Raw genomic sequence first — 268,033 nt, forward strand, 5'->3', positions numbered from 1 at the left:
GGGCAGGCGGTCACCTGCGGCAGGCGGAGCCCGGCCGCTCCCCGCTCCCAGGGGCCGTGTGAGGGTCTGGGGCCGTGTGAAGGCCGGTCCGCGCTCCCAGGGGCCGTGTGAGGGTCTGGGGCCGTGTGAAGGCCTGGGGCCGTGTGAGGGCCTGGGGCCGTGTGAGGGCCGCTCCGCGCTCCCAGGGGCCGTGTGGGGGCGGCGCGTGCCCGCCGGCCGTGCCCGGTTACCGTTGCCGGGGCCCGGCGGCGGCGGCGGCGGCGATGGTGAAAGAAACGATCCGGGTGTACGCGCGGGTGAAGCCGCTGGGCAGGCGGCAGCAGGCAGGGGTAGGATGGGCGCTGTGCCCCGGGGGTGCGCTGGGGATGCCGGGGAGAGCCGAGGGCTGCCTAGGGACCCTCGTTCCCCACTCAGGTGGGGGCAGAGGAGCGGAGCCCATCCCCTTCAGGAGGCTCGGGCGGCTGGCGGGGGCGGAGAGGCTGGTATGCGGGTGGGTGTGCGGCGGGAAGTTCCTGCTGTCCGAAATCCTAGGAAGTTCATAAAATCGCGAAGCAGATTATGAAACTGTTGGCGGAGTGGCTGAGGAACTTTCTCAGCCGCTATTACAGAAAGGCTCGGCAGGAAAGCTCTTGACACGCGTCCCTGGATTTGTGCAGTTCCGCCGTGCTCTGAGAAAGGGTGGGGAACGTGTTGCTCCTAGTGTACAGCTGCCCTCCCAAGGGATAATAAAGATAATGAAAGTGTTCCTCAGAAACCGTGCATTTAGGTCTCTTAATTGCCTTCTTGTTTTAAACCAACTCTTCTCGTCGCAGCCTGTTTCTTGTCATAGCCTTTCCTAATGTAGTCTTTCAGAATTTTTGTAGAGGTTTGCTGTGGGGGGCGTGCTTTGATATCTGTGATGTTATAAAAAAACAAAGTGGTTTAGTAAGCAAATTATGTCAAAAAGGCTGCACTTTGGTTTCAAGTGTTATTGTGGTGTTTACATGGTGACAGAATAATGCTGTTGTGTGCTGGTTTTGTTGTGTAGTAGTTAAGGGAGATCTGCTCAGGTATTCAGTGCAATTTGTAACAAGTTTGTCTCCAGACAATTACCCCTGCTAAGCTTAGATGAGTGTTGTGTTATATCTAAGGGTAATGCAGTTCTGTTGATGACGTTATTCTGTGAATTCGTATCCATTATTTATTAGAATTATTCTGTTGATAATGAGGAACTTCTGCCCAGTCTGGAGATTACTGTGCCACGTGACTTAGCAGACGGGTTCATCAATAATAAACGAGAAAGCTACAAGTTCAAGTGAGTAGAAGCCTTGTCTTTGTGCCCTCTGCCTTTAGTGACTGACAATGCTATGTGTAGTTATACAGATCTATAGAATCAGGAAAAGTCTAAAATTAAATTATTGTATAGATGGATTTATTTTTATATAACTCCCGTAACAAGAGGAATACAGGCTCTTCACCAATGGGTCTGATAGCATTGGATAAAATTGTCATACTATTGTCTGTCCATTGCAAGTCATTATGTATTTCTAAATCTCATCTCAAAGATTCATTTATCAGTTCTTCTATTTTTGTTCTTTGTTTTGAATTTGTCTATGAAGACTGAATCAGGACTGTATGTAATCTTCTGATCTAATGAGTTGTCCTAGACTGGCTAAAGTCTTGATGTAAAACATTCTGTTTAGAAACTGTATTTCAGACATAGCCAGAGTAACAAAAAATAGAAACTGTTGACAGAAATAAATTCTTGGTTTGAGAGTGTAAGTATTTTTTAGGAACTTACAATATCAAACATTTTTATTAATTCAACAGAAAAGTGAGACAACACTTTAAAATTCAGTGATGAATAAAGCTAGATATATCATCTCTTATGATGAGGTCAAGACTGTCTTTTTCTAATTCAGTTATGCTTCATTGTTTTATGGTAAACAACAAGTAATTTGTTTCTCTATGCTAATAAAAAAGAGAGCTCCACATAAACAACTGCAGCTCAGACTGATGTAGTTTTACATCAGTTAAGGTAACCTGCTTGGAAAGAGAGGAACTGCCCTCTCCAAATAGATTCATAGGCAACACTGCCTTAGTCTGTAGATGCCTAAACCTGACTTAATGAATGCAGATATTTTTGTTTGACTTTATAATACATTAAAACCGCTGAGATGCATCTTCAGAAACCTTATGCCTTATTATCCTTAAGAGAATGCGAGAATAATTGTTTGAGTTACTTGACTGATTAGCAGGATAGAATAAATGCTTTTGTGTTTTGTGTATTGCATTTGTCTGTGATACTGCAACCACTGCAAGGTGCTTTTCTACACACCCAGTGTTCCTAAGGCCTTCCTACGCAACCTGGGAAGTTCTGTGTAAGAATAGAGTTCCAAATAGGGGGGGCAACACAGCAGGGCACCAGCTCTATGGGGGAGCTGCTGGAATGGGTGGATGGCTTCCTAACATACAGTTAAGCCAATCAGGATATTTGTAAACGTGGACAAACTCTTGAGGGATATTAAGCCTGGAGGTAGCTTTGACTGCAGTGGCCATGAGATAATCAAATTCAGGATACTGAGAGAATGGAGTAAGGCAAAAAGCAGGATCACAACCCTGGATTTCTTAAGTGCAGACTTTGGCTTGTTCGTGGATCTGCTTATAAGAATTCTCTGAGACACATTCCTGGAGAGATGACCAGGAAAACTGGCTGATTTTCAAGGATCACCTTCTCCAAGCTCAAGAACAGTCCATCCACATGAACAGTAATGATGCAGAGGCAGCAGGAGGATTGGAACCAATGATCCCTTCCAACCTCAAGAATTCTGATTCTGTAAAATAACTGCAGATATTTTATATAGAAAGTGACAAAACATACTTAATTAAATATCTCATTGTGACCTATAGTAATTGTGCAGCAGAATGAAGGAGATGGCTTGAAAAAATGTGAGCTTGGCTGTACTGGTGGGATGCTGTATTTGGTTATAATGTAATCTATTTATCCAGGATTCAGTGTGGTGCCAGTTACAAACACTAATTCTCTTGATAGATTTAAACTACGGTTTATTTTTTTTCTAAGCCACATCATTTTATCAGAGGATTTTATTGTACAGATCTTGTCAAAGCAGCTCTGTGTACAGCCTATTTATGTACAATAGCACAACAGCAAGCTGTGGTTAAGACTACAGGGAAAACATTGTACTAAGTTATGTAAGCCTAATGATGTAAACATTGACTATTACAAACACAAAAAAAAATGTATGAATCAAGTACTGTTTTAACATTCTAAGCAATTATTATTTGCTTATTATTTTCAGATTTCAGAAAATTTTTGATCAAGAGGCAAAACAAGATGTGATTTTTGACAGCATTGCCAAACCAGTAGCAGAATGGTATGTTGTGATCCTGCATGTAACCAGGGAAATGCTATTTCTGCTTTTGTTGTATTACTTGAAGGAGAGCTGTCAAGTCTTTGTCTTGTTGTTGTACAAGTGAATTGATGTTCTAATTTACTAAATCGTGACGTGTCTGAATCCAGGAAGTATACAATCCCCTGAGAATGTTATGCATACTAAGGTTCCTTTTTTGACTCTTCAAATATCAATGCTACTGTTGCCTCTTTTGTTGCAAGCAATAGAAATCTATGCCAATTTTTTTTTTTTTGTCTGTAATATAAGCTGACTTCATTGCCTTAGAATAGTATTTTCTATATAGTTTAATGCACAGGTAAACCTAATGAAAATTGTATCCCCCCCATATAATTTTAATTAAGCTAGGGACTCTTACTAATGTTTGTGGCAATATTCCTAAGTCTTGTCATTACTTCTGTTTTGACATGTAAGGCAGTGCTTTTGGCACTGGGTTATTTTTTTTCCTCCTCCATTTTCATAATAAAACAATGCTCATAGCTGACAGTTTGCAGAGGCAAATACTTAAGGCTGATGAAGACTTCTGCATTCATTGAGTGGATTGAATGCCACTCTGAAACAGATGGATTTTTCAATGGAAAATAGATTTTATGCCATTCTCTCTACTCAGTTTACTGTCTGTGCTCCTGAAGTTTGTACTGGTGTGGGACAAAATCCCGTGCAGGAGGAAGCTGAATTTCTGCGTAGCGTTTGCTTGCTGCTCAAAATCCAGACTGGTAGTGAGTTGGGAAGTATTACTTCAAGTGCCAACTTCTTTCTCATTCATTGTCTGACCCATCTGTTGGTTTAAGCCATGATTCTGCAAGTTATTCCTCAATCTATTGCACAGTCATGTGTTTAGCTCTGTAGGAAAACAAACAACTTCAGGTGGACACTGAGCCTTTCTCAAGTTGTTACAAGGAAGAAAAATATATCAATCTCTTTATAATGTTAGTTTTTTCCCCCCACTCCTCCTGTTTTCTTCTCTAAAGTCCCACAAAGTAGAAAGGTAATTGCCAGTGAATTTGAAATTTCATTAGAATAAGCTAAATAGACTAAAAAGAATGCTTTTTATTTTCTCATCCAAAAGATATTTCTTTGCTTATATGACATTATCACATATAGCTTCACATTACTCATACACTTAATTTTAACTATTTCTGGGTTTAATGTTGAATGCAGAAAAAAATCTTTACCAAATTTGAGTGTGTTTGGAAAGAGAAGCGTTAAAAGTCTCATTGCTATGTACTATGGACTTAATTTTGATATGCTGAGCTTTTGTTGCAGATAACTAACTAGTAAGAAACTGGCTACTTTTTTCCCTTTGGAATGTTTTGCTAGAATATGGAAATGTTTTCCCGTTGATGAGTTCACCTATGCAGTGCCCTAATAATCAGGAAGGGGTATTCTTCTCCTTTATTTCAGTGTTAGCTGATAAAAGACTTGTTTTATATATTAATTTGCTCCACTATATAGGCTTTAGTTTCAGGGTTTAGATATTTTTAGAGTACCTGAAAGTACTTTAATGCTATTAAAATCAATGGTGTTTAGGCAGAAAACTATCTCTAAATATTTCTAAGTCTTGTCTTTAATGCTGAAATTGACTTATAAAACCATTCTTAATGAAATCAAAATTGCCTCTGAGCATTATGAGGTTAAGCTTGTATTCTAAATTATGCTTGTGTTGTTACAGGTAATTTTACTTGTGCTTTTATAATAGAGTATGTTCATGTTTTTTATCCATTCCCTCAATTTTTTACTTCTTTGTAGACAAAAATATAAATTTCAAAAAATATATTGAGAGTCATGAAGTTCCTTGGATAATGGAGTCCTGAACTGGGCCTGAAATTTGTTTCACTCTGTGGTTAATGATACCATTTTCTTTTCCATCATGGAAAGAAAAAGAATTGCCCTGTTTCTCTTAGAGACCGCAGTTTTTCACATTTGTTTCTTTCACAATCAATATTCTCTTGTATGAAAAAGCTGTTGCAAGTACACATTTCTGTTGTTGGACTTGCTTTAGTAAGGGAACAGTTTTTGTGTGTGTATTGCCAGTGAAAATAAAGTAGCAGGAAAATATCAATGGAATAGTTCAGTAACATTTTGAGGTTCTTTGTCATGCATTCTTACAGTCCTGAGAAAATTCAGTTAGAGACTTGAATGCTTAGGGAAAAAAACATCTTGGGCATTGTTTAAACTAAAACCAGAAAGGCAATGCTCAGGATTCTAAAATCTTTCTATTTTGTTCTTGGATGGATAGAAAATTGGATGTAACTTTTTTCTCCTTTTTTTTTTTTTTCCTTTTTAAGTAGGTTTTCTTTGATGTTGGGCCACTACTTCTCTTTCTCTAAGTCCAGTTACATTGTCATCTTGCCTGTGGTTTCAGAGGCACCAGACATTAGTTTGTTTAATTTGCTTCTTCAGTTCAAAGTGCCAGCCTCTGCAAACCATTATAAGCATATGACTTGCTTGAACTTTATTAGTTTTTTCTATCCTTGAGTCATCTCTTACATTGTTTCTTTTTCTTCTAATTTTAAATATATATTTTGATAATGTTTTTGTTCAGAGTTTAAGAAGCAGCACTAATTCTGTTACTGAATCAAAACCAGAGTAAATAAATAACAACCTACTTTAAAAGTTTGCTAATGGCTAAGCATTGCTTTAACGTCGCAACTAAACAGGCTACTCTCAAAATATTTCAAATATTAGTATTATGATTATGTATGCACCAGAAATTAAGCAGAAAATGTTAACTGTTTTGAATTAGTTGATTTTTCAGTTCTAGTATGAACTGAAAACTCAATCAGTGTTTTGGTATTAGATTTCTTGGGTTTTTTTGCAGAATAACATTGAAAATATTTTCTCTTCAGTTTTCTCATGCAAATAGGAAGAAGCTTAGCTGTTTATAAACCTAATGTCAATCATCTGTGATCCTTGGAAAAATCTGATGGCCGTGGGAATGATGGTCCTACTTCTGCATGTTCTGGTTTCTTCTAATGTGCTATATTTACCCTAGGAATTAGCATCTGTATTATATAAACTACTTCAGTTTACTCTGAACTGGTTTTGTGTGGGGTTTTTTTCTGCTGTGTATTCTTACAGAAAATGTAGTAAAAACATTTTTATTAACAGTTATTCATTATATATTACTTAATATATTTCTCACACAATGTTGAATGTAGTGGTCTGCCTCACCTGCCTCATAAAGACCTGTAGACTATATATGGAGCAAAAGGACACATTGTTTCAGATGTCATCTTGAAAGAAATATAGCCTAAATTTTCCCCTAAATTGAGAAATTAGCAATGCTTGCTGTTCTTTCTCAAAGTGAGTACAATTATGAGGCAATAAAAAGTGAAACATGTCATTGATGTTTCTTCTCAAATGACTACTAGTTGCTTGTTTGTTTTAATGTAAATTGTGCAATTTAGAATTGTTCAAGAAGGTTGCTTAATTTAAGTTCTTGTTTGACAGCTTTGATTCAGAATGTCTTTGTGTCACACTATAGTGTTCATGGTGGAGTTCTAAATATGTTTAGAGATCTTGGTCAAAACACGAAAATATATTACTTTTCTGTAGGAAAACTTCTGAAATTTCTAAGGAAACCTGCCTGCACTAATTTCTCAAAAACACGCGCCTTTGGAAATCAGTTTTGTTTTTTAAAGAAGAGTTATTACCAATTTGGATTTGTTCCACAAATCTGGCAAAGATATGAAGAAAAAGAAAATCATACTGAGATAGTTTGTTTATTTTAATTAAAAAAACCTTTAATCTGAACCTCCAAGTGTTAGAAGATAGTTGAAAGCTGAGTCTCTGTGAAGGCAAATTGTCCTGAAAACTTATTTTCTAGATCCTTGAAATTAAGTTCTTCCTTCTTTCTATCTTCAATATAGTTTAGAAGGGGTGGAGGGGGCTGGTTTTGCCAGGATTTGGTTAATTTATTTTTTAATATCGGTGAATTGAGGTTTCATGAGATAGAAGGAAAGAAAATGAGGGACACTGATAAAAAATACTTTTCAGATCTGCAAGAACTGAGGTGAACAGGGGGCCAACAGAATCCAAATATCAGAGATACTGGTGTCTTCTGCGTTTTTCATTAGTCATTACTGAATATTTGTTTTGACCACATGTCCTTATGTTACTACTCATTTAAAATGAAGATGGCAGAACTCAGGTAAAAATTATAATATGAAGCCAAAATAAACTAAGAAAATTAAATAAGTTTTTAAGACCAAAGTTGTTTCTTGTTCTCAGGATTTTCTCCTACCTACTTAAAAACACTTGCAGAATTTAGTCTTACTTAATAAGGGGTTTTCCTTGTTGTATTTATTCATATTATAAACTTTGTACAAAACTTCACTTTGAACTTTTTCATCCTATTAGAATAATTAAGTAAGAAGGGATCTCAGTAGGTCCTCTGGACCAATCTTCTGAGGAAAGCAAGTCTGGCTTCTAGGTCACATTTCTCAGGCCCTTGTCCAATAGAGATGCAAAAATGTCCAAAGATGGGAATCCCACAATTCATCTGGGAACCTGTTCCAAGGCTTAACTACTCTCACTGTGAAGAATATTTTCCTTATACCCACTTGGAGTTTCTTCACTTGCCACTTATGACCCCTGCTTTGTGTTCTACCAGTGTAAACCTCTGGGAGGAGTTTGAGTCCGTCTCTAATGATCCATTGCAGAAGGTGGTAATTAGGTACATGTAAGACTTGCTCTTTGCTGGGGTGATAGGAAACAGTTCACTTGGCTTCTTGTGCATTATATTCTGCACCCTGAATTCAATTGGTTCTGGCAGGCTCATTCCAGTTTCTTTAGTGCATTTTTCATCTGCTGGGGAGCCCAAAAGTGGGGACAGAACTCAAGGAAGGGACAGAACTCAAGGAAGAAGAGAGTTTCTTTTCCTTTTTTTTTTTTTTTTTTTTTTTTTTGCTAATTTTGAAGGTAACTTTTCTGTTTGATTCAGCAAAAATGGTGCAGCAGCAGAGGAAGCAGAGTTCTTGGTTATACTTAGGCAAAAGCCTCCCTAAAGTCTCATTAACAATGAGCACAGAAACAAATGAAAAGTTCTGTGTCCATAAGCTTTAAATAGAACAAATGATCTTCACTGGAAATTAAAACAAAATGTCGTCAGAAAACCCAACCACAATAGAACAACCTCAGTCTGCTTTCAACCTCTGCCTACTGTCACTGGGCTTTTACCACTATTTATATTGTCTCAGATACTCAAGGACAAAGTACTGAATGATATTTTAGACTGTAGTAACTACCCATAAATTGTCTAGCTCTCACTTGAGGAATTTCTCACTTGAGGAATGTTAGGTGGTTGTAAACATAGCATATCTATCAATTTAATTGGAATTGCTTCCATGAGTTATACTTCTGTATCACACTATATTTAGGAATTAGACAGCTTTCAGGAATGAGACAAGGCAGTGGAGTGACTGGAAATGGCAGCTGATAGCTCTGTAACAGCATTCATTTAAATAGGATTCTGAACTGAATTTTCAAATTAAAAGTTCCTATCTCACTGTGCATGTTTTGAAATCACCACTAATTATACAAGTAACTTAGAACATGCAAGTTACTTGATAAGTGAGTGATAAACTTGAGGGGGGAAAAAAACCCACATAGTATTGCTCTCCTTTACATTCATGTAAAAAATTGTCCTATGCTTGATAATGGGTAGTTTCTCAAAGTCCAAAGTGCAGAAGGAGGAGAATTATGTCATAATTAATGACATAATTAATTTTTCATGAAGCCAAAACTGATTTTCTTGAGCAATCATCATTGCATAAGCTTTTATGTAACAGCACTTGGCTTATTAATTGGTATTAATGTTTTACTGAAAGTGGAATATATGAGGAATATTTCCTTCAGCCTTCTGTTTTTCTATTATGTCTCTTTCAAAACAACAGCCATATTAAATTAAGAGTTTTCCATGTTAACTGGGAAAAAATATTTGTAGCATGTATGTTGGGATTTTCTAAGGTATTTGATGTACTTTAGATGCATGCAGATAAGTGTAAAACCTGTAGTATGTTCAAGCATTTACAGTAGCAAAAATTTGCCACATCAAATTTTTTTTTAAAACTGATTGACCTATTGGAAAGGTGGTCATTGAATTCAATAAGCTGTGGATCGTGTTCTAAATACTTTCCAGGTAGAGAATTCTTTCTCAGTTGAGGGAAAGTATCCCTTAGTTTTCTGGTTAGAAAAAATACCAAAAGTATTGAAATTCCTGTCTCAAACACTGTTGTTGGGGGAGATTTTTTGATAGTCTGTGTCATAGCTGGAGGTAAAACTTGAACACTTTTAATTTATCCCATCATGTTGCTGCCATAATGTATGATTAGGTTTATTTAGTAGTGGTATCAAATCCTCCTCCTTAGTCAGCTGTGTGCACAAACCACCTTTTGCTTGGAAAGGGTGTGATTTAAATCCTAGGCAACATAGAGGATGTATTCAATGCTTTCTTTTTGTTTAAACTTGTTACTGTATAGCTCTGTAAGGTAAAGCACAAACTGTTGTGTTGCTAAAAACCAACACTAAGTTTTCAGTGCTTGATCAGAAAAGCAACATTTAATTCTTTGGGTAAAATGTAAGAACAGATATAATCCTTTTCTAAATTATAATCATCTTGAAGAGAACATATAATTTGATGATAAATTATAATGCAGAATAAAAGAATAAAGAAGATTTGGGTGTGTAGTAAACAATTATTCATACATTGGAAGTTGCTTGCCTGCAATTTATGCTGTTATTTGCTTTTTTTCCCATGCACTCTGTCTTATTCTGTTTTCCACCATGCAAAATCTTTTTGCAGTTTTGTGTTGTTCAATTATATTAACTTTGCTAAGGAGACTTTCTTATTCCATAATTACTTCTTGATTTCATAATACTTGGCAGACAATCATGATGTTTCTTCAGCAATATTTTGCTTTAAATCAACTTTTCTTACAGTAATCAAAAAGCCAGGACTTTATCATCCCACCCACCTCAAGATGCAGGAGAAGTGTGTGGATGTGGTTACATAGGTGTACACTTCCAACATATCAAACAAACATTATTTTTTTCTTACATTCGGTTTTTTAACATGTGAAACTACATATGACTTGACCACATGTATTTTCCCTGAAACACAAAAATAAATATTCAATTTTAAAATGTATATTTACCAAGTGTTGACATAAATATAATTTATGCTACAAAATCTAGAAATCCTGGAATTCTGGTATCATGAGTTAAATCTAAAATATTGATATTTATTTGTTTAGTTCTGCCCTCTTTGAATTTGCAACTGACTTTTTGGGGCCTTTCTTGCAGTCATGAAACAGACCTTCCACACATTAATAATCCAAGAAGACATATCAGGATATTAAATGAAATTGAAATTCAACTTTTTTTCAGACCTATTACATGTCCATGTTTTCCCTGAAATGTCATGTTTTTTGTGGAAATCTTATCTTAACAGAATTTGATGTCTTGGCCGGGTTTCTTAGTGATTTCCTTATATGCAGAAAGTCAGGCCATTGAGATTTGTCCCCATTCAATGGATCTTACTGTCCACAGGTAGGAACTTCAAGTCAGACTTACTGCTCATGCATGTGGCTAATTAAGTTTTCCTTGCCACATTTAAGCTGCTCCATGTTTTCCAGATAGAAACATGGAATATGCGGTTATAAGCAGTACAGGCAAAGCCAAATCAGCATATTGTTACAAACTGACTTTTTAAATATATATTATTCCTTTCTCATAGAAAGTAAGTCTATCACAAAGTGTTACAAATGTATGCCTGCATGTTTTAGTGAATAATGAAAATGAGCCCTCTGAATTTTGTAATAGAATGAAACAAATATGCAAATTTAAAGAAGATTTTGAGCATTGCATTTTAAAGGTTTTTTTTCTCTGTAGTAGTGCTTTTGGGTCTAGCTTGGTATTGATAAAAAACCAAGACCTTCCAGTAACTCTGGCAATCATAACTTTGGTAAAACATGCTGGAGACAGATTTCTCCAACAGTATTTTAGCTAATCTGTCTGGAAGTTGTCCATAAACTTCTGAACAGGATGCTATACAATGTTGTATAAGTGCATGAAAGATCTTTTCTGCAAAGCCTCTCCTTGGATTATGGGTCTTTAATGTATTTTGTTTGAAGCAGTAAAGAGACTACTTATTCAACAAAATTTTTCTTTAACCATGCCAAAATTCATCATTCAGAGAGAGAAAAAAAATCTGGGTATTCTGATAACACCAAGGGTGCATGACTGAAAATACACTTTTCATGTATGATTTTTATTTATGCATAGTTTTAAGTCCTCATGGTACATGACTACCATCACTATCCATGTGAACCTGAGTAGTTTAAAAAACTCAGTTTAACAAAAATTTGGGACTTTTGTTCAGAGACTTCAAAGAGTAAAGATGCAGACTTTGTCTGTGGGAACTGACATCTTGCAAAGTAGGTTTTGCTGAAAAGGCAGAAAAAAGGCTGCTGTCTCTCTACCAACCTTTCCCAGCAAAGAATCACTTCCTCTACTGTTTGGGACAACTTTAATTTGCAAGTGAGGATCCCTTTGGATGCTGTTTAGAAAACATGCTCTTCTCTTTTCTTGTCATAATGGGTGTTGCCAACTTCTTTGGTACCTGCTGCAGTTATATTTCAGGATGAGAGAGACAATGTGCTCACTATACTGACTTCTAGCATCTGAGGAACCCATCAGTTTGCCGAGGGTATTTATGCAGTATAGTTTGAGGATGTTTTTTTAAACAGCATTTTATGGGTGGCTAACAGTTTATGAAAGTTTTTGAGCTTTTTTATTTTCATTAAGGAATTGTGCATCTTGGGTTGAAAATACTATGTACAAATCTTAAGCTTCCTGAGTATTTAATAGATAGGTATTGATTTATTGATTAATTTGTTATTGGTCCCTCTACGTGTAGTTACCCTTTCAGTGTTAAACTCTTTGGAAAAAAATGAGCTAAAATTAGATTGATGGTTTGGTTGAGGTTTTTTTGCATTGAAGTACTTAAAAGTGAAAATGTCTCCAACAAGTATTTCCTATGGTGATAAGTTGTCCACAAGGCTCATTGCTAAAACATCCTGTATGGCCATCAATTCCAAATGAAGTTACTTAAAATAAGTGTGAATAAGACACATCAGACCTGGATTTTTATGACTTAATCCATGTTATCGCATATAGACCTTAAAAACTGACATTGACTAATACTCACACGATTATACTTAGAATGATAGTTTTATCTCTTCAGTTTTGAAATATATTCTTTCATAAGTATATATGTATGCACAAACCCTTAACTTTTGTGTAGTTCATAAGTTTAATTTTCTCTCCATAAGCTGATGTAGTAGAGGCTTTTCATTTTCACTGCATCGTCCCCTCTACTCTTCAGGAGGCAAGATGATAGTGTACAGCTTGCTTCTGAGCCAAGGAACTTTGTCAGTCCTGCCTGAACTCCAAGTCCCTCATCTCTTATTTATGAAAGAGGCCATATTTTACCTTATTTCTCAGGCTTAGAAAGGGAACTTGTTCTCCATCCTGTCCTCATGGAGATGCATGTTGCTCTTAGAAGGCTTTGCCAGCAGTTTCACTGGTATTATTGGTAGTCTTCTTTCCCTGCAGGCTTCCTTAGCACCTCAAGCAGGCTGTCCTTAAATTGACTTGGTGGTAGCTGTAATACACTCTGAATGAAAGAATGCATGCTTTAAATATGGCCAGGATGCAGTTATTTATATATATAATTATACACACACACATATAGATACTTGCACATAAATTTAGAAAAGGCTGACTTTTAGCTAAGAATTTAAAGACCATAACTGAGGAATACAAATTTTCTATGTAATGCAATATTAAGATAACCTATAATTGCATTGGATTAGAAGAATGCATTACTGACATGGATATGTTCACATTTTATGGACAGTCAGGGTTTTCCGGAAAACTTTTCAGAGCTGTGCTGATGCACTGCAGAAAATATAAGAATATATATGAATCAAACAGCAAAAATAAAATTCACTGAGTTTTGCAGCTGTTTTGACAGCATATGGTATGGGATGTTTTATCCTGTGTTTAGATGTGAGGTGATTCTAATCAACAGCTTTTTCCAAAGTGGTTAGAAATCAGAATACAAACATGTTGAATTAATAGTTTGCAGCCGCATATTTATTAGTTTTTTCACACATTGCAAGGCACACCTTTAAAGAAGAGAAGGAGTAAGAAAATTTAACAATTCCAGTTGCCAGCTCTGAAAAGCCAGAGAGCTCTTCTGTAGGAGCTGAAGAGCAACTATACAGAATCAGATCAAGGTTCCATCTGGTGCACTATGTTGTCTCTCACAGGTACTAACAGACAATGCTCAGAGGAACAAAATAGAGTAAGCATGTAGAGCTGCCTCTTGCATGTATCCTCTTAGTCTTTAGTTATTTATAGTTTAGCGACTTTCTAATTTCTCTGTGATAAGTAGCCCTGAAGAAAAATGTTTTGGTGATTTAGTCCAATCTCTGCTGAAGCCTGTTTGACATTTTAATGTCCAAAACATGGCATGGCAAAGAGTTGCACAACTTAACTACAATTTGCTTGAAGAATCATTTCCTCTTAGGTTTGAATCTGCCATGTCTGAACTGCTGTTGATACCCCCTACCTTCTGACAACTCATTACTGTTGTCAGCATTCAGATATTGTGACAGTGGGCACTAGAAATTCCTAAGATAGATGAATGAGGTGTTTTATCATAATAATTGTTTTGATTTGTAACATCTGGAATCTAATATCTATATATATTCCATCTTTGTGCATTTTGGGAGCAGATGTTCACTGTGGCTCCTTTCAACATTTTTCTGGTTTTGTCTTTGACATCCTACTCTAATGGATTAAAATAAGCAATTTGGCAACTACTCAGGCCTTTAAATAAACTTTAATAAGTTGGAGAATCATTGCCTCTCTTGTGGCGCCAGACCAGCAGCTATCTATATACATGTTTCTTTTCCTCTTACACAAGGGTTGTTTTCCCTCTTTTTATTTATTAAAATTGTAGCTTATTTATCATTTCTTCTTTAAACAAAATACACAAGAATAATTTTTACTTTTCAATTTGTTGAACAAACTTAGTAGGTCCTTAAACATAGTGAATCCAATCAAAAATTTAAGACTATTAAGCTTATCTTCTGTTTAGTGGAAATACGGTGGAAGTCAATGGTGGCAGTGTGTTGAATTAAAGAAAGATATTTGAACTGGACTTTCATTAGACACTTCTGCAAACAGAAATAAGAGGTGTGAAAAAGATGAGTCTGAATGTCATTTCATGCTATGTCATTAGTAGCTATTTTGTCTTTTCTATCAAAACTTCTTGTACAGTCTTAACAGAAAAGTTTACTGTTACTAATGTGGGTTTGTGTGTTTTCATAGAAGGTTTTATTGCACTGATTTAAGCACAGGTTCTCCTGCATTCCCTTTTCAAAGCATAGTCTGGTGTCGTTCAGTGTAGTCAGTCTCAGAATAAAAGCTGGACCCTGGTATAACAGTATCCTTACATGATTTTCTAACCATAATATATTTTTTCTGTTTACATTTAATAAAGTCCTATGTGAAATATTTCTTGATTTTTCTCGTGTATGAATGGCATAATTCCTTGCACCTACAGTCTTTAAAGGGATTAAATATCATCCTTGCAAAAAATCATCTGCCAAACTAAAAAGTATGAAAAGGTAGTGTAAATAGTAATAAGTAGGATCAGCTAATAATGGACTAAGTCAAGGCATTAAGTCAAGAAATCCTTCCATTCTAGATAGTTTAAATTTTATATAATCTAGAATATATATATTAAAGTGTACTCTTGTATTACCAAAGATAGTTACTATGGAATTTAGAATTACTGTTAACTGTATTTTGGTTCTATACGAAGTTGATCATGGACAATATGTTCTGCCTTAAATGTTAATTATCTTCCTTTTTTTAATTGTGTAGTGTTTTGGCTGGATACAATGGTACTATCTTTGCATATGGTCAGACAGGAAGTGGCAAAACTTTTACCATCACAGGAGGAGCAGAACGCTACAGTGATCGAGGCATCATTCCCAGGACTTTATCTTATATTTTTGATCAATTGCAGAAGGTATGGAACATGATTTTCTCTTTATTTCTAATGTCTGGTTTCAAATATTTAACTATTGCTAATGGTTGTTTTTATAATAGTATCAGTGGAAATCCTAAAACTAACGCTTAACAAAATATCTAACTTGCTGTGTGCAAGAATATATTTGTAGTTGTTTTGGCTACCTGGTTTATTGCAATAGTCTGAAAATTATGGGCATCATTGTGGGGGGCTTTTGTAGTTTTAAAACCCAGGCTATTTTTAGTTGGTGCAGCATACCTTCAGATCACATAGGTTATTCTCCTTGTCTAACACTTATATCAGCTCCACTCTGGTTGTGTATTGCATACATTGCATTTCATTTTGACTTTTTATGTGATGAAATGAGTCAATAAGTGAAAGGATGTGCCAGAGTAAGCACACTGATTTTTTTGTTAGGTTTATTATGTTTGTGAGAAATTTAATTTTCTTTTAGTGTCTGAAATACTTACATGAGTCAACACAGTCAATTATTCCAGTACTTTTATAATTATAGGAGAAAGTGAAGAGAGGAGTCTGGTGTAATTTATGTTTTGTCTCTTCATTTATTCCACCAGGCCTATGACTCATTAATCTTCACATTTTAGCAAAGCTATTTAATTAAGCCAATTTAAAGATGATTTGCCATTAATCATTCCACTATACATTTATACTCTTTCAGTCGTGTACTACAGAGTACCAATCTGTTTGCAGAAGGGTATATGGCTCAGTCACATGAACATGCCCTGTCTCAGTAAGGGTTAACAAGAGTGAGTAATTACTTTAGGTCTTTGCAAGTATGGCTTTTGCAGGTAAATGTACACAGCATGTGGAAGGTGCACAAAAACTTGCCATTGTGGGAATGGAAATGAAAGAAAACCCCAAGGATCATGTTATCTTAGCCCTTCTGCTGTACTTACACAACCTCCATGGAGGACTTTTGTTGTGGAAAGTGGACAGGTTTATCATGTAATTGCCAACAACAAACAGTGTTAACACACCACCATTCTTTTCTAATGTTAATTATGCAATTAAAAAATAATAGAATAAGAAATAACTAGTATGTTTGTTGAATGCTCAGCACAGAAATATGAATGTTTCCCATTTCAGACTGCATTTTGGATCAAAAGCTATACTTAGTTACCCTTATAGGGCTATTTCAATTTTCCTGCTTCCAGATCATTGTTTCATAAAATTATTTTTTTCTTAGTGCACTTTAAAGGATCTCTTCTTGGTGTTTTATCTTTCCTCTTGCCTTTCTTTTCGTATCTTTTCCCTGTTGCATTTCTTTATACCTACAACTATGGTTTGGAAGGTGCTCAATCTGGAGAAGAATCTTTTGCCTTCTGACCCTACGTAGGATGAAACAGGAGAAAGTGAAATCAGGGACATGAAATACAACACTTGTTAAGCTCTTACTTGGGCAGACAGCGCAATTTGAAACCAAAGAAACAAAATTGGAGAACTAAATGAGAAGCAAATCAAGCCTTTGTTTTTAATAGCATCTCCTTTTAATTTAGAAATTCTCCTATTTCCATGGCATCCTGTTTGAACTGCTCCTTACTACATTTTTCCATCCATCTGTAGTATATCTTTTAAATTATGTGCTTTGAAATAGTGAATACTGTCATAACAAATTAAAAAAACATGGGAAATAATTATTAAATGAAAGTGACAAGTTATATCTCAAAGTATTTTGCAAAAAAAACTGCAGTGGATTGAATTATTACATTTCAACTGTGATATGAGTGCTTTCACAGTGGTTTTGACTGCTGAAAAGAAGTGACTGATTTCTTTATTCTTTTACTTCTTTAATTTTGGAAATCATAGCCCACTATTTTGAGGTTTATGTTGTTTGGATTTGGCTTTGGGGCAGGGGAAAATTGTCGGCAAAACTCAGTTGTGTTAAATTATTTTTTGGCAATGTAGTTTACCAAAAGAATTGTGATTGCAGAGAACAGCTGACATCATATACAGTGCTATAATGTTATGATGAAGAGAATGAAAGCAGTATGTCAGTGATGTTTCTAAATGAAATAAATCTTTCTTTTGTTGCTCTTTTTACTTTTGCTTTGTTTTTTCTTTAAACACAGTCTTTCTCTCCATAATATGAACATTTACCTTTTTATAAAAACTTTCTTTTTTTTAGTGCAGAAGTGAAAAATGTCATGTTACATAGTTCTGTAAGCAGGTCACGTCTTCTAAATATATACAGACTTTTTTAAGTGTACAGAATCAATTAAAAATCCCAGACTAAACTCATGGTAATGGTGGTTTTTGTGGGGGATTTTTGTTTTAGTGAATGTTGTGTGTCTCTGTTTTGGTTGGGAGATTTTATGGGTTTGTTTTTTTTTCTCCTTTCTTCTTCTTGAGTCCTTATACAGATGATAACACAAACCATGAAAGTACCAGAAATTGAACATGTGCACCATATCCCTGAAAATAGACAACGTGAGAAAGTGACCTAGAAGCCATAGAAATAAATTTGTCTTTTGATCTACCTCTGTCTTCTGTTTATAACACTATTTTTTTTTCTTATCCAGGATAGCAGTAAAGTGTACACAACTCATGTTTCCTACTTGGAAATCTACAATGAATGTGGTTATGATCTGCTTGACCCAAGACATGAGGCCTCCAAAATGGAAGATTTGCCGTAAGTAATAAATACAGAGAATCATCAAAACCAAGAGGAATCATTTTCATATACCCTATTACATTGTTTAAGGACTTTTTGACGTTGTGCTACTGATCTCAGTGTTAATTTAATCAGAATACTTTGTGTAAACAATTTTATCAACAGTGCCTAAATATTCTGTTATTTTGTGTGTACGGAGGGTAGGGAGTAACCAAAGGTGAAAGGATTAAGAGTGTTTGTTGCTATTACACAGAAGAGATCTCTTGCAGCCACTGACAAGGAGAAGGTACACTTTTTTTTCTCATGGCAGCTTGTCTCTTTATATGGCATGTATGACTGTGTGTGGCAGAGACATGTAACGGGTGGTATTTCCTTACAGCAGTAATGAGAATCTCCCTGCTTCTATTTGGACCTTTTCCTTCAAGGTTAATTATTTTTCTAGAATATGCAATTATGGAATAAGGTAAGTTACAGCTAGAAAATAGACCTCAAGTAACTCCAAAGAATAGTGTATTTCCTTCAGAGAAGTTGGTTGTTATAATAGTAGTCATTGATCAGATGCTAGCATCTAATGATTGGAGAAGGGTAGTAAACAAAAGTTTGTAGATTATGAATGCTCCAGCTGATGAAGTTAAAGATTTCTAATGTATCAGATCTCCAATTATGAAATAATAGTTTATAGTCTGTGTTATTTTTAAATAGCTAAGCAAACACTAAATAGGCGTGAGTAAGTGAGTTGTTTACTGGATTCGCAAGTGCCCTGAAATAATGCTGGGCACCAAGAATTTTATCACTCAACACAATAGTAACAGACACTTGTAAATAGCAGTGAAATCACTGCTGATACAAGAGCAGGAAACGTGCTGAAAATTTTCAATGGGACAATAAAAGAAAATAAATAGTTTTTATTTTGAAATAACTCATTATGTAATTAGCATATTATTAAACCATTTTATTCATTAAAAAAATCTTGCAACACAATATTTTATGGTATTTGAATGGAGCTTTATTTTTCCATGCAGTGTGGGGTATCTAGGATATGTATGTTCAAAATAATTTTCAACATTGATCTTTATGAAAGAATCTAGTCTAGAGATTAGGAAGGCAGCAGGCAAATGCAAAGTGTGGGACTGGGCTGTGAATTGGTCTAATTGTTTCAGTTTCTTTACCTGAAAAATGGAAGTAGAATTTATTTCTTTATGAAACATCAGTGCTATGTAGACTGTGTGTCATCATCAGTGTCTTTCATGATGAAGTTTAGGATTCTAATTTATTTTCTGCTTCCTGTGGCATTCAGACAAAAATTTTAGTCAGAGGCTAGTTTGGATAATATAATTTAGTTCTGTGTCCATTTTTGCATGGACAAAAAATAGTAAATAGTGTGTTACACATTTTTCTACTTATTAGATTTAATGCCAGCAAGTTATTCAAGTTTATTGCATTAATAATTTCATTTATTAAGTTACTTGAAATATTCTATCTGAACTCATTCCATTTCACATTTTATAAGAATGAATTTATTCAATTCAAATAAACTGAGTTTTAATAATATAATTGCAACTTTGAAACAGATATTTGGGGTCACATGCTCTGGAAAATATCATATTTTCAAACTAGGTACTGAATATTTCCTAATAATTGTGATTTTTAGAATCCTCCAACTAAGTTTGTGTGGTGATTCAATGGAACTAAAGAAAAACTGTGTTGTGTGTAAGGTTGTTTTAAAGCTTAAAAGTTGATGGATAATTTGATTGTAAATTAGGAATAAAGCATGCTGGGATAATCATAATTACCTGTAAATGTACATTGTCAATAGAATATGTTCTGTAATCTAAAATTATATCTACATGAGTCACATTTAGTATGTGTAGAAGTATTTATTAATAAAATATGTTCTGTTTATTTTTTAATATTGTAGTCTGGGAATTCAAAACTTAAAAATTCTAGTGTCATTCTGATCTAAAAAGGCAGTAAAAGCTGCAAGAATAGGTGGTTGCATGATTAACTGTATTTCAATCACTTGATTAATTTTCTTAATAGATAAGGTAGAGGTTACTTATAAGCAAATAATCACATTTTTTAAAACTTATCTGTGTTTATCATCTAATGTATATTTTTTTGGAGAATTTTATATGCTGAAAACCTCATAATATTTTAGTAAAAGTAAGCAGAATACAAAATAATAACTTGAAGTTTGCCTGAAAGCCTGTATTTATTGTGAATATTAAAAAGAATTTGGTTTTTGTACTTTAAGGGTGTCATATTATATATAATTTTCTGATGAACTCCACAGTGGATCATCTAAGCTTTGAGCACCATAAAAAGCCAAAGGCTTTTTATGGCTTCAAACCCTATATTCTTGGGTAAATATTAGCAGTCAGTGCTGATACTTTCCTAAGTATTTAAGATGGTCAAGAAGAGTATTGAAGAAATGTGTCATTTTAGAAGAATAAGCAAAAAGATTAGTTAACCTCATATAATGTGCAGATTGTTCTGGAACAGTATTGCTGTCCATGTTCTTGCAAAAGAAGGGGATGTAATTTGAATGAAAGCATGTACTTCTGACCAGCAAACTCTTCATTCTTAGCTTTAAGGACTAAACACAGATTGCATTCAGGTGATAGAAGTTGTGAAAGGCTTGTTGATAGTATTTGAAAAAATGAGACATTAAAATTGTATTTGATGCTTGAGGCAAAGGGAATAATAAACATTTTTTAAATTGCCCATTCCATCGAAACATTTCATGATTAGACTTGGAATCACAGCTCCTGAAGAAAAGGTTAGTGTGTAGCCATGCTTTGTGTGTTCTGTAGACTATGAAATTTTCATCTTAGCACTGCTTACTCATTTCATCCAAGTCTGCCAGATGAGAAAGGAAGAGGCTCTCACAAAAACAACCACTACTTTTCTGGAAGTAAATTCCTGACAAATGCATGAATATGGGCCATACAGCTGCACATCTGTATGTATGCATATGCAGATTCCTACACAGAGCTATGAAGAAATTGAATTGAATATTGACAATCTAATTCTGTTTGTAGCTGTAGAGAATTCCATGTTCTTACAAAGAAATTATGATTGTTTTCAAATCACAAAGGTATGAAATTATTGCTGTAAAATAAAGCTGGTAGAACACTGTTTAAATACTTACTGCCACCTTATGTTTTTATAAAAGTTTTGCAGGAGCGTTCAAACTAGGAATACTTTTCTAAAGCTTTTAATTTGCTGTGCATTTGTGAAGTAGCCTTTTATCTCCAACAGGTTCTTGGTTGTAGTGTATATGTGACCAAATGTTACTGAATTTCACTTTAGTTAGAACCTATCAGTAAAGTTCTTCCTAACATATTCTTATTTATCCAGAAGTAAGAGATTTTTTGACATCATATATAGCACAAATGTAAAAACTGAAGTTATAGAACCATTAGTCAGAAATGACTAGATTAATTCATAGGTAAGCAATAAGTTACTGCTTTACCTCTCTGATGGCATGTGAAGGCTAACCACAATTAGTGGTGTTTTTCCTTAGAGTGACAATCTAAGCTGCAGTAATTGAGGAGGTACTTGTCAGGGAGCTCAGACAACCATTACTCTCCACAGTGATGTGGCCAGGGGAAAATAGAATCTAAATTTCAAGTCAACAAAAGGGATTCCCCATTTTTGTGTGAAGATTCTTTAAAGTCCTCTTTGAGAAGGAAATATTTAATTTTAAGTGTGATGTAGTCTTACTTTAAGGAAACCACACTTTAAGTTAAGAGCCGATTAACTTCAAACATCAGCAATGATGTCTATATCAATATATATTAGTAACATGCAGAACTGTTATGTTCCATGGGATCAGTGTGAAATAATTTCCCTTTAAAACAAAACCTGTTACTGCATATTGGTGAATTACCTCAAATGAGTTGGTTCTCTTCTGTTCCTCTACTGCCCTCCAAGGGCTTTAAGAGTTACCAAATTGCTGACATGGAAAGCTAAAACAACTACTAAAATAATTCTGGTTTTCCTTAACAAAGAAGGCTAAAATAAGGAATAATTTAAAACATATAAGAAATATATTTTATTCAGTCTAATTTTTTGATGAAAATAAACCTAATTCTTCCCTCCAATCTCAACAGTGTTAATGTCAGCCCCTTTTAATGGCTGTACCAACTATGTCATTTGGAAAATGGCCACCAACCATAAACCTACAAGAACTATGTTTCCAGCATTCTGAGAATTATCAGCATTTTAAAACTTCTATGGCTAATAATATTAGTAGTTCACTTTTTTATATAAAATATGTTCTTTCAAAATTAAGAGTATTCATTGTGTTACTACTGAATACAAAAGGTTAAGAGAATACAAAGTTTTGTAACGTTAGGCTTTGTTAATGAAACAGCTAAAAACTGTTTTGAATAATTTATTCAAAGATTATGATTTTTTGATTACAGTTCAAACAAATTACACTTAAAATACATACAATAACTTCAGCATACCAGGATATATTAGTTATTCACATCCATGCATTTTGTTGATTTGTTTCCTGAAAGAGTATAAAGTCTAGTAAAACTTTTTTAAGGTAACTTTTCTACAAGCATTTGAGTAGATGTCAAAATTTATTTAACAATTTTTTTTTGTGAGTGAGATTATTGAAGTTGCCTACAAATTCTAACAGATTTTCTGTGTTTGTTTGTACATGAACCACCGATCTTGCTGGTTTGGTTTTGATTCCTTGTTCTACTTGGTGGGGTGAGGGGGGAGAGAGAGAGAGTGCACAGCTTTTTCCAGATTTCAGTGAGAAAGGTTTCGCAACAAATGGCTTCATAGGGAAACTGCTTCGGTAAGACAAAATAAGAGGATGAAGATAGGTGGCAAGTAAATCTTGCATCCCATCACGGGCTGGGTGCCCTGAATCCATGCAGCATTGAACAGAGCCTGAATGATTTCCCCATGGTGCACTGCACCATGAGCAAGAGAAGTACAGGTCCTGGCCATGGAGAGGTCTCCCTTTTGCTCTTTTGAGCCTGTGTATGATTTTCTTACAAGAAAACAACTTCATTCTAGAAGGTGCTCTCTTGAGAACTCAGTGAATTTATCTGGCAGCCCAGGGATCTGTGCAGCACAACTTGGGCCTGAATACCCTGCTGTGTGCACAGCACCTCACAGGCTCTGCCTGCTCAGGTTCACTGTGACATGAATCATTAATCCCTAAATATGTAACAGTCTCCAGTCATGTCCTTAGCATCCAGAACAGCCCAACTGTGTTTCTGTTGTCTCAAAACAGAATCCATTGGAGACAGTGGGAAGGATTTCCTATCACATTATATTGTGTCAAGCAAGCAGTCTAGCCGAGCCCTTACTCATCTCATAGTTCTGCCATGTATCATAAGGGAGATGGTGTTGGATGGTGTTCTGGTTCAGGGAAAATTTGGGAGAAAACCCCCAAAGGGGTTCCTCTAGAAAGCAGGCACAATCGGCACCTCCCCCAACCAGTTTGGGAAAAATACCTCTTTGGAGAAAAGTGGAAAAAACTGATTATTAAAGAATAAAGCCTAAACAATATTAAACAATAAAACCTCTTGCTGGTCCAAAAGAGAGACAAACTCACAAAGTCCCCTCCATGGGCTGTAGCTCAATTCACTCAGTCTCTTATCAGTTCCTCTGGCACTGGAAATGCCCAGGCCTGGCCCAATGGGCCACAGGTGCGAGCTGCTGGTGCTCTTCTGGATGTTCAGTCCAGAGCAGGTTTAAACATGTCCAAAGAAAAGGAAGAAAAAGTCCGGGGAACTTCTTTGCCTCAGCTAGATGAAACTAACTAAAAGCAAAGGAGAGCTTTGTCCTGCTGTCTGTCCATCCACAGACAACAAAGTCCAGGAGGAGGAATGTGGAGGAGTGCACTATCTGGAAACAAAACTCTGCACTTCTTCTCTCCCCCTGCCCCCGCAGTCTCGGAACAAGCCTTAAAGGTGCATAAAAAAACCAGACAACTGGGGATAAAAGCATCATATAATCAACCCAGGACAGATGGAAAATCAAATCTGTGTGCCGTTGTGGTGGTGGTAGCTGAATAACTTTGTGACCTTGCCTCTTAAATAAGTGTTGACTTTGTCCTCTGTTGTGGTATTCATATACTCATGTGTATTCTTGATGTTTTGGAAGATCACCTTTATGTGATGATTTCTAAGATGATTATCCTGACAATTCTTTCCTGAAAGCTGAAGTTCCTTGCACTTTTAAGAAACATTACCTATATGTATCCATTTATTTATTCTGTTCTAAACAGACTCCAAGATGCATACTTGCTGCTTTTCTCTTTTAACATTATCCTAAAGGTAATTTTGGCTCTGTAGTCTTCTCACAATGACACAGTATCACTATATCCTGCTCATGTATTGGCATAGTATCTTCATATTTTGTTTGTTTGCATCATTATGATCAGTTTTCAAATATTTATAAAGTTTTTGAGATTATTTTAGATTTCTTCAATTCTAAGCCCAAGAGACAGATATAATAATAGGAAGCTTGATGTTTAAAATGGTCATTTGTTTTCAAAAATATATTAAGGGGATTTTTTATTATTATTTATAGTGCACAAATTAATGATGTAGTATTAATTAATCAAAGAAGCTTTAAGGTCAATGTTTACTAGCAACAAGAATTTAATAAATGAAAGCATTCAGTGTGCAAGGCTCTCCTGCATTGGTGGCAGCTAAGTTGATGCAGGAAAGTGCACAAGTTAATAAGGGTATACTGCAATCAGAACTGCTCTGGGCTTTCGTGTGTGATGCACACACAGATGCAGACAGAATACAACCTGACATTATCAAAAGTTTGATACACAAGACCAGAATTATGCTCTGGGGTTTATGCATGGGGAAGCTGAGTTTCTTGATTATATAAATGTCTTATATCACCACACAAATATAAGGCTAACAATGGGAAGCAATCATACTTGGAAGAGCAATTATTATGACTATCAAAGACACTTTGTGTATACTTTTATCTGCAATTTTTCTTGAAAAGAGGGAGTGCATTGCAATGTGTTAAAATTATTTCTCTATGTTCATTTGAATGTTTGACCATCAGAGTGTGAACTACTCCCACAAGGTCTAGGAGTAATATTATGGAATGCTGCTTTGATGCTTGTTTTCATTCTCAGTTTGGGGCAGGGTGGGGGAGAAAGGAAAGTAAAGCAAGAGTTTTTATCAGTAAGTAGTTCTTGCAGTTTAATTACTCTAAGTTGCTTCAAGCCCAGTCTCTCTGGTTTTGAAGCAACTTAAGAGTAATTAAATTGCAACTACCTACTGATAAAAACTCAAGCCCCATACTCCCTCTTGTGGTTTATCTTGAAGAACATGAAAAAATATTTATATATGTATATGTATACATATAGGTGTGTATGTAAGTATAGAAAATATTATCTATGCTTACACAGAAAATAAAGTTTAAGTTTAAATAAAAACAACTCCCAACTTTTAAAAAAGCTCTAATTTGTTTTAAATTGTTTCTGAACATGTAATTCACTCTGGACATGTTATTTATCCTCAGATTTAGTGTACTTCTGTTTTAACAGATTATTCTGAGTTTTCCAAATCCAGTGAGGCAACTACTTGGCTTCCATGTTGGATACTAAAGAATGTCCCAGCTGAGGAGACACTAATGTCTACTCAGCAATGCCAATAAAGTTTAACTCTCCTTTACCATTTCAAAAGAAAAAAAAATCTTATGTTGAAGGACTATTCAAAGGGAAAAGGATTTTCAGTAATATTTAGCAGCTCTTCTGGAGCTTTTGCCATATCCTTGTTACATGCATCCAATTCCTTTCTGACAGATTTAGTCTTATAGATGGGTAATTAAGAACATTTCTAACAGGGGGAATAAATAAAATCATTGTTAGCTTGCTTTTAATTTAAGAAAGGGATAATTTACAGTTGTAGTTACTACCATTTAAGAAAAATGAAAAGAGAAATAGTCTTGACAAATGTTTCTAAAGTTATTAGAAACATGTTGACTACAGATCTGTTGATTCTGAAATATTCCATGTGTATTTGTACGTCAAAATAATGGTATGCTTTATGTATCATCTGTACTTGGTAATAGCGAACAAACCCTTACATATTATTTGTTTGTGATGATTCATCTAATCTCTTACTCTTGAAATTTTAATATCTCAATAAATAAAAATACCAAAGCTTTCTCTAAAACATACAGTTTTCTTATATTCCTTTTCTATGTGAAGTTTTGTAATAAAGGAATAAAAAGGAGGTGACAATAAAAAAAGAAATCAACATTTCCTTTAATGTGTTTCAATTATTTTTCATGTTCTTTTGTTATGATTTGACTCGGGTTTTAGATTTCACCTTTTAGGTGCGATCAAAATTAAAGTAGGAAACAACATTGCATTAAAACTCTAGTTTTCAAGGTTGTTTTTATTTTGCATGTAGAAAAGTGACAATAATGGAAGACTCTGATCAAAACATTCATCTGAAAAACTTGTCTCTTCAGCAAGCAACAAATGAAGAGGAAGCCTTAAACCTACTTTTCTTGGGGGACACCAACAGAATGATTGCTGAGGTGAGATTTGCTGCTCTAATATTCTTAACACCACCAAAGTTAAAATGGTCAAAAACATATCTCCTCCTCTCTGAAATAAAATGTATATTTTAGAAGTTCTTGGATGTAAATTTGTATCCTCTTTTTGAGTGTTTTTCTGCAGTGAAATTAAATAAGCATTTCTCTGTTGATAGTGTTCCATAGTGGATCTGATTGGTGACCCTTGATGTCATAACTTACTGGAATTCATCTAAGTAGAATACATAAATTCTCATAAACTATAGACTTATTTTTGTATGTGGTATGTATCAACACACACAGATATGTAAAGATAAGAAAATATGTCCTTGCAAAGCATTGTCAAATATTCCCAGTGAATTTTTTCCCTGGAAGTGTTCAACACCAGGTTGGACAGGGCCCAGAGCAACCTGTTCTAGTGGAAGGTGTCTCTGCTCATGGAGTGTGAGGGGACTGGGAGGTTGGAACAAGGTGATCTTTATCGTCCCTTCCAACTCAAACCATTCTATGATTCTATGACTAAGCCCTCAATTGCCTTTGAAGTACTTAGTATAAGTTCCCTTTTTCCTTCTTACTGCATAAACATATGGTCTTATGTGGAAAAACACAAAACAAACAATTTCCCAAACCAAACAAATAAACAAAACCTACCAAAAACCCAGATGGTTGTTCAAAGGAAATTCAGAATAAATATGTGCCAAAATGCAAGCACAAGGATGTTTTTACTGATTCTGAAAAATTCAAATTAAATGTTTCCATATATGTAAAGTTCTTTTTCTTCCCCTTCATACTTGGATATGGAATGTAAATATAAAAAGTGCATTGTATAATATGAGCACTGGCAATATGTCTTTACTACAACAGAGTTAATTCCGTTTTAGAACTTTTTGGGTTTTCTTCTTCTGTATCTCCAAAAGGATATATTGTAAATCATTGACAAGAAAGACACTTAGAGTATATGAATAGTTAGGTAGTTCCGTGTTCCTGCTGGATGACCACATATACCTGGACACAGGGGAAGAAGCATTTGATTGCAAAAAATAAATAGAATAAGTGTTACCTTTCTCAAGGATGACTGTTTTAACAGTTATATTTTGAGAGGTAGGAATATATTAAGGCAAGAGATAATCCACATAAACCTGAGCATTTAAACCTTCTCATAAACCTGAGCATTTAGGCAAGGAACTGCTTCATGATATTAAAATAGAAAAATTGGTGCCATGTGGAGAAGAGTAACTTGACCAAGTGTAATAGAAGAGAAAAGGGTTAATCTAGAACTCTAAGAAAGAGGACTTAAGACATAAAACATAACTTTTCTGGAGAACCATATTTTTAAATCTTGAGTTATGATAACACTTTCTGATCTCTGAAGATTAGAACCCTCTTAAGTAAACTTTAAAGAAAAAGAAGCAAGATTAATAAACCTAAATAGAAAAGAAAGTAAAATAAATGCTGGATTCATCTTTTTTAATGAGTTTGGCTGTGGAAAAACTCAGGTGACTGTCATGGATCACATATGAGATCTGTATCCTCTAAAATTGCAATCTAGTGCTTTAACCCTGAATAACCCTTCTTTAAAGAGTTGACTATTTTGAAAATAAGAATGACAATTTAATTTCTGCATTGCCTATGCTAATGCAGTCTAACTTGTGGTTTGATGGGTGCATTTTTCCTTCATCACTGATTATGCTAAAAAAATCATCACAATATTAAAAGTTTTTTACAGGCAATATTTGTTCATTCATTCAATTTCAGAATCTAAGAGAACATTTATAACTGAATGCTTCTTTCTTGCATGTAACTATATAGTCCAAGAGAAGGGGAAAAAAAGGAAACTAATCTAGTTTGCTTAGGCTTGCTTTACTAGGCAATGTAGGACTGGTCCTTTCCTCTTGCTTTGATGTGCACTACAAGTTGTGTAAATGATAAGATGGGAGACATTTGTGCACAGACAATTCATAATGTAAAAATCCAAATAGGAATTTTTTGTCTCATATTTTGCCAGAGAGAAATAGGCAGAGATCAAAACCATAAAAAAGGAGTCTTTTATTGGCAGTTCTGCTGAATGTAAGGACTAAATTTTTGTTTGCTTTCTGATAAAGCAGTTTCTGGATACATTTGAATACATAAGAATCTGCAGCAACAGGTTATAAAATCTGAACTGTTTTCTTATATGTTCTATCTGTTAAGGCAACTTTATGATTTCAGTATCTGAAATGCATGCTGAGGATTTAAAAATCAAATTTGCAGTATAAGCAATTGGTAGCAGCAACAACTAAAAAAGCTCCTGTGTTGAAATAAGTGTTTGGCCATTTAGGTAGTGTTCTCAGAGCATTTTATCTTGGTATACTATTAATATATCTTCAGCTGAAGTGGTTTTTTCTAAGTTCTTGTGATGGGAATCCCATATGACCCCTGCCTTTTGAAATAACATGCCTAAACCTCAGTGACTTTGAGAATTCTTAGTGGTTTTTAGTATTTCTCTAAAAGCAATAGAGTAAGGTAGCCTCCCAAGGATACGCAGCAATATCAAAATTGTTAAATCCTTTTCTGAGATTAGTACATCTGAGGACTGCAATTATGTGTACAGTCAGAATTTATTTTTTTCCTCTAAGGAAAAGGTACTTTGCTCTAATGAGGAAGGAAATGTTTCAATGCATGGTTTTATACCTACAGCACTCCATTTTTTAAATTTGGCGCACAGTGTATAAGACACGGCATTTGTTCCATGATTTAAAATGTTTGAAGTACAATTGGGGCAATCAGTAAGCTTTGGGCAATGTTTAAATATATTTATTTCAAGAAAGAATGAAACTTTAAGGTTTAAGGTTAGTTGTGGGGCCTGACTTGTGACCTGTGAATTGAACTCATTCTATTTGTATTTATTGTACATTGATATTCTCTTGAATATGTTTAGAAGGCTAGTGGTAGTGTTTGACTGCATTTTTTACTGGATGAGATAGGAAAAATAGGATTTCAGTGTGTGAGCATATGAGATTAAATGCTTCTTTTGACAAAAATGCATGCTATCTGGATTAGTGCTGCAGTCTAGAAGAAATTACAACTTTCTGCATTCCTAGGTTACTCTTTGGTATCAATTATTAACTTATTTCCACTCCGACAAATCTGTAATACTGTATTATGAGCACCAAATAGCGTTGAAATTTCAGCACAGGTGCTTTCATTTCCATGTGTGGTAAAAAAATTACTGATCATGCATACTACTTTGAATAATCTTTAAAATGCTTTGGGATTTATATGGGTGAAAAGCACTATATAACATAATATTAATAATGTTTTCACTGGGGAACATTAATTACTTTAAAAGCTACCTGAATTTAAAAGTTATCATAGTCTAACTATGAAACTGCACATGTAGTAAATATGTAAAGATAAAGTATTGCTTTCAGGAAATGATTCCACCTATTCTGATCCTGATATTTTCATAGCAAAATTTTTCAATTTCAAGCTATGACAAGTGTACTTAAGTACAACTGAAGAGCCCTTTCACCTGTAACGTATTATTTAGAAAGGAAACTAAAAACATACTGAGGTCTCTCTCATCTACCAGATATAAAGACAGGCCTCTTATTCCTCAATTTGCATGCTCTTCCTTATAGCATAGTTCCATTGGATCTGAAGTTTATATTCATTAGACAGACATGTCCATCTGAACTGTGAAATGACTGTAGTTGTCAGATCATCTTCCTACAGATATCCCTCTGATTGTAGCACAAAATTGGAGAAAATTGATTTGATATCAATCTTGAATGCTATCAGTATTCTCTTTTTTCCCTTTGCCCTTCTTTGAAAAGTTCAGAAGCAAAAAAATCCTTAAGAAAAAAAAGCATTCCTTAAAAGAAAATTTTGTAAGTTTTCACTGAGACATTCTCTCAAAAATTCTGAGCACTCTGAATTGACATCTCTTTGTGCACTGGCTAGTCACTTATTCACTCATACAGGAAAATCATTCCTCTGCTGTCTAAATATTTTGATTCAAGGAAGAAAAGATTCCTCTGGAATGGTGTAACCTGCCAGGTGGAGATGGTTTGCAATATGGGCTTAACAACTGCATTTATCACCTGCAAAATTGTTTTGTCCCAGTGGTCCTGCTCTCTTTAATGTATTATCTCCGTCAGTGTTTTGGCAGCCATACTTAACACATTATTCTTCCAGATAGTAGCAGCTTCTGTTAGTCTAGTGGTGATTTTCAAACAGCTTTTTATATGTCTTTGTCCTGTTAAAGGTTCTGAATCCTTAAGAATGCTGTTTAGACCTTTAGCATCCATTTCTGGCTATTTTTTGTGAAAACATTTATAATAGCAGATGCAACAAATAAAGGATTTGGGAAATACATAAATTCCTGTATAAGGAAGAATTCCTGCGGTGCTTTGCTCACTTAAGATGGGTAAGAATTAGATTAAGATGGACAGCTTAGGTTCCAGCAAGTTTTTCGATGGTTCTTGACCTTGCATTCCTTGACAAAAATATCCAACTCAGAAGTTTCTTCCAGTATGACTGTGATGAAAATTTTTATTTAAGTAGAAGCCATCTTCTTGCAACTATTGCATAAATAGATGTAGTAGTTAAAGACACAAAGCTTCTATACAGTATATTTAATTTCAGCAAATGCAGGTATATTTTCATCCTGGAAAAAAACAAGACTGGCTTGTATGGCTTGAAATACACCTTGTACATATTTTCCATGATCAAATAAAGTGTTGATGCTTTACCAAGTCAATATTACTGAATTTGTCCTTTGCCATGCTACAAATGGGCAGCAATAGATGACCTGGCATTAAGTCCTTTGTAGTGTTCTCGTGATATGCCAAAGCATCTGAAGTCTGCTTATGTGGTTTATGATGTAACAGAGTTCCTGGAAAAAATTATTCTTTGTAAGTAACTGCTGCTCATCAGTTGTTCTATATATAACTCTCACAATAGCAACCATCTGCTGAGAACCAGGCCACTCCCCTCTTTCTTTTTTTTTTCCTTCATCACATCAAATTAGTGTTAAGATGATTTCATATACATATGGTTTGAATACTACTAACAAAGCCAAAATGAACGCTGAAAACCACCAAAGGAACATTTTAGTAGGCTCTGAGACACTGTCCAGAAACTGTTATTTGTTTTCTGTTTTCAAACTTTCTAAACAGATGAGTGGTGATACTCAGAAGTTGTATATGTAAGATAAGAACCAAATAGGAAAAGAAAAGGCTTGTTCTTGGACTAGAGATGCCAACACATCATCGTTTCTCTTCTGTGCTGTGCCTCTACTTGTGTGGTAAAAGTAGCTAAGTTTGGGGAGATAATGAAATTAACATTTCATGGTCACATCCCATTTAACAGTTGAAATTTTTATTGCTTTATGCTTTCTGCAAGAGTTCTAGTGAGCTTCCTGTGTATGGGAACTCCAAAGCAGAGGGAGAATTATACTACAGAAAGGAGCATTTGTATCGTAATTAAGCCATGGTTCTACTCTGAAGAAGGTCTTCACAAAAAGATCAGTTTGGGGTTCTAGCCAATGACTTCCAAACCAGCTTCATTATTTTTTTCCATTTACATGAGGAAAAAAAAAGCTGTGGAGAGAAAATTGATGGAGTTTCTAATGACTAGTTCAGCCAAATCTACTTGGAACACTCAACGACAGTTGTGGCTAGTGTATCAGAATAGGCAATAAAAACCTTGTAGAGCAAATATTGCATGTGCTGTCTGGAACTCAGAGTCCTGAAATTATGTTCTTTTAGGATTTGAAATTTTTTTTGCCTCTATTGGCATTAAATGAATGTGACTAAAAGCCTATTTTTAAATAGATAAGGTTTTGCTGCAGTGTGAATCTCAAGTTTGCTTAACAATACCTATTCAGAAGCATGATGATTTCTTCAGCTTCTGTCATAGCAACGTTTGCTTTGTGCTTCCACTTGTACTGATACTTGATCTGGCTTAGACTTGTCAGCAGTATTGTGTGACTGATGCCATCTCTGTAGTGCAAAATGTCCCTAAATATCAGTTCTGTCAAGGAGAATGTCCTTAAATATCAATTCTCTTGTGGATTTTTAGCTGGAAAGGAAAAAAAAATCCAGTCCTGCTTCATAGAGCTGCAAATAAAAAAGTCATAGGCATCCCAGTAAAATAAGTGAAGCTGGCTCTGATTATTCATGGAATCAGAATTGCTGAATGAAGTACATTTTCACAGCATATAACTTTTTCTTAGTATAACTGCTTTTTAAGTAAATTTGGGAGTGTTTTCTTGCTTGACACCTTTCCCTCAGCCTGTTTATTTTCATTCCAACACTACTGCTCACTTCCTCTACATTTGCCCAGCATCACCTCTGAGGACAGCATAGCATGTGACTGCAATCTGATTCTTATTTCACAGGATTATGAATTCTAAAATTCTTCATCTGTGTGAACTAATGATCAAAATTCTTTTCCCTCTCTGTCTGAGCTTGCCTGTATAGGTAAAGCAGCCCAAAAGAAAATACTGCTAAGGCTGAAATTTCCTTACAGAATTTTCCCCAACAGCCACAAGTGTATGCTATTTCTGCACACTACCTACTTATTCACATCCAGTATGCTGACATTTTCAGGTATTCTGCACAGTTGTTTTCTATAGCTGTGCTGTGGCTGAATCAAGAAACTGATCTTGGTTAAATATCTATATTTAGCTTTTTAAAATGTGCTGGCATTATTAAAACTTTTTAAAGTCTTAATAGTGCCAGCACAATCAAATGGGTTTTGGTTGTGCTGGCACTATTAAGACTTTAAAAAAAAAAGGAGAACTTGAAGTGGAGACAATTGAACCAAATGGTCCATATTATTCCTGTTAAAGGACTCTTCAGCTTGTAGTCTTTCTATTAAGAGCTGTCCTTTCTAGATCTGTAAGACAGAATCTTCAGTACCTGCAATGGGCAGGCCATTATAACATCTGCAGTGTTGCATGCTAAAGTAGATTATGTGAAAAAAGGCAATATGTTGATATATCTCATCTGAATCACAGGATAGGTCTACATAAAAAAATTACTGCAGAATAACAGAGGAATGCAGTAGAGACCAGAGATTAATATAGACAGTATACCCAGGATGTTTCTATTACATTTTCAGCAGCTATAATAAATATAGATTTAGTTGATGACTCAATAATGTTGATTTATTATTTTACTACTCTGGTTTTTTGCAGCATCAGCATTTATGTCCTGAGAACAATGCAGTCATACTTGTTATAGGTTATGAATAAATATACTATCTGTATGCTAAATCTTTAATCTCCCTATATAATCTCAAACTTTAGCTATTTATGGAATGAGGATTATGTAGAGTAATTTTACATTTAAGTTTCCAACAATACCTTGATACAACCAAACAAAAGGTGCTTTAGATGCCTAAAGATATTTTATATGTTTTTTAATAAAAATACATATGTGATTGCATATGGTAATTTAAAATCTAAAGTTAAATAACTGAGAGCTTTTAAACTGAGAGTTTAAAACTTTTGGTTCTGCATTTCAAATATATTGAGAAAACCTCTGAAGTGATGCTAAGACTGCACATTTCTAAAAAGTGACCAAGACTTTCTGTGTTTTAAATTAAGGGGAAGTGTGGCTGTAGTTATTCCCAAAAAAACATATTTAAAGCCAAACATTTTATGAAAACTTTGTCATGCCATCTAAAAATCTGATATTGATTTTGCCACGCAGAATTTTTTCATAAAAGTAATAATGCAGAAATGTAAAGCTTTATACGAAGTCCTAGTCCTTGCTACGCTGGTAGCTGCCTATGAGGAAAAAAAAAAAAAAAGTTGATGTACCAGTGGGGTAATTAATAACTTCTCAGAGATCAGCATTGAGTAACTTTTCTTCCAGTCAAGCTGCCCTTTTCTAGTATTCCTCACATAGTAAGGCCACTTGTTTTGTTGGAGTTAGAATATTTTGGATCAACCTTAATTGCTTGCAGTACAATTTGTCCAGATTAAAGTTATCCAAGTATTTTTCCAGAATATTAATGTCAGGTAAATCCTTTTGGGTTCTTTTTGCAGGTTCATTACAGGTCCAATAGCTAAAAAGTAGAATAGATTATTTCAGTTGCCAGATTACTGAGCTATAAAGCGCTGAATTTATTTATCCACTGAACATTGAGAGTTCCTTTTTTCCTGTCACTGTAGACACCAATGAATCAAGCCTCAAGCCGATCTCACTGCATTTTCACTATTCACATCTCCAGCAAGGAACCTGGATCTGCAACTATCCGACGCTCCAAGTTGCATTTAGTAGATCTTGCTGGATCAGAACGTGTTGCAAAGACTGGAATTGGAGGCCACTTACTGACAGAAGCCAAATATATCAACCTGTCCTTGCATTATTTGGAACAGGTAAAATTGAAAAAGAGTAAGACATTTCTCCCTTTACTAAATTCCTGTTTAACAATGTGCAATGTTTTGGAAAACTTTATTCCAATATTTACTTAGGATATTTATTACAGAGGTTTTTTTAATCATTGAATTGATGTGTCTTCCTTTAAAATAAAACATTTTAATTTAGGGCAAACTTAACAATTAAGCGGTAGGATTATAGTAGGTATACAGGGAAGTATTTCCAAAATAGTTTTCTTGTTTTATTTGGAATACTAAGGATATTTACAATATTTGAGCTATATTTCTCCTAAAAATGTTCTTCATAATCTTCTTCCCCTTCCACAGCTGGGATCAGGATGTATCACTGAAACGAAAGTGATTTTGGGCTTTATTTGGTTCAAGCACTGTAATATGGTAAATTATTTGGCTCTTCTCTCATGTGTTGTTTTATTCCTCTACCAATTTGATCTTTTTGAGAGAGAAGTTATCATTGGTAATGTATTTATCCATTGATTACCATAACTGGATTTATACCAATAATATTCATGGATGTAGTATAATAATAAGTAAATAAATAAAATATTATTATTGTCATTATTGTTGTTGTTTTAGATATTATTGATCTCCACAAAGCTTTGTCATTCAGCTCTTGTTACTAAAAATATTCACCCTCTTAATTTAAGGTGTACTAAAATCCCTATCCTTCTTTCACTTTTGGTTTTTGTTTTTCCTCTTTGGAAAAGGCAAATTTTGAGCAAACAGATTACTCCTAACCAATCTTATTCATTAAAAACAAAATACTTTGGACAGCAGCAGTGAAAGGAAACTTTGGAGATAAAGATCTCCAGTAAAAAGATTTGGTTAATTATGGTTATTATTATTATTACTAATAATATGCTTTACAATAATTATGTAATTATTAAGTTAATTATTGGAATAATTATTTAAATACTATATTTTAAAAAAATTAAGGCTTTAATATATATCTCTGTCTGATCTACCATGATGTATTGTATGGTTGATATTTAAGATGCTTACCAACTTAGAGTAAGAAACACTTGGCAATGAATGAAATCTCTTTTTGAATAGTGTGCTATTAAGCAATCACTGAAGATTTTCAAGTGTCCATTTCAGATCTCACACCTGTAAGAGAAATTAATTTCTTCCTAAAACTAAATATTTAATGTTGTTTACACAGCACAGCATGCACTGTTCCTTTTGCTAGAAATTAATAATTTTGTGTATTCTAATGAACAGTACAGTATTTTCTCCTGAGACTTCTTTAAAATTTTTTATGTAGAAACATAGCAGGTCAATGAGGCTGTCATTTAGGGGGACGATTAAGGAGAATACGGAGAAGAAAAAGGCTTAACTCTAAAATTCAAATCTGTACTTTTAAACTTACATTATATACATTAACTTACCTTATATATTACATTATATATGTGCTCTTTAGTAAAATATGCAGTTGGGGAGATCATCATTGAACCTGAAAATTTTGTGGGTGTGTATATGTGAAAATTCTTTAAGATAATTATTAGGAAATATAACTGTTCTACCTGCTGGGAAGAATATTTTTCAGTTTTGTGTTAAGTGTTTTTCTGTTGACAAAAACAAATCTCTTGGATTTCATTTAATTTATAATCAGAGGTATTTCATCTGTCAAAAGAAGAACCTTAAGGTACACCAGGTGGCAGTCAGTCATTTACTATCACACTAGACTTTTTTCATGCCCCTCATTTGTTTAGATTTTACCTTGAAGAATAGTGTCTGTATTTGAGTTGTACTCAAGGGAAGTGATAAAGATCAGTGACTCTAAAATGGACATCTGCAGAATCATACAAATTATACTCAGGATCCCTTCTTATTTATTGTATGATTTTTATGTATTTAGCAGGGAAAGATATTAATTTTTCATGGAAATTTTAATTCCTATTTTGGAGAAATACTGTTGGAAATATGCATGTTGGATTCTGGATTTTGGGATTGTGTATTAATAGAAGTGTTTTCTAATATTGAATAAAGGCCCACCAAAGACAGTAAAAATATATTTTTCCCCCAAATCAGTGGGAATTTAACCATTCAATTCTGAACTTGCAGTGAATAATATTAAAGTGAACAAATGCTTCAAAATTTTAATTTCTTATTAGAATTTTCAAGTCTTTAGCTATCTGCTGATGGTCTAGTGTCGATTTATGACACTTTGAAATACTTTTCACAGTAAAATAGTCATATTAAATTATTTGTATAGAGATGACAATCAGAACAGTTCTGTGTTACCAGACTTGATCTACTTGTTAAGTATTGGCAGCATTTTAAAAAAGTCTTCAAATAAATTCACTGCACTTTTACTCCAAGCAGCTTCTGCATCTAGAGAAAAATTAAGATAGTTTTGTGCATAAATGATAGCAGGAATTTGGAAGTACTTATTACTGTATCTGGGTAGCTTTTTTTTTCTGAGAGATGTACCAGCACGTTCTGGAATTACAACACCAATGTAACTGTGCATATGTAGATATCCCCTTATGGTAGAAATATAGAGGATCCTAGACCAGATTTAGAGTTGCAAATTAACAGTTATACTTCCATGTGATTTGACACTATAATGGAATTATTTCCCAAAAAAACCCAGGTTACAATGTTCTCTTTGCTTTAATGAATGTGTTTGTTAAGTATCTTTTGACATATGTTCTGTTTACAGTATGTTGAAAGATTTTATCCGTTAGTAGATGGTTGCTGCCCATATTTGCCAAAGAGGTTTTTTTATAATTTGTTTGTTTGGGGCTTTTTTGTATTGTTTTGTTGGTTGGTTGGGGTTTTTTTTCTGCAAAGACCACAGTTTAAGCTTCTAAACTCCACTAGAAAGGGGAACTATGATGGGAAACAAAAAGAAGGCCTCTGAAATAGGAATATGGCTTCAGAGCATGTGATGCACTAAACAGCAAGATAGTGGTACACCTAAAAGCTGTTTCTGCAAGTGTTGCACACCAAAATGCCCATCTCTGGAGGATTCTTTGAGAACAGGATGGTGTGAGATGCTGGTGCAAATCTGTTCCTCGCACAAAGGATGTGGACAGAAACAGGGACTCTTGGGTACACTTCAGATCATGTCATAATCACTTGCGACTCTTGCACTTTCTCTTGTGCTAACAGTGTTTCCACATGTGTCAGGGGACTTATTTGTGAATGATTGTACCTGCTCTGTTTCATAAAGGTTTCAATTTTACAAAAAGTGACAAGGGTTCTGACAGAAACTAGGGCTTAAGGTGGTTTGTTTGGCCCACTCAAAATGAAACTTTCTGGTTTAGTGACATTATTAAGCTTAAAATTACAGCTTTTTCAAAAAACCTTTTTATAGCTAAAGGATAATAACAACCTCTTAAATGAGACAATTTTCTGATTTTCGCATTTGGTGCCTCTTAGAGAATCCAGGTTCAGCTTCTGTACATGTGGTCTTTGTAACTTTGTTAAAGTATTCAGATTCTCCTCTTTCTATTCCGGATTACTTGATTGGATTGTAAAGATCTATTTAGTGATTAAGATATAGTTTTACTAATGGGACTTTAGACTAAAATAATTTGTGTTATGAGACTGTCACGTGACAGTACAATAGGTTCTGCATCATGATGGCTGGTCACAGCTTTCCAGCATTAGTGTGGGAGGGTTCAGATTCTAACTGGGCTGCAGACTTCCTGCATGGACTTCAGAAAAAATGAACTTCCCCGTAAAAATGTTCTCATTTTTAATGAAAATAACATATTTTCTCTGTGGTCTTTTCTCATCTTGTCTATTCCATTTATAGTCTCTGTGTGGCAGAGGCTGAGAATGTGCTTATTAATGTATGTGCTAGACTATTATGAGATTTCTATGCAATATTATAAACCAACAAAGCTTTAACATGTTTCTATATAACAACTTGTAACATATGAGATTTGAAAACCTTGATCCAGGAATGGGTTTTCAGATTCCTTTACAAGGAGTTTTCTTATTACGCATTTTTTTGTCTCTCCAGGCTGCCAGTGTAAGATTTATAGTTCTAACTTTCTGAAAACCATTTAGAGAAATTATTGCCACAAAAAAGTCACTACTAAATTTTCTAAAATAGCAATTTTTTTAAATGTAGCATAAACAAAATATACACTGATATGTAACATTTGTTAAAGAAAAACCAACTCCTAATCATTTAGGAGAGCTTGCACAACTTGTGTAGCGAAAGATTTTCAGTAGAGTGCTTGGCCAGATAACAGTTTTATATCACAAGACATCAAGGGGTGATCTAGATTTTTATTTAATAATTAGGTCCCATAATGTAAACAGCTGAGGAGTGAAACTGAGAATAGTAGGTGTACAATTTCCTTTCTGGCCAAGGCTTATATATTCTAAACTGAATCATTTCTTTCCAGCACTACATTGTAATCATGCACCCTTTTATTTGTGCTTTGCTTTCCAAGACATTTTCTCAGAAATAAATGTATTGGCCCATGTATGAAGTGCATGTTTTAAGAATGTGTAATTTTTAAAGCATGCTTTAGGAAATATTGAGGAAGTTTTTACTTTAATACTCTCCATATTTTGTAGTTATGACAAAAAAGTATGAGGAAGATTTTCATTAAGTTCCTGTGTCTTAGGAAAACCTGTGGGTTTGAGTTTATCAGGTTCAGTTTCCATGTTGCTGAGAGACTGTAAGGCTAGGGCATGATAAAATTTAATGTATTTGGTCTTTCAGGTCCAGCTCCTACAAGGGCGTATAAACATACTGAAATTTAGCTTGGAATTCTTTCAATAAAGCCAATGGGTTTGCAGCTAACAGTGGGGTGCATAAGCATCCCGGTTTTGTTGTGTCATAAGTTCTTGGGCAGATTGGATTTGTTCTTTATATGTTTTATATGTTGGATATGTTCTTTATATGTCAAACACTGAGACATATAAATTTAAGTATTTTATTATTGCTATTGTTTCAGGTAATAATTGCCCTTGCAGAGAAAAACCGGTCCCACATTCCATACCGAAACTCTATGATGACCTCAGTGCTAAGAGACAGCCTGGGAGGAAACTGCATGACTACCATGATAGCAATGCTTGCTATGGACAAAAGAAACATAGATGTATGTTATTTCTCTCTTGAACAAAAATCTTGTCACTTCTCTATACATCCAGCTCTTTTGATTTTTTTAGTATAGATTAAAATTCAAGTGTGTAAGCATTTGTTTTTTTCCTTTTAAAAGGACATTTTAGTTTTGGAATAGAAATAGATAATCAATGAAAATTGCTACAGGATAGAAGCAAATCCTTTAGAAAAATGTGCTTCTCTCTAATATCAAGTCAAGTAGAAGTTGGGAAATGACTTACACCTAGTGATGAACTACACTTTTTTTCAATTTACTGATTTTCTGGTGAATAAATTTTTGAGTTATAAAAATGCATTTCCACTTAAAATCTTGGCAGAACTTCTGTTAGACTTCTTTGAAGTCAAGATTTTATAGATTATGGTAGACAAATGGAGAGTTCACTAGGAAAGGAAGGGAATTGGGGGAGTAGTTTGTGATTTATGGAAATTTTTCGAATATTTTGTGTCCTATCACCAATTTGCTGCACTGAAATTATGTGTAGTGATGTTTTCTCTTTTTTTACAAATAGGTCTGTAGTTTTTATGAAAGGGCTGTAGTGAATGGGGCTACATCTGTCTGGAGACTGGTCAGCAATGGTATTCCTCAAGGTTCAATTCCAGGGCCAGTTCTGTTCAATACATTCATCAATGATCTTGATGCAGGAGTTGAATGGCCCACTAGCAAGTTTGCTGATGACACCATACTGGGAGATGCTGTTGACTCTCCTGAGGGACAGAAGGCCTTGCAGATGGATCTAGATGTATTGGAGCATTAGGCTGTGATTATTGGGATGAAATTTAACAAGAGTTCTGCATTTAAAGTGGGGTAATGCCCAACCCAAGCATAATCTGGGAGACCAGTGGATGGAAAGCAGTCCTGCAGAAATGGATCCAGGGGTGCTGGAGCAGTGAGCCCTGGTACCCAAGAGGGCACCACATCATGGGATGTGTCAAACACAGCACAACCAGCAGATCAAAAGAGGTGATTATCCTGCTGTCTGCTGTTCTCACCATGAGCACTGTGTGTAGTTCTGAGGCCCACAGGTTAAGAAGGATGTGAAGGTCCTTAAGTGCAGCCAGAGGAGGGCAAAAAAGCTGGCTAAAGTCTGGAAAAAATGTCCTGTGAGGAGCTGCTGAGGAATTTGGGCTTGTCTAGTTTGTAGCAAAGGCTGAGGGTGACCTCATTCCTCTCTGCATCTCTCTGAGGAGGGAAGGTGGAGAGGGGGGTTTTGAGCTCTTCTCCCTGGTGTTCAGTGATGGATTGTGTGGGAATGGTTCAAAGATATGCCAGGCAAGGTTCAGGCTGGACATTAGGAAGCATTTCTTTGAGAAATGTTAAACACTGGACCAGGCTGGAGAGGTGGTTAATGCCCCAAGCCTGTCACCTCTTTAAGAGGTGTTTGGACAATGCTCTTAACCATGTGCTTTAACTTGGTCAAGCAATTGGACAAGCTGCTCATTGTAGGTCCCTTCCAACTGAAATAGTCTCATCTATTTTATTCTAGAACATGTAGCAATGTGAGTACATAGGACTTCTCAAAGCCATTTATAATTGGTTTATTTCCTGATTTTCTTAACGTAAGAGCATTCTAATATGAATAAACAGGAAAGGAAAAACTAAGACTTTTTTCTGAAATACAGTGGAAAATATTGTACTCAAACCATACTTCATCTAGTTGTAGACTTCTCCTTTAGAGAAATGGACTTTGCTGTTAAATGAAAACATATTGTTCAGACTTGCAAACGTAGTTATGCAAACATATTGTCTGGTTACAAAGGCAGCTGGGTAAGTTTGTTAATTTTATTTTAAGCTCTGTGAGATCAGAAACCTTTCAATTCATCAGGTGTATCTCACATTGTGTTCTAGATTTCTATTTTGGAAATAGATCAAGAAATTATCCAATACAAGCTATGAAAATGTTTGTGCTCTTGCTTTAACATATACTATTTACACTACACATCTTATTCTTCAGTCCTCCCAAAAATAAAATAAAACAAAAACCCAAACAAACATAAAACCCCAACAACAAAATCCTTTCTTTGTTGCCCCAAATCTGAAATGTCCATCCATGGAGGATGATAAGCCAATATGTCTGAACAATATAAAAAGATAAGTTGCTAGTCATCAGAAAATGTCAGAATTAGGATAGGTGCATGAGTTGTTATCTATAGCTATGTTATGGCAGCATGTTGGTTTGTTTTTTCTGTTGGGTGTACGTTTCACTCACAAACAATGCACAAGATAAAACTACCTGCAGTATGAATTGAAGTTGTATAATAAAAGCCACTTTCTGAAGGACCTAGTGTTTCTTCTTGCAATGAAAATAATGAAGCAGAAAATTCAGAGTAAGAAGGGGCACTCATATGAAGAGGACAAATAGATTATTATCCTAGAGAACTGGATTATATTTCTTCTTTTGCCAATGAGTTTACAGAATTTCTTAAGTCACTACATCAAATCTTTTTGGAGTGCTTGGATGAGGATGTTGATTCTGAATTGTAGATACATTATTCAATACAGCTGTAACTGAATCAGAATGTAAGCTGTTTTGAACAGCAAATAATAAAATGACAACAATTGAGCATAATTTTTTGGTACTTTTGACTTCAGTTTCCATTCTGTTCAGTTTCCATTCCACACACTTGCAGAAAAGGTTAATTGATTAATCCTTGTGAAGCCCTGAGGTGTTGTGATGATAAGCATGGTGTAAAAATTATTAGGAAATTAGATGTCTGACTTGATTACCATTTTGATGGCATGGAATAAACAAATTGTAAGCTAGCATATTGAACATTGAGAACTGAATTGATTACCTGCTCATTAATTTAATATGCTGCATACTAAACAGGACAAAGAGATCAATTGGAAATGTATGTATGTGTACTGTACATATAACTGTACGTACTATCTGTATAGAACTTAATTAAAATCACTTTGGCTAATCATCATTGCAAAGGAACAGCAGAGGCAGATACAGAGCCCAACTAATACAGTGTGCAACTACATTTATTGTAAGGCCTTCCTTTCCTTTGATTCTCTGTGTATATCTTGTATCTTTAGCAAGAATCATCTTTCCTCATGTGACCCTTATTCAGGATTCCAAACCAAAACCTCCAAGCACTTAAAGAGACAGAAGTTGTGTAGAAAATGGTGTAGTTAGTTTTCTCTTTTTCTCATCATTCAAAAGTTATTGCCTTCTGAGTAGCATGGCTTTGTTACCCTATAGTTCCAGATGGGGACTTAGCTGAAAAACACAGTTGGTCAGGGGATAGACTGTATCAGTAAAATATGTCCTATAATTTAGCAGTTTTATGTGCTCCTGTCATTAACATGCTAACCTAATTTCTCTTCAGTATTGTTATTTTGGAATGGGAAATGATAGAATATTTCTGTAAAATACTCAAAAAATGGAAACATAGTTTAATAGCTTTGTTAGAAGTCTGGATACTTACCTGGTGCAAAGGTAATTGGAATTCTCTCCTCTCTCTCATTTTTTTTTAATTTTTTTTTCAGGAATCTATATCAACCTGCAGATTTGCACAGCGAGTTGCTCTTATTAAGAATGAAGCAGTTCTTAATGAAGAAATTGACCCCAGACTGGTGAGAACTCTCTGGGGGCAGAGGGAAGGAGATTGCTTGGTTTAAGTTTTATTAATCAATAGCAGTCAAATTGATGTTGGGGATTTTATACTAACATGTCCTATTAAATTGTTTTCAGATGCAAGCTCCAACTTTTTTCTTTAAAATAACTGCCAAATTAACTTTTTTCTTTTGGACACAATTATAATTAAGTGGATCTTTATCAAATCAAAAGCTTTCTCAACTCTTAAAGCATCTGAGGAGAAGAGGTCACTTTCATTATCATCTTAGTGTTGTTTTTTTAGTGTGACAATTCCTAAATCATAGTCACGGATCATTGAATGGTTCTGAAACTCTAAGAATGCACTAAGATTGCTAGTCACTTGATGAAGGTGCACAGCTGCACTGAAACAACTTGTGTATTAAAAAGCTGAGAAATATACCAAGCTCTTCATTGAAATTGATTCAAGGAATGTTTTAGATAGGAAGAAAGAACTTGGTGAAGTTACCAGTAGGAAAAAAAGAGGGAAACAAGCAAAGGAGACAGAAACAGCTAATTATGTAGGGTTAGGGTTGATGGTAATTAGCATATTTCAGTATTGTTAATAATTGTGCTTTTATTTTTTCTTGTCTCTTCTTCTTGACTTTCAAAGGGAATAGAAAATCCTTGTCAGGTTTTCAGCTGGTTTTCTTTTTTATTATTTTTTTTTTCTTGCAAGCAATTTTTAATAACAATAGTATCATGGAGTTTAAAAAAAGGCCAAAAAATAAACCAAATAAGCATTGAACAACTTCTTAATTTCTGTCTGTTTTCTTTTCTTTTCTACATACACTTTCTAGTAGCAAATCATGCAAAACATTTCTTTCATGGCCACAGAAAACTTTGATTGAGGTAAAGCATATGCAGGCTCCTGAACATTTACTACGTCCTGTGGAGCTATACTCCATGAGTTTGGTATGTCTTGCTCTGCAGGATCATTTAGCAAGTAAAGCAAAAGTGGACACATGAGAGTTAGAAAACCATCCTCTATTGTGGAAAAAGCAGGGGAACACAAGTACCTTGAATTTATATGGCCCTGTGCTCATTATGGAATTTGTTGCCCATCTTAAGTGTACTCCAGGGTGCAGCTCTATTATTCAAAGTGCTAGATTAAAGAACTTTTTCATAAAAATAAAATTTTATTGTAATAAAATAATATTAATTTTATGAAAAATCAAAACACAATTTATTGTCAGTATTTATCATCTGTGAGTTGAATGCATGCTTTATAAAGTGTGTTCACAAACCTCTAGGTGGATCTGAGCTAAGTCAGATTCTTGTGTAAACTTTATTCTTCATAATGGAGAATTCTTGACTTTCTGTCTTAATGAGAAAATGAATTTATACATGTTGTACTTTTAAGTGACTCATCTTTGAACCTCTCTCACTCATGGCTAAAGGACATAATTTAAACTGCAAATTGAGGCCTTGAATTAAACCTCATCTCTTCTGGTATTCGTGTAAAAATCAAAATGAAGTTATTTTGCTTCTGTAGATTTTTGTTTGTTTTAATACTTGAAAATGAATCTTCTGTCCATACCCTAAAATTGGGATGTCTGTTGTTGCCAGATTGAAGTTAATCATCCTAACAAATTTGAACATTGAACAGAGATTTTATTGTGATTCAGCTGTCTACTATTTTCTACTCCAGCCCCAAATTTAATTTTCTTGACTCAATAGAGGCAAAACTACATCAGAGTATGGCACCAAAATGGGACAATATAAAATTAGGGTAAAACATTCTCTAAGTGTTCTTGAAACTTCTCTAATTAACAGTCATAATTTTAATAGACTATTAAATAAAATATTGTGTTAGACTTTCATACTTTATTGTAAAATAAATCAATAATGTATTATTAAAAAAACGTATAAGCTATAGGTTTAGAGTTAAAAGTAGTAGTCATATGCATGTTTAAAATAATTGGGTTTGCAAAATAAAAACTTAGGAAGTTACTATTAAATTTAACCATTAAAAGAAATAGAAATGTTTGAAGGAGCTTTAACATCCAGCGAAAATATGTGTCATCAATTTCAACAATCTCATTACTGGAAAGTGCATGCAATCAAAAATGATTAATTTTCCTTAAAAACATTCTTGTAAACTTATTTTGCACATGGAATCAGTGTATGCAAATCCATCTAAAAATATCACTGGCCTACTGATGATATTTGAGCCATATAAAGGGAGGCTTCATTAAATGATCAACCATGAAGTGTCCAAGAATACACAGATTCGTGTCTTAGACTTAGGTATTTGCATGTAGAATTTGGCTTTGAGAGTTTAATGACTAGTTAAACTTGGTTTTATACAGACCTTTATTCTAATAACCAAGGTACAGATTCTGATGACGACTTCCTAGAATTTAAAAATCTAGTTCAGTTTTCCATGTAATATTATCACATTAATATTCATTAATACAATTTAATTTCATTAAGTTGCTTTATGCCATCAGCTTGTTGCTAGCAACTGATGCATCCTACAAGTATAGCATGCAATAATTCTAATAATAGCAAAATGTCATGTGAAAAAGAAAAAAAAGGTGAGATTAAAATTATGATATTGCTTTGAAATTTCTGTTTCTATAAGGGAAAGCAAAAAAAATCACTTTTTTTGTGTAGTTGCCCTTACTCTAACAAAGGTGTCAGTTCTTAAATATGTTTACATTGTTAAGAGGCAAAACTAATGAGTCAGAAAAACTCTTTTTATTCCTATGTCAAATAATATTTCTCTTTTGCAAAATATCTTTTGAACTCTTTCTGTACAGCCAAGTCTTCTAACACAAGAATTTACTGAATTTGGAAGACTTTTCTTGGGTTTATAAATGGAAAAAGAAAAAAAAAAAAGTGCTCGGTGTATTTAAGGCATTTTGACAGTTTTTAGAAAAGACATCTTGTTTAAAAAAAGAAAACTACAGTATATTTACCTAAACTCAACCTTCTACTGAAAAAATCATAAACTAACTATTAATTTGTAGGTGATGCTTGGTTTATATCTTCCTGTTTGTAGATGATTATCCAGCTGAAAAAGGAGATCCAGGATTTGAAGGATGAGTTGGCACTGGTGACTGGCAAGCAAAGAAAATCAGAGCTTTCCCAAGAAGAGCTACTTCAGTAATACATTGTTTTCATTTTCTTCTTTTAGTATTACACTTTTCATCAGTTTCTTTATTGGCATAAATATTTAAATTCATCTCAAAGTTTTAAACTTCCTTGTGAATAATGAAGTAGAGTTAGGTGCCAGTTTAGAATGGCAGATTTCCATGAAAAGCTCTATGAGGCTGCTGGCTGTGTTTTTGCAGCCTCAGCGTTGAGGAAGTGAAGTAAAGTAAACGCAAAGGATGGGAATGCCTGTCAAATGCCAGGCAAAAAGAAGTGTTGTATAATAGGGCAGAATAAAAAAGTCTCTCTCAAAACTGGATATGCAATCTGAATAGAGTCCAAAAAATATTCTTGTGCTAAGATGTATCATGCTGCAGCATTAGTTTGATATAAACCAAAAGAAATCTCACATTTCAGATGCACAATTTTTCAGTGTCTTGAAAGCCAAATATTCTTTTTTTTTTAACTGAACATGCTGTTGAAATATACTATTAATTCATATAAATATTGTAACATTCTGTAGCTTTTGGTAACAGATCAGTACAGCAGATAGGAGCTTGCTAAATATGATGTGTTTACTCAGGTCTGAATGTTCACAATAACTTAATTCAATTTCTAGGTTTGAAAAATTGATTCTATAGTATGGACCTATTTAATTACTGTACCTCAACGCTATAAAGAAAGAAGTAACTGCCTAATTTTGTTTGATTAGTATGTTAGCAGTAACCAAATTGAAGCTGTGGGAATATTTAGTCTTTAATTTCTCAAGGGACTGCTCCAGAAGACAACTACCAGTGCTAACAATTTCCCCTGACACACAGGAGTGTCTGGAGACATGAGGACAAGCTGCTACCTTGAACCTTGAATTTCTCATGTAGATTGTTGTCATTAGTGATCATTTATATCAGCAGTTATCAGTATATTCTCCTAACCAGAAATGTCCCTGTAGTTCCTAGGGAATTAATATATATTTATCATCTGCTCAACCATGAGTGTCAAATGCACAAATAACATTGCAGGGTAGCACTAGATGTGACCAAGACTAGCCATAGAAAGAAAAGTACCTTTCTTTTTCATTATATGCAGAATTAAATGCCCTTATTAGTTAGTTTCTTTTTACCCTGGCGGAAGGGTAAAAATAAACCTTTTTAATCTTCAGAAGATGACTGACTTTCTTAGACATTCTTAAATAATCTGTATGTCAGTTTAAATAAGTGCTTTCATAGTTTTCATTATTGTAAAAATCTGTTGCATTAATTTTAACTGTGGTCTTGTTTGCTGCTTACTTTGTATAGAGAAACTGAGATTTTGAGAATCGTTTGGGTTTTCTAAGACCACAGTAATAAATCTTATTTCCTAAGATTTTTACCTTTTTGACATGGAAATAACAGTATTATAAATAGGAATAGTTTATAAATAGTAATGGACTAATGGTTGATTAAATTTTTCATTATGATTATGCAAAGGAAAACTAGGAATGTACCACCTGAATACAATTACACTATAGCATACATCTGGGAGGTTTGATTTCAGAAATGTGACTAAAAAGTGTATTAGTTTTATGTTTTTCCTATTTGTCCATGTGGCACAATATATAGTGCATTACACTATCAGAAAAGGTTTCTTCTGAGCTAATAATAACAAGGAATTTTGCATCCCAGTAATTTTGCATTACTCCAGAAAGAAGCAGGGTGGAGACTTTTATGAGTTTCTACCTGTATTAAGTCATATAATAAGAACTTTCAAGGACCTCAGCTACACTAGGTCAATGCAAAATTTCAAGGTTTCTAAATTTATCATTTATTTATATGTATTCAGGTTCATGTAGCACATGTATTCATTGTTTCAAAATTAAGTTCTTTCTTGGAACAATGCTGTGAAATTAAAGTATAGAACAGCACTTAAGTACAGCTGACTGGGATATAATAATTTTCCTGAGGATCAATACTAAACAAGAAGGGCCGTAAACAATTAACCTCATCAGTCATCAATGCCATATAATAGCATTGTTCAGGGATTGTTTTCTTACTATATTTTAAAGTAAAAAGAAAACCTAATTAGATATAGAGAGTTTTTTCAAAGAGAAAGGCAAAGAGAGTGTTAGAGAATAACTGTCACAATACAAGAGTCAGACTGGCTTGTTGGTGCTTTGGGCTGCAGTTGAATGGAATGTTGAAAGCTAGGTCAATCTTTTCTAGAACAATTCAAGGGAAGGAAAATATCAAATGTTAGGGTTTATGAGTTTTGCATTTGTCTGTGTTAAGGCAAACAAAGTGCTCACAGATAAACAACTGATGCAGCTCAAACAACCAAATGAAAATACAGTGAAATGATAGTATAAAAAGCCACTACTTCAATGAAAGTATCTTTTTGTGGTTTTGAACATTTATACTTTTTGAACTTGCTTTCATATGGCAATAACATTTGTGACCACGCTGATTTACATGTCTGAGCTTGAGGTCCAAAAATGTTCTAAGCATTTATGACAATCAGCAGATAGCATCTAAGAGTCCTGTCTCCAGTTAGAGTCTATCAACACATAACAGCAAGTCTCCATGACAGTTCTGTTTATTGGGACTGGCCATCTGAGCTTGGAGCTACTCATTATCTGGAGAGTTTGTACACATTAAAGAATAAATATACAATTGACTAGTCCAAACAGATGTATGGACCTGAATGATGCTGATAAAATCATGATTGACTGTTACTGGAAAATGTCTATGTTGGGATTTGCCTCTGGTTTTGCATCTTTAATGAAACCGAAATAATATTATTTATCAGGAGCCATACAGATCAGTTTGTTATGACAGGGAGAAGAAGAAAAGCAGCATGGTATAGGTGATAATGCAACATACTCTGTTGTGCTTTATTTCAAGTGGCCACCCAAGAATGATTCTTAAAGCACTAGAATTGTCGGGGATTATTTTATTATTATTGTTTTTATTGTTGTTACTTTTCTTAAATGTCAGAGAGGAAATTAAGGTCATTATGGATTTCAAACCCTACTTAGACATTTTTGCTGAGTTAGGATATCTTCTGTTTAAACTTTAATAAACTATATCTCATCGTGTGTGTGTGTGTATATACGTATCTATGTAGACAATTCAAGTTTATATAGTTCTTTTCCAAACCCTTAGACTTTGACTGAAGTCTAGCTGTGGTTAATTTTATTGCAAATAATTGACTAGTAAGGAGAACTGTAACAAAGGATAGTCTTATAAAAAATTGATGTGTTTTAATTTTTTTTTTTTGATTCATCATATGTATTTTAACAGAGATCACTGCAAAATTGATCTGCTGAAAGTATTCTGATCCTGGGGGTTTTTTTCTAATTCTTTGATGCTCAGCACAGGTGGTCAAAGGTACAGCACATGTCAGTGAGAAACTCCATGCACTGGGTACACATTTTTTAGTTTTGTCCCACATAGTGCTTTATCTCAGGCACTTTTCAGAAGACAGATGCCAAAATGAAACCAAGTCCAGTGGTATGTGTGTAGATCCAATATTTTTTAGTCTAACACAATGCTTATGGTATTGCATAGGTTTTTTCACTCTCTACATATAGTGCAGGAACTATGTGTTAGTGATTGCCCAGGAAATAAGAGTAAATAATACGTGAAAATTGTATTTTGTATGTTTCTTGACTTACTAAGTCAAGAAATGCTGAACATTTCTCGTAACAATGAGCTTCATTCTATTTGTTTACATTCAGAGCATTCCAAAGGAAATTGTTTGCCTACTCAATGCAGTTGAAATTGCTAAATATTTGCAAGTAGCATACGAATAAGCTGATTTTCATTCTTTATTGTTTTTTTCCTCAAAAATCAAAATTCTTCAGGGATTTATTTTATTTTTTTTTCATTTAATGGAAGGAAAAAATCTGTCAAATAGGTTTTCCTCAGAATAACTACAATGTCTCATTAACATTCACTGAGTTTAAAACAAATTGGAAAATGCTCTTGACTTTTCTTGGGTATGGTAAATTATAGTATGATGCACCTTATCAGTTGTGTGACTAAAGCTATAGCTGTCTGGAATTCAGAATTCTATGTTAAATGGTGAGCACTTGGATTACTTTGTCATATTTTTTATTTTATTAGTTTATTCTCATAAATGTTAAACATAAATTAATTCTTCTGCTCTCATTTTGTTTATCCAAAAAGCAAAGCTTAAAAAATTCAGCTAGACTACATAAGTGGTTCAGAATGTACTTCATAAAATGCTTCCAAAATCTGAATTGCTTGCTTTGGATCTTGCCTTCTATTTCCTCTGCAGTAAAAGGCTGATCTAAATATTTCTTTGAGCTGAAGAATTAGTTTCATATTTAAGGGGAAAAAAAATTAGAAAAGGAGCTCTTTGAACTATTTTTAAATAGTAGAAAATAACATCATACATCCCAAATACAAGGAAATTTTACTCTTTTAGCTTTCAGCATTATGCTTTAGAATAGAATTAAATTACCTTCAAATGATTATTTTTTTGTGAATTGTATGCCAAAAGTAAAAGGGAAAGTCCTTTTTTTTGAATAATTTGTGATTTTTTTTTAATAATATAAATGAGCTCACTAGCAATTTTCAGTATGTGCCCAGAAAGTCAGGATTTCAAATCAACGTCCTATGTTCCAGAGCACCCACGCTTCCAGAGATTTTGCCAGCTGGAAATCTCTAAGAACAGGACTGGAAGTACTGGCTTAGCACTTTAATTTATTAATAACTTTACCTTATTTCTTTCAGATACATAAGTTATTACAGACACTTCTATTTTTTACTTCAACAGTCATATATTGTTCATCTTACTCAGTTCCTGGAGATCTCATTACTTCAGTCTTACATTTGTTCTGTTTCAACATAGTGACATCTGTATGCTATCATAGTATTAACAATATTGCGCTGTTGTACAATATAGACCTTTAACAGTTACTCAGTTAAGCTGCTGAACAAATGGCTTCTTTTACAAAGCAGAGCAAATGTTCTTATTTGCTGATGTCAGTGTTCAATTTCATTTGCAAGGTGGAAGAAATAAAGGCATATCACCTTGCCTTTTGTCAACACAGTTTTGCAGACCACAGGTCTGTGTTAGCAGATTGACAAACATGAACTGTGTAGGCAATATTCAAGAGAAAACAAGCTACCTTAGCTGTAAAGTAGTCTTAAGATGTCTCACATTAACTGCTTGCTTAGATGCCTGATTTAGAATGCTATTAAATCAATGTATTTTCTTAGAGGACGTATTTTCTCCTACAGGTTATGAAATCCATAGCAACAGCACAGAAAGTTCAGATTCCTAATGCATGCAGCTAAGCTACGTGCTTAAATTGTAAATAATTTTCTGTGATCCTGCTTTTTGTTCCCAGCCCCCTGAAAGTAGGGGAAAAAATCTTATTTAAAATGATCACCTTTTACATTGAAACTATTCAGAGATAATAAAGTGTGAAGTTCTTTTCAAAGTATAGCAAATTTTTTTCAGCATGGGTGTGGGAGGGAAGTAGATGATCTACTGTGTCCTGTTTTTCAGGGTTTAAAATTATACTGGTCATCTAATGACTGGTTATATGGTTTCACCAGTAATAGTGAAATAAACACATATTAGTGAGGTGTATGGAGAAAACATAAAATAGCTTCCATTGATTATTTATATGTTTGAAAGAATCTTGGAGCCAGTTTTCAAATATATATGATCAAATGTGATCATAGAAGCTTTTTGAATCTCACTAATATTCATTGACTATTTGGTCAGGAGCATTCTTCCAAAGGTACCACTAAATATCTGTTTGTATCTTTTGGAACTTTGAATACTTTTTGATAGTCTTTTTCTTTGAGCTTATAAGTAATAACCAGTGATACTTTACAGAGTTTTTTAAACTACTTCTGTCTTCTATACTGTAGGATTTACTTGGTGTTCATCCATATGATTACTTTTGGCTTCTTTGAATTGCTGTTATGCTTGTCCTATATAATTTCATTTTATTTCAAGTTCTTCATCCTTTGTAGATATTTTGATTTTTTTTTTAAATTTTGATAAACTAAAGGTTGGTTTTCTCTTGCTACTTTTAGATATACTCCAGTGATTAGAACATAACTACTGTTATGGCCACAAGTATTAGCTGGCAGTGAGTAGCATTCCTTTCTGTATGTGCTTTTGGATTGTTTTTATAAAGTGCTGTTGAAGAAGGAAATCATCTACTCAGCAAGCTACTTGACATGTTTCTTCTCTGAAAAAAAAAAAAATTGCATGTGTAGAATTACAGGCAGTAGGCACCTTTTTCTCTTATAAACCAGTCTTGGTCTTTTTATTGTCCAGTCCAAATCACCCCTTTTCTTACTGATACAAAGATTTAGAGCTGTGTGCATTTCATCACTGAAATGAATGCTTTTCAGCTGTGTAGAAACTCCTCTTACATCTGTTTGCCACATGGTAGCCATCTAATTCAGAATAGTCTCCTGTAATATGTAGTTGTTAGAGCACTATATAGATATTTTTCAAAACTATGTAAATCTTCCAGGCTGTAGAAATGTAAGACACTCAAGGCTTACTGCTCTTAATTACTACCCTGGTCTAAGACTGAACCAAATCAATGTCGCCTATACCAGGTCCATGCAAATAAAACTATTCTATGAAATATCTACTGAAGGGATTGGACAAAGGCTCCACTATTTAGTTACCTGAATTATTATTATTTCACCCAGGAGTTAGCACAGTTTTGTTAAATGAAGGGTTAAGCAATTATTTCTGGACACAGCATACAGCATTATCCTCTACAAGTATCAGCTATCCTGTCATATGTACTACCTGTCAGTAATGTATAACAGCTCTTCTCCGGTAAAGCTGGATGTATTCCATGTACTTTTACCTTCTGTCATTTCATTCACAACAGTGCCTGGAAATACCTTTCCTTTTCTCTCTTATCTTCCATTGCATTATTCATAAAATCTACTACTTTGAATCTCCAAGGTCTTCCCATGCTGATGCACACTTGAAGCTTACTTAGCTTCAAGTTAGCTGTTCTTAAATGCAATAATTGTTCTGCTTCCACTATCATGCATTTTTTACATCAATGGATTAATAAAACTTCTAGATATTTGGCATTCCTATTTAAACAATATAGACATCATTATTAAACTTAATGATAATTTTTGAAATGAATATATTTTGAAACTAATTGGTACCAATTACTTTACCAATAAGAATACTATTGCAAAGTCAAAGTAAACAAACTTGTTTCATTAAAACCAACTCTGTAATTATTATAAGTTCTTCATTAGCTGCCTTGCTAGCAGCCTAGTTTTCATAAAATCAGATTTTTGCTTGTGACAGAGTTCACAACTGACACACAAAATTAATTGTTATTTAAGTGGACTTAATTTTGGTACATAACACACAATGTCAGTGATCAGGGGTTAAAAGGCAAGTTCTCTCAGGAATGAATCATGGCACATAAAACAAGGTCAAAACAAGTCCTTCCAAATCTGTTTTTTGAGACTGTGCATCCTGCAAGCTGTTGAGGGCTCCAGACTTTAAAAACTTGCTCAGTTGGCTGGGAGTGCTTTTCTGATGCATTTCAGCTGTGTAATTTGCATCCTGGTTCATCCAAACAAGTGACTAATTCAGAAGCAGATTTTTAGAAAAAATATAGGTGCATGTCATTTAATGAATGGGTAAAAGTGAAGTAGTACAATGCTCAGTTAATCATCCTGAAGTTGTGCTATCAGAAAAATTGCATGGAATCTGAAGTAATGTGGATAGAAAGGTTTTGTGATTTATGTGTAGTCTAATCAGTAAGCACTCTTCATTAAAGAAGAATTTCTGAAGGGTGGAAAGTAACAGAAGAGAAATAAAGTTGATAATGTAAAAGCTGTCTCTGAGCTGCAGTACAGTGTGTGTTTACATTATCTGCAAAAGAAAAGATATAAAGAGGGAAAGGGTCCATCAAGAACTTGGGCCTGATTGACAGTAACTAATGAAAGAGCACTGTTAGTTTAACATGTTTCCATCCCAATTGTTTATGACTGTTCTACTGTGGGTTTTCTTCCAAGCATCAGCACAAGGACTTGTGCTTGACATGCTTGTGGTTTCACATTCTGGTATCATGATTCAAACCTGCCTGGATCAGCACTGTAATACTTTCCTTTTTGTACTATGTTAATATGTAAAGGACCACTATCAAAATTAGTTTTAAATTAATCTTGTAAATCACTTAATGCTGTTCCCTTGACATTGACTTAAAAACTTTTGTGCATGTGTATAATCTTTTGCTTCTATTTGGGGTTTTGTTGTTTGGTTTTGTTTTTTTTTTTTTCTGATGAGCAGTAGGAAAGAAAGGCCCATTCTTTGTTTACTGCTGTTTTTCACATAAAATGGGTTTTTGTTTCATACTTCCATGTTCTGCATCCTTCTGAGAAATTTCTGTTGGGAAAACTATTTTTTCTGATACAGCAGGGTTCTGGCAATAGTCTTCATCATACACTTGCTCTTATTGATGTAAGATAAGCCTGCTGTTCTCAGGGCAGAACATTGCAGTAGTAAAAGAACAGAAATCTATTCAAAATTACCTTGGATACTTCATTTACTTTAATAACATCAAGCCATATTTACTGCTCTGTAGTTTACCTTACAACATACAAGAGAAAAGAGAAAAAAGGGAGTCACTTTGGATGCCTGTGAGTTATAAGAGACATCTTCATATGATACTTATTTTCCTGTCATATAAAATTAACAGTGATCATCCACATTCCAGTTTTGATTAGCACAAATTCTGCATGAAAACATATTTGAGAGCCTTACTAAGCTAAAACTAATGAAGAATGCAGCATCTGGCTTGCTAATGTTATTAACTACAACAAATGAAACATTATTAGTTTAATACTTGTTTATACACAAAAATAGAGGTTTTAGGATTTCTAAATTTACTTTTAGGTTTGGGGATTTTTTTAATACTAGTTTAATACTTTCAGTGCAAGTATCTTGTGGCTAGGTACTTCTATATCAGATTAATGGAGCCTTTTCTGATACAACTCACCAGCATAACAAAATTCCTTCAAATTTAAACAAATTAAATTTACCATCTTATGTTAAAAGAGTACCAGATACATATATGTACATATGTCATATTTCTGCTGGAGCAGTTAAGTGTGACAAGCAAGCAATTCAGTAATTTTCAATTCAGTGTTTGTTCCTAGCTCCATAATTAGGTTACCACTGAATTTCAGTTAATTAAACAGCTTCCATCATAGCTTTTTCCTGTCAAACTGACTTTAAAAGCAGAGCAGTGTGAATTCATAGCTCAAAGTTTTTTTTTATAAGGGTCTCTCCAGTGTCATATAAAATTCCTAGAGTTGATCTACAGATGATATTACAGAGAGCATCTCTTTATCTGGTTTTCTGCTCCAGTGAGTGATAGATATTTGTTACAAGGTTTTTGGTGTCATTTCATTAATAGGTCTTTGGCTTGATTATCTTGAATTTTTTATTTTAGTTCAGGGATTTTTTTTTTTTTTTTTGCTACTGATTGATACCTTGCAAAGCACATTTTGTAAGTTATAACAGAGAAATAGAATGTCAAAACAGGAATTTATTTTTTCTGTAGTCCATCTTTCATATAACAGGGAGGTCCAGGACTGCTGTAGTGCTAGTCTCCAAAAATGCAGTCAAGAAAGGAAAACATAACATCATACTGTAAGCAGGAGTGTTCACATATATGCAATGTTATGGAAAGTGGTTTTGGTATGTTTGTTAGGTTTTTTTTTTTTCTTCTTGATTCTAGCTGGTTTTCATTATATGCTTGAACCAAAGCATTTAAACACCCTCTAGTTTATGAGTTACCTTGGCATTCTCAATCATTTTGTAGAACCTATGTACATGATTTTTCTAAATTATTTTCCCATTGAATTTTGCAAATTTGTGTAATGGGGAGATTAAGGTTCAGCCTGGATTGTTTTGGGGAGAAGAAAAGCTCAGTCACGTACTTAAAAAATTTTCAAACATGATATATATTCTGTGTCCAGCATGCTCTTTCCTTTAGCAATTTCATTATCAAAACACCCTTCTTTGGGCAACTTTATTTTATAATTTCTGTTTTGAGGGAACATGAAAATATTGACCATTATCCTCAGCATAAAAGCATAAGTTAATAAAAGATTAATTGTTCAGGTCTTTTTGAAAGAAACTCTAGTTCACAACTCTTACAGAAAATAGACTAGGCTAGGTTTATAGTCTCAGGGCTCAGCTGCAATAGATGACAAAAAATACTTTATTTCCTATGCCTTTTTGTTATTCTGCTATGACTGAGTTGAAAAATGGTCCTTTAGAAAAAGGACTTTTTATTTTACCTCATGATTTCATATTACCTTTGTTCTGACGCTTACCCATGCCTATGAGTAGACCAGTAAAGGAAGATTTGCTAGAAAGTTCTAAGGACTTCTTGTTCTCTATGAGTTTCTTGCTGCTCTTGAACAGCTGGACTCTACTTTGTTCAGTGTTGGGTTATTTAGTCTGTTCTGGTTCAGTTCTTGCTGACATTTTCTTGCAAAAGTCTTTGGCTTGAGAAAAACAGTTCAATGTGCATTCTCCTTGTGGAAAGCTAAAGATCAAACATAGGTGACTATTTCAGAAAATGCTACTTTTGCTAAGGAGAATGGTATTCTCCATCTCTTGAAAGTAGCAGAATGAAAAATGAAAGCTATTTTGGCTCTCCTTTATTTTCAAAAGGATTTTTCTCACTATCTCGCTATTGGAGGATGACTTCAGCCTGTGCATGATTTTGACCAGAAAAAATGTTCTAGACTTGTGACTGTAGGTGCCCTGAATGAGTTTCATAAATCTTTTACAGCCCTATTTTATATAATTCTGTGCTCTAGTTTTCATATATTCTATATATTTAATTTTATGGAATATTTAGAGAAAAATAAAAATTTGCGTGGCTGGTTTTCTTTTATTAATTTATTTTTGTTTTGTTTTTATTTATAGCATTTAGACTTGGATGGTCTTTTCTTGTTCTCATTCTTAACAATGAAATATTGGAAATTTATCTAAAAATATAGTGACAATCTAGGGTTTCCTACAACTGGGAAAGAGGCTGAATTGGTTTATAACTTCAGATTTACAGTGCACTATTTTAGATTTGACTCAGTCTTTTGGTGCTCATATCTCTTTTGGCTTTTATGTACTACTTGGAAATCAAAAAATTCATTATACTGTTGTGATTTTTCATTAATTCAGGAAAGGTAACATAAGAGAGAGGAAATAACAGTTTATATCTATAACTACAGCTTGTCTAGTTTGTTGCACTTAACAAATGAACCTTGACTCTCAACTGGAATAATAATTTCAATAATTAGAGCATAATGTTTCATGAATTTTATATTCTTTATCTTTCTCTTGATATATTTTCACATTATAGTTATTGTAATTGCAAGTTAGGGCAATTTTTTTTATTGATTCCCATAGCCTAAATCTGTTGTAATCTGAGTATGTGTAAATCCCTAGCAACCAGATAATCTTTGAAAGTTAAAACATCTCCTTCATAATTTCTAGTTCAAGATAAAGGCTCATTTTTGTAGATGACTTCATATAGTCAGTCTAGACAATCTAATTATCAAACCCCATTTTTTACTTTTTTCCTCTTACTTACTGAAACCAATAAGGTCCTTAAGATAGTGACAAATACTGATTCTGTGTCTGTGCAATCACAATCATATTCTCATTAAAAGTATAAATGCCTCTCTTTTCCCAGTGCTTACACAAATGCCTGCCTCCATGGATGAAGGATGAATTCTCCTGCTCTTTGTGCTTAGTGTGTCTGCAGAGAGTATGTGTAACTTTGGACTGTTGGCTTCTGTTCTGTTGTACTCTTAATGCTGTGAAAAATCATGTAGCAATAAGTAAAATTTTGGGTTATTTTACTGAGTAAATTTTTTTATCTCTTCAGTTGAGAAGCAAGTCGATGCCAATAATATTTCTGTGGCTAATATTTCTCTTTAGATATCCTCTCCTTCAAGCTCTCCACATGTACAGCTCACATGGACTTCAGGGAGTGTCCTATAAATTTAGAAGTTGTGAATTTTGGACATTTGATGAGTGGAATACACAACTTATATGTCTCTTGCTATTTAAGTGAAATTATGAAAATGGGAAAGCAAAGTTTGTCTGAAACTATTCCTCGTTTCCTTTTTCTTCTGTTCTGAGTGTTGCCTCTTTGCCATCTCTAGAGGAGATAAATACCAAAACTCGGTTATGTTTTCCAATTTTCATTCCAGTCCTGCAGCATTATTTTCTCCTGAAAATAATGTTGGGGTTTTTTTCAGATCATCATGCTTGTTATTGTTTCACTCTCCAGCAGGGATTTCCTATTACTGTAATGTGAAGAATTTCAGTGAGAGAAATCTTCAGAAGCGGGGAAATACCACAAAACATACTCTAGGGACAGCCTTGGATGCTGTGTTATTATAATGCCTACAATTTTTCTATGTGGTTACAACAGAGTGATTCTGATAATAAAATGGCAACGAGATTCCCAGTCCTGTAACTAAAATGACTGCAAAGTGACATTCAGAAGGCTTGCATATTTAGTGGAGAGCTGAACAAAACTAGTCCAAAAGAAACACTAGGCACAGAGATGAACTCTTGCCCTTCTTGGGCATGTGATGCAGCTGCCTTGGATTCCCTGGCTCAGGCTCAGAACTTAAGTTCATCTTCTAAGAATGATAACCTAAATAAACATTTAAAATTATAAAATTATGCTTTGCAGGGCATATGCCTGTCATTGTTGCCTGCCATTTGCCTATTAAATAGCAAAGAGCATTTTGAAGAGGAACCAGGAAGTCATAAATCTGAACCCAGTTGATGGAGTTTGAATTTACACTTGCAGTTTCCCAGAAATATACCTTAGTAAGTGGGTTAAAAGTCTAATTTGGGCTTAGAAATCCTCTTCACTTTGTTTTGAGAATGAATTGTAATACATCCTGAAATATGAGACCTAAAAAGATGGTGACAGCTAATAAGAGGAAGTCTGACTCTATCTGTAGAGATGCAACATCTGGCCTAAAACATGACATATTATGCCTGTATAGGATTCTGGTCTGATAATTTTAATTTGGTTTTGAAAAATAAAGAGGGTGCTTCTCTGTGCCAGGTTGTCTTATGAAGAGCAAATTACTGAATGGTGTCTCCCTAAGGAAGATTTGGTCAGTTGTTTTTAAATGCATTGCAAGAGGAGAATAAAATGCTAATTACATTTCATTCCTCAGAAGAGCAGTAGGTCTTTGAGAAGTGTATAAATATCTGCATTAAAGGATAGTTTGCCTTGCTTGGTGATTGGAGCAGGTAATTTATGCATGAAAGCTATGCTATCTGCTGATTATTGTAATAGAAAAAGAAGTAGATTTTTCTTTTGCACAAATAATTATATATAGTAGCAAATCCTATGCCCAAAATCTCTTAAAGTCTAGTCTTCAGAGAGAGTAGGTTTTAAGTCTTTTCAATTATAAGAGAGCAGAAAAGCAAAAGGTTACACAATAAATGAGAAAAAGAAAAGATTATTTCTAAGATGCTTTTAGTTCTAGAACTATTCTTTAGCATGTGCCAGTATGTTCAGATATGCAGTTGTAGAATCTTCATTATCAAATCCGGGTTTCATTAATCAGAACAAAAGTATCTTTCAAATGCATGGACCTTGAAGAAAAATAGCCTATTAATATCAGGCAGCTTGGTGCATTTTCTATTGTATTTGACATGCCACTTTGTAGAGTTGTCTTCTTGTTTGTGAATTTATTTTTATTTTTCTCTTTAAAAATATAATTTCCAGGTTGGATGAGTTAATTGAAACATTTCTCAAAGATAATGATCCTGATAGCTCTCTAGATGTTGGTGCTGACATGCGGAAGATCAAGTATTGCTTCGTTCATATGAAGGTATTTTTTTTAAACGGAGATGAAAATGTGGCTGGTACTCTGCAAGTAACTTGGATATTCATGGTTGAAAAGTGTTAAAAGGAATTCAATGTAGTTGAGAGGTACTGGGAAAGGGTAAAGCAATTGAACTTTAAATAGTGTGGAAGACTCACAGAAAACTTAAATTTAACTGGGAAAATTCAGCAGCATTTTGTGGAAACATCAGCAAGGATCACAGTCTGCAGTAAATTGTAAGAGAGCACTGGAAGTTATTGGAATCAAGACAAGTTGTTTTTATATGGGTAGATATTCTCATCTGTGTTTCCAGCATTACTGAGTCTTTATTTTGGACAAACTATGTTGACAGAGGTAAAAATAGGTCATAAACAGGTTATAGGTTATAAAATAGGTTATAGGTTAAAAACACTATATCCCTTTATCTGTTACACTAATTCTCATGGTGTGGAAAGACCTTCTGAATCATTGAGAAAACAAGATACACTTGATAATTGTGGAATTATAGAAAATAATACTTTTCTATATTTTGGGATATAGTTTTTCCAGTAGTGTACACATTCCTGATTTTGATTTATTGTCCAAAAAAATTATTTTTAATTCTATTTTTAATATTGAAATTCTGTGATACTAGAGAACACTGGAGGTTGTGTAGAAAGAGTAAAGTAAATTGCACCCTTGCCAATGAAGATTAGAAACCACAATTTGTTTCATACTTGATACAATCGAATAATTTGACAGTCAACTGTGGCATGATTTTTTTCTGTCAAGAGTATAGAAAGGTTTTACCTTTCTTACTATAGCTAGACTCTCTCAGAATAGAATACACAGCTGGAGGGAAAGTTAAAGGGGTGTGCTTTTTTTTGTTTCTCCTTATAGCAAATTATAAATCACCCAATGAGTTCAGGTAAAAAACTGCTGTCACAAGACATCTCTGAAGAAAAAAGCTGTAATGAAGAACTGGAAAAACTGAAAGGACTTCTGCAACAAAGAGACAATGAAATCAGTATCCTTTGTGGGGGAAAAAGTATTATTGGGTTTGAGATGATCTTACAACCATTTTTCTTTTTGTGAGAGAGGCTGTACTGTGTTAAAGGAAATATTCAATTCCCAGCTTTTATGTGACAGGACTTCTGCTTTACACCTGCTTCTCTTTCCATTTTTACCAAAATCAAAATCCTGGATCCAAGCACTACTTAGCTTTAGAATGGTCCAACCAATAACCAAATATTGTGGATCAGGCCACATCTAAAACATTCTCCTCAAACAAATTAAACTACTTTTTAGAGAGGGAAACTGATGCTATATAAAGACCAATCTATTACCTTACAAAGAATAGAATTTCCTCTATGTGTTATTTTTAGCCAAATGAAGTGTTGCTTTGGGGACTACTGGCAACTTGCCCTTAGAACTAATATAAAACTTGTACTTTTTGCATTTAAATTTAAATCTTTTTTGCACATAAAAGTGCTAAACTGCTCAGATGTGCTTTGTCTGTTTCACTGCCTCGCAGGAAAGACGAGTAGCTGCACTGCAGCGCAATGGGTGGGAGGTATTTTTAGCAGGTTGGCAGACCTGTGGGCAAACCACAGCCACTGCAGCCCCAGCTTTGTGGCTACTCGTGAGGAAAGTTTGTAATACAGAAGAAAAATTAAAATATGGAGTTGTTGAATGTAAAGGTAACAGGGGTTTTCTCACAGTTATTAGTCAAGAGCAAAGTCAGTTGCATTCTTTGTGCTCAGCAATTTCAGCTCAGTTTTATATGTCAAATGAGAATGCCTTTTTTCACTGGGTTGTAGAATGATACCTGTCTGGACTGAAGTGGCAGGAAAGCCTCCCCATTTTGTTCTTTCACAGATGATAAGATTATGTTTTTCCAAGGTGCAGTTTCAAATAAATTTAGCTAAAACACTAGCTCATTTCTTTCAAAAAATTCTTCCTTTTTTTTAAATGTAAATTTTAATATCTGAATTCCCAGAAACATTTCCTCCTGAAATGAATTACTTCATTAGTATGAGCAAAAAAAGCAAAAGATTTCTATCAAATGCACTTGTGCTCAACAGATTTATACAGCTTTGCTCACAGAAGTAAAAGCAGGAAACTTGGGCAAATCCATGTAAGAGTTAAATAGAAAGAATATAGGAAGACTTTGAAGACAAGACTGACTTAGAGAGTCTGCAGGGGCTAAGCAACAGTGCATTATCACTAGAACATTAATAACATGTCTAATGTGATGAAGTGGTGGGGAGTATGGAAGCTGTTGAATAAACTATGAGTTCCCTCTTTCCTACAGTAGCTAGAAGCTATCATAAAAACTCAATTGGAAATTGTTTTATTGTTATTATCTGGTCTAGTTAATAATATTTCCCAAAGACTACTTAGAATTTCTGCTGTTCATTAAGACTATTAATTAGGATTAAGAGTAACATATAAAAAAAACATATAGGGACTTCAGTGTTGCTAATTGAATGCATGCAGGATTTCCATTATATGTCCCTATAAGCTATCAGGCAAAATGTATTTATATCTAATATACTTCCAGTAAAATCACAGTGTTATTGCAAGAAATTTCCTAAAGACTTTTTCTGAATTTTAGTGGATCTTTTGTGAAAAGCTTACAGATAGGATATACTTGCAAGGCTACCTTTAAATTAAGAGGTTTTTTTCCTTTTGTTTACAAGCTTTTTTATTACAGAATTTAAAAAATAAAAAGGGCCTACCACAATGGCAATAAGATCCTGTTTTCTGTAAATGCTTTTATCAGGAGTTGATTGAATGGGATCAGCCATTGTGGTCAATGTGTGACTTTATTATTGTTTTAGTAAGAACTAATCTGCTGTTTGGAAAAACTGAGGTGGATGAAAATAATTGCAAAGAATATGTCCAACTTTATTTTCACATTCACACATTTGCTTCCATAATGTGATTTTTTTCACTTTGGAAAAAAAAGGGCTTATGAACAAACAATGATGATAGTTGCTTTAAAAAAAAAATCCTTAATATATTTTGCAGATATTCTGGTAACTATGCTGAAAAAAGAAAAAAAGAAAGCACGAGATACTCTTTCCCAGCTTAATGCCACCTCTGCTGGTTCTGCAGTCTTGGAGCAGTCTCCTTTTATGAGCTTCGAAGAAAGGCAGAGTCCATCTAGATGTTCTAGTCAGATAGAGGCAAAAGTTTTCAGCTCTTCCATTCCCAAACTACCTTTTCTTTCCAGAGCAACAGGTTAGTGTAATTAATGAAGTGAACAGTTATTGGATCATTCTAATATGATTTACAGTATACCCTTCAAATGTGATCCAAAACAAGGAAGCTTTATTTTCAGTACTAGTCATATTGTGCTAATTCTATATCTAAAAATGCAAGGTTTTAAATCTAAAGCCCTCTAAGGTGCTGATGGCTTTTACAAACTTTGTAAATACTGTGTTGAACAGCCCTGTGGAACCATAGTATAAATGCAGTTGCAGGCCCTCAATTCTTTCAGTAATTTAACAGAAAAAAAATTGGGGTTTGAACATAATTCATTAAGAAACATAAGGAAATAATATTTTCCCTTTGAAGGTACATTTCAATTTATCCATATAAGTGATAGTACAGGATTTAAGTGTTTAAATCATTGTAGAAGCAACTCAAACAATTGAAAAAATATTGACCAGTTAGCATGGATTGCATAGTTTGGGAAGTTTTTATAGTGGTTATTTGAAAAAGATTAAGTGTGGAGCATTTCAATTTTCTTTCCTTACATTGTTTGAGCTGTTTATTTATAAAAATAGGTAACAATATTCTTGCAAGTTAATTTCAAAATCCACATAAAAAAACATCCAATAACTGTAGATAGATTCTTCTTGCATGGTTTCATGTTTTCTTCATTTTCTAGTTGAATTGTTCAAATAAAAAGATTTTTTGGTGTCAGGTTCTAGAAGGGCTTATGTTTTTGTAACTAAAGAACATACCTCATCCTAAATTATTACATATTCACTGTATATATTTCTGTATGCTTTTTATGCATTTTGGGGGGGCAGCTAGCTGAAAGAAAAGAGTTTTCAGTGTAAAACTCAGACATGGCAGCTGGCGAGTAGAAATTTAGATTTTGCTAGAGTACTTGTGGGAATGGTGTTCTTAAACCATGTAAGGTTGCCAATTATCCTCTAAAATTGCATTGTATTGAACTAGTCAGTTTTCACACTTGTTTCAGTTGCTCAGCTACTGAGGAATTCCCTTTGCCTTCTACTGTTTATATTCACCATCCTTCTTCTCATTTTATAGGAAGAATTTATTGGATTTGGTGTCACAATAGTATAAACTAAATATAATCATGTCCTTATAACACAAAACTTTTCATTACCTCAGAAATATGCCAGCAAATAATAGCTATATTTTATCAACTAATTGCTAGTATAATTACATCTTTTACACAGTGGCACTGTGTAAAAGATGTAATTATATATTTAAAAATATATCTTTAAAAACTTTAAAGATCTTTAGAAAAACCCTCATAAGCATGAGAAAATTCTTAGTATTGATCAGAGCATTCCCTTTTTACAAACATTGTGTGGGTATGCTTATGTGAGTTTATATGTTTATATGAGTTTTCTTTGAATATAAAGTAGGAAGTTGGAGCGTGTCAGCTCAAATTGACTGGATTGTAGAACCTTATTGCCTGCACTCTACACTGGCAAGACCAGGTTGGATGGGGCCCTGAGCAGCATGCTCTAGTGGAAAATGTCCATGTTCTTGTCTGGGGGGTTGGAACTTGATCATCGTTGAGTTCCCTTGCAATCCAAACTACTTTGTGGTTTTTTGCTAAGTTTGGATGAGGCATCATTCTCACTCAAGCACAGAGCCTCGTTTTTCACCTATTGAAAGCCTGAAAATGATGTTCATCATTATGAAATTATCTACCCATTTCAAGATCCATCTGAGCTGTATGTGTGTGTGTGTGTGTATATATATATATATATATATATGCTATTTTGTCTATAGGCTTTAAGAATTCATAAAGATTGTAAAAGGGCTTGGGCCTGGGCCAGGGTCAAACTCCCAGGTAGAAGCTTTCATGTAGTATTAAAGCTATTCTTTATCATTTAAACCCTTTGCATCCTTTACATTGTTTATTAAGATTTCAATTTACAACATGAAGGCTATATGGTATGTTAACTATTTGAACAATTTAGCTGTTTTTTTAAATTAATTCTATACTCTCAAACCTGCTATCAGCCTGATTTATTGCAATTTCACATCGTATTTCTAGTGTCTCTAATGTGTTTTCCATTTTCCTATCTCATTTCCTAATCCTGAAAATAAATTATGAAATCAAAAGAAAGTATAGGAAAAAAAATACTTAGTTTAAGAATTTGGAGCATCTATCTAATAATTTGTTTTAGAAAAAAATATATTTAGATCCGTTCATTTATTTTGCAGTTGATTTATTGTGTAGCTTTACATTTGCTTGCCCAGAAACAGATCTTTACCATTCTGTGATAGAATAATACTCTTACCACTTTTTCCCATATGATTTAGGACCATATATACATTGAAAGATATGTTTAACCAGGTTTCTTGTCTACCCTATCCAGACACTTCTTGAAGTAGGAGAAAGACAGTAATACTATTTCACTGCTGAGCTTGATGTAATAATCTGTGATAACAGGAAATTTATCATGATCTCATTACTGCAGTAAAACAATTCTTGGTCCAAATTTGTCCTTCAGCAGGCTGACTTTGAAGGTAAATGAGTAGTGACTTCTACAATGGTTAATGTTCTACAGGTAGAGCTGTAATTTATCTCTTTTTAAGTCAGTCCTGCATTGAATGTGCATGGTCTTTTAAGAAGAAACTGAGTGAACATAAAAAAATCTTCAAGGATTTGACATATGGTATTATTTACTTTCCTGAACACTCTGCCTTTTCCCCACCACGTGTATTCCTGAAACTCTAAACAGAAGCCTTTAATGGCAGTACAGACCCGAGGATTAAAAAGGCCTAACACCCAGATTTGATTTCCATGAAGGCTTTTGGGCACCATTATATAATATTATCACCTGTTAGTACTAAGTTGTAAAGAGTTTATTCCATAGAGTCATAGAATTGCTTGGGTCATGTAAGGGTCCTTAAGAATCATTTAGTTTCAAATCCCCTTCCATGACCAGGAATGCCACTCACTAGACCAGGTTGCTCAGGGTCCCATCCACGCTGGCCTTGAACACTTCCAGGGATGGGGCATCCACAACCTCTTTAGGCAACCTGTTCCAGTGCCTCACCACCCCCTGAGTAAAGAATCTGTTCCTAACACGTATTCTAAACACACTGTCTTTCAGTTTGAAACCATTACCCTTTATCCTGTCACTACCTGTCCATATAAAAAGTCCCTCTCCCTCCTTTTTATAAGTCTCTTTACATAATGGAAAGACACAATGAGATCTCCCTGGATTCTTCTCTTCTCCATGCTGAGCAACCATAGCTCTCTTGGCCTGTGTCTGATTTAATGTTGAAAGGTACTTTTTCTGAACAGGAATGTCTTTAGCTGCTTGTTTGAATATCATATTTGAAATAATGTCACTAGTAAAATATTGTTGAACATGAGGTTTGATATCACTGGAGACCTAACTAAGAACAGCTGAAACTGGTCATGTGGATAATTGTTGTTTTGTATTGTGCTTTTTTCAGTTTGTGTCAGAGTCTAGATTTGGCTGTTCTTGACAGCCACAGCAGAGGAATATGCCATTGCAGTGTCCTAGTAATGCCTTAGCTTTCTCTGCTGGTTTTGGATGACAGAGCATTGAATTCTACATTAATTAAAAATGATACCAGTTTACATGCTGTCAGACTTGTTTTTCTTGGATCCCTGAAGACTTCTTTTAGGAAGGAGTGGATGGTAGGCAGGCTGACTGGAAGGAGTGGAAGGCTGCCTGCTGCTGTCATTTTGTCAGGTCAGATGGCATAAGACAGTGAACAGACCAGAACTTGTTGTCTTAGTTCAAGTGTTACACCATAAAAGGGGATAACTTGCTTTTTAATATCTATCCTCCATCACAGAGAGCTCTAAATTATAAATCTGTAACTACATGAGGGAGAGTGAGCAAAATAGTCTGACATATTAGCCCCTGTTATTATTGCATCATAATATCTTTTCTGAATTTGAAACAGACATAATTGCCTATGAATTTAAATTATGTTTCAGATGAACATACCAAAAAATACAAAGATAAGTTATTGGCATAATAACCTGAACATAACAAATGCTTCAGCAATTTCACTTTTAATATAATCATTGAGTTCACCATAAAGTATCTACTGCAGCTTTAATTGTTTTAATAATTCATGTCTTCTAGACATATAATTGTAGAACTACATATAATCCTTAGGAGTTGAGTCAATAATAAATTAGTAGTTTCAGGATAAATCAGACAATGAATGAGTCTAGCAAAACAAGAAAAAAATCAGACTTCATCAGACAGTAGAGAGATAAATATTGTGTTGTATTTTACTTTTATTGCATTATATCACTTCATCTGTACAGAGAAGTCTTATTTTGGAATCACTCTGATTTCAATGACTGCTGCTTGCCTCTTAGGATAATTCTGTCAGCATAAAAGATGGATGATATCTTTTTTTCTCCTGCTAGATTTGTTTTTCTCCTGAAATATAAACAGTTTGGTTACCAGAAAACAGTGTGACTATTGTGACATTTAAAGAATACAGTAAATCTTAGTAAGAGGTTCAAACTGTTGTATATGCTGATGGATTTGAGAGTGATTATTTTGCTTTCACCAAAGATTTTGTTAGGCTAATGTTTTGACCAGTTTGAGCCCTTTTTCTTTCATTGAGAAGTTGTGAAGTTTTTTGAGAGTTTTGTGAAGAATTTACCTAAGTATCCCATTCATGATTTAAGATCACTTTTTGCTCGACACCATGAACACACCTATATAAAAAAGTATTCCTGCTTAAGGGCTGACAAGCTGGCTTAGAAATATAAGGTGAGAGATGGTTTCTATAAACAGATAAATATCATGAGAGCATGCATAAATAGCATGAAAGTAGTGATGCTAACACACATACTACTCATTTCTCAATGCTAAATATTTTTCTCTTTTATTAAGAGATTTTAAGATATTTATCTTGTCTATCTTATATATTTATGTAATAATTTGGGGGAAATATTTCCTTTTATTGTTGAAAATCTTTCTATTTTCTGAAAACAGAAAGTTCCCTAATGGAAAGGACTAACTGAGATTTACAATCAGTGGTTTTTCATCTTATGTCTTTCAGTTCAGAGAAAAGGCAGGTCTCAAACATTCAGAAAAATTATATGCTTAGCAAACCCATATGTTTCTTGGAGCATTTTCTGTGTCCAGTAGTGCTTTGGGATATCTGGGGGCAGAGTCTTGGCCCTGTGCTCATGACAGATCTTTTGTTAACAAACACATGTAGTCATTTTATTGCTATCTGGCCAATAAAGGAGTTCACTGGTGCATTTAGGGCACTGCTCAGAATTACTGTTGATCTTTCTCATTAGTCAGAAAAGAAAGTATGTTCTACATTTTCTGTTAAAGGTCCAGGAAAAAGTATATTTCCCATTTGCTCTCCAGCTGAACTTCTACCATCTCCTAGTAACATGTAGTGCATATTTCATTGCTACTCTTATATCTTTGTAATAACTATTTAAAACAAGATGTGATTTTTTGCTAATTTCTTAAGCATTAAATATTTTCTCTAGTGCAGAGTGATTATAGTGTAAAGTGTACTATTGCCAAGTTTAAGGACCAAGCAGGAAGTATCAGACTTCACTGCTTGATTTAGTTGTTTTAAAAAGTCTTCAAAATAAATTCAGCAAATATTAACAGTCAGCATAAGCTTTTGACCAATTTTACTGAACTTTACTTCTGATAAGCTTAAAAAAGGTATTTTCTGGTGTTTCAAGTTACCAGATAAAATGTTTATTGCTAGGGCTTCAATTTATGTCATAATTATGAATGTCTGTCTATCATCAATGAGACATGTTTGCAGCATGTAGCTGTGAAAATGTTTTACTCTGTCATGTGCTGTTAGACATTTTGGTATCTCTGTTGTCTTTAAGATCACAGTTTTATTCCCTTTTTACATCTTGTGGCATGAAAAAAAGTAAAAATTAAAACTCAAAGTCATTTCTAAAACAGAATTACCCTTCTTAAATGTACACTGACTGCAATAAATACCAAGCAGACTAACTCTCTGAATTTATAGGAAACTCAACTAGCTTCTGGGGCTTGCTTTTTTGTTTGTTTGGGATTTTTTTTCCAAAATCTATTCTTCTATCTGTACTTCTTCCAAGAGCTTTATTTTGTTGGCATTCACTGTGAGTCCAGTATGACTTTTGCTTGAGTGAGAACTTTGAACTCACTGAGGTTAGTAAACAGCAAAAAAAAAAAAAACTGTCTTAAGTTTCAAACTCCAGAAACATCTCTGTAAGGAGCAACAGATGACTATTCCTTCTGACAAAGAAATACAATTACATGTTATAGGATTTAAAGGGAGCTCCTGCAATTGATATTCAGTGATAAAACCCTGTGTGTTACAATTTTCATCATCTTAACTGTTTTTATAAATATGAACTTAGGGTTATTTTTACGAGATGAAGCCAGATTTTCCTCTTTGGAGCTTGGTCCCCATTTGCAGCTTCTAAGGCAAATTTTGTAACTTGTAAGGATTTAATGAGAGTGAGGAGAAGATCATAGCGGTACTTTCACTAATTTTTCTGAACCTTACTTATATATTGAAAATGTTGTGTAAAAAAACTTACTTCATCCATCAACACTTTTACTTTCTTCACATTTATTTGGTTTTACAAAATATTTCTGTTTTTTCTAAGATTCTCATGATGTTGTTCTTTCCACTTCTCAAGTGGGAATCTCTTCTGATGTAGAACGTATGTTTGGAAACTTGTTAAAGATGCTTTTGGCAGTTTTTACTGCCTTCCTCTTGAGTCTGTTTTGATGGGGAAACTTTCCAGTATTTTTATACTAGTTTACTGTTCTCTTATCCAGATTAGTCTGCTAAATGTTACCTAGTGTTCCTTGGAAGTTCTCTGCTATTTCAAATCTTTTTGGCATTCTGTTTCGTTAGCCTATTTTGGCTGTCTAAAAATACTATTGGATCCTTCAAACTAACTCCTTAAATTTGTTTTGGGGTTTGTTTTTTTTTTTGGTGGCTGAAGCTCTTCAACTCTTGATATTATAGAGGTAAAATATGCTTCTGAAAGTTTCTGCGTGCTTGAAGGGTGATCAAATTCCTTTATATATTGACTGTCAGGTTTGGCAAATGCCTCTGTAAAACTTCTTCCATATTGTTGTTGTTATGAACACCAGTCCCAAGAGACTACAGTGCCTTTTAACAGAGCCACTACATGTACATTATGTATGCATATGGGTAATCAAAATACTAGAAAGTTCTTCTATTACCTTAAACTCTAGATATTTCTGTACAGATATTACTAATCCTGCTAAATAATATAATAGTCTTGATTTCTGTCTCTCTTTAATTTGTGAATTTAACATAAAATTTTTTTTTTCATTCTGTTTCTGGCAGAAACAGATATTTTCTTGAGACTCCAGTCTCAGCATATTTGAACATAAAACCAGAGTAGGAATTAGCAGAAATATCCCACAAATCCCTACCTTTTTTTCCTGATATTTGTACATTTAAGCAGGTCAAGTTTCATACAAATGTTTCAGGCCAATTTCATGCTTCTGTTCTTGTACAATTTTTTTTGAAGTTTTATCTGTCTGTTTGCCTCAGTGACAATTGGCTCTAAAGTTTTGCATGCTTTTGTTGAAAAAATCATTGCACAGTTCACTTACCTCTGATGCATCACCTTTTTTTCTCTTAGACTTTTAACTCTGAAATATTGATTTAGTAACTGTGCCTTTGATTCATTAATTTTCAGCCCTGCTATAAGTTCAGAAGGGTATTTTCAAAATAATAACATGTTTACAGGTTATATTTTATATTTATTATATATTGCATATTTAGGTTATTTGAGAAAAATTAGACCATTATCGACATCTGTGTGGAAGAAAAGAGTGACCACATAAAAGGAAGTAAGCTTACAGCTAAGGATGGAGTAATACTTGGTGTTCCACACTTATACAATAAGTTTGGTAGGTTTTACTTCTAGGTCAGGTAAAATCTCTTACTGATTTTCATTGCAGGGCTGGTCTTACAAATCTTTAAGTGAGGTGCTCTGCTGTAACCATCTACCAAGCTACATTGAAAACAGTCTTTGATCTTTTTGTTCACAGATTTGGGTAGCAGCTGGTCTAAGGCTTCCTTAAGTTAAGCCAATTTTGGCATTTGAAATGATTACTCAAAGTTATACAAAAAGCTGAAGTTGTTCTTTGTAAACCTGTGCATATCAAAGATCCTTCACGTCATTTTTCTGTGGCAGAAGTTATGTGACTGAAGAAATTATTTAACATTTGCAAGCATTTAGCAGTAATTCCAGCTCTTCTTCAAATCTCTTGAATCTGACTTGAATGTAGTGAATGATGGAGTTGAGCATGACAAAAGTCTATTTTTGTGTTCTATTACAGTGTGCTCATATTTAATTTTCTCTCCTTTAATAGTTTCTCTGTTTTCCATTTTCCCTGGTAATATTCTTCCTAGAGGTGAGTAATTTGGTGATGATTGAGCAAAAAATTTGCAGAAAGATTTTTTTGTCTCTTTTTTTTAATGATACTATGCTAAATACTTGTACAAATAGCCCTATCAAACTGTGAGCCCCTTCCTGATTTTCAGCATACTTTTACTAAACCCTCATACAAATAAAATTAAACTTCATCTTTTACTGTTTCCTAATCACCATACTAATGTCCAAGAATCTTCTATAACCAGTATTCTCAGTCTTTAATGTGTCTTGACTATAATTGTCTCAAGCCTTCTTATTTTGGTCATCTCATGGCCCTTGAACTGCTGCTGCATGTTCATGTTACTTTACTTGCTTATGGTTGCTATCTTAGCTATTGTAATGTTTATTGTAACCCTGTAATTCCTTAAAATAAAGATCATCTCAGAAACAGCATTCTGAAGTCCAGCTCTAGCCAAAACTAATGTAGACATATAATCTTAAAATCTGGTGCTGTTAATATCAGATGCTGTGTTTGAAGGCTTCTGCAGTTTATTTTATTATGCATATTATAATGTCACTATTGCTTTCTGCTGCCATTTTAGCCTTTCTACTACCTAGATAAAAGCCTTTCAGAACATCAGTTTATTATGCTGGAAATCACAATAAACTTTCTCAAAAATCTAAATTGAGATATTAATTTCTTTCATATTTTTTATGTATTTGAAGCACAAGTCTTATGAGGAACAGCTGAGGTATCTGAGGTTGTTAAGCCTGGAGAAAAGGAGGTTCAGGGTAGACCTTATTGCTCTCTACATCTACTTGAAAAGAGGTTGTAATGAGGTGGGGGTTAACCTATTCTCTCAGGTAAAAAGTGACAGGATAAGAGAAAATGGCCTCAAGTTGTGCCAGCAGGATATTGGATATTAGGAAAAAAATTTAGTCATAAAGGGTTGTTGAGCGTAGCAATAGGCTGGGTAGGGGAGTGGTGGAGTCTCTATCCCTGGAAGAGTCCAAAAAAAGTGTGGATACAGCAGTTGGATATGGTTTAGTTGTGAACATGGTGGTGGTGCTTGGTTGACTGTTAGACTTAGAGATCTTGATCTTGGACTTAAATGACCTTAGAGATCTTTTCCAACTATAACAATTCTATGTATCTGTGATTTACACTATATTTGAGGAAGACACTGGTGGTTTTTTCCCCTAGTCCTCAACAGAAATCAAACCACTTTCTCCATATGTGTGTCTCAATAATATAGGGAATACAAAGAGGACATGTTCCTGTGTCACTGTCAAAATGGACAGCAGCACCACCTCCTGGGCATAAAAGTGCTAGAAATACGTGCATCTCTTCCAAAGCCAGATAATTCACAAGAAGGGTAAAAACCCTGCATAAATGCTGATTGATAACTTTTGGTTCAGTTTGGTTTTTTTCTTGATATCTGTTACTTAGTTGTTTAGATTAAATGCAAAAGCACAAGATGTATTATTTCTTCCTGTTTTAACTTACTGTCATAATTCTGGATATGTATGTAGCCAATTCCCTTCTGTTTTCTGATGTGTCATGTGCATATTTAAAATGATAAGTATTTAGACATTTATAGCTCAGCCTTTTACATGTTTGTTTTCTGAGCTCAACAACTTGGCCTGATGATCAAAACATCCACATGCCCGAACAAGAATAACTTAAGGTAAATAATCTCCAACTCTTGGGAGGAATCCTGAGTTTGGGCACAAAGCCTGTAAAGCCAAGTTAATCAGAAAAAGGATAAGTGCTTAGAAAAATAGGTCCAAGGCAGTCATGAGGTCCATTGTATCATTGCATGTCCAAGCAGGAGTTATAGTTAGGGTGTCTATAAACACCCTAATGGTGTTGATCTCTGTGGGCACGTTGTTAGCTCCCTATGATGTCAGTTGGACCCAATCATATATCAAACACTCATGTAATGTTTTGATACTCTGTGAATTATAACTTTAATCTATTTATTCTTACTGTTTGAAGAACCAAGGTTAAGTCTAGAGAATTTCTTTCCCATGTCTAACTTCCCTTGTAAGTTGTTGCAGCTCTTAGGGATGACTTAGAGTGCTTTAATGGTAAATAAAACTGGATATAAAAATTAAGGTATTTTTCAAACTAAAAAAAAAGAAAGCCCTTATAGGGATTTCTGAACTTTAAGATTGCCTGGAATAGTTATATTTTGGGATGTGGCCTGTTTGATTTTGATTAAAAATTTTGACAAATGCTTCTTTGAGATTGGGATATTAACATATCCACTTCAATCCACAAAATTATGCAGCATTATGGGAAAATGGGAAGAACTACTCAGAATGTACATCACCATTCTTGAAGAGAAAGTTTACTTGAGGTTTGTAATACAACTTTGTGGTATTTTAGACTCCAATAAATAGGCGTGTTTTAATCTGTGACTGACAAGCCCTGAATGAATAGAGCTTTTTCCAAATAAATTATTTTGCTTCAGCCTTTCATGCATTTGTTGCCCTAGGTTTGATTCCTGCAGTGTACTCTGCGTAGAGCTACAAATTTAAACTGGTTTGAAATTTAATTTGGTATAAAAAGTATCTGCTTGTCTGTTAAATAGAAATGATTTCTGCATATATATATAATGGCACAGCTCTACAATATTTCTCAAATTAAGCCTTTGGCTAGAAATGTCAGTCATTTGGGACCTGCCTTTTTAGGAAACACTCTTACAAGTTGCATCTATTACAAAAGGGAAGATCTGTGGTCAGGCTATTGTTTCAGAAATGTCATCACTGTTGGCATTCTCATGAGCTGCCCTAGAGTTTTTCTTGTTTTGCACACTTAAAAGTCTGATTTTCTCCAAATTTTTAAAAAGAAGGACTAGATTGAAGGGTGCCAACCATGAGAGAAGATGTACATTTTTATATTCCTATGGCTGAACTTGTTAACTGTAGCTCTTAATACTAAATCATTGCATTTGTATTTAGGGGAAGAAAGCTTGGGTAAATTGAGTCATGTCTTGAACTTTTTGAGTAAAATAACTTTTAATACTGGGTTGAAAATTTCTATGATAATGTCTAAAACTATGGAGGGGCACTCAATGAAAAAAATGAAAAGATGATTGGTCTTTTATTCTGTCTTACACTCAGTTTCTGGACTTTTTAATTCAAATGTCACGAATCTTTTTAATCTGCTTAATGGAATAAATTAAGAGACCATGAGCTGGTTACAAATAGCAAATGTGTTTCTGAATACTACTTTTGTCTTTCTTGTGAAAATACTGTGTCTGCCAGGAAACTGTAGTAGGAGTAGACAGTGGAAGCAATTGATACTACAATAGTTATTGTACCTCACACTTGACAGTCTGAACTCTGTGAGGAATAAGATTATTTGGAAGAGGAAAAAAGGAATGGGCAGGTATGGATTGGAGTTCTCTTTTATAAATAAGGTAGAAAGGAGCAAAAATATTTGTGGCTTAGGATGTGTTCCTAATGAAGCTCTGAATGAGATCAGAAATGAGACAGACTGCAGATTCAAGGGAAGGAAAAGCTAAGGTACTAGAAATTAAAAGTGAACCCAAGAGAGTTATTGAATAGAAAACAGGCAGAGAGACAAGACAGTAATAGGTGTTTTGAAATTACACATGCATTAAAATGGAAACAATAGTTGGGATGTGGCTGCTTGTCATTCTTAATTGACCTGTAGCACCCAAAAAGAACTGAAGGTTCAAAGACACTGGCCTCAGAGGAGTCACATTTTAGATTTAACAGAGCTTCCTTAAATTAATAGTGCTGTAGGAAGAAGAGGTACAGTTTTAAACTGATGCATATATAATTGTGATCCCTTTGGTAAATTTGTTGGTCTTTAAGAGGAAGAAGATTGGTCTGGAGTCAAAGCAGCCAGATTAATAGCAGATTTTTTTGTCTTTATTGATACTTTTAAACTCTTGGTTTGGAAAAACTGTGTTGATACAGTCAAAGACCTTATTTTGTCGTAATAGACATTATGCAGAGCAAGATCTGGTAACACCCCTATTAACAAAGTCCAAAAAATTATGATTCAGTCATTGACAACCTGTTCAGCTCATCTGATGAGCATCATGTATTTCATGATTTCCTGTTGCAGCAGCCCAAGTGTTTGTTATAGAGGCTTTCTCATTAAAACTTCCTTTTTTATCTGCCTCTGAATGAGGCATTAAGAGTGTCAGTGCCAAGAATAACAATGACTATGTTATGTCATGTTCCAATGAATGGGCTCTCTGCAGGATTTCATAAGTGACTCTTTACAGTGCATCATATGTGAGGCTGTACAGAGAGAGGGGAGGAAAAAAAGCAAAATGGAAAAAAATGCAATAGTATCAGGTCATGCATGGATGAAGTAGTCAGTGTATTTTTTGTTTGGAACCTGTTTGATACTATTTCTCCTGAGAAATGTAAAAATGAATTTATTATTACTGGACTGCAATGCTTTGAGTGGTTAAATATGTACTACTGGTGTACAGTTCTGGGGCTAAATTGAGGTTTTGTGTGGCTGAATGGAATGTCCAGCTTGGTTAGATTGAAAAATGTCATAAGACTTTTTTTTCCCCAAACTTTTCTGCCAAGTGCGTACAGGAAGTGGCTTTGGCAGTTTTATCCAAACAAGTAACTTCATTTCCTGGAATCTGCTTTTTGCAAAATGTGGACTTAAGGAGAGAAAGTGTAAAGAGGGATGTTAAGTGGTAGAGGAAAGATCACCCTTAAAAGCCTCTGAGAAGAAGGCACAAATTATCAAACTCCATTTTTTCTAGAAATAGTCACAACAGTGTTATATATTTTCTTTTTTTGAAATTGATAGTTTATTTATATAGTAAAAATAATATTAAAAATGTATTGACCATAGCTGCACATAAATATGAAACCATTATATTTATTACAGTCCATTTAACCATGGACTATTTTATGTCTGTTTAGTGTTTACTAGCAAGGCAGCCACAAAGTAGTTGAGATAGAAGAGAACGTGTTGTATGACCACTCATATTAAAAGGACCTATTAGCAACCTGAGATTTTGTAAAACTTCTGCTTATTGTCATTAAAAAAAAAAAATAAAAAGAGAACAGATGTTGCAGGTATCGTTTTCAGATATAAAGGATACATGAGTTGATGTAATATTAAACATATTCTGCTAAAAATATAAACATGTTATCTGACTGGTCAGGTGCTATTTTTGCAAGCTATTCCAAGTTCATCTTTTTCTGGTCTAACTTGCTGGATTTAAACTACAGTTTTTTCCTCTGGTTCTTTTTTGGCTTGCTTTGGTTTTGGGGTTGTTTTGGTTTGGTTTTTTTTTTTTTTTTTTTTTTTTTGGTTGGTTGGTTGAGATTTTTTGTTTTGTTTTTTGGTTATTTGTGGCCTTTTTTGGGTTTTGGGTTTCTGGGGTTTTTTTGCCTACTCTCTTAAAGTTACTAACCTTAATATTTCAATAAAAATGCCTGCATTATAATGTAGTGCTGGATATCTGCCAATAATATAAACACAGCCTTCATCATCCTAAACCCTTAATCTCAGGGTCAAATCATTGATATTTTTCAGATGCTTGAAAAGCGGTAGTCAGAAGCTGGTTTGCATCAAATAATTTTTAAGGGTTGTTGCTAATGAGGAGCTATTTCAGAGTTGCTAAGAGAGAAAAAGTACATTGAGTAATGTAGTAGCAATGAGTTACAGTGTGATGTATCAAATAAAAGCCTTGGACAAAATTTTAAAATTTCCATTTTTTTATAAATAATATTACAAAATTCTAAACTTCAGAAAGCAAAGTAAATACTTAGAAAAAAATCTTAATTTCAGAAAAAAGCTGAAAATTTCACAGATAATCAAGAAATCAGAATATATATTTTAATAATAGATGTAGTTAATTACTACACAATGACAAATATAAACCAGCTTTATATAACCATTTTTCTATGTAGAGTTTTATCCAGTCATTAAAGATTCTGCTAGTGGATGAAGAGACAGGAGAAAATGCTTTGGAAGCAGTTCAAAACAATAATTAAAGCATAAGTAAAGATAAGCAAACATGTAAACCTTTCCCAAGTGGCACAGGCTGTACTTGCTATGTCATAAACAGCAGCTGCTGTAAATTTTGGGCGAGTGAAATCTTTACCTTTCCCTTTTCATATTTAGTTCATTTTATATTTTATTCTTCATACAATCATCTATTTTTTTGGTTTTGTAATGTTCACTTTATTTTGCTTAAGCAGACAAGCTTTAGACAGATGTTGTTAGCAGTTGTGCCCTTTGACTACTTGTGCCACTCCAATTATTCCAAAAGAAATTAAATTTCTTTGTAAAAATAATGTACAAACTCCTGTTAACATTTACCTTTGCATGTTTCTGATTTTTCACTGGATGCTTGTGATAAAGTGGGTTGTCTAACAGAGGTTGTTAGCTGGCTTATTCTTGTTTTTTGTCATAAAGCAACTCAGCTTTCCACTGCATTATAGAGGCAATACATTGCATTGAATAAGATCCTACACTGAGATGCAGGGCATCTGGTTTTCATTTCAATCTTTATTATTTACTAAGTTTGTGAACTTACACAAGTGACCTCATCTCTCTGAATCACTTTCTTCAACTGTGATATAAATTAAGAGTGGCTTATCTTCCTTGATCACTTTGAGATTTCATGTTCAAAGGCCATCTGTAAGAGCAAAACCTTATTTTTCTAACATTGAGGAGCAATTGAAACGATTTGTGAAAGTAAGACAGTGAATTAGATGCAGAAACAAATATGAAATCTTGGAAGTCTTGACTCTTCATTTTTAGTCAGCATAACTATCCAAACTAAGTTCTTGAAATTATTTCTTTTCATTGATAGCTTATTTGTTTGAAATGCGAAGCTTTGCTGAAACTCTAGACTGTGCTGGCTACTTAAAATTCTATACTAGCATGGGCAAATGTATGGTATGTTTGATATTTATTATAAATTCTGAGGGTGAGCTACATGCAAATCTGTCTCTACTTGCTCAGTAAAAGAGAGACAAGCACTCAGACTGGGCTGAGAAAGTTCTGTTAAAATTATTGGATATTTTATTAAGAACGTTTTCTTCTGCCATACCTCCCCACTTTGATCAGCACTCTTTATTTATGCCATTTACATCCAGCTATAATTCTGGGGAGAATTCATTCTAAATATTTCAGAAATTTCCTTTAATCTTTAAGTGTACACAGAGAGAGTGACATCAGTTTGAATAATGACCAGTGGCTGGAAACAAAAGAATGTCATAGCTTTGTATTAGAACTGCTCAAACAATTTTGCATTAAGGAATACAGAAGAAAAAGAGTTCAGGGAATATATCCTTTGGATTTTCAGCAGGTTTATTTAATTAACTAAAGCCTGATACAAGAGCTCATGGCTCTGATACAGCACATTTAATATTGTAGTAAGCTTGAATGACAAGGAATGTCCATAATTTATTGTCCCCTTTTGATCTTCAGGAAAACAAGTGGTTTAAAGCCATCAAATAAACATAGTGTACTCGGCTTTCAGGAAGAATTATGCTATTTTTCTAGTGATAGTCACTTATTTCAACAGATTTTCAAGGGGCAAAGCTGCTTTTAATTCTATGTCCTGACATAAGCAGATTTAGAGCTACAGAGGTTATTGGTTCAAAAATTATCTTTTGATCCTTTGTTGCAAGTTAATTATATAGTTCAGTTGGTTACAAATTTTGGTTAAAAAGGAATTGAAAGAACTTTCTTTTCACAGTGGGAATTGTGCCGATATGAAACAGAATTTGATTCAAATACTTTATATTACATTATTGGGTTTTTCATTTAGTTTTGTTTTTTTGGTAAGAGAAGTTCCCTCAAATAGCTTCCGAGACTATTGAATTTTCACCAGAAAAACTCTGTGGTATCATGAGCCAGAGAGACAACAGGGTATTCTTGTTTCCGTGACCAATCAATTTTGCCTTTAATATCTCTGGTACAAGAATGTCATCACTTTTGATTAAAATGAGAGTTTTTTGAATCACAGAAATAGAAGTCAATAATTATAATTCCTGAGAACCCAGATTAGTTTATTTTTAATTATGATTACTCTCAATTTTAATACAATAGACATGTTAGAGACATGTTAGGCATCGTAGCAAAGTTTTACTTTTCTCTTTTTATTTTCTGTGGAGTCTATAGGCAGAGTAAATAAAGCTGAGAAATTAGCGTGAGCAGCTCTCTGAAGAGAACATATTTAGGTTATGTCAAATGTAATTGTGCAATTGTATGTGTGCTGTATAAAAGAAAAATAATTTGTATTTTGAATAATGAAGATGTCCTAGTTTTGGGTGGGGTAGGGGGGAGTTTCACTTGTTTATTCTCAGGAGCAAGAAAGGCTTTATGTCTTTCTGCTATCCATATGTTTATTGTGTACAAATGTTGGCTGTCTCTTCAATTGCCATGAGTGTACTTGGGGGAAAAATATCTGCACCTCTTTGTTTGTAGGATCAGGAATTTAGCTTCTAAATTAATTTGCTTTCCATTATCACTGTTGAGGATGGAAAAAATGTGTAATCATGTAGTGCAAATATACATCTAATAGTAAGGGATTTGGAATCACTATAATTTTTCAAAGGCTCATGGAATTTATATATTTCTATAAATAGGCACCCACCCATGAGACAAAAAATGGTCAAGAAATTGCTTAAGATGCATGAATAGATTTCTGAAAGACAAATATTTTGTGAATTATTATAAGCAAGTAGATGTTGCCAAATTATAGGTTTATTTTACCACACTCCAGTATCACATCTGACTTTTATATCATGGGGAATGGTTGCTCCACAGGAAGACAATGAATAATTATTTTGCTGAATGTGGTAATTTGTTGTTATGGAAGCAGGACTTATTTTAAAGGGATAGGCCACACTAACCCACAACTACAGGGCAAAAGGCAGTTCCTGCCTTTAGGGACAATTTAAGATGGAAGCTTCATCCAAAATTTGAATTAACTTTAGCATGTTGAGTTTTCAGGGATTGAATTTGGAGTTAATATGTGCACTTCTGTTTCAAAACTATGTTTGTAAACCCCAACCCAGTTATTTCTAATGTTTACTCTGAAGACAAAAATTAACATGAATAGCACAGATCTTTTGGTCAACTTTGTGGCATTTATGAGGTCTTAGCTCTCTCTGGCTATTCATTCTCCCTTTGTTATGATATAAATTCACTCTCTGCAGCAGACCTGCTCTCAAAGAAGGTATCTTAATCCCTTCTTAATCCCAGTTTGGTGGGATTTTACCTTGAGGATATGGGAGAGTAGGAATTAATTGTCCACTAATTTTAAAGCACTCATAGTTTTAGGACTCTAAGCTCAAAACAGAAGTTTCTTTTCATTAAGTAGTAGTAGTTCTTCATTAAAATCCATGAAGATATATTTAACAACAACAACAAAAAAAAACTCACTCCAACTCTTTACAGCAGTAATAGCATAAATATTGTTCATGGCCAATGTGATCCCCCTAACTGTAGCAGGCCTGAGACTGTCAGGGGGCAAACTAATTTTTAATGAATGTATTCCTCCTCCATTCCCATTTATATTCCTTCTTGGTTCTCCTTGGGAGCAGTACTGTAGTTAGACATAAAAGATGTTCTTCATTCTAGAGTGCATGTATCATGCTCCAAAGATGAATGTGCAAAGAGGAAAAGGTCCAGGTGAAGCTCTGGATTGAAAGGAAGAGGCTTTGAGATCTGGCTGCAAAGAGTTAGACATATAATGTAGTAAAGAGTAATCCTTTTTTAGCTATTTGATGATTGCAGAACTGGCAGTGGGGAACTCTCACATTCAGTCTTATTAATTCAAAACCTAGAGATATTTATATATTTGAGTGGCTATTTTCACAACAACAGTGGACGTTAAGGATTGTATTTCAGGTGATAATGATAGTACTAGTTGGAGAATTTAACATTCCTGGTTTTACTTACACTTTCAATTTAAAATACAGATATTTTAAGCATTGCTTCTAGGTCAGATGGGTTATTAGAATCCTATGGCTTGGGTTTTTTCAAATGTTTCTCAGTCTTCTATGATGAGTGCCTGTGCCAAGAGGAATAAACAGAGATATTTGTTTGAATTCCAGAAATATTTCTGTAGTATTAATGAAATTTCTCAAGCTTGTTTTTATTCCTTCAAGCCATCTAAACCAAAGACAATAATTACCACTTACTACTTTTAGTCTTGATATATGAAGTGAGGTTATTGCTTTTATCATTTTGTCATACATAAGAAGTCCCAGATTTACTACATGCAAGGTTTTAGAGGCTTTTAGGTGATACATCCGATGGGGTACTGCAATACTAACTTTCACTGACCCTGATAACATTCTGGCCAACTTCCTTCCATCATCCTTCACTCAAATGTGCCTTTAGGTGGTGTTTGTTTCTTTTGAGCTGCACTCAAATGCTTCTAAATTCCTAATGTGACAACAGAGTACCTATCCTCTGATTACATCCACTGGTATTCCTCTTCAGTTACTGTAATACTTTAGGTATGACAGTACTTCTGCTCTGGCAATCTCACCACAAAGAAGGTTAAAAATGCTGAGGTATAGCATGTCTAATGCTATATTGTCATGCTATTGTTTTTTCAAGTCTGGACATTGTTACATAACAGGCTTCTGTGTTCATTCTCAGACATGATCCTCAATAAAGCTTTGACAGGGCAATAATCAAATTTTCATTTTACAGATGAATTTTACTCATTTCTTAATTGCTGATGTTCAGCTTCCAAAAGAGCTAAGTGATGGAAGTGATAAAGCTGTTCATCTTGAATATAAACAGATACTAAATTTTAAAATTAGTTTATTTAGATTGCTGCCTGGCAAAATAAATAGCTTATCAGGAAGTTTATCTCATAGTTTTTTTTCTGAACTCTCTACCACAGCATACCCCATTCAGTGCTGGTGTTCCTACTGGGAGAGAAAAAAAACCTTAATTTGTCATGAAGTGGCCCCTGGACTTCTGTAGTTTATAGCATGAAATATTAAAAGAAAAAGATAGCCCTAAGATAGTACTACTTAATGGTGTACCCACTTCAGAGGATTTTTTTCCTTTTCTACCTAAGATGTAGTATATAGAGGCTTCTACTTCAGAAAACCTCAGTATCTTAATAAAGATAAAGCTAAAATGTAATATGAAATTAAAAGTACAGTAAGATTCCAAAAACAGATTGATGTTTATAACAAGTTCTTTTCCCTCTCCTAAAGTGTTCTGAAAATGAAATGTGCCTCTTTTGTGGTTTATGGTGTTACTGGCAAGCCTGGTGGTAGAAATTATTCTCCAGACAACAAAAATACATGCAGATGTCTACAGATGTCCCTAACAAAAAACTTCACTTGCATTTGGTCCAAGCTGTCATGACTCCACTGATGTAGGTTGTCATTTTGTAGAGCTCTTAAAATATTCTTATCCACCAGTCAGAGTAGTTCTTCTAAAATTGAGAGATATATATTGAAAAGGAGAATTTAGATACCATATCTATCACTCAAAACAGCACAAAACATGTAAATTGAGCAAATGTTGAGACTATTCTATTTTTTTATAAATATGTTGATCTGGTTGGAAAAGGTAGAAAGGTTTCTGAGCCTAAAAGCCTTTTTTCAGGTCTAAAACAAGTTTCAAATGTTGCTGCTACAGCATGTCAAGTACATGAAGCATGTAAAAACTAATTTAATTTGCTATTACTCAATCTTAATTGAAATTCTCATGTTAATTTCAGTGGTCTAAATTTGATTTTAAATCAAATCTAATTTCAGTTGACACAAGTGCCTAAATATAGGCCCTTTCTTGTATTTAGTAAAACTTTTACAACCACATCAACCATTGAAGGGAAGAGATTTAGATTCTTAAAAGCAAGGGAAATGCACAGTTTCTTTGTAATATCTGGTGTTTGATGTAAACTGCACAATGCAGTATGACATATATATCCTGTTGTATGACAAGTTATCTGAAATGTGTGATTCTGTCATATGCAGAAATGAATCTCATTTATTTAGAAGTGGCAGCATCATTGGGTGGGTCTCCTAAAGTTCTTGTGGGTTTGACTTCATATTTTCCTTCATATCCACCCACTGAGATTCTGCCAAGTCTACCATGCTTTGTTTCATGCTTTCCCTTTGTACCTACTAATTAAGGACTTTCAATGTGTGTGTGTATTATACAATCAAATATGATCTCACAGGCAGCTTTAAAGAAGTAAATTATTGCAAAGAGCAGATGAATATTATGATTTTTTTTCTTTTGAAGCATACAGGGTGTCATACATGAAATGCAAAATATTTCTCCAATATTTGTGTCAGAACATGACGATTTTATTCCCCACTGCTGAGATATGTAAACATTTTGTTTCTGCCAAATAGCCTTAAACGGCTTTCTCGTTTCTATGCTCCAACTTTGGCATTGAAGACACTGGTGGCCACTGGATTTTTAAAGAGAATATACTAACATAAGTAGGCAACACAAAAGTAGGCATGTTGTAAATCATCAATGCTAATTCAGATATTCTAGAGCATCTTGATTCCATGCCATGTAATCAGAGAAATTATACTAAAAATTATATCTGAGAAATACAACAAATTATATCTGAGAAATCCGTAAGAAACAAAAAACATAATCAGACCAAAGTGATCCTGTTAACTGAGTCTGACATCTAGGAAAATATGTGCTATCAGGTGGAGGTCATGACCCTATTTAGTTGCTATTAACAGTTTCCTTTTATCCTGAAATTCTCTCTAAATGTGCTTTGCAGCATTTCACAGGGAGACAAACTGGTATACTGATTTTCCAGAAGAGGAAAATGAGGAAGCGATATTTCAATAGGTTCAATCTTTACACATAGATATCATTCTAAGATTCAACCTGATGTCAGACTCACCACATTTCAGTAAGGCCTAAAAACACATTTCTGACTTTCATTAGACATTAAAAGTCAAGCGACTTTTGTTGCAAAAATAGAGGTGTTAAAAACATACCTGCACTGCCCCTTGAGATTTCTTAAAATAATGAAACTGAAGAAATTCAGCATGATTAAATTCAGATATCATGTCCCATTAAGAGTTTTGTTGTTGTTCTGTGGTCTTAGACAATCTTAAAATAGTCAATTTAATCTTCTTTAAAATTAAGGTTATACTTTATTTAACCCTTGGTTTTGAAATACCATTCAATATTTTCCTTACTAATCCTGCAGAGGAATATTAATTAATGTAGTAGTCTACTCCTTATGAGATTCTTGTAATTAGTTAGTTGCTGCATTCTTTGGAAGCATTTCAGTTGAACTTCATAAAAATTGGCTTTTACAGAATTGACATTATATGAAATATCTAGGAGCTTTCAGTTTTATTTTAATCATCTTTAAGTAATCCCATTCTTAGTTATATTAATTGCATTAGAAATAGTGTTTGTCTTTGATTCCTGTCCATCATGCTCCTGTACAAGATTGTTCTTTGCTGTTCATAATTTTCAGGGTTTCAATAAATTGCTCATTTTACCCTCTTCTTCCCCTATAAATAAACAAAAAACCTCCAGAGCCAGACAAATTAATTTATGCCTGTTTTAGTTTTATTTAGTTCATTGCATCTGAATATTCTGGTTTCCCTTCAAGGCTTTTAACTTCCCCAGAAACTGTTTAACACTGCAGGAGCTCTGTGAGCAACCTTGTCTTATGTCTTTCCCATTTTTGAATTGTAGTTTAGTGAAGATAGACATATGTAATACACATGCTTTTCATGAGAAATTTAGCTGAGCATTGCAGTGGGGAAGTATTTGTTGTATATCCTTTTGCCATTTGCTTGCCTATTTGTAAGTATTTATTCTTTATTGATTTGTTATTGCAAGCTCAGTTACATCTTTTTCCATTCTGAACAGATGGCTATGACATCTTGATGGATCTTGGTAAAGATGTAATTAATTATGCTTACATGACCTCTAATACCTTAGTTCTATAGCAAAGACTTACCAAATAATTTTTCTTTGGTTTCATTTGCAAGTTTTTGCTGTTCCTTTGTTCCTATTTGGTAATATGTGGAAATACATACTAGCCCAAACAGGGTGACAATCTTCATAAGCATGAAGACTCACAATTCATGCTAGTTGGTATCCTGAAATTCTTCAGACTACCCTCACTTGAATGAGAGTTTTCCTTGAGCCAAGAGGACTTTTTGTTTCTATTGATTTCAGTGGAAGTGTTGCCAGCTCCTGTCTAACAGACCACTTAGTAAAATTGGAAAGAAAATGGAATGACCAAGTCTTTTACTCTGAAAATGAAGTTCTGCAAAACAGATACATGGGCAGATGCCTTTCTCATCAGAATACATTGTCTGAACAGTTATTCCCAAGAGTTTGCTTTTGTCAACAGTCCTAATGTTCCTCCTTCAGAACAGATCAACTTGCAATCTTAATACTTCTCTTCTGGAGAGTTGTTTCCAATTTTTTTGTGGGTTAAACCAGCAGCCTCTGGCATCAGGGCTGCTGAAACCTCCTCAGAGCTCTCATGCCAGGACCAAAATCTGGTTACAGGGTGGTGTTGTGAGGAGACACTGTGGTTCCGCTTTCAGACAGAAATGATGTCAATTTCATGCTATTGTTTGACAGATTTTCCCAGACCTAACTGAAGAGCAATGTAAATTTTTCCTGTAGGTTTCATGCGTTAAACTTTATGCACATCTTCTCATTTTGAAGAATAACCCTTTTACGAGAAACAAACAAAAAACCAAAAGGTGGACAGACTCAAGACTGGAAATGCCTTTTCCAGACTGAGCAGTCTTGAAATTTGTATGGGGAAAAAAAAATAGAAAACGAAAAAAAACCTAAACTAAGTACTTTAAAAATATCCGATATTTATAAATTTTGATCAGTAATACATGCTGCAATAGGATCTGTTGGTGTTAGATACATTTAAAAATCAGTATGGTCATGTAAATCAACAACTGTATATGACAGTTTTTAAAAACAAAATAAGGTCTATATTTATCCCCTTACATGCTCGTACCTACTCAGTGTAGTCCTTGAATAATTCCAGTCCATACTATTTAATTTAAAAATAGCATTCAACCAAATAATTTCTTTATTGGCAGTTGAAGACCCAGCACCACAATGGGGCATCACACACCTGCCCTCCATGTTCCTTTAAAATTAAAGTTTCTTTAAAATTGACATTTGGTATTTAGTATGGCTGTACATAGCATTTGTGTATTTAACAGCAGAGAATAAATGCTTAAAATCTCTAAATTAGTGAATGATAGAATAGTATGCACAATGTTTGCCAGGATCTTGACTGATATGCAGGCTTCTACCTCCTATAGGCATACAACTGAGTCCTTAAATCACTTTTGTCTTTTCTGACCTTAAAAAGTAATCAGCAGCATCCAAAGGCCTTATTATGTTTTTGCTAACAGTATTTTGAATAATTACTGGTTTTGAGAGTTTAGCCCATTATCAATACCACAGCAACCTTTCTATTTCTTGGTCATGTCAGATCTTGATCTAGTTCAGAGCTTGGGAGACATCACTGCCACCCTGCTGACTTAGGCAAATTCAGTGGGACAGATGTAATTTGCACATTTCAGCAGAGAAGCTTATTGATCCAAAGTTTTGTTTAATTTGAAAGTTGAGAGAGTTCACTGGGTCAGAGAACAGACTGAAATCAAACCTTCAATGAGAACATTCCTAAACACACAAATTCATGATGTGGATTGAACCTGAATTTTACCAAAAATTTCAGCTATGTGAATTTGCTATAAATGATGATGGGTTTGCTGCAAATTTCTCATTGTGTGAGTTGGGCATATTTGTGTTTTAGTATTCAAGCCAAGTTACACAGTCTAACAGGAAAGGTATCATTAAAATTAGGTTGATGCAAACTTTATCTCTTTTTTATGCAATCCTGTCAACTGGGGTTTCATGAATGTGATTGAAAGAAAATTTTATGCATTTTCCAATGTTCTGAATTATTTTTATGGTAATGACTATTCCAGGTCACATTGTAATGACTTGATGACATGTGTTTCCTGGTTCTCATCCTGCAGGATATGATAGTTCTTCCTTAGATAAGAATTTTCAAATATTTATTTTGTAACATTATGCCATGGTAATTAAGAAGGAGAGGAGGATTTTTTTGGCTCTTTGAGCAAAATAAATTGTTTTCTCTAGAAGTTTTAGCTGAACTATTCCACTGTCCTGCCAAAACTTTGTCTTTATCGTTGGTTTCTTCTCTTAATTCTGTTTTTGTTTATATAATGTAGGTATTGCTGTACATAGATTTCAATTTCAAAGCTAGAGAAAAACAAATCCAATAACACCTTGGTTTAAATTAACATAGAGCTTATTTGTTAGAATTAACCCCAGGAGAAACAGCATGCCAATAATGTTAATGCACCATGGCACTTGGAGGTCATTTTAAAGAAGGTGAGGCTATTTTATGAAATTACAGTTTATTTAAGGAAATGTAAACATCATGATTGAAGATACCACATCAACCAGGGAAAAGAAGTAAGCTTCACTACTGAGCAGAATGAAAACACAACTACTCCATCAAGCTCAGTGTCTCTTGCAGTCTTTTACTGTTATTAACATTTTTGTCTTCCCTTATTTTCTCCATAAATGTCGCTGCCATTACCCATAGACTGCAACATTATTCTGTAGCTGATGTATGCTCATATCATACTGAAATACAATTTCAATGGTCCTTTCTAAGTTTCATTCCATATATACTATTTTCAGAATGGAATGGGTTTGTTTACTGCTTCATATCTTTCTATATTTTCTTAAAATTAATGGCATAAACCAGAAAATTTCCCATTCCAAAGTGTTCTGGGGATCTATTTTTGTATGCTTTGTTTGGCTGTAAAAATTTGATGCCTTTTCAAGCTAGTGCTGGAAAATTATTATCAGGTTACCTGTAATTTAGTTTGATGCATTTCTGCCAGGCAGTAGCAATAATCACTGTAATAGTTTTGTTTTTTGAACTTACTTTACTGTTTTTTATTTTTACTGTCAAAGGCAGCACATGGCCAGAAGAGTTAAATACTTTACATTGCAGTGTTATGTATGAGTAAGAGCATGTCATTGTTTATCTTAAGCTTGATCAGGAATTTTTTCCAGGCTTTCTGCACTTAATACAAGCTTTTTCTGCAACAAAAGCAATTCTATGGGGTCAGTTCAGGCTACATGTTAAAATTAGTGCTAGAGATGGGATGAATGTACTATTAAATTTTGCTCACAAAGCTGCCTGTTTTTCTACAAGGCAAGCATGAAACATGAACATTACACTCTCAGGTCATCACCTCAGAAAAAAAATATTTTTATGAATTCTCTTGCTCTTTTGGATCACACAGCAGTAAATAGTGCACTCTATCTTTCTTTGATTTTCATATACAAAAAGGGTGGAGCATTTCTGCATGCTTTGCCATTCAGACATTCCCGTGGTTCTATTTTCAACTAAAAATTTTTGAATTAGTAACAGATGTCCTGATTCTTTTGACAGAAAAGGAGTAAAATTTTGTCTGTATTTTAAAAAAATCTTTTTACACTTTTACTGATCATTGAACCCTGAGTCCTACTTTTTGTTACCAGCCTTCTCTGTAAACAGTATCTTATATCACAGAAATTTTGCTGCAGTCAATGGGAACTTATCCTGATCTACTTATGATGAGGTGCACCAGAATATATTTCAAATTACTTTAAAATGCAGCTTATGGACCAGTAAGGGGTAACATCATAGCCTGTTTAGGCATGTTTTGCCTATTTCTTGCCTCAGCTTCACTGATGTAAATGAGTATAAGACTTAGTGATGCTGACCCTGAAAACAAGGTATTTCATGCCCATGAAATAAGAAAAATGTGTTAAAGAAAGCAGAAGAAACTGCAGAAGGAACTGTGGAGAAGGAGAAAAACCTTACACCAAAATTACAAAGCAGATGGCCTGGAAAAGAACTGGTATATGTGCATATGTTGCTGGTAATGCTGGTCCATTGGCATTAAACATAGAGAAAACTCTTGCACAGCAGAAATCCTAGGGTGTTTTACAGGTCTTGTTCAAAATGGATTTGGGGGTCTTGGATAGCTGTGAGGGAGGAAGGCAGACTTCTGGGTAGGATAAAAGAAAGACTCAAGGGGGGAAATCAAAAGAGAATCAAATTCCAATGTAAGGAATATAATTTTTGAGGTTTAAGTTGCAACCTGGAGGTTGAATTAAAGGTGGAGCTATTTTGCATTCTTTACAAAGTTTGAGTGTTAGAGTCCTCCTCCTTTCTGCTCCTGAACTGTCTTCATTCCTGTAGTTTAAGTACAAGTCTCATCCTTCCTTCTTGCTTATTTATTGATGTATACGTACTGGTGATAACATAGATGCTGGCATAAGCTCTCATTCTCCTTAAGCCTTTGAATGTTTTTGTTAATAATAATGCAGGTTCAACATATCTTACTTGGATATATAGATCATCCAGCAGTAAGAACTGAAACTAATACAGACTAATTTTAAAAGATTTGAATGCCAAATAAGTCTTGAAATTCTGGCACACAAAAGGAAGCAAGTACCATGTTGTAAATGTAAAAAGGCACCAACCATTTGTGTATGTAGAATTCCTTCTTTACCTAAAAGGATATGGAAAAGTATTTGCTAATGCATTATTAAAGAAGCCTGATTTTTTTTCTTCCAAGAATATTGAAAATATTTAATGTATACTTAGGGCCCTATGTGAAACAGATGGAAGAAATACAGAAGCAAACTGCATTGTGCTGTTGTGAAAATACCTCTGGCACGCACTTTAGAATACTTCACATATTTTAAATTTTTGAAGTGCAGTTTTATTTATGAACATTTAAAATTATCTTGAGGAATTATGTACCTCAAGAGCTGAGACTTTAGGCCAGTGATGTGAAATTTTTCAATTTTTCAAATAATGGAATCTTTTGCCAAAAATGCTTTCCGATCAGTGGAAAATCAAACTTAGTCTTCTCTTCTCTTTAAGACCCCTGGGCTGACTTGCTAGATTTATCTAAAAAGGATTTAAATAAGTGCAAAATCTCTATCTTTTGATGACTCTAAAGTTCTCTTTTTTTTACCTTGGGGCAGGAGGAAAGATGTCACTTGGATGTCAGGAAGCTTTTGAAATTTTCAAGCGGGACCATGCTGACAGTATAACCATTGAGGACAACAAACAGCTTCTGAAGCAGAGGTGGGTGTCATAGGAAAATACAGCTGGGGGAAGATATCTGAGAGTTCTTTAGCAGTCTGGGCAGGAACACATAATTTTACACCAGACATCCTGGGCTTCTCCTGAGGGAGTGTTACAGACCCTTCATCTTTTGTTACTTAAGACATTTCATATTCAGAAGGCACTGAGTGGTGATAGAAGAGTAGTCTGGATAGAAATGAAAATAGCATGAGGAATTTTAGTGCATATTTCCACTGCTTTTATTCATCTTCACAGCCATGTTGAGGCAACGTGGCAATGATATTCATGATCAAGAATTATCTAGGGGAAGTAAAATCCCTGGGACTGAATCAATTACTGCAATTTCCATTGTCAAAAATGCTTTACTGACTTCAGCACCGAATTGGATAGTAAGCTAGGAGATGTTTAACATATGCATGTCTGGTGTCCCTCACCTGTTTGCCAAGTGATTTTAGCTTCTTTCTGCCAGTTTTGCATTCACATACAGAAATAATACTTTCATCCTCCACGTTTGTTTTTATGTTGGCAAAACACTTCATACGTCTGGTGAAAATAGTGATAACAGCAAAACATTAAAAACGTGGATTTTCATACAGATTTTAAACCTCACCGGTACTTGTCTATGTTGGCTGGATAACAGTACTTCTTCACTGTCAGCTTTTCAAGTGTTAACCCTCCTAGTTATGCAAAAGAAATGCATGGCTTTGAGATTGCAGATGCCAAAAGTGAATCTCTCAATCTATATTTGTAATGAACATTTTCCCTAAGAGTTGCTTGGGGGTATTTTATTTGTTTTCTTCTGTTTGGTTCAAGGAGGTGTTTGTTTGATTGTGGGATGTTGTGGTTTGGTTTGGTTTTTGTGGAGTTTTTTTTTTTTTTTGTTCTGAGGTTTTCTCCTTTTCCACGTTTCTTCTGCTTTCTTCTGTTTTCTTTAACACAATTTTCTACTTCACAGGCATGGAAGACATTTTTTTCAGGCACACCAAGTCTTATACTCATTTATTTCAGTAAAATTGACTCAAGAAATTATCTCCACATCTTAGTGACTTACTCAGGTTCTTGCTATTTATCACTTTTCTGAACTGACCTTTTACCAGATCTATTCCTCAGCCACTGGAAAGCAAATTGCTAAGGTATTAGATATATGGAAGCATTTATCCATGTAAATTGGATATCTAGCAATGCCTTTCTTCTGATCAGTTTATCAGCTCATGCCACAGCACTGCCTCATCACTGCATAAATGATTACACTGCAGTCATTTCTGGTGTTGCTATTCAATAGAACACTTAATAGTTATAGCATGATAATAAGAGCAACATAGTTCTGAGCCATGCTCTGCCCTTCCTCTAGTCAATCACAATTCTTTCATATTTTTTCTGTATGTTATTACTACGAAGCAAACCAGTATTTCCTTCTGGTTGCAGAATATATAATAAGAGACGAGCAGAATCTACTAAGTTCTATGATAGATTTACTTTCCTTAAAGGACAAAGATTCATGCTAATGCCTTGTGTAACCCCTCTCTAATAGGCATCAGCTGATTGATGAAATCAGTGCTAATGTGAATTTTGATACTTTGAAACAGGCAGTTTCCCCTGCCATTTGCAGTCATTTTTAGCAAAGATGCTTAGCTCCAAGTTTACCGAGTTCATTAGAATGGATTTGTATCAAATCCAGTCTGTAATTTGGAATGCAGCCTTTCAACTACTAGTTACACAAAAGCTCTGTTACCCAGCCAGTGTTCAAATTGCACAGGAAGAGGAGTGTGGACACCACATGTTTAAAGGTTACCATAGCTTCCCTTTATAAGTAGGCTTCTCTTGTTAATAATTTTGTTTATAGTTGCATAACCACTTCTGTCATACCACAAACAGTTTTTGGTTCACAAATTACTTATTTTTAGCCGTCTTATTTTTTCCTTTGGGCGTTTTGGGTAGATTTTCTTGGTTTGATAATTATCATAGAGTCAGAGAATAGGCTGAGTTGGAAGCAATCTTTAACAGGCATTTAGTCAAACCCAGCTGCAATAAGCCGGGATATCTTCAACTAGATCTTTGCTCAGAGCAAAGTCAAGATTGACTTTGAATGCTTCCAGGCCTGGGGCATCCACCATTTCTCTGGACAACCTGTTCCATTGTTTTAGCACTCTCATTGTAAAATAATTCTCTCTTAGACCTAGTCTAAATCTACCCTAAAGCACTACACCTTGTCCTGTCACAACAGCCCCTGGTAAAACATTTGTCCCCATCTTTCTTATAATCTCCATTTAAATATTGAATGCTGTAGTAAGGTCATCTTGGAGCCTTCTCTTCTCCAGGCTGAACAAGTCCAGCTCTCTCAGTCTGCCTTCCTAAGAGAGGTGTTCCAGCCCTCTGATGATTTTTGGGGCCCTGCTCTGGACCCAGTTCAACGGGTCCAGTGCAGGGACCTGTGCTCCAGAACTGGACACAGCGGTGTTGAACACATTGAGTGCTGGTAGCTTGGTGTGCTGCTGCACTTTGAGCTCTGGTTGACAGGAGCCCAAGGCAAGAGGCCTTGAACTGGCACTGACCCTTCACATAACAAAGATACCAGGGACCTGGTGGTTCCAGCCAGGTGGACAGACACTGAGAGACATGTAGGAGCCCATGCCTGAGGATGAAGGAGAGAGACTTTAATGCTTTTAGACTGTGAGAGTATAAAAATCCAGGGTTTCCTTTGTTCAGAGTCTCTTCTCAGAGGCACCAGCTTAAGCTGTTATTCTGCTGTTGCATCATGATTAAATTATTTTAAGGACCCAAACATCTGAGTCTCTGCTATGGGAAACTCGGGGTTGAGCCAGTAAGGAAACATTGTCTAACTTCGTGTGATAAGTGCAGGGTAGCAGTAGTAGCAGTTCACTTGTTGGCTCACTCACTGAAAAGGGGCTTTGGTCCTAGCTCAGGTGATGAGAGTGTAACTCATTTTGACTAAGGACAGAGTTAATTTTTTGTAGTAGCCTTGGCCAGGGCCAGAAGAAAAGGATAACCTAACCCTCTCTCATTTCAGAAAAGAACATTCCTTTTCCCTTGGGAGAAGTGTGGCAGAGAGAATGGTGGGGTAACGCTGGTCCCAACTGAAGGGAGCACTTTGGGTGGCATGGCTGTGGTTGGGTCAAGTTACAAACTTTCTCTTTTGCACACTTTTGTTATGAATATTATTGCTGTTACTATTCATTTTCTTATTTCATTGCTGTTTCCAGTAAATTGTTCTTATTTCAAATGATAGCCTTTGCCTTTTGTGCTTCCAATTAGACAGGGATCAAGTGGAAGTGTGGTTTGTTTTTTTTTTTAGTGGGACTCCTAAATCAGAAAATACCATTCCTAAACCATTCTGGCCCAATCCCTACACAGGTAGCATCACTATATTCTTCCTAGGTATATTTTCTTCCTACTCTTCCATTTGTGCTTCTACTGCCTGTGCATTTCCTCCTTGCTTTACTTTAGATTGATTTGCAGATCTCAACTCAGTCATGCTGGTCTCTTGATTGATTGCTTGATTTCTTGCTCCTGGGGGTTTTGAGTTTTTGCAGTTCATGGAAAACATTCTAAAAGACCTACTAGCTTTGTTCTCTATCTTTTTCCCTGAAGGCATTTTTCCAGGGGATCTTACTGACTAACTCCTTGAAGAGCTGGCAGTTTGCTTTCCTAAAGCTCGGAGCCTAACTTTACTCTTCCCTTGACCCATATCCCTCCGGACTGTGAACTCCACCAACACATGACCACAGCAGCCCAGGCTGCCTCCAATCTTGATGTCTCCAATTATCTCATTACTTCGGTGACCAAGAGGCACAGTATCGTGTGCCTCTGGTAAGGCTGTCTATTACCTTGCTTAAGAAGTTATCCTCCATGCAGTCCAGGAGTCTCTTTGATTGCCTACTGCTTGCCATGCTACTTTTTCAGCAAATGATGACCTGTTTGAAGTCTTCCAGGTGGACAAAAGCCAGTAAACACAATGCCTTTGTCAGCTGAAGCATGAAGGCCTCATAAATAGGCTCCCCTTGATCAGGCATCCTGTAGTAGATGCCAACTCAGCTCCCTTTGTTGCCTCAGTCTCTGATTCCTACCCATCAGCTATCAGCCTGCTCAGATAACTATTGTTCAGAGACAGCTCCTCACAGTCTGCCCCTTGATTTAGAGAGCACCCTTTCTCCTTACTTGTCTCTTCAGACAATCTGTAGCCACTGGTAGGCAAACTCAAGTTATGGGATTTGCCCTACCAAGTTTCAGTAATGGCAACCAGATCACAGTTTTCTACCAGTGTGGTGCCTTCCAGCTTCTTCTGTCTGTTCCCCATGCAGCATGCATTGGCACAAAGGCACCTCAGCTGTTGGCCACTCCATCTTCTTAGATCACACCTTAATTCCTTTGAAGTACTTCCTTGGTGTTCCCCCGTTGGCTCCTACTGCCTCTGGAGCCACTGGCACATCTCAGTAAGACATCAAGTGTGCATTATATCATTCTTATAGTAATTGAATGGTGAACTGTCAGTGAGCCTTGGAAGTTTCACTGTGAAGGTCACAACTGTTGCCTGGCCTGTGAAATTATTCACATAGATGTGACTATACATAGCCATACCTATAAAATATAGATGTATTTTTTTCTGTAACTACTGGTGTAAAAATGATCAAAGGCAGTCAACTAATTAAATACTGAAAAGCATTTGTTTTGTTAAATATATATATATAAATATATAAATATATATATATATATATATATATATATATATATATATATATATATATCTATATATATATATATATATATAAGAAAAAATCTGGTTTTGAGTAAAGCTTTTCAACTACTGCTTCAGAGCTCTTCACAGGTGCAGTAGCTTATACTGTAACTCAGTAATGTCTCTGAATTTAAAAAGTGGGAAAACTGATATAGTCAAAGATAATTCAAGTGAAACAAAATTGATTCAATTTGCCTTCAAGTTGCGTATGGGAAATGCCTTTTAAGATAGAAAATGTGATCTTCTACAGCTTTGCAGCAATTCTTTTTTATTTTTCTTCCCTGCATTAATAACTGCTTCCTTGCTTAAAAGAAACCACCCTGTGTTATACCCAGACAGAATCAGATTTTTGCAATTTTGAACTTTCTGTACCTGACTTCCAGAGAAGTTAATATTATCCTATTTCTTAATGCAATCATGTTCTCTTAGGATTGTTTCTCTGAAGAGGAAAAAAGTGCATCCCATTTTCTGGTGAAATATGCTACCAAGAAATCTTTCCAGTTGTGCCACTCCAATGTAATGCATACTGCACAAACCTTCTAAATCCCATCTTAGACAATATTTCCAGTAGTAAAATTCTACAGAGCTTATCGATGAGATGTAAATCTAGTTTCCTTTTTGTTGTTCTCCATTGTTTTTTCCCATTTTCTTCTTTCCTACTTTTCTGGTTTTTAGCTGGTTAGCAGTTAACTTGTTTTTTCAGCACCTATGGGCAAGTTTCATGGAAAGGATGTTTCACTTGGGTCACTTGTTGTTGTAATTTCTAATAATTAAAAACAAGTGAATACTCATTTAATTCACTGAATGTCTCTCTCATTAGACAGGCTCTGAGTTTGTCTTAGTTTACATGATGAGTTAGAGATTTGCTTTCCAAGATGTTTATATTTTAATTACTGCCATTTGCATTCAAAGAGTGAAAACTTTGCCAAAAATGCTTTTTCCACTAAAATTAGTGGCTAAATTAGCTCTAGGGTTTCATTGTGCAGTATTTATCTTGTAGGTAATAGAAGCCATGATTTGGCAATTTCAGCCTTTTGTGTTGAGTGGTTTCCATGTAAGATATACATGACATTTTTTCACCTAACAATATCATTGTTCAGTCATCACTATGCATATCACCTTAATGCTAGATAATGTCACCTTTTCTTATTAAAGTATTGAAAATAGCTTTGTCCCATTCAATATTAAAGTCTTGTGTATTTACCCAACTTATTTTGTTTGACAAGGATTCATAGTCACAGATGGAATCTGTTGAAATGTCATAAATTCATGCCAAATTTCAGTTTATGTTATTGTGCTGGTTTATAAACTATGGTGTTTGAACAACAGATGCACAACCTATTCAACTGTTGGCAGTAACCTGTGAATAAAGGCTGGAGAAATATCTGGCTTCAAGTTTTCCAGATGAATCTCTCTGTGAGTCAACAGCCAACATGAGATTTGTCTCAGGAATTAATAAGTAATAAGTAATGGATGAAATACTATGGGACCTGAGGGAAAGAAGGAGAGAGGTACTTAAGGGCTTCTTTTCTTTGATATTTATGCAATCCTTAATGCCTGCTTGCTCTAAGTTAACCCCAGTAGAAAAAGCTTTTCTAAAGTCTAACAGAAGCTTCAATGGCTTCCACCTTTTTTATGTAAGAAGGACTAAGTGTCCAGGAACACTCCAGCTTCAGCCATTTAGCCTTGTGGAATTCAGCCTTGAAAGCATATGTTTGTGAGCAGATACCCAAGTAGGAACTTGAAATTCTAAGTTGTTCCAGTCTTATGAAGAAATGAACTAATTGAGAAGGGGAAATTTTTCACATCCCGCCTTTGAAGGGAGAAGCCATATTTGTTTACTTCGTTTTGATATTTTTTGAGTTAGACAGAAGTATAATTTGTGGATTTCTTCAGTTTCTTTTTCTAGATCAAGACTCTTCTAGATAGTTTCTCTTAGACCAGATAGTCTCTCCTAATGGAAAATTGTTTCCAGTTAGTTCTACTTACAAATGATGTAAATGAAAAACTAGTACTGAGTAATTCTGTATTTTATTGTGATAAGCTTCTGGAACTATTTGTTCTTTAGAATAATTCTGTGTCATTATGCTTGCATTGGCAGGTTTGATGAAGCTAAATGTCTTGGAGAGAAATTAAATGAAGTGAGAAATAAAATAAGTGAGTACATTTTAACTTCAATTTACCTTCAAATGATGAAATCACAGAATACAAATATATGGGAGGAGATTCTAGTTTCTAAAAGAAGAAAATCAGTGCATTGCTAAGACTTCCAATAAGGTAAACTGTAAGCTGATGATAGCAGTAATAATTTTATGTACAAATTTTGATTATTTCAAATAGCGTAATGTAAAAACCCGTTCCCTTCTTTATTTGACAGGATATCTGAAATTTATCAAAAAAGAGAAGGTATTAGCATGGGATTTTAAATTTAATTTTGGAATAAAAGGATCCAAAACCATAATTTGAAAAATTCATATATATGGATTAAGGATTGTGTTTATTCATAAATTTATATGACTTCCAATAAAACACTACCCCTCTGCACTTGGTACAGATTAATTAGAGCTATTTTGAGGAGTGCCTCAGTTTGGTGGGGAGTTTCATCTTTTTTCTTCTAAGGCCCCAACAGTATGTGATTCGTATCCAATTTCAGGTTGTTTAATGTCAAAAATCACTCACAGATATATTCAACCCCAAGGCAGGTCATATTTGATCCTCTTAAGCAGTCTTTGATATGTTCCTAGATGATTTTGGAGTTCTGTTGATTCCAAATCACTCCAATTGACTCCAATCCTGGAGGCTGTCCAGGATTTGTCAGATGTTAGACAGTCTTTTCTGTCCCTGAAGTGCTTGGAGATCAGGTCCATGTCCTTCATTTTGCACGTTCAGGTGAGCCATGTCTCTTCCACCTTTCAGATGCAGACTGTGAGGGACCAGATTGAAAAGTAATCTGACATCATGGACAAGTGGTGTAGATCTTGCTCTTATTTTCTATCTCCTCCTTCTTTAGATGGCACCAAAGTAGACACGGACAATGAAGTCATTATCATCATTTCATGTCTTAGAATAGCAGTTGACTTCTGGGAAAGGACAAATATCTCACCAGACAGCTGCCAAGTGCTCTGTACTTACACCATAGCCATGATTATATTCTCTGTGGTCATGAATGATAATTATTGCCAGATTCCCCTCCCAGTCACCTTTGGGTGCACCACAAGTCCCTCAGAGATATTATGCCGTATATTTAAATTATGTCAGGTATGCGGAAAGCCTCAGCCATGTTGGCAAAGTGTTTTCAAACCGCAGCACAACTGATGTTTGGAATAGATCCAGAAGCAGACACATCAGGTGCTGAGCCTTTCTGCAGGAGTTTTCTGAACACTTGGTTATTTCTGTAAGACATGACACTAGAATTCACCTGTCTTCTTTCAGTAGGTTAATTTGCCTCTGTCAGGCTGGCCAAAACATAAATGTCAGTACAGAACCTGTGCATAGGTATTCATAGATTGACCCATGGGTTTTTGCAGTGTCCACATAAACTCACTTAACTCCTGCCAAGCAGGCTTTTTACTGTGGCAAACTTGGAAAAACAAGTGAAACATACCATGGAGGACTCTTTTTCCTCTGCTACCATCTTGAAGTCCACGTTGTCCTGCATTCCTTCTGTCTCTTAGATTTGCTCATCTATTTATACCCAAGAAATTCCTTAGCCTAAATAAGCTGTAGCCAAAAGTCAGCCCTGACTGCCAATCTTCTTTCTCTTATGGAAGTTGAAATTAATTTTAAAGCAGAAACAGTGAACACCAGCAATAAGCAGCTACACACAAGCACATCTTTCTCAGTATCTGGGGTTGCAACTGTGCTGCTTGAAGAGAGGAGTCTAGCAGCCACCCTAAATGCATCTTTTTCCTGAGGGAGAACAAATGTTTGGAGAGCATGGGAGAAAGTAAAAGATGCAGTGGGATCCAGGCCAGTCCTGAAGGTACCACTTGCAGTCTCATGCTAGGACAAGACTTGTGTGATCTCTCAGTCCCTTGATATTTGAATTTCTCAGAAATAATGTAACAATGCAATGTAGACATCATCTCTCAAGACTGTTCCCATGGATTGCTGCAAAATCTAGAACAAACTCTTGGTTTGGACTGAATTGCTGTGTGTTTTCCTCAGTAAGTTAGGCAAAACTTCTGATAGCTATAGTGCAGTAGAGTATGGATTTAGCTGCAATTAAAAACATCTGTTTAAAACTTGCTTTTGGTTAAGTTCTTCAGTGTTAACATTGAAACAGTGAAGTATATCTGGGAAACATTGAGTGATACAACAACATTATATGTAAACTAAAAAACCAAGCTGTTGCATTGAACAAAGCAAGCAGCCATGTAACAAATCAGTAGTCCTGCATTGAGCTTGACAATGCTTACATGCCTAATGTAGGAAATTGTAATAGGTTGTAGACCACATGAATGCTGCAAATGTGGAATCAAGCTAGAAATGTCTCCAAAGTTCTAAGAAAAATTGCACAAAGCGTATTTTGGTCTTGTTTTGGTATATAAGTGTAGCTATTTTCAAATTAAAAATTAATTTCCTTACTCTCTTTTTATTTTGGTAGAAAAATGGGAAAATAGTATTTTTATTCAGTTTTTCCTCTGGTTCTATTGTATAAGCAAGAAATTCTATCCATGTAGTATCCATGTATAGCTATCTATATCCTGATCGATGCAGATTATGCAGATGTAACTACTTTGTGGATGGTTTTTATACACTGTTGTCTGAGGCTTAAAAGTGATCATACTGTAAATTCCATTCTTCAATTCTTTCTGTGTAACACTCTGCAGCATGTGAAAATTAGCACTCTGTCTAATACAAATATTAGATTTTATTCATCTGTCTTTTCGTCCTGTCTAGCTTTGTTTGGAACATATTTGTTAGTGTATCTACCTGTAAGCATCTCCTAAGAAGTATTCAAATTTTGTATCCAGTTCAGCTTAGTCAATTCAATTATGCTACCTTATACATTTTAACAGCCTAAAACATTTTTTTCAGTTAAGTCTGTTTCATCAGAGAAGTCATACTCAAAGGATCATTAAAGATGCTAAGTTTACTAACCTGCCAAATTTTTACTTAAAATGTGGTACAATAAATAAGAGTCACCTGCGGCCTGCAACTAGATCTTTAATTTACTTTTATTGTTGTTTTGGTTTCCTTAAGCATTCCTTGTGCCTTGTTGTGCACAATCAAAAACAGATCTCATCAATATCAGTTTCCATTATTTCTAAGTTACTCTTAATAGAATAAAGCTAAAAACCACAGAGGCCATAATAATCCATTTCATGCAGTCTGATTATATTTTGAGATAGTAACGGCAGCATCTGGCTGTAACTTTTATGTCATAAATACTTTGACTTTGGAAATATTAGTTTTGCAGTGCAGAAGTACACACAATACTTCAACCCCTTCTCAATTGCACTAGCATTTCAAAAACATCAGGAAATTAGGGCTGTAAAAATAAATTTGTGGTAGGATTTTCTTGGTAGGCTTTTGTAGATGTACTGCTTGCACAAAAAGATTAAGGAAAACCATGTCTAGATGTAAGGTGGATTTCAAGTGTGGAATAACTATAATATCAGAAATGAGACGCTGTGACCAGCATGTCCCTTTGCCAGTAACTTGGTCCTGGATTCTGTCTCCTTTTATGTTTAATAGCAGTACAGGAATTTTTAATTTTTTTATGAAAAATAATGCATCTCAGATTTGTCATTATGCTTACTTTTCACAATGACTTCCTAGAAGTAAGAGGATGAATTTTATTGAGGATGAAAATTGTCTTTTTCTGATACTTAGGGAAAAAAAAAGGAAAAAAAAGAGGGAAATGTTTCTAAGTCAGGGTAATTTTAGTGGCACTGTTTGCTGCATTATGACACTAAACTCTGTATAGGCACAAATAAAGGAGCCAAGGGCTTTGGTGCAAGCATTGAGGGGCAATTCTTTTTTCAAGTTATTGCATAAAGACCCCATAAAAAGCAGAGAAATTGTATAGATTTTGAACATGTAGACATGCCTGGATTTATTTGAATGAACTATTCAGAATTGTTTACATATGGCTGGAGAATGTACCCAATGACTGGGCTTTAAAAGACGAATACAAAAAATCAACATAAGTGAAACTGGAAAAAAAATAACTGAGAGGTCAGGAAATAATAAGAACTCTGTAACCAGCGTAGGAGAAGTGGAAAGTGGGCCAGCACTGACACAAAGTACGTTTTTGCCTTTCTAGTCCAACATTAAGAACTTTCAAAGTGTATGTTTTGCTAGCTACAAAAAAAAAAAGGTTTCTTTTCTTGGGAAAAAAAAGTGCTGTGTGACTGCATGTGTTTTCGTACTGTATTCTTTTCAGAGTTACGGTCTCTAACAAGAACTGTAGATCCTTTTGGTATTACTGAAGACAGTGAAGGAAATTTAATGCTGAAGCCTAAGATTTAATTTCTGAATAGTGAAGAAAATTTCTCATTGCAAAAATGTGTGTGATTGTGCCTTGCACAGTGTGGTGAGTCAACCTCAGCTGACTATCCAACAGTTTCCTCACATCCCTTCCTCAAAAGAAGAGGGGGGAGAAGAAGGAAGAAAAAGGTTGTGGGTTGAGATAAAGATGGGGACATAGTTTAACAACTACCAAGTGAAACAGATTGAAGTCAGGGAAAGTTAGTTTAATTTATTGTCAATTAAACTAGATCTGCATGGTGAGAAGCTAAGACAAAACCTCTGAAATAAAAACTTCTCCCCTTATCAGGGCTAGCAGGAGGGTTTGTTTTTTTCTAGGGTGCTGCTATGGACAGGGTGGTTTTACACTATTACTGCAAACATTCTGTGTCAAAGTACTCTGACAGTAAGGACTACTCTACATCTGAACAAACTGTAAAGCCTTAAATAACAAAAAAGACCCAACTGCTACTACATTAATCAAAGATTGAGTTTGGGAACTACAGCTTCTATTTTCAGTGTAATTAAACTGATACATTCATTGAGAATTACACCACCAAAGAAAGTTTCCTATGTGCAAGAATGTGCTGTGTGTTAGAAGCCTTTAAGAGTAGTAAAGATTTCCATTTCACTCCTATAAATGTCTGACTGTTTTGGGTTATTTTTACCACTATTAGATTCAGTTTTTTCCTAAAGGGAAAAAAACATACAAAATGGTATTTAATGCCCAGAGGGAAGCAGCTGTTGTTTTTAGTCTGTCCAGAAATCAGCTAATATTATGATTGAAGCTGGAAGAGGAAGGACAAACTCATGTGGGAGTAATAACTGTGTGAGGAAACAGGCACTCTCGGAATGAAAAAGGGTAGGTGGGTGGATTATGTGCACATGATGTTGATGGTGCATCTATACCCACAGGAATGCTGAGCTGTTGCACTGCTCTGCCTCATTTCAGGTTTAGATTTTTGTGCACAAGATCATAGAATACCGAGGCAAATTATAATCTTTAGTGACAGCAGGTTCTAGTACTGCAAAGCAAGGTTAATGAAGAGTCCTCATTTAATTTGCTTGCAATTTATTCAAATACTGTTCGTATGTATCACAGTTAATGGCATGATGTGCTGAATGGTAAGGATGGAGGAGAGCAAGGACAAGGCATATCAGTGCTCAGAGATAATATTGGTTCTGATTCACTAACTTGGATGTCACACTGTTATTTCTGTGAATGCACAGTAGATGTTAAACCTACTCCAAACCTAATTAATATAAACCCAGAATTTTTATTCACCTTTTTTTCTTTGTGAAAGATTCTATGTATGTGTACATAAAAATCAGTCTTGTTACTGTCACTCTTCCTCCCCATCTTGATGAGCCAAGCAGATCTACATTACACTCCAAAGTAAAAATATTTTATGCAAGGGTTTTCTTTACACCATGCATGCATTTTCTTTACACCTACACAACTTTATGAAGGGCACTAATAGCAGCATTTTTGCAGAGAAAGAAAGATAAATAAGACAGACAAGGTTTTTTAGGGAGAGATGGTCTGAGAGCACTCTGTGGTGTACATCTACATTGTTGTAGCTTCACATGTGGGTAATTACTTGGAAAGAGAAGGATCAGCTAGTTAAGAACTAGAATACCAAGTCTGATACTAGGAATGCTACATATATTTTAAGCCATGATTATATGAGCAGAAAGAATTGAGTGAAGTCATGCACAAAAAAATAGCATTTTTAAAACTTTTGCTGAAGAAGTATTTGTACTTTGGAAGGATGAGATTTCTCTGTTAAAGAAAAGTTCTGTGCTTTACATGGAACCTAGATGAAATGAAAAAGCTGTGTGATGATTTGCTAGATGAAGAGAAAACCTATCAAAATCTATGCACTGCTTTCTTAAAACTTAACAGTATTGGTAGTATTATCTATTTCTTTACAGTAATATAAATGTTCTGAGTTACAGACATTAACTTACTGGACAGTGTTTCAGCTGTGAATGAAGTGAGGCTACAATAAGAGAGAAATTACTGTGCTTTGAAATGCATTCCATTCTTCAGTGTAATATTCTGAGATACTTATTCTTTTATGGAAATAAACACTGTGACTTCCTAGCTGCTGATTTAATTCACTGTTCTAGTGTAATTCCAAAAACTATCAAGTAGTTACGAAAACTTATATGTGCTGAGCAAATTTTACTGGAAATGACTAGTGTAGAAGAAAAATGGCAAGATTTGGTTTAAAAAGGGATTGGGAAACTTCAAGAAGAAAGCTTACATTCCACAAAAAAATATGGTTCAAATGAGATGCAAACAACTCATAACTAAATATATTCTGTATGCAGATTTAATGAGCAGATAAGTCAATAATGTCATTCCACAGCATTTCATTTTTCAGGTAGCTTGTATTCTCAGCAGAGACCTTTAAAATCCATGGAACTTGAATTCTTCAAGTCCTCACTAAGGAGAAACTCTAGCAGAGGTCAGTTTGAGTTCTACTTGTGTATGGATTGAAAAGAAGATTCTGAAAAGATTGCCACATTTATGTTTATTGCTTTTTTTAGTTGATCAAGGGCAACAAGCATTAGCTATAGATTCATAGAATCATTTAATGATTTGAATTGGAAGAGACCTTAGGCGTCATCAGTTCCAACTCTCCTGCCATGGGCAGGGTCACCTTCCACATGAACACGTTGCTCTGAGCCCTATCCCATCCAGTGCAAATGGGCACTTGGTGCAGCACATGCTGTGCAGCTCATTCGGCACATTCTCTATCAGGTGTACTGAGTGTGCCTTCTTGAAAGCCAGTTCAGTGTCAGGCTGCATGTACCAGGTTTTATGTGTCCAACATCCCTAGGTGGAGCGCTCAGTACCTGAGAAACTGCAGATGAACAGCCAGATCAGTGATCTAGAAGAAGCTGAAACAGGAGTTTATTATGAGAAGTAGGAGATTTGAAAGAAACACAACGTAGACTGGAAGCTCTCTGAGCAGAAAAAGCTGGCCTGCCTGCTGCTTCACCACTTCTGTCCTGCACTGGGATATATGGAAAATGAAAGCTTCAATACACATAGTTTCCACTGATTTCTTTTCTCCTGGAACACTCCCTGTCCATTACAGATGTCCTCTGTCACTTAATAGAGACAGTCTTGGTTTCAGGACACAAGTTGTATCAGAAAATAGTACACAAACATTATTTCTTTCATACTTCATCTCAGGTGTGTAACTATGCTTCTCAGGGGTGTAACTCTGTTGCTTATTCCTGAGTGATGTGGTTTATACCTAACATAACAAAGCACATTATTTCTGCAAAACCTGCAGCCATCTGCAAGAAAAACAGAAGAGAAAACAGGCCATGGGGACAAACAGTCCCCTAGATGTAATTTCCCAGCTGGGATGTTATTCAATGTGGCCCAGTGCCTAGAAGCCCCAGTCTGTTTCTGATCTGCAGGTCAGTTTCAAAGCAGTTTTGTAATAAACGAGGCATGTGTATGTGTCTACCAAAAATAGCAGTAGCTGTTAAAGCTGAAGCCATTCAGCATGGCTGACACAGTCTTCAGAATCTTTCTCTTTAATTTCTTGGCCCAATTGTTTGGCAAGTTAATGCTGAAAAAAACAAAGTTCCTATGCGTGTTTGTTTTGGATAAATATCTAAGTTTCATGCCAATATGACAGCAGTTTTGAAATCTATTTTTTTTTAATGTTACATTTTGATTTTTGGAAGCAAGGAATTGAAAACACAGAAAAACAGCTGAGTTTCTAAAGATATTATTTTCTTAAGTACTTTGCCACCATCTGCGGTTTCTTCTTTGTTAGAAATGTAATTTACTTTGCTTTGTAGGATGCTACATCTTGTTTTTCTGTTTGGTTACAAATCCGTCCATTTTAACATATTTCCTGCTTTCCATGATGAAATATATCTCACTTTCATCCTGATTCTGTTCAGGTTCTTTTTCTACCACTTCAGGCATGATTTCTATGGCCTAGTTAACCACAGATCTGTAGAGCAGAATTTAAAATGGTGTGGTCTTTCACAGTGTCTTCTGGAAGATATCTCAAGGTGCTGTAAGGCAGAATATGTGTCATGACTTTCACACAGGCCTGGCAGGTAGCTACCGTAGGGTAACTGGTTACTATCCTCTTGGGGCAGACTCAATGCTATAATGGATGTTTCCACAACCTATTTTCTTGTCCTTTGAGCATCCAGTTGGATCATAATATAAAACAGAGAGATGGAATGTATTTTTCTTTCTTGCTAGAACTTCAGTGAAAGGTTCATGTTATTGATTTTTTGTTTCTTTGCTTTTTCACTGTGTTCATAGTGAGAGTAATTAATTCACATGAAAATTTTTTTAGAATCTCAAAATCTCTGCCAAGTGAGCAAGGCTCAAGTTGTCTTGAAGTAGTGCAGTTATGTTTGCTGAATGTAATTTTAAAGAACCTATGACTAGGTAATTTGTAATATAATAATACTTTTAGCTGAATTGAGTCCCCAGAAAGCTGATAGTAAAATGTGCAAATAAGAAAGAGAACCAGACAAAACTATAAAGTCTATTACAAAAGCCTGTGAAGAGTTACTATCCCTTTCTGAAAACAGTAGAGAAAGTCTGTCTTTGTTATACTTACATTAGGCATTGTACATGTTATAGGTCCTAGCTGTAAGCAGAGCAGGAAAAATCAGCATTTTCCAAGGCTGAGGATCAAGACATGGGGGAGGTGCTAAAAGGAAGATGTGAGGGAGCAATGTTGGGGCAGCGCCATGTTCCCCTTGGCATGCTTATTGTAGCTGCAGTGTCCCTGGAGCTCTGGGGTTTGTAGCTTTTTCAAGCCTATCCCTAAGCAGAGCAGAAAAATCAGAATTTTTGAAGGTGAATTTCCACCTTGTGGGTGGTGCCAAGGTGTGAAGAGAGCAACGTTGGGGTTGGCATGCCTTGGAGGAACTAGAAGAAAATGGATAGGGATGAAATGAAGTACAGTGAAAAGGATCAAAACTTGCTGAAACTATTATTACTGAAATTGCAAAAATCAGGAAACAAATTCAAAGGAAAAGATGGAAGAGATAAAATGAAGTGACTGATGGTAAAAAAAAAAATCTTCAACAAAGGGAAAGCAAGAAAAAGGCTTGAGATGCCATGAAGTACAGGGAAAGGAGCAAAATGTTGTTAAAAAATTTCTCATAAAACCAGAAGATTTTATTTCCAAAACTGTACATTTCAGGAAAAATTACTTGACAAAAAAGAGATAAATTTCTTCGCAGATATATCGTTTGACATGGTCCTCTGATTTTGAGATTTCAGTAAAGGTTAATTTGGACAAGTTTTGGACTTTTTAACTAAATTTCATGGCCTGCCATGCAATCTAATTGTTTCCACTTAAGTGAGAATTTTTTATTTTTTAATTAGGCAGTCCTTTCATCAATATCCTCACCTATATTTCGTCTGCATTTGTTCCTTGGATTTGGGACTTCTGTACCATAAGTTCTGGAAATTCTTTGACCTTTTCAAAACACATCATTTCATCCCAATCCATCTGCTTTTAGTCACTAAATTTCCAAATTTTCTGGGTTTTTTTTCAATTGCGTTTAATTTGATCCTATCTCCTTTCCAGACTGTTTGTAATGCTTTCTTTTCTATTTTGGTCCATATCCTTGCACTTCACGGCATCCCATGTCTTTTTATTGTTTTCCCTTTGGTCATAATTTTAAAATTTTTTAGATTAGACAGGTCATTTCGTTCAATTCTTTTCCTGTCTTTTCTGTCTTCCTATTTTATTTTTTTTCCTCCTGATTTGACAACTTCAGTGAGGTTAGTTTTGGCAAGTTTTGGTATTTTTCACAGTCCTTAATTTCATCCTGGTTGGTTTCCCTGCTGGCTCTCTATTTCCAAATTTTCTTTTTTTTTTTTTTTCAGTTGCATTTTATTTCATCATATCTCCTTTTCTGAGTGTTTGTAATTTTTCCTCTTGAAATTAACCTTACTGAAATCCCAGAAGCTGGAAATGAAGTCAAATGAAAAGACAACAGAATATATCCATAAACTACATGTCTGTGAAAAAAATTCACCAAAGGGAAAGCAATGAAATTGCATGGGATGCTATGATTTGCAGGTAATGGATAGAGGCTTGCTGAATTGTTCCCCTTTGAAATTGCAACATTTCATTTATTTTCTGCAAAGGAAGAATTTTCTTTTGTTACTCGTGTGCTGGGTTCGGGGCAGGAACAGGCGAGAGGCAGGATCGTAGCAAAGGCGAGGAAGGACTTTGTTCAAAAGAACCACGCAGTTTTTATAGAGTGGTACAATAGATTCTGTTCTATTGGCTAACTAACAGAAACATCTTTCTCACGCACTGTCCTTGAGAGGAACGGAAAAACACGGTAGAAAAACAGCACCTGCAAATTGTTTATAGTCAACAGGTTATCACATCTTTACAGCTCCCTAAAACTTCTCACAAGCTGCTGTGAGAAACGCTTGCTGTTTCTCTCTCCCTGTCCCATGGCATCCACATTCATTCCATAAGGGAATTTAAATCTTGAAATCAGAGAATTAATTGTAACCAGTACTCTGGAAAGGAGATATGTTCAAAGGCATTTTGGTTTTTTTAAGCCTTTCCCTAATTTTGTCAGAAAAAAGGACTATTTTCTTAGGCATAGGTACCCAGCATGTGAGTTTTTTCACCATGTAAGGTATGGATGGAGCAATGTTGTTTTATTGCCATGGTCCCCTTGGCATACCTCTTCCTGTGCACTGTTCCTGATCTCTGGACTTTCAAGTTTTCTCTACCTTAACCCTAAGCAAAACCCTAACCCCAAGGAGAACTGTAAAATCGGGCTAATTGTGAGTCTGATATGTCCAGCCTGTAGGTGATGCAGGCTCTCTCCCTTCAGAGGTACACCTATGTTTTTGGCAGCTGTGCCAGAGCTGTCTGTTCTGCTGCTACTGCAGCACGGTCATGCTTTGGCCATTTTCAGAAAAGAGAGAAGGACACATGTCATTGCTCTGTCTTCCTCATTCCCTAGCTGGTGTACGACTTTTCTTATCTAATCTGGTATAAATGAGGCTGGTAAGAGAACCAGGCAGTTCTAGTAGCTTTGCTGAGGCCTTTTTATTTTTTCTGCTCCTCCTTAAAAGGAGAGGATACCATCTTTGGCAATATAAAGTAGTCTTTGCAGCAGCACTCAGCAAACTATTTCAGAAAGCAGAAGTCTTTTGGCTTCAGGGGGCAATGCATATGTTAATGGCAATGCTAAATATTGTCTTCCGTTGTTTCAGGGTTGCTTGCATGTTTGTTTTTACTTTCAAACAATAGGCTGTGCCCCAGGGTTACAGTACACATTCTGAATGGGTCCTCAGAATGAGAAAACATGATTTGTCAAATGACTTATTCAGAAAATACCAAATGGAATGAACTCATTTGAACAGCTCTATTATGCTCCCCTGGTGTGCTATTCTTTTAACAGAAGAACCTTATTAGTGTAACAGTCACTCCAGGCCCAAGATGTTAATGTTTTCTTTGGCTCTAAGTTGGAATGTACATATGTAGGAATCATTTTCATTTTCTAATTATTACAAATGATGTTCTGTTCTTTACAAACAGAACTATTTTCAGGGGGAAAAGTTATGCTCAGGAAGAAACCAAGTAAACATTTTTTACTTAAGGTTTCTCTAGAATAACTAAAACTAATTGACCAGGCTCATTTGATTTAATCAAGCCATGAATATAAACTTGGAAAAATACTCAGTAACATATTTCTGCCTGCAAGCTGTCTTTTGACTGAAAATAGGTAGTCATACTAGATTGCTACACTGCATTTTGCTGTTTTATTAGGCCATAGTATGTTCTTATGTCAATCTATTAAATTTGCTCTATCAAAGAAAAAATGCTAGGTGATAGTTGATGCTATATTATGAGGTGTGTGTGTGTTAAATCCTGCAATCTTTTGTACAAAAATTTTTCCTTGATCATAGAATCACTGAATATACTGACTTGGAAGGGACCCATCAGGATTATTGAGACCAACTCCTGGCCCTGCACAGGACAACCCCAAGAGTGACATCATGTGCTTGAGAGCATTGTCCAAATGCTTCTTAAAATCTGTGAGGTTTGAGGCTGTGACTGCTTCTCTGGGCAGCCTGCTTCAGTGCCCAACCACCCTCTGGGTGAAGAACCTTTCCCTGATATCCAACCTAAACCTCTCCCAATGCTGTGTCTGATGGTCCCAGGGCATGCTTGGCCCTCCTGGCTGCCAGGGCACTGCTGACTCATGTTCAAGTTACCATAGACCAAGAGCCAAGATCCCATTCTCCAGCACTGCTCTCCAGCCTCTCATTCCCTACTCTATAGAGACAGCCAGGTTTGCCCCACACCAGGTATGGAATCCAGCATCCTCCCTTGTTGAGCTTCATCTCGTGGGTGATTGCCCATCTTTCTAATTTGTCAAGGTCTCTCTACAAGGCCTCTGCCCTCAGGGGAGTCAACAGCTCAATCCCAATTTAGTGTCATCAGTAAACGTAGTGTTCCCTCAAGTCCTGCATCCAAGTCTTTAGTATTGGATGGCCAGACATTTTAACAGTGAAAAATCAAGCCTTCAAATTTTAGAGAAGTAGATCTCCACTTATTCAAAGTAGTAATGTCCAAGAGTGATATTCCTTCCTGAGCACAGAAAGAGAAATTCTTCATAGTATCTCATGGTTTGTTTACATGTCTAGACAGCATTAATGCAGACTTGTAGCATAGGCATATAGACCTACACATACTAGAAGACAATAGCTGTTTTTTTCTAATCAAACTAGTTCCTAAATCATGTGATGTCACTACTGTTGGTTGTGAATGTTGCAGAAGGAATGCAATCAACAGCAAATAGCTGTACTATGAAGATTTTTTCATGCACTTTATTTAAGGCTGAGGAAAGATGACTGTTCAGAGCCGATTATATCATTATACCACTTATATATAATCAGGTTGTGTTTTAAATTGCTGAGCAATTCAAGAAGCAGTCTTGGGCTTATCAAGCCCAAGTGGATATGTGCTGCGTCTTCACAGGAAGCTATTTTAGATTTTACTGGGTTGCTAGTATGTGTCTGACACCCAAGGAGTCCCTTTTCAAAGGTTTGGTAGATATATTACAAGTAAATGTGATTTAAAAAATATGTCATATACTTATTCTTACTCTGACTTGTTTCCATAACCCTGAAATGTTTCTCTGCATGGCCTCAAAACATGGCAGCATATCTAATCAGGTTCAACATAGTAATTTTTTAAAATTTATTTTATTTTTAATTTTGTGTCATATCTGTCAGATTCTTAATATCAATCTGTCTCATCTGACCAGAAGTTACACAGCACTATGTGCTCAATGCCAGAACAATTCCTTGGGTAAGAGTAAAATTTTAAGTTTCTGAAACTGAAGTATATAGTGAGCCCTGGAACTCAGCATTTAATTTTATGTTGGACAGCTCTGGCCAGAAAAAATGTCACAAAATGAGACTGGGCATCAAATTGTTGCATAGAAATTACAAAGCCATGAAGGCAGGAAAAACAGAAAATAACCATGTTCATCTGAAACTCAGATATAGTCACTCTCTGCCTAAATGTTAACTTAGACCAGTGTATTATTATCAGAAAACTTGTCAGGGGTAAAATCCATTGGTTTTGACTTTGCTTGTTTGTGCTTTTAAGAACCCTTTCTTTATTTTTCATCCTTCTTAAATTTGTATATTTGAAAATCTGAAAAGGACAGGAGCTGTATACAAAGCTATTTCTCTTTTTTCCTTATTCTTTTTCTTCAGCTTAATTTCTAAGAAATAATCAAGAAATAAGTGGCATTTAATCATATAAGCATCCAGAGCACTAAATTCACAGATTATGGCTCATTATCCTTAGGGCATTGCTTTCTGTCATGCTTTTTGGACCAGTTTAATATTTAATTCATGAACAAATAGATGTGATAAACAACAGAACGATAGTTTCCAGATGTGCTTCATTTCTGTTTCTTTCCTAGCATATGAAGATAAACAGAATATTTGTTCACTTTAGATAATACCTAAAATAGCACCCTGGCATCTAAGACACAGCTTAAGTGAAATTTAGGTACCAAAATTTAGGAGAGCTACCCAGGAAAAACAAAACCAAATAAATCCCCCCCCAAAAACTGTTCTCTTATTTCCTGAATGCAACAAACTTCCATTGTTACAGCACATACAGAAGTACTACTTTATTGGCTGAGCTGCCTATCCACTCCCTATGGAGTATCTAGACATAATGTTTGCTTCTGCTGAAGTCCCTTGGAGCGTGCTTGCTGCTATATATCCATGCTTGGCTAAAAATGCCTTGTCAGAAATAAGCAGTGACAGCAAACCTTGGCTCGTGAAAATAAAGGTCCAAGCATTTGTTTTTAAATTCAGAAAGCATTGGTTCTGATTTCCAATTTCAAGGAGATCCTGAGCTGCAGTCCAGAGCCATTAGTGTTTTATGTTGGTTATCCTAAAAGTCCCAGAGTTGTGCATCCTGATTTTTAGGAAAAGTGTTGAAGAGTTTCCTTGAGAACGCTTCAACAATTAAGACCTATGTAGCCTATGACAGTTTGTCCTTAGAGGAAGATAGATGTCCAGAATTATGTCAGCAGGAAAATAAAGTCAGTTTCTGTTTAATTTTGGTGTTTAACCCTATCAAATATTTTTTTTTGTTTTTTAGCAGCCAGAATATATAAAAGGCTATTAGAAAAAAAATGTGGGATGTGGGATAAAGGATGCTGTGGAAATGCAGGCCAAACAATAAACAAGAATGTCCTTCAGTCATAAAGTGTAAGTCATCATCTTGTGAGAGGACAAAAGTAATTTGGCCAGAATTAACAAGAACATGAAGAAAAAGGGGAAGATACTTAATATGGAGGTTAGAAGTAAATGCATAGAAATGGGTCTAGAGTTTAGACCACTGTATATTGAGTAGCTCAATGAACCACAAGATGATTGAGTCTAATGTTTAACCAATCACCATCTCTTCAACTAGACCATAGCACTAAGTGCCATGTTCAGTTTTTTCTTGAATGCCTGCAGGGATAGTGACTCCACCACCTCCCTGGACATTCCATCACAGTGCCTGCACACCCTTTCAGTGAAGAAATTCTTTCTGGGAAGTCAAGTACATTGTCATCCTATAGCAATGACTGGCAGAGACTGTTATGTCATAAGCTTTCTGTCTGTAAATTTGATCATGCTTGAAGGTATTAAATGTATCAATAAAACCTATTATTGTCTCAACTGAGTATGGCAAGGAAGGGAACATGCCCCATTTAGATACTTTAGATAGTAATCTCAAAATGTGCAGTATCCTACATTGTAGTAAAATGTATCCATTTGAATCTGGGGTATTTAAATTCCAAGGAAGGAGATTGTGTATTCTGTATTATGATTATGGAGGGAAAACTGTATTTCCATGTGTGTTTGGTAATGGCTGAGCTTAGGCTATGGTTTGCAATTATGAATTTGTGGAAGTCAGGGTTGTGCTTCAAATTCTAAACCTTTTGTCCTTCCTGGGAGCTCTTACTGCAGAGCTCTGTTAAATCCCCTCAGCTTCCTTGCTCCCAATGGTCTGGCCCATCTCTTTGCTGGTAGTTACTTTCTCCAATCTTTTCTTCCCAGCTGGCAAAAGAGAGTGTTTACTTGTATTTCAGACATTGCAGTTGAGTTGATGATAGTCTCTCATCTTAAATTGCTGGTATGCTTGTGCTGATGTGCCAAATTCTGCTGTTAGAGCAGCCAGAACATGGGCAGACATTTCCTTCTACATTCTCTGCTGTGGGGCAGTGACCTTTGACAGCAAACTTTGGGATGGAGGGAAGAGGAGAAAGGAGAGGCAGTAAAATCTTAAACTGCTGCAGTAGGCAGAAATTTGCTGCAGCAGGTTATACTCTACAGTATGTCACCTGAGGTATTGTCACCCATATATTTTTAATGCTGATGAGGGCCATATTTCATACCTGGAAAAATGCATGTGCATCAGAGAGGCCCTGAGTATTGCAATAATATGTTTCCCTCCCTGATGCCACCAAGAGTTTTCTGAAAATGAGAAGCTATCAAAATTACATGGGGATTTTGCCAACCATGTATTCCAAAATTAAACATTTCCATCAGACACAGTGCTGAGCCAGTTTACTAATACAGACTACTTTGTCTCTGCTCATTGTCCTAATAGAGCCAACTGACATGTTTTTTCTATTGGAGAAGGACAAAGTTTTAAAAGAGAATTCAGAATTTGTCCCAGATATTTCTCTGGGTCAGAGAAAGGCTGAATGGTTTATTTGTTCTTAGTGCTGCAGAATTTTGCATTAGAATAGAATATTTTCTTTTATTCCATGACTTGTCACATACTTTTTATCGTAGACTGTGTTCTCATAGAATTTCATCACCTGATTTTAAAAAATATTCTAACACATCTGGTAAGATTTTCTATAACTATCTCTGTTTAATCTTCTCAGTTTCACGAATACTTTGTAAGCTGTTACAACTCTAACCTCAAGCACAGTTAAAGATATACCTGTACAAGGCACATGGAAGTTATGTGATTGCTCCCCTCTTTGCCTCTGAGTGATTATTTGCTGAATATACTTCTTTAACTTCTGCTCATTCAGCAGCACTTCTTATCTGATTCGAGTGGGTGCATGCAACTTCATGAATCAGATTTAATAGTTTCAGAGTCTTGAGTTGGTTTTCATAGTTGGGTGGTAGCTGAGTCCAACAGCAAATATAGTGGCATTGCATTACAAACAAAACCCCCACTTATTTCCTCTCATGGTTTAAGCCCAGCTGGCAAAAAAAAGCACCACACAGCCACTTGCTCACTCCCTTCTGGTGGGACTGGAGAAATAATCAGAAAAGTAAAAGTAGGAAAACTTATAAAACTATATATTTTAATGGGTAAAGCAAAACATGTGTGCAAGCAAAGCAGAATAAGGAATTCCTTCACTCCCTATTGACAGACAGGTGCTCAGCCATCTCCAGGAAAGCAGGGTTCCTTCACTCCTAAGAGTGACTTAGGAAGACAAATACTGTCACTCCAAATGGCACTGCTTCATTCTTGTTCCCCCTAGCTTTTTTGAGCTAAACATTATGCCATATGGTGTGGAATATCCCTTTGGTCCATTGGGCTCAGCTATCCCAACTGTGTTCCATCGCAGCTTCTTGTGCACCCCCAGCTTATTGACTGGTGTGGCAATGTGAGAAAGAGGAGGGTGTGAAAAGCAACATCTAATACCATATAGCATGAATAGAGACCCAAAATCCCTGGAGGGCGAGTTCCAGGAATCAGATGCCCTGGATGCATAGGAGGATATTCTGCTAGATATTTTATGTAACACCAAAAATGATTTAACAATGAAGAAAGTGAAACATACAGCATCTTATTCGAGGTGTGAAGGTTTCAGGATCTCCATGATGAAAGGAGCCATTAAGATAAATGCGGGCTTGAAAAATGTAAAATAATAGAAAGATACTAAAAAATAACAAGAGATGAGAAGTCATTGACAAAGGTTTTAGCCTGTCAGTTCTTGAGTTAACAGTCTTTGAAACCTTATAATAGTATTATATTGAGGATCTAATAAAACATAAGAGAAGTTTTAGAACCTGTAAAGTGGACCCAAAAAAACCAAAAAACCTTTTTTTTCAAATCAGTGGGTTTTTTTTAATTGAAACATACTCACTTTTGTATTGTCCCGAAGCATATGCTTCATGTCAAAGCATTCCTTGTCTGTAATACTTTGGAAGATAATTTCAGATCCTTGAAACAGTCTGGAACAATGCAAAAACAAGAAGTAAAAGGACAGCCATATTATTCAAGTTATGTATTCTGTCCTATTTAGTCACCAATTGGGATACTTTCCTCTGCTTTACATCACTCTTAATTAGATTTCTCTCTTCCATTTTATCCTCTCCATCTCCCTCCTTGATTTTTTTCTCCTGTCACAAAGTTGAAGTTCTGTGTTACTGGCTCATCTCTTTTCCATACCTATGTGTCTTCAGAAACCCAGGCCAAAACCAACAGATTTATCACAGCCTTAATGACAGCTGGCTGCATGCTGAGTGAATTCTTAAATTCCTCAAAACTACTTTTCTTGCCAAAACATGTGGAGTTGCAGCAGTCAACATTTTATTGGGACCGTTATCTCCAGATGAAGAATGACTCTGCTGGAAAAAATTATTTAGTATCAGCTATAGACCTATTTTTAGCTTCTTGTTTGGTGAAACTTCAGAATATAATTAGCCATATGTTGAGCGATGTTCTCCACATCTTAAATTCAATTTTTGCAAACCACATTTAAGCACTACCTCTTCCACAACTTTACACTTAGAATCAGAAGACATGGTAGGGTTTTTTATGAGAATGTGATTCTTCATATTTCTTTGGGTATAATATTTGTGCTTATGAAGATTGTAGAACTGGCAGTACTTAAGACTGAAATGTTAATTTTGTTTATATGGGAAGATTTGTGCTTGCAATGGTACTGGAATCATCCCCTACTTCGGTCACTTATGAACTTCAAGCCTAGCACTGGGGCGATGGTGTTCTCAGAGGCAGAAAAGTAGAGCAGGTCAGAAACATTCATTCTCCCCCACAAGCATTTATAGTAAAAACAAAGCAAGATTACTTTAATCAAAAACATGTACAGAAAATCTTAAGGGTTTGTCAAAAATAAGAGGTTCTAAGTGAAAACATTTTTTCTTTAAATGAAATCTAAACAAACTTTCACATTTCAAATTGGATTAAAACAAATCAAAAGATTAAATCATATCTGTCTGGCTAAAGTATTGGTATGGAATTATAGTCAGGTGCCTCATGATACTACTACGTCCCCCAAATCTGAACTCGTGTTTGGCCCACTTTTCCCATAATACAATTTCAGTTTTTCCTCAGGACGTTTTCTGGGAAATGAAGTTCAGTTTTTGCTGCCCTGAAAAGGCATTTCGAACTATGAGAATTGGATAAATGTCACCTTTCTATTTCTATTTAAAGAAGAAAAAGAAAACTCTTTTGCTAGAAGAATAGTAAGGCTGGAGTTTTATTTTGCTAGTCGGTGGAGATGTGTTCTTTGGTTCTTCTCTGGTTACAGGTGGTCTGATTCAAACTTCTCATTCTTTCACAAAGCTGACGAATAGAAGAAGTTTTCTTGCGACATCATGGCCCATGTTATGGAGCAGAAGTGTACAAAGGCTAGAGTGAAGGGAGAGAAGAACATTTGGGAGAGTTTCACATTGCTGAATGGTCTGACAAATCTTGCAATACAAATAGAGTTTCTGCAGCCTCTGTGGTTTCTATCCTAGTTGTGCTCAGAGTAGACTCTGCGTAATTGAAAGTCAAGCCTCTTGGCTATGATCATTTAAAACCCAGTCCCAATGTTCTTGTGTTTCCACATTTTTGTACTGATGGCAAGCTGTTGTCTATCTGCTTGATCTTACTCTCATTGACTTGTTTGGCCTCCTTTTTTTCTGTTGGCCTCATTGCCACTTGAAACTCAAAACATTTAGATTGCTGATGATCTGTTTCTAGCAACATAGAAGAAGGAGACATAACACCACTTATTGCCAAAATGAAGAACTGTATGTCACCCTTATTTTCAGGTGGCTCTTGATTAAAGCCTGTTGTCCCTACTGGAACCATTTTTTTCAAATGACAGTGGCAGTTGCCTTTTGCAGCTCACAGTGCTTAGGAGAGTTTCTGGTTCCTTACACAAAGATAAATGTATAGATTGTTTCTGAGGCACCTCTGTTAATGGTAATCCATTGAAATGAGTTTCAAGATTACTACAAATTGTTTCATGGCTGTCTCATGGCTCAATATTGAGTGAGTAACATCACGCTGTGTGAAACAGTGCCACAGAATACAAGGATCTAAATAGTCAGAATAGCAAAAAACAATTTGAGGAAAAAGTAGCATGTTTAATCACGTTTCATTGAGTATTGAAATCAATTGAGTTGCTTTATAGAGCTTTCAAAGCACAAATAGCAAGAATGTTGATCATTCTACTGGATTTTTATCAGTAAAAATTAGTTATCAAGGGTGTTTTTTCTATAATTAAAGAAATCAGCTTATTTAACTGAATGTGGTTTTTTGGTTGAGTGTTAGTACAGCTGAGATGGAGGATTTATTTGTTTTTATAGCAGGGTTGAATGAAGTTGGCTACTTCACTTAACCTGTTTCTGAGTAGCTGACAGCTTTTCCTAATTTTACAGATTATATTTTCGTAATTTTACAGGTAACTTTAATTAAAGAAAAAGTCATTTGTTCAATTAGAAATAATTTTAAAAGAATAAAACTTCCCCTGCATAAAAATAAAAATCTATGTTTATTTTATAGTTGAAGAGTAGGTGGAGTGTTTTCTTTTGTTTGTTTTCTATAGACATTCAAAACAACAAAACTTGACTGTTATACTGCAATGTATTTCAAATAACACATTTCCTGCAATACTACTAAATGCTTAACAACTATTCTCATAATTTCCAAAGAAATTCAATTTGTTGTGGTCCTTTTGTGCTCACAGAACAATCTAATTCTTGTGACCTGTGAATTTAAGTGTTTATTTATATTCTCTGGTTAAGCATTTGCCAACTTTTAATGACTTAATTTGCCTCTCATTAGCTTACTCTGTAAGACTTCAATTGTAAGCAAAATGATATTTTTAATTCAAAATGCACTCTAATATAATATAGATAATCACAGGTCTGGGGGAAAAAAAAGTGAATCTAGCATGGATTTTTTTCTTTCTCTGGTATCCAGATTTACAGCTTAGTAAATATTATGAACAAACCTCTACTTAGAAATTGTTTTAATTTGAAAAGTTGAGATACATAATCCCATACCCTTTCAGAATACATTTACTGCTGAAATTCTATATTTAAGGTTATGTTATTCCTTTATTAGTTTCATTAATGCCTTTGAATAATGACTTCCCATGTGGTAATCTAATTACTGTTTGGAATAATCAGGAAATTGGCCCATTGTCATAGATCAGGTACGAAATTGATAAAAGAAGGATAAAAAATGAATTCTATGGGGCATGGGAGTCTAACTAGGAATGTTGAGATAATGGAATTGGTTAATTTTTGATTGAAAACCAGTGACATCTACACAGTGAGTCCTGTTGAGTAGTTGCTGTGATTTAGCAATATTACTGCCCAACTCAGTGCCCCCACCAAGACTCTCCAAACCACACAGTGCTGTCTCTCACTGCCCCATTCTCCCCTCCCCTTCCCAGCTGTGGTGGTATGGAGAGAATTATAAGAGGTAAGAAAGGCAGAGATCACAGGTTGAGATGAAAACAATTTATTGGAAAATAATTTCCAATTTGTTTTATTGTCTCATAGCAATGAGACAATAAAATGAATAGCAACAGTGTTAATGACAGAGGGTATAGAAAAAGAAAAAATTCACACAGAAAACCTCCTTAATATTAGACAATATAGGATGGCTCCTTCTCCCTGTTTTCTTGACCCTTCTGAGAAGAGTGTCCCTTTCCACTGCCCCCAGCAATGATGTGAGGTAGTACAGAATAACCTCATGATCCCCTCTCAGCTACTGAAAAAGTTAACCCCAGCCAGAACCTGGACAGTAGTAGAACTTGCAGAAGCTCTGGTACATGGGGTATTTGAAACTGAACATGACAGACAAGAAAAAATGGGTTGTGGGGAATTAGTTTTTCACTGGCAAAGGTGTGCACTAGTGACCTACTATCTCGTGAGCACCTTTAAGTCTGTTTGAACAAATGCTTGGAATTCCATATATCCTCTGGTCCCTTTTGGACTTTGTTTGTATCTAGCATTAGGAGATTGTTATCCTGTGAAAGCGCTTGACAGTAAATGCTTAATTTTCAGTCTTTCTTACTGGACAATTAAATCTCAGTATATGTAGAGTCACATTGTGCCCACTTATCTACTTGCAGTAGAGAAAAGACAGAACTCAGAAATCAACTTGTCCCATGGATCACAAAAAACTCCTAAAATTGGCCAGCAGCACAGGGAGTTTTAAATGGTTGGAAATATGCAACGACTTCATTGATTTTTGACATTTTGAATTCTAATTATTTGCATTTCATATCTTTTACAGACCATCTGAAAGGAAAGATAATCCAGAGGCAGATACAGAGAGCAGCTCTAGGTAAGAGCGTTACATTTCAGATAGTCTGCAACAGGGACAAGCTCTCTCCCAGGGCTGAATCTGCTTGGGAGACAGGCTGTGTTTTCTATGACTGACTTTTTGCCACAGTATTTCTACAATAGCCCATGCCATAAAGAACATGTGAACTTTGCCTGAATTTTGACTCAAAAGGAGTCTAATTTTATGTGTGGTGAGAAAAATGATACACAATTCTTACAGATTTGGGAGTTTGATTTCAATTTAGTCTAATCTGAATTCCCATTAACAGATACTGATTTGTCCTGAGGCTGAGCTAGTAGCCATGTTGCCACAATCTAACATTCTTTTTAATTTTTCTCATTCCAAGGGGGACTGAAGGCATATACGGTTCATTTCTCTCACATCTAGTTATTGAAATTGAGAAGTTATTCTTGCAGTTTCTGTTGACACAGCTGTACAGCTAAAATTGTCTGTGTAAGTTGTTCACAAAAGTGTAAAGTCATCCAAATTTTGTTTAAGATGCTTTAAGCTGACTTCACTGACTTTGTACTGAAATGGCCTAGGAGTGTTCATAAGAGAATTCCACTTTGAGGACAGTAAACCTCAGCCAAAATTTGACAGAAAACCACTGGGGCAATTAGTTTAGATCCCCCCTCATTTAGATCCATAGAAGAATCCCAAAATATACCTTCATGGACCTGCTTCACATAAAAGATGGAGCTAACTTGGACCAGATTGCAGCTGATACATGAGATAAATTTTCTCTATGTTATGTATGCATTTCTATGTATACATAACATAGAGAACATTTATCTCTTAATAAGAGAGAGAAGATTTGGGGACTATCTTTTCCAAAAGTCAGGTGAGTAAGTTACTTCAGAATAACATAACTGTTTCTGTTTCAAATTTACCCATGCATCTCATGCTTTTGTGATAATGTTATTGTTTCATATCTTTATAATTTTTTATTTTGATTTGAAAATCAGCACTAAAAATAATTTTGTCTGTCAATAAAGCCCAGGAATCAAACTCAGTTGATTTTTATCAGGATGAGAAGGGGAAGGGAAGGAATTGCTGATCACTTCTTCCTGTTAACCAGTGGCAGGACACATGTGAAAGGTTCAAAGCTGCATCACGGGAGGTTCAGATGTGATGTTAGGAAAAGATACTTTACCAAGAACAGGCTTCCTTGACAGGTGATCAATGTCCCATACCTGACTATTTAAAAAGTATATGAGTTTAATGGTTAAATAGTAAAATGCTTTCACTTTTGGTCAGACCTGAAGAGGACTAGATGATTGCTGAGAGTCCTGTCCAACCCCTCCCCTTCCCTGCCCTCTCCTTCCCTCCTCTGAAGTTCAATTTAAAGGTGCTATCTTCAGAATAACATGGAATTTTTCTTTAATTCACTTCAGGTTTGAATATCATCTATTTAGTAATTTTTTTAACACTCTTACAAGTTACAACAAGATAAATCATAGCAGTGCTGTTTATGAGAATTCCTTATTCAATGTTTTGAAAAATGAACTAATATATTCTGAATGTGTGTTTCAATCTGAATGATAATATCTGGTCTTGTACACTGACTTTTTTTATTACATAGAAAAATTGTGTTTCAAATGCTTTTTTCAATTACTAAGCTGTTTTTCATAATATAGGTAGGTATTATTTTTCATGTCCTTAAGAAATGCCATAGTAGTGACTTTACCAGCTATACATTCATAGTGTGAACATTTTATTAGTAATTCTCCTCATAGCAGGCAACCTGTGTGGTTTTGCCTTTTGTTTTGAGCATTGCTGTCTGCTTATTCTCACTAAGTCTGGAATGGACAAAGTATTTTCCAATATTTACATTATTATTTGAACTACTCTGGACATTTAACCTTAATACTTATTCTATGAGTTGGGGAGTATTATTTGCCTGCCTGCCTTTCTGGTTGAATGTTCTTTTCAAAGAGTAACAGGTGCCAAGTCTCCCAGGAACTTCTTGATGATCAGAATGTCATCAAGATATTCTTAAATGAAAACTGTGTGGTCAAAAGTCTAATTCATGGTCTGTTGAAATCCCAACATGAAATAAAACACACCATTGTTTCAACTAGAAACCAAGTTAAGTTAACATCTTCCAGCTGCCTTTTTTTTCTTCCCATTAACTTAAAGCATTTTATGGTTAAAACTCTTCAAGAAATTATTCTAGTCTGATTTGAAAGAGTGTAGATCTGTTTCCCTTATGGCTGTGCTTAAGATGTGGATTTCTTTTTGGAGGAAAACACCACTACTCAGCCCATTGCTCTTAGCTATCTCTTTTAAAACACCATATACTGGGAGTTAAAACAGGACACAAATAGATGGGAGGTATCATCAGAGACAAGGGATGTTCAAAGTTTGTCAGTACACTTCCAGAAACATTGAATACTTTATGTAAATTTGTAAGGATTCATCTCAGTGTGCCTTTCATCTTCATTAACTGCAAAAATTACCTTATTATGTAAATGAATTATTTTAGATATTTATCTTTATAAAAATCTTTCAGAGTAACACACTTAACTGCATTTTTATGCAGGATTTAAAATTCATTTTGCATTCCTAACTGCACTTCAGGATTATTTAAAATTAAATAATATGCACACTGCCTGTGTATTGACAGCAAAAACACTGGGTCACAAACATGCTTTAGGGTGGAAAAGATGGGAGAAAAGAAAGGAAAGAAAAGCTTTCCCCGGGGTTTACAGTGTTTTAGAAGAAAAATTGATGTTTTATTTAATTCTAGTGAAGCATTATCTTATGATGCTTTAAAGTAGTATTTTTGTAAAATTCAGATCCTGATGGCAAAACATTTTTCCTTCTGAGGAGGTTTGTTAGGAGCAAATTACTGTCCAGATCTGTTGTCCTTGTAAAGCTACTTGAAATGAAAAAACAAAAAAGGGTACATATGGGTCTTTGTAAGGAATTTGCATCCCTTGTACAGATTTCAGCATTAAGGCACAGTTTTATCAATATTTTATTAGAAAACTTCAGCCAATCCAAATAAAAAACCCACTTGTTTTTCCAGGTTTTGTAACTTGAATTTTAGAAATAAGATTCTATATTTCTCATGTTATTCAAAGAGCTGCTCCCAAGTTCTTTTTTAAGCAAAATTCCCTTGAAAAACTTCCTCATAAAAAATAAAATGATGAGGTGAGTCAGAAACAACAGATATGTTTCAGTCCCTGAAAATTCATACCAGCATTTGATTTGGTGTGGCAAATGCCTGTGAGCAAAGATTTTGGCATGTTATTTTTATATTTGGATTTGTAACACATATTTGGTTTTAAGCAAATATAGGGAAATTCCTGCTTATCTTTCTTCCCTTTACATCTTTATCTGTACCATCTTTTCCTACATTTTCAAAGCTAGATGCCTGTTCTAAATATGTTAGTATCAGTCTATGCCCTTTTTCATTCCTTGCTGTGTGTTTCTTTATAGCACGTTTCATTCTGCTTACTCACCTTTCCTTGTCTAGAAGTGATTGAACAATATCAGCACAGAAGACAGACAGTGCTGTATAATGCATGCATCAGGGTGCTCCTGCAGGAGTATTCCAGCCAGTCTTGGAGAGGATTTCAAGCAATGATTCCTCAGTGTTTTGATGCTGCCACTACCATATATCCAACATCAAGACACAAATATGTTGCCTGACAAAATTCTACATGTCAGAAAAGTTACAAAGGGGAACTGCTGCTTCTAGCTGTCCAGTGTCAGATCCCAGAATCACAGAATGATTTGGCTTGGAAAGGAGGTTTAATCCTCCAGCCATGGGGACGGACATTTTTCACTATATTAGGTTGCTCAAAGTTCTATCCAACCTGTCATTGAACCATTCCAATGTGGCTCATGCCACTAGAAATGCTGGTCCACCATGGTTTGTACCTGCTCTGGATATAAGACATGTTCAGGAAGTGTATGTTAGTCCTCTCTGCAACCACTGCAGCCTCTTCTAGACATATATAACATTAATTAGTCTAATAATTATGGCTGTCTTGAACTCATCTCCTATGATCTGTGTGAATGGAAAGCACATAGAACTTCCAAACTGCTGGCTTGCATCAAAGTTCTTTAAATAAATCCACATTTAAATAAAATGAGCTTGGTTTCTTTCACTACTTTGCATCTTGTAACTGAGATGACATTTAACTTTTTTCATATGAAGCAGAAGAGTCTTGATCTGTACTAATGCCATGAAATGAAGAGACACAAGTGTTTTCAATCAGAAAATGACAGGAGCTGAGGAAACTGGCAGTTTGTGTTTTCCCACACAAATCCAGCATAGTCCATGGAGAATAATAGATGGTCTGTTTTAAGATCATTCTTGGTGATGAAAAATGATATCTTATGTATGGGCTAAATAAAGCACTTTAGAGAAGTAATCTGAAGTCCATAATTTCAAGGAGGTGGTGTTTTGTTTTTTTGCTTGGTTGGTTTTTTTGATTTTGGAGGTTTTTTTGTTTGGGTTTTTGTTGTTTGGTTGTTTGGTTGTTTTTGTTGTTTTTTTAAGAGATAAGGCAATGTCCTCAGTATTACCAGGCATCCAAGGGCTAAAATATGCTAGAGAGCAGTGTAGTCAGATTACAATATCATCAGAATAATGGAAAGATTTCTCTTAGGAATACACAATTTTGATATTCACAATCTTTCTGTGTGTTATGTTCTTCTGTGTGTTTGCCCTTGAAATGTCAAACAGCAGTGGTGGTTTTGTGCAAGTTCTTGTGCATGCAGCACACTGATTTTTATTCCTAGGGTGACCTCTAGTGGCATTAAGGCCATTTTCTTTAGGGATGAGTTTAATTTCTTTAGTCTATTTCAAAGGAAATAGGAATTCTGAGTGACAGAAAGCAGGTAAGATTGTCCTTGCTAAGAGGGACATTTATTTTTCATTGTTGCTAAGATAAAGATACCAATAGCACAACTGGATGAAAATTCAAAACCAGTACCTCTTTGCCTTTATTAACAAGTTTTACTCTGTCAAAGGTACAGGTGCTTTTTAATTTGCTTTTACAATTATTGAAATTTATTAGGTACTTTTAGAAATATTTACCAAAGTATTTTTTAATCAAATGCTTGCAACAGTTAGGGAAAGTTATTTTTTGGAAATATATATATAAGCAGTTGTTTGGACATTGAAAGTTGTTAGACTATATTCTTTGGTAACTGTGAAGCTACACAATGCAACAAACTTATTCTCTTGGTTTACGTACTATTTTGTGCTTCAAGTCAGCATAGTTTATGGCTGAAACTATGAGCTCTTGAAGAGTTTTTTTTATTTTTGTATCTACCAAGTTCTTCTGTAAAGATGATCAAAATCAGGAAAAAAGCCATGGATTCAAAGCAGCAACTAAACAAGCTGCAATGACGGCCTTGCCACAGCACTTCAGGTTCCTTCTTAGGTAATGTGTTTTGGGGTTTTCCCAGTATTACATAGGAACTAAGTTTAAAGCTGTAGGAGTATGTTCTAATAAGAAGACACTTCTTCCACCTGTCTCTTCAAGCCTCAATCTCACACAGACTTTTCTTTCCACAGGTTTCTCTCCAGTCCTTCTAGAGTGTTACGTAGTTTTATTTTTTGCTGTATTTTTTTCTATTACTTTTTTATTTAGCAGGATTTACTATGTCCAAGGTTAAATTCTAGAGGCAGGCATCTAGAATTTAACTTTCAGTTAAATTCTCTTTCAGTTTGTCTTCAAGAAAGAGAATACTGCTAATTACTGGAAGTCTTTGAAAATATGTGCTCCTGAACTGTCAGAGAAAATTCTGAGATTACTTGTGTGTTCCTATTAAACTTCCAATGTGACCCACTCAAATCCAGTGAATAGACCTCAGAAAAGAGCAGAGACATTTTTGGATCAAGAGATATTTTTATTAGGAGTCATGAACTTGTAGCACAGCTACCCAGTACTCAGCTTTTTGACATTAACTTTGGCATTTAACTGTTGTTGGAACAGTTTGCAGTCTCTGTAAGCTTTCTTGTAGTAAGTATTTCTTCTGAAATAATGAAAAGATCAGTGAGAGTTGTATTATTATTTAGAAACTCCTTCTGGTGTCTAACAAGACAGAATCTGAAGATGAAGGTTTCAATTCTCTAATTTGGTCTATTAAGATAAGATATTAAGATGCTGTGGGGGTAGTTACACATTGAAAAAGTCTTCAAAGGGGTTGGCAGGATCTCTGTTCATGGAGTTTTCACAAGATGTCTGGACATAATCTGGTTCAGTTTTCACTGAACCTTCAGCAGTTTGAAGTACACAGGGTTCCAAGGTCCCTTCCAACCAGAATGATTCAATGATTCTAAAACAGGACTTGAGGGAGAGTGAGCAAAAAATAAATCTGGTTCTATGCACAAAGACTACAGATTCTAGGCCTAAGCTTGTTTGCTTATCTTCAGCATATCTTTGAGTACATCTCTCTTTTGGCTCTAAAAAGCTGGTAAAAATTTTAACTGAGAATGATAGAGTTTTAAATGCTGTAGGCTTCTTTCTTCTGGCCATGTCCAGTAGTTGTGTTGGGCAGCTTGACGAGTCCTGTTTCAGTCAAGGGTTCCTCCATGAAAGCTCTCTGTAATAAAAATTTCTGTAACCTAATGAACTGTAAACAACAAGAGTTCTTTTACATCTGTATTTCTGTGAGGTTTTCAAGGTCAGACCTAGAGTAGAAATTTCTATCTAGCTGATTATGTAGAGGATGGGACAAGGGGTGAACAATTAAATAGCATGGCAAATGTGATATCCAGCATTGCAGAACAACATGCAGGTCTGGTAAAAAACTTCTGCCATTTATTTTTGGCTGAAATAGCTAAAGGAAATTAATTCATTTCTTCTTTGCTGAAAATGTTTGCATATTTGAGATCAAAATAAATAATTACGTGGAACAAGTAGCTAATAATATCCCACAAATGTGCAGAGGTTGGATATAACTTCTCCAGATAAGAATCTTGTGGTTAAGTTGTAATTTCTTCTGGATATGTCAAGATTGTCTCTTCTCAGTACACACTACATTGTAATTCAGCCAACAGCTACCAGAACTTCAAGCCCAGTGTCCTTTCCTTCACAGGTCATAGGAAAGAACTGAGCTATGAGAACTCCCTAAATACCTCTGTATTTCTTGTTCTTTCTTGAGCTGGTAGCACAGCACAGACATCCCAGCTGTTCTGCAGCCAGCAGGTATGTGCATGGGAGAACCAGCAAAAGCGTGGCACTCCATGTGGGATAGGAGTGTGGCCAGTAGGGATAGGGGGTCCCAAAACCATAACCTGGTTCCTACATCTGCCCAAGTTGGACATGGCCCTAATCTAATACATATGCCAGAATACTGAACAAAATCAAAATTATTCTTAAAGAATGACATTCCTGGTGACATTAAATCCTATAGTCGTAGTTTCAGAAATTTTCTAGAAAATTCATACATCATACCAACATCTAAAAAAGCATTTAGGTAACTGTTTTAGAGGACCCATGGAGTAGCCATGTGGGAGAGTGAAAACTAAACTTTCTGTAGTACTTTTGTCTTTATTCTACTCTTAATTGAGGTGGGGTCTTAGCACATCTCTTTGCTATTTGGATAGAAAAAAAAATCAGATCCACGATAGAGGAGCTTCAGCCTGACATCTTTTGTTTTATTTGAGCCAAGAGTTAAACTAAATAATTTATAGTGCAACCTCATGCTGATAATATATTGATTTCACCAATAATGATGTCTTTCCTTTGCGTTTTCCATCTCCTCTACTCTCTTGCAGATGAAAGTAGCAGAAAGATCAAAGTTGTTCAGACTTGTACAGCCATATACATTTGTTTGTCTTGAATCAAGTTCAAAACCTCATTTATTGTCTAATTTGAAGTTAAACATCAGTTTCATGGCCCATCTATACCTATACACAGCTGAAACAGAAGCAGTTAAGGATAAGCCTGTATGCTTATTTGTCCTTAATATTCTTTCAAATGACATTGCTATAAATTTAGTGTACAGTCTAGAATAAATGCTTCTGTGCATTTTCACAAGCATTTGTATGGACAACCACAGTAAAGTTCTATGTCTACAGACAGTTTGATGCAGAATGCAGGTAAAACACCCCTTTATTTTTAGAAAACACTGGGCCTATTGAATTAATCCCACAGTTGCTATGGGCCTTGCATCCTAAATGTGATCTGTGACACACTTTGCTGCCCATGCCTGTGTATGTTGTTCGTGCCCAGTAATCTGTGACACTCACTGTGTCTGCACCTTTAGCACCTTTAGGTGTGTCTTATTCTTAGGAAAGTTGTGCCATATTATTCCCAGTCAAATCCTTCTCTTGACTAGGCATTACTTTACAAAAGTTGTGCTGCTTATTGAACTGCAGTCTGCATATTGGTGGTGGGGTATTCCTAATGTCTCATGACAAAGCTTAGAAAAGAGATTTTTTTTTGTTTTCCATTAAGCTCTTGGATTTTGTAGAAATTAATCTTTACAAAACTTCAAAGCTTATGGATGACAAATCACACCCCTAGTGGGAGGCAGAGAAAGATCATTCAAACATATCAGGTATGATTTTATCTAATATTATGAGCAAGATAAATGATGCAAGAGGAATCACATGTAATCAAGTGGTAAAAAGTATTTATTAAGTTTAGGCAAGAATCTGAGTTTGTAGAGGGTTCCTGGCTAAGACTCAGCTATGTTATTTCTTCACTAGATTAACTGGCATGTATGGAACATATTAAACTTGAAGCTGCTTTGTTATTTGGGTTTTTCCCCCATTTTATTTTAATTGTGTATTTGGAAAGCAACAGGGAATTTTTAGCTGTGGTGGTTTCAGAAGCTTGCATGGCTTAAGTGCAGCTGACATGAAGGTAACACCTCCTGTTTAGTATGCCATGTATTTTCAAGAAGAAAAATATAGGTTACTAGTTTCAAAGAAGAACCTTGAGGGAATTAAAGTGTGACTCTGTATTTAGGAAAAAAAGCTCACTGAGGTTGGAAAAATATCTCTGCTTGCCAGGTGTACATTGGAAGTTAGTTTGAGCCAGTGTTAATCCAGTAAAACTATAAGCAATGCAATGTTACCAAAAAAACCCAAACAAAACAAACAAAAAAAAAGCAGTATACCAATGGACCCTTTTAATTGAATTCAGTGATCAAAATCAAAACCAACAAAATACACATCCTTAATCCCCTGCACATCCATTAACTTTTAAAATGCTGAAAATAGGACAGTATGTTTCAGAGTATTCTATGAAAAAGTGGCTGAAAATTTTAAAAATTTAACCATATTACATTAGGGTTAAGTAAATTGCTGTAAACCCACAATATAAACTCCTTCAAACATTAGGATATTTTCACCTTCTCCTGAATTACCTTGTGCCTACTCATCTTTGCTTTTGTATAAGGTACACACATGGTGCCCAGTGACAAACATGGGCTGACATGGCCCTGGGGAAATATAAAGAAAAGGAGGAGAATTACTTGTAAGATGATCCTGAATAATGATAGACTGGTATTCCTTTAAAAAAAAAAAAAAATCAACTTACAACATCTGTTCCATTTTGAAAGCACTAATGCTTGAGTTTGCCAAATGCTGCAAAGCTGATAAATAATGCAGTAAATATATTAATGGGACACTAAAGTCAATTCTAAATTTGGCTACTTCAAGTGACTATAAATCTAAGCAGATAAACACAAGATTATCAGTGAAAAAAAAAAAAAAAGAAAATATTTGACTGCAAAAAACAGCTGGAGGGCAAGGCACAATGTTATTTGAGGCACAAGACAATAAATCCCTAGGAGTTTGACTTCCAGGATACACTCAGGTTGAGAAATATATGAGCACCCCAGAGAGTATAAAGTTCAGGGTCACAGAGAGTTTCTTGCAAAATTTTCTGACTGTAGACAAGAATCTGACAGAGTATTTCAGGTTGTTGCCAGTTTGCAGTAAACTATGGTAATAACACCTGGTATCACTAGAAATAGTGTGTTTCATCCATGCTTTCCACATGGCTTTGAAATAGTGATCCAGTTAGCAGGTGCTACAATTTCTCTTTGGTACTGTGTGATTTGATCACGTGGAAAGTGCTGTAAAATTTACTACTTCCTATACTCCAAAATTGGCCATTTCATTAGAATAAAATAATTATATCTTAAAATGCCTCTTACAGTCTTGTTTATGGGAAAAAAAGCACCAAAAATTACAAACTGATCAAATGAGCTGTCACCTCATGCAGAGCTCACCTTCATCTCTATGGTATCAGCAGCTGGTATCAGTTGTATCCTGTGCTCACTTCACCAAATGGGTTGAAGATGAAGCAAAAATGGATGAAGCAAAACCAGTTAGCCTTAAAGTAAGCATCAAATTTGCCAGCTATTTCCCTACCCAGTGTAGCACTGTCAGTCTCTTCTTTACATCTTAGGACTCAATATTCTTAAAAAAGGCTTCATGACTTAGGATTCATATTTTTTGCCACTCAGCTCTATGTGCAGTTATGTTAAGGTAAAGAAACTTATACTCCTTATCAGTACGTTGCTGACTGCTGCCAAAATTGTTCTGTTGTACAGAACTGGATGCCAACAGAAGCCCCTAGTGTACACAGAGCCAATGTTTTCCTAAGCATGCATGTCATACCTCCCTGCACCCCTGAAACCTGGGGCTGCATTATCCAGGATTAAATTGCAGCAACTGCATTCGTTGCCCAGGAGAAGTCAGTGGGGCATAAAAAGTGCATGTGATATTACACTCCAACTGAATGAAATCATCTCAGCTGATGCACTAAAAGCATAGAGCTAAACTGTACAGCTGAGTTTCATATGACAAACTTTCAATCAATGAATTAAAAGTCAATCCTGACTGAACAAAACAGATGCCACTTTGTGTTCTGTGCAGTTGCAGAAGTTATATCTGATAGTTAATATTTTAGCCATAGCACTTCTACTACATCTTTTAATGTATTGCAAATTTTTTCATGTATGTGGGCAAAGCTGATGTCATGATTTTTCAGTGTTTCATAATCTCCATGTACTTGATATATGTGTGGTTAATATATATTTTCTGTTTCTGCATGCAAAACAGAAAATACAATAAACTTTTTACAGGAAAAAAGCGCTAAAGAGTTTATAGCCAAAAGAAAATTTTTATTAGGTGTCTAAATTGAATTTGTGAGCAAATAGTATGCTTTTTCTGTTTTACAGTACATTCATTCAGTGTCCCTCTAACATTATTTTAAAATGACTGAGCCTATGTACTGAAGAATGCTAACATTCGATATGAGACACAGTGAGCCAGTAACCTCTGCCTTAGCTTTCTTTCTGCAGCTGTAGCTGAAATTGCCTGGAGTGGTAAGAGCAGAGGGGTGTGAGGCAGCAGAAGCCATGGGGCAGAAAGAGGCCACTGCAGGGATTTCTCAGGAAAGGTAAAGAGGAGGAGAAGGGAGAATAGAAGTAACAGGGAATGAGGAGAAGGCAGAAGTAGGAGGAAACATAAGTGTTGAAATACCGTCCACCAGAATTTAGAAGTCTTTTTGCTTGAAACATCAGGGAAGAGCCATGATCCTTTGTATATATTACAGTAGGTATATTCTAAAGGTGTAGTCTTTAGAGCACAATGTTATTCAGTTCACCAACATATTGCTGCAATGAGCAAACATGACGAGAAACTAAAATGGACATTGTAACAGCTTGGGAAAAGACACTGGAGAATTTACAAAGCAGTGCCCTGGCAGGCATGCCCTGGACTTGACTTTCTACTAGACTTCACCTGACACTGTGATCAGATCTCTTCTGCTTTTGTGACCCAAGGTCAGTGATGTGCATAGGGTTATGTAAGTTTTATCCATTTTTCTGGTGTTATTTCTGCTACTGTGGGCCACACCAGCCTGCAGTATACTCATCTCTTTCCATTCACAAAACTCTGCTGCTCACCTTGTCTACAGCTGTGCTTCTGCCTTTCATCACCAGCCAGGGATAATGGGCAGACTTGTATTCGTGGGTGAGGATGCTGCACCCTGTTTATGATAAAGGTTTTCATCTCATACAAAAGGTTTTATTATTATCTCTGAAGGTAATGTGCAACTAAATAATCCCATCTGCAGCATGTAATCAGCAGAAAGAAAACCATTATTTTGCTGTTTTTATATACAAGTGACAAAATTTTGCCTAAGTTTGGCTGACCTTTCAGAGCTAATACAAAAATATTTTTCCAAGTACTAGATGTCCTAATAAACCAAGGAAGGAAAGCTATACTCTGGCTTGTATCACTCTGTAATGACTAGCAGAATTTGGTAATGTTTTCATGTAGGGAAGTCATCACTTCAGAAACAGCATTAAGATTTTAAGATGTTACTCTTCCACCCTATGTTATTTCCCTTCATTATTAGGGAATAATAGACCTGCTGCCTCCTGAATTCAGACACAGACACAGATTGTGCAAATAGGACAAATGTACTTCAGCATGCTCAGGAGAGTCCCCTTTAACCTGATATTGGCTCACACTAGGTCTGGCTGGAATATTCATGGAAACATTAAAAGGATTCTCACATGGTCTGTGAGTATGGCTCACTTGAGAGCCAGTAACTCCCTAAATCATTTCAGTTTGTTCCACAAGAGCACATTTCCCTCAAGCCTGGCTGCTGTGTATTCATGAAGTTCAGAAAAGCATGAAGCCTCAGGAGCTCTGCAATGAGTGTCTCCCCACCAGTTCCATCTGTAGCTGTTCTTTCCCACATTAGGCCTTCTCTTGGGGATGATATGTGAGAAATCAGAAAATCCTCGTCCCTTGTAATCATGGAAAGGTTTGCTCCTTTCCTTAAAGGCTCTGGCACAGTTATGATGACCTTTTTGTTATCTGTTACGTTCAGGTATAACTTTTACAATGTCACTGTTGTATCATCTCCTCCGCCTCCTGTCTTGTTTGCTCACTTTAACATTTCAAGCAGTTTATATTTTTACCTTTTAAGGGTACTCTCCCTACCACAAATGTATTCACCCTATCCTTCTTTGTAATCACACACAGCAAGGCCTTTCAATGTATGAAATGAGACTTGTGCATGGGCTTTGTCCACCTTGACTGTCTGTATTAACATGCTTTAGCCAAGTAATGAAATAAAATGCTTTTCAACATCAAGCTATAGGGTGCTACTACAAAAGATTAATGGTTTCAGCTGGTGTGCTGACAGGCAGAGAGGGGTCACTGCTGCCCTCCTGTTCCAGACAGAATTCCTCTCCTTGAAGAGAGGGTGCACTCCTCAGGCCTTGTGACAGACTGAGAGGATTTATTTTCTTGGCAGAAATAAGAGTTGGGGTGGAAACTTGCATGTATTGTACAGCAAATCTTTTGGTTTTTCTAATTTTTCTTGAGTTAAAAGGGTCACATATATTTTCTTGGGAACGTAAAACTCTTCTCATTCACCCCAGAAACAGAAACTGTTGTAACATTAGTAGGTAACTTTACATTTCCTTTCACTACTGAACATATAAACCATGATGGAAAGACTGTTTCACAATCTCTCAGAATAAGCATATTGTGTATTGCATGTTAACTACCTCTGTTACAGGATAGGGAAATCATAAGCTGCTAACTTATGCTACTCTTAAGGCATTTCCTTAGTTATCCTTTACCTTGAAATTTTTATCCTGAAATAGTTTCAGGATATTTTCCTTATTTATACTAATTTATTGCTTTCCAAAGCAGCTACTGCTGTCTCTTCTTTTTGCAACAGCTTTTGGTCTTGTTTTTGTTGCCAAAACCATTACAAAAAGTGGTTGAACACATTTGATAACGTTTCATGCCAAATATGAATGTTTGACTTGCTTTTATTTATATCTAAAATTATTGTTCCAATCTTCAATGATGAAAAAACCCAATTGTAAGCAAGTTGATTCAAATTACTAGTTAATGACTATGTCCTCTACTAAGGCCTAAATAGGGAATTTGAAGAAGCATTTCCAGAAGAGAGAAGTGGTTAATCACCCCAATTTCATTAACTGCCTCTCAAAAGCTAGTTTTTATTCTAATCAGAAGTTGCTTCTTTGGACACCATATAGTCATTGCTTAAATCTGATCATTTACCCTATAGCTGTTTCAAATCCTTCTGAAGAACTAACGTTTGATCCAGTAGAAGAGAATCTTCGAATGCAAATTGAAGAAGAAAAAAAAAGGTACTACTTCTGCCTCAGATTTCTACCATCCTTCAGAAAATAAATTATACTGATAGTATATTCCAATTACAATTCTGCACATGCAGCTACCCTCAGGGTTTTCTCTGACATTTTAAAAATATCAGCTTTGTGGTTCACTAATAGTTCTAAATTTCTGTATATGCTGTTGGTTTGTCTGTCAGATGCCAGTCGATGAGAGTGAGAAATTTATGCTTGAGATAAAGGTTAAAAATAAATAAAACAGCTTAATGTCCTCCCTGAGGATTAGTGTTTGCGACTTGTTTGAATCCAAATATATTGTGAGCCTTTTGGATGATTCAGAAAAGTCCTGCATTTCTTGACCTAAAGAAAACCTTTAGCTTATACAGGATTCACTAAGTCTAAATAATATGCAGATTACACATGGGTTAACCAATCCTTGCCAAGAGGATTAAAAAAAATAGATACAAGGACATCAGTATGAAGTATTTTGCTAACAGTTGTTATTCACAATCTCTGAGGAAACTTCTGGCTCTTTCCTACTCCTGGTAAATCTACAAGTGTCTAACAGCCAAGAGGGTAAGGAAACTTCCATTTGAGAGGGGAAGCAGTCTCAGCTCCTATCTGAATCCCAGATACCAGTTATTTATTAATGGTAACATGTTAAGAATTCAAAAGAAATATTTTCATAGTTGATTGAACCCATATTTTAGCTGTTAATCAATGTTAATCCCACTTGAATTTCACTAACTTCTTTATGAAATAAAAGGTTTGTGGAATAAGTTTCTTGCACTTACTGTCCATTGAAGGTTTTGTAAAATATGAGATGTTTCCTTCTACCATCCATCTGTGTCCTCTGCATCTCTGATTATTATACATGATTTTATAGTTTAAATCTCTAATAGTTTTAAGTAGGATTAACCTTTGTTCAGATGTATGTTGGAAAATCTGTAATACACTTTCTTCTTCTCATATTAGCTATAAAACAGTGTACAGTCGCTTCAAAGGACTGAAGGTAGAGATTGAGCACCTGCAGTTTCTTATGGAAAAAGTGAAGATGAAGCTGCAAAAAGACTTTGAAGTCTGGTGGTCTGAAGAGGCAGAAAAATTCCAGGTATGAAATCATTTTGTATTTCTTCCATTTTCATGTAAATATAACTTCTTCAATAATTTCTTAAAGAAGTAGTTAATTGACTAGACAGAAAGGAGTATGAAGGAAGGAATTCAGGGTCTGGTTTATCTGTACTTATGCCAAGGTAAGTTGGACAAAGGTAATGTGAATTATACTTGTGTGAAGCTAAAAAAAAAAATCGAACAAACCATTTTCTTCCTGCTCTATTTTCTTTTTTATGTTCTCCCAAACAACTTGATTAGTAGGGAAGTATGGGCCCAAAATGCTAACAACTCTGAAAGAATATCATCAGATAGCAAAAAATAATTTTTTTTACTGCTAGCAAGACTATGATTTCATCAGCATTTTTTTTGCAGCAAATATAGTTGCTTTTTAGCTTCCTTTGCTTGCAAAGGCTCCAGTAACTTTTCAGCTTCTCTAGGCTCCCAGTGGGTCATCAGCTCCCAGCACAGTGTGTTTCCTCACTCTCTAGCTGAAGTCTGCCAGTGTTTAAGCACAGAGTGATCTAATGCAATGACTTGTGTAAAAATGAACTAAAGACCTGTCATTTTAACCAGTGTATTGGAAATTCATAACACAGTCAGTCTGAAAACTACACTCTACTGAAACAACCTAGCTTTCTTGTGCTCCCCTTCTGACACTTTTTTAATGACTTGCAAGTAGTGACACAGCAACTCACAGCAAAGCTCGGCCACGAAAGGTACATCAGTCTCATGAAAAAGAATGCTGAGTGCAGTCCATCCCATATCATTTATTATTAAGTGGAAGAGAAGATTTACTCCTTGAGGAAAAGTTGTTATAAACAAAGAAAGTTTTAGCTTGTATTTTCATTAATTCTCGTTAGTATAAATTTAAACTGTATCTTTAGGAAAACAGCCTAAAATAAATACAGAACTTAACATAGGGAACTTAGTTATCCATACACTGCCACCTAAGCAGCTTAACTGCAAGTTAGCATGACCAAATACTTTTCCAGTTAAAATCCCTAACCATATTAGTGGCAAAGAGGATGACGTTTTAGTCACCCTCCTGTCTAAATATTTAGGCTTTTCAAAGCACTGCAAGAAATATTCTTGAATCCACAGCAGCACATTTTTCTCCATCCCTTAAAAGGAGAGTTCCATGATTCAACCTCTCATGATTCATCAGTAGAAGATTGGAAAACTGGAAAACATAATTGGGATTGATTTCTTAGATCTTGACCTATATATACATCTGAGCTCCCTAAGAAACTGAAATCAGTGAACATATGCTGTTACATATTAAAAACCTGTAACTTGAGCTTAAAAATACTTGAACCAATCCTAAATACTTTTCTCTTTGTTCAGAAGTATTTGTGCAAGTGGAGAAAATACTGTGATTCAGGCTCTGTGTTTTCTGAATGAGTCATTGCTTACCTTGTTATTGCTGAAATTTATAGGCCAATATGAAGCACTTTAAAAAAATCCTAGCCTGATAATTTTGGTTTTTAATTTAAACCCAGCAGGAAAAGCCAGAGATGGTTGCCTCACCAAATACTGTCAATCCTGTTTATCCACAGTTTATCAAATCCTCGCAGCACCTATCACCTATCAGGTAAATTGTTTATTTTTCTTTTCCTTCCTTACATGGGAAAAAATGCACTTTTAACTTTTAATAAAAGTGAATTTGTTCAGAATGCTTTTGCAAATACCACACTGAAACATTGTATTTTTAGTTACAACAGAAATGATTGTGTAAAAAATGAAATTTTATCATTCAGTTATTTGGAAGTCCTGTTGAAAGTAGGACCCCAGTTCATTTGGTCTTGGAACCTTGGAAACCTTTCTATAGGGACCCCACAACAGCTAAGAAAGGTAAGCCTGTTAGCAGTCAGTTTTGTGTATGAGGAGATTATATCTCCTTTGGGATGTATGCAGGGGACTTCAAACCAAAAGAGATTTAAAAATTATTTCATATATATCCTAGATAGACTTGCTCCTGAAAAATGTCATAGTACTACATTTATGCAGCATATTATTCCACAATTATATTTGATATGATATGTAAGGTGGTGATATGTCTTCTACAGGAGAAAAATGTAATAATCTTGGTTGTTTCATCAACAGTCACCTCTGAATTCAAAACCTCTAATTTAAATTTGCAGTAATAGGTTTTTCATAACCATCAGGGAAAGCAATGTGCAAGAAACCACATACCTGACTGTGCAGGTTTCCATATTCAAGGACAATAAATGGAGTGTTCTCTCCCCTTCCTTCTTCTTTCTCTCTCCCTTTTCCTCTTTCCCCCCCCACCTTTCTCTTACTGTCTTTTTCTGCCCCTCTTCCTCCTTCTTGTTATGCAATTAACATTTCTCTGGTAAGTGACTTTACCTACATTTATATGACAGTAATCTGCATAAATGATGTTTTCCTGTTTTCTTAAAACTGTAAAATAGCTTCTAAGTTTTATTTAACACTCTCATGTATCTGTAGTAAATGCTCCATAATCAGTTCAGAAAATGATAGACATAGCACTCAAAGTTTTCTGAGAAGACATTTTCAGATCTCTCAAACTGATGAAAACCAACTCCAGTTTCTCAACTTTGCTTTGGTTCTTATTCTGTTCTTCTCAAGACTTAGGCATTAATCACTTGGCAAATGGTTTTAGGCCTTATCTGTGCTGTAAATTTCTGGTCTTGGGCTGAGGGTTACTTGTCCTAGAGAAAAGCTCATGCAACAGAACATGAGAGCATTTTTGGTCTACCTTAGCACAAATCCAGCCAAATTAGCTAAAGCAATCCATGACTGTCACTCTCTCTACCATCCTTTGAACTAAGCACCTCTTGCACAACCTCTCTGCCCTACTGATCTTGGGAACAGCAAATTTCAGTTGGTATGCTGATGCATTGCTCAGGAGAGCAATACCTTTTGCATTCTAATTAAAAATTCTTGAACTAAAAAGAGCATATGGTAATGCCCAGGCACTTTCTAGTGCAATGGTGCAATGGGGAACTGGCCTCCAGCAGTGGTGAATCCTCCTTTCCCTACCCTGTCTCAGAAATAAAATTGCATAACTGATTTCTTTATGTTTTTTTTAGCATTTCTATCAAATGCTCTTACTGTTCACGTTTATTACTGGAGGACAAGTCTAAGGAAAGTCCATCTGGCCTTTTGACTAGAATGGAGAAAGATGCGTGGTTGCTTTCAGCTGCTGAGAGTCTTTACTTCAGAGTCCTGTACTGCCCCCCATGATTCCCTGCAAAAAGCAGATGTTCTCTACAGCGAACAGTTTCTCTGTATCTAAGTAATGGGCATACTGACTGAGGCTGACTGGATGATCCTTGCATAAATATCACAGACGCAGAATATTTATCTTCTGGAACTAAAATTGTAGAGCGAGTTGGGATGGATGTAGTTTTATTTTCCCATCTCTAGCAATATGCTTGCAATAATCTCTAAAACTCAAGCACTCTTTCCTCCCTATGGTTCTAGAAAGTTGATCTTATTTTATGTTAGGCTGTTTAAACATATTTTACTCAGGCATATTTCCAGTGGCATGTATATGGAAGTAGAAACACTGTTTCTGCTTTTTCTGAGGCAGGAGCTACAGGCTTAACCTCCCACTGTGCATGAAAATTTACTTTTTCCCCTACCCAAGTCAATAACATTTTAGAGTAATGGTTTCAAATTTCAGACTTTAAAAGAATAAAATAGTAGAATAATATTTATTTCCCAAGGATTTCTTTGGCCCCAGTTGTCACAGCAACTTTACTTACCCCTTCCCATAATTTTGTAGAATGAATCCAGGCTACAGGCACTTCTTTTCCTGAGACACAAATGGCTCTTTTTTTCTAACTTACATAAAAATCAACCATCTCTTTCTTTGGAATAATGTTGCTGTCTTCACCACCCAGAATAACTAGCCACCAAAGCAAAAGCTGACCTAAATTATGTTTGGTATAATGTGGTGTAAATAAAACCTGTTTCCAAGATGGAATGCAGTTAACAGGTGTGTTCAATAAGTATAAGATCTAAGACTAACTAGGCTAAATTCTAAGACTGCTATTGACAGAGTAAGTATGCAGTAAAACCATTCAGACAAACTCCTGAATGGGAATGGATGTAAATACAATCTTCAGGCTAGAAATTATAATTTATATAACTCAGCATGGAAAAGACACAGGAGTGTTCCTAATCTTTATATGGGTTTGAACAAAGTCTTTTTGATCACCTTCTAGTGTATGACTTGTGTGCATTGTTATTGTTTGACACACCTTAGTCACGTTTCCAGAGAAAATTAAGCCTTGGGAAGGCTCAAATTTTATTTTATACTAAGTTAATTTATAACTAAAATTGTAGAGAGCTAACTACATGACAAAGGCCACATAGACATGCTCTGGATAGCTGACCAAGAATTGGAAAAGTACCGTATCCAGCTAATCTGAGTCCCTGCACCTGCAAGGACACTGTGGCCTTGAGCATAGCTGTAGTATGATAACAAGATGATGTAGCTGAGACATGAGAAAAAGGAGATGTAAGTCGTAAGGAATGAGAGAGCAAGAAGGGGAACTGATACCTAAAGTATAACCAATAGATTTCTTAGCTTACAGAATATGCATGAGCTTATTACTTGTTGTGCATAAATGTCTGATGCTCTAATCAATAAACGAAGCTTGCTGATTCTCATATTGAGCGTCCCGAGTCTCCCGCATTGTGACATAAAACAACCAAGAAGGGAGGCTGGTAATCCTTTTGAGACTTAAAAAGGGTACACACACCTAAAAGGCAGTTGATCCATGGCCAAATTCAACCTGAATTCAAATTCTCTTTTTTTGGTTGAAAAAATGGTTGAATTGTTAAAGTGTCAAAATTAGTCTATGTTAATAAAAGAGTTGAATAGTGACCATTTCTGCTTCAGTCAGTGAGGTCTGCAAGCTGTGGTACTATCTGAACTCACACTGTTGTATATATGTTTATGTCTCTTAATGAATTCCTGTCAAGGCTGCAAGAAGTCTGAAAATGCATGTCGGGCTCAGCAATCCATATGTGCTCCACGCATTCAGAATTCAAGCACAGCCTTTTTTTTCTTCCTCATACAGTCTCTCCCACAATGGCTTTCATTTAAGGAATTTATCAGATCCTTATCTATTCAAATTGCTTCTCTCACTGAACATTTCATTTCAGTAGTGTTGAACGGTTCTTGTATTCCCTTTGAATCATGTAAATGTTAGATAGTTATTCAAATCTTATAAAAATTTGGGGTTTTTTTCCTCCTCTTAGAATGAATGCATTCCTTTTTATCTCAGTCAAATCTTTCTTAACCTCACTCATTTCCTTTTACTGCATCTCATTTGTCCTATTCCAGCAAGCCCAACAGTATGTTCAACCTCAGACTCCTCGGCTGTTCTGTTTCTTATTCGAAGTCTTCCTGGCACTTTAAATTCCCTTGGAGCCATTTTCAAATAAATCTTCATGTTGTCTGATGACTCTAAGCATCAGATTTTTTAACAATTACTGTCCTGGATTGCAACAGTTACCCCCTATATTAATGTTGTTTGAAACAAGGTCAATGTTTACATATTTTACAGCATTTTCTGTCTAATCATTTTTTATTCCTGCCAATTTTCTGCAGTGTTACATAATGATGAAAACATAATCTGGGAATAACATCATCAATTAGTGACATTTCAAAGGTTTTCACGTTCTTTGGTAACAACTGGAACAATATATCTACAAATTTGCAAGTTAGGACAAATTTAATTTTGTAGCCAGCTACTAAAATGCTCAGCTTTAGGCAGCTTGAATCTTTCCTGTCTATACACTGAACATCTGTTCCCCTCATGTCCAAAATTCAGATAATTGGACAACTGCAGCTGAGGTTTTCTTAATATCACAGAGGTTGCACACCTTCAAATTTTCAATTTCCATTTTAATCTACCTGATTTTCCATTATTTTTCAGCTGGCAAATTAAGCACTCATACCATGACATGCATCATATCTGCAGCTCTTCTACCCTGTGTACTTGATGGAGCTGATCAGTCCATGGATCAGTTGTCTCTGATCCATGGACTGATCCTTGGGTTTCTGCAGCAAAGGAAATGCTGCTGCAGCCCTATGTACATCTCTATGACCCCTGTCCCATGCCTGACTGAGACATACACTCTAAACAGTGGATTCTCCCCCCCCAGCCCCCCAGAAAAAGAAAGTTATCCTCTGAGTGAAACATCAGGCACTAGGTTATGAAAACAAACAGACATATAAAGTTGACAGACTATCTTTAATCTCTAGAAAAAGTAGGAATTTTACTGAAGTTGTCAGGAAACAGTCTTTGAGATTTCTTAAATTCAACTCAAGGAAAATCAGATAAATTGAGAATGAAAATGGGAATCACACACTGTCAAAACAAGATGAATAATGTTAGAGGTTAAAGCTTGGACTACAGACAGATGCAGGACTTACATACCTTGTACATCCACCCAAACCCAAAATGTGATCCTGGAATGCCTGTTTGCACATTAGAGAAATGTTGAATGGCACCTCTAGAGATCTCTGGATCAACCCCTTGCTTGAAGAAGACTTTCATCACACTAAAGTGTGTCAGGCATGTTTTTATTTAGCTTTGTTGGAGCATCCTGAAATGTCCAGTCCTTCATGCTGGTCACACAGAGAGGGGTATCATTACCTCCACCCCATGCTAGCATAATGACTTTCCATTAAATCTAAAGCATTACAAGAACATTTCTCAATTTTTTGCATTACTAGAACAGCATCTAACATTCAGGTGAATAAGGAGTGTCCTGACTTCTAAGAACAGGCTAGGAACAAGTTGTATCTGAATGTACAAACCACTGCACAACAAAATTACACTCTTTTGTCCCCTTATGATTCAACTTATCTTGCAATGTCAATATCAGAGCTTCAGTATGAAGGATGCAAATAATCCCCATACAGCCCATCCCTCTAGCCTTGGAAATAGAGAAATCTCTAGGATATAAGAGATGGATTTGAGTTGTGCCAAACTGATGGACTCATTTGTTAGATTAGTACACTAATAGTTAACCTCTTATGAGGAAGCAGAACTTCGAGTCATTTCAAAAAATAGTTATAAGCTTCCTTATAAATTTCCTTAACTTGCAGGAGAACAGTTTGCATCCCACAACAAAAATGTCTGCTTGCAACCCCACAGGCACAGGATAGGAGATAAAGGTCCATCTCTAAGTGCAGTAATGTTAATTTCCTGATTTTGGGCATCATCTCAGTCAGTCTAAGTGGGTTTTTTAATATTCCTTTCCATGGCTGTCAAATTCTCCCAGAGCACCCTGTGGCAAATTTTGCCATATTGTCATTGAGTCCAGGAATGTACTTGAAAGTGACATCCCTGGAGTTCTAACCATTCTATATAGGGATAACCTTACTATATAGGGATTTTTTTTTAAATCAGTCTAAATCTAAATCCCTTTCAAATGGGGATTTAACAATTTTGGGGTTTTGTAATTTTTTTTTACAATGGAAAAAAGAAGTAATTCAAATATGTAAACTACCACAACTTTAAAATACTTTAGCTGCCTCACAGCGTTTGTAAAATTATACATTTTGTGCATGGCAAAGAGAAAGCAAAGATGCTTATTTTAATAAAAAGAAAGCAATGAAAAAGAAAAAGAATCACATTAAGTCACATTACTTTATGTTTGTTGTAGGCTAAGAATAGAGTCAGGGATGGTTGCTATGGTTCAGTTGATGTGTAGCAATTTATTAAACTTCGGTTATGTGACTTGGATGCCTCAGTATCTCAGGGCACAGACACAGAGGCCTTTTAGAAAACTGAATTTAAAAGACTAAATCACTTCATTTTTAAGAACTGCCAAATCAGTGGAAAAAATGTTCAGGAAATCCCAAAGCAGAATGACGATATAAGGTTCCCAAATATTGTTGAACCACATAGTTGGTAATAACATCACACATCCTTTCTAGCTCTTGTAATATGTAGATGTAATAAAGTACAGAATATAATGGACATTAAATAAGATATTGCTTTAGTTGAATTAGGCAGGTGTGAATGGTGTGGGACTTGAGGAGTTAAAGAGAATCATTCAGCAAACCTGGAGCTGTTCAGCTGCAAATGACTTATACTCCTGGGCACAATATCTTCTGCAAAACTGAACCTGGCACAGTGTAACACAGTAAAATTTTAGTAATAAATTTCTTTCCCTTTTCAAGTTCTCTGCCAGAAATATCAATTCATCAGCCAACAATGAACAAACTACTGCAGAATTAGAAAAGCAAGAATTTGCCAATCCTGCCATCTACTGGAAAAATCCTTACACTGAGTAATTTACTTTTTCCACTCTAAGATTGGCACCAGATCTGGCAGTATGTGCAACCCCCAGGAAAAGCAGAGAATCCCTAGATATCTAGTGGTGGAAAACTGCCTCCCTAACAGTGAGCTTCCTTATAATGATATCTGCAGGGGCAGGAATGCACAGCAGCTGTTTTCAATATATTTGGCTATCATCAACAAGCCCCATCCCAAAGTCCTCACTGAGTTTTTACTCAGTCTCTCATTGATTTTGGTAACAATTTTGCCTGACTAAAGAAAGAATAGAAAATGAGCAAGGGCCTCACTTGGCTAATAGTCAGTTTAAGAACTAAATATACCATTACAAACTGTACATTGGATATATTGAAGTGCTTTACGAGTCTGGCTTAGAAGGCAAATACTAAAAGTGTATTTTTTGTGAAGGTATTTGTCATTCTTTCATAGCCACATTCTCTACATAAACATAATAATCATACAGATTAAACTGAAAATCTTCTTTCAGTAAAAAAGTGTTTTATATAGATTTTTAAAATCTTGAAAAACATCTTCTTTGTAGTTAATTGGTGTATGCATTAATATTGCCTACACAAGGACTATATTATTTTCTTTATTTCCTTAATTTTCTTTCATTTCTTCATTTCTCATTCAGTTTTTTAGACACCGGCAGAGACAGCCCTAATGAAGATCCAGCTGTGAAAAACAATTCAGTCACTTCTGCTAGCCCAACTTTAAAAGCAAGGTAAGAACTATACCTTGGCTACTCAGAGGAAAGAGCAAAGTACAAAATAATATAATGCCTTCACAAGCCTCCACAATCCTCCATGAAATATAAAAATAAAAAATTTTACAAACTGCAGATTTTCTTCCAACTTTCATACCAACTTCAGGCTGCCACATAACTTTACACCAGTCTGCTGCATCATCATTATTACAAAGGTGGTTTCGTGTTTGGCCTGAAGCTTTTTCCTCTATAAACTTATGAATATTCATGACTGTGCCTCCCCAGCCTTCTCAGAGAAAGGGATTCTGAAAGAGTAAATAAAACCATTTGAAAATAAGAGAAATCAGAGTGTGTATGTATTGAATAATTGTAGAATGCAGAAACTAGACAGAAATTTTTTTCATACTTGTGATTTTGTCTTTAAAGTATTTTTAATCTCCCTCACACAAATTATTCTGTTAAAATAAAATTGCAACAGTTTCAGGCTTGGCAAAAGTTATATATCATGTTTTCTCAAAAGAGGTACTGCTTTGTGAAAATTAGCTTATCAGGTTAACAGAAACTTCTAGGGTCTTGAGCCTCTCTATTTTTTCTAGTGTGTTTATTTCCATGTTCTTTTCTCCCACTGAAACATTATGCCAAGTCACTCTGCTTCCAGAAGTTATATTCTATTGTGCTCAACAGTTCTGGCTATCAATGCCCTTGGGAAAATATGGTCAAGTTACTGCTTTTCCTACTGTATTAGTAAGAGGAAAGCACATGGGGTTTTTTTCTTTTCTTTTCCAAAACAGTCCATATCTAGAGCAGAAAAAAATCGCGGAAAATGTCATTCCCCCAAAACCTAATGTTTTAAACTGCATTTGGGTTTAAGAAAAGCAGAAGAAAAATAGGAGCTAAAATGGAATTTAGAGAGTACCTTCTCAATATACTGTGGGGTTTTATTTTTTGTATTGTTGCTACGTAAATGAAAATCAATCAAGAATAGTCTCTTGTTGGTCTTCTGTGTTTACCTTGTAAATTACATAAAAATAGGGGAGATTTAAGTTCAGAGTAATTTCTTCCTTTTTTTCCATTTTGGTTCACTGATTCAGCAACTGAGAACTTAATTAGTAGTACAAAGACAAGGATATTACATTGCTGCATATGTCAGTCATACAAACCACCTACTGCTACAGTCAATAAGGAACAGTGAAAATAACTATAATTACAGAGGTATGATATGTAAAAAAAAAGAAGTTTTTCCCTTCAGTTCCTCTTGTCCTTCTGTATTGTAATTTTTTGTTGCTGTATTTCTCATCTCCCAATTAGTGCTCAATCTTCAAAGAAGGTTAAAGATGCAGGTGGAAATTCTTAGTTTTCTCAGCTGATTAGAACAGCTTCATTGTATTACATCATCTTACACCACCAGAGGACCTGTCAAAAGCAGTCATGAGTCAATGATTTAACCAGCATAGGTACATGAGTTCAGCTGGGCCTGGAGATTCAGAAGCATAAAGGATTTGTGTCTGTCAGGAGATGTCCTGAGTACCACATGATTGTTTACTTCTGTGTATGTATGAAAACTTAATTCCCCCACAGTAAGCAAAAATTCTATTGATCTGTTCAGATGTATAGCAGCTTGAAGCAAGCAAACACATGGCATAGTCATATTCATCATTTCTTTGGTAAACTCACTACATTAAGCTTTTCCACTTGGGAATTAAGTCTTTGACTCAGCACTGCAATATTTTTAACCCTCTGTGAGAGGTCTATAGCTGATAAGCAAGTAGCCTTCCCACACTAAAGTGATAGTGGTTAATCTTAGGAACATACATAAGACCATTAAGAAGTCCTGAGATCGATACTCTGCTAAATTGTGCCATATCTAACAATGCATCTAAAGAATAAAATCCTTTATGGTAAAAAAAAGAGGAGACAGAAAAATTAACCTTCTTACTCCCTTGAGTTCACAAGCATGCTTTTTTATTTCAGGACCCCACCAAGTTCAAGTACATCTATTCCTCTGACTGGAGACAGCCAGGCTGATGCTGACATCCTAGCTTTCATTAAAGCAAGACAGAACATCCTCCAGAAGAAAGGTAAATCCTGCCAAGAAATAGAAAGCCAAACCAAAATCTGCAGTACATCATTTTGAAGTCAAAATAGCTTTAGTCCACATTACACTGATGCAAGTGAAAACTGATTCTGGCTTCAGTTATATTACATTTTGTTCTCATCTGTTCTAAACACTTGAGTTTCTTCACATGTATTTCTTAAATGGCTCAATGCTGCAGTGAAATACTAAGGCTCTCTGTTTTCCTAAGCCACCATCAGTGAATGTCTGGGGCATGCATGGCTGTGCAACCTGCATAGTATATTATTTTACTCTTAAGTAAATGCATTTGAATGTGGTTCCTTGATGATCCAAATTTTCCTGTATAGATTTTCTTTGAACTATGTGTCCTGGTTTGCATCTGGGACAAATTTAGTTGTAACAGTTGAAACCAAATAAAGATAACTCAAATGATTGCACTGTACCCCTGCCTCAGGAGGCTAACTGGCCCACTGTGCCTGGAAAAGAGAATATCCTTAACATGTATTTCACTATGTCAAGGTCTAATGAAAATTTCTATGAGTATTTGTCATCAAATCAGGTACCGAGAGTAATCGTAGGAAGGTAATAAAGTTCACTCTAGAGTGTAGATAAGTAAAATTGGCAGGAAGCAGAAAGCAATAAATAAACAACAGTGGCACTGCAAGATAACCTAAAATTTATTATGATAAAGAAAAATGACCTGTGATTTTTTTTCCTGAATAATAGTTTTTAGTGGCAGCAACCTATTAGACAGAATATGAGCATGTTAGTGGTTACTGAAGCAATAACTTTCCATCAGCACTTCAGTGCTGACAACAGCATTTTTCAGGCTATCTGCACCTGGCAGATGGTGTTAGCACTGTCACAAAGTGGGGCTTTGGTATCACACTGCTTATCAGAAAACTGTCAGGTAAACACACACTGGCTGAAAAAACAGTGTCCCTACACTCATCCAAAGCAAACACTTAACACGCTTAGGCTTTGGGATCCCTTTTGTCTTTATTTAGAAAAGCTGTTGTCAGGTTTCTTTTGGAAATGAAATTAAACTGGATTGATAGGCAGCTCATCAGAAGAATGAAGAAGGTTAGAGATAAATGTCTTACAACAAACATTTCAGACCTTCAGAAGGCCCAAATCTGACTCAATCTGTGACATAGAGTAATGTAATTAACAAGAGTACATCTTATCCTATCATCATCTCCTGAATCACACTATATCAAAAATGTCTCTCTTAAGTGCCTTTTCCATCCTGATTGTTTTCAGCCAGTAGCTATCACCTGGCATCATCCATCAGTTTCAGAGGGGAATAGACATTATCAACATTGGCAACTGTTTAGACCCCAAGTCATAAAAGGTATTCTTGTGGAACTAAGGACAGTCAATACTTTTAAAATTATTCTGAATTTCAGTCAGACAAGATGAGCTGCCCTAAGTAGATGAAAAAGAAATGGAGTAGCATTTGATATTCCTGGCAGTGCAGGGCTGGATGACTCAACAAATTGCTAAGTATGAACAGGAGAACAAAAATGTAAAGAGGCTATATCAGTTCAACAAACACGTAGGGACCTGATGTGTCACAGACAACAGACTGCTCAGCAGCAAGTTTTGAGAAGGATTTGGACCTAGCAGATCAAAAAAGGCTTTTCTTCCTTGTAAGGAAAGGCAAAACCTTCCAGATTTAAGGGATGGAGCCACTGACAGCATGAACTATGGAGCAAATAAAGTTTGTAAATTCTAATTTAGCAAGATAAAGGAGGAGAACTAGGGGACAGGGATGGGGGCTATGATGTCCCCATTCTGCCCCCACAAAATAAAACTCTCAGATGTAGAGTTAGGTAGAGAGGAAGAGCAGAAGAATGTAGTCTCACTTCAAACTTTGGAGGAAAAACACTGTGTCATCAGTCATATAACTTTTCCTCAAGAAATTTCAAACATATGAAAAACCAAAGAGAAATTATTTGCCCAGAGCAACTAAGCTGAGTCAGACACTTTCACACAGAATCTGAGTCCCACTACAGTGCACTGTTGCTTCCTTACCAAACTCTCTTCAACTGAGATGATCGACAGTCATTTCCACATTTGCATGCAAATGTATTCGCTCTCAGTCTGGCTGTTACACACCAGTGCCCTGCAGGACACATGAGGAAGCATAGGGTCAGCCAAGCCAAAGTCTGCTGGGCTTAAAAACTGTCAATATCCTTACTGCTCTTTCCTTTATTGATCCTGACCCTTTCAAAATACTGTATTAATATCTTAGTAGCAAGCTGGGGGCCCTACAATACATTAGAGGGAAAGGAAAAAAATAAGAATAAATGTGTGCAGAAGCCAACAGAATGGAAAATAAGTTTCATAAATGGAAAGCATGGGAATGCTCAATATCCTTAGTGACAGTAATGCAGGGGTGCGAATGAGAGGTCTCAGTAAAGATCACCTCAGGGACTGTGGCTTTATTACCATTTGCTTTCTAAACAGAGCGGAATTAAAGCAGGTACATTCACAGGGTCTTGCTGGGATTATTAGAGCACTGTAATAACTACACTGGAAAGCTTTTTAGAAAAGGGCTACTTGGCAAACATGCTTTTGATGCAATGTTCAGTGTTGGGGTAAAGAAACGAAAATGTGGAAGAGTAGATGAATGATTTTTGTGTCTTGAAAGATTTAAATTAAAGGATTTTTTTTTAAATTTCTTCTGTTTTGTATTTCTGAAGTTTATTTTAAAACTGACAATGCAACCTGAAATGTAGTCTAATGTATTTCTTTATCTCCTTTCAGGCTTGGGGAACAAATGAAATTCTTGTCACAGTCCACTATTTCCTTTTAGAAACAGAGACCTTTATTCTTTCCTTCCTCTTCTGTTTAGAAACAGGTACAAGTAAGTACTTCAGATGTACAGGTTTAATTGGTAACGGCATATAAATTGTCTTTGACAGCAACATCCATTTCTCTGACAATAGATATTTGAGTATTTGCACTCGGTATCTTCACCTTGCATTAAGATTAACAAAACTGAAACTACTAATCAGGAGTTTGCCAAATGTGTTTGTTTATGAGACTTCATCATACATTTCTAAATGTTAAAATATCTAAAGTATTAATGCTCTTATACATCTTTAATCTGGGAAAGACTTATTACTACTGGTAGAAGTTTTTTGCATTGATTTGCATAAGACTTTGTTAATTATACCTATTGAACATCAAGAGATATCCATTCAATAACAGTAGTTATCTGGGTAATAAAATTCCAGAAAATTTCATTTGAGATTTTTTCCCCCCCTCAAGGAATAACAATTTTCATGTCAGATTATTAGAATACTGAGATTGAATTGTAATATAAAACCAAATGTATTTTAGAAAGTAATTCTAGAGCTCAAAAATTTCCCAGCTGTTTTCTTTTTATTTGAATGGACTAAATGCTGTGCAGAATGGATTAAATGTTGTGCAAAATGAACACCCTTCCAGAATATACAGATTTCAGAAGAAACAACTACACTAAATAGGCTTTAAACAGAACAAAGCCAATACTTCTGAAACACCAATGAGATGTGAAAATTTAAATGCATTTATATCTTATATGAAATGTAATTTCACTAATGACTTGCTACTATTTTATTGCATAATATCTAGTTATGAAACAATTTGTTTTACACATCAAATTAAAATCAAAAATGCAATGCAAAGTACAGTCTATTTCTCTGAGATATACATACTACCATATTGAAGCTGTCACTTTTCATGGTAGTGGTAATCTTGTAGGCATGCATTTAGAAGTGTATGGGTTAGTCACATAAAAGTAAAACAATATATTGGCAGTAGTCCCATATTCTCAAGGATGTATATTTCTTTATATACGTACTGATAATTCTTTGTCAAATTCATAATTATACAGAAGTACATGGTGAATTGTTGTGTTCAAACCTACAGAAGATATGTTTGTCAAATTAACAATTAATACACAATCAGTTCAAAAATATTAAAGTTGTACCCTTTTTTGCATTTTAATTTTCTGTAAAAGTCAACACAGATACCATATAAATTGGTAAGCTTTGGCAGAATTTAGTATGTGCAAACTGAGATAAAAGTCAGATCTACTCTTGCTTTGAGAAGAGTTCAAAAATTTGGTCAGAATTTGAAAAATTCACAGGCCTTCTCCCTTTTACATGTCTGCTTTGTTGGAGATTATATTAAAATGTCCTTCTTCCAGAATTTTTATGTCTGTCATTATTTTTCTTCTTCTCACTCTTTTATATATAAACACTGTATTAAATATGCTCTGTATACAGCTTTGTTGAGGAGAGCAGGGCCACGTTCCTGCTTACATTCAACACTGCTAGCTGGAGAAGAGCCACAGGTTCCAAAACATTGCTGGGTCACTCAACCACCATTTTTTGTTTCCAGTGAAATGCCCATTGTGGTCAATTTATTTGAAGGTGGCTGAAAGGGAATCACTGGTCCAATATCTCCTTCCTTTTGACATTGAAGCATTTCCAATAGCTTTAAGTAACTGGTTAAAAGAAGGATTTCAGTGCTACCTTCATATGAGTTATGTGATGCTGCTACTACCTGATGATTCAGTGTTCTGTTCTCCATTTTCCACACATCTCACTCACAGAGAGAAAAGAATTACTTACTCTTCTGTTTCAAAATTCTCTAGCCTTTTTTTACTCTATTATAAATTTGGTGTGAAATTCAATCACTGTCAACAAAGTAGTACCTGACTGGCAAAATGGTCTAAGATTAAGATTACACCAGGCACTTAAGATCTTTGACAAAATTGCATCCAGTAATAAAAAACTGCATAAATATATAAAACCATACAAAAAAATTAGGAAATCTTTCTTGCATATTTTGAAAATTTTCATAAGGTCCGGTGGAAAAAAAAAGATTGCTCATTTAGTAAATAATAGTCTTAAGATTCAAAGCATTCTCTTTTTTTAAAAAAACTGTTCCTCTCTTCAAAAATTGCATCTTGGGTTCACAGGAAAATTCAGGTTGGAAATTGTCTCAGCAGGTCTTTAATCCCACCTCTTCCTCAAGAAAGCACAAGCTTCAAGATCAAACCAAGCTGCTGAGGGCTTTGTTCAATATGGTCTTGAAAACCTCCAAGAACAGAGATCACATAACCTTTCTAAGCAATTCATTCTAATGTTTGACTGTCATCATGACAAAAAGGTTTTCGCCTATATCCAGCCTGAGCTTTTCTTTTTGTCATTATCTGTCTTCCTTTCACAAGCCACACTGTCAAAAGCCTGGCTCCAACTTTTGGTGGCCTTCTCTCAGGTGCTGGAGGGCTTCTGGATCTCTTCTCTAAATCTATGTGGCTTTCTGAAAGCATTTACTGCTTCAAGAAATTTTTGTTGGCCACAGACAAGCAAAAATCTTTTTTTTAATAATCTCTCTTCATATAACTTCAAGATTAATTTGAAATAACCCAAGCATTTGCTGCATTGAAGAAACAACCAGAGACCCACCTTTATCCTGGTCTTGAATCCTCTCTGGGCCACCTGTAAAACAGCATTGTTAAGCATGGCATTCCTCATGCACATCTCACTTCAGTCAATTCACATGATATCTAGTTAGGTTTGGTTCAATGTTCATAGGGTAAATAGTATTTATTTATTATCTGACACCAGAATAAATCCAATTTTTTTTTTTTTTTTTTTTTTTTTTTTTTTTTTTTTTTTTTTTTGGTGGGGATTTCTTGAGGAAGTAGCTCTAGAGTGCTACATTCCATACAGATATTTCTGGGATTAATTGATGCCAGGCACTGTGAATCATCTCATCATCTCATCTTTTATTTCAACACATTTCCAATCTTCTATATAGTTAATTTCAGAAGATGATGCATGTCCTCTGCTGTGTTACAGCAGTGTAGCTTCTGGGAGGGTCAGGATATGACCCAGATTATAATAAAGGCCAAGGGTCTGTTCTCATTTATGTTGAATCTGCCAGGGTTCTGTACACAGTCTGGACCTGCATTAGTGAAACCCGTGAGCTAACCAGGTTTTGGCTTGGGCATTTCACTACTTCCTGGCCACTGCAGCTTTCCAGAGAGCTCCAAGAAGAAAATGGCCTTATAACCTTATAATGAGTTTCTCTTTCTTGGAAGATGGACATGCCCTAACTCAATCTCCCTCTGTCACTCCTGTGTTTTTTAAAGAAAGAAGCTTTGAAGAGGAGTAATGATGTTCACATGTGTAACAGTGTAAGTATATATTGTATATATTCTTACTGGTTTAATCAATCATGGGATGCAAGTATTTTATGTAATTGGTATAAACTGAGAGCACTTCAACATAATAAAATGTTAAGATCTTATAAAATGTTGCTGCAAACATCCAGCTGGTGAATATGGATGCCAAGAAGATGAACATCTGGAAATGCCTTGTTACATACAGCACATTTAGTAGCTCTATATAGAATGTGTTTGTCTTTTCAAAGTGAATTTTTAATAACCACAACAATCAAACCGCTGGTTTTATGTTATTTCATATGAATCATTTTTATTGTTGCTTTAATCAATGTTGAACAATCTTTTTCTAATTTTTTTTCTTAATATTTTCACTTCCTGCAATGTTTGCTTTGAAACCCCATCTAAAAGACAAGCAAAGTAAACTGTCATGCCTGAAGAAATTCAATGGTTCTCTTATTTATACTTAATATGGTTCTAAAATAATTTCCTTAATTCTTCTCTGCAGTGCAGATTTTAAAAGCCATTCAAGGAGCAAAACTAATTAAAATAATTCAGTATTTCCTTGTAGAAACTGTTATAGCTGAAATGCTTAGCATGTGAAAGAATGAATCCCCAGATCTTTGCATCCACTTTGTCAACTAGTTCTGAACAGAGACATTTCTACCAGAAAAACTAGTCCAAAAATCATTCTCCATCAGAAACTTGATAATAACAGGATCAGTCAAGATATCTTTCAACTTATTTTATTACTTAATTTAGAAACAGCTTATTTGTGTTGATCTAAATTATACTTCTGATCACAGTGGTATTTTTTCTGGCTTTTGAAAACCAGTGAGGAAAGTGAGGAAACCATGTAACTTATCTTTTTGGCCTATCTTTTATTTCACATCTATCCATGTTCAAGATTTTTTAGGTTCTCATTTAGAGAACACTGAATCCTTTGGTTTGCTCCAAGTAATACATGAAAAATTATTTTTATGTTGATTGTAAACCACGATGTCATTTTGGTATCTGTCCTTTCCAGAATGGCTCAGATTTTCTGTGGGAAAAGCTGGATCCTATTGGGTCAGTCACACAGAGGAAGAAAGACAAGTGAAGGAATAATAAAGGAGATCGTGCCCAGTCCTGGATTCAAAATATGTTTTGTGAGCAGTCATTCCCTAGTTTTGAGACCAGATGCACTCTTACATTCTACATTGGCAGGGAGCACTGGAAAAGCAGCACCTTGGAAGAACAGTCTATTTCCACGTTCAGCTACTATTAAAAAGTTCTTGCATTCTGCATTTTTTATTCCTAAAGTTTGTGAACTCAGGTTTTGTTTATTTTGTAATCAGAAGAGCATTATAAAAGCAACAAGAGAAGTTAAGACTAGAGAGTGAGGCTTTGTCATCCTGTCATTAAAAGCAATTTGCTAGTATTGTTATTTCAGCACATTGTACATGATGTCTTTTTATCGGGAAGCCAAATTTAATTTCTGATGTGGTAAGCCATGCTGAACTCCCTCTTTCAGATTCAGAACTCACACAAAAGCCATAAGTCTTCAGTTTACTTCAAAATTTATATATTGGGCTTTCTTTTTTCCTGTGGCAAGGCATCATTTCTAGGTTGCTGCACAGACTCTGGCTTTATTTGGTTCCTATATTGCAGCCTGACACTAGAGGGGGAAAGAACCAAACCAGTAGGAAGTACTGTATTATAAAAATAAGCATAATTTATGATGTTAGTGACTCAATTTGCAAAGCCTTAGAAAATTAAGATCCCAAAAGTAAGTCTGAGTAAACATAGTAAACATTTTTTCTTAACGCATAATTTATCCTGCCAACTTTGTCAGCTGAACTGAAAGAAGAGAAGGGGACAAAAAATCTGGTTATGGGCTGTATTTGTTCATTTATATCATATAGTTTCACACTCTTAACTGTGAAATGTACTACAGCTGAGAAGATTTGTCCCAGCACAGCTGTGCACAATTCCATGGTTTGCATCCATTCCAGAAAACCAGTAGGCTGGCATTCTCTTGCCCTGGTAGGCATGGGTCCTATCAACAAGAACACAACAAAAACCTTGAGCTCCCACCAGAGACAGCCCTGCAAGTGCAATACCCCAGGCTTGTCTACCCATACCATTGCTCTGGGAAGGGAATAAAAAGGTGTACCTTTTAGTTATGGAAGTTGGACACAAGAGTGATGATCTTGTTGGATACTGTGTAAATAGATGTCATCCTTAGCACTGAACATGAGAAGGCCTTCCATCAATGATAATAAGCTGGATGTCTCAGCTGATTCAGATCAGTTTGCTTCATAATGTTGTTGCAGTGCTCAGTAATATCACTGCTGCTGTAACTTCCATCTCCCAAATATTTCACTTTTTCAGCTGGAAAGAAACACCAGACCACCAAGGCTCTGAGTCCTTACACATTGCACTTCCCTATTGAAATCTTTCTATTTCCCTACTCACGCTGACAGAGCAGTCCCAAAGACCAGGAAGGTCTCCTGGGAATTATCCACAATAGTTTTCACTTTTCAGAGTGGTAAGTGGCCTTCTGCTGCTGGTCAGCCATCTTCCTCTGGATGATGGCTGGCCCCAGGTTAAGAGCACAGTACAAATGACAAGTCCAGGGATACTCCCAAATACAGATATGAATGAAATAATTTTTTCAGTCTTTTTCTATGAGCACTACCTCTTGTTTGAAGATAGGAGTAAAACCATATGAATGCTAAGCAAAGTAGGGATATCTATATCCAAAACATTTTAACTGTAAGGGAGTATAATAACAAAATTGCAGCCCTAGCCACCTGGCCATCTTCATGTGTGTGTGTGTGTTTTCTTTCAGAAGCAGTGTGACAGATGACACTTGCCATAAAGCTCTTCCTACAGAAAAAAATGCAAGCCCAGCTCATTTCCAGTGCATGATAATTATTAAGGCTCCCATGAGTGAAACTGATACTTTTTAAGCTAATGATTAACAGTAAGCCCTCCTTCCCCCTTAAGTATTTGGATTAAAAGGGCAATACAGACACTGAAGGCAGTAGGCATGAGTGGTTTATTCTCTAACTCTGTGGACTAAAGGGTGGAGTCATCTGACAGGGTCCAGGAGCAGTAGGCAAGGCAGTGAGAGGACTGATCTTATTAGGACTAGAAAAGAAAGAGGGGTTTTTTTGTGTGACCAAGTTGAATTCAGGATGTTTATAAGCTTCACCATGATGGTTTTACTGGTGCCAGCAATGTTGGTATGGTACAGACAGCAGCTATTGACTTTTCCATTTATTCAGATCCATACTTTTCTTTCTGGGGAGTCTGCTGTAATTAGAGAGTTTAGAGCATTTTGTTGTAGAGAAGTCTAGTGTTTAGAATAAGGCTTTACTTTTCAGGATTTTAAGAGTTTATCTGTTGCTCTATATTCATATGACCTGTGGTGGTAAGTCATATAACCACAGTTTTTATTCAGCTTCCCAGACTGGAAACTAATACCAACTTCAGAGGGCTTTATTCATTTGATTGAGATCTTTGGATAAAAGCTAATAGAAGAAAGACACTATGATTCACAGTCTTATTAAGCTATAAATGTTCACCCTTTATTTTGGATAGAGAACAGATGAGGAGAGATAAAATTTCTCTGTTAGTCTTATTTTGTAAGCCCTGATATCCTGATGTTTTATTGAAAAACTCTCCAGGGCAGTAGTTGGGAACATGGGTGTGTGATTCCTGGTGTTTTGGGTAGGTCACATCTTGGAACAGTAACCTATGAAGTACTGAGCAGGGACTGGCAAGGGCAGATCAGCAGCATGCCCCTCCTCACCATGCACAGCAAGCAGATCAGCTGGACTCCACTGCTGGTTCTGGGGTACCTCTTTTACCTCCTCCTGGGTGCTATGGTGTTCCAGCTGCTGGAGAAACAGGCAGAAACACATTTTCGGGACCAGTTCCAGCTGGAAAAGCTCAAGTTCCTGCAGAATTACACATGCTTGGACAGACAAGCCCTGGAGCAGTTTGTACAGGTAAGAGGAAAGGGTTCCCATTATTTTGGCTCAAGCATTATTTTCATTAGAAGAAATTATACTATCGGGGCCAAGTAGCCTAGCATGATATAATCTGATCAGCTGTCCATGATATTAAATATCTAACTTCATAAATAACTCTAGCCCATTCATATACTTCTTTATCTTGATCTACGGAACCTGTTTCTTTCCATAGTCATGAACTCTCAAAATATAAGTGCATCTAGTGGTGCACTTGTGCTACATTGCAATAATTTCAACTTCATGGTTCTCATCTCCCTCATTAAATATTACTGGGAATTATGCATGACAACAAAAAATAAGAATCAAACTTAAAGAAGTAGGTTGCCCTTCTAAGGTTCTCCAGTCCAAACCTGTGCAAATTCTGCCCTTTTGCACTAAAAACAACAATGTGCAGGCAACAACTGACAGAACCAGAGGACACAGTCTTAAGCTGCACCAAGGGAAACATAGGTTGGATATTAGGAAAAAGTTTTTTACCGAAAGGGTGATAAAGTATTGGAATGTTTTGCCCCGGGAGGTGGTGGAGTCACCATTTCTGGACGTGTTTAAAAGAAGGATGGATGTGGCACTCGGTGCCATAGTCTAGTTGAGGTGTTAGGGCTGGGTTGGACTCGATGATCTTGGACATCTCTTCCAACCTTGTGATTCTGTGAAATTGTCTACTACCTTTGAAGGCAGTCTTGCACTTCCAGGCCTAAATAAAAGATAGTCAACCATCACAAACTGTGTTATCTATCACTTAGAAGAAGAGATAAAAGGCTTTTTTTCAATATGGGTTGTCAGTTAATGACAACTTCAATTACATTTTAATCTTTTCCTCAAAACTGGCTGGAGGTAAATTACTAGACCTTTCCTGGTATTATAGATATATTCTCATAATAGGAGTGCAAGAACTGGACAGAAATACTTGAACTTTGAAACCTTGAATCCTTTAGTTTGTTCTCAAAACATACCCAGCTGCAAAGCTGGGTGCCTGAACAGTTTGAACTCGTTCTACCATGTTATTAAAACTGATAAAAACTCAAAACAATTTGTACTGCCCAAGTCAGAGGACTTCCACGAAGGTATATGATTTTGATCAACAAAAAGCCCTGACTTTATACATGGATTTAAACAAACAGCAAAATTCAGATCAGAAATGGTAGAAAAGGTGCCTGAACCTCTACATCTACAAAGACAATGTTCTGATTACTAATACCGTGATATGTTACTTGTGTAACCTTGGTCATGTGCCAGAAAACTACTAGAGTTTTCAAGACCTTACATGCCTGAAAACATATCTATTTTTTTCACCTTCGTGGCTTGGTGATATTACCTGTCCTTCCCTTATCTCTCTGATAGTGATTGCAGAGGTGCAAACCCTGATTCTCATTCTAAACCTAACTGTGATACTTTATGGGATTGAAAGGTTTGTTTAAATCTTCACTACCCTCAAAACATTAGAGGAGGTTACACGTATCCAGATTCTTCTCTCTCTGACTCCAGTGGACTTTTTTTAGGTCCACTGCTGTGCCACTCGGAGAATCGCATTTTGCTGCTGTGTCTCTGCTGAATTAAACACAATTTCACTTGTAAGCTGTTCCAGACAAAACCGGCTGAGGGCACTAAATCATCTACAATGCACCAAGCGTCAGAGTACTGAGACTTTGCAGTCCCCAAGGTATATGTAAGTGCAGGTACTCTCTGACATATAAGTTGCTCAAAAGACCTGTTTACAAATTTGCCTAACTCTTATTAATATTAGAGAACACTAGTCTTCCCATATTAAATCTCTAATGCAGGGAAGCAGTTGTGTCTCTGCATGTTTTAACTATATGGTTAGGGAGGCTCGTTCATCATGCCACAAGTTCCAGTCTGAAAAGTCACAGTAGTTAGACTGCAATGAGACACAGCCCCCAAACTCAGTCTATTCAGCTAACAAGTATATGATGTCATCTTAATGCCTTAATTCTTTAAACCTAAGTCCTACAATGTGAGATTCAACACAGATTTTTCTTGGCATATCTACTATCACTTATCATGAGTTACCACTCATAATTCATTAACTTTTGACTCTATTGTGCATTAAACAAATTCTTATAATTCCGTGTCAATAAACTGCATTGGTTCTGCATAGCTAAAACTGCCTAGCTGGAGGATGGTTCTGAACTGCAACTCCTAACATGAGCAGCCTGGAGCTTTGAGAAAGTGCAAATCCAAACTCTTTTATCTAATGCATCTCTGGTAGGCATACTTTGGTCAGGAAATTATGCCAGTCTGACAGCATAACTGAGAAGCAGATGCGTTGTTTAAGGAGTCTGTGTTTTGATCATGTCCATACTTTTTTAGTCTCAAAGGACGTGACATAAATACAGACCAAAAGGACAAAATCCTTGTCTATGACCACATTTGGCTGCAATGAGCATTGGCAGGGAGACAGGAGCAGAAGCAGCAGGCAGTTTTTATTCTCTCCACACCCTACTACAGCTTAATGTAGGTTTCATATTCTTACTGTAAATTACAGCACGCTGCTTTTACATACTGACGACTTCTTTCCCAAAGGCAACAGCTAATGTTAACCAACCATTCAGCAGCTGCCATAACCCACCTACCTGAGCTGTAGGTGAAAGGAGCCTGGAGCCATTATAACTGTCCCACAGTTATAATGGAACCTGTTTGTTGGGCACTGGGATGCCATTTCATTCACAGGGTTCTTTCATGGGGCTGTACTTAACAGCATCAATTACACCGAGAAATCTGGCCTTGTCAGACTGTGTCTGAAAGGTTGGACATTTAAAGTTGCCTTACTCTTCTGTGTTGGCTCTCATGATGTGAATGTAACTCCTGTGAACTCTTGTGCACTGAAATGTACAGAATTGCCAACTGTTCCTTACAGGAATAAATTAAACGTGATTATTTCAAAATACTCACATGTCAGTAGCTTCTGTGTGTTTCTTCTAAGCAGCTAATGAAACAAGTGGCCCTAGAAAATCTAACATGTTGAATTCTTCTCATTCTATGAAAAGGCTTTTAATGGATAATGCAAAATTCTTTTTCATATTGAAAATAAGCTCTGCTGACACTTCAGTCATGAGGTCACACAAGATGATGTCCCGCAGCCCTCTGATAAATTTGACCAATGCTATAGGATTTTTTACTCTAGGAATCAAATTAGCTACTATACTTAGGATACTCAGTCCACCAGTACAAATCAGCTAAGATTGCAGAACCTGTCCAAAATCAGATAACTTGTAGTAGTTATGCTCACTAGAAAAGCAATCTTTTTGTGAGTGGCTACCATTTGAATCAAGAAAGAGTATCTTCTTGGGTTTCAGACTCCTGGAACCAGCTAAAGCTGGGGTTGCTATTGACTCCTGTTCATGCCTTGCATCATACAAAGTCTTCTGAAGAGATGAACGAGTATTCCTTCAGGCATTTTGCAAAATTACAGAGACTGTGACTTAGCTTTTGTAAGGTGTGTGACAAACAAGGGGGGTCTTAAAACTCCAACCACTGAGCAGAGGGAAACCAGTCTCCCACAGACAAATCCTTGGGGTCAGCAAAGGAACACAATTTTTTTAAGGCAGTTGACAGAATATTTGATGTAGGAACACTAATTTTTTGGCACACAGTAGTGTTGGTCTGGTAAGAGCTATCTGGGATAGCAGAGAATATTTTATTTGTTAATCTTTCAGACTAAGAGAAGCCTAATATTCACTGAAAATTATGTGGAAGTCATAGCCAAAAATAGTAATTCTTCCTTATAAATACTTATATGGAGGAAACAGGAATGAGCATGTTCCTCATGTCCCTGCTCACAAATACAACTCTACATTTACACATGCCTAAATTAAAAACTTGAACAACATGACTAGATTACAGAAGGAGAGAAGAGCAACCACTTTATTTTTTTATGGCACAACTAATTTTTTTCCCAGTTTGATCACTTTGGGGAATCGTCCACCCCCTTCCCCTTAGATTTCATCTAGCTGGGGAACCTGTCATACTTTATTGACCTGTTCTCCTGTAGCAAGAGTTCAAGTTTCTGACCAGCTCTATTTCCAAGTTTTGCAATGTCAGCAGAAGTTCTTTTTAGTCCAAGTCTACCCTGTTATCTACACTGTTATCACTCTGCTTACTCAAGATGGAAAACAGTATTTACTTATCTCTACTTCTGACATTCTTCCTCATCTTTGCTCCTTTGACCTTTTCTGCTTCAGGTCCTCATGGAAGCATGGGAAAAAGGGGTCAACCCAGAAGGAAACTCTACAAATCCCAGTAACTGGGACTTCAGCAACTCCTTCTTTTTTGCAGGAACTGTTGTCACCACTATAGGTGAGGTACTCTCTTTCCTTAAAAACTGGTGTTTCCTCCAACTGTCCTGTAAAGCCCCCAGAAATGTGTAATTAGTGGACAGAGTACACCTGCAAGACAATCAACTACTGTGGATTATGGTTTTCTATTGTTTCCAATTATGCCTGGTTTTTTTTCTTTATGTAGTATTTTTACTCCCAAAAAAGCTGAATGCCTACTTAGTACATGCAAGATCATTTTGTACATGAACACATCTTTAGGTTGCTTTGAAGCACTGAGGCACTCACCACAAAATCAGAGACCTGTAGAAAGTTACAATAGTACCTGGAAGAATAATACTTTTCATGTTTCATTTTCAGCTAGTAGTAGTGAACGCAAAAGGCTTCATCATAAGCAATGGCAATTTGCAGACAGATTTAATTGCAGAAAATCATAGATCCACAGGTTCCTGAAATTGATGTAATTGAGGTTCCAAGCTTATGAACATTCCATGATGCCTGCAGCTTGCCTGTAGAGCCTTTTCATGCAGCTGTTTTCTTCTTTTTTTCCAGGTTATGGTAACCTGTCCCCCAGCACAGTGGCAGGGCAGATCTTCTGTGTGTTCTATGCCTTATTTGGAGTGCCCCTCAACCTGGCCTTCCTCAATCAGCTGGGGAAAGCTCTCAATGCTCATCTGCTTACCCTGGAAAGATGGGTGCAAAAGCCAGGGCGTGCCCAGGTACAGTGTCAATTTACCATTTGATTTCACTCTTTTAAAATTAGTTGAAGTTCTTTTCTCAGATAGCTGCTGCTGCTAGCTTAGGTTTCCTGTGTGAACCACAGTAATTACATGGCCCTCTCTATCAGAAACTTGATACACTTAATCTACCTACGATAGCTTTAAAGCTATAGGCTTTTGTTTGAGGGGCCCTAGATTTGCCTTTTAAAACCTTACTCAGCAAACCATAGACCTGGTGACCTTGGCAGAATACGTGCATGTACACACATTGCCAAATCAAGCTCTTATTCTCAAGCCTATGCCAGCATCTATCCAGAGTTTAGCTCTACACTGTGCAAAGGCAACTTATTTTTATTGGCCTAATGATCTGGCTGGAATTAACTTTCCTGTTTGTGCCAGCACCTGAGCACTTCCTTCCTTTTCTTTTCTTAAAACACAAATACTCCTCCTTACTTACAGTTTATTGGTGAGTCGTTGAACTAGTCCAGACATTTTTTAATAAGAAAAGCACTGATAATGGAAAATACATGAAGGCCATTTATTACAAAGTTAGTGCATGTTTCTGAAAAAAGATTTGATGAATTAACCCCTTCAGTTAGAGAAAAGGGAGATTAGATATGCGAGATATGTTGAAACATTTCAGAGTTCTGGCACAAGTTATTTCTTTTACATTTGTAAATTCTCTTGGGTCACTACATTCTTTATCTGCAATGGGTAAGCTATAAAGGTACTGTCAAATGCAGACTTGGATTAAATAAGTAAGAAATTCTTTAGCTACATAACCTCTGCCTGTTCCCCAAACACATGCAGCACTACCACCAGAAGGATTGTCATGCTAGTATAGCTAGTATAGCATCTTTCCTGAGATTTCTGATAGCAGCTCAGGGATATGACCTTTTTTTTTTCCCTTTTCAAACCTGAGTTGACATTTCTGACAGAATTCGTATGATCAGACAAAGCTTTGGAGCTGTATCTGCTTGTTTGCTCTGAAAAGTTTATTCAAGGAAGTTGGTTTATCTCCTTATAAACAGACTTTTGTCATGCTCTGGGAAATCAATTGCTGTAAGTTCTTCATTTTCCATGACTTATTGTTCCCAACATTAGGTTTGTACAAGAAAGTTCTTTAAAGATAGGGTAAAAAGTAAAATTGTTCATTTCAGTACACATTTTTATGCAAAGTTTATTATGTAATTAAACTCTATTAAAGTACTGGAATGAAGTAAATGAGAACAACTGAATTATATATCGACTATAATCATGTCAATCAGTAATTCTCAAACTGCTCTGCAAATGAAGCAAATATTACGACACAGCTAGAGCAACATGACACATAATATAGAAGTGACTTGTCAAAGTCACCCAGTCATCTCAAGCCATGTTTCTCAAGCTCAGAGCATTATTTTTTATGTGAGATAATTCAAGAGAGAGAAATTAAAACATAATATCTGGACCTTCCACTTTATAAGCAGTGCTTTGGCTTTTCCTCCAGTCACAATAGGCTCATTAATAAAAAATCATACTCTGGTTTGATTGCCCTTGAGGGCATTTTTAAATAATTGCAATGAGTTTGAATCAGCCCACACATCATTGGTCAAAAGTTCACCAGAATGTGTTCCCTGGAAACCCATAAGTTCCTGATCATCAGTTGTAAACTCCTAAAATCCCTTCAGGATCCATCCACTGACCATTCTTTGTACCTATCTACCACAGTCAGATATATTGTAACTTATCTTCCTGAAGGCAGATGTTTGTCCTGAGAGGCACATATCTGCTCTGTGCTAACACAAACCAGTTCTGCTCTGAGCACTTTTAAGTTAAAAATGAAAGCAGGCAAAGTGACTTCACTTAGGTTTCATCCAAATATATTTTTGGCTGAGCTTTTGCCAGCCACTTTATAAATCTTTGGAAGCAGTCATAGTGAAAAGAGCCCCAATTTGTTCTTGCCCATCTTTGCTTCATGACTTATGCACTATGTGGTGATTTTCCTGAAAGACAAGAGCTTATTGACTACAAGAGTATCTCTACTTGAATTGAAATTGTAAAATGAGTATTTCATTCCAATGGCTGTCATAGTAAGTCTGAAAATATGACTGGAGCATTCTTCACAATGCATTGCAAAAAGCTTTTTTAAAATCCTCCTTTTTTTCCTAATTTTAAGATTTTTTTTCATGCTTAGGTGCAATATCTATGTGCACAGTAACCAGTGAGCTCAGCCTGCAGTTCATAGAAGCATTGGCTTATCCTTCTTTTTTTTGCCATCGCTCCCAGGTGGGGTGGGTTTGTGATTCAAGAGTAAAAACAGACACAGCAATTTTCACAGGACATCTGCTCCATGCTCTTTAGCTGCCATCTTCCTCTTCTCTTTCAGGTGGTTCAAACACTGGCAGTGGCCATCTTCCTGACCACTGGGACCTTGCTTTTCCTGGTGTTCCCACCATTAGTTTTCAGTTATGTAGAAGGCTGGAGCTATGGAGAAGGCTTTTACTTCACCTTCATCACCCTGAGCACCATTGGATTTGGGGACTATGTAGTAGGTAAAAAACAGCATGAACTGGATTAAGCTCTGTTGAAATTCATAAATCTAGTATAAAACTAAATATAGGGATACAGTATAGATACCCATTCCACTATAGATCTGGTCAAGAGCGAGCTCAGCCAGACTGGTAACAATGAGCTAATGTATTACAGGATATGAGCATTTTTCTCTAAGAGTCACCCAACTCATTTCACACAGCCACTGAACACTCATTCAACAGTGGCTGTGTCCATGCTGGTATAAATGTTACCAAGAGTGAAAGGTGGAATATAAATAAAATTCTTTTTTCAGTATTAAGCCTTTGAACCACATTCTCCTAACACAGATTTGTTTTAGCAAGTGCCTACCATTCCCAACGAATTATATCAAATATTAAATAATCGGTATTTAAAATGGGAAGGAGATTACTGACAACCACAGAATGCCTCTGAAAGAAAACCAACCAGTGACATTACATAGCCTTTAGACCACTAGATTGAGAACATCATGATAGAGACACGAGGGGCTATTTTTCCACACACTTATTTGAACAAATGCATAATCTTAACAGATTATGTCTAATGTAATTATTTGTTAAAAACACAAGCGTTTCTTATTCACAAGTAATCGCTCGCCTCTCCTAGAGGTCATAACTCTGTCCCAAAAGGAGATAAAAAAAGAATCTCATGCTGAATCTGGCACTGTGGAGTGTCATGACTGTATCAGCTGCACTGATTGCTCATGCTGTGGAAATAGCAAACCAGGGATTAAGATTCTCATAACTACTTAATTAAAATGGCTACATTTACCATATAATCCAAGTGATTGTGAATCCCAGTACTGAGGTAATATCACCCTCCAAAAAGCAATCACTGATTCACTAGATTGTAGCTGTCTAAATCATCTGAAATCCCCTGTGTGCCTCTTGAGTAACATACAGTCAATACGGATTCAACATTTAATTTCCAAGACTTTTTTCCTCTGTTGTTGGCTAGGAACCATTGACTTTGAGCATCCCTAATATTAGATATGGCTATTTTTATTATATAGTCTCAGCTTCAGGGATTTAAGCTTAACCTGAGAGTTGGCATAAAAAAATCTATCTGCTGATGGATCACACAAGCTCATTAACATATACACTTTTGCAAGAGTGGAGAGGGTGTATGAGTATGTATGTTTAGCAGACCAAAGCTGCCAAGATAAATATACAAATTTTCCTGGATTTTTCAGGCACGAACCCCAACAAGCACTATATCCCTGTGTACAGGAGCCTAACTGCAATATGGATTGTTTTTGGCTTGGCCTGGCTGGCTCTGGTCTTCAACGTGGGAGCTGACTTGATGGAAAGATACCTTCAGCTAAAGTGGCACAAGTCTGACTTAAGCTTGGCAGAAGGAGACACCACCAAATTGGAAGATGAACCTGAGCAGCCTAGGATCCATATCCCTAGTTGAGTAAGGTACAAAGAAAGCAGTCTTAAAACTGCATCTTCCATCTGTATCTCACACTAAGTGACCCCTGTGGATAAAGGACTAAACCACAGGTTGTGGACTGTTTCCTAAAGAGGAAATGGTTCAGATACGTGGAAATTCCACACCCTGTGTAGGCATCAGCCAGTTAAAACCCCAAGGAAGGAGCATGCATGGTTCTACAACTGCCTCAGGATTCATTTTACACTTCTCATTCTAAGGCAACTAAAGTAATCAATTATCATCCTTTCTCTTTCTCTAGTGGGATTCAGTACTTATGGTCACTCATTTTCAAAAAATCCAGAGTGACTGCCTCCCAGCTTCAATAAGAAGTCATTTCACCAAGAATCTCAAGTGGAAAAAGTCAGGTACAGAAATCTTTCTTCATTTCCAAACAGAAAACAAACAAAACCACAGAGGAACGTCATCAGTTATGAACACCTGCTTATTGATATCCACTCAATTAAGATTCAGTTGATTTTGTCTGAAATTACTGTCTTTCATATAAAATGACTTCATTTCTTTATTTTCTGGGCTAAAATGCTTCTCTTTTAATTGTGAGGAAATTATGTGTTTGTCCAGCTCTGCCTGGACTGTTACAACTTGTCTCAGAGCAAACTGCCAACTCAAAGCAGGTCCTTATCACATTCATTTCATAACCACTTGAAAACAGCACTTTAAACTAAATCTAAAAGCAAGAAGGCATCCCTATTTCTAGCCAGATCACAAATATCATTATAGCCTGGAATTTGCATTGGGCCAGGTCAGAGAACAGCTATTGCGTACCATAGAGAACTGATGTTGTACGTTACCTCTAAATAAGGCCAATCATAGGTCCTTGCATTAAATCTGTTCCTCAGTCAGGCCCTTTGTGTGACCCATCAAAAACAGAGAGATTGAATTTATCCCAGTTATTGTAAGTCAAAAGCAGCGGCAGCCATCCCCAAAGGAGCTGAAAAATTGAAGCACATATAAGCACCTAATCAGGGACTAGCCACAGAGATGCACATCCATAGTCATACTCCCTATTAGACTCCAGAAACCTGATAAAACAATTATCCATTCATTTGGGTACCATGCTCAATCATCACTAACATGTTCCTCAGATGTGCTTGTAATTATACACTCACTGCTATATATTCAGTATGTTTATATCTCATAGTAACCATCAATTAATCCCTTTGAACTCATTCGTAGGTGGAACTTTAATGTAAGGGATGAGTTAAATATGGCTGGGTATGCAGACTAGCCCCAAGCTAGCATATGTCTGACAGACTACAGGAACATCAAATGTCAGCCTTTCAGCAGCTGCTTTGATATTTCATTTTGGAGATGGGTCTATAAAACATGTAGAGACTTGTGTAGGTCACTAATTTTTTCCTTCATACTTTGTGAGCTCAGTTTTTACTTCTGAGGAGGGTCACAACAGATGTTTCTTCTTACACCTGACAAGGTCCATGTTTTCTTTGCCAGTTGCTGACTCCTGCAGAGTGCAGTCTGGCTACTCAAATCTGAAATGCTGGCATATAAGAACACTAGTGATGGCTTACTGAACTAATTTCAAAACTGTATGTTCAAACGCTTCTCCCATCCAAGATTTCCCTTATGTCTTACCACTACCTACCTCACAGATTTTTATCTCCCTGGTTTTTGCACTGATCTTCCTCTATGCCCTCAGCTATTCCCATAAATTTATGCAATGGCTTTCTCTGCAGACTTTCACTGGGAGCAGCCAACTCTCTTCTGTCTGGCTTTTTGTATCTTTGTAAATCTCACGGGAAGCTTAGTCTCTCAGCATTTTCTGTTCTTTAGACACAATGTATGCACTTGCACTTTTAACATCATCACCATCACTGTACTCTGTACCTGCCCTATGTTAACACCGTGACACTTTTGGCCTCTTTATGTAAAAGACAATACTGAAGTTCTGCTGACTTCTATATCTAACCTGTTTTCTTCACCTTGCCTTTTTCCATGCCTTCTGTACTTTATCAAGCCACATTCAGCCACAACACATGCACTAGTGTAAAGGCGATCCTATCCACTGTTTTACACCATGCTGCATGCTATAAAAAAAAAGATAAAGAGGTTTATCAGAGATAGAAAGCACTTACTGACAAAGTGTTTCTTAGAATTATCCCTACTTGACATCTGACTGCACAAAGTTTGTATTGTTTTTACTGCAGTCCAGAAAATTGTTCCCGTATCTGATACTGATTTTGCAAAGTAGCAGGAAATGGTGTGACTACCTTCTGGATTTTTTGCTACTGCTGCACTTACTAAAGCTAACAGTAGCTGCAACAGTTCTCCAGCTGCCCAACAGAAGACTCAGAAAGCTACCTTTAAATCAAGCATATGGCCATGTTGGAAGAGAAATGAGAAGGATGCTGATGCCCTCTCCCATGTTACACAAGCAATAGAAATTTCTTGCTTATTTTGTCAATTTTCAAGGTTCTGAAAAGCTCCTAAAGGTCATGCACATCTATAATAAAAGTTACTTTGAAGTACATAGTGGTAGTACTGACCCAGGTTTTGAGCATGGATAGACCAAATGCTTTCTGGTAGTGTTCCTCTAATAAAAATGTAGTCATCAAGTGTCAGCTGACCAGCTAAGAAAAGTAACATGGAAGAACTGCACAATCACAAGAACTTGCTATGAGCCAGTGAAGCACACAAAATGGATTCTTTTGGTCTAATAACCCATTTTACCAGTGGTATATATCTGCCCAGGATGGAGAACACACATGCTCAGCTCCAAGCATAGAGAACAGCACATCTGCAGCCTCTGAATGTGGCTCTGCAGGCTGTGGCAGAAGCAATGGCCCAGGCAGTGTTCATCTGTGATGTGGAAAAGTAGCACTTTGTCCTGAGCAGCTACCACCTGCAGTCCAGGGCAGGACAAGAAGCAAATGTCCTTCCAGGCTTCCCCTTAGCCTACTTCCCCCTTTTAGCCTACTCAACAAGCCCTTCTTCATCCTCTGATATACGTGCTGTCCTTCCAGACAACACCAAAGTATCATCGGCAAAGACTTGAGCCTTTCTCTATGGAGATGTAAATAGAAGACTCACAGACAGGTGATGTTTCTGAGAATACTCAAGGAAACAGCCATGTAACTATTATATGATTCTGTAAAGATTTGTTGTGAAACTTGATCTCTTTCTTCCCAAAATCTTTCTAGCAAGCACATGCCTGATATCCTGAGTTTTCACAGCATGTCTCATAGTTAAAAACCCCAAGTCTCACCTGTAATTAGTTTTATATATTTTTAGCATAAACATAAATTGTATATGTTTACTCCATAATGTTTCAACATAGTTATACTCAGTGTGCTTTGTATGAACTATCTGGGTTTAAATACAGCTGAAATGTCAAAACGTAGCTCAGATGTGTCTATTTCCTGATCTAAAATGTGATGAGTAAATATATACATTTTAGTATCCTTGCATTTTTCTTACTTATGTATATTTTATAGAGGGTTTTCTTTTATATATATAATTCCAATTTTGTCTTTAAATATCACTGAGTAATTAATATCCTGAAAATGCAGAATTAAGACTGAGCAGTAATCAGATTTTTGTTTTCCTAAGACTGTGCTCCAGATGATATTATTACACTGGAATTGGTGTAGCCTTTGCATATTAATTTTTGCACCTCGCCAGTGAAATAATGTGTTTATTAGTGCTAGTCAGTTTAAAGCACATCTCAGAAAACCATGAATGAATTTGCACATTACCAGAACATTTCCGGGGGACAATACATGTTTGGAGGCTGCCTCACTTGTAATAGTATGTACACTCCCATGGCAAAAATACTCACAGGGCAGAGTGAGAAGACATGATCCTCAGAGAGCGTATAAAAGTCATCCTGTGCAGAAACTTACTGGGTTTATTCACTTTTATCTCATATTATGAAACAAAATAGGTAAATTACAATGTTCTCATACACACAAAACTATTTGATTGTTTTATCTACCAGTGAGATAATAGAAAGGAACATTGGATGCCATCTTATACAAGAAAGTAATTAATCAAATAGGTCTCAGAAACTACCTGTATGAAGAAACTCATCCCATCTTTCACAGGCAAATCACAAATTATAAAAGGACTCTAAAAAAGCTGCTACCTTTTCACTTGTTTCTGTCAAAGGATTGTTATCACAAACACCTGTTTACTGCCTTTTAAATCAGCCTAGCAGCTGGGTGAAAGAGGAATGCAGAATTATGCAGAGTGCTGGCGTACTGCTCTCTAAGTAGTGCCAGCTGAGGAGGGAAGCACTTGCGTTTGTCGGGAGCGGCACTGGGTAGCATCCGTCGGGGGAAGCGAGCGTGACTCGGAGCCGGCTCCAGCTCAGGCACAAGCGGCGCGGAGCAAAGAGCCCTGGGCAGCCCCGCGGTTTTGGACAAGCAGGCGCGACCTGGAGCCGCGCCAGACAAGGACGAGGGCGGTGGGGTGGACCGCCGCAAGACGAGCGGCACGAACACCTTCACTCCCCAGCACGGCTCTGGGCTCCCCTCCTGGCCGCTGAGGTGGAAAGGGGCAGGCAGGGGGAGGTGCCGGGGGCCGGGCGCTGCCGGGCCGGCGCTGCTCTCTCCTCCCGCGGGCGGCCGCGCTCCCGCCCCAGGCCGAGCCGCTTCTTCAGCGGCGGCGGTAGCAGGGCCGATGGTGGCGGCGCGGCAGCAGCAACGGCGGCGGCGGCGGCACTGGGGCGTGCTGGTGCTGTTGGCGGCATACGTGGGTTATCTGGGTCTGGGCGCCGTCGTGCTGCAGGCGCTGGAGCGGCCGGCCGAGGTGCAGGCGGCCCAGCAGCTCCTCCGGGAGCGCTTGGAGCTGCTGGCCAACCACACCTGCCTGCAGGGGCCCGCCCTGCAGCGGCTCGTCGAGGTGAGCCCGGGCGCGGCGGCGGAGCGGAGCTCAGCACCCGCTGGGGCTGCGGGGCAGGCACTGCCTCCGGCGCGGGGGGGCGAGAGCAGGCGGGGAGCGGCACCAACCGCGCCTCCAGCCCGAGAGTAACTTTAAGAAAGAACCAACAAAAAACAGCAAACTTTTTCCTTATGTAAGTGTATGCGCGCACATCCCGAAGGAGCCGCGCACGGCGTGGGAGCTTTCCGCGGGCAGCCGCCTCGGTCGCGTCGCTCTGTGCCCGGGGCACGTCGGGCTCCCCGAGGGGCGCACGCCGTGCTCCCCGCTGATGGAGGGATGCTTTCGCTCTCTGCTGCCGTCCCACGAGCCGCGGCGTTCGCGAGGTTTGAAGCGCCACCGTCCTGACTGAAGGCAGGCGGTGGCGGAGTGTCCCGTTATGTGACAGTTACCTGCGCTTAATTACAGGCGTTTTAGGTTTGCTCTTGCACTTTAGGAAGCGTGAGTTTACCGCTTGCAAGATGTCACAGAGTATAATTCTAATGGGAAGGCGTTGTCGTGGTAAATTTAGTTGATGTTTATACTTGTGTCAAACTTTTTCCATCTTCTCCTTGTTTAAAAGGAAATAGAAAGTCCTTAGATCTCTTAAGTTATCCTTGAAAATGCTTCTGAAGATATTTGTGGGATGGTTGCAAAACGTCAAGCAACAACGAATGCAGTCTTACTGAAGTACAGGTGCTTGAATTTTTATGATACAGATACAAGTAAAGTGACATAAATGGGTTCTCTCTTTGCTCAGCTTTTGCCTGAAAAAGAAAAACCTGCAATATTGAAGTGTCTTGAGTACTTACCCAAACCCTTTGATTTCAGTCGGTGGTGGTAGTTGAGTATGTACTCCTTGCTTTGGTGTGTCTGCCTCAAATAGTTGTTGCAAAACACAAAGAAAACCCAGGGTTAGTTTATTTTGTTTTGGTGGGTTTTTATTTGTTCGTTTGTAAAAGCAGTGTATGATGGTGACTCAAACCATAGCTGGTCAGTGCAATTCAAAGAATCTAAGAAACTTGGAACTTGTATATATATATATTTTTCATTTTTCCTCTTCAGCACAGAGGAAAATACAAAAGCCATCAAATAGGATAATCATGGGCGTTTCAGCAAGGCTCTGGCAGACAAAATTATGCTGATTCCTTATGTCATACTCTCAACCCTTGGCTTTCTGAGTGCTATATTCTCTGTTAGCAGTCAGTAGTACAGGGATCATATGCTATAAATTTGGGCCTTTGTGAGCTACCGTAGTAGCCACTTTTATTACTTATGGTGTGTGCTATGCTACCTGTGGAATTTAAAAAGAAGTGAGAAATAGAGCAGAGAAGACCAGTCTGGCATTTCATAAAGCTGGATCTTAAGCTTCATTCAGCACCACATTCAGTAGTGGAGAGAAGATAATCACAACTAAGTAGGTAGAAATGTCATTCTGTCTGTTTTACTGCAGCATGACCTCTACATGTTCTTGATACCCCAGGAATAGGAAAGTCACTCAAATCCCTTTAGACCAGAGGTTGTTACAGTATGCTGTGTGAGTACTTAATTGTGACTGAGCAAGCCCTTGATGGCAAAGTTGCAAATAAGCTTTGTTTCATTTTGTGCAGAGTCTGTGGGTGCCTTCATGCTCTGAGAAGCCATACTCTGAGTTCGAATGGCTTTGTGTGTTATTTTGAATAGCTTTAATGCTGAGAAATTAACCCTTAAAAATCTACAGAACTGATGCTTTTCTTTACTCTTTTCTAATTTCCTAGGCAGCAATCACTGGCATGCTCTAGGTATGCTCAAAACTAGATGTTTTTCTGTGCAGTAAATTGTTATTGCAGTACATTACACATAGTTTATCAGGCAGTGTCATCACTGGCTCTTTTCAGATAAGAAACTTGTATTCTAGATACACAGCTGATTATTTGCTAATTAAGAAAGACATAAAGAGTGTTTGTGAAAACGTAAAGCAGTGTGTGAATTTTAATTGCCTTGACATTACTGGAAACTCCTCATTGTTTTCTTATAGCTCTTGGATTCCAGATAATGCTAAACTGTGTTTGTTTTAAGTGTATATGGACCAATATGAAATAAAATCCTAGTTTGCTGAGCAATGTGCAAATGTAATTTTACAACCTCTTTATCACTTAGTTCCTAGTTACCAACCGGGAGGGGAAATCCACTGTTCCAACCCTTGTGCAGATGGGGGAGCAACAGAGAGCTCCAGCTTTAAGGAGCTAGCAGGAGAGCATGGAGTGAGGATGGTTAGGAGGGAAGCAAAGCAAACAAACCATGCTGTAGTAGCTAGATGAGTGGATTATCATTCAGTGATTTCTATTACTTGGGTCCTTTCCAAGGAAGAAGCAGCCTTCTACTTAGCAAAGAGGGTGAAAATAGCAGACCAGCAGTGGAGGAGAATGTGTTAGAAAGTGTGTGACATCTGTGGTGGTGGGCCCCTGCTTCCTGTAGCTGGATTTCATTGGGGCTGTCTTGCCTGGAGGAATTAGCCAGCTCTTCCCACGCAGGAGCAGTTCCACTTTTCCTGAGTAGTTGAAAGTAGCATGTGCAAATGCTTTACATGTAAGCAGATAAGCAATGTACAGTCATGTGTTTATGCACACACAGAGGGCACAATGGAGGCACTGTAGGCACAAGTCTCTCTCTACAGTGCATCCAGGGACATCTACTCAAGGAACACATAAGTTTGACTTTGACCCATCTAACCCCAATTGTTCTGCCATTGTATACGGTCTGACTGCACACTTGCTCACCAGGAACAAGACTGAGAGCAGGCCATCCCCATGAGCCACTAGGCAACATGCAAAAAGGGCAATATATGGCCTTCTTTTCTCATTATGGTGGTGATCTTTACGTGCCAGAATTACTGGGTGTGAGGTCACATCAAAGGAAACCCTCAATAACAAGACTTGCAGAAGATGGCAGCAGATGCCATGATAGGACAGATTGCAGGTGATATACACTTTCAATACAATGAAGAGTAGCTGGACACTCAGCTGGGGAGAAAAATATCTATGTCCAGGCAATATTGTGTTGGTTCTAGATTCTGGAAGTGTCCAGAAAGTGAGGCTGCACACAAAGAGGACACTTCATATGGGTATTTCTTTGAGCTGAGACCTTTTCTGTTCTTTTGGGGTTGGGGACACCTAGACATGCTTTGGTGTGAATTGCTTCTAGTGCAAAAGTGCTTTACTGCATAGTGTCAGTGTATATGTAGCTCTAGTCCAGCTGAGCTATCCTCCAAACTCACTCCTTTTCCTGCATTATTTTCAATGGTTACAGGCACTCAGCTGCTGTACTTGCCAGTGTCTCTTTAATCAGATGATTGGCTGTAGGCCCATGCTTGGAACAGCACTTTTTGTGTGGTACCCTATTACCATGACATCCCTTTCATGCTATCCTTTTTTTTTTTTTTTATCAAAACCTTTTGTGTTGTATACATATTTCCCTAGTACAGATGTTTCCTATACTTTTTATATTGTTCTATTGGTTTTCTATTGTAGATATATAATGCTACTTTAAACACAGTTGCTTTCATAAAATAAGAAAATGAAAGCTGAGATTTATTTTTTTTTAATATCTAGAAAGATGTAAGGTTTAGTGAAAAAGGCCTAATGCTAAAGGGCAGGTTATAAAGTAAGTGGCTGCAGGTGGATCTAGATACTCTTATCTTCAGAGTCAACAGCTAGAGGTACACAGAGAGTTTGAGTAGATGTTTACAAGAGCAGTGGGATCCCACGTGACTGAAAGATCCTCATCAATACCTTGGCTTATACTGACATTGAACCAGCAGAGAATTGTGACAGCTGCCAGGAAATAAAACCCTGCAAACACAGTTTGCTAAAATAATCTTGCACTCAGATGATGCAACAGGAAGGGGTGAGCATCAGAGATCACCTGACAGTGGTGAGGGTCTTTAAGGAACAGCAATGGCTCCTGGTATTGTGGAGCTGTAATATCTATGTAGAACACAATTTGGTCAAATTAATTTGTCACAGAGCTAATCCCCTGTAATCATTTTTTGCAACTTTGTGCTTATCAAAATGTACTACTACTTTGCTTAAGCTACAGCCAATTCATCATTCTTCAGACCTGTTGGTTAGAAGAGCTGTGGGTGCCTTACCAAGAATGTGCATTCTGTGCTAATAATGCCAGCTTCTAGCATCCCATTGACAGAAGTTGTTGAAGGTAAAGTCATTATTCTATAAGGCACTATGTCATCAGACTTCTTGGAAGGTGATGAGAAGACATACTGATGACCTCTTTCTGGTTAGTTGACTCTGCCCTAGGTCTTCTGGTAGTGTCTAGTACCTGTGTTCAAAAGGAGAAAGGCTGCCGTGCTTTTCTCCTTGCCTATTTTATTATATCATACCTCTGCCTAGAGAGAGATGTTCTTTTGATATTATCAAATTCCCAGTTACAGCTGGTCAGGCTTGGTGGGAATTAACAAGGGCATGTAGCCAGCTGGCATTGAGTGGTGAGTGTCTCAATAATCTGTCCTGCCAGAAGATTTGACACCCACAATAGCTAAAGACTGGAGGTGCCTTCTAAAGAGATGGTAATTCTTGTCAGTTGTTTGAAGATGTGGGTTATTCTTATACATACTGGTTCTTCATACTATATCTTTTTTAAGGCAATTAAAAGAAAAACAACTAGGGAAAGAAATCTCAGTTTTACAAGGATAATACAATGCAACCTTTCTGTGTTCTGTAAATTATACAGGCAGCTTCTTTGACCTTCTTTCAACAGGCCCTGCCTATTTCTGTTGCAGCCCATCTGTCTCTCATTGAGGTTCTCATTGAGGTTTGGGAAGTGACTGGAATTCAGCAACACTCTGTCTCATAAAACGTGCCACAGATTCTTCCTTGATATAAAAACTTAATTTTCAGAAAAAGTACTACTGGCTTACATTAGCATTTGTTGCAGAATTACTGCACTAGGCTACATCTTTTGCTCCTCTCCTGTTGGCAAGTATGTCTAGATGAATTCTAGAAACCATAGTGCACATCCAGCTGTGAAGTAAAAGTGCTTTTGCTCTCAGGGTTCCTTTGGTATTGAGGAACTAGTGCCAATTACATTAGCAAACATTGCTGGGGAGATGGGGGAGCAGTTACTTGATCTGCTCTCAGGTTATTCAAGTGACATAAAATTAAGGGAAATAAACCCCAGCATATGAATTCAAAAGAAAACCCAACTGGGTTTTTTTGATTTTTTGTTTGGTTTGGTCTTATTGGGTTGTTTTTGGTTTTTTTACAGGTTTTTCTTTCAGGCAGAATTTCCTCTCCAAAGACAAGGGATCAGAGCTCATGGCTGGGAGGAAAGGTTGATTAATAATCTATTTCTCAATTTTTTTGAAATTAATTGACCTTTTTCCTTGCAATCTGACACCAAGGTTAATGTTAACCATTTTCTTCTGATTTACATCTGGTATCCTGTGAGGCATAAATGAATGTTTATATGCCAACATTGCACAGAATTTCCAGTGCACAAAGTTTGTGAGTTGTTTTCTCATTATTCTAAATGTAGCTTGGTGCCTTTTGAACACCTTATTTTCCTCCTTTATATGTTGCAAATGTGAGGAAAAGTGTCTGTAATCAGGCAAGCTGTTTTCAGGAGTTCATGTATGCCCTGGACAAGTTGGGTTTTGTACATGAATGTATAAACTTCAACTAAACTTAAGAATAAAGTTTCTTACACCAGTCCATTTTTGCCTTTGAGAGCTGCTTTCAAATACACTTAGTAAATACTGCTTTTGCCTTTAAAGGTATCTCAGGATAACTGTCACCTCTGGCCAGAATGCCACAGTTCAGAAGCAGGGGCCAACAGCAATGACAGAACACACAGTTTATAAAAAGGTCATTTTTATGACTCTTTCTCTGTTGGTTTCCTCCAGGAAAAAAAAAAATCATGAATTTTTATGGATATCTTTGGTAGGGTCATAAGCTTCTGGGGCTTTGCTTTTGTCATTTTCACTTAACTTGCTCATCTTGTGGAGGGCAGGCAGATTAGAATCAGCCTTTAATCATTTATATAAAGCTTATTTTTTGCTGTAAAGATTATGGGAGGAAAGAGAAGCACAGTGTTCTGAAGAAAGAGGTTGTGAAGAACATAGTGCCTCAGTTTACATATACACATTCATTCATTCTTTACTGCTGGTCTTAAATACCTTTTCTTGAAAGCTGTATCCTAGTCACATGCTGTTGTGACTCAGTGCACAGGTGAAAGATGGAATTTTTAGCTGGTGTCAGTGAGGTCAGATTAAATAATGGTCCTTCTTTTTGCAGTACTTGGTGATCAGAAGCTGTGCTGCAACCACAGGTGGGTGATGGGGGGGCCCACATGTGTTGATAATCGTGGAAGAGAGGAAGTGTGTAAGCTGAGAAAGCTGGGAGTTGCCCAGAGCTGATAACACAGCAAACATGGTAAATGAGACTTATGGGTATGGCTCGGGGATAGAGTGGCTCTGCAGCAAATACAAAAGAATAAACTTCCATTTTCTGGGGAGATGCAATACTCAAATGTCAAGTGGAAATCAAATTGTAGTTGTTGGGGCTTTGTTTTTTTGTTTTGGAGTTAGTTTCTTTTAGCTAGACAGTATGAACAGATCTTTTGAGTGTTATTCAAAATGTATGGTTGAATTTTTGCTGGTATGACTGTAATAACTACTTTGGGTTTATTGCTGCAAAGCTGAGTAGAACTGGTAAAACTCCAGTATAGGTGAGTGATGCATTATCAGTCATCTGTGGAAGTGCAGCCCCAGAGCTGTGAAGGGTTAAAATTCAGGCTGTAGGAGTGATTTAATTTTTTTTTGTTTCTTTTTTTTGACTCTGATAAGGAAACCGTGGTAATGTTGTGTTTGGATGTTGCTGCAGAAAGAACCAGCCACTGATAGTAAAGGACAAAGGGAAGAAAGGAGTATTGCCATCCTAAAATAAGTATGATAAGGGAGTCAAAAGAAATCCACAGCTTCTTCACAGGGTTACCCCTTAGCTTGAATTCAAGGAGGGAGTTCTTTGCAGAAATATGCACAAAGCAGGCTTTTGTACTGGGATGTAATCTAAAATAGAGCTTGTATTTGCAAGCATTAGCTTATGCCATTCCTAACTGAAACTTCAGAGCTTATACTTGAGAAAGGTGGAGCTGGAAGCTCAAGTTGACTATTCTGAGGCATTTTTTTCTAACAAAGGTAACAGGATATGCATCTACATTTTAAATAAACCTCTTTGAGTGGACATCGTGCTGGTGTTCTAATCACCAGCCATGGCAATATTAAGTAGCACCAAGCAAAGCCTGCTTGAGTGGTCAAAAACCAGAACAGCCTACTTGATGAGAAAATGCAGCAGCCTGCAAATGAAGTTTTATTGATCCATGAAGGTCTAAGAATTTAAAATCTCAGTTTATAAATCCTGTAAGATTTACAATAGTTCCCACAAAACTTTTATCTGTAGCTTAAAATTATGTAAGTATTGTCAGCTAAAGATGCAGTAGTCACTGCAAACTGTAAATTATTACCACTTTAGAGAGGGGGAAATAAGTGCAGAGAAGTGAAACCATGGTTTTATGTTGTACAGCTTGTCTGTCAGTAGAAACCAAAGAACCACTGCATTCTGTCTTTTTCCTAGTATTTTAACTACCTACCTGTTTCCTTTCTGCTTTTTGAATTACACATGACCTTTAAAGTTCCCAAAATATCAAGACCAAGTTCTGCAAGTTCAGTAATTTTTGGGTTTGAGCAGTTGTGATATTGACTGAGGTTTTAGATTAGGCAGATAACTGCTTTGGAACACTGCATTTAAATGCTGCTTCTACCAGTGCCTTTTAATGCATTAGGTTTTGAGGCAGACACTGTACAAATCTCCTAGTCCTCTATCCTATCTCCTAATCAGTGTAAAAATCAGCCTAATTAAGAGAAAAAGGAAAACCCCTGGGATTTCACCTCAAAGTAATCATAAAGTAAACAAAGTTTCTGGTTCTCAAAAAGGATGGCTAAGGAAACTAAGCACTTATGATGCAACATGTTTGGTTTTAGTTCCTTCTGAACCCACAGGCTAAAATATATTTCAAATTTATTTGAAAATCCATAGCAGAAACATATCAACACCTCTTCAATGGAAAAAGCAGGGAGAATTCAGCTGTTCTGCTAGAGTGTTTATCAGCTGGGTTTTTTCCTGTGTTCTCTTTAAAATTATAAACCGTTTTTAATTTTTCTATGAAAAAGAGCAATAACCTAAAGTCTGAACAGCAAGAGCAAAAGTCTAAAGGAATATAGTAAATTAAGGAGAATATTTACTGATATCTTCCTGAATGCTCGGTCAGCCTTCAGGAGTTTGCAATCCAATTACTTCCTGTGCCAGAAGTAATTTCTGTGCATTAATAGCCATCTATGGATTTCTCTTTCATGAATCCACCCCCATGGGCACATCTGCAGGAAGGCAAGCTCCATTAGTTCTACAATTCTCAGAAGAGTCAATCTTTAGTTTTCTGTCATCATTGTTGCTATGTCAAAGGTTGATTCTAGATAGTATAATAAAACATTTTTTACTTTAGGAAAACAAAGACTGTATCCTTATCTCCAACCATTGTGAATCTTCCCTTTTAAGAGTGGCATCAGTAGCTCTTTCTTCCTAACAGTAATGAACTTGACATTTTTTCTGGGAGTGTTGTTTTATTCAAGTGGCTTTGATTTGCATGATATTCAGTGGTCCCCATTGGGCTGCCTTCAACAGGTGGGTGGCCCTAATGGTTAATGATGTTCTCTGGTTATTTGATAACAAGATTTAACAAATAAATGCTTAGAGACTTCTTGCTGAAAGGGCTTGGAGACCTCAGCAAGCACACCAAGTGCCTCAGTGCCAGAAACAGAAAACAACTGGCAAGCCACAAGCTCAGGGCTTGCTCTTTGCTAATGAGTAATGGTTCTGTGGTACCTCCTTCCCACTGACAGCAGTGCAGGTCACTGTCCATTTAGGGCAAATGCTGTGCCCTGTCTTCAGAGCCTCAAGACACATCCTGTGCTTCCTGGCAGTAGCATCACTGCCTGGGGAAGGTTTACAGTGACCCTGGGATTCTGAGTTGTTACAAGTCGCTGCAAAGCTGGCATAGGGGCTCACAACTGCTCAGCCTCTTGCTTCTAAACCAAGCAAAACAGAACTGCTGCAAAAATGTGAATTTAAACATTTAATTGGTTACTTCTGCTTGCTTCTCACATGATATCTTTTCCAGGCTCCTTGTTTTCTTCTTCTGCATAAAGCTTTTTCCATTTTTTGGGGCCAGTTCTTGCAATCCTCTCTGGTTAAGTGTTTTTGCTTGATGTTGAGTGTGATACTGTCTACTACAGAAGTTATATCAGTAAGACATCAGGCAGGAGAATGGACAACAAAAATGCTGCATGTTTGAGTTCTTCAAGTATCCCTGATCCAGCTGATAATAAATTTATCCAAGGACTGTTGCTGTTCCAGCAGGTATATATGTGTTCAAGACTAATGAAGAACTACAGAGATCACAGTTTACAGAAGGAAATTTTGAGGAAAATATCAGGCTTTTAATTTCAAATTTAACTACTGGTTTCTGGAGGTGGGGGGAAATAGGTCATTTGTATAATTTTCCAGTGTCTCTCTTGCCATTTAACTTACTTTGGGAGTTAGTTTACGTTCATGCACACTGATTCCTATCTAGCCCATTGTCTGTAGAGTTTCTTACACTTCTTAAACCAAAGGTCAAATGTTGTCAGCCTGCACCCCATGTAACCTGACAAACCTCAGTGCAAACACCAGACCTGGAAGAAGAATGATGAGGGGGGGAAATTATACACAACTGTTCAAAACAAATCCTTCTGGAGGCTTTTTGAGGCAACCTTTTCTCTCTCTTTTGGTATTTGGTTTTTGGTTTTTTGGGGTATTTTTTGTTTTTCTTTTTTCAGGGGTAGTTGCATGGAGAAGGGAAGCAGGGTTTCGTTCTTTTATGTCACTAATGCTATATACAGAATCTTTTTTTGAGTTGCTCCACTCAATGTTACAGTGACAAATCGCAGAAGGAAGCAAAATGCAATACCACATTTGTGGTCCCTAGCCCTTCTCAGAGCACAGGCTCTCTGCTCTGTCTCATAATTTAGAATTTTATAGATTATAGTGTGACTCTGAGGGGTTTAAGTTGCCTTCACTTATGAGTAAATCAATATATTTCTGAGAATGCTTTTACAGTGTTTATTGCTTAGAAAAATGTGTTGATCTGAGCTGCTCCTTGGTCTTAATGTGACAATTAGTAGCTCTAGAGAAAAGACATAATGATCCTTTTAGTTAAGGTGCTGCTTGGGACCCTGGAAACAGTTTTTAATTCACAGCCCTGTAGAATATAATATCAATTATATAAATTGTGTAGAGCACATTACATCAGTACAATGGGACAGACCTTCCTCACTTTGCAGGCTTGATGTGCCAGTTTGTCTGATGGATGTATAAGCTACAATTCCTTTGCAAAACCAAAAACTGATCAATGTCTGAGTGTGATTCCTTTTATTATCAGTGGTGAAAGTTTTATCAGTAGTCTTTTTTGTTAGGATGGGGACAGAATTATTTAGAATCTGCATGTCTTTTTCAGAGATTATTAATTTTATGTATTCTTGGTTACACTTTGCATTTAGAGATAATCATCTGTCAAGTGAAGTGTGGAATGTTTAGTGTCCATGCTGTGAATTATGTTGTTTTGGTCACAACTGTCATTAACTTTGTTGGCACAGGAAGGTATATTCAGGTGTGGGCACTGTTAAGGTGTCTGATATCTTATTTTGGCATAACTCTGCACACTTTGGCTAGTGACTTCTAAGTCTTTCCCAGGAGGATTGAACAGAATCAGTCATAATGCTAATCTAATGTGTTCATTCCCATTTGTAGTCACAATGTGGGGACAAATTGGCCAACCTGAGTAGTCTCAGTCTCCTATAACATACCAGATACATTCCTCCCCAGGCCAGGGGGCTTTCCTGCAAAGGATCTGTGTCATTTACATATGCATATATATTTGCTGCTCTGGGACTTCTGCCATTGGAGTATCCCATCTGGAAACATTTAATTTCCCTAATGAATATATCATAAGGCAGTCTTAATTATTGTCTGTCTAGGCCTTCTCTAGTTAGATCTTATCTTCCAATCTCTTCCACATTTATCTATATAATCTACCATGTGCATGTGCAACATTATTGTATTGCTGTAGATGTCCTTTTCTTAGAAGCAATATGCTGGCTTTTGGCTTTTCTGACCTTGCAGCCCTTTGGTCTCTAAGGCACAAGAGATCCTCTACTAACAGGGAAGCAATGGAATAGGAAGTGGTTGTAGTTTGGGATTTTACCAGCCAGAAGTGAAAATGCCAGTCACATGAACTTGCCTTAAAGGGGTTTGTGGGATCTCATGTTATTGTCTCTTTGCAGGGTATCGTCCAAGCCTACAAGAGTGGCATAACCCTCCAGGGAAACACCACTAGCCTGGGCCGGTGGGACTACAGTGGGTCTTTCTTCTTCTCCATATCTGCAATAACAACCATTGGTAAGAGTTCCCTGCTTACAGGGCCACCTCACAGGTGGAAAAGAGTGGGACTGATGGCCTGTACTCAGATGCTGCTCCAGCACTGTGTGGTTCCCTGGAGCTTGCAGTAGGGAAGCACAATTGAACCCAGCCCTAGGAGTGCTTTGTCAGTGCCAGTAATGATCTCCAACTGATCAGACACAGGGATAATTAGCTCAGGACATATTCCTGCTAAGTTACATGGCCTCTGGGGCCTGAACTTCATGGTGCTGTACTGTCTGGACTTTCCCAAGTCTTGTGCACTCTGAGGTCTGATGTGAATTGTGCATTGGAATGGGCTTTTCCTATCACAAGGACAGGAATGATTTTGGAAAATTTGTAATACTGACTGTTGTGTCTTTGGAGGCTGCATTTCCAAATTATTCCTCCTTATTACTGCCTGTATTAGATGAGGACCTACTTGTTCAAGTGGAAGTTAAATAACTGGATAAACATCACAATTCAGTTGACTCTGGTTTCAGCAAATGGGTAATGCAAAGCCACAAAAAATGATGGAAATAAGTAGAGGGAGGAAAAGTGGAAAAAATAAAATGTACTGGGTACAGAGCTAGTTAAGGCAGGGGCTGTTAATTATTGCTTGTTCATGTCCCCAAAACCATTAATAACTTGCCCTGATATCTTTTTCTTATGGTGTGACCCAGTATTTAAAAAACATGTCGGGGAGAGTGTGGAGAGATGGTTGTTGAGTATCCAAAATCCCTCATGGGTTTCTTGATTTGTCAGCTCTCTTCAATTTTAAGTATATTTTAAAATCAACATTTTTATTTTTGTACCCAAATGGAACCTTCTTTTGATTTCTGATTGTTTTTGAAGATACGTTGGCTCCAGAACACTAAGCCCCCACGCATGAGCTCAAAGAAGGGAGGGTTTGTGGGTTTTCTGTGGGGGTGGAGGCAAGTGGGTGCTGGTGTGTCATCTTCCTGTGACTCAGTACATCTTTCTGCCCTGCTCTTCTGCACATGCATTGTTCTGCTTGGGTACACACTTTCAGTGTGCTGCACTGCCAGGCAAGGGTTGCACCAGATGATGGCAGTGGAGGCTCATCAGACAGGGTTACTCAGGCTGTGGGTTTCCAGCAGAGCCTGGTCAGTTCCTTCCAGCTTTTGGTACAAAGCAGCATCTGCTCGGAGCTGCTTTGCGTGCCTCAGTAGTGAATCCCGATGAGTTTCTAAGCCGTCAGAGTGGCTGTTTCACCACGGCCAATTTAAGTTAATGATATTCAGGAAGAATCTAATTTATCATGTTAAACTATAAGGGGATGTTGTGATGTCGGCAGAGACCTAGACTAAGTATTTCTGCTCTTCTATACAAAGAGTAGCTGTTAAGCTACTCTTCTCACCCCAACCCCCTGCCCCCACTCCCCTCTTTTTTGAAGTGAAGTCCTTGCCCTGATGGTTAGAGGGGAGGAGGACAGGACAGGGCATGACACAACTGAGTTGATAGCAGAGGCAATTGAAAAGAACCAAATCTTACAGCTCTTTATCTCATGATTTTAAAGCTGGTGCAATGACTCTAGAGGCTTGTTAATGATTTTCTGTTGTGGATTTGAGAATGTCATACAAGCCACTTCTATGCAGAAAACTTCAGACCACTGGACCCTTCATTCTGCTTTTTCAAGTGAAGTTGTTGCATACAGATTAGTGTCATAACACTGTTGATAACAATATGTTGTAGAAGATAAAACTACAAAGGGTTTCACAGAGCCTTACCCTAAATGTGTTATCATAATCTCTCTTTATGCATTTTTGAGGTAGTTGAGGGGTTCAGCCTCAGTGAGGATAGCACGGTGTGACTGGGAAGGATAATTGATTATGTCAAGTAAAGAGACAAGCTCCTTTCCAAAGACCTCAGTGAAGTTCAAAGGGATGAGTCACAATAGGAAACTTCATGTGTAAGGTGTGGCAATGAGATAAATGACAATTGAGAAGACCCGTGGAGAATTTGTAGAGGTTTTAGTGTTCTTACATGGCAAGGAAGGGTTTATCTCAGACTGTGATTATGGAGCCAATGAAAGCAGGTCCATTGCACAAGATTAGCCTATAGGACTTAAAACCCAAGGCATTCTGGCAAATGAGTTCAGAAAGGGTAGACTTAAGATGATAAAGCAGAAGAAAGTGCTCGGGAATTTAGGGGTACTATATGAAGATTTTGAAGAATATGGATGGCCTCTATTCCATGTGTTCCAGCTGCTGCAAGTCCTTTGGCTTGTCTCTTCCACATTTTTAATTTGCAATTAATGCTATCTATGCCTTGCTGGCCTCTTATGCAAAATAACAACTTTGAGACTCTTGTCCTTAGTCTTCTCCAACAGCACTGCCAAAATCGCTATCACTTTTACCTTCATCAGTTTCCTTTGCGATGCTCTTTCCGTTCTGCCAGCTTCTGTATTCTACTTTGGGTGCTTTAACCCCCCCCCCCCCTTAGAAGGCTAGGTCCATTTCTCAAGTCCTTACCAGAACACTTTATCACTGGGATACAGGAGGGGATGTTAACTTCTTTCCCCATTAACACCAACTGAGGGAAAGCCGAGTTAGCTTCTTTCCCCACTAACAAGGTTTAAATCCCTGTGTCTCCTGTTGCACCATCCTCTGCCCTGTATCCTTCTTCCATTTAAATGAGAGCCTCATCTGTTTTCACTACTAGTGATTAGAAACAGCGTGAGAACTTTGCTTAAAAACAGTGAGTTCTAACCTGCAGGCTGTACACAGTTGGTGCCTCAATTGCAGATGTTTAAAGAACAGATATGTATGAACTAAAATATCTTGTTTAAAGTGCCCCAAAGCCTATGTAGTTTTTGGCCAATATCATTATTTGAATGGAACTGCATTTATAACTTTGGGATGGGCAGCCCTGGCCACCTGCTGATTCTTTCTCCCCACTGTTACGCTTCTGTGCTTTCCTCATTGCTGTCCTAGACATATCATATCATACCGGATTTTATGTTATCTCATTTTCTGCAGATTTTTCCATAAGAACCCTTTCTCCAATGCCTTGAAGGGTCATCCTCAGAGTTCCTGTAGAGCTGTAGTAGTAAACAGTGATTAAAGAAAGAAAAGCTAACTTGCTCCTGTTTTTATCTCTCAGACTTCTTTATCCCTTGCCGACACAAAGTCTCTCCTTTCTGTGTTTACTCTCCTCCTACTTAGTTTGGACTAACAGGGCAGAGGTCAAAGCAAGTTCAGAGTGGGACACAAGATCAAAGTTCCTAAAGTCAAACGACCACAGGGTGGTGTAATTTCAGAGAAGGTGCTAGGGAAAAGTTCCTTCTGTAGTCGGTGTTGAGGCTGACTCGTCTGGGCAAGCCTAGTAGTAGGAGGAGTTTTGTCCTCTCTAGCCTGAATGTCCCATTTAATATTGGGTGGATGATGCCATTGCCTAGTGCTGTATTGCCATTTTCTGGTGGCACAACCACCAGAATTCAGTTGTGTGAATTTCAAGGGCCCTTTTTAAAATATAAAATGGGCCAAGTAAACCATCTCACTGTGAAGCAAAGAAGGGAAATACCTTCTCCCTGTTCTTTCCTTCTCTGCTTAGCACAGCACATAGCTCCCAAAAGCAGGTCCCCAAAGGACTGGGAGATATCAACAGAGGCTATCAATATCTATCTATCAATAGATCAGGCTATTCAGTGAGTGATAGTATGAACCACACTGTTACAGACATTTACTAGTTGCCCCAGAGGATTCCAGTGCAGGGAATAAAACAATACCAAGTTCAGGGCTGTGAAATTCTGGTAGGATAAAGCTTTGGACAGCAAGAGTTTTGTAAGGACTCTGATCTTCTGCAGTGCTGCCCAGTGTCTGGTGCAGCTCCTGAAAAATGGTCAGGTTCCTGCCCATTGCTGGCTGATAATCTGTTGGGGCATCATTTAAACTAACTTCATGTCTCAAAGTGGTTAAAATACAGAATAACAGCTTGGGACCACTTTCATATTTGAATCCTCTGTGAACCTCAGGATCCTCTTGTGTAGGGGAGTTCTCAGCTGAAAAGCTGCCCCTGTTGATGTGTTGATCTTTTCCCTGCCCTGTGACAGCTGGCAGAGCTTCTCTATAGGCTTGGCCAAGTAGGATGTGGCACAGTGGTCCATGGGAGGTCGCTGGTGGGTTTGGGGACAGCCACTCACAGCAGCATCCTCTGAGCTATCTCCTGAGCACTGGAAATGTGTTCTGCTTTCCTGACTGCATGCTATCTCACCCAGCTGAGCCTAAGCCCACTATACAGCTTTCAGTGTATGCACAGCACGAGTCAAAGACTGCAAAGACTCGTCTGAAACATTTTTTTCACTCACAGAAGGAGTGTGCAACCAAATTTTACTCTCATCTGGAACTTCATAGGGCTAAAACTGTTAATAACTTCCCTGGTTCAGCTTGCCAGGGTCCCAATGAGCTTACCCACATAAGACACAGTTCCTGAGATTCTGCCACCACCAGTTTTAAAATCAAATTCTTCAAATTTTTGCTTTGTTCTAACCATAAAACTGAGAAGCCAATGCAAGCAGTGTGGCTGCTTGGGGATTGTGTCCTGTTTCTGTCCTACATGTACAGGCTCCATGCATCCTCCCTGGATGGATGCATTGGGAATAACTGACTTCCCATGCCAGGTGTCCTCAGCTGTGTCCAGCTGATGAGTGTTCTTGAACTCAGTGCAGACTTGGGGAATACAATATGAAATCTCACAAGAAAGTTGAGAAGCCAAGCATGTTAATATGTTTTTTATAGTTATGGAGACATTCAAAACAGGAGGCAGGATAGGAACCCCTGACTCACTGATCTTCAGGTGAATGTAGATGGTACCAAATGACCTCTGAAAATCCTAATGCTTGTAAGATCATAAGATAATTCAGGTTTCCTGGTATCTGAAGAGCTCTCCAGTGCAACTGTCTACTTAAAGCAGTCAGCTGTGAGGTCAGAGCAGGCTAATGAGTGCTTTGTCAGGGTCACCTTCCAGCTAAGCTGGGGCCATGCTCACATTTTAAGGAACCAGACCAACATTACCATAAGGCTGTGATCAGTAGGTGTGTTTGTGGTTTTCCCACTTTGAATTTTCTTTTTCCTTTTATTTTTGGTTAATGAAGCACTTGAATTTTTCATGGAAAAAACCACTTTCATTTGTGCTGGATTAAAACATCCTGATCACTTGTAAAGACACAAGGGAAAGAAATTTTAGATTTCCTGAAAAGTGTTAGAGGAGGAGCTAGTGGTGGGAGGAGCTGGAAGCTTAAGGATTTAATTTCCTCCCATGCCTGGGAAAATAGGAATGTGGCTCACTGAACATCACCCCATCTGCCAAGCAGAGAAGTTTTACTGAGTATTTAAATGTGTAATGCAAAATAAAATAATTCTGGCATTGACACCCCTCAGTGAACTGCACAGTGGATACCTGGTCCCCAGGCTTAGATGAATTCCTGGTTATTCAAAGCAAAATATTGTCAAAAAGAGCAATCTGTAAATTTGGGGTTAGACCCATGTCTGTAGGAAGTGATGGCTTGTATACTTTCAGGTAAGAGAAAAGATTTAATAAAACAAGAAGTGTTGCTTCTCTAACCATAGCTTTATCAGTGATTATAACACTCAAAAATTTCTAGCACATTTTTGAGGGGATTTGGTTTTATGCTAACTCTGGATTTCTTGGCAGATTAAATTTTTTGGTAAATTTTCAGATGTTTTTCAGCCTATGATAGACACTTTTTGTTCTAAGACTTTTTGATGAAAATACTCTTATATCTGAACAGTGAGAACAAATCTTTCATTGTGGATAGCAGGAAGTTGCAGCTGCCTCAGTTAACTGAGGGCACTGCAAGTACTGTCTTGTGAATGAAAAGATCTTTTACTAATAAGTCTTATCTTCTTAAGAAGTCTACAGAGATTCTGAATCCCTCATGGGCAGGAATGTAATGGGAAAGCAGGGAAAAAATCCTGAATTACTTAATATGTGTAACAGAAGCACATGAGTTAAAGCACATGGTAATGAGCATTTAGAAATAAAACCACTCTTGTTTCCTCCAAAGAAGCTTAACTTACATTGCACCTTATTTCAAAACAAGAGGAGCTGTACGTGCACTTAATCCAGCTGCTTCAGTGGAAACACACTTTGATGTCTCTGCAGATTTTAGTGATCATTTCTCAGTGCCAGGTGACATCCCAGCTGCATGCTTATGGGGGATGTGACACAACTGGCAGTGCTGTTTTAATTTCTAAATCTGGTTCAAATCTCCTAATATCTAGCTCACAGTGATTTAAGACACCAACTAATACTGAAGAGGGTAAGTCCTATTTTCCCATTCCTGCTTGAGTTTTATAACATTTGAGATTTATATACAATTAGGTTGGCATTTCTTTGTCTAGTGCAAGAACAAGTGGATGTAACCAGACAGGAGTAAATTTCTGGCCATTTTGCATGATCTAAAGTCTTCTATGCTATTTGATTATATTTTCTATCCTATATAAAAGCTGGTGGGACATGGTTTTTTGGCATGTGTACAGCAACTGTGTACCAAGTCTTCAGAAAATTGACTTAAGCTGCTAAATCCAAGGGAAAAGGGAGCCAGAGAAATCAAATGCAAAGCATGTCTGGTGTTTGGAGGGCTGGGTTTACTGCACACATTACACCTTCCTACATCATTCAATTTGCCATTCTAAATCAATTGTAACATACAGGTTAAGTTTAGGTGCTCTGACATCCAGCACTATGTGGCATCCCCACAATTCTGAAGGCTGATGTGCTTCACACAGTGACCAGAGAACACGGGCCTTTTTTCTTTTCTGCAGAGAAACTTAGAAACCTGTGGTTAAAAGAACTGTCCAAGACGTTACAGAGTCTTATAAAACTTGATATAATAGGAAAAGAAAGGGGAAGGGTTGGGGGGAAACCACCTTGGGAATAACTGGCCGTAAATGTACGTGACTCATCTTCAGCCTCCAGCGCTACAGTAAATGCCCTCAGCACTTTCTCCAGGGCCAGGTCAGGCCACAAGACACCCTAATCCCATAAGAGAAAAATTGGAACTAATCCACTGAAATGTCACAGCCAGTATGAATTGCATCACACCAGACACATCTTTCTATAATTCACTTAGAAGGGGTCATCTACCAGATGTAATTGCCTACATGTCTCATTTACCACACTTGTTAGTCTAGAAATGGTGAAAGATGGCAGAAATTAGCAATCATTGGGGAAAAGTGCATTAACATTGCAAAGAAGGAGTAGCACTGGCATGAAGTCTTAATTTAGCCCCTTTTTTTGACTGTATTTCAAAACAACTAGTTACATAACAGCACCCCATTTTTTCTGGGGGATGCTCTCCCCCTTCCCAGGGACAGGCTCCTGGGGCTCCATTGGAGGTTTATTGTGTGCCTAAAATTATTGAAGGGGATGTCCTTCATGTAATCAAATTTGGGATTTGTGGGGTTCAATACTTAGGAATAGTTGGCCCCCAGACTGTTTTCTGGGTGTAGTTTGCTGGCAGGCATGCACAACTAACTGCAGAGTTGTCCATGGTGAGAGATTTTTGCCAGCAAAAACTTGGCATGTGTAGATATCCCCAGCTCATAGCTGCACACATTTCTACATTGCTGGTCAGTGGCTTATTGCATCTGGCATGTGACAGAGGTTAGTGAAGAAATGGCACTCTCAAGTTAACCACAGAGATGTTTGCACTCTCACTTATCTGGGATCCAGAGCCCAGCCCTGGGGCCTCTCCCTGCTGGGCACTGCTCACTTGCCCTGAGGCTACAGCACCCAAAAGCAGGGTAGCAAGGCAGGCGTGGAGGGAGCGCCTCTGTGCTTGCTGTGCCCATGGCTGGGCGGTGCTGGGAGGGGAGAGCATTATTTGTGGTGAAAAGATAATCTTCTCTGTGGACATACAACAATCTCTAATGAGCAGAGGTGAGTTTGGAATGTAGTTAAGGCCATAGGTCTCTGACTGGCTAAGGCACTGTTGAAATGCTGGTGGTGTGCTAGTTCTTCTGTCTTTGAAAGCATCCCGTCAAGTATACCCTTGTTAAATCTGAGTTTCTTGTGGCAGAAAACACTGGAAATTACAAGTGCAAGTCTGCAAATTTATGGGAGATTTTAAAAAGAACGTATGTGGAATGGAGACAAGTGATTTCGAAGCCAGAACAATCTGGGGATACAAGCAAGGCTGTGATTGCAAGGCAGGACCTTTTATTAGATCACTTCCTGTGACTAGAAGAAAGAGGAAAAATTTAAAACTCCTTTCCTTTATCTTTAGGTCGTAAATTGAAGTATTTTACACAGGTTAAATGTAATTTCTCTGGATATATTGACTCTAGACAATAATTTTGACAATTTAAGATGTGTTTGGTACTTTTGGTGCAAAAGGATATAAGCAAAGAGGCAGTGTCAAGTTCACTAGTCCTGTGGGACAAAAGTAGAAAAGGGTGGTTGTTATAATTAAACCACTATTGTTGTGATTCAGAGACCATCTGACAGCGATGCAGGATCATGTACCAGTAAAGCCCATGCCAACAATGCTTACAAAAATTGAACTAAACGGAAGGTTTGCATTTACGTCAGATCCCAGCCAGGGCACTGGGTAGGGGAGAGGAAATTGACTGGTAAATGGAAAAGGAACTAAGCAAAATTGGCAGCAAAAGAAATGTTATTTTCCAGCCCACAATAGGATATGACAAACAATGGATGTAACTTACAGTTATTTATAAAAAAGGTCCTTTTGGAGCAGTGACCTTCTCACCTAACTTCTGTGGATGATGGAGGTTCACCCCTCCAGGGGGAAGGGGTGCAAGCAGAGACTATTTTAGATTTAATGCTTCATTCCTCCCTTGTCTAGGCTATGGGAACCTGAGCCCCAGCACTGCAGTTGGTCGAATCTTCTGCATTGTGTTTGCACTTTTTGGGATCCCCTTGAACCTTGTACTCCTGAACGAAATTGGGCACCTGATGCTGCTTGGGGTTCAGCATTGTGCCCGTCACCTAGAGGAGGTGTTTCACTGGCAGGTAAGCAGTATGACAGGCATATCTCAAAGAAAAAGAGACAGGGGCATTGTCTGGTGTTTGAGATCCTATGACTAACAAGGAGAGCCTGGCTGGCTATTTGACCAAAAAGGCAATAATACTCAGGAATAACTGGAAGCAAATAAATTTAGTCGATGACAGCCCTCTGAGGGGTCAGATAAGGTTGTTTATTAATTGAGGGAAATTCTGTGATGAATGACTTCCCCTACAGCAACAGAAGTGATAAAGGATGTGAGCAATGCACAGTCCTAGACTATCTAGTCTGTTTATCATCAGTTTTATCTAGAATTGCATGTGTAAGTTACATGGGAGCATTTGTGGAACAGGCTTTAAACTGGCATGAATTTAGGACTTATGAAGGTGATGCCCAATTTATGTTGGCTTAGTGTCAATGTCTAGCCTCAGCTGGCATCTAAGTACCACACAGTTACTCACCCCTTCCCAGTGGGATGGGGGGGAGTAAAAAATTCATGGGTTGAGGTTGTTTAAAGACAGTTTAATAACTAAAGTAAAAGTTGTGCACACAAGCAAAACAAAAAAAGGCATTTGTTCACCACTTTCCATCAGCAAGCAGGTGTTCAGCCATTCCCAGGAAAGCATGATGATGCATAACAGCTACTTGGGAAGACAAACTCCATCACTCTGAACATTCCCTGCTTCCTTCTTCCCCCAGGTCTGTATTGCGAGCATGATGGCATATGGTATGGAATACCCCTTTGGTCACTTGGGCTCAGCTGTCCTGGCTATGTCCCCTCCCAAATCCCTGTGTACCCCCAGCCTACTCACTGGAGGGGTGGAATGAGAAGCAGAGAAAGCCTTCACACCGTGCAGGCACTGCTGAGCAACAATATGAACATTCTGTATTACCAACACTGTTTTCAACACAAATTTAAAGCACAAACTCCTACTACCTACTGTGAAGAAAATAACCATCCCAGCTGAAGCCAGCACACGTGTAGGACAGACACGCCATTTGTTATAGTGGAATTCAATTAATGTTTGTATATTTTTGTGGAGTCCATCGTCATATCATCATCATCTCCAACTGGAAAACAAGCTGGACTTTCCTTGCTGCACTTCTTGTGACAAACTTTTTCTTTTTTTTTTTCCTTCCTGTTTTACTAGAATAAAACTTCCTTCCTGATGAAGACCTGTGCACTGGTAACTGGCTTGTTATTGTTCCTCCTGCTACCTCCCTTGTTATTCTCTGACAAAGAAGGCTGGTCTTATGAAGAAGGCTTCTACTATTCCTTCATTACCCTCAGCACTATAGGGTTTGGAGACTATGTGATTGGTGAGTAGTTCACATTTCATTGCTTTCACCTACTGAGCAGCAAATCCATGACATACAAAGCTCCCCACAGGGCAGTTTGGCACCAGAAGCAATCCCCAGACCTGATGATCAGTAAGTGTGGTGTGCATTTGGCAGGTGGGAAAAGACATGATTTCCTCAATGCCACCTGAGGAAGAGCAAAGGCATTGTTTCCCAGTCAGTAGGTGGCATTGAAGTGGCCTGTCCCTTGAATGACTACGCCACCAGGCAGGAGTGCCATGGTTTAATCACAGTGGATGCTGAGGACACACTTTTTCACACTCCAGTGCCACTCTGCATCTTCTTTAACAGACAGGGACTGTTTCTTCTGTCAAAACCCTAGATAACTACTTTCTAAAAGTTAACTTAAGTCACTTAGCTATAGACTGGCAGGCACCAGGCACTACTTAGTTTTGGATGCCAAAACCCTTTGCTGGAGGAAATGGGATTGGATCCACACCCACTGCATTACTGAAATGCAGGACACGCCTCTTTGATAAAGACTTTCTCATTAAAAACAAATTGATTATAGAAACACATGCACTCTTGAATTCCTGAGAGACAGAAAGACTAAAACATCCTATTACGGATTTGCTATTTTCATTTCTTCATAGCACTTGCTTGATGCTTAGACAACTTTTGTGGCAGTTACTTTAGGACTTGTCTGTAATGCATCAAAGTTATGATTAGAGCTTGTGTAGGCACATGTAAATAAGTTAGGAATAAAGTTAGCTTGGGCAAGGGTAGCCAGATGGAGCTTGACAAAAGCTGGGTCAGCTCATCATTTTCCTATACTGATTTTACAGATAATGCTGATCTCTGTGCTACAACAACTTTACTTTTCTCAGTTTCTGGTAATGCATTTGGTATTCCTTCCTCTTCCAGGTGTGCCTTCACCTGTGTAGTACCTTTGTAACTGGAATACTGCCATAGAGACACTAGGTTTGATATGGGAGTAATTGAATATGTCAGTTGTGGTGTGTAGAGGCTAAACAATTTTGCCTTACAATCCTGTATGTGTGGTTTATGCCTTGAAAATAAGGTTCAGGTGACATTCACACTGTTTCCCCACTAGTGTGATACAGAGCTGGAAGGAATAAATGACCTGTGGGGAAGCATCTCTGCAGAAAAGGACCTGGCAGTCCTGGTGGGCACCAAGCTGTCCATGATCCTGCAGAGGGTGCCTCTGTGGCTGTGAAGGCCGGTGATAATTTCAAATTGTCTTCCAAGGTCTGGTCATTCTTGGAGGTTTCAGGACTGCTCAGGCCTCTTTTCTCCTGCTCTCAGAGACTCTCTTGCTTATATCTGGTTTAACAAGATACATTTCGTGGTACATAAAACCTGCTTGCCTCTCTGCCTGCAGGGACCTCTGTTACATGCTAATAGAATATTTTGGTGCTGAGTGATAAGCAGAGAAAAACTGTGTGCTTGAATGTGAATAATTTCACGTTGACATGGATGTAATTTGGGATTTAGTTTTCTTTCTTGAGAGTGATATTTGCAATTCTAAAGGAGTACTAGGCTGTTGCTGACAAATCATGAAACATACTTACAACATCAGTTCACATGCTAAGTGGATGGCATACTTGTGTTTTATGTAGAAATCACTAATATTCAGTGATATTTCAACTGTCTTTGCTTTACATGTAATGTCTCCTTTGAGGCACTCTTGATCCAATGTAGAAATGTTTTGGGTGATTCTGTTGTAGGGATGAACCCAGATCGCACCTATCCAAGCTGGTACAAGAATGTCATCTCTCTGTGGATCCTCTTTGGGATGGCCTGGCTAGCACTGGTTATCAAATTTTGCATCAACCTTCTAGAGAGCTCCAGTGACTTCTGTCAATGCAACAAGAACACAGAGATGGCTGAAGATTTAATGGATGGTAACAAAAATAGCATGACTGGACTTCAAAATGCAGACATCTGCTGTGACAAAGACACAAAAGCGAAAGGACCAGTTGATTCTCACTCTTACACAGCTCCTACAGAAGCCCTCTAGGGAAGAAAAATGTTTTCAGTGTCCTGTAGGTTTTAGTGCACCAGAGATGAACTATGTAGAAATGTGTACGTGGAGCTGCTCTGACCTGTGAATGAGGTGAAAGTTTGCTTATTGAGCTTGAAATGGTTTTATTTTGAATTGAGCAATGACAGAATGTTTCATTTCCAGCACCACCAAGTACTACTGACAGGACTCTTAGCCAAAAGTAGATTTATGGAAATATTACCTGCCCTCCCACCTCAATCTATGAGGTAATCTGACATCCCTGAGCAACACTAGCTGTTGTGCATTTCTTTGCATGATTCTTGCAGCCTCTAGTCATACAAATGGCACTTTGCAAATGCCACAGCCATAAAAGTGCCATTGAATGCAGGAAACAAATGGCATATTGCCAAAAGAAATGAAAAGCACTGATTAAAGCTATCTGGCAGTCATGGCAGATGTGCACCATCACCTATATACTTGTGCTTGAGAAAGGTGATGACATGGTTTTGCTCTCTGGTCGTTCATACGGGGATGGCAATGAGGAAGAGCTCATAGAGGTGCCTGACAGATCATTCAATTTTTTAAAATGTAATTTCTGCATCAGAAGTCTGCTAACAGAAAGAGACTGGGTTTGCTATTCCTTACTTCAGAACTTATGTGGGTTCATTCTTTGAAGTATTTTGCAGACCAGATGTCATCAGCTCACTGTGACAGTTCATTTAGATAGCTTTGTATTTTGTCACATCTTGAAAGTCAGAAAAGGACGACTAGAGGCAATTTTAAAAGTCAGTGGTTCCAACATTTTCCTATCACCAAGATTAACAAGGTCTACTTCAGTCTAGAAACAGACTGAATTTTCTTCAACTATGACCAAGAGATGCAACTGTGATGAACTTTTCATGTAATGAATAATTAGTGTACCTGTTCTATCTAACATCTTATATATAATCACAACTGTCTTTGATCTGTGGAATGGCATGCTTATTTGGCTTTTGTGTCAGTCATGAAACAGAACTTGGTTGGGTCGTTTTAGTTCCATTAAATTCTCAAAAATCTTTGCCATTTATAAAGGCACAACAGAATCTAACTCCTGGTGCTGTTTGTATTCCGTTCTCTGTTCTTCTCATTTTGTTATTCCTGTTGTGCTATTTGCATCCCAAGCATTAACTGTGAAAGCTTCACCATGGCAGCAAACCAGAATGAAGCATTTGGCTGAGCCTTCAGCTTTTGCAATGAACCAAAGTTCCATGGGGTTGTTACAGAAAAGACTGAAAACATAGTCTGTTGGAGTATGGGACTGAGAAATTAGAAATATCTTATAGCTATATTCACAGAAGTGGAGTGAGTGAAAAGTGTACAGTCTTCAGGAACACCAGTTCTGAAACACATTGTGAAAAAAGCATTTCCAGAAGAGGCCAGTCTGAGTATTGATATCTGGTGGAACTGATTATAGGAAAAATTGCAGCAAAAGGGATCAGCTGAATGAAATTCAGTCTGTTTACCTTTTTCTGATTGCACAGTAGTAAATGTTCTCTCAAATACTGTTTGAAGGGGCAGCAGAGATGAGGAAGGGAAACAGAGGACCTCTTGGATCATACTGATGCAAGATAAATACATTTCAAATTTTTAAACATTGGGTAATTTCTATAATAGACTTTAGCATAAACTTTTCTGTTCCATGTTTCGTCTTGCTTATTTTCACTGATGGATACACAATGTAGGTTTTTTGGCCTACCTGAAGAAGAAAGTGTATTTCTTTAAACATGAGTAAATTACAATTCACTTCACAAAATGTGATACCTTTTAATGCATATCCTTTGCACCCTTTTTCACATGCAAAACCTAGTAAGTATAGGTGTATTGTAAAATTGGGATGCCCAGGAAGTAGTAGAGTTTCTGCTGTCAAAGCACAGGAATGACTATGTTAATCTGTTTCAACTTTTACTTGAACTGTCACAGACTCTGGGAATTTCTACCAACTCTGCTATTTGATGAGAAGGCTCGTAGAAGATTTGAGAAGAGTTTCTTCTTCTGGATTTGAATGTCTATTATATTAATCTCATTTAAATCATGTTCCCACCTATTTTAGGCTGTGGATGGGGTCTTCAAAAGTGCCTTTGAGGTTTAGGTATCCTGACCCTACTGAATAGCAGAGTCTTTGGGCAACTAATGTATGTTTCTGAGAGGCAAAGGGGAGAGGAACTCAAGGAATAGTCTTGAAAAAAAGGGATAAAAGCCTTTTGCAGATCTCCGTGCTTCCACTGTATGTCAGGGTTCAGCCACAGACTTCGGCATGTGGCTGGGTCTCAAGTTGCCTCATTATCTGTCCCAGCTGTCCTTTCTGAGTCATGTCCTTCTGCAGCCCTGCTGCCCAGCCACTCACCACCAGCAGAGTCCTGCCACCCACAGTCTGATATCCCATATTTTATGGGAGACACGTCAGAACTGCTGGCAAGCCACACGAACCTCCAGAGCCACAAGTTCTTGCTTGGATCTTGGCTCACCAAAAATATAGGAATAAATGAGTCAAATACCATCCCTGTCTGGGTTCTCTGACACTGAATTAGCATGTTGCCTCTTATGAATACCCTTTTTCTGTCAATTCCTCTCAGCTAGCTTTTGATGTGGACAATAGATATTAGTATATCTGAGTCCCTGCAAAGTGCTGTGCCTCTGGTCTTTCTGTTCTTTATAAAGATCTGTTGTGGTTTAATGATATGAATGTATTTGTTCCCAGGGGGATGAGAAGAAATTCGAGTTTTGCAACATCAAAAAAACATCGTCATCAATGTGTCTACTATACCAAAATATGAAAGGTTATCTTCTCAAGGGTAGAATAAAGAAAACAATAACATGGTCCTGTTATCATTCTTGTCACAGCTGACTTGCAGTCTTCTCTAGTCTGCATTGGAAAATTACAGATGCTCCTTGATTGTTTTTTTTTTTTTTGTCTCTTTCTGTTCAGATAAGTACACAGTTTTCATTAGCAATTTGAAATTGACTTTCACTGCTATTTTTCTCCACAAGTCAATTTTTCCTTATTATCCTGTTTTCTTCCTTGGGAAGAGCAGAGGTTGGAAACAGGTTTGGTTAGTAGTGGTAGTTATAAATATTTATGTAAAATCACTCTCCAGAGGCTTTTTCACAATCACATAGATCATAATGTGCTTCTGACCTTTATACAGTTTCCCAGGAAATCACTCTCTTGAAGGAAGAATATAGAGAGGGAGCTATCTCCCCTACTTCAAGGACAAGTTCTGGCTTCAACCTCAATGTTTCTTACACTGGCTCTTTCTGCAAGGCCAAAAGAGATGTTTACTCCTTGGGGAAGGATGTGCCCAGAAGTCCACAACAGGATGTCACAGCAATGTAGTACAGGCTGCTCAGAACTGCACAGTTTTTGTCTAGTTGAGTACAATATTTTGAGGTCCCTGGAGTAGAACAAGGAAGCTTTTTTCCTATGATGGTCTATGGCTTCGGAAGAAGTCCAGGATGTTATTTTTCTTGCAGTGTATGGCTGATGATACCTTGTTTTACAGCTGATATCCAAGGTCAGTTTAGAACTGAAAACTGTTAGCCTAGGGTAGGTTCAGGGGGCTGTCATCAATGTTTCTAAATATCTGCAGGGAAGGTGTGAAGGGGATGGAGTCAGGCTCTTTTTCAGTGGTGCCTTGTGTCAAGGAAAGAGGCAATGGGCACAAACTGAAACACCAGGAAACAGTTTTTCACTATGAGGATGACCTGGCAGATATTGCCTGGAGAAGTGATAGAGTCTCCATCCTCACACATCTTCAAAAACCATCTCTAGGTGACTCTGCTTGAGCAGGGGAGTTTCACCAGATGATGTCCAGAGATCCCTCCCAACCACAACCATTCATATTTATGCATTTTCAGTTCAAACCATCCTCCTCCTAGTAGTCCACTATAAACAACCTTGCCCTCTCTCCAGACTGTCTCCGTTAACATCCAGGTTGCACAGTCAGCAGCCTGGTAGACCTTCCTGCAATTTTGTAGATGCTAATTATTTTTTATCTCACAGGCAGAAATGCATTTTGTAAGAAATACAAATACAATTATTTGGGGTTAGGGAGGGCATCTTGTCCTTATAGTAGATACTATTGTACCATTCCAAAAATTGGGTGCATCCAAAATAAAGGCACATCTCAGATATTACTTAATTAGGGGACTGAAGTGTTGACACCATTTGGATGAGAGGACTTTTGAAGTCTTACAGCATTTTGAAGTCCAGGGACTCAAAAAATGCTTGGTTATACTTCTCTGAGTCTGCCCTTTGAATCTGGAACTGTTACTGCAGTACAGAACATTGTGTCTCTGTGTTTGTATGAAAGAGAGAAAGAGTATGTGCTGCTGGTGTTGCAAATCATATTATGGTCATGTTAATTCCTGCAGTACATTCCCCATATGGCTCCCGCCACTTTCCTAGCATATAAAACAATATTTCATTATTTCTTCTTCAGAAACTATTTCTTTCTCATCATTTTTTCTGGTCTTGCTTCTGTCTAATCAGTGTTTTCAATCTCGAATCACATCATATTCTGAGTTAGAAGGGACCCACAAGATTCATCTGGTCCAACTCTTAAGTAAATGGCTCATACTGGGATTGGACCTGAAACTTTGGCATAATTAGCACCATGCTCTAATCAGCTCTGAACCTACATTAGTTTCCTCAAAACTCCTGAACCAAACTAAGCTCTGCTCCTCTTGCTTTTCCCCTGTGTGCTCAAACCCTTCTCCTGTGCCAGGTGTGTATAGCAGTCTTCTCTACTATGCAGGGGCCAGAACTGTTTGGGATGCAAAGAGAAGGGGCAGGAGCAGAGGGTTTGCAGGAACTACTTTTTCTGCTCCTGCTCTCTTATCTTAATGATGTTAACTATAGGATCCCAGCTCTGAGGAGGGCTGAGATCTCCCCAATATCTGCACCAGTTCTAGCCTGCTGCTCTTTACCATGAGGAGAGTAAGGGGGTCCAGACAGTGTCAGGTGGCTGCCTTCCTTTCAGGTTGGTTATAATGTACTGGAAGGCTGAAGCTTTGGTTATCAGCTGCAGCCATGCTCCAAGCTCATTTGGCACATGAAGAATTTGAAGGAATGGCCTGAAGGAAGGTGGTGCTGGCTTTGCACAAGTTTGTCTTCCTTTGGAGAGAATGCTAGCTGTAGTTATCCCGGAAGTGCCAGGCAGCAATGAGTGACCCCAGGAACTGAGCCTGAAATAGTTCTCCCCATGGATTCTCTTGAGATCCAGCAGCTCTGGATGTTATTGCTGTTTGTTCCATGATAGTGTTGCCTTTGGAGTTCAGAACAATATGTTTCAGCTGAGCAATGCGTTGAAGGCACAAGGATTGAATCTGAGGATATTTTTTGATGTGGCATAAAATTAATGATGACAGCTAGTAGCCACAAGAGAGTGTACTGCATAATGTTCTTGTTATGGATCTGGACTAAAACTTTTGAAGTTTAGAACCTGTCCCAGAATTTCTTCATGATTTCACAAATAAGGACATTTACCACTCTATCTGCATCATCTCTCTATAACCTCTAATTCTTAGGACAGCAGTACAATATTCCCTGCTATGCATGGAGCTGCTAACAGAAGAAGTCACTGAATCCAGAGGATAATCAAAGGACCTAACCAAGCTAGAAAAAAAAAAAAAAAGTAAAAAAAAAGGAGAGAAAAAAAAAAAGACAAACACATGAACCCCACTTTTAATCATAGTGAAGTACCTTTGTCTGGACTAGGTCCAAATGTTAGGTGTAAAGCCAGTGCTTTGTCCTGACAAAAAAATGGAACAAAGTGTTTGGGACTGGTATCTGGGAAGGAGGGATCTGTTTTTAAGTCTTTAGTCTGACACAGGAAGGGCAGGCCAGCAGTATGACATGATTGCCACCTACTTAAGGTTCATGGGCAGGCCATCTCAGCCACTCTTGAAGCTGTTTCACTGCTCATAAATTATTAACTTGGCTGTGATGTACAGAACTATTAGCTATCCTCTCTCTTGCTTCATGAATCACTACATGTGTAAATCTTTATGTGGATTTAGTCCTTAGAGAATTACTACAATAGGGAGCAACAGGATATCCAGTTTGAAAAGCAGTAGCCAATGGTGTGAAGGATTGCCATCACAGCTTTCATGAATTTTGATGCTTGTTGGTTCTGAGGCACTGTAAGAACATCTTGGTGTTAGGTGGACTTATCCCACAGTGGAGCCCTTAGCCTTAAGAATGGAAAATGTGTTCCCCACATAATGTATGGCAATACGTAGAGACATTTCTTTACCAAGGAGTTGTCCATGTGAGCTTGCAAAACAAGAAGTGACAGCAGCAAAGGATAGATACAGAAGTATCTGACTGGCATTTCCACACAGAATTCAGCCACAATTTCTTTGGCAAACACCTACCTGCAACTTCTCTCTTTGTAGAAACCCAGTAGAGACATCTTAAAACAGGCATCAGCTAAATGGTAGGGAAGTCATTTAGGTTAAAGCAATGTATGTTCATATTCCTGTGTGATTAAAATCAAAGGATTTAAATCTATATGATAGTAAAGGCCCCAGACTAAATGGAAGTTGGTCTTTGTCAGTCTCCTTTGCTAAGTACTTGTTGCAGGGATAGAGAGCCAGTGGTTCAATCTATTGTTCACTTGTGAAAGTGTGGGGGTTGGGAAAAGGTGACATTTAGGATCCCCTCCTGTGAATATTAAATAGTTACACCACGTGGGACAAGTGTACTGGTAGAGATTGAAAATATTTAAGTCAAGGTACATAAGCAACTCCAGTTCAGGTGGGGCAGAGCCTTCAAATCCTGGCCCCAAATCCCAAGTGGTCACCTGCTGAGTAGCTAGTAGCAATTTTGAGAGGGTCACTAGCCCCTAAATAGAGCATGGAGGCACCTGTAAAGCAATTGCCCCTGGAGAGCCCTGAGCATGCCAGCTAGAAAGCAGAACTGCAGAGCATAGTAAAGCTCTGCTAAGCTCATTTAAGTTACATCAGACCTGAATGATCTGGTTTGAAGGATGTAGCTGTACATACAGCTGGAACAACTGTGCAATGGCATTACACAAATAAATGACGTGCAGAAATAAAGTCAACCTGTGGGTGGGTGAGCAAGTTTCTCACCTATAATCTTCCTCACCATTTGCTTTGCAATAAAAGGGAGCTGTCAGAGACTGCCAATGGGAGCTGTGTCTCCCAGCCTTGCCCTCCTTTATCATATTTCTGAGCAAAGCCAGCTGATTAGGCAGCGTCTGGTGTGACTGACCTTGAATCTGAGGTCAGTCCTGCAGAGACCTGCAGAGCAACCTGTTGATTCTAACAAACACAGGCAGTAACTTTCAAGTTTGCAGCCCTCAATGCCCTCACTCAGATGGGCATGGGGGAGTTATTTGAGGTCTTGGTTTAGATGTCTGTTGACTTGCCATACAGTTCAGTAAGTTGCTGTGGCTCAGGGCAATTTTAGCCTGAGAAATGAGGGATGATGAAACTCTGCCTGCACACAGACACACACAGGTGTGCACAGTATGGTAGGAGCAGGATTTGGAATGCAGTAGGATATGTCTATGAGGTCAGTGAAGTAGCATGGGAGAACATAAGATCATATTGTAAGAACATGTGTTTCTGGAGTAATTCAAACCTTATCAGCACAAGGAAGTATTTGCCAGTGTAACTCCAATTGGTATTGCTATACCAGGAAACCCTCCTAGCAAGTACAAAGCTCGTATTACTTTCCACCAGGAAATAAAGGCTTATCTTGTTGGAAAAACTGTTGTATTCTGGCCCAACACATTTAGGCTGGCAATCTTGGAAGGAGAAGTAAGACCTCTCTTTATCTTTTCACTTCTCTGTAAGTCAGCTTCAATCATGAAATGGGATTAATGTTTCTTATTCTGTAGTTCCCAGGACTAACGAGAAAAGTCACTACTTGAGCTTTGTGCAATACTTTCCAAAAGAAGATCTCTAATGCACTCTACTGATGCAGTTGTGTGCTGTTAGCTTGCTGTGAGCACTCACACAACCCCTTAGACTGCCTGTTGTTTCTAGCTGGTGGCAGCAATTGAATAATATTAGATGTGGTCTGCTTGGCTGCCAGTTACTTAGATATTCTAGTTCCCAAATACTGAATTTCTACAGGGGAAAAAAATATTTAATCACACCCAAAGCTTAATTAGCCTCCTCATGCTAAGCTTGAGATAGTGCATGTGGCTGTAGGCATGTGGTCCTGTGTGATATGCCAGAGGCAGGTTTGGTAAAATCTTTTGGCACACAAGAAACCCAGGGAATCACTGTCACTGCACAGATACTGCACAGAACAGTTCCAGTCTTCCTTCTGTTTCTACTGTTCTTTAAAATGCTTAGTTTGCCTGAAAAGGACACTGTAATGTAGCAGACTGATTTGTTAAAGATCAGGGATAATTAATCTCAGCCAGTATTAGGCAGCTATATACAAATTAATCAAAGGACTTCATGATTTTTCTGGCCCACTTCTAGAATAAGATGAATTTCCCCTACTAGTGTATGTCATTTTTTTTACATGAGACTCCAACATTGTGCATATTCAGATGGCAGATGAATCACAGCCTAGAGGTCTTTACCCACCCTGCACCTAGGCCTCTGAGTAGTCTTCTGTGTGGATGCTAATAAAGCAATCACTTTTGCTTTTATTTTAGGTCAGTTTCACATTTTGGTATTCAGGCACTTGGCAGCTGTGTAATGTTTGGTTTGCAAACACTCCCAGGGAAGGGCTCAATCCAAGCCAATTATTTTCTTTACAAAGAGACAAAAACTCAAACATTTTTCTTTACTCTCACATTTTGTACAACATTTTGTTTTTCTACCCCAAAAAGGCCCAGGCTCAGTTCCTATATGCTTCACATATTTAAAGATCTCCTCTTTCCACACTTTACTCAGGATTATTGTGTGGCTCTGTGCTCAATTTTTATGGAGGTAGAAGTATATTTAACTCTTCTTTAGCAGTCTAGACATTTTAGAAGCTGGAAAAGACATGGACACATCCAATCTGTTCATCACAGGCACATGGACTAAGGCTGACCTGTTGCTACCTAAGCTGGTGTGTCTGAATGATGCACAGCAGCTCTTTGGAGGAGCTGGCTTTGGTGTAAAAGCAGCAGATTTCCTAGGAAAGGTGTTCCCTTCCAGGTGCTGAGCTGCACTGGGACCCTCACACTTTGTGCTGCTCTGCTGCTGGGTTAGGTATCTCTATGCCTGTGCTTTGCTGGGTGATGTAGATGTGCCAGCAGCCACCATGGAGCACTGCTGTCACCCCTGCTTTGATGCCATGCAGTGGACAGTGCTGTTCTGAGGAGCCTCCAAAGAAGAATCACAGGCAGTGTTTAAAGCCAGCACTGTCTCTGTTTATAAAAGTCAGGTCTCACTTCAGCTGTTTTCCCACTGAGAAGTTCTCCATTAAACTGCCAATCCAGTCTTCATGCTTCCTCCCACTCATGAAAGTCTAGAGATCAAGATAATCTACTTCCAAGATAATGGAAGAATACTAAATATATGCCAGATACTTGATGGGATAAATGAGCATATTGTGATTAAAGGAAGTGAATCATATCTTCAAACAATGTAAATTTGTACAAACTTACCTCAGCCAAGAATGTATGCCCACGGTCATACTTTCAATTGGAATTGAAAGTTAGCTAATAAATGGGAGGGATTTAGGTAGCAGGTCAGTCAGGCTTGTCCAGTCTTTCTCATGCTGGAGGCCAGGTAGGAGCTCTGGGGTTTTTCCACTTAAGCCCCAAGTCCCATAGTGGTGTCTTTCACATTCCTGGTGCAGGAGGGACCCTTTGATTTCCACTTCCACTTTTCCTTTTCTGCACACACAGCAGCTGCTACATCCACTAAGGAAGAGACACTTGCTGTGATGCAAAGCAGGCACTGAATCTGGACAAGACACTTACCTGTTTGGAATAGTTTGGTCAGTCTGTGCTGTTGTTCAAGGAGAGTTTCATCTGGGATGTTCAGGTTCTCATTTGCAAGTTAACCCAAATAACAGGGGTGCTTGTAAGGCAGCCCAAGAGCAGCTTTCAGCTCATTGATGAGTCCATCTGTACCCCGAGCAGTTTCTCTTTTTTATCAAATGGTTTGAAATTAAGTATTTATCTGACCATAAAATTCTATACTCTCCTGTTCAGAAGCTGGACAAACCTGTCTTTTATTTGGTTTCTCCAGTCTCTCTGAGGGCATAGATACAAGATAGAGGAGTAGATCTGTTTTAATTACTTCTTAGTTTTCTGTGTTCCACATAGAGACTGTTGAAAGGCTTTACTGCTCTGTATCTTTTGACCTAGACCTCATTATTATTCTGCATAGAATAATAATGAGTAGAATAAGGCCTGCTGGATGACTCCCAATGGATAAGAAAAGCAGCAATTCTATCACTACCAGAGATGAACAAAGCAGGTGAGAAGGAATCAGCTCAAAGATAACACCATCAGACCCCAAAAGGAAATAATGTTATCTACATAGACTGAGTTGGTTTTGGTTTTTGTTTGGTTATGAGTTTTTATTTGGTTTTTATTTGGTTTGGGGCTTGGAGTTTTTTTAATGGACACATTAGATGGTTTAGTCTCTTCTATTTTTTTCAGCTAAAATGTTTTCAATCTTTTTCTTTAAAGATAATTTTCTTCATGGTGTTGGAGAACACAGAAATCGATATGTTTGGCTTGTTTGATGCTGATGCCACACTGAATAGACCTCTGGCATTATGCAAAGTGCCACTTTAATTGGAAAGACCTAGTTTTCCATTTTCTGGATCTGTGAAATGTGATTTTAAATATAAATGAGAGTCAGACCCAAGGGGATTATCCACATTTATTAATTTAAATTATCACCAGTATCTGAGTGGATGCTCTTGTATCTTCTAAGTGATTTTTGAGGTGGATAGATTGGGAAGTTATACAGATGTATGAGCAGGTTAGTGGGTGAGCATAGCTCAGAAGTCATGGTTGCCTAAACAGGTGTGCACAAATGGAGGGAGGTGCTGGATGCAGGGATGCCAGTTAAGCCACTATGGACATGGGTGAGTTTAGGTCCATCCCCCTTCTCTTGATCAGTCCACCAAAAGATAGAGCTGTCCCTGGGGCCTGAGATAGGTCCCTGTCCTTCTGCTAAGGTTTCAGGTGTGGAACTGCTGTGAGCTCCCTCACTTACATAGTGCTGCCTTGGGGACAAGGCCTTTCATTCAGGGCTGCCCAGGCATTGCAGAGCCACACAGCAGCTGGGTCCTGGACGCTGTTCAAGGATGTTTTCTGTAATGAGATCCTGGCAGTGGGATTGCAGAGCAGCTACTCAGAGGTGAGGTGAAGTAATGCCAGTGCAGGCAAGGTGCACAGAGGTTGGTGAGGCTGTGATGAAATCTAACTCACCCTGTCTTCTTGCAGAGTTTACAAGTTATGAAGTGAAGATGTGTGGCAGTATTTCCCAGCTTTAAACGATGTAGGTTATCCAGGCTGTAAAATACTTTGGTTTCCTTTGACTGGTTTCTATAAACAGCTACAAACATGTCTCTCTTTCCCCACTGCTTGATTTACTGTTGCCATACTCAGGCCTGCTGTTATCCCATTGCATATTGTCACAGGTCTCAATGGCTCTGAAACAAAGACAAAACACCCTGTTTATTGGAGCAGGCATCTCAGATGACATTTTCCATTACTTTCAGTATCACTGGTTTTTCCCTCTCTTTATACATATTTTGTAGCCATGCAGCATAAAGGTTGTCTGATCCAGGCTTTTGCCTGCCTCTGGTGGGAATTTTGTGATACTCTGGGAAGAGGGGGTGCTTGTAGGAGTCAAGAGATGCACAAGCTGTCCTGCTGTTGGGGAAGTCATATGTACTAGCTGTGAATCACTTTAGGTGATTTGTGAATGCTGGCTATGCCTGCTCTTGCATTACCACAGTGCTGCCTGCAAGATCTGGCCTATGTGGTATTTTGTATTGTACTGCTGTTTGTGAACACTGGGTTATCATGGATTACTTTATTATTCCATGTCATTCATGCACACTCCTGCAGGTAAGCCAGGTATCAGTTTGGATCCTATTTTCTGTTATCAAAGAATGCATGCCTACATGTAAATCTGCACTAAAAACAGCTGTATTCATACACTAAATCTCAGTTTTCTCTTTGCCTGCTTTACTTGCTTAACTTTGCCTGCTTTACTTTCTTGTGTTAATCTCAGCAATGTGTTGTAGAAAGATGAGTGCAAACCAGTGAACTGTGTGGTGGTTGGCTGGTAGTTTAGAGGTCTGGATTCTGTTCTCTGTTTTCATTTTGACCTGGTGCTTGACCCTGGGACCTTTCTTTGTTCATCTTGTCTATTTGGATTGATGGGTTTCACTCAAGTCTGTACTGGTTGGAAGTACTCAAGTCAAGGGAACCAGGGTTTCAGGATAAATCTGCATTGCAGTTTTAAGCTGTGTTCCTGCCTGTGCATTTGCCTAAACCCACTACTGTGTCTGCACAAAAATCTTGCTTATGTGGCTTGGATTAAGTGATAAAGCTCAAGTTATTCCCAGCTGCTAATCAGTGAATTCCTGAGAGTGCCTTTTGTTATGTATTCTTGGCTTGACAAGAGCTATTGGCTAAAATTACTTGTCTCCCAAGGCACCATCCTGTGCCCGGGGTCACAGGAGCTGCTGGTTCCTCCAAGCAAAAGCCAAGTGAACACAGCAGGCACCAACATGATTTGTGAGATACATACATACATTTCTCTACAAGCAGTACAGTCTTTGTCATGCAGTTATGGACCAGTGTACCTCATTCCTGTAGCAAAGTGAACCATCCTGGTATGAGTGACTGCAGGAATTTCTGAGCTGTCCCCCTTTCTCCTGCCCTCTTGCTCTCAGAAGTGGTGGAGGTGCTGCACCAGGTCAAGAGTCCTTCAGAGTCCTTCCAAAGTGCTCCCATCAGACTGGGACCCACCCCACAGTGAGACTTTTCCTCATTATTAGCTTATGTCTTCTAACTAATATGAATTAATTCCGCCTTGAATTACTTTATCAAATAAATGTACTGGTTTGATATAAAGACCATTTATCTCCCAAACTCTGGGATAGCTGAGTGTTGCAAAAGTTAAGTCTTTCACATCCATGACTGGTGCTGGTTTCTTCCATAAGTTGTTTCTTCCAAGAGTTGTTCTTCCATAAATTTCTTAACAGTTTAATAATATTTTAAGATAATATGATTCACCACTCTCCTTACTAGGCAGTTTTTGTCAATAATTATTGCTGGCAAACATCAAGTGCTTCCTGTCTGAAAGCTAACATTTTTGCTGCCCCAGTTTCACAGCTAGTGTATAAGACTCAGTTTGCCTGTGCCAAAACTGTGATTGTTGATGACAATTTTGCTCAGGAGTTGAGATGTAGGAAGATCCACCTGAACACCCTTATTTCTCCGCACGTTAGTTATGCTGCTACATAGGGGCTGGAAAAGTCAAGATACAGATCTGATCAGTGATGTGTTCTGTCCATAAGACAAACATCTGTTATTCACCAGAGTAAATTAATCATTCTTTTTAAAGGCATTTGCCCACTGGATTATAATTTAACTTTTATCTGGGAGTGTGAACGGGGAACCTGAATGATGACCGCATGGTTAAGGAGAGCAAATGATGTTTCCTCATTCCTTTCAAGTGGTTGGGCAGAAAATTGGTGTTGTAGCTTTTGTTTAGCTTGTGTGTTCATAAGCCCTTCTCTCTTTCTTGCTCTGAACCACAGTTCATGTGGTACTACCAACATCATTAAAAATTAGATCATCCCAAAGGACTGCTTCTCCAGGAAAGGATGGACAGCCAAAATCCTTTACCTCAGAGTTAACTGGCTTCTGAATGGTGCATTCTTGGAATGTGGCAAGCTGCAAGAAAGAGACCTACCTAAAAATATCTATCAAACTGTCCATCAGGTGCCCTTTATTTTGTGGGTGCTTGAAAGAAGAAAGGGTTCAAAACAAGGTTCAGAAAATCAGATCATGTTAGTTAGTTGTAACTTGACATCAGTGAGGTTAGACCTGTGGTTCCTATTTCTTGTCTTTTTCTAGGTCACAGAGACTTTCATGGTTGTGAAAAGCCTGAGATCAGTCCTCTGAATTGTTTTCCATTACATTACTACTACTACATGTAGTCTGAGACTTTTGTTGAACTAATTTTCAAGATGCTGAGAATTAATTTAATTTTTTTCATTACCTGTGCTGCAAGTACACATTATTTCCGGGGAGTCTGGCTAGATGTAAAGGACCTGAAGGCTGCAATATCAATATTACAGATAGGAGTAAGACTCGAAAATCCTGTCTCTATGACAGTTCTTCCAGTCTTAAATTACTGCTTACTCAGCAATGTTTCTTGCAAACATGTGTTATCCAGATTTCTTTAAGGACAAATATCATGACAATTTTTTCTAAAAAAAAATTAGCCCACTCTCATGCCTTTTCATTCTGCTTTGTAGGTCAGATCAGTTTGTGGGTCAGATCCAGTCTAATACCCAGACAAGTTGTTCATGGGAAGAAAAACCCTCAGGAACCTCAAATTAGACCCAAATGATGAGATTTTTAGTTACAATTATATCAGTGAAAGCTAAATTACAGCCATGTGATGTTACAAGTACCAGGCAGAGGGAGGTGAGATTCACCCAGTGCAGACACATCTGAACAAGATATGAAGTGCCCATGACAGTTAATGGAGAGAAAAAAGATATGCCTAGGGCATGATTAATTTAATTCCCAAAGTGTTGATGAAAGGACAGCAGATAAATCTGACTATAAAAGTATCTATTTCCATTAACTATAAAATGAACTTAATATGACTACCTTAGATGGAGATTCACATCACAAATGTCTAAAGGTGATGAGATGCCTCATAGAATGAGATCCCACAAAACACAAATGTGGAGGTCACCCTGCAATGTGAACTCTGTAGGGCCAGAGCCCACAGTCAGGAAAGAAATTATTATGCTGGAGAAGTCACCACCTGCAAGGCCCACAATCAAAAGCTCCAGTGTGTACAGGAAGCTGTATTAAAATGCCAATAACAAGATTTCCAAGATACCAGCTAGAAAAGCAATCTATGGTATAGGCTGAAAGGGTCTGGTTATCTACCAAGTAGGTTAATTGAACAAGAACAAAGGTCAAGGCCATGCAGGAACCTTGCATGAAAAAAGCCCTTTATTCAGACTAGGGCTCTGTGTATGAGACTGATACACCTGGCCTGTAAATGCCTCCAAGCCAGAGATGCAGGTGGGAAAGCCATGTGGGCACTTGCATGTGTGAGGATGTGGTGTTCCCCAAAGCAGTGACAGTTTTCCTCCCTGCCCACATTATGAATTAGTCATATTCCAAGAGCACTGGGGCTGCTTGAATGGGATTTCAGGTTCCCATCAGTTGCTGCACTCCAGACTGCCATTTCCCTCTCTCCATCCCCTCCACATCCCAGGTTTCAGTCTCTGTTCCGTACAGTGATTTATGTGTCCCAGAAAGACTAAAAGTGAGCTCCTGGGCTTTCTCCACAGAGAACAAAAAGTCCCCATTTGTAGTCACCCTAGCCCTGCCAGCAGCAATGGCTGTGGCCTCTGTGGGTCTGGACAGGTGCCAGTGCAGCTGGCTCCTGCTGAGCTCTGCCATGCCACGACTCCATCGCCTGCATCCAAGTCAGTATCTGCCTGCACCCATGCTAACATGGCTGAAGCTAATTCCAGCACTGCTGCACGAGTTTCAGTGAAGGCAGCTCAGGGGTGCACTCCACCTGGAAGCTTTACCAGTCCAGTTGCTGCCTCCTGTCCCCACTCCATGAACATTCTGCTGACTTCAATGACAACCTGACTGCTGAATCAGCTGCGTTGACAGGAACATTTGACACCAACAGGACTTTGTAAATCAGCTAAGGCAACCCATAGGAAACCTGTGGTGTCCTGCTGAGTGGTTTAGTGCCTTGACATGAGGGCCAGGATGTTTACCTTAGAGTGTCAGATGTTTATCCTTTTTTTCCTATATGCTCTGTTAAGTGCCTCTTCAAGTTTATCTTGTCCCACACTTCTGCCCCAGCCCTGCCACACTAGGCAGAGGGGCAGGCATGAGGTCTGGCTGTTTGCTGTAGTGGTTCTGTAACCTAAATATTCTTGACTAATGTCTTCATTATCAGCGTGAGCCGAGTTCCTCTGTTATCCCAGACAAATCTAGCTACCACAGCAGGCCTTTCATATACCCACATTACAGCAAGAGTACTCAACAAGCCAGAAGGGGTCTAAGCCAGCACTTCCCAGATGCCAGACTTGTGACCCATACAGTGAAAGCAATCTCTGTTAGGAGGTTTGGCATGCTGAGGAGGGACTGCTGCAGCTCTCCTAATGGGGAGAGGCTGACATGGTGCCAAGAACAGGTCATGACTGGTGAGACAGCTGCAGATCATGCCCTGGGGTCACAGTCAGAGTTTTGGATGACATTTTGGGATGCCAGCATAACACTTGGTATCCTGGAGTTCTGACACATCACTCTGATTTCAGCTAATTTCTATAATTAGGAAAAAAAAGGAAAACAGCAGATCAAAACCCATGTGTGTTCTTTAAGAACCATCAGAGACTGGTGATGCTGTAAGAGGCTTCCTGAGCACTACAGAGATTTGTCTGTTAACAAGAACTTCTTAAAATCTTCATTATCACCACCTACCTACCAGGGGAGCTAACAATTTCACACCCTTTTTATTATTAGCAGCACATAATACCCTCTTAACAACAATTTAAAAATAACTGCAGGAAGAACTGAATCACACATAATTTGAACAATTAGAAGTGACAAGCTGTTTTTCTCGTCTAGTAAAATATGTCCATTTGGCATACTTTGCTGTCTAGCAGAGCTCTTTTATTCACACCACTCCAGTCTCTAAGGAAGACAAGCTATTATTATTATTGCTCCATTGACAAAGTGGTCATCTGTACTTTCAACAAGATTAATATATTGAATGCACCAGAGTTATTTTATAGACCCTGAATTTGTTGTTATGAAGCAGACCCAGGAAACTGAAGACACAAGGCCAATCCAAGTAAGTCCTTGTGAAAAGCCTCCCTCCTTGGTCCACAGAGTTAGCCAAACAAAATGAATCAGCCCTCCCATGTGTAGCATCTCCTATTTATAAACTGGGCATTGTAACAACATTTGCTCCTGAACTTTAAAAAGCTTACAGGGTTTTGAGAAGAAAGCACACTCCCTGTCACAGGTGGCATAGCCATTCTCTAGAGAAAACAGGGGCCCCTAGTTGAGGATGTTATGTACATGTTCTACCAGCCAGACTTTTTTGTTTGTTTGCTTTATTTTCTTCCATGAACAGTAAAGTTCAGGTTTCTTGCTGAGCAACAAGCTCGACCTAAGAGGCAAGCAGAGAGCTGGGACCCACAAAGGGCTTGCAAAGACCTGATGCCTGAGGGTGCTTAAAGCCTAACTCCTACGAGTTTTTTTCCTTGGAGACTTCCCATAAGGCATAGCTTTAGGCTTCTTTGTCACTTGCAGAAATGAACCACTTGCATCTCATTTTTAAGGATATTTATGTGCCTAAAAAGGCAGGTAAGTAGTTAGTGAATATTTCAGAATAATTTTGTATCTAACTTCTATCAAGCAAATGTCAAATGACTTAATGCTTTGACAAAATCCTAGAAAGAAGATTTCTGAATATATTTACATCTCTGGCCACTGTTACCCCATCAGTGAAATGAAAGCTATCATAATTGCCCATTTCCTTAAAGGCAATGATGAGACCTTGCTAGGAAATAAAGAGCTCTGGAGCATGAGTGCTGCTAGAGAATGTTAGGTAGATGTGAGGATGGTAAGAACATCTTTGTTTCTGATGTGTCTCTTGCCATAGGGAAAAGAGGAGGCAGTGAGCCGAAGCACTTCTTTTTACTGTATTCTTATTTTGCATTTTTTCATAGTGGTTGGCTTGCTTTCACACATCTCTAACCCCCTTCACTCTGCCCTGTTCCTCCCACCTGCAAAATACACACTTTATTTCATCCCACCATCTTGAATAGTAATGGGAGCTTAATTATCCAGTGAGAGACAGTGTGACTCCTTTCTTCTATCTCTCAGAGCACTGATAGAGTGCTCATAATTACAACACTTCAAATAGCATGCTAGGTATTTTAGAAGGTGAAAAATGTTCTCTATTTGCTACCAAAAAATCCTGTTCTTTTCTGCTTGATTCTTTTTTTTTTTCTTCATCTGTTTTCCTGAAGCAAGTCAAGCATGTTTTAATTGTGCACTCCATTAGCAGGAAAGCAATGTCTAATTCTTAAAAATCTCATGTTGGTTTCCTGTGTGCTTCTGTGCCATTGAGGCTAAGTAATCCCTTGTGAAAACTCTGACTCTATTAGGATGGAACTCTAAGCTCAGAAGAAATCAGTAAGTGTCCGCTTGCTGGTGTGCCAAACAAATCTGGATAAAACACATCAAAAAGATAAGGTTGATCCATTCCTGGATTGATCTATCCCCCCCCTCCCCTCCAATCAATTCAGAGGGAGGAAGCTCCGTGCATTGCTGTGCTTCCTTGCATGAACTGCAGTGACTGCAGGACAGGGTTCTGCCTGGTACCCAGATTTTTTCCCTTTCTACAAAGCATTAATCTTAATTCTTCACAGAGGAAATCTTTGTTCAGTAGTCCAACAAGTAATCCTTTAGTCCTTTATTGTAGTGTAGCTGCATGAACCCATGAACCACTGGTAAGCATTCCTTCTCACTGGAAACTGATAGTCCTGATTAATTTGCAGGATCACACTGTAGATAATTCACTCCAACAATAATAATTTGTCCCTGAATTTCCCTGATGTTAGGCATAGAATTCTGGTCTTTCTAGCTATGAAAAATTGTATTTGAATGCAAGTGAATTTCAAGTCAGGTGTTTGACACAGAGAGAGGTGGGAAGGCTTTACATCCAGAAGGAACTGGCTGCAGGAAAAAAGGAAATGAAAGAGGTTACATGATGTAGTTAAGGAATGGCAGAGATTTGGAAAGCAGTGCCTCATAAAGCAGTGAGATTCTCCGTGTCCTCGCTGAATGGGAGTAGGAAGCAGCCCTACCCTGGGCAGCCACACTGCAAACAGTTGTACCTGCCTTGCCTCCAGCAAGGATTATATGTTAACAGCACTGTTATCATCACTGTTCAAAGGAACGATCAAGGGTTTGCCTCAGGAACACCCTTTTGGACAATAGTGGCCTTCCTGCCCTCTCTTCACTTGAAGCAAGTAATAATTTACAGCTACATCAACAGCAGTCACTGCAGCCCTCAGGCAACTGAATTACAACTGCAGCTAATGCACACAGGATTGAGCAAAAGCTTCACCCTTTCACTATCACATAGATTCCACAAGTGGCTTAAACTAGTGACAAACCCTAAAGATTCCCCTGTGACATATTTCTAATCTTGGCAGCCTGCATAGGGCCCTGGAATCAGTGTCTATTATAGGTATTATACAAATTACTTATGGTTTTGTGGAATAACATAAACCTGTGAACCATTGCACAAATTATCTCTAGTTCAGTTTTCACTGAATCCTGGGAGCTTGTGCTGATGGAGCTTGTGCTTGCCTCCTGATCCCTATTCAGGCTGCACATTCAGGGCTATATCCAGAGTAGGGCTGTCTGCCCTGAGCTGTGAATTTGGGTCCCAAAAAGGCAGGAGAGTGCCAAATTCACAAACTTGGAAAAGCTCACTCTACAGCTGTGTTATGAAACATCTGTGTTTCTTTTTGTGTTGGGCTACAGTCTGGGAAATAAATTAGGAGCTGTTGGGTTTGTGGGGTTCTTTTTCCCTGTATAATGATTTTTTTTATGAATTGAATTTTAAAAATGGGAAATATTTGCCATTGTGTGAGGAATAATCTGTTTAGTAACAGCCTAGTAAAAGACAGTCTGTGTCCATAACTTTCCTTTTCTGCAACACTATGAACATCCACAGCCCCCTGTTTTCTTTTCTCTCACAAAACTTTTTGATGAAAATTATGAGAGAAACAGTCCGGATTTTCAAAAGTAAAAATCTGCAGAACTTGGACACCCAAACTTCCCCTGGAGAAAGTATTGCCAGCTCAGAACAATTCCTGACAGGGCAGGAGACCTTGTCATGGGGGATTTGGAAGAGGCTGAAGATCTTACTTTTTTCTTTTCCTCAGTCTTTGCTGTCAGAGTCTGCCTTCAGCCTCACAGAGCTGCGTGCCTGGTGGCAGAGCTTGAAGGAGACAAATATTACTGTTGGGAAGGGAAGATTAAGTCAGAGACTGCGTAAACAAATGCTTCAGAGTAAGCATGGGGACATGTGTGAGTCCTTGGGATGTGATGGCATGGATCCAAGAGTTAGGAGGGAGCTGGCTGGTGTCATTGAGTATGGCAAGGCCATACTCTATCACATGTGAAAAATTATGGTAATTTGATGAGGTTCCCAAGGTCAAGAAGAAAGGCAAGAAGGAGTGTATGTCTTAGCAGGAACCTTGCTAGGAGCACGATTTGCTTCTAGCCTAATGAAGCTGCATTTGAAGAACTGTGTCCAGCTTACAGGAGGGCATCTGGCAGAGGACCACAAGTCACAGGGTATGGGAGAAGACACTGAGACAACAGGTTTTTCCTAAGAAAGTGGAGAACAGGAAAGCCTATTGCCATCTTCCACTGATGTGGAGGCTGCAGAGGGAACAGAGCCAGATTCTTCTCAGCCATTTACCAGGAAGGTACAAAAGACAATGTTTTCAGTTTGCAGTACAGCAAACTCTAATCAAATATAAGAAAAGAAAATGCAGTCCTGAAAGTGACACTGCACTGGAACAGGGCAGAGAGGCTGTGGAGTTTCAGTCCTGGACATTTTCAAAATTCAGCTGGTCAAGGCTTTGAGCAACCCCACCCAGCTTTGAAGTTAGCCCTGCTGTAAGCAGGTAGCCTGTCAGGTGGCCTCAGGGATGCCTACCAGCCTGAATTAGTCTGTGGTTCTGTGACTCTTGTGTTGGGGCTTGAGAGTCTTTCATGGGTTTTCTTTCCTATGTGTATTCCCAAAACAGAAGAAGACAGAAAAGTATACTGTTAAAAACCAAAAATATTCCCTTACCCCATTAGAACAAATAAGGAAAATAAATACATACTGAAATGGACCAAAATATATATTTTGCTCTTAGCTTGCTGTTGTCTGGAGGGTAATGATCCCAGGTGAAGAACAATTTCTTTCTAGAAAAGTAAGGATGTTTTGCAAGATACCTTCTGGCTTTTTAACAGTAGCCAAAATTTACTTGCAATGAATGGAATTTCTCCAGTGTGTTTGAATGCTTTCAAATATAAGGAAGTCCAAATCATTGCTGCTGATGGCTGGGTCAGGAGATGGTGATTTCTGGCATGTGGAATGCAGTCTCATCTGACACATCTGTGTGCTGGCCTTCTGCTGGGATCTTTTCTTGCAATCCCAACATTGCATTGCATCATCACTCAAAGCTGTTCTCATTTAACTCCTAAATTTAACAAGTGTCTAAAACCTCCAAATCCACATAAAAGATGCTAGCCTCTAAAGATTCTTCTGACATCTTCCTTTGATACTGTAGTTCATTTAAGATCTTTCCAGAATGAAAGTAAATATGCTAGGGAGAATAAAATCAATATGATGGACAGTCAAACACTTATTGATTAAAAACACTGTCCCTTAATGCATCATGAGTTTGGTATGGACATTTACGAGCAAGCATAATTTTACTAATATAGTGAGGCCAATACCAGTCTGTAGCAAACACTTATGGAAAAACCATCTGGCTCCACAGCATTTCTATTACTGTTATGCAGCACACAGCAAATTTCACCACCTTCAATTCCACTTTCAAATTTCCGTTCTATGAGAATCTGTAGGAACATCTTGTCTGCACTCTCCACCCACACAAACACATGCACACACAGGCACAGTGTAAAATAGTAAATTAATGGTTGTTATTCATATTCTGTTTATTGTATATTCATAGCCACAGGTTTTCCAGCTGAGGTTCCTAGCCTAGTTAACTCAGTGGCAGTACACAGGTGTTCCCTCAGCTGACAGTGCTGGTGCAAAAGTGAGAAATGTCTCTCTAGAAACAGCCTGAGCACCTGGAAGTGAAGCTAACTATCATTCTCTTCTGAGTGTGAAATGGGACCAAACTCCTGCCTGAGTCTGGGTGAGTTTTCCCTGTGTTTGGGCTCATCTTCTAGTAAATATTGAACTGCACATTCAATAGGCATATTCCCAAGCATTTTGAATGTCCAGTATCACTCTCAGCATTTGGCAAAGTGCAGTAATGGACTAGGACAGTCTCTTATGACAGGGCAGCAGATCTGTATAACATCCCAGACCAGGTCTATTTTCTGCACATCTGAGGAGCAGTGCCATAGACAGAATCCTTGCAGCAGCTATCTCACCTCAGTGCCTGGGCACTCTGCTTGCAAGGCTGATGTTTCCCAACTACACATTTCCTCCTGTTGGCCAGATCCAGATTCGGTCCACACTGAGTAGCCTCAGCTCCCGTGTCATGCCAGGAAAAAATGTGCTCTCAAAATGTTGTCATTCATTTTTGTCATGGGAAGAGCTGCTCCCATGCACCTCCCCCGAGAGCCTTACATACACACTAAGTCATGCTGCGATTCATCCTGCTTTGCTGGTGTGCCTGATGTTATGATTCTGTGTGCTCCACCTTTATTAATACTCAGACTCTGAGCCCAGAAAAGTCTCTTTAGCTGCCTCATGGACTAATAATGATCCAACTCTCTAATAAAAGGTTAATTCTATTTTTTCTTGTTCATCTTATCTCTTGGCCCAGACACAAGCTAGAAACATTTTTTGCATGTAAAGCTGCCAAAACCCAGACGTCTTACACAAGAGCAGATGCTTAGAACTTTGTCCCTAGCTGGCTGGCAGTGCAATGCTAGAGCAGAGCCCAGTTTCCTCCCCTCCTGGCTGCAGCTCAGCTTAGATTACACAGACCCTTGAACCTGCAAATTCCCACATGGCAGCGAGATTTCTGCTCTGGTTTCAATTGGGTCATCAAAGTTTTAGTGACACCACTAATGCACCTAATCTGGGGATGCTCTGCAGGCCCTAAAAGAAAGCTGTTCAAGGGTGGAGGCTTGCATAGGGGGGAATCTGCCAACAAGACAGTTTCATCAATTTTAGTGATGCAGATGCTTCCTTCTGTAATTAACTTTATGCTACAAACAGGAGCTGTCCATTCACTTGCAAGGTCTTCACTATCTCTGATGGTTGAATGTTCTGTAGCTTTAAAGTTCCCATTCTTTGCATTATGTTTTTTTTTTCCTTGACCCCCGATTTATAGAAAACATCATGTCTTCCTTCTTCTTCTTCCTTCTCCCCCACAAACCTTCACCTTATTTCTCAGCATTTATCAATATCAAACCTTTATGAATGTGTGCATAACTAGGTAAGAGCATCATTACTCATGAGTGTGAGGACGAGTCCCATCCTGTACTTGTGCCTTGGTGTTTCAGTTGAGAGCCTCCTGTGCATTGTACATGGATGGTCTCTCCAACCTTGCACTTTTTTCTTAATCAAAGGAACAACTGATTGTCTCCTCTACACTATTGTACACAGTTTAATGAAAAAAAGTAAGACACAAGCTTAAAAAGTTGAGCATACTGATGTAGAAAACAGTATTAAAGCCAAACATTCTGTGTTTCAAGAAGCAGAAGCAATTTCTTGTGTTCAATGGCATTCATACTCTGGAGTTCTTTCCAGATTGAACATTTGTTATTTGAATACTCTATGAGTTGTCTATGCAATTTGCATATCAACATACTTACATGTTGTTGACCTCTGCTAATGTTTTGCATGGACCTTGAGCTTTAACAGGGCAAAGGGAGCTGTACAGGACAATATACCCAGTACTCCTTGTATAAACCTGTGAGAACTTGAGCTCACGGTGAGCTTTTGTATCTTGAAAGCATCAGATCTCATGCATCATCCTCCTAAACTCTTCCCCTGGTTTCTTATATTACTTTGACTCATCACAACAGTCTCTTCCCAAGCACTGAATCTGCACTCTACCACTGACAGCAAGCCCCCCCTAATCAGGCAGAGTCCAGATGGATGAGTGCAAACATACTATGCAAAACTCATCTCAGGACTGGAGTGGTAGAAAGAAATGGATCATCTGAGTACTTTCACCATAAGACATATTCCTTATGAGGTCTCGTGCTGTTTGAAGGCAGGAAATCCTTATAGCATTAAATAAGGATGCAACCATGTGTAGAATTAAGCAGGACTCAATAAAAATTGCTTTTAGAGTAAAGAAGGAAGGAAAAGAGGAAATGCTAGTCATCCAGGTGTGAGATGACAATAAACTAGAAGAGAACTTCAGCTGTATAAGTGAAGATACTTGTGAGAGGCTGCAAGAGATAGATTTAACCAGCCTTAGGAGATAAACAATCTCATGTCCAGAGTACAGGTATATGCGATTAAATGGTATAAGACATTTAGACAAAAGATCCAATATTTTAGTTAAGAGTAAATAAGGATAAAATGATATCTAGGCATCTTGACTGGAAGTTCTGTTGAAAAAAAAAAGCCCAGCAAAAAACCCCAGAGATAAATCAACAGGGATGCAATAACTTTGTCAGACCTCTACACTCAAGAGGTCACCTCCTGGGGGATGACACATGTCTGCAGAAACTGCAGAGCTGTTGGTAGTGACTTGTCTCCCTGAGAGTGTTTTACAACTAAGTAAAAAGGAGCCATCAGTGATGATTCTTTAAGTGTTGTTCCTTCTGTGAATACATTTGCCTTTTGCTTCCCACTCATTCATAAACCAAACAAAAGTAGGAAAATGCCAACCAGTGCAGAGAGAGATCTGGTGTTGCTGCATCAAGGTTTCCTAAAAATTGGGAATGTCTTCTGAATCTAAACCAATGACTCTTTGTCAATTTGTTTGCAGTGCCTGTTGTGCCTGTTGCATTTGTAATAGCTCACCATTCATCCTGAGAAAATAGAAATACAGCTATTGAAAATAGGCTGCTTAGGGAGGTTTGCTTTCTCTTATGCTCACTGATGGAGAGCTGTTGTTCAGCTGTAGCAGGGTGCAGGTGTGTGCTCTCCTCATAAGCTCAGTCCAGTGTGGTAGTCAAGCTCCTGGTTAAGTGACACAGATTCCCAAATGTAACTGCAGACCACTCACCCTCTCCCCCTGCTCTCCCCTTGCATTTTACCAACATCTTCATAACCTGCCATGAGATAAGAGCTGGCTCCATACCTGTATATACTGTGACTGATTTAAGCAGCAGAGAAAGCGCATGTTATCACATCCTTTCTGAAGATCTGTTACCAGTTTTCCTCCTATCACAGGACTCATTTTCTGGCTGTCTAATTGCAGAAGCATTTGAAGGCAAAGGACTTTGTTGTTGTTTAAAACTTTGAACACTTCTTGTAACTCTTTCCATTGAGGGAGTTAAAAAATCTGATGCTCTTGTTCTGATGCATTTTGGGCCCACCATCAAACCACTGGCTGTCACTCCCCTTCTTTTTCTGAAAGCCCCTACAAACTTTGCTTCTGGCAGTATCTCAGGATATGACTACATTGTTGTTTTAGTTGAATCCCATTACTCTTCCATCCCATTCCAGTACACTGCTAGTTTGCAGTTGAGAGTGTGATTTTGATTTTCACTGCCTCATGTGTCAGTTGCAAGCCTGAAGGGACCTTTTTATAATCGTAATAACAATTCTCAGCAAAATCAATGGCACTTTCAGTAGTGGTGTGGAGCATCCATTTTGTTTTGCCCCCAAGGAACAGATGCCTTATTGCAGAAGATGTTACTATAGAGGCTGACGCTCAGCAGTTACAGAGCAGAGCCACATCACAAGGAGGATCTGTCATGAGGCTGCCTTTAATAGGCAGCCAAAAGAATTTGGCTCACACAACACTGAATTCTCTTATCAACAAATTTGGCATCAAAGGAATCGTAGCCTTCTTCTAAATTTTCTGAGTTTGCCTGAACCTCAGTGATCTGGTGACCTCTGCCCTCATAGCAGCCTTGCTATGTGTTGGAAAGTTGGAATAGAGTTACTGTTCCAGTTTGATATGGGAAAAGGAGTTTCTCAAGTAAATGCCTACCCAAGTTGTTTTTCGGCACTTGACTTGGCTCACAGTAGATACCTGTAGATTCAACAGCAGATGCCAGAGAATCTTGCTCCATCACCATTGCACAGGAGCACATCCCAGCTGTGCTCTCACCCACGCTTCTGGGTTTCTTTCCCATCAACACAGAGACAGCAGGAAGAGAAAGATGGAGGAATGAGCCTGGTGCAAGCTTTACTCTGTTAAAAGAGTTAGGCTTTGGACTTAACTTGGGCCTATCCCAGCCCTAGGAATACAAATGTGTTTTCCTGAAGCACAGAGGCAGATGGAAGTGCTGTGGGATGTTAGGACTATGCTAAGCCAGTGCTCTTCCTTCTTCCCTCTGCTGCTGTATTCTGCCCTGGAAAAGGGTGCACCATCTGTGCTGATAGAGCTGCTTGTGTGGTCACTGTGTGAACCAGATTGGGAGACTCCATCTGAAAAATAATTTCCTTTTTGTTATTTTCTGACTGGAGTGGTTGCGCAAAGCTGTTTACGGCACAGCTGCACTACTGAGGGATAGCGTGCCACTGGACAGGGTGTCAATGAGAGGAGGCATCTCTGGGGAGGAGTCTGTAAGGAGAGGAAGGAACTGACATTTGAAACCAGAATAGCTGTGAAACTCTTTGTAATGTAAACTACAGCTGAAGTCAGTTCATCTTCTTGGGCTTTCTTTGTGGTCACTAGGGAGAGATAAGCTGTTTCAGAGTGATGGAGAGCAGAAGTCCTTATCTCCATTGATAATAGAGGGACCCCAGACACTGAAGTGCTTAATGTTACAAATACCCCCAAAACAAGCAGTGAAGCCAAACTTCCAGTGTCTCAAGCAATTTCCCTCTTTCTGCCTTCATATGAAGGAAATAACTTTCATTTTTGTGCCAAGAGTCTGCCAAAATAGCAGAACTATGTTCCTGAGTGTAAAGCTACTTTGAAATCTGATCAGCGAACAAACAGGAATCTGAATCCCAACTTCACCTCCCAATCCTGACAGTCCTCATCTCCATAGTTTGCTTTATTTTCAGACATTATACAATATTTAAGATAGGTGTCTATCCCCATCCCTACCTAATAGAGATAACATTTTAAAGTCTGCCTGGACTTCTTTTTTTCTTCCTCTGAGTATGCCTTTCTTAGCCAGTGAGCCACATTTCCCCCTTGAGGTTGTTTACTCAGCTCCCACTCCAGTCTCCAAAATGTTTCTTCATTAATTCAAATGGAGTCCGGGCTGAAAGGGGGGGAAATGGCACTATCCATCTTCTAGTTGGGCAGGAACAAGGAAGCTGCAGCTGCCTGTCCATCAATACCAGTTTTTGTGCTCTGCAGGATCATGTGGCAATGCACATTTGATATGGATAGATCATGAGTTCAGGATGCTATTTTGGGCAGATTAGTTGTAGAAGAGCAGATCTTACCTGTTAAGCTCCTCCTTCAAAACATTTTAGACATCCTTGAGCCAGCAAAAAGAGTAAAAATAGTTCAGTGCCTTGCATTCTGAGGCCACAGTGGTTTTAGGTCCATGACTATGTATCCTGAAAGTAAAATTGCCATAACAGGAAAGCCCAGCCCAAGAAGTGTCTGCCAGCAACTCAGCCATCATGTATTTTCTCTTGTGAGGATGGCATTTACACTCACTCTGGTCAGCCATATCAGAATTTGCAGTGTTTATTTATATAAACTGAAAAAAGACCACACAGCTACTGCGACCACACAGTTGTCAGCAGCCATCACCAAAGCAAAACAATATTACATGTTAATTGGCCATGGAATGGCATGCTGGGATTTTGTCTTTCCTTGTTTTCTTCATTCTCCCTGTGAATTAGACCAATAAATCTACCATGCTGTAAATCTGTTTTTTAATTTTTCAGCTGACCGATCTGCAAGTCACTTCACACACACTGCACCAATTACAAATAAGATTGCAGATTTATTTTACTTAGGTTATTCTATGGATGTAGATTATGCAATAGCTGTACCAAGATACCTGATTAAATTGTGCTGCATAAAAGTATTTCATGCAAGATCAAGCTGTGTCTTAACCATATCAAGAACTAATCAGATCCCACATGAAGATACAGTTTCCTGATATACATGAGAATTAAAGCATGTATCTTTCAAAGATTTGTGGTTTTAAGCTGAAGTTATGATGATGTTGAGCCTTATACCATTCCAACCTCTAGTACTGGCAAGTGTAGTTTTAGTTTATATCTCTCTCCTGTGGCATACATCCAGAAAAAACAATACATAAGGCAATGTCAGAATGTCCTTATGCAGAATTGCAGTGTGCAACTAAATCTCTGCAGCATCATAGTATTTGTCAAAATGATACACCTTTTTTTTTTAGAGCTTGCTATTCCTTTCTCAGTCTTACATCCAGATAAGATTAGTTAATCTTTCTTTAATTCTACTTTAGCCCATGTGTAATGAAGCATTCCACATTAAACTGTGAACAAAGTCATGCTCCTATAAGAAAATGCAAGATTGTTCTCAAGCTGGTAGTAGGAGTTTAGGCTATTTATTTTTAGTCATTCAAAAATGAGTGATTAATAGTATGTAAAAGATCCTGGATAAATCTTTGCCTCTTTCTTACAAATTTGCACCTGCTGACAAGATGAACATCAGCAACTTCCTTCCACCTGTTCCTCTTGTAGGTGGAAGAAACAGAAGCACAGAAACCATCATAGATTGGGATAAGCACTCTGGTACCAGAGTGCTGAACCATCTTTATGGGTACAAGGTAAAAATGGCCCCACCCTGTTACGGTTTGGGGATCACCATCCCCACACCTCTTGCAGACTAGTCCCTCTCTCATGCTGACACAACAATTTGTGGGGCCATGCCATGAGCCAGACCACTGAATGGAGATGAGTTTCAAATGGGTTCATCTCTCCCTTTAGCCACGAATGGCTGTGGAGGGGCTGGTGTGAAGGAGCATCTGGAAATGGAAGGGATCAGGGCAGGAGCAACCCAGCCAGACGGGTTCCTTGCTGAAGTGCCTGCACTGTGGCTGTGCAGCCTGGGCAGATGGTGCCACTGGAACAACACCCAGCCCCTGCTGAAGGTGGGGTCAGTGCTGAATTACTGGCTGGCCGTGCTGACTCAGGAGAGATAAGGAAAAGATGTGGGCAATTCCTGTGATAGTGAGACTGTCTGTCAGGCAAAGGTCCTGAGGGAAAAACATGCCTTGTTTTAAGGGCTGTACCATGGTACAGACTTGTGTTACAGTAGCACTAACAACAGTGTCCTATTTTGCCAAACAGCTCTAGGCAGAGAGGAAGGTGTATCCTGTTTCAAATGCTTCAAAAGTCTGCAGATGATGGAGAATACTGCATTTGCCCTGAGTTCTCCCTGTATGTCAGAGATGTGTGTAACAGCTCTGTTTTGCCATTTCAGAATCTTCCCCGTTCCTATCACTTGGTTGTGGGAAGTCTCTGCTTCTACTGGCATCCCCCAGTTTGGCCAGATGGCCACTGGCATGCCCCATTACTCCCAGTAATACTGGCACTGGAAAAGCCAAATGCCCCCCCACACCCTCCAGCATCTGACTAAAATCTGTTCATTGCCAAATATGGAATATGGAAAGAACATTCCCTTGGATCAACTGGCTAAGAACTAACTAACTAACTAACTAACTAACTAACTAACTAACTAACTAACTAACTAACTAACTGCCTATTTATCTTCTCCTGTAATGTAGGGTCACACTCCTAAATCTTCTGCATATTGTTTGTCTAATATATCCTTTCTAGAGCAATGATGCAGGGAACTAGGAACTCTCTTTGATACCCTGATGTCTTCCTATGGCACAGTTTCTGTTGTAGTCTTCCCTAGGGAATTTTGTTGTGGAGTATGGTAGAATGTTCTGTGGCTCATGGTGAGGTGTGGAGCAGATGGCATGTGGAGTTTTTTGGAGCAGCATTGTCTGGAGCTATAGAGGTACTGATCCAAGGCTGTTATCCACAAATGAGGCCTTTTTTGCATGTTAAATGAAATAACAACTTGGACTCCACCAACTTTTTCCCTTGTGGTTTTTCTGCCTTTCACAATATATAAGGGATATCTTGGGTTCCTGAAACTTGATTGCTGTTTTATCTGCTTGCATGACAAAAAACCATTTCATGATTAGCACTTTTTCCTACCTACAATGATCCTTTTCTTCAGGACCTCCATTGAAATCCCTTTGGAAATTCCACTGGCATTCCCATAACTCACAGTTATACTTTCCCTTCCATGCCTCAGTCCCCTGACAGTGGTGCCCATATGACTCGCTCATGGGTTGGTCTACTGGCTGCATCGCCCCACACCACTGCCTTTCCATACTCATGGTCTTCATGTTGGGGATAGGAGTAAAATCACTGTCTGCCCCAACCCAAAATATCTCTGTCAGTCTTCCCAGGTCCCTCTGAAACTGAATCCTTTATTACTAGCCTTGAAACTGAGGCTTCATTCCAGTGCAGCCATCCACACATCTGCTATCCCCATGGCCTCTCCTGGCTGCCAGACCTAAAGCAGAAGCGGAGCAGTCGTGTTAGCCTGGTGCTGCCTCTGAGCACACAAGCCTTGGGGAGAGCAGAGCATCTGAGCTCAGATGTGAGTACCACACCAAGGCTGTCACCTCTGTGCCAGGACTGGCTCGTGTCCTGGCAGCTTGGAGAGCAGGAGGAGCAGCCCTGGGACCGTGGCACCTCCCTGTCTAGAGACACCCTCGTGTCCCTGCACAGTGCTGCTTCCAATGTCCAGCTGCCCTGACACTGGGAGCAGCTCCCAGCCCTAGGTCCCCATGTCCAGTGCAACTACAGAGATGAGTAAAGAACCTGAAAACATTCCTTCTGGGAATCACATTCTAAAGGGGAGAAACTCAAGGTTTACACCTAATGGTGTAAAAAGGACCGTAGTCTAAGCAAGAGAAGGAATATAGACTAGTAATGGATCTTGTTTTAAAGCTAAAACATATATGTTATATTATTTCTGTTAAACAAAAAAAAATAAAAATAAAAGCCATAATTGAAGATTCATTTGCTAAGCATCTCCAAATGCTTTAATCACTACAGTGTAGTTAGGCAAAAAGTTTGTCTGTGGATCTGGAATCACTGTACAAGCTTTATTCATTACCTGTGCAACTTGGCAGCAGTAGAGAAGCCCATTGCAGCATCAGTGGTGAAATGCTTGCTTACTTACGTGGAAAATTATTAGCATAGTTTTCTTGTTACCTAACAGCAGTCTGAATTCCTGAAAGGGATAAAGGATGATGATCATCTTCATTCTTTCCAGCTGCACCAAATAAACAGCATTCCTCTTCCATGTTTGTTATTGCTTACAGGCAAAGAGACCCATTTTCCTTATCCAGCTTTGATGCTTATGAAAAATTGGAAATTGAAAGGACACACCCTGCAGCTGCCTTCAGCCAGCAAAGGGTTAATTGTGATTGCCGACATTTGGCACTCGAGATGGATGATAAAACCTTATCTTCAGTGAAGCAAGAGAATCTCACCAGGACAACAAGCATTGCATTGAGGAAAAGGCAGTTCAATGAGTAAGAGCTTCCTAGTTATAGGGAGCTCTGCAGCCTTTACTGTATTTGTATAGTCAAGGCAAGCAACCTTTCCCCACACTTTATCAGGAATGTAAAGATATCAGCTGAAAGTCCTGCACAGTTGATTTTGGCTTGAGAACCACTAAAGTTTATATTGGTGTCAGGCAGCTTTATTTAAGGCCTAAATATTTGTCTGGTAAAAAACAATATATTGAGTGTCTGGTTGAAGTATTCATAACCTGTTAGGATAGACCCAAATGTCTAAATCTTAATCTAGAAAATTGTGAATCTGTACTGGTGGAGCTTCCTCTTTACACTTGTGCAATGTAATTACTTTTCTGTAATTACCATGTGTAAATTGCTTTAAGGGTGTAGTGACATTAAGAACATTGAAACACTTGTGGAACAAAGCCCTTAGGAGACTGAGCTGTTGGAATGAGTAAACTTCATGCATTTGGGTTGCCTTACCTTTTCTAAATTGCAAATTTATGGAAACAGCCATTGGAAACAACCACTGGACTGAAATGAAGAGCCTGGCTACTCGGGGCTTTGTGTTGTGCCTTATAAATGTAACAATCTGTCATGAGGCTGAATAACATCTGCCTTTGCTCACTCAGATGAGTGCAGATTCACCTCACGGCCTCATTTCAGCTCATCCTTTTTTTGAGCTGCTGATCTCTTTGAAGTGATAATACTTCTATGGGTCCTGTGTCTCCAGAGCAAAGGTACTCTACCAACTTAAGAACTTAACTCCTAACACTCCAGACAGAGAGAGAAAGCTAATCAGAGTCTGTTTTGTAGGCTTTAGCTCCATGAGAGCTACTGGGTTAAGATGGATGTTGAGTCAAAGAGAAGAGGTGGAGAAAATACCCATCTCCTCCTGAGTTTTGTCTGCCATACTCATCTGTTCTCAAATTTTCCAACGAATGGTTTACATTTTCCTTCCTCTTGGAAGAGGAAGAGCTGTTTTCTTCTGTTTGCAGTCTTGTAATATTCCTATGCTGTCTTCAAGGACTAACATAAGGAAATCTGTTTTACCTAAGGCGAGTAGTAAGGCTATTAAACAAACTACTGTGATTTAAAACGTGACAGTGACAGCTTTCTGTCACATGATGTAAATTCAACTAAGGTAACTTGGGCTGCATATGCTCTCACAGTGTAAAAGTAAACCTGGAGTAGTAGAGGAAAAATATGCTTTAGCCTTTCATTAAAACATTTAAATTTATTTTATCTATAAATATAATTATACCAGGATAGTTATACTGACAATCTCCCTAATGGAGTTGCACCTAATGTGTATAAACTAATTAGCTGATTTGAATAAACTAGAAAACCCAAAGGATTAATTTTTCTTTTTTGAAATTCCTTCCACTGATCTTTCTAATTCTGTTTTAATTGCATCTGTATGAGCAGAGGTATGGTTTCATCTTTCATTCTTTCTTCTGAGCTTGCATACCTTCTCTTTTGCTTTCCATGAAAATTGTCATTAGCAGATTCAAGTAGTTTAATGGAAACAAAATAAATTTGTAGCAAATATCCAATAAAAAATTAATATAGATCTTGAAAATGCAGTTCTCCATTCCCAGAACAACTCCACTGAAAAAAAAAGGGACTGAAAAAACCCAAACATATCAAATAACTGGAAGGTTTCAGTGAAACCCATCTCAAAAGTAGCAGCCAGGTACCTGTAAAACACATTTTGGCTGGGGAGTACAAAGCAGTGCTCATGGTACCCCAGGGCTGGACACAGAGTATGAGGGACTGCATTGACATTGCTTCTTCCCATCCGCTGGTACAGAGTGACCTCCCCGTGGCCTGTGCCCTTGGAGGGAACAAAGTGGGGTAATAGAAATCTTGGGTCAAACCCAAGAAATCACATCTTCATGCTCTGAATATTTGCCTTCTTATTCCTATCCCTCTAAGTAAATCACATCCTGAAAGACCTTGCAGATTTCTGTGGGTTTACTTTTTCTGTAGGAAGGAAAGAGGCATGATTCCTCCCCAGTATGTGCTGTGCCAGCAGATATCCAAGGGGCTGACTCAATTATTTCCCAAAGTGTCTTTGTCAGTGCAATTAACAGGTGCTTCATAATATGTGAATGCATGACTGTCCCACTACAGAAAATGTATCCTCACTAGGCCTTAGGATGGGATATGGAAGCCTTATGCCTAAGTAACACCTGCAATAATGTCATCTGAAAGCTATTTGCCACATCCAGGCAGAAGCTGAAATTGATCTCAGATCCCACTGCTGCTGGAAGCAGAGGGCAGCCCCACCACTGCCCATCCTGTGGGCCCCAGTGATGCTCACGAGGGGATGCTCGTGTGGGAACTGCTCCTGCTCAAAAATTAGTTTTACCAATATAAAGCTTCTGTTTCTTCTTCTTCAGCTGACTGGCCTGGCTGTCTGTGTGGGTGCAGCACAAAATGTGTAGTGGCAGCACATAGGAAGGGACAGATCTGCATGAAGTGCAGCATTAAATCAAATTAAGATAATTGGGGAAGTAAAACTTAAGTCAACAATTAATGTCGATCGGTGAATGAATATGAGCAAATTCTTTTCTATTCATGACAACTATCCACGCAGAAAGACAAAAATGTGCCAGACAGATATGCCAGTTACAGCAAAGAAATGGTTCAGTTCTAGTTAATTTAGAGTAAGAAAGGAGTGATAAAACACATTAACCCTTGAATTAATGAACAGAATGTTTCAATTTTAGTTTGGTTGGAGCAGAAACAGAAATGCTTAAGCTGGTTTTTTTTTTCATTTTTTGAATGCAGCCCAAGATGTGGGCTGTAACAAAGCATCAGAAAGGTTGCAATTGATTTGGAGCATATGGCAAAACTCTTTGTCAAGGAAAAGGGGGGGGGGGGGAAAGTTTTGTTTGCTGGAAGAAAAAGAAATGAGAAGACCAAAGCAATTCAATCTGCTGAGTGTGAAATGCATTAAGAAGGTAGGAGTGTTGCACAGCTGAATGCTGTGCTGTCACTGCCAGACACTTCTCTGCTGGCTCCCAATCCTGGAGCTCTGAAAGAGGTCTGGCAGTCCCAGCTCCATGTCAGTCACTGCCACAGCCCAAAGCTGTGGGGGCAGGAGCATATTGACCCAGCCCAGCATAGACATGGAGGGACAGAAGGAAGGTTTGTAGGCATTTTGAAACAAAAGGAAAAAAAGTTTTATAGGTATTTTGAAACAGAAATGCAGGCAATTAATACCTTATTCAGATATGGAGGGTATTCACGTCTCAAAACTGCACATTTCTAGAAAAAAATCCACAGTTTCTCGTGTGTTCCCAGATTCCTGCGTTCCTAACACTGCCTCTGCCACTGTGGAGTTCTTAGCAGTCCCCTTTCCCACACAGCACCATCACTTCAGGAATCATGTTAGCTGTGGTAGGAAATGAAGACCTGCTTTGTTTTAACTCTTACCATCTACCAGAGCATGCCTAGTCTCAGGCTCTGCCTTGCTTCTAGTGAAAGAAGATAATTGACATCTTTTCTCTGTTTTGGGAATGAAGAAGGATGTGAGAGACATAAAAATGAAAGCTACTCTGTAAAGCTTTCTAAAAATGCTGCATGGAATTTACACTACAGTTTGGAAACCGCTCTGCTTTGTGAGATAAACTAAAATTTGGTTGCATGTGAAGCCACAGAGATGAAGCCACTGACTAAGGAACCCAAAGCAAGCCTGCACATTTGTTTTGCTTTCAGTGGACTGCTTTCAACCTGAGCCCACTGGGAATGAATGGAGTCCAAACTCACACTGTCAGGTAGGCTTTGTGAGCTGTGATCAAACGTGCTGTTAGCGGAAAGCGCACTGACCATCGGTCGGTCTGTGCCAGTTCAGGTGTGCCTGCATTGCCCACACAAAATAGATACAATTAATTTGTATACAATTGACAGTCCAGGCATTGATCACAGTGCCATGAGAGGTAGATCATACCTTGGGAACCAGTGCATGGTCTAACAAAATAGCACAGGAGGAAACCTGGAGGAAGAGGGACAGATGTCAGCCACAGTTCGTGAAGAGATGCCACCGTGAGATGCCCACATTTATTCCCTTTGGACTTCTTCATGAAGGTTTTGTGCTCCAGGTAATGGGTTGGAAAGTTGTAGATCCTTTGATGCTTGAAGCTCTCTCTGCCCACTTCATCTACAAAAAACTTAATCTTTCTTTGGATTTAAATGTTTGGTGCTGTAAAGTGTTTGATGAAATGTTTTGAGGAATTCATGCTTATGAATAAATAGATATTTATCGCAGAAGAGATTGAAGCAATTCTCTTGTTCAACCTCTGTAAAATCCAGCTGAAAAAATTCATCTCAGTGCAATCAATTTATCTCCTACTTAAGCCTACGGAATTCTTTCTATAATGTAATGATACATTATAAAAATGTATTCAGAAAAGAGAAATTTCAATTTTTCCCAGTGTAGATCCAACCTGGTAGGGAATTCTTTCTGCAGGACAATAGTTCCTTATCTTAGCTGGGGAGCAAAGATGAAGACAGGTACTGTAATTCAAAACAGCCAAACAGACAATCGTTTTTTTTTCACCTTCTTTTCTTCTTTTTTTTTTTTTTTGGTTCCATTTTGACTGAACAAAATCTGGACCAATCCAGCTCTGAAAAAAGTTTTTTATTCCCTGCCATCCAGATACACGCCTGAATCTCAGGTGAAAAGTTTGTAGCACTCAAGCAGGCTCTTACTGTCCTCCACTTACAATGGAGAAGTTGGGAAAATAGCTGTACTTTCTGTTTTGATACTAGCACAGGGGTCCTTAAAATGAAGCCCTTAGACAGCCTTTATAATATTAAGATATATTTAATGATATTAAGATATGTTGGAATTTAATCTTTTTAATAACTTCAGTTGCTGACCAACTCTCTGCAGGGCTTTAAAGTTCTCCTTTGAAACATGATAAATAGGAAAGAAATTGTGAGTTCTGATAATCCTCTAGTGTGTTCAGAGTTTCCTTGAGTGGTTTTAGTGTCTATAGGGGTCTGTTGTGAGTGTTGTTTCTTTATTGTATTGGAGCGGGAGTGGGCAAAGAAGCAAAGTCGTGTAAACATGCACGTATTTCTTTTCTATCCATATGCTTCGTTTGTTTAGTCCTTTTCCTCAGTGGATCTCATAGAACCATACCAGGAATAATCCATTCCATGTCTCAGACTGGAATGCACCCTCAGTGGAGGAAGAGAGGAGAATGTAAATGTAGGGCAGTGCTTTCAGGAGTTCACCCCAGGAGCTTGGCAGGGGCTCATCCAAGGATACTCAGCACTAATAGCAGACCAGAGAACAAAGCCCTGGAAGCCTAGCTCCTGGTCTTTTGCTGCAATCTCAAACTCATATGTTTACTGAGAACATACTTCTATTACTTCCTTAACAACTTTCTCATGATAATCTTGGATTTCGCTTCCCCTGTTTGTTACAAGCCCACAAAAGCCAGAAGACAAATGTGCACCTAAATGTTCTCTTAAGTGCTAATGAAATACTGAGCTGGGAGGAGCACAGCTCTCCAGGGGTATGACGGTCTTATGGCAGACTTCCCTTGGAAATGGAAATGCTGATGAGTGCCCTTTAATGGTAGGTACTTCTCAATGCTACCTGTATCCCTGACAGACATAAATAAATAAATACAAGCCATTTCTAAACTTACTTGGTATCTTAGTTGTTCAAGGGGCTGACACCTGCTATAGTAAATAGCCAGTGTGACCACAGAGAAAACACCGTGTCAGTTTGCTTTTCTGTATTTGTAGAGCGCGTTTATACCCCAGTGGTATGCAAATATCCAGTTGCATCACGTTGCACGTAACTTCATTTATAACACACATTACTCACAACAGTCTGAGTCCAGGTAGATCTGTTCAGCTGAGCAAACTGTCCTGCTCACGGTGACTCACAAGAAGGAGCCTACAACAAGCAGCCAGGTGATGGATACACAGCAGAACGTGAGGCTGGTTTTATTTTTCTGAGCTGATTTAACTTCTGTAGCTCACAGAACTTCCAAAGTGCTCACTGACATACTACAGAGGAAACCAAAACTACCATTTCTGTGACTCAAAAGCAATTTCTTCTAAAGCAGGGTGCACTCTAAAATAGCAGACTGTAATAAATGAGGTACATTTAATCCTCTTTTGTATTTCCTCCTCTTTTGAATCATGAAACACATAAAAATAAATTTTATATAAAACTGATGCATACTTTTACAAGGCAAATGATCGAACACTCTTTTCCAGGCAACAGTGCTGAGAAATGGTTTGCCATAGATCTATTGGGGGTTAGGTATTTTCATTGAAAATATAATATCAGAAAAATATTACCTCTTAGTCTCAAACCTTGTTAATTTGAATTCCTGTGAACATCGAGTTCGAAGGGTGTTCTGAGTTCTTCCTTTTAATCCTTGCAATCACAAGGACGAACCTTTGATTATTTAACATCTCCCATCTCAGCTTTCTGCCTCATTTTAGCACTTCTAGATTGGGAGACAGCTCCCATGTCGGAGATGCTCCTAAATTCATTGACAGATCTTATAATCACTGAGAAAAAGCATTGAAGGGTATTTCATGACCTTCAAGTCAGCTTCAGGTCTTGCACATCTGAAAATATGGGAAATAAAGGATTAGAGGAAATATCGGAAACCTTGACACTCGCCCTTCCCTGTCAGTGGAATGATGTGCAAATCATCCAGCTACCTTGCCCGTGTAAGGCGTGAATAGCCAAGAGGATTAGCCACAGCAGTTCAGCCAAGCTGATTCATGTTAAAAGCTGATGTGGATGGACCATTCCCACCTGTGAATGGAGGAAAAAATTCCTTGCCAGGTCCTTCATTTGAACAAAAGAGGGCTTCTTGTAGCTTCAAGAGCTCCTACACAGCTCATTTAAGCACTGCATTGAGTCGGTCCCATAAGTAAAGATGCCAGCAGCTCTCCGCGCAGAGGCTGAGTGGCAGGTGAGTGTAGGGTTGGATGTGTCAAATACATAAAGGCAGAGAGGCTACAAAAGAGGAGCAAAGGGCTTATCAAATGTGAGTGATCTGGTGTTCTGGGGGTGAGGTGCGTCAGGAATTTGGCTGCAGGGCAGATGTAGCCACCCCCCTGCAGAGTTCAAAGCCACCCTTCGGTATGGGAGCGATTCCCGGAGCCGGGGTGCGCAAGCCAGGCAGGGTAAAGGTTGCCTGAACATGTACTTTAATTCTTCCTTTCTAGTGTTCAGAAACGTCTATTTTCCTAACTTGATTCTTTCTAAAAAGACCCGGGACTTCATCACATAATCTTAGCTATGCTTCAAGAAAACTATTTGAAGCTTAATTTTCCATCCTTACTCCTTTTCTCTAAGGGAAGAGAGAAATACGGTTGACAAGGGTTAGAAATCCTTTAGGAAGCCACAGCTATCACAGTTTTGCAGGAGAGATGCTATGGCAACTAGTTGAATATAAAGGAGGCTATATGATCTCCAAGTGATTCTTCTGTTATTTATAGAAATGGGGGCTGTAATATTTGGGGTTGCTGATATGGATTCTCTTAAAAAAAAACAGTGACATGCACTGGATGGGATAACTACTGTATGACTTGGAAACTTGGAGCTGCACACTGCACCAGCAGCCCTATTTCAACTAAGATTTTGGTCCCCCTATATCTTTTCTGTGTGCCTGGCTTTCAGGGCTCCTGTCAGGGACAGTGAGAAGGAATTAGGATTTCCATCCAGGTATGTATCAGAGAGGTCTGTACTGTCCACCAGTAGCTCAGGTGAAGAATACATGTGTGAACAGCTTTAATATGTTATTCCTATACACCTAATCCTAGTCTTCTCTCTCACTCTCCATATGCTTCTTTTCTGCCTGTGCTATTCTGGTCTTTCAATTTCTTCCCATTTATGTAAATCCTCTCTTTCCTTGAAGCCATAAAATCGTGCACTTTTCCCATTTGATGCAATCTCTCTGTAGTGACTGGTGAATAAGACCATCTGAAATAACATTGCACAGCATGGCACACTGATTTTTAGGGGATTCCATTCTCCCCAGCAGTAGGAATTTTCTCTTGGGCACCCAGCATGCTACTGCTGCTCTACTACTACTGTCATGTCATTGTGATTTCCAATAATTACAAGAATTATCACCTTATTTTTCCAGAACTTGAATGCTAAATGCTCCAACTTTATAGTGGCAGAAAAAGAGAATATTTTTAAGATTTATCTGGAGGAATAAAGTGAATACTAGAAAATGATGATACAAAAGAGCTTAATTGGAGTAAGGTGCTAGAAACAACAGGAATAAATTGACTTTATATAAATAATAGATAAATAATATCTGAGGCTCACCTAAGTTCAGCTGAGGGGTTCAAATGAGGGGCAAGCAGGCCCTTATTAGATCAAACAGTTAATTTTTCAGAAATGGTGACCTTTTCCCAGCTGGATTTTGAAAAAGAATATTTGACTGTGCAGAAGGTTATTAGAGTTGGTTAATTATCTTCTAGTGCATTTGTAGAATATGATAATGTGAATTTGAGACACCCCTGTAAAATGGATGACTGCTACTAAAGAAAAGTTCAGGGACTTCCTCTAAATGAACAGTAAAGGCAAGTCAATGACCTCTGCCATGAACAAAGTCTCTCTTCTCTCAACTTTCTGTTTTCTTTTCCATCATGAAACACCTCCCCTTCTATTTATAATACTGGTGTCTCTCCTACTACACCTTTCCCAGAAGTTTGTTTCTATACCATAATCTAGCAAATACAAGCTTGTAAAGTAGTAGAAAAGTACTTGGATATTCTCTTAACTGTCCAGCTGAAAAGTGTCACTGTTGTTCTACTATTCTCCTCCCTCCATTTGTTTCTTTCACCAGTTGTCTGACATCCAACATTTTAGGCATCTCCCTTCCAGACATGTAGCTGCACCTGATCTCATCTGAGGACACAAACCCACCTGCTGAATGATGGGGTTATTTGTCATAGTGAACAAACAATGGCATTGCTCTTACCCTTGAATTAAGAGACTTGGAAACTGTGCCTAATAAGGGTGCAAAAGAAAACACGCTCTCCTACAGATCCTAATGTTCTGCTGAGGTTTTTTCATCACCTGTGAAATGGCTGTTCCTGACAAAGTCTGGACCTCTCTACAGACCCAGATGTGGAGGCAACCTGAGGGTGTTGTGGGTCAGACTGCAGTTTACACATGAGGACATGTAAAACTGGGACTCAAATACTGGCAGTTAATCAGGATGGTCAGAAAGGAAAAGCTCAGGCAGGCACAACTCAAGAGTGAGGGCTCTCATTCCCAGTAAAGCTCAAGGAATTTACTACTGATTACTGTGTTCCCAGAAGCAGGTAAACAGCTGCAACATGGCAATGCCTGGACAAATGAAACAGCCTCACCCAAGGTGGACGTTGTTCACAGTCATTTTCGCTATGCATGTGAGTAGTTCTTGTAACTTGACTTAACAACTTGTAACTTGACTGTATTAGACCTTTGCTCCCATCCTATCTCCACACTTCAGTTTAAGCTCACAGCACTCCTGTAGGACACACCAACTCTCTTCGTCCTTTTGCAGAGGAGAAAATAAGGCATTGAGACATCATTTGCAAATAGCTTTAATGTGCAAGTAATAATAGAATGAATTAGGGTTTTCCAAATCCATGATTGCTAGTCCAGCTGTTTCTTCTGCTTTGCCTGTTGGTTAAGTGTTATATCTCCCCTGGGTTTTAAAGTGCTTCCTAGATGGCCTATATCAAAGCAAGGCTGGGGGCACCTGAAAAATACAGTGTCTGGTTTCTGAACTATCTCAGAAGGCCCTCTCTGAAAAGGTTCAGAGGACTGTGATATTCAGTTCCTACACTGTGTGTGCCCACCTACAGAGAGGTTCCTAGTGCTAAGTGGGGTGCCCCACCCAACAAGCAGGCAGGGGCAGATGTTTAAACCTGATGTTGACATCAGGCATCTCAATATTCAGGGCACTGAGCCAGGCAACAGGACATGCTGAAGAAAGGTTTGTGTTTGAAGTTCTTCCCCTAGCCTCCATAAAGCAGTTTAACTCAGAAATTGAGGTAGGTGCTTTGGTGAGGCAGAAACCGAAACCAGCATGTGAGCATCGGCGTCTCAGTCATGCAGTTGAACGAAGGCAAACAAGGTGGAAGAACAGCCCATTCCAGTGGCCCTCCTCAGCCCCAGGGGCATTGAACCCAGGGCTCCCTCTCAGCAGCACAGCCAGGTATTGGCCATTCCTGGTGGACACCTCCTACTCTTGTTTGGAGGATAAGGGGTCAGGACTACACAACTCGTGTGACGTGACAAGGATCAGCAGGACAAGAGAGACACAGAATGTCACCACAGTGTCTGGGGACTCAGGGACTCAGGGAGGACCTGCATCTCCTATGCCATGGTTGGGGAGACACTTTGTGTTGCTGATCTATTCTATGGATACAAGAGTGAAACTCAGCTTCTCAGTCCAAGCTATGTGTCCTTAGGCAGTTTAGATGAGATTTGAGTTATTTGCCTCAAGTAGTTGGAAAATTGTCTTAAATTGCACTTCATGTGGTTAAATGCTGTTATGGATTGTGCTGTCAGTTGCTTAATTAAGAAATTAATTTAGTGAGAGTTAGAAGATCTGGTTTCTATTTTTTGTTTGGTCACAGATTTCCAGCGTGACCTTGGCAATCAAATCAATTCAGGTCAAGTAGCAGTGAATTCAGTGTTTTAGGCATTGGCTAATACAAGAAATTGGAATGTATCTGCACCTAATTTGTGGAGTCCAGCATTTATCCATTCCTTATACACATCAATCACATAAGTTTACTTATTTTCTTGTATTTTGTGAACATGCTGACTGAACAGGCTAGTTTATCCTGGAGTTAAATTGAGATTATGATATTTCTGTACATTATGGGTAGTGAAATAAGGTTTGCAAAGCAGTCTGAGACTCTCATGTGCATCAAAATGTGTGTAGATGCATACACTTAATGCCCTTACTTTAGTTAATAATTTTTAATCTTCTGAAGCTTCACAAAATATGTCAATATTTGATATGGATGCTACCTCAGGCAAGAAGTTTACAAGTCTATGTCAATTGCTGTTTCTGAATCTGTTCCAGGAGGATGTGGGGCAACCATTACTTCAGACAAATGTTTTGATTATGGAAATGTCTTAATCTAACCCCTGTGATGGACAGACTCATAGACAGTGACACCATTTATGACATAGTAATGTATCAACACTACTAATTAATGTGCTATTTATATTGTGGTAATGTTCACAAACACAGTTTACAAACACAGCAAGACTCAAGTCTGCTGTACAAGTACACACAAACATGATTTCTGCCTCAAAGAGCTTAAATTCTAAATCAGGGGGAAAGCCATTTTCAGGCTCTGGAAAAAGGAAAAAATATCAAACCAGTGACAATGAAAGACTATGCAAAGCAACTCATCTACAGTGTAACAGGGAACTCATGGTTTCTCTGCAAGGGAAAGCTACTCTAATGTAACCTGAAGAGATTTTAAACAATGTAAGAGGTTATGCAGATGCTCCTATTTCAGAATATTAGTGGCTAATTTAAGCATAGATAAGGATTTGCCCAAGTGTTTGTCTACACGGTCTATATTTTTCTCATTATCATAATGTAATTAGCTAATGAAAAAATAGGTGTCATTTCCTCATGCAGACATCCAGAGGGAACACAGAGGTTGGCAATTATGCAGTTGATGCAGGGAAGGAATATTGGCACACTCAATTATTCCCTGGAGACTTGCTAACACAGGATACTCCCTTAACTTGGAATCCTCCTTGTAGGAATTCCATACTTCCAGATGTGTTCTCTCCTTCTGCTCAGAGATTGTGTCCAGGTGCCCAGTAGCCCAGTCATTACAGCACTACAGCCCTGCCTGGACTGTCTGATAAGAGATCCCAAAGAAACTTCCAGCAGCTTTGTGCGGATCAAAGTTGCAGTGTTTGTGCAGTTTGTCCTGTGAGCCTCGCTCTATTGGATGTCCATGCACTTCATGGCACAAATACACTTCTGTTAGAGAACCTATACAAAGAAGAAAGGGAGCCCTTCCTAAACTAGAAAACTAGAATATATACTGCCCACGTTACTTTTTTTTTTTAATAGTAGAAAAGTGTCTCTTCAGTTTACAGTGTTGAATTAATCAGTCACACAAAGTTAACTGGAGAGAAAAAATTATACATGAAGTGTCTGAATGGTGATTATGTTCATCTTCACCTGGGGAAGGAGGGGGATTAAGTAAATCCCCATCACAGTTTTCTTCTTATTGGACAAGTCAATCAAGTGCAAAAGGAATAATTGGACTGTAGTCTTGAACTACAGCAGTGATTTTTGCTGGGGCTCATCTGTCAAAGCTGCAATGGCAGTGTCCACATCAGTTGAATCATACTGACATAAATTCACTTCTCAAGTTAAATGAAAATGAGTTTTTCAGGCTATAATTATGCTGTCACATAAAGCACCTTACTATTTAGCGTTTGGAACTAGGGTAATCTCGTAGTGCATATGATTCACCCAGGTCTTTTCAAACTGACACAAATTTATGTGGCCTCACCTCACCCTCAAATGAATATTGCAAATCCAGATGGCTCAAGAGGATGGGAAGACCAGAGCACTGGCAACTGTTGAGACAGGATATCACATCAGAGCCCAGAGCCAAGGACAGCTCCAGCACAGCAGTAACTGTCCCAATGCTGGCATGCCACTAAATGCTTCAGATTCCTTGCAGGTAAGCAGCCTGTACCCAGGACATGCCTAAGTGTAGAAGGGCTGCAGACAAATAAAAAACATGTGCTGGTTATAGAACAGCAGGGATTAAACTTTGCCTCAGGTGTCTGCATTTAAGACCAGTGTTTTCAGTGCACTTACCCTGGGTTGGTGTGTGTGTGACAGGGCAGGGAGCTGTGGGAGCTGTTGCTGCTTGGGGCTGTTGCTGGAGGGCATTCAGCCAAGACACATCTGCACACATGCAGACATAGAGGGAATTATTCCTGCTCAGACTGTGTTTTCCCCAGGACTCACTCTGAGCCCCAGCAACCTCCTCCACCACATCACCCCACATCTCTGATATGCTCATGGTTTCTCCATTTCTGCACTCAGGCTCCATCTCTTCCCCATTCCCACCTTGACCCCCCAGCCCAGACCCCTGGCTTGCCAGCCCAGCTCTGTCCTGCCTTGCTCCTGCATCTGCAGTGAGATGCTGGGAATGGCTTCCTTGCTCTGCACAGTGCTTAGCAGCGTGGGATAGCTGACTTGTGGCATCTTGCTTCATCCAGGTCTGGGCCCAGGTCCCAGGGATGTTATTCACAAACATGTAATTGTTCACAAGGAATCTTGGATGCACTCTAGGCCAGGAGATTAAATTCCAAATAGTTGCAATTAGACTTGTGGAGTGGCAGGGTTTACCATCCAGTCTGTATGTTACTCACCTATTTTGCTTGTGGACCTCAGCAAGTGTCTTGAACATTTCATCTCCACACGGAGTCCTCTGGAGATGTTACATGAGGAATCTCTGTACTGCTCCATTGTTTACTGTACATGTGCCCTAGGATAAGTGAAATCAAAATGTGTTGCAGAACCAAGAGCCCAAACATAGTCATTCTGAGGAGACAAATATATTTATAGGTATCTATCTGAGAATATTTTTGCACAGTTTTACTGTATACTTTGGCTAGAAGAAACCCAATCTTTATGAAGTGCAAAGCACCGAGAAATGAAAAAACAGTGAGTAGAAAATCTGGAGGTATTCTGCACAGTTCCAGATTTGTGTAAAGATTGTTTACAGTTTGAGCTTCTGACTGTGTGTTAGAAATGGCAGGGTGCTGCCCAGTACTGTCTATACTGCTTAAGTCCATGAAGAAAAGCCCTGCAACCTTGCCTTGCAAGATAGAAACAATATATATCTTGTCTCCACCACGCATTGCACAGCTAGGGACCTTCAGCCAGCACACTGAATTAATGCTTCAATGGCCTTCCACAAAAAGAACTCAAACATCAAGCCTCGGGCCCTCCCTGTGAGCTAACAAAATACCTTTGCCATAAGCATAACCCAGGGTCATGATTAACTAACTGCTACTTGCCCCTTTGGACATTAAGAATGGTGAGGCTGGAGTAGCATTAACTAATTACACACCCTCATTGCCAGCTGCACTGAGTATCCTGTCCTGGAGTTCATCTTCCAAAATGCACTTATACTTTTCTGGGCTTTTAAGCCCATTTCAGACTGATAGCATAGAAGGACTGCATCTGTGCTTGTAACAGAGTTGAAATTGGACATATATATATTGTCTTTGTCAGTGTCTGGAAATATTTCCATGTTATGACTATGAACTTCAAACATACTTTTAGGGGAGATACATCACAATTTAAAATCAAAAGCACCTGATGTACTCATTAATAGAGCCAGACAGTGACTATTTAGGAAACATTTTCCTCAAAGATAAACAGTGGTACCTGAAGGAAAGGACAGAGATAAGGAAAGGTGGAAAATCATAAAGTACTCCATAAAGTGAAGCATCAGGAGAAAAATATGTTCTTATTTTTCCCTGTTGCTTTCCTCTGCCCAGGAACTGTGTCATGACTGTGTATGGTTCTCTGCAAGGCAGAAAGAGATGGCTGTGTGCCTGTTAAGCTGATGCTGACCTGCCTTCCTGACCTCACTGGTCCAAAGAGGGGCTATTTCAGCTGCCTGAGGTCTGCTACCTACACAGGTGCTCTCTGTTGAGACATTGCTGAAGGAGAATTGCCTTTCAGAAAGCTGCCCCTGGCAAAGGGTAATTGAGGCATCCTTGGCTTTGAGTAAATTAGAGACACTGATTTGGACACTTGCTTTGACTCCAGGTTTTCTCTTGCTTTAGGTTTGCTTGAGAGCTTGTGGCAGTGTAAATAGGAGGAAAACAGGGATCAGTGGCAGTTTAGGAAATTAAAAGACTGAAGGACAGGCTTTAAAACCTGCAATCTAAATCCCAGTTAGAAATTCCTCATGCAGTGTAATGTGGTAGCCAGCCTGAGTCTGGCTCCCTGGAAAAGCTGACTGCTGGTTACTGCCTCCCTTGGGAGAGCTGTGCTGGGAGGCTTTCACCATGCCTTGTCCCTGGGAGTGGTTTGGGGCTGGTTGTGGCAAAGGTTAAATGACTGCTTATATGAGCTAGAGAGGAGAGGAAGGGGGAAACAAGTGTCCATTAGCTGTGGAAAAGAACTGAGGACAAAACTGAGAGCAATGGGGAATGTCTGTGGCCAGAGCAATGGCTTAGTCTGAAAACCTGCAGAATGAACCGAGGGGTCCGGGGTGGCCTAGAGCAGAAATCTGACTTGGAAACAGACTAAAGAATAGAGTGATGGTGGGGTCACTTGCTAGTGCAACGCTGTTCTTATTAATGAAAACATGAAGAACAAGGCAGGAAGAGTCAGGATCAGAGAAAATTTAGCATCAGAGTGATTTCCAAAACACAGAAGCACAAGGAATCAGTAGCCATATACAATTTCACTCTCACCCAGTACAACTAATAAACACTAGTACAGCTAGAGATCAAGTATTTGTGGATGGAAGTCAAGCACCTAACTGCAGACAACTTGCTTTCTTTGTCCTAGAAGCTTTAAATTATTGAATTTGGCCTGGACAGCTCTCAGGGTGGACTTTGTGTGCAGGTACACATGTATGACACAGCAGTGCACCCACCAACCCCAACACCTGAATCTCACAACAGAGTTATGTTAAGAATAGTAATCAATTGGGGTGTCTATGGACAATTTTACCATCAGGGATAACATCAGAAAAACACATGGATTTTTACAAGAAGTAAAATGTAATTTTAATGTCAAAAAGCCCATTCAGATAGGAAAGTAAAGAAACTGGTAATATAAAAAAGCAGTTTCTATAGAATAAGACCTTCAAGCAGGAGTGAATTGCTTTCATAGTGTATTGTAATACTGGTAGGGCTTTTTCTATCCCTCAGATCTCAGTAAGGAGCTACAGCTGACAAGGGTGGACTCATTCTGCAGGGAGTGTCCACCAGGTTTGAAGTTATGGCAGAACAGATTATTAGCTATGGCAAATAGCAAGGAAAAACAGTTAATTAAAAAAAAAAAAAAAGCAGGCAGCTAAATAGTGACAAAGAACACTCCATATGTAGTAAGATGGTCTTTTTATTCATAGTATCTTGGTTTAAGCTAGAAAGTTTTAAATCCTTGCTTTTTTTTTTTTTTTTTTTTTTTTATTTTATTTTTATTTACCAGATGCAGCTGTAGCTCTAGAGAAAGCCAGTAGGAGTTTTGAGAACTCTTCTTTAGGTGTGATTTTAAGAAATAACAGGAGCTGAAAAGCAACACTGTTCTGCCCAAAGGAGCTACAGATTATGGACTGGATCTGAAATTATATTCAAGTCAGTGGATTCATATAGGCAACTCCAACATTAACACTCTCAAATGTGTTCTGAAAGAAAGGACAGTGCTCAGAACCACAGAATTACTGAAGGGGCAGGTAGGGAGATATGTTTGAGGTTATACTCACTTTTGTTTATCTCCACTTAAATGCTGGCTGTCATGTGTGTCTTGCATGAAGGACAAGATCACTGTAACAAGCAAAGTCTTTGGTGCATGTAGAATTTGAGAGTCACACAAGATCAGTTTTGTTCCTACCTCTTTTCAAACAGAGGTGATTGGTGTGACTGGCATAGATATATATGAATATCAGGTGGTGTAAATTGGAAATGAGATAGTGGCACTGGACAGGGTGAAAAAGGTGAGTGCTACAGGATGCTCTTTTGATGTTCTGTTGATCTCTGTTGATATTGGGCTACTATGTTCAAACCCTCATGATGTCAGGTCTAATCTATGCACATATTTTCTGGAAACTTTGACAAATATTTAGTAATAAAACTAGCCTTCCTTACAATGATATGTCAAATAAACATACAGACATCAGTGAAGCCAAAGCAGTTTATTTTTCTTTTCACAACATCTTTTTATTTTCTGTGATACTTTCACATTCAGCCACTAAGAAGTGACTATTAAGAAAAGAGAATTTTTTTTTTTAAATTTTAATGCACAGATACAACTAGCTCTCTTAATTCTTATTTAGTTACTAAGTTTCTGAAACTAGTGAAATCTCATGCCTGAGGATGTCCTGGACATTTAGCACACTTGGTGCCTAGCTGTGAACCCATAAGTTCAGGCATCCATTTTAAAAAGCAGATGAAGGTTTCCTTTTGCATTTGTGTCCACTTTGAATGTCTATTGCACAGTGAGCAGGTGAAAAGGCAATGATAGTGAGGTGAAGGCACTGCCTCAGGTAGCAGGTTATCTGCTTATCTGGATTCTGTGCCTGGGTCTGCCAAGCCTTCTTTAAATTAGTTGCATCATTTTTGAGCTTCATTCTTTCCTATCTACAGAACAAGGAAAACAAATCCCAATTTACATTGGCATTGCTTGCATTGCAAGCATTAATTCATTGCTGTCTGTAAAGGAGATCAATCCTCTGATAAAAGGTGCTAGAGGAATGCAAAATATGTCTATAATAGAAATATGAAAATGGGGATACTGTCAAGGTTTGCCTTGGCTAAGTGAAAGGTTCCAATACCAGCTGCAGTCCCTCTGGGGGCTGAAACTGTCTGTTCTTTGGATATGTGGCAGGATATGTGAATTCTGATGAGGGCAGGAATAATATTTAGCACTAGTGAAGATTTTCTTTAAAGGTAAAGTTTCTGTTTCTTAGTAACACAGAGCGTTTTACTGTCCAGCTTGTCATGCTTGTGTGATTTGTGTTGCAAAGAATGTGCTTCATCTCTGCTCCCGTTGGCTTCATTCAGTGTGAGCACATCCAGGTACACAAGGACCTGTAAGTGGTTCATCACAGCTCAATGGCCCCTTTTATTTCTTACTGTCAAGTCCCATAAGGTTCTAGTGACAGCCATTAGGTATTTATGACAGGTTCTGGAAGCAACATAAAAGGAACATTTAGGAAGAGAGTGAAGCAAACAAATGAGAAGAGAAAATTTCTGTGCAAAATTCACCTCACATGAGGGTCAATGTAGGACACACAAGTGCACAAGCCAAATGTAAGTAATAATAAAGGGACTGTTTTACAGAAATAGAACATCCAACTTCTGGACAGTGGCTGGAGCCAGCTATACCTGAGACATACGTGACTCTTGGTGTACTAAACTAACCCGCTAAACATATGCTGGATGGGGTTGTAAATATTAGCAAATGCTCTTCTTAACTGCCAGAATGCAAATTTAGAGGCAAAATTTCTCAAATGGTCTGGTCCCATGGGTGAAATAACTAGTAATGAGAATATGAAGAACAGTAGTTCCTTATTCAGTGGAGTGCTGTTAGCAGGGGCAGGGTAAGGATTCCGAGCATGGTCTTGGCCAGCCTTTGGAGGCCTTCTACTGCTAACCTCACCACTTAGTCCTTCATCATCACACACCAGTGCCTACCTCCCTTTTGGCATCAGCAATATTTTGTATTGATTCCAGACCTCAGGCAATGGACACCATTTAAGTACCACAAACAGAATTGCTTCTTAACTTGGTTACAATTTTTTCCACCAAAACATATTTTCCAGAAAATAACACTTTTTCACTGGCAACTCCATAACTACTTTTTTTTTTTGTTATTTTCCCTCTGGAGACACACTGGTACTTTGAAAGCTCTTGGCAGAAGCCTGTCAAGTTGGCTGCTTGTCTAAAGGTGTGACTGCCTGATGGACTCAGAATCTGGCTGAGCTTCTTGCAGAATCAGCCAAGTCCTTTGGCTTCCCTGCTAATAGATGAGCAGGTATTTTGGCTGGCCACTGGACTGAGTTGTTCCCATTTACTGGAAATTTGGCTGCTGGCATTTTGTCATAAGTATAATGTTAGCAGCCTGGAGTTCTACACAAAGCAGAAGGTGCTGTGGTTTCCTTCCTGCCACCTCTAGTCAACAGTGGTGAATGTACAGCACTGAGTGATGCCCTTTTATAAGCTATTGCATCCAAGCAGAAAGGTCTTGATATCACTTTTGATCCAAGTTTGTGTTTCAACCCCTGCCTAACATTGGTGGCAGAAGATTGCAGTGATTTCTGGTGTGGTTTAAAATAGAACTTGTTTCCATTAGTTGATTCATTTTTTCCAAGAGTAGCAAAGAAGATAAAAGCTGTTGTGTGCCCTCCTTTTTTCTACTCATCTTGTGATCTGCCAACATATTTCAAAAAGTCTCGTGGCTGAGATCCTTGACCTTAAGAAAGTATTAGAATTTTTTCCTCATTCCTGCTACATGTGAGTGCATGTGATGGTCTTGTCTATTTTTGTTTATGTAATGAAACATCAGTGCCCCAAAGGCACTGGTCATTCATCCACTTATGCCAGCATTCTTGGCACTGTCTTGGCTTTTTCCAGGCAGTCTTTCTGTGCATCAGCATCAACACATGAGACAGCATGCCTTCTTACATCTTTTTCAAGGGACCTCTTAAAAGCTTTCCTTATTTGTCTTCTCTACACATTTTTTTTTAAATTTGAATGTAGCTAACAGACAACCAATCTGACAAAGAATACAGATGTGATGGTTTTAGAGACTAGGATCACTGTCTTTCCAATGAATTTGTATGAATATTGTTTTCAGGAGGTATAACTTTGTGTATCTGAAGTGTAAAATGTTAAGTGGCAGTCAGTTTAATACACATTTTACATTCAATTTGTCTTGTCCGGCCCAACCCAGGAATGTCTTTTATATCTCATTTATATAACTCATATATTCATGCAGACTATTGCATACTGCACACATTCAGTGCAATTACAATTAAACCTTTGGACCATAATCCATCTTCTTGGATCCTCTGAGTTTTCCAGTGTCACACAAAGTACATAAAACAGGCACTCCTTTCTCAAGAGTTTGCAAATTATTGGAGCTAGACAAATTTTGAGCAAAGTGTGTTTGGATTATTTGTCCCAGTGTTATTTAGAAGTCCAGTTTGAATTCAGTAGATACCTTTGTCTAGATCCTGGTCTTTCTCTTCTTTTACCACAAAGATAAAGGAGGATGTGACAGATACTGGAGGATGTGAGAGATACTGGATTTATGTGACAGCCTGGGAGTCAGGTGCTTGGGCTGTGAGAAAGCCTGGGTTAGCACCACAACTCCACATTACAGCATTACAAAAGAAAGACCACAGAAAAGTGTCCAGGAATGAGCCTCTACCTGTTGTGTGAGAAACTCCCTGGAAGGTTGGGGCTACAAATGTTTGTCCAAAGTGAAAGTGCATCAGCAGATAACTGGAGAGTGGCTCTTTGACCACACGTGCTGATTATGTCAATTTTCTGAAAGGTGAGCAATGGAGACAGAGAATAGAGTTGTATCTGGATAATTCATGTCCTTTACAAAGGCCAGAGGTCTTGAGGCACTGAACAAAGGGGCAAGTGTCTCCCCCAGAGCAGCCCTGAGAACTATTGCTACTCTACATGTTTATATTTACATTCTGTGAAAATACTTGAAACTAAATATTTTGTATTGGCCAGAACATGATATGTCAAATAAATTTCTAATAATTTGTTTGGAAAGAAGATTCAGATTCTGAATTTCCACTTTTTATTTGGCTTCCAAGGTACAAAATCAATTATTTGACAGCCATCTGGTAGATGTATCTGATGAATTTGCTAGGAACAAGTTTGACTGAAAATTTTTTGTGTTTATGATAGCTTCATTGCTAAGCAAATATTTTAACCATTGGGTCCCCCATTTCTGTAAGGTTTTCAAGGACAACCAAAACATCCAAACACAGGTTGTTCTTTTCTGTAAGGATTTCCATGTTCAATATGTGGTACCCTTGAAAGACCTGTGAGGAGAACAATCCCTGTTTTTATGGATGTTTTCTAAAAATGCGTGTATTTTGTCATTGTGTCGCACACTGAGGAGCAATATTTGTGCTATGTCTTTCTTCTCTAGGTACAGAAAATGAGACACAGGTAGGCTGATTGTTGCCTTGACTTAGGCTGGCAAAGCACCCAGAAGGGTCTTGAGTCAGAGGTTCTCTTATCTTTAGTGGATTGAAGGAGTTAGCAGATAAGGTACAGTAACTGATCACAGTCATGGTCACAGAATTGCCAACTAAGGAGAAAAGTCTCTATGTTCTCTAGAAGGTGTCTAAAGCTGTCCACACTCAAATAGTTGTACTTATCCAGCTGAATGGGCAGCAGCTGCTGTTTGTAGGGTGGTAGTTGGAAGCTGAGCAGTGAAACTATTGTACAAATAATGCTAGGTCTCAGATTCTATACTGTATGAGCAGCAGAAATGAATATGGTCATGTTACCAGGAGGACTGGCTGGGAACTGATATAGCATCTTTATCAATCCAATTAATGCAAAAAAAGTGGGTAATTCAAGCTTCTATTGGAATGATATCTGCTTCCTCAAATGGTGCTCCACCCACATTGTAAAGCTGACCATCTGTCCAATGTCCTTGTTTAAAAGACTGACCTCAGGAATTGCTTCAGATAGTTACACAGATTAACTGAGCAGATGGTTTAAAGTAAACATCCACCCAAGTGGTTAACATGTGCTTATCACCCCAGCAGAGCTAAGAATCATGTGCCTGCATTCAGAGCCATCAGAAGTTGGTTCCACTGAAAAGTGGGTATTGAAAGGTACTGGGACCAGGGAAATGAATGAGGTTTGACTGATACAGTCACTAGAATTGCAGACAAATCAGCTCAACAAGCCAGTACAATTTCAGTTCGTATTGCATTGGTCTCAAAGCATATACATGTCTTGAAAGACATATGCAGAAATTCTAGGTAGGGTTCCAGGCACCTTGAGCTGATTTAAATTTGGGCAGTCTTAATCTTAACTTCGCCTTTTTCTCCTTCCCAGCCTCATATTCTTTCCTTCTTCCTTGTGCTAAATCTAGTATTTATATGTCTGCAATATGATCTGACTTGTGAGATCACAGAATGGTTTTGCTTGGCAGGGACTTTTAAAGGGCATCTAGTCCAAACCCCCTGCAATGGGGAGGGACATCTTCAGTGAGATCAGATTGCTCAGAGCTCCAGCTCTTGAATGTTTCCAGGAATGGGGCATCTAGCACATTTCCAGGCAACCTGTTCCAATGTTTCGACACCATCATTGCAAATAACTTCTTCCACATATCTAATCTAAATTGACCCTCCTTCAGTTTAAAACCAAGACCCCTTTTCCTGGTAGAACATTTGTTCCCATCTGTCTTATAGCTCCCTTCAAGATGATCTGGTTTATAGAGGACGACTTTTTGAAGGTTTTGGGTTTTTTTCATTGCCAAGGCCACTTGCAAACCTGTGGACCATTTATACCCTTTCCCCGATAAATGGAATGTAAAAGCTTCATAGACTTTGAATTCACCAGCCACAGACAGACACATGCCTCTCATCTCTTTCACTCAACTGTGGGAAGATTTAACCTTCTAAAATTCTGTTAGTGGTATATTAATTCACTTTCTGTTAGTGTTTGGAGCTGCACTGCATGTGGGAGCACTGTATCTGCAGAGCCAGGATCAGACCACACTTCTGGCGAGAGGTCACCAGAGCAGGAGAAGCAGCAAACCTATTTATAATAGGCATTTTGTCCATCAGAAGAATGTCACAGCCAAATTACTATAACCTGCCTGAACCAGCTCAGCCCTCCTGCAAATGAAAGCCCAGATTGTATTGGGAATGTTAGTTTTGCCATTTCTCAAATACATGAAGAAATCAATGGCGTATTCATGGCAGTCAGCAGAGTAAGTAGTTATTTTAGATGGACAATCCCCAAACCCTTACTGCTGGCACTAAGGGACTGCACTTCTGGCTGGTATCAGCATTAGTCCTATCTGGGAAGCTCAGATTTCCCTGAGTCACAAGTTTAAGCTGCATCAGCTGCCATGCTTTCATCTATTAGTTTCAGGAATGTGGTTTCTACACCAGATCCATCTGGAAATTACCTCCTCAAGACAGATTGCTTGTCAGTATCTCCTTAGGGCTTGTCTTCAGTGCTGAACTCTGCTTTTTTCCTTTTTCTATCCTTTTTTTTTTTTAACCTTGGGGTAGCTGATGTACATCAACTTTCTGAAGATAAAAGGAAAGGTAAAGAATACCTGCAGCCACAAGAGCAGATGCAGTGGGACAGGAGAGAAATGCTGGCTGTGGGTTAGAACCTTAGTACAGTAGGACTTCTTAATCTTAGGTACACCTAGGAGCTGTCTACCCTGTTATTTCATTCCTGCTGGCAGACCTGCTGGACAAGTGAGTTTGGGGATAAGACTGTGCAATGTGCACAAGAAACACTGAGTTGTTTTTTTTTTTTTTTTAATTTATTTTTAATCATGATTTTGGAGGCCAGATTGTTCCATTTTGATCTATTAAAAAAATTCAGTTCTCAACTTTTCTCACTGTTTCACACAGAGGTTAGTCTTTGTTTTGAACTACATTAGGGTCCTTCTGTACCTTCACCTTGATAATTTTATTGCATGATAACACTTTTTTATTGACAGGGAAGTAGCTTATTGTTGTTAATATTTTCAAGGTGGTGCACTGGAGAGGAATATTCACTGGAGAAGCATTGTCCAGCTGTCCCAGAACCTGGAAGAGAATCCCAAAATTTCACAGGCTGGTGTGGTCAGGCAGCTAGGTCTATCTGCAAGCCCTGAAACATTTGGCTACAATCCCTGAGGAAGACACAGAAAGAGGCTATTCTATGAGTTTCTTATGTAGATATTTAGATGTTTTTTGGTTCAAATCATCTTCCCTCCTCACGGAAAATACTTTCCTCTTGAAAGCTAGGATTAATGCTAAACCTTTTGCTACTCACATTACAAGACGAGGTCTGCAAATTTAGCCAAGAATATATAATGATGATGATGATATACCTTCGTGTCTCAGAACTGGAAATGACGCCACCATGTTCAATGAAGGTAGAAGATTATTTTATCTCCTTGGTTATATTAAATTATCAGATTGATAGGAAGAGGCAGGGAAGGCAAATTAAGATCATGAATCTGTCTTAAGCCATGCTAACATTTTGCTTGCTCGGTGTATTGACACTGCCAGAAGCTACATCCTCATTCCTAACTTTTTATGAGTCTACATATTACAGGACAGTTTAACAGCTGGGTTTTTCAGCCTGCATGCTTGCAGCTCTCTCTCTGACTTCAGTTTCACTTTGCATGCTCTCTTTCTCCCTTCCACGCCCTGTTCTTTCCCCTCAGTAAGAGATGCAAATACCAGATAACTGACAGTTCAAGAGCTTGTGATCACCACTGGCTTTCCTGACTGGAGATCATTATAAATGAGACATGTGAAATCTTCAGACATGGAAAAAGTGTAGCTAGCTTAGAGTTCAGGGCTCTCCAGAGAACTTATGCCTGGAGACCTGAGATGGCTTAAATGCTGAAGTTCCTGTCATTTCTGAGTGTGAAGGTGACCTCAGAGTGATCACTGCTCCTAACCTGCAGCTGGGCAAGTTTAAACAGTCCTGGTCAGAAGTGTGAGTTCTCTCTTTGATCTCTCTGAACTGTTAATTGTTTATCCTCAATTAAATATTTACTTTGGACTTGTTTTCTAATCTAGGGCTTTATGCTGCACGATGCAGGTGGAGACTCTTGCCATTTTAAGACCACGGATATAATTTTCAAGATAAGCTTCAGTGTCTTACAAAGAGTCTGAGGTTCCTGAACATGCAAGTAATTTCTAAAAGGAGTCTTGAACTTATAAGTCACTTTACAGAAAAGAAAACTATAATGATTAGACAGAATACACCCTGATATATAGGAAGTTATGAGTAGATTTAAGGATTTAGCTTAAGTCAGTAGGCAGTTAACTAAAGCTAAATCAACATAGAAATGCTATGTCTACTCAGATTATATCAGGTTAACATCAGTTTCCCTACAAATATAAGACTTACTTTCCTAATACCTTTATAGCTGTGTGAATGCAGCTTTACACAAGCAACTGCTCTGAGAAGCATGAACATGTCTGTCAGTGACATCATTGCTATAATGCCATACTGCACCCTCAATTAAATAATGATTTGGTGTCATGCATTTAGATGAGAATACTGATGTGGTACAAGATAATCACCCATCTCTTCTGGATATCCTGAAGTTGTTCCCAGCAGAGAGTCCTCATCACACGCAGACTCCCACATTCCCAGCAATGGCACTCACAAGGAAACATTTGGACAACTGGTTTTGAAACACCCCATATGGCAAGGCAGGGCTGAAAGCAGAGGATCTGGATGCCTTGGAGGATAAATGTGAGACACCAAGTCAGCTGTGTGGCACTGACACAGAACTGTGGACTTGGAAGCTCAAGCTCTTGGTTATTTTCCAGACCTAATGGCTGGACTCAGAACAAGCTGCACATCCCCAGTGAATCCAGCCTGCATTTTATCAGAAGTGCACTGAAAATATTTTAGGGTGTTTTCCACAAAACATTTTCCAGTGTGATGGAACATTTTGGGGTTTATGAGTATATATTTTTTAATGAAACCCTTTTACATTGCAAGTTTTCTCGCTACTCTCAACTGTTCAATTTTCACAATCACCTCTTGTCATATTCACATAGTTTGTCCCAACATATTTGATTCATTTGACTCTGACAGTCTTTGGAGACTCTCTAAAAATTCATTTGCAAGGAAAAATGACAAGAAAAACTTAGAAGTAACCTTCACAAATATTCTTCTTTTGAGGACTGAGTAGATAAAATTATGTATGTTAATGACACTCTCTGCTTCAGCATCACATCATCTCACAGTCATTTTATTATCAAAATATACTATTTTTCACCTCATATTTCTAGTTTTCTTTCTGTCTTTATACAATTGCTTTTCCAGAACAAGCATACTCTTTTTATGAATTCTGTTCATCTAGCATATGGGGGGGGACACTGTAATAATAGCATAATGTATTATTAATATAATAAACATTTTTAAACCGTTTCTATTTTATATTTCTGTGGGACCATTTAACATTTTCTGGTTAAAAAATAGAGTATAATAATCATTGTACTGAAATATCAGTTGTTCTTGAGCTCGAGAATGTGTAATCTAAATGGAGGACTTCTAATAACCATGTAGCTATTCATTTACTCACTGGATTCTGATTCAGCACTTACTAGATTCCTGTGCAGTAAAGCATTTAATCTTAGATTAACTTAATGTTTAAATTCTTTTTTTTTTTCCCAAGAAAACACTAAAACTAAATGTATCCATTGTCAAACTGAATTGTAACTCCTCATTAATCAGGACAGTCAACTGGGTTTAAAAAGGACCATGAAAGCTCCATCTAGAAACTGTACTGTTCCAACTGTGTTCTAAACTGAGGATGAAGATGTATTGACAGTGAAGTGTTTATAGGAGAGCAGTTTATTACCTTAAGAGAAGCAGAACACTGTACCTGCTCCTTTCAGCTGCATTTTCCCTACAGGTTTTAGCTATATAGTTACACTGACAAAAGTCATACCTCAGACCAGAATGCTAAACAGTCCTCACTGAAAATGGCAAAGAAATTAATAACCTTATCTGTCAAAGACATAATGAGTTTGTGAAGATAGAGCTGGATGAAAAAATACTTGCTGTGCCTGAAAGCGATCCTACTACTTAGTTAACCAAAGGGTTCCCAACTGATTAGGGTTTTTTGGGGGGTAAAGACAAATCCAGCATATCACTGTAACAAGATAAAATTCATATGAGGATAGTAAAGTCTGAAGTAGGACACTAAAAGAGGTTACAGATTTATAATTTAATCGATACTGTCAATTTCTTTCATGCCTTGGTTTCTGTTTTCATTCACACATTGCAAATGGCATGAACAGCAGACAGTAATTAAAGAAATGAGACAGGAATAAGCTGCTAGGAAGCAGCACTGTAACAGAACAGCCTCACATGATAAAGCTGTATTCTAGCAGCAGGTAAAAAAAAGGGCATCAGCTAAAACCTAGCAAAGCACAGAGAATGCCTCTAACAGCACATCTGCTGCAAAAGTTAGGACTGGATTAATATTATTTTTGAGAATTTCTTTTTTAGGGTTGAAATTTTCATGTAACATACCCCAATGTTAAAGTGATTTACAAAAAGAAAATAATAATTTCTCTAATTCTTATGAGGCTCTGGAACTGAGAGGAATTCTCAGTGCTATATTTTTAACACTTGTTTGCCTAAAGGACTCTCTGGATGTTTTATAGCAATTTTTAAATTTCTATTTGATTACTGTAATCAGTGGCTGATTAAATAATATGAGAGAATAGGAAAGAAGGAAACATGAAGTCTTTAGCAAAGAATTTTTTCACCTAGTAAGTCTTTAAGGGGCATGAGAATTGTAAATTTGCAGAGTAGAAACTGAGTTTTAAGTAGGCAGAAAAGAGTCCCCATCACTTCAGATGATCAACTTCATTTTCCTAATTTGTTAATGTCCTATTAACCTGTCTGCTTACTGGTACAATACTTTTTCTAAATTTTTTATCATTCTTAAATTTCTATTAGTATTTTATTCCTAAAAAATAAACCAACAAGGCAGAGAATCCAGGTATTCAGAGGTATCCTTTTACTCTTTTTTTTTCCGAGAAGAAGAAATGCTGAAATAATTTTTGTGTTATGACTTAAGAAGAATATTGCAGGTTTTGCTTTGTTTGTTTGCTTTTTTTTTTTCTCTTGGCTTCCCAAAATTTCCTGGGGATCTTTGAAATTAAGACTTTAAAGGTGTTATGGAATGGAATTTAAGGTAAACATATTTAATTTAATCCAAAAGCAGATCAGTATGAGGGAGATGTCCCCAGAGGATTAGTCAAGAGATTTATCAATTGCTAACAGATTAATGTTCTTTTATCTGACAGGGGATATTCAAATATATAAACCTATAATACTATAGCCTAACTCTATGCCTAGAGGCATATAGGCAAAGTCACATTCATGGCTCTTAGTAGTAGCTCTGTGGCTCCTATGAGGAATTTGAAAAGTCTAAATGTGCCATTACTGCTACCCAAACTTTAATCTAATCCCTAAACATGAAGTGTAGAATAACTTTTAAAATTATCTATCTTGGAATTCTCACCCATTTAGAAACTAAACAGTTATGTAAACGTGTGAGTGAGAGATGTATTTTTAACATATGAATATCTGGAAGATGTTTCTGTTTTCGCTGGAAATTGATGAAAATTGAATTCTCTAAGGTTAGGTGAAGTATTGATCATTTCAACCTGTCAATTCTTCCCTGGGCTTATCATGCAAAAATACTTCATTTTGTATTATACTACAGAAACTGATAATACCGACAGAGCTGGCAGTCTTAAACCTTAAGCCGCTTTATTTTTCTACATTCATTTGCGTAGGTCAGAACTGTGTTTGTCTGCTCCCTAAAGAAAAAAAGATATTAAAAAAAGTTCAGTGCCAGAAACTGAGCACTCATACAACACTTTGCTAACGACTTGGTGCCAGTAAGTAGCCAGTGGGACCGGTGACACACTTCCTTTCTGAGTACTGACAGTAAAGAATGTGAATAGTACATTGCATAACCTGAAGATTTGCATTCCAAAAAACAGAGGAAGAGTTGAAATGATCTACAAACTGAAATCCAAACACCCAGAGCACATGAAATAAGCTATTCCCAGAGGCCGCTACAGTTCGAAAAAAATTGCAAGTCTCGCTGTCCTGCTCTCTTTCCCAAAATGTGACAAGCAAAGACGGCTTTGCCTGGAGCTCTGCCATCACATTCTCAATTGGCTAAGCACTGTTACAGAAGTGAACACAGGCAGATATAAATTTATAAATTATATTTATGTGTAAATATATCTCAACATATAGATTTATAATTTGATGTGGTAAAATCCCATTAGGGGAAATAAATATTATAGAAAAGTTTTCAGATTCTGTTCTTCACTGTCCATAATACACACAGGAATCCATCTGTGAATGCTAAATTCATTTACACATGCAAATTGCATAACTGGTTGAACAGTTACCAGACTTGTGTGCTCAGGTGGGGATTATTTTAACATCTACCTCAAATTGTGTGGATGCAGTGTAGGCGTTCTTCTGAGTTTATGACTAATATCCCTCAGGGGAGACCTACAAAAAGGGGAACATAATCTGTCAAGAACATACTTAATTTGATTAGTTTGAGCTTAAACATTTAAGCAGCCTTTGAACCTGAGCCGAGATGATTCCAGGAACCTTCTTTAAGAAAAGCACCTCTGACTGCAGGTTCAGGATTGCCATCTCTTCCTTATAAAAGGAACATATCGTACATAAAAAGATATTATGCTGGATCTGGAAAATATTTTACAGGTGTGCACTAAGACTGTATTTAGGTACTTAAATACAACATGCACTACTTTCAGACAGTATTGTTTATTTAGGGCATGACCCTGATCCAGGAGGTTACATAAGGCAGGGTTTGTTTGGTTTTCAGTTTCATTGCATTTTGTGTTTCTGCTCATCACTGTCTTATCCCATTGCTCTTCTTGCTTTATACATTCCCTGACTGTGGGCTTCTTCTAGGAGTGTACAGTCCATCTCCATGCAAAGAAGTACTAGTTGGTTTCTTGGGTTTGCAGGGTTTTTCTAAAGCTGCCTCTCCTCATATGTTCCTTCTTTCTGTTTTAAAGTTGCTTCTCGCCATATGCTGGACCTTGAGAGAGGAACGTACTGGTACTACCTTCAGAAGTAACCAGTGCTCTTCAAATTCTTATCCAAAGGAATCCTACAGGAAACCTTGGAGCTCTTACAAAAATTTGGACTGTCTGTTATTTATCAGATTTACAAGGACACTCGTGTTTGGCTATCAAGCCCTCCTGAAGCCACCAACTGTTCTCTTCCTTTCTCCCTGATTTTAACAGTAGAGGTAAACATTGACTTAAGTTTGCTTTGTGCCATCTATCTGTAATAAAAAGGTTAACTATAAATGCTGACAAGATCTCAGCTCAGTATTAGCCCTGAAGCCCTGACATCAGTGCCTGGTTATGTCAAGTTACAGGCTCTCTAGCAACTGACAACAAACATTCAGACCCAGCCTTTACTGGGTGGAGAAACAGCAAGAGCATCTTTCTCACAGTAACCCGTCGTCTTTTCCTGTGTTTGTTAGTCAGAGACTTTAACGGGTGCACATCTCCCAACATCTTCTTAGTTACAAAGTTCCCAGTATTAATTTTCTTTCATGTGAAAAGGCCCATACGTTTTCTATATGGCTGGTTCTTGTGACAAGCCAGAAACTGAAGCAACCTCGCTTGAGTAACAACACAGAGACATATTACAGAGCTATCTTTTCAAGTGCATTTCAATTGTGGCATTGCAATTACATGCACATAAAGCACTGGACTAACATCCAATGCTTGGGGAAATTGAAAAGGGTGGCTTGACAGATACAGCCCATTCTAATGCTTGAGGAGCAGATGGGTTTAGAAACAGTTCCAGGAGTACAATAATACAGTTTGGGCTTCTCTGAGGGTAGACTTTTTCTGAGGAAACCTGGTAAGTGGTCAAAAAGGAAGTAAATTAAAAAATGTCAAAAATAACATTGCATAGAATAATGACAGTGTGTAACTTGACATCCTGTAGGTAAGATAAATTAGTGAGAATAATTGTGACAGAAAATATTGTCCAGCAGGAATAGGAGGCAAAACTTTGATTCCAATCTGGATTGATTCCCTGGCACTTTTCTTGCTCCCCTAACCCTAACCTAACCCTGCCTCCTTTTGTTTACTCTTTGTTTTTCGTTGTTTTTAAATTTTGTGAATCAGGGTAAATCACATGACCATATCACAGCTGCCTGTGAAAACACATTCCCACAACTGAGAGCTGTAGCTAGTGCTAAATAATACTTTAAAATTATTTGGAGACTATTAGGTAAAATAAATATTCACCATATTCTATTATTACATTAATTCAAAGAGCTTCTGATAGTGCATTTTGAGCTGAATCTGTCTGCACCTCCGAACAGGGCAAAAGCCTTTTCAGACCATGATTATTTTGTACTACTTCCAACTTTCTGAAATATATTCTGTCCACAGCTGAAGAGCTCCTGATGAATCCAGCTCGTTTGAATCTAAGAGTGTTTGAGTTTATGATGTGGTTATTTGTACAAATGTGCAGACCTACATGGTTAAAGTTCAGTATTTCAAGCAGTATATCTTCACACATACTTGTCCTCAGCTTTCCTAAGCATATTATTTAAAACATTTTAAACAAAAATTACTACAACCGCTGCACTCAGAACTAATTTTTCTACATTTTCACCTAGAGTGATATCTTGCACACACTATTTGGTAATAAACAACCACAACAACAGAGGATAAGTGAGTTGACAACAGAGATGTGTCTGCTCCAAAACTCCAGTTCTGAATGTGTCTGAACTTCAGCAAGTTCAAAGAGAAGTGAGTGCAAAGAAATTCAGCCCATTTTAATTTTTTTTTTTTCTCTGACTCCATGGGTTCCATTCATTTTCATTTCTCCATGAGACACAAATTAGTTCTTATCTGGGGTATTTGCATTTACTTCTCTGACAGACAATTTTAAATTGAAGCAGGGGCTGGGAGGAGCATCCTGCTAGCACTGGTGGTTTGGAGACAGAACTGGTGGTTCCTCTTTTCCTTGCTGGTTGAAGGGGCACTCTTCATGCCACTGCTCCTCCTTCCTTCAGCTGGCGCCATGAGATTTCCTCTCCTCTTCCACACTTCTGCAATTGCTGACACCCTCTGAGAGTACAGAGAGCTGCAGTTTCTGTCCTTGAACAGAAGTGCTTTTCAGAACTTTGGCTGCAAAACACAAGAACCCAAAGAACTTGTATATTCTCTGACCTTCTTGCTATTTTTTTTTTTTTTTTAGTTCTTTAACGTATGCTAATCCCTTGATAATTTCAATGTTTTTCTAGGGAAAAGGACACATTTGCTTTGTGAGGAAGCTACAAGGAGCTCTATACAACAGATTCTCTTCACAGAACCTCTCTAATTAGGCATGCACAAACCAATCTTTCAGCAATAAGACACAAGACACAGCATTTTTAGGCCTTGAGTTGATCTGGTAGGAAGAAACTGAAGGCTGACAGGTTACAACCATCTGGCAAGCCAAATAATACCCAAGAAATACACAGTTCACTGGATGAAATTTCTCTAAATGGCAAAGCCAGCCTTGGTCAATATTTCTGCAGTTATAAAGGCAATGGCATGATCCTTTGGTAATGCTTAAAGAAATCCTGCTGAGCCTAAGGCAGTCTGAGTCAGATTCCCTCTGCTGCCACTCTTCCACTTCCAGTAGCATCATCTTGCACCCATCCCTGCAGCAGCACCACCATCCTCCTGCACCCATCCCTGCAGCAGCAACATCCTCCCGTGCCCATCCCTGCAGCAGCACCATTCTCCTGGGCCCATTTCTGCAGCAGCACCATTCTCCTGCACCCATCTCTGCAGTAGCACCATTCTCCTGTGCCTATCCCTGCAGCAGCACCATTCTCCTGCACCCATCTCTGCAGTAGCACCATCCTCCTGGGCCCATCCCTGCAGCAGCAACATCCTCCTGTGCCCATTTCTGCAGCAGCACCATTCTCCTGGGCCCATCCCTGCAGCAGCACCATCCTCCTGTGCCCATCCCTGCAGCAGCACCATTCTCCTGCGCCCATCCCTGCAGTAGCAATCCCCAAGGTAGGACCTGTTGCCAGCACTGTGGCTATGGAGAGGAAGCTCTTCAGCCCAGGGCTGGAGCAGGTGGAGGAGAACCTGCAGGGGCCAGCATTCAAAGTACCTTTGTTAGGCAGCAGGCACCTGCCAGCAGTGGCATGCCCTGTGCATCTCCTCTGTGCATGATCTGACGTGCCCAGTGTCAGAGCAGGATTAGGAGAGATGTGGGCATGCATTCTCAAGCGATGATTCCCTCTGACCTCCTCCCCTCTCACGTGATGCAATCACTCGAGAGTCTAGCTGTTCCAGGCTTTTGACAGTTCAGAGGTCTGCAAAGGGTTGAGCCAGACTTGTTTTGTATTGCAGCTGAAATACATCTGGGACAATGGTTAAAAGGAGACCTGTCTGTCTGCAAGAGTTGGAGGATTTTAGAGGTATGGAGGGCCTCTGTCCATCTACTACATAAATGGAATGTCTGAAAGAATAATTAGGCTGTCTCTTTTCCAGTCAGACGTTTGTTGCTTTTTACTTGTCTTATTCCAATACACTATTTTTTAAGCAACATATTTGGTTCAGCAAGTGCACTTGGGAGCCTTCACCCATGTCCTCACAGCCCCTGTGCTCAGCTGAGCTCTTTCACAGCACAGCAATGCCCTGTGCCAGACACCATCTATGACACAACACTCTATTAACTATCACTGCACGAGGCAGACACTCAAACAGGAATATTTCTGAATAGAAACTGCACTGTCCAAACACGAACAACATATGGAGATGGACCACTCAAACAGGACAGAGTGGTGTCAAACCTTTCCTTTTCCCCCATATTAGTTGCAACCTTTATTCTTTATCTTTATAGTTCAGTAGGCAGAAGGGCTTCAGTGTCACTTCAGTCACACTACGATCCTGCCTCTCTCCTGTTCCTGCCCCAACCCTGGGGCAGGAACAGGAGAGAGGCAGGATCGTAGCAAAGGCGAGGAAGGACTTGGTTCAAAAGAACCGCGCGGTTTTTATAGAGTGGTACAATAGATTCTGTTCTATTGTCTAACTAACAGAAACATCTTTCTCACACACTGTTCTTGAGAGGAACAGAAAAACAAGGTAGAAAAACAGCACCTGCAAATTGTTTATAGCCAACAGGTTATCACATCTTTACAGCTCCCTAAAATTTCTTACAAGCTGCTGTGAGAAACGCTTGCTGTTTGTCTCTCCCTGTCCCATGGCATCCACACTTCGGTGGTCCTTTCCAGAATGAGAAGAAAAAAATACTCTCACTCTTCCCAAAAAATCTTTCATTGTCTTTAATAAAAATTTGCCTATGTGCAGAAGTGTAACAAGAGTTATTTCCCACTTAGAGCCTACCTGAGCATTAAGTAGAAGTCAGGTGTTGTAGAAACTATGTGCTGGCTCTGTACACAGGGTTGAAATTCACTTGGTATTGTGCTGTACACAGTCCTTCAGGGAGAAAGTCAGTACAAGGAATAAAGAATATTCCTGTTCTAGTAATTCTATACTGTTATTATAGTAACAGTATTACTACTGTTATCCTATATATCTGATTCCACTGTCTTCCCTGTCAGCCCAGCTAGTGTTGACATTACAGCAGAGGCAGCTTATCCAGCTGGAAAACAAGCTGGCTGCAGGACTATCTATGGAGAAGATACCATGAGAAGAACCAGGGTATGAGAAACTGCCAGAGCTCAATGGGAATAAGTTATGTGCCTAAAACTGCCTCCAGAAGAACAATAAATCTTTCAAGTTTGGAAGACTTTCTATTATGGAGGACTTCATAGTTCAGCTTTAAGAATGTGACTGTTTCAGCTGAGGGCTTTGCATGTCACAGGTTTGCTTGTTGCACGTTGGTTTCTGTGTTTTTTTACAGGTGCCTAGAAGAGGATTTGTGAATTCTGATATATTGTCTCTGATATGTGGACAATACTTAGTGTTACAGAAAGATACACCTTTTTGTGCCATGCATTCCAGCTCATGTGTAACCTCCTACAATCAGTTTTACCAACCTTACCAACATGGAATTTGCATAGTTTTAAGAAATAAAAATGTAAAAATGTACTGGGAGCTATGGCTGTGTAATACTGCCTTTCTGTGGAGCTGAGTTTAAAAGTCAGATCAGGTGTACTGGAATCTCTTCTTCTACCCAGTCTGTTTAAAAGCAGGCATAAATGGTGTAAAGAGACTGACCAAAAAAGGCAGAGAACTGGATATGCAGCTTTGAAATTAGTTCACGAGAATATCAGAGTCATTCTTTCCATTGTTATTTGAACACACTCATTACTGCACAGTACAGTGTATTCTTTGGAAAACGAGTGCATATGGGGGAACAGATTGGACAGTGTTACAGTCTAAAGTTATTTGCTATTCACTCTGCAAGGTACAACTGAAAACATAATTCACTTCAGGGATTAACTGAAAGGTGCATATTGCTTGTGTGTGCATTGGCAAGCTGTCGAGGTGCTGCTGTGAGCTCTTCCCTACCCCTGCTCCCTGGTTCTGAAGTGGGTACTCAATTGTCCTGAAAAGCCTGTGCTGAACTGCAAAAGTCACATATGAAAAGACAACGAGATTATTTGATCCACCTCCTTAGCAGTGTTAGATCCCATATTTTATATTATTCAAGGCCTTTTTACTTTTTCCTTTTTTTCTCTCTCTGCACCACTGTTTGAAGATATTCAATCTTTCTATCCACACAGGACCAAATTCAAGCTTTATGTCTAAACCACGATCAATGTAAACTATATTAGATTTCTAACATGGAAAACTGCCAGACTCAGAGGCATTCTCCACACAGTGGGGACCATAAGGAAAGGTTCAGATTTGAATTGCATCTAAAAACTTGCAATCTCTGTTCAAAAACAGATGAGTTTGCATCAAGGTTAAATGGAGAAAAAACACTTTAGTTTAGTCACTCCAGAGAGGAAAGCCAACATTTTTCTGGAAAATAAAAGCGATAGCTGGAGCATGTGTTGCTGGAGTATCAGTGTGGCCCTGTTGCCCACAATATGGCCAGCAAAGGCCTCCCATGGCAACCAGCCTGCACAACCCTTCCTGCAGACTCCATCCCACCCCTTCTTCCAGCGCCCAGTTCATGGCAGTAGCAGCCTCCCCACTATGTCTTGCCAATGAGGCACCACAGCAGCTTCTCCCATTGTTCTGTACTAATGACAGATATCAAAATCCCCTCTCTTCTTTACCTATGAACCCCAGCAATGTCCTTCCCACACTGCTCTGCTAACAGCTGTCAGATTTCCACAATATTATCATGATAATAGATATTCAAATTGTAATCTTCCCATGTTTTCCAAGCAGCCTGCCCTACAATCAGTCCAGGTATAAACAGAGGCAAAGGAATTTAATCTCTCTAAATGTCATACAAGGCATTTGTACACTGTGATAGCTGGGAAAAAACTCACTTCCCGCTGCTGTGAGTAGATATTTGTTAGTAAAGATATAATTGTGTAACTAGGGCTTTTCTCAGCATTAGAAGGAAATTTGGGAGGCATGTCTTCAGTTGATACGTGGAGGATTAATGATCTTGTCCAAAGTGCTTGTAAAAGACTAGTGTTGAGACAAGCCCAGAACTAAATGAGGCCTCTTTTATTAAGCAAGGCTGCTGTATTTGCACTAGGCAGCACAGCAGAAGAAAGACTTCTCCAACAGCTCATTTATTTATCTGGCCTAGACATTACTTATTTGTCATGTTTTAATAGGTCTGTGTCGATGACCAGTTCCTTTAGACAAAATGGAAGTTGCATTGTCATTTGTTTATAACAGACACACACTGAAAAAACATACAACACAGTTTATGTCAACTGGCAGGTTCTGGCCACCTCTCTCTAGTGAAAGCAGCAGTTTCTTCAACCCAGCTATGGAAAATGATGGTTTTGGTGGGGCAGAGGCAGATCTGTGATCTGTTGTACACATTGTTCACTAATTTCAGCAAGGCAGCCCAAGCTTGTCTATGTGCTTGTGACACAGCGGCAACAATGCAAGATTGTAAGCTCCAGACTACTTTTAGACTTATCTTGGAAAATGAGGAGTGAAGGGGTGGGGGAGTGTAGTTTCTGCAGGACACATTTCTGCACTCAGATATGGGCTAAGGTAATCAAATCTCTCTTAGGAAAATTAAGGGCTTCAGGCATCTTGGTGTATTGCCAGGGCAACCTTTACTTGGACAAAATGCTGCTCCTCGTCCTTACCCTGTGAAAATTTCATCACAAAAGATGATGTTGCAAATTGCTTTATAGGATCACAGACACACCTTTATTAACTCTGATTGCCACTGAATTGCAAACTTTTGGCGGTGAGAGTAGGGAGTAGTGAAGCAAGGGTAGAATAAGAAGGAGGCTCCCCAGCCTGGAGTTTTTATTGTTACAAGTACTCACAGTCAGTGAGAGTTCACGGCTGCTTAGCTGAATGAGCATTTGCAGATTGGTCCCATTATCTGCATACACTTCCTTGTTCCAAAGAAATCTTGCAAAAAAACACATGCAGGGAAAGCACTGAATTTTCTGTCTTGACTGAAGCAATGCCATCTGCAGAGTTCACCCATCTGCTTATTGACTTGCTCTTATAAAATAAATGAACTAGCCCATTTAGTTTTTATTTCCTCCTCCTCCTCCCCTTTTTCGCCTCTCTTTGGCAAAAGAAATAACTAATATTCAAAGGAAATGAGTTGTGAAACCTCTAACAGGCTGCTAACCATTAGCTTCTATAACCCATGTTGGCAATGCAGTATTCCCGGGGGATGTTCAGCCTCAGATGGTCCTCTTAAATGAACAAAAGAGTTTGGGATGTTCACCTCTGTTTGGATGCCCTCAGAGAGCACCACAGCCCTTTATCCTGATGGGGTCAGAATATGGGGTCCCCCATATTCTCTCTCTCTCTCCCAACTTCTTCAGAGATTTTTGCAGATGCACAGGTATAGTTAGGAGTTGTCTATTTTTACATTCTGTGCCCTCCCTCAACTCTGCTTCTTGCCAGGCTTCTCCCAAACCTCATTTTTGGCACCATTGTGAGTCTGACCTGAGTTACCAGGACTTCCCCATGAGCTCCCAAAGGAGATCAGCAGCATGGGCAATTTGAGTCTGCTTCCATTCACTCACTGCTTCTTCAGTTTCCCTGGACTGTGTTCCAGTTGTGAGACAGAATGATGAACAGTGCACTGCTGAGGTGCTACACAACAGGAGGAAAACATCCAGCATCCGACTTGCTTTTCCACCTCAGTCATGGGTTATCTTGCAATTGACTGTGACCATGCATACACACATTCCTACAAAGTCATTGAGAGCCAAGAGAATGGTGCTCACCATGAGACCTAGAAGTTACAACTTGCAGGCAGCTTCTATGCTTAGAGCAATGACAACAGTCCTGCTGTTGACTGAAGCACCAGACCAGGTGGACTTTTTTCTGATGCTCTAACCCAGTCACTTTTGTGCCAAGTTACCTCCCAAGAGTCATATCTGCAAGTCACCTGGATTTGCTTGCTACTTTTACACTGAATTTTGGCACGTGGGAACCACCACTGGAAGGCAGTAACACTGAAATCCGAGCTCCTCCAAACTATGTTAACACCTCTCATGATGGTGGTCTAGGAGGGTACAAAGCTTAAGGTAAAAGCCATTAACAGCTTTGCAAGCCCTTCCCTTGCAGGACAGCTGTGGGAGTTAGTGCTCAGCCTTTGCTGTCTTCTTTCCCAATACCACATGAGATGGAGGAGGGATCACAAAGAACCATGTGACAGGCTAAGGGGCTGTGGAGATTGACTATGCCAGGAACTCTTGTCTTCTTCCAAAACCCCTTTAAAACATAAGGCAGAGGCACATGCACAGAGACCACATGGGCCATGACCCTTCTTTCATTCCAGAACACCAAGCACAAAAGCAACTCATGTCCACAGAAAACAAAAATCTTAAAAATCCATACTCCTTTAACTGCTTGTAGCTAACTCATTCACTTACTCAATCTTTTCTTCCCCTAGATAAGACCCAATCTAACCTCACAAGCTGTTGCTGCAGGGTTTGGAGCTGGAGAACAGATGATAAAAATATGATCCTTTTCAATGTTTTTTTGGTGTATTTTGTGTTTTCATTTGTTATCCACAAGGCACTATTCACCCAAGGGGGAAAAAAAAAGCCATCAACCTTCCCTCTGCTTTCCCACTGCCAAAATTAATGTGCAGACACATTTTGTCTATACAGGGAAGAGTTAGGTGGGAGCAGCTCTTCCGACATGTTGACTAACAAAACGTGAGTGCTACACACCGTGCATGGAAGGGAGCCCAGTTTGGATTTGGGAGCTGCTCAGTCACATACAAGGCCCTTCATTGCACAACCTGGCACACAGACACACTGCTGTGCAACCCAGCTGGGAGACAGGGGAGGCTAACAGCTCCTTGAATTCCCCCCTGTAATCCAGCACAGCCACATTCAGGCAGTAACAGTGGAGAAGGTATGCACTGCATGACACCAGATTGATAAAAGTTAAATTAAACTGGTTTGGGAAACAAGTCTCAGGATGATGGGCAAACATTCATCCATATTACTATACACAAATAAAATTTAATTCCTTCTTTATGACCCAAAAATAAGACTTGACAGTGATGTTTTATCTAACAAAATAACAGATTGTTGCATATTCACTGACTCTGTTACCATGGTGCTCAGCTATCCTTGAGCATATTATCTGGAAGAATAATGTCCTCTGGGTATCATGGTGGTAAAAGCCAGCCCAGGACTGACATTGTACAAGTCAGTCTTTTTTTGCAGAGCTGTATTCTGAAATGCTTAGATCATGACACGAATGTCAGCATGAAGGACTGCCGTAAAGCTTCTGGCACTACCAGTGAGGTCACGGTGGAACACAAAGAAAGGCCAGAGTATTTCTTTTTAAAATATTCTGAAGGAAAAATGTTTAATCATCCAGCGACTGCTATGGATGGATGAGGAACAAGGTAGTCAAGGAAATAGATGCAGAAAAACAGCTGAAATACCTAGGCTTCTTCCTGATACCTAGGCTTCTTCCTGATGAAGACATTTCTCTCGAGCACTGCAGGTACCTCAGTGAAAAACAGATGATCCCAATGCATATTTTTCCTTGAACATATTACAGCCATTCCACACAGGTATTGTACTCATCACCAGTTATTCATTAAGCAGCATGACTAACATCTGTCATGTGGTGTTTGTTCACTCATTATCTGTCCATGGGTAAAGAAGTCTGCTGCAGTGGTATGCAGGTTGTTTTGGTAAAGGTTTTTATTATGATTTACTAGGTGTTACTGTACATTCAGAGCATAAAATGTGCTTTTGTAAATACTTAAGCCAAAAGGTATGAACAATCCCATGGAGAATTTTTGAACTTTCCACAAATGACTCATATAAAATTCTGCATCATCTGCAGACCACCCTTACCCTCTCTGTGTGCACTGGACTGCATCAAGGAAGCAAAACTGCTCATGATAGTCAGAACAGGGCACCCCACCCCTCAACTTAGTTAAACCATCCATGGCTGGATGCGTAACACTTGAAGGAATCGTTGTAGGTGTCTAAATTTCAACAGTTAAAAAATAAATGAAAGATGCAGAGTTGACAGGCATTGAGAACAGTCATCAACCAGCCAAAAATAGGCTTCTAAGTGAAAAATGGCAGAGGCTCGAAGAGAGGCCCATAGTTCATGCCCAGTATAACATGCAGTCTTTGCCACTACAGGACAGGTTTCTTTTGGTCAAATAATGTCTTTTACTTGCTCCATCTAAAACATTTTCTGACATTTATTCCTTCATTCCGGGCTGTCCTAGGAAACATCTGTACAGCAAATGTGTCTTAGACTTACAACTTGGATGAAAGAGATTTCCTTTTGGACTGGACAGCCTGAAATAATGTCCTATGCAAATAATACAAATGATTGATACGTGTGGTATTGCTCACCACAGTGCTTTCTGCTGTTTCTCCCTTGATTTTTAATGAGATTTAAAAGCCTGTGAGTGAATAACCCCAGCCTTTTGATTAACTCAGCTAGCATGAAAAGCTGTGGGGCCTATGTGGCAGGTGCTGTGGGTTGACAATAGGGGTACTGTTTAATCCAAGGGAAACAAAGAGGAGAAAAGGGCTATGAATAAAAGGATATAGGATCTTTTCTGAGGTCAGGAGAAGCATTTTAGATCAGGAGGTGCAAAGAGAGGCCAGCTACACAAAACATTCCTTCTTGCCACACTACTTGGCCAGCAACATGAAAGTATACCTTGTAATTTGTTCTGCAAAAGACAATGGAATCAAAGTAAAATATCTAAGTGCCTGAAGTTTGTTGATACTCGGTGGATCACCTCTACTTGCAGGAGTAGCTGATTATGGTTCCTTGGGGAATAAACTATTCTTCTGGATGTTGCTCCTTACCAGGCTCACCTCTTTTAAACCCAGAGAAACACAAGGAGACAGTCTAACAAGTGCAATAGCATTTCAACACAGGGAAAAATGCTATGTGATTTACAGGCTTGTTTGTTTTTAAATATGGACTGACTCAGTTACTGAGAGTACTAATTATGCAATCAGTGATTGGGAGTTTAGAGTGGAAAGTAGAAACGTTGAATCAA

General features: G+C 37.8%; 3 protein-coding genes across 3 annotated transcripts; all 3 read left to right on the forward strand.

Moving 5' to 3' along the window:
* The first annotated feature begins 230 nt into the window (after window positions 1-230).
* KIF6 (kinesin family member 6) lies at window positions 231-150,650 on the forward strand. Its single transcript, XM_050972402.1, has 22 exons — window positions 231-329; window positions 1,188-1,294; window positions 3,300-3,374; window positions 15,372-15,519; window positions 18,060-18,169; window positions 26,575-26,704; window positions 34,866-35,072; window positions 40,016-40,159; window positions 43,676-43,762; window positions 46,789-46,892; window positions 60,679-60,784; window positions 61,658-61,784; window positions 63,791-64,003; window positions 91,459-91,561; window positions 98,416-98,471; window positions 120,869-120,919; window positions 134,968-135,049; window positions 136,007-136,144; window positions 137,640-137,735; window positions 145,088-145,177; window positions 147,131-147,237; window positions 150,006-150,650. Exons 1-22 carry the CDS (start codon window positions 264-266, stop codon window positions 150,020-150,022), a joined length of 2,364 nt encoding a protein of 787 aa, XP_050828359.1. The 5' UTR covers window positions 231-263; the 3' UTR covers window positions 150,023-150,650.
* A 6,555-nt stretch (window positions 150,651-157,205) lies between these two features.
* LOC103817317 (potassium channel subfamily K member 16-like) lies at window positions 157,206-166,422 on the forward strand. The gene is made up of 5 exons (XM_009091467.3): window positions 157,206-157,418; window positions 161,642-161,756; window positions 162,287-162,453; window positions 164,822-164,987; window positions 166,199-166,422. The coding sequence occupies exons 1-5, from the start codon at window positions 157,206-157,208 to the stop codon at window positions 166,420-166,422; spliced, it is 885 nt and encodes a 294-aa protein (XP_009089715.1).
* A 4,674-nt stretch (window positions 166,423-171,096) lies between these two features.
* LOC103821601 (potassium channel subfamily K member 17-like) lies at window positions 171,097-196,312 on the forward strand. Its single transcript, XM_030236004.2, has 5 exons — window positions 171,097-171,318; window positions 182,762-182,876; window positions 191,725-191,891; window positions 193,035-193,203; window positions 194,931-196,312. The coding sequence occupies exons 1-5, from the start codon at window positions 171,097-171,099 to the stop codon at window positions 195,221-195,223; spliced, it is 966 nt and encodes a 321-aa protein (XP_030091864.1). The 3' UTR covers window positions 195,224-196,312.
* Window positions 196,313-268,033: the final 71,721 nt, after the last annotated feature.

The sequence above is a fragment of the Serinus canaria genome, chromosome 3 (genome assembly GCF_022539315.1).
Source record: "Serinus canaria isolate serCan28SL12 chromosome 3, serCan2020, whole genome shotgun sequence".
In the NCBI taxonomy this organism is placed as follows: Eukaryota; Metazoa; Chordata; class Aves; order Passeriformes; family Fringillidae; genus Serinus; species Serinus canaria.

Bases quoted from the DNA above. Each gene is read 5' to 3' on its own strand.
- LOC103821601 (XM_030236004.2), top strand. From the start codon at position 171,097: ATGGTGGCGGCGCGGCAGCAGCAACGGCGGCGGCGGCGGCACTGGGGC. The intron at 171,319-182,761 runs GTGAGCCCGGGC...GTCTCTTTGCAG, and splicing joins CCCTGCAGCGGCTCGTCGAG to GGTATCGTCCAAGCCTACAA. The intron at 193,204-194,930 runs GTGAGTAGTTCA...ATTCTGTTGTAG, and splicing joins GTTTGGAGACTATGTGATTG to GGATGAACCCAGATCGCACC.
- KIF6 (XM_050972402.1), top strand. From the start codon at position 264: ATGGTGAAAGAAACGATCCGGGTGTACGCGCGGGTGAAGCCGCTGGGC. The intron at 43,763-46,788 runs GTGAGAACTCTC...TCCTGTTTGTAG, and splicing joins AAGAAATTGACCCCAGACTG to ATGATTATCCAGCTGAAAAA. The intron at 120,920-134,967 runs GTAAGAGCGTTA...TTTACCCTATAG, and splicing joins GATACAGAGAGCAGCTCTAG to CTGTTTCAAATCCTTCTGAA.
- LOC103817317 (XM_009091467.3), top strand. From the start codon at position 157,206: ATGCCCCTCCTCACCATGCACAGCAAGCAGATCAGCTGGACTCCACTG. The intron at 162,454-164,821 runs GTACAGTGTCAA...CTTCTCTTTCAG, and splicing joins AAAAGCCAGGGCGTGCCCAG to GTGGTTCAAACACTGGCAGT. The intron at 164,988-166,198 runs GTAAAAAACAGC...TGGATTTTTCAG, and splicing joins ATTTGGGGACTATGTAGTAG to GCACGAACCCCAACAAGCAC.